This window comes from Panthera uncia, chromosome A2, assembly GCF_023721935.1.
Source record: "Panthera uncia isolate 11264 chromosome A2, Puncia_PCG_1.0, whole genome shotgun sequence".
Lineage (NCBI taxonomy): Eukaryota > Metazoa > Chordata > Mammalia > Carnivora > Felidae > Panthera > Panthera uncia.
In genome coordinates, this window is record NC_064816.1 from 50,157,433 (window position 1) to 50,425,414 (window position 267,982).

The 267,982-nt window shown below is 46.3% G+C and overlaps 1 protein-coding gene across 1 annotated transcript; it reads left to right on the top strand.

Annotated features, from left to right (window-relative positions):
- The first annotated feature begins 86,812 nt into the window (after positions 1–86,812).
- SLC6A11 (solute carrier family 6 member 11) lies at positions 86,813–221,331 on the top strand. The gene is made up of 14 exons (XM_049641007.1): positions 86,813–87,157; positions 90,390–90,524; positions 90,641–90,781; positions 93,819–93,909; positions 115,147–115,279; positions 149,528–149,662; positions 186,982–187,085; positions 192,294–192,418; positions 205,744–205,856; positions 208,922–209,059; positions 213,014–213,116; positions 213,972–214,072; positions 214,859–215,029; positions 218,988–221,331. Exons 1-14 carry the CDS (start codon positions 86,899–86,901, stop codon positions 219,138–219,140), a joined length of 1,902 nt encoding a protein of 633 aa, XP_049496964.1. The 5' UTR covers positions 86,813–86,898; the 3' UTR covers positions 219,141–221,331.
- Positions 221,332–267,982: the final 46,651 nt, after the last annotated feature.

Consider the following 267,982-nt stretch of genomic DNA (forward strand, 5'->3'; position numbering starts at 1 on the left):
AGGAGGAGGAGGAGGAGGAGGAGGAGGAGGAGGAGGAGGAGGAGGAGAAGGAGGAGAAGGAGAAGGAGAAGAAAGAAAAAGCTATTTCACAACCCGGCAAGGTGAGCTTAAGCAAATTACTTCCTCCAAGCCACAAACAGATTTTAGCACCTGTATTTAATAAGGTCATATTTTCTAAACCACAGATCAGGCTGCTTGGATGGAGGAAAGCCAGCTTTCTAGCTAGGGAATTTGGCCTCGGTTTCCTCATCTGTAAAATTAGGGGAAGAGTACTGGTGCATCATGTGGATCCCTGAGCCAGCCATGAATGGAAAAAGGGCTTAGCTCAGAGTCTCGCACACAGTTGGGCCTCAGCAAATGTAGCCGTCTACAGGCAGGGCCTCTAGGGTGATGCAGGCTGCACGCTGAAATTCGGACTGTGAGGCTGGTTCCTGGAGTTGTCTCTCACACATCAGCCTGCCTAAAAGTCATCTGAAGAGACTGACAACCTACAGACTCCAGATTGTTCAAAGAGAACAAAAATCTCCAGATTTTTCCTGTATGCAGCCTTCAGAGTATGGAGTGGGGTCTGGGAACCCACACTTCTGTGAACTCCTCCTGGATAGCCATGGGTCCCAAAAGCATGCTGTGAGAAGGTACAATGTAGGTCACTAGATAAATCCACAGGTGATCCATAGCAACACGTAACCTTTGAAAAGCAGATTGTGCCTGACCAATTTCATGTCCTTCTGTGATGAGGTGATGGGAGAGGGAGCTGATGATGAAGGTGGCCTCTGGAATGGGGTCTGCATCAAGGACAGGGAAGAAGGAGCAAGAGAAACCAAGACGATCAGGGCCGAGAGGGTGGATCATACATGGGTACCAGGACATTTTCCTGCCTTGACTAAATGACATGGTGGTCATGCTTCATTTCTGCAGGCCCCATGCACCATTTGTGTTTAACCCAGCTCTGCTCCAGGACTCCCAGAGTTGTGCCTGGTTTACTCACCCACTCATTCATTCACTCCCTAAACAAACAACTTGGTCATCTCCTTGGTGCCTGAACTACATGTGTTTGGTGCCAGGCTCTGTGGCAACAAACGCATTGTGACCTTCGGCTTGTCACTCCCCTGAACCATCTGTAAAAGGGTGAAACCACAAACATTTTAGAGGGTTACAGTGAGGATTCAATGAGGTAGTGCATGAGAAGTGCTCAGCTTAGGGGCCTGGACCACTGAACTTTAGGAGTGGTCACTTCTCCTTGCAGCATGTGATTCACACGTGCAATCTTGTGGGTCCTCCCCAACCCCCACTACTCTCTTTATCCAGGAACAATGAGCTTTCCTCCGGACCTCAGGGGCCCTGTGTTCTCTCTTCTGCAGTGCTATTCTCTGCCAGAAACACCCTTCTACCCCATTCCAACCCAAAGCCCCCTTTGCACACACATACACACTACCTGGATCCTTTGTCCTTGAGGTTTCCAATGTCACTTCTATTTATTTATTTATTTATTTATTTATTTATTTACATCCAAGTTAGCATATAGTGCAATAATGATCTCAGGAGTAGATTCCAGTGATTCATCCCCTATGTATGACACCCAGTGCTCACCCCAACAAGTGTCTTCCTTAATGCCCCTTACGCATTTAGCCCATCCTTCTTCCCATAACCCCTCCAGCAACCCTCAGTTTGTTCTCTGTATTGAAGAGTCTCTTGGGGCACCTGGGTGGCTCAGTTGGTTAAGTGTCCAACTTTGGCTCAGGTCATGATCTCACGGTTCGTGGGTTCAAGCCCTGCGTCAGGCTCTGTGCTGACAGCTCAGAGCTTGGAGCCTGCTTCCGATTCTGTGTCTCCCTCTCTCTGCCCCTCAATGTCTTGGGCTCTGTCTCTCTTTCTCTCTCAAAAATGAATATTTTAAAAAATTTAAAAAAGAGTCTCTTATGTTTTGTTCCCTCCTTGTTTTTATATTATTTTTACTTCCCTTCCTTTATGTTCATCTGTTTTGTATCTTAAAGTCCTCATGAGTGAAGTCATATATTTGTCTTTCTCTGACTAATTTCACTTAGCATAATACCCTCCAGTTCCATCCACATAGTTGCAAATGGCAAGATTTCATTCTTTTGATTGCTGAGTAATACTCCAGTGTGTGTGTGTGTGTGTGTGTGTGTGTGTGTGTGTGTGTGTGTATACCACATCTTCTTTATCCATTCATCCATCAATGGACATTTGGGCTCTTTCCATACTTTGGCTATTGTCGATAGCACTGCTGTAAACATTGGGGTGCATGTACCCATTTGAATCAGCATTTTTGTATCGTTTGGATAAATATCTAGTGGTGCATTTGCTGGGTCATAGGGCAGTTCTACTTTTAATTTTTTGAGGAACCTCCATACTGTTTTCCAGAGTGGCTGTACCAGTTTGCATTCCCACCAGCAGTGCAAAAGAGATGCTCTTTCTCCGCATTCTCACCAACATCTGGTGTTGCCTGAATTGTTGATTTTAGCCATTCTTCCAATGTTACTTCTTTAAGGGAGCCTTCCCTGATGTCACCCCCAACGCCGGTTGAGGATCTCCTGCCATGCATTTCTATAGCACAGTATTTCTCAACTCTGGTGCTTTTGACAGTTGGAGATGTCCAATTCTTTGTTGTGGAGACTGGCCTGTGCATTACACGATTTCAGCAGCATCCCTGGCCTCTATCCACTAGATATCAGTAGCATGCTCCCAGGTTGTGCAAATAAAAATATTTACAGACATTAGGAGCACCTGAGTGTCTCAGTCATTCAAGCATCTGACTCTTGATTTTGGCTCAGGTCATGATCTCACAGTTTTGTGGGTTCAAGCCCCGTGTTGGGTTCTGTGCTGACATCGCAGAGCCTGCTTGAGATTCTGTCTCTCTCTCTCTCTCTCTCTCTCTCTCTCTCTGCCCCTCTTCTGCTCACTCTCTATCTTTCTCTCAAAATAAATTTTAAAAAAATGTTTCTAAACATTAACAAAAGTCTGCTGGGGGAAGCAGAATTGTCTCTGAGATGGCCATATACCATTTCACTTAATAGTTCCTCAGTATTCATGGCAGGAACAATGTTTAATGGTCATGAAGAAAGTAGAAAGCAAGCAAAAAGGGCTCTACAGATGACAAGAGAGGGAGACCAGCACGTCTTCCAAAGAGGAAAGAAACAGGGTCATTTGTGTCAGAGAAGATGACTGCAAAATATCCAGATGGGTTTTAGCTTGTGGTAGGCTGGGCTGAGGGGGACACGGTCTTACAGACAAAGATGTTATAGCTCCAGGTTCCCCAAATAAGCTGCATAGTTTGTTAAAGTACAACTTCCTGGGCCTCATCTCAGACCTGTGATAGAGACTGTAATTCTGGATTTTTCAGAAGCATCCCAACTGATCCTTATGATAAGAAAAATTTGAGAAATAGTGCTCCATGCCAAGAAGACAATGTGCATAAACTGAGCGAGTTGTACCAGGCATTCATTCATTCACTCATTCATTCATTCATTCACTAAGCATTCAATGAGCACGTACTATGTGTCAGGCCATGTGTTAGGTAGAGATGAATGAGTAACAAGCCAGGTTTTGCCTTCCAGGAGCCTGCAGTCTGGTGGATAAGACTTTAATGACTCAGTGACATAGATAATGAATTAGTAAGTGCTGAGAAGTCAGGATCACCATAAGGATACAAGCAGGAAACCTAATAAGACTGATTTTTTTCTTTTTGTCCATGCAGCACCTGTATCCTTTCTTTTCAGCAATGACCTAAATGTTACCAATCAAATGCCTAGGAGTTTTTTATAGCTGGAGTGAGAGACTAAAGAAGCAGGGATGATGGGTGATTCATCTAGAAGGAGTAAGAGGGAAGCATAAATCATAGATCTAGTGACCAGGGCATCCCCCAGTGGTTGCACCCTGTATTAGTTATTACCTAATGCTGTGTAAAAAATTACACCAAAAATTGTGTAGCTTAAAAGAACATTTCTGATCTCACAGTTTCTGTGGGTCATGGATCCAGGCACTGCTTAGCTGAGTCCTCTGGCTCAGGGTCTCTGATAAGGCTCCAGCTGAGGTACCAACCAAGGAAATGTCAGCTTCCAAGGTCACTCATGTGCTTGCTGGAAGGATTTGGTTCCTCACTGGCTGTTGGCCAGAGGCCTCCCTCAGTCCTTTGCCATGTGGGCCTCTCCACAGGGCAGATCTCAACCTCCTGGCCCCTTCCCCGCAGAACAAGCAAGTGAGAAAGCAAGAGAGTGTGAGCAAGACAGAAGTCACAGCCTTTTTGTAATCCAATAGAAGAATGAATATGCCCCATCACTTTTTATAGTATTGTATTCATTAGAAGCGAGTCACTAAGCCCAGCACACACTCAAAAAGGGATTACACAAGGACTTGAATACTGAGGGGGGGGGGGACCACTGGGAACCATTGTAGAATCTGCCTACCACATATCCAGTAGGTCCTATGGTTGGATTTGGGTTATTTCTCATGTCCTCCTTCCTGGATCCCAGCCCACTCTCCAAAACCCCCTCTCCAGTCTTCCAGGAGATTCCATACACTGCCTGCTAACCTCTTCTGTTGAATACTTTCCTGGTGTCTGTCACTGAAAATCAAGAATACTGATGGGGAACTCCAGGCTGGGATAAGGATTTCATGTCCCATCAGGCAAATCGGCAGAGGAATGCTGTGTTAGTTTCCAAACTAAGTATAAAGTGCCACAAACTGGATGGCTTAAAACAAATTTATTGTCTCTCAGTTCTGGAGGACAGAAGTCCAAAAATCAAGGTGTTGGTAAGGCCATGCTTCCTCTGAAGCCTGCAGGGGAGAATCCTTCCTTGCCTCTTCCTAGCTTCTGATCATTTTCCAGCAATCCTTGGCATTCCATGGCTGGCAGCCACAATATTTCAGTGTCTACCTTCACAGTCACATGACATTTCCCCCCTTGTGTGTATGTTTCTGTGTCTCTTTTCTTCTTACAAGGATACTAGTCATATTGGATTAAGGTCCTACTCTACTTTAGTATGACCTCATCTTAACTACTTACATCTGGAATGACCGTATTTCCAAATAAGGGAATCCTATTCATATTCTGAGATATTGGGGGTTAGGAGGGACACAATTCAATCCGTAACACATGCCAAGAGCCAGACACGTTGTAGATTTTCAGCAAATATCTACTGAATCAATGGATGAATACTGTTGGCAAAAGGGGAGATTTGGTCTCAGCATTAGAGTGGGCATTCAGATACAGGATTCATCCATCCAACCCACTAATATTTATCGAGTACCCACTGTGTGACAGCCACTGTTTTAGGTGCTGGAGACATTGTTATGGCAAAACAAGTCTCTAACCCCCCACTGAGGTTACATTCAGGTGGAAAAGACAGAAAACAAGTAAGTATGTGATCTAACAGGAGGTACCAAGCATTACAAAGAAAAATAAAGCAAGAAGAGAGAAAAATAGTCATGGGTTATGGGTAGGGGCAGGGAAAGTCTCTCCATGAAGTGGTATTTGCTTCCATTCTATGTATGTATGTATGTATGTATGTATGCGTGTGTGTATGTGTGTATGTATGTATGTATGTATTTTATTTTGAGAGAAAGAAAGAGAAAGAGAGAGAAGGCACAAGCAGGGAAGGGGCAGAGAGAGAATCCAAAGCAGGCTCCATGCTGTCAGTGCAGAGCCTCATGTGGAGCTGGATCTCACGAACCATGAGATCATAACCTGAGCCAAAATCAAGAGACAGATGCTTAATCAACTGAGCTACCCCAGTCACCCCTGCCTCCATTCTTGAAAGCTTGTCCAGAGCTAACCCCCACAACAGTATATGGGAGAAGAGACGGAATGAGTCTCTGGGGGCAAGGGCTGGACAATAGGAGGTGTTTGGGGAGTAGGATAGAAAGGTCTTGGCCCAAGAAGAAGGCTGAAGTCCAGTTCTCAGAGGGGGCCACATGATCAGTGTTAATGCAGCAAGATGGCCAATTTGGAGTCTGGCCCTCTTGTTAACAAACTAGGAGGAATTATGGGGCAATAATGGTAAGGATGATAACTACTGATTATTGCATATGTTAAGCATTTACATAATCTCATTTAATCCTCACAATAACCCTATGAGTTAGGTGTTATGACCCCTCATTTTATAGATGAGGAAACAAAGGCCCAGAAAGAGAAGCAACTTGCCCCAGGTCTCCCAGTTAGTAGCAGGGCAGGATTTGAACTCAGTACTATCGGACTCCACAGTCTCAGTCCCAGAAACAGATGTATGTGGGGAGGGTAAGTTAGATTCCATGTGTCAGCACTGGGGGGACTTCTGTAGCAGAGAACTCTAGGCATGATTTATGTTACCAGAGGAGAAACTGACCTTGTGTCTATGGTGGACTGACCAAGGAGCAAAAATTTAGTTTAAGCAGGGCTCAAGTCAATCCATGATAGGCAATAACTAACGGTAACAAGTGGAAAGAAAAATAGAACATGTACACTACTAGATGTCAAGATATATTATAAACTTGCAGTAATTGAGACAGCATAATAAAACACAAATAGGCAAATAGACCAGTGGAAGGGATAGAGCTCAATAATCATATTGGGGGTGTGTGGTATGAGTCCAATCCCTACCTCACTCTATATGCAAAAAATCAATTCCAGTTAGATATTAAATCTAACTATGAAAGATAAAGCAATATTATTTAAAATAGCCAAAAACAAACAAACAAACAAACACCCTACATTCCCATCAATAGTAGGATAGATAATAAATAGTGGTATATTAATGCAATGTTGAACAGGAACATGTTACTACTAAATGCAGCAACATGGACAAATTCTACAATCATGATGTTCAATGAAAGGAGTTGGACATAAAAGGACATGTCCCATATGATTCTACTCATATAAAGTTCAAACAGGCAACTTTAACTGATGTCATTTGAAGTCAGAATACTGATAGTCTTTGGGAGAGAAGGCGGGTATCTTGAATAGCAGGGGCAGAGGGGGAGGTTTCTGGGATACTGGGAAGGCTCTAATTATGGACCTCAGTGGTGATCACAGAGGTGTGTGTTCATTGTGGCAATCATCAAGCAATGCACTCATGACTTGTGTGTTTCTCTGTATGAATGTCACAATAAAGTTATTCATTTTAAAGAGTGAAAAATGAAAAACTACCTGTGACAAATTGAGAAAGGGTAATAGCTCTACATATAAAGAGTAAATAAAAATCAATAAAAAAACACTAAAACTTCCCCACTAGAAAAACCAGCAAAGGAGATGTAAAAAACTAATAAAAGAGGCATTACAAATGGCTTTGTATATTCTTGAAAAAAAAAATCTTAACCTTGGTAGTAAGGAAACAAGTTAAACATTTAAAACAATGAGATATCAGTTAAACTGAGAAAATTGGCAAAGACTTAATAACAAATAATAGGGGCTTCTACTTCTGGCCACAATGGAGTAACAGGGAATACATTTACACAAACACTCATACTTACACTAAGACCACCTTCACCAACTAAAAATAAAAGCAGACAAAATCATAGGAAATAATGGTTTTCAGTTACTGGACAACAGGAGCACTGTTTCACAATTCCTGAGAAAATGTAGACAAAGGACGGGAGCCCTATGATGCCTCAGCTTACTTACTGATGAGTTTCCAAGCCACAGAACAGAGAAAAATGAACCCACAGAGAGACTGCTGGTCTGTTTAAGTAGAGTAAGCAGAATTGAGAATTCATAGAGCTCAAGGAGGCTAGAGTTAGCAAAGCAGAGTACAGAGAGTATAATGCTACAGGAGAGAGAGCCCTGGAGAGCTTTAGAAAGTTCCACTCAAATCTTAAGCCAAGTAGTGATCAGCACATGCATGTGAGTAAACCACCTGAGGCTTGGGAAGGAGTGGAAAGAATAATTCCCAATTCCCAAATGCACAGAGGGTCTATAATGGCTCATATTCACACCAACCAGAGTTGGAAGACCTTCTAACACACAGGCATCAGGTATGACTCCCAGAAGCCTATCTCCTTGGTAGTGGGGCCAAAATAGGTCCAGACTAAAGGGTATTCTGTTCCTGCATAAAAAAAGCTTAAAATCCAGCCTCAAAAGTATGAAACTGTTTCCTAGTAACTTAACTGAATCTCAGAACAAAGTTCAAAAGTATTTAAAGAAAACAGAAGAAATCCATCACCCAACATTCAATACACAATAAATTAAAAAAAAAATTACTAGGCATGCAAAGAAAACTCATTAAATTAAAACATATCCAGAAGTTATGCAGAAATAAAATTAGTAGAATGACATTAAAACAGCTCTTTTAAAAATATATGTATGAGAAAGTGAAAGCATGCATAGGCATATGCAAAGGAGAGATATGGAAGACATAAAAAGTCCCAGAGCAAACAGAGATTAAAAGTAGAATGTCTAGGGGCGCCTGGGTGGCTCAGTCAGTTAAGCGTCTGACTTCGGCTCAGGTCATGACCTCACGGTCCATGAGTTCGAGCCCCGCGTCGGGCTCTGTGCTGACAGCTCAGAGCCTGGAGTCTGCTTCAGATTCTGTGTCTCCCTCTCTCTCTGACCCTCCCCCATTCATGCTCTGTCTCTCTCTGTCTCAAAAATAAATAAACATTTAAAAAAAACTAAAAAAAAGTAGAATGTCTAGATATGAATGATATTAACATAAAGTTAGTTTTAGCAGAAGAAAATATTAATAAACTTTATAAAGGGCAATAGAAACTATCCAAAATTAAACACAGGGATTAAGAATGAAAACAGGAAGAGAAAATGGACAAGAGCATTCATGAGCGCTGTGAAACAAGAGGCCTAATATTCATGTAATGGGAGACCACAAAGGAGAGGGGAAAAAAGAGGTTTTGTTTGGGTGGGGAAACAAAACAATGTCCTAAGAAGTAATGGCCATATATTTAAAAATGTTGATGAAATCTACTAATCCACAGATCCAGGATGCTCCAGCAACCTCAAACACAGGAAGCATTACACACCACCACCACCACAAGCAGACTTTTCAAAACTGGTGAAAAAGAAGCTTACAGGGAACCAGAGAGAAAGCACACATCAAGTATAGAGAAACACAGGAAAGGAAAGAATAACTTTTGCTTTCTTACTACAGACTTTCACCAGAAACAATGAAAGCTAGAAGGAAGTGGGACAATACTTTTAAAGTACTGACAAAAATTTGTCAGCCTAGATTCTACTAGGTACATAGTAAACACATCTTTTAAATATGAAGGAAAACAAACAACAAAGGGGTAATTGAAGCCCTAATATATTTCTGGTAAGTTTGTAAAATGATGCAGCTACTGTGGAAAATAATTGGGCAGTTCCTTTAAAGGGTAAATATAGTTATCATATGACCCAGTGATTCCACTCCTAAGGATATACACAAAAGGATGGAAACAAAATTCTACACAAAAACTTGTGCATAAGTGTTCATAGAAGAATTTATTTGTACTAGCCAAGAGTGAAAACAACCCAGGTCTTCATCAACTGATGAACAGATGAACAAAATGGGGAATATCCATATAATGGAACGTTATTTGGCCATAAAAAGGAATGAACTACTGACACACGCTACAACATGGATGCTCCTCAAAAACACCGTAAGTAAAAGAAATCAGACATAAAATGCCACATGTTTCTAATTACATGAAATGTCCAGCATAGGCAGACAGGATATATAATAGTATTTGTATAAAGTGAGGAGAGGAAGAAAATGAAGACAGAGTGTAAACAGGTATAAGGTTTCTTTTTGAGGTGAGAAAATTAGTGTTGATGGTTCTAGTATACATTTTAAAAGAGTGAACTTTATATGTAAATGATATCTTAATGAAGCTGCTATTTAAAAAAAAAAAAAAACAAAGGTGAAATAAACAAAAGCTGAAAGACTCCAACACAAGCACCTCCAGAAATAGTAAAGGCCAGAAGGGAAATTATAATCAGATGGAAAATATGGATCTATAAAATGGAATGAGGAATGCTAGAAATGAGACTTGAATGGATGAATGAATACTTTTTAAAGCCTCGTTAAGAGATAATTAACTGTTTAAAGCAAACATAGTAATTTATTGTGGGGTTCATAACATAAGTGAAAGTCAAATGCATGACATCAGTTGGACAAAAGCCAAGAGCGATAAAAGGAAGTATTTCTTGTAGGTTCTTATATTTGGCGCATAGTGGTGCACTTGAACACAGACAGTGATAAATTAAAGACGTAGTACATAAACCCTAAAACAACTGCTCCAAAACTGGGTATATAATAAGGGAACAGGGAAGGTAAAATAGAATCATAAAAAAATGCTTGATTGGTTCCAGGTCGGGAGGCGCAAAATGAATAAAGACTATAGGACAAGTAGAAAGCAAACAGCAATGTGGTAGATTTAAACCCAAGCATATCAATAATCACATAATATTTAAATAGCAAAAACACCCTGGTTAAAAGGCAGATGTTGTCAGATTGGATCAAAAGGCAAGACCCGATTACATGCTGTCTGCAATAAACCACTCTAAATATCAAGATATGAATTGGGTTAAAGGGAAAGGATAGAAAAGGATCTACTCTCCAAATACTAATCTAAAGAAAGCTGGGGTGGCTGTATAAATATCCTGCAGTGAAGCAAGATGCCCTGGGGCATGCTGGAGAAAATGTAAATTCCTTGGTTCTACCTGGGCACGGGACTGCCCCACCAGGCTGGAAGGCTATAAGCCTTGAATGCCCAGCTGGGAGCTGGCACGGACCTGGGCAAGGCAAAAGATTCACTGCAGGGTTTGGAATGCAACATGTGGAATGTGTGTGGGGTGGCGTTGCAGCCTGGAGACAGAGACCCAGGGAGGCAAGGGGTGATGGAGGCCTGGGCCACTGCAGACGCAGAGACACATGATGTGTTTGGTGGACCACAGAGGCAGGGTGGAAAGGCAGAAGGTGGAGGAGATAGGGGCAGATAGGAGGAATCTGAGCCAGAGGGACTGGGAGACATATCCATAGCATAAAAACGGGGAACTAAGGAGGAGGAACAGTTAGTGAGTAGGGAGATCCGGGTTGGAGGACAAATGCTGATCCATTTGGTATTTGGGACAAGCCCTGAGTTGACCGATGGCACCGTGGAGAGGTCAGAGATAAGGAAAGCTCAGCTCCCTCCTTCTGGAAGCAAAATGCAAGCGTGCATTACCAGGATCTGTACTATTCTGACCTGCATTAGGACTCTGAGAGCACTCTGGAATGCAGCACTTCCCAAACTCACTTACCCATCTGAAGAACAGAAGCAGAGTAGCACTTCTCAATTATTGGGCACTTCCTGCATGCCAGGCACTTCACCTACAGCTGGGATTTCAGAGAACACACTCCCTTTGCTGTGCATCTCTAAGATGTGAGGCCTCCCTCTCACAAAACCCCAACTTCATGTGTGCCTCACTCCTACAGACGTCCATCTTTCCCCACTGATAAGGTTGGAATAAATTTCAAGTCCTGTTGGAAGGAATGAAGGGGCACCTTGGACAGGTAAACTCATACCACAGGGAAGCTCAACTGAGTTGGGGTCTCTCCCTTGGCCCTCTACTCTCTGTGGCAGATCCAGGAATCCCCTCAGCAATTCCCAGGCCACTGGCCACATGGTGGTGCTGGGGGAGTGCTACGGCAGCAGCAGCCTAGTGAGCTCCAGGAGGTGGCCACCCACCTTTAGGAGAGATTTCCCTCATATCTTCCACTGTGAGACAGTAGAACCCTTGTGATCGTGTTGCAGCCAAGGAGGAAAGGCTTACAAGGGTTGCATGACCGACTTGCCCAAGAAAACACTGCTAGTAAGTGACTCCAAACCCGGACCAGCTTGACTGCAGATTCCAGTTCCTTACTTAACTCCTGCCTGGTGAGTCTTCTCACAGCTGTGGAGTTAGGGCAACAGAGTTTGCAAAATGCCTCTCTGCAGGACAATAAACTCACAATACGAGAGGAGCCTACAATATCTTGTGCCAGAAAGTAAGGAAGTGTTCAAAGAATGCTGGGGCATCCCAAAAAGACACAGGAGCCAGCTTGAAGGAGCTCCCACTGGCCCAATCTGGGACAATTTGAAGACCAAAATAATCACAGTAATGCATTATAGCCCATTAAATAAAATGGAGATCTATGAGTCTATACTGAGTCAGTGCATAAATGAGCGAATAAAAGAGGAGAAAGCTTTTCCAGTTGGATTGCCAACTGATGAATTTAGAAGGAATGATGGAATCAGAAAGTCACCATTTGGCAACTGTCTCTGTAATAATTGATTTGGGCAAGAATCATGAATAAGTCCTAAAATCAGTGGCTGAGAGTTTGATGGGGAATGGAATATTCACCTAATTCTAAGGTACATCCCTCACAAAACACTTCTTGGTGACAAAGGGGAACAAAGGAACCTTACCATGGTGAAATCCAACAGACACTGCCTTAATCAAGTATCAAAGTTAACCTGAGAAACGGGATGAATAGAAATTGTGTGCTACCTAACAGGATGCCATGAGAAGGATGCCTCCCTTCTGTGATACTCCTAAAATGGGCAACCTGAACCAATAATGAGAAATAGCAACCAAGAGAAGTTGAGAGATATTTTCTAACATATCTGGCCTGTAATCTTCGAAAGTGTTAAGGTCATGTGGTCTCGGGAAGACTAAGGAGCTGTTCTAGAAAGAAAGAGACTAAAAATGAAAGAGACTCGATCCTGGACTGGATCCTCTGTTACCAGGACGTCAATAGGGATAACTGGGGAACTTGAATGCAGTCTGAGGATTAGATGTTTATTGTACTGATGAGATTTCCCAATGCAGGTGCTTGTGGTGAGGCAGAGAATATCCTCACCACATGTTTGTAAGAAACATGCACAAAATATTTGGAGGTGATAGGGTTCACATTAGCAGCTTAATTTCAAAAGGTTCAGGAAAGAAAAGCTCTTGATCCTACTGTTGAGACTTTCTGTAAATTTGAAATGATTTTTTTTTTAAGAAAAGACATAGAGTCTTTTTTTGGGAAACCTCAGTTGTTACCTAAAAAAGGTGTTCACCTGTGGAAAGGAGGAGGGGACAGAGCTTTCTAAGAAGAGTCAAAAGCTTTCTTTTCTCCTCTCACTAAGGTGTTGATGAACCCTCCAAATCTTGGGCAAAGACCTGCTGGTGATTACAGACACTAGGCTGGAGGCCAGCCTCTGCTTGCATGCTTGCAGCAATGCAGAACTAAGCGCCTCTAGCGTAAGCTTTCACTGTTAGCAACCCACGACTCAGGTCTGAGGGAGGCTGATCTGCACCCTAGAAGGCCCAGATCCCTCCTGACTTAAGCATCACTTTAGTTTTTACCAGGATTCCTTCAGCCTTGCCAGCCAGGTTTTGTAGTAATGGCACCCCGTTGTGTCCAAGGAAAGAAGTGCAGCCACTTCAAGGCAAGGTCCTGCCAGGGGACAGAGATGTATCTATACTCACCATCACCATTTACTCCTCCTTGGGTCAGCCAGTCCCTTTACTCCCATTCATTCAGGCATTCATTTTTTATTTTATTTGTTTTTCCATTTTTTTCGTGCAAGCAACAACTACCCTGCAGGTAACTGCAGGTAACTGCAGGAAGTACAAAAATGGATCATCCCCAGGCCTTAACATCAAAGATCTCTGTCTGATGGAGGGACAGACTACCATACCACAACATGATCTGTGCCCCCCAAATGCAAGCACAAGGGAGGCTCTGGGAGCCCTTAAAACAATATGGGAAGGTTTCTAGGGGGAGGTGACTACAATTGAGCCCTTTCTGCTCCCTGCTGCCACCAGCCCAGAGTTCTCCAAAACTTGCTATCCTCTCCTCTGGGGCTTCTGAGTCTTTCTAAGCCTGGCTGACAGTGGGCTGCTCTCCCAAGGTCCTACGCCTAGCCACAGAGGCATCAGGGCTCAGTGAGTTCCTCTGGGAAGCCCTGAGGCACAACTTCTCCTGCTGATATTAATATTGATATCAATATTAATAATAGTAGCTATCATTTAGTGAGCCTTAGTTTGCTCCAGGAACTGTCCTCGGAACTGTACAACATTACATCATGTAGTCTTCACAACTATCCCATAGGTACTGAGATTATTTGCATTTTACAGATGAGGCCCAGAGAAGTCATGGAGGGAATCTCACCAATCTCCTTCCAGTCACTGAGTCTACAGCTTCCCGCAGTCTGCACCCATATTGCCCACTCTCCTGGCTGTTCCCCACTTTTATCACATGTTGGCTCTGGATCCCATCACCTGGCATGTTCTAGGGGCTTGACTTGGTACTATCATGCTCAGCTACTGTTGGGGATCTCACCTCCCTACACAAGAGACTGGAGTAAACCACAAAGCTGGTAAACAGCAGGGCCTGTACCTGTACCAGGGGTGGGGACATCTATACTCTTCTGTACCCACCAAGTTCCTCATCTTTCAATCCATACATTCAATCCATATCTGTTGCTTGAAGGAAACTGACTCCTGTTTTGACACCTGATAACTGGTCTAAAGCCATCAGAACTTTTTATTTCCAATGCTCAAACTGATTTTGATTTTGATACATGTCTAGAATCCTCATGTGATACCATGGGGGATAATGAGCTGCCCATTTCAGGGCAATCAGTGAACATTCTCCTAGGGCCTGTTATATGTGCCAGATTTGGTTATAGTCATGATATCATCAGCTCCTCACATCGGCCCTTCGTGAAGGAGTGGAGTCTCAGAGAGATGAGAACCACGGGTCCTGGCACCCTCAGATGCATTCTCCAGTTCCTCCAACACACCACACTCATCCCTGTCTCCAGGCCTTTGTGCTGGCTCTTCCCTCTGCCCACATGATCATCCTCTGGAATCTTCTCCTGGCCAGCTCTCACTCGTCATCCAAGTCTCTGCTCAGTGTCACCAGCTCTGACCACCCTACCTATGTATATCACTCTGTCTGTTCTGCTTCTTTGTGGCATTGACCATGCTCTGAAATCCTCATGCATTCATTTGCTTCCTCACTGACTTTATTTCCTACAAGTACATGAGCTCCATGAGAGCAGGGACTCAGGGGTCCAGAATAGGGCCTGGAACATTGCAGGTATTCAGTAAATCTTTGCTGAGTGAATCAATTCATTTGCAAGCCCTGTCCACTTGGCCCCTGATGACCCTCTCACCCATCCACTCACCCCTCTCACTGCTGCCACTGTGACTATGACAATAATCACTGGTGACATTCCCTCTAGCTCCTCAGGTGTTCAAACAATCCTATAGAGTTGTCTTTCTAATTCACACTTCTGTTCACACCACTCCTCTCCTCAACGACATTATTATAATTGTCATGACTCTTATTTGATGAAGACCATGAACCTGTCATCATGGATGCATTAAAATTCCTATCCCAAGGTTATTATCTCCATTTTATGGATGGGGGAATAGAAGCTTAGGGAGGCTAAGTGTCTTGCCCAGGCTGACACAGATACTCAACGGCAGAAGTGGGATTTGAACCCAGGTCAGCATGACTCTCAAGGCGTGACTCAGCCATTGTGTTCTACCACAGAGCACAGTTTCAGCGTCAAACTGGAGTGTGCATTAGAATCCTCTGGAGGGCTCATGAAAACCCAAATGACTGGGCTCTAGTCCCTGGAGGTGTGATTCAGTGGGTCTGGGGTGGACCTGAGAATCTGCATTGCTCACATGTTCCAGGTGAAGATGCTGTTCCCCTGGTGAGTAATGGGTAGTGTCACCCCAGGAGAACCATTGACCTAGAAAAATGCACAGCAGCTCAAAAGCCAGAATGTTATCTATAGTTTCAGGCAGTTCATGGATCTCCTACAGCCTCTCCGTGCGCTCTGGAAAGGGAGGAGGGTCCACAGACCTCGCCTTAGGAACCACTGTTCACAGAAATGGTGTAAGTCAGACCCATGACATCCCTCGCCCTGGGAATTCTGTTCAGCAAGTTTTTGTTATCCAAGGGATACCTGAGTCTCGGTGCCTACTCCCTTTGCGAATATGACTCTTCCTTAATAAAGTTAATTATCTGACCTTGAAAAGTACCATAGCTGACACTCCATGGAAAGGCCTCTGCTTGTCTTACCGACACAAATGGTAAATATAGGGCCCGGAGCAATTTCTCTCAGAGATTTTGTGTCAGTATTTTAATAATCCTTGAGCAGAGCCTTGGGAGCCAATTACAGAACTAGGACAGGGTTGTTTTTTTTTTGTTTTTTTTTTTTTTTTTTTTTTTTTCTAAAATGACTTGGTTTCCAACTCCTAAAACTTGTGGGCGTCTAATACTGATGGGTCCAGAAGGGTTCTGACATAGTTTCCCCCAAGGGTGAGTGGTGCATAGAATTTGAAATTTTGTTCCAGTAAATCAGTTGCACTGATACTCTCCTCCTCCACTCCCCGCCCCTCCTGCCCTCCTCCTACCTCTGCTCACCTTCCCCCTCCCCCTCCCCCTTCTCACCTCCTCCCCCATCACCAGTCTCCTCTCTGAAACCAAGTTATGCTAGGATCTCCATCTGGAGGTCTGCCATTGACTGGGCACTGGGACTTTAGCCTTCCTCCTGCTCCGGGGGACCTGCATGGCTTGGCTGGCTTCCCGGGGACTTGGCAGGGGGTCTGGACCAGGGGAGCTTTGGGGCCAGTGGCAGACCAGGCCTCCCAGGACAGTAGCAGGGTGCAGGACGACCTGGGAGCTTGTGTGGTATCCCCTCACCACCTGGCGATTTCCCCTTCCAGGAGCATACCTGGCAGAGGAGGTGCAAGTCTTCCCAGGTGACGTCTGTGTCTGGGGACGTCTGTGTCTGGGTGGAGTCGTCTCTGACGCCAGCAAGGCCCGTAACAGGCTCTTGGTCCTCAATGGCAGCCTTGGAAAATGTGAATCACATGATGTTACAACCTGCTCCCCACCTCCCACTGGCCCCCACTGTACCTGGAGAATGAGCATTCCTTCTCAGTCCAGCCCCCTCAACCTTGCTGACTCCATCCCCCGACTGTCCCCTTTGCTCTATCTGAGGCATCTCGGCCTCTGCGCTGCCCCCCCAGGCATGGTCCTGTCCCAGGGCTTTCAAAGGCGGTTTCTTCCTCCAGAGGGCTGGCTCCTCCCATGACTCAGGTCTCTGTGCAGACATCACCTTCCCAGACAGCCCCCCATCCCTCTTCCCACACCCTGCTACATTTCTTCATAACACTAGCCATTACCCTCACAATCTATACTTGCTGTATGTCTAGCTGTTGTAGGTTTCTTCCACTAGAATGTAAGGATCACAAAGGCAAGGGCACGGTTCAGTCTTTACCCACCTTGAATTCCCCATGCTGGGCTCAGAGGAGACACTCAATAAATACTGAATGAATGAATGAATGAATGCATGCATGAATGCTACCACTGATGGAGCCATGCATATTAGCTGGATGCTTTCACTTTTATCCTCTCACCCATCCTGCAAAGTAGGATTGCTGACCCTCTTTTTTTTTTTTTTTCATTTTAAGACAGGAGTTGTTTATTCACGTCTCTGCTTTTGTTGTAAGATAACTTAAACACAATTTTTTTAATGTTTATTTATTATTTTGAGAGACAGAGAGACGCACACAGAGTGTGAGCGAGGGAGGGGCAGAGAGAGAGGGAGGCACAGAATCTGAAGCAGGCATCCAGGCTCCGAGCTGTCAGCACAGAGCCTGATACGGAGTTTAAACTCATGGACTTCGAGATCATGACCTGAACCAAAGTTGACCCCTGAACCGACTGAGCCACCCAGGTACCCTCAAGATAACTTTTAAGTGGCATATATATATATATATATATATATATATATATATATGGCTCCAAATTAAACAGCACAAAAGGTATGCAGTGAAATGTCTAACTTTCTGTCCCTACTCTTCCACTTCCCCTTCCCTAACCCCACCCCAAGTAAACTCTTATTTTCTTATGTATGCCTCCAGGGTTTTCTTTAGGCAGATATAAAAATGCAAATACATATTTTTATTTCTTGCCCCCCTTTTTTTACACCAGTGGTTGCAGATCATGCACACCATCCACATCTCTGTTTAACAATTTATCCTGGACATCTTTGCCTTGGGAAAAGCCCCCAGCTCCTACCTTACGTCTGTCTTTCGGCTTCAGGGAGATCATGAATTCCCTGAAATTAGAGGCAAAAGTTTTGTGTTAATGTGCACGTGTCAATTTTCCTTTATTTTTTTTAAAGAAACATAATTTTAATTATATATTTTATTATTTTTATTTTTATTTAATTTTTTAAAACGTTTTTATTATTCTTGAGAGAGAGACAGAGTGTGAACGGGGGAGGGGCAGAGAGAGAGGGAGACACAGGAAGCAGGCTCTAGGCTGCCGGCTGTCAGTACAGAGCCCAATGCAGGGTGTGAACCCATAAACTGTGACATCATGACCTGAGCTGAAGTTGGACACTTAACTGACTGAGTCATTCAGGAGCCCCTTATATACGTATACACACATATATATGTATATACATATATATACACATGTATATATACATGTATACATGTGTATATACATATGTGTATATATATGTATATACATATATATGTGTGTATATACATATACACGTATGTATATATAGTGTTTATTTAGTTTTGAGAGAGAGAGAGAGACAGAGCCTGAGCAGGGGAGAGGCAGAGAGAGAGAAAGAGAGAGAGACAGAATCTGAAACAGGCTCCAGGTTTTGAGCTGTCAGCACAGAGCCTGATGTGCAGCTTGAACTCAGAAACAGAGAGATCATGACCTGAGCTGAAGTCAGACACTCAACTGACTGAGACACCCAGGTGCCCCAATTATATATAATATAAATTATGTCATTTTTTTAGGGGGGGAGAAAAGAGTATAGGAAAGTGATATAACAGGAATATTGTGACTGGACCTCTTTTTACGTGCTAATGCTCAGCTAAGAGAGATTTCTTACTCAAGGTCACAGAGTGGCAGGGGGACCTGGCCAGGAATGACGTCTGTGTGACTCCAGGCCCGTGGATGGGAGGTTACCTGCTGGCAGCTCAGGTTGGGCTTGATGCCAGTGAGAAGGCTCCCAGGAAGGCCCAGGCTCATGCTGATGGAGTGCAGGTGGGGGGGTCAGAATTCAGAGCTCACGCAGCATGGGGTGACTGTTGCATGGGACCTGGAGGTGCCTCTAGAGGGAGAATGAGGGCCAAGGCTGGGCCCTACGGAGACCTCAGAGTAGACCTAGAGTAAAACCCTAGTCCCCCAGAGTGGGGAAGGGGCTCTTAGAGACTGAGGACAAAGGCTGGTCAGGATGGGCTGCCCCCACACCTTTCCAAGCCCCACACACATGATTTATGGGCTGCCCTGCAGGGATGAGCTTGGGTAAGACTGGCACAAGAAATGGGGTTTGGGGGGTGTTCCAGATAGTTTCGTCTAATATATCTTAGCTGTAGACATCTTTCCCATAAGCGTTTTTGCCACAAAACTAATTGGCCATAAGACAACTTTGTCGTAAAAAATAAAATATCTGGGTGACAGCTTGGATTCATTTCTCCACTGACAAAGTTTCCATTTTGATATCGTATAAATCTTAGCTAGCCCTCATAATCATCTATACAGAGGCGAGTAGCTGGGGTGGCCTTAAGATAGTGGATGACAAGTATATATGGAAAATATAGGGATCAAACTTACTGGGGAATGGGAAATAAGAGAGTGTAAAGCTAGATTGCTTACTGTGTTATTTATTTATTTTCATTTTTTATTAAAATTTTTTTAAATGTTTATTTCTTTTTGAGAGAGAGAGAGACTGTGTGAGCAGGGGAGGGGCAGAGAGAGAGAGCGAGACACAGAATCCGAAGCAGACTCCAGGCTCTGAATTGTCAGTACAGAGCCCAATGCGGGGCTCGAACTCATGAACCATGAGATCATGACCTGAGCTGAAGTCAGACTCCCAACCGACTGAGCCACCCAGGCTCCCCTACTAGAAAATGATGGCGTATCGGTTACACATATGCATCCCAGTTTTTGGAAAACTGATACCTCTCTTAACAAAGGAAGAAAGAAATAATTTTATTAATTTTTTTTTCATGTTTCACTTCATTCATTATCCTTTCTAATGTTCCTCTTTTACTTTTCACTGTTTTATCCTTACTGCGAAATTGCCTCACAGCCGATTGTTTCTAAGGCAAAGATGCTTGCAGCAAAGATGTCTGTGGCGAAAATGCCAGACATGGATATGGGGTGTCAGCAGAGGCCAGGGCTGGGGGTCACAGGCTGGCAGAATAGCTGGCAGAAGTCTCAGGGGAGAAGGATGCTCACTGGTTAGAAGCATCCTGGAGTGACAGGTGTGCAGAGGAAAATCATGGGCATCTTCACTGTTACGGCCGCTCAGGGGCCAGCCACTGCTCCTACGAGGCAGGCAAGAGAGAGTGGCTGGGATGTCTGCACTTCAAGCCAAGTGTGAGGTCAGGAGCTTTGTGGGGCAATGGCATTCAGCTAGAGGCTGGAAGGAGGTGCCAGGGTATCCCAATGAAAACACAAAAATTAGAACCAAGAGGAAACAGTGCAGGGCCTGCCAGAATGACAGACATGAGCATCTTCCTGGGAGACAGAGAAGATAAGACCAAGATGAAATGGGTTGGAATGGCTTGACCAGGGCTTGGGATTTGTACCAGACACAAAGCTAGGAAACCATGGGCAGAGGTAACCAGACCCACATCAACAGCCTGGTCAAGAGTGGATGGCTGCTGGTTCTCTCCTCACCTCCCATACATGTGTGCACCTGCCTCAGTTTCCTCATCTGGGAGAGGGGGACAGTGATCCCAGCCTTGAATGGCATGGTGTGCATGAGGCAACGTGGACATATGAGTGGACCCATCACCATCTCTCAGAATTGAGCTCCAGGAGGAGTGTCCACTTGCCTCCAGAAAGTGCTGTGACTCCCTTTTCATAATTTCCTTCGTCAAAGCATTGGCAGAAGCAGGACTCAAGTGTTGACTCCTAGGAGCATTTATGGAGCACCAGATCTGTGTGTGGCTCCAAGAGGTGACTCAGATGTGAGTCAGATGCTTGAGACCCAAAGGTGAGTCGGATGTGACTCCTGCCTCACACAGACTGGTGGAAAGAGGCATTCAAGCAAATAAATGATGATACCAAATTCCAGTCCCTTTGAATATATTCAAGAAATGCAAAACATGACCCTTTGGCAATGGATTTAATCCTTGAGGCTTGGAGCCAAGGCTAGTGAACAAGGTGAATGACCCGGTTGGGAAATTCTGACAGACATGGAAGCAAGCTCTGGAACCAGACCTGGGTTCCCCCCACGCTGGGTGGGCAAGTGCCCTGAATTTTCTGGGCCTCAGTCTGCTCTCCTGTGAAGTGGGTACACTATGGGTACCTGGGACTAGTGGGAAATACAACATGAGATTAAATAGAGGAAATGCTGACTGAGCCCTGTGCCTGCTGCATGATGAGGGCTGTCACAATTCCAAGACTTTTTTAGGAATGAAGAAGGTGTGAGCACAGAGGTGGGGGAGAACTTGGGGGTCAGAGAAGGGCATGAGCAGAGGAGGGACAGTGCTCCCCTCCACTTGTGCACTGTGGGGACACTGGTGTCCTTAAAAGCAGGACAAGCCTGCCACCCAGTGCTGCTAGGTGCCACCACAGCGGCCAGGCAGAGCGGATGCCTCTCCTGGCTCCACCCCAGGGTCCCTTAGCCTGGGCCTGACTCCTAGGAATCTCAGTGGCCTTTGGGATTCTGTGATAATACAAGGCCACCACTCTCTCCTCTCCCCTGAGAATTCTTCCTCCCACCTGATTCTTCAATCATCAACTTGCAGGTCAACAGAGGGACTTGAGACCCCAGGAAGGACATCCTGCAGGTGCCAAGAAGTTTGAATACAGCCGGAGTCATTGATAACAACAAAATGAGCATCCAGATTGGCTGTTGGGCAGGAGACTCAAGGGAATATCAGGCACTCACTGAAAGTGATAATTGTGAGGATGGGGTGGCAGAGGGAGAGTGTAGATGCTTTATGAGACAGTGAAAACAGCTGTATAACAACTTCCTGCCTGGTCTGTCTTTACCACTCAGGGTCCATTCAGAGACATTTGGATTAAACAGAAGGATTATATACAACTGCTCATTTATACAGCATATATTTTATTATTATATTTCCGTATTATAATCAAATCTTAAGTGTTTTATTGTGTTTTTATTTTTATTCTTATTTTATTCTATGTAGTGTTGACTACTCTGTGCCCAGCACTGATTAATCCTCACATTCCCCCGGGCCTAGGAGCTATAATTCCCACTTTATAGAGGAGGGAACTGAGGCACAGAGAGGAGAGGTAATTAATCCCTAGCCACAAAGCCAGGATGAAGCAGAGACAGGATTTGAACTCAGGTCTCCTGACCCAGCCTGTGCTTCTGAGCCTTGATGCCATAGAGGCTTCCTGGTCTTATAAGATCCTTTGGGTCATCAGTTCAAATCCTACAGATACTTCCTTGAGAAAAATCATTTTTTTAATTAAAAATTTTTTTTAAAGTTTATTTATTTATTTTGAGAGAGAGTGAGTGAGCAGGGGAGGGGCAGAGAAGGAGAGAAGGATCCCGAGCCGTCTCCAAGCTGTCAGCCCAGAGCCCGACACGGAGCTCGATCCCACGAACTGTGAGATCATGACCTGAGCCAAAATCAAGAGTCGAACACTTAATGAACTGAGCCACCAGGCGCCCCAATATTTCTCTATTTTAAAGAGGCGGGAGAAGAGGGCTCATCCAACATGAATTTGTGGAGGAAATCATATCTCCTACTCTCTCCTTTCTCTCCCTTCATGGGGTCCTGCCCCCATCCGCGGCCACTCATCCTCTTAGTTTGTAAAAACTTAATCTCATGAAAAGTCTTGATGAATGGATCCCAAAAGAATGATAGGCAGTAAGGCTTTCATGGTGGAAGTTCAGGCAGGAGGAGGGGCAAAGCAAGAGGGCAACAGGACCCCCGATTTTTATGAGCACCTGGGAAATGACAAATACAGTTGCAGGTATGTTCCCATGTTCTCTTCTTTGAACCCTGTCACCAACCTATGGAATGGGCATTACCCCCATTTATAAGATGAGGAGACTGATGCCCCCAGGGGTTTGGGGACTTGTCCAAGACCACCCAGCTAGAAAGTGGAAGAATTAAGACTGATACCCAGTGTCCCTGATGTCACGTGTGGAGCTCACTGTGTGTGCTCTGAGCCGCTGGAGAGGGGCCAGCATGTACTGGGAGCTGGGGGTGTCCAGATGACGCAGCTCCTGGCCTCCAGCAGCTCAGGCTGGATTGGGACCTCAGGTCCAGTGGGGTTCATGCATGCAGAACCCTACTTCAGGTTGGGCCACTCCAGGCTTTTGGACTGTCTGGAAATTGGAATATACACCCATCAAAAGGATCCTTAAGAGACAATGCTCTACACTTAAACCGTAAAAAAAAACTAACAAAGGAAGGAGAAAGCCTGTGCCAAGAAAAAGATAAGATTCAGCGTTGTAAAGGACTCTACCCCTGGTTAGCTGTGTGACCTTGGGCAAGTCACTTCATTTCTCTGGGCTACAGTTTCCATATGTGTAAAACAGGTTGATGCCTAGGTTCAGGCTTACTCCACAGGGTTCCAGGAGCCAAGAAATAACATAGTGGGTGTGCACGCAATCTGTACACTGAAAATCATTTCACTATACAGACAATATTACTACAATTTTAATAAAGTATCATCATTTGCTTTCTGAATTTCTCCTGTAAGTGAAGCTGACGCCAAGGGCTTGGTTGTTGGATTGTGAGACTCTCAGAGTGGTCTTTACTGTGGGTAACTCTCCTAAAGGCCCATAAATAGCAAGAAAGGATTGTTATCCCCCACCAGCCTGCCTGCTCTCCAACATCCATCATTAAAATACTGATACCTCTCATCACTATGCTCTTCAATGCAGTCAGCATCTCCCCCCATTTTACAGAGAGGAAAACTAAGGTCAACTTGCCCAATATCCCTCAGCTTGTAAACACCAAAGTCGAGACACATTAGACTCTCTGCCTCTTTCTACACTTGCCCTCACCCTTCCCCATACCCCTCCCAGCCCCCATCGCTCACAAAGGATGAAGACAAGAGGCGAGGCTGGCATGAAAAGGCAGCCCAGTGGCCTAGGACCAAGATCCTGATGAGCAGAGACCTCATTTATAAAACCAAAGAGAGTCCTGAGGAAAGTTAATTGAAGTGAACGAAATCCCGAAGAATTTAGCACTCAATTTGAGAAACTATTTTTGGCTGAACCAAGATGAAAAGACAAAAGAAAGTGCACCAAAATTGAAGAGAAACTAATTTGGAAGACATAATAGGGAGCAAACTTCTCAAATTTCCTCCAAGCCCAAGAGACGTGATTATTCAAGAAATAATTAGATGCTATCCTGGGGGTAATGAAAGCTAAAAATGAAGAGGAAAGAAATTGAAAACTGCCAGAAAGGTCATGGGCTGCTCTCAATATTTTTTTCCTTTACAGATTTGAAGATGCAAGAATTAATTTGCAAAAGAACAATAAAGCAGTACAAACTAACCGGAGAGGAAATTGAGTTGTGAAAGAATGGAAATACCTTGCCCATCTGTTCATGATGCCTCTGCTGGGAAACACAGAGCCAGGTGTCTTTTGAACCTAGAAGGGGTGGGCAGTCCCTTCCAAAGATGGCTGAAGGAAAACAAAAGCATGTCCCCTGCTCCAAAGTTGAACTGCCTCCTGGCCTGAGGGGTCTGCAACTTTTTCTGTAAAGGGCGAGAGAGTGAATATTTTCAGCTTTGAGGGCCAGATCATCTTTGCTGCAACTACTCAATTCTACTGCTATCGAGTGAAAGCAACAACAGCCAGTATGTCAGTAAGTGTGCACCACCATGTTCCAATAAAACTTTATTTACAAAAACAGGCGGCAGGCTGGATTTGTCCTTCAAGCTATAGTCTGCTCCACCCTACTTCAATTACAGCACCTGGTCTTCCTATTTGCAGTCTGACCCTGCTCCTATCTACCCCCCAAAACATTAGAAACATTACCCCCAAAAGATTAGAAGAGTCTTTCTAAAACCTAATAGGATGATGATGATGATGATGATGATGATGATGATGATAAGAAGGAGGAAGAGAAGGAGGCGGAGGAGGAAGTAAAGGCTATCGGCATAGAAACACACAGTACTCAGTATGTGCTAGGCATGGTTCTTAGCATTTATACAACACTTATTGTCTTCACAGCAACCTTTACGAGGGAGGTACAATTTTACAGACAGGGAACTGAGGTCCTGGGAGGTGAAGTAACTTGCCCAAGATCACATAGCCGATGAGTGTCACAGACAAGATTTGAACCCACACAGTCTGGCTCCAGAGTCCAAGCTCTTAACCACTATATTTTACTGCTTCTAATATGATTGGCTCCAAATTTGTCAGGAGCTTCCCACTGCTTACAAGATCAAATCCAAATTCCTTGTGTGACTTGGTACATCTCACCTCTCCAGCCTCATCTTCCTCCAAGCCTCATCCTGCCCCATGCCTCCAGAACAGCTTGAAGAGCCCTCTATTTCCATGCCTTCATTCATGCTATTCCCACTGCCTAGGATTCTCTTCTCTTTCATTTATTAACACCTACTGTACCTTCCAGACTCAGTACAGGCATTATCTCTAAATAGTTCCCCACCAGCCTATTGTCTACTCTCGGTTGACCAAGTTACTTTCCCTCTATGAATCCTAGTTTCAATGCCTATTAATTGGTGGAAGATAGTGGAATGCCCAATTTTCTCAATAACCATTAACATTCTAGTATGAATTAGCCTATCAAATTAGCTTGGTTTCCTAGGAGCACCTTGGAGAAGTGAGAAATGGAAGAAATAAGCTTGAATATAGGGGAGACAAAGGTTGTATGTCATAGGACTCAATTTATGTTTAAAACTGATTCTACCCAAGACTGGGGTGCAGCTCTGTTTGGCTGGGCACCTGACAACCTGTCTCTCCAGCTCATATTCCCCCAGGGGACCAAGTTCTGTCAGACCAAGCTCTGTACCTACTTAAGGGGAACAGCTGCTTCACTTGAACCCAGATTCCCTAACTCCAGGAATGATGCAATTTCGCAGCCTCGCACTGGATAAAGAAGTATATTTATCAGGCTAGGCAGCTTGATTAAAACATCCCTTCAGAATACTAACTCCTTCTGCTCTCATTCTGATCCTCCAAGGAAACTTTGACCTATAAATTGGTTTCATCAACTCAAATCTGATTCAAATCTGTTATTCCCCAACTCACTGTTCAAAACTTTTTTACTCTTTCATCCACACTTTTATTTTAAAGTAACTTTGAACTAGGAGTTCTGGCTCCTGTTCTAGCATATTATTCTTCCATCCTCCTATCTACCAATCCTTCCTTCCATCCATTTCATCCATTTATTCCCTCAAACATTGGGTGGGTGCCCACGTTGAGCCAGGTCCATTACTGGGGCTTCAGTAGACAGAGATGAACCTAGCAGGGCACCTCACAAGGCTCACAATAGGGAAGGTCGGCTCTCCTTCTGCCTGAGCATCTCCCCTTCTCTGCCATTTTTTGCAATAAGCCCTGGGTCCTGTTTTCAGGGAAAAGGCTCCTGCCCTTCCTCACCTTCTCTTAGCTCCTCCCCCACATGTCTCTGCTCCTCAATGATCTGCGTTTCCTTCCTCCCCAGAGGAAGGACTATCCTCCCACCCTTTCCAGGCTCACTCCCCACTTCTCACTCCCCAGTCCTCCTGATCTTCCTCCCTTCTGCCTTCTGTAGCCTCTTGCCTTACCATTAATTACCCCAGTAATTACCATTCATGTTATTGTTGATTTGGTGCTTATATACAACAACCACCCCCTCCCCCCTGGCTGAGCCACTGAGATCTCTAGCCTGGACTGCTACAATAGCCTCCTCCCCTATTTCTCTTGCCCTACCCCTGCAGTCTTTTCTCAATTCAGTGTGGAAGGTTGTGCACATAAAATGCAAGTCGGATATCAACACTTCTTTGCTCCAAGCCCTCTAGTAGATCCTATTTCACTCTGCATAAAAGCCTAAGTGCTTACATTGTCCCACCCAGCCCCACATGATCTCTGAGTCTTCTGCTTCTCTCCTCCCACTAACTCCACCTCAACCACACCTAGGTGTTCCTCAAGCGCACCTACCTCAGGGCCTTTGCACTTACTATTTCTTCCACTGAGACCACTCTTATCCCAGAAGAGTTTACTCCCACAGTTTACTCTCTCACTTCAGGTGGGACTTATTCAAATATCCCTCACCAGTAAAGCTTCCTCTGAACGTGCACTAAAACATAACATCCCGCCCCTCTCCATTACTCTCTATCTCCATTTCCCTGCCTTATGTTTTCTCATGATTTTCTATCGCCAGACACATAATATATTTATTTTTTTATTTGTTGCCATCTTTTCCCATTAGGATACAAACCCCTGAATGCAGGACCCTTTTCTGTTTATGTTCACTGTATCTACTGTACCTAGTATGTTTCCTGGCAAAAGTATGTGCTTAATACATACTATAGAATAAGTGAGTGTATGAATTAAATGTACACCTCTTTATCAAATCTTTCCCCGCAGTCTACAAACATGTCCAAACCTCTATTTTTAAAACAAATGAAACAAAACAAAAACCTTTCCTTGCCTAAAATTTAGTGTATCACTTTATTTTTTCTTTCCTCATCATCCTTAACATAACTGCTATCAATGTGCACATACAGTTTTGGATCCCTTTTTCTCCCCTAATCATTCCTTGCACATGCTGATAAATGTTTCTGCTGCAAAGCACCTCAGGGTGGTGGAATCCTCCACTCTGATCCCACTGTCCACTGTTTGCCACATCTGTACACTCCCTTTATCCCCTTTCATTCAGTATCGTCCTTTAAAAGCACCACCTTTTTATTTTTAAAGAAATCTTATAATGTTACCAGAAATAGGAAACCAGTGTGACTAGCCATAATTAGAATGCAGCTGTAAAAATGAACACAAAAACAAAGTGATTAAATTCTAGACAGAGACTGTCACCTGCTGGGGGTTCTGGGCCAGAACCTCCCCAGCCATCTCTGCTCTTTGTGAAAAGAGACATCAGCAAGTGTCAGAAAGATGTTAGAGACCTGGACGCTCTACAGCATGGTGACTATAGTTAATCATGCTGTGCTGCACACTTGACATTTGCTCAGAGAGATCTTATGCATTCACACGCACACCCTCATATCGATGTGAGATCATGGATAGGTTAGTTAACTTGTGATCATTTCACAACGTATATGGATATTAAATCAAAGCATTATACATTTTAACAAAAAACACAGTATACACTTTTAATATACAATTTCAGTTGTCAAGTAGCCTCAATAAAGCTGAGAGGTTAAAAAAAAAAAAAAAACAGCCCAAAGCTCCCCACTGAGGCCTTCGCATGGAGTGCTCAGGACCAGAAGGCTGTGGAGATGCGCTGACATTCTCAGTGTCACTCAAAGGCATGGAATGTCCCTGGTTTCGTGGCACTTAATGTCCTGACTGTGTTCCCCAAAAACTCAAACTCATTTTCCAAGTGAGGGATAAGTCTTCCTTTGGAAGATTCTGGAAAGGTGTTAAGGCAGCCAGACTGCAAGGCAGCCCTGAGGCTACTCCTAGCTTGCTTCTGGACTTGTGTGCAATCTCAGAGAAGTCACTTCTGCTCTCTGGAAGTCAGACTCCTCACCACTCAAACAGTTGATCTGGAGGACTTCTGACATTTGTATCTGTTGGGAGCCCTAGGCTTATCATTTTTGTGATAAATTTAATATCCCACCAAATTAACATACCATGATTCAATTAACCCATCTATAGGACATTTGTATTGTTTTTGGTCTTTCACAGTATTAATTGCCATTGCTATAAATATGCTTTTCCCCTTAAAATAGCATTTTCCCTAGTTTTGAATTATTTCATTGGATTAATTTCCAGAATTGCTATTCTTAGATCAAAACATGCAGGTCTAATCCTTAGAGGCCAGTGGCCTTCCCAAAGGCTTGAACAATTTCACAACTACATACAAAGTGACTGGGAGTGTGCTTTGGGAAGAGGCCATGAGCATTAGCAGTAGGAACATTCAGAACCCTTTCCAGACATCTTGTTATCTAGGGCTTTAGGAAGATGTGAATTTGGGGGAAAGAGCCGATCTACCTTCAAATGGAGCTTAATTTGACCCAGAGCTCACCCCTTGAAAGCCCTAGTAACCTCAGACCTCCTCCCTCCTTACCCAAATCTTGGCCCCTCCTTCTTCCCAATTCTCTGACACCTGGAACAAGTAAGGGACTTGAGGGAAATAAACTCTTCCCTGTTGCTTTCTCTCCTGTGGACCTGTCACTGCCCTTTCCTCTAATAAGGAGGCCCACACCCCTGATGCTTGCACCCACCAGGATAAATACCTGAAACTGCACCCAAGAGCAACACCCTTTGAGACCACTTTGGATGTTTGGGAATATCTTTTTTTTTTCTTTTTTTTTTTTTTGATTTTTTTCAGCTGTTTTTTTTCCCCCTCTTTATAAGAAGTTTTGGGGTTCTTTTTTATATTTTTTTTTTTTTCTTTTTTTTTTTAATTTTTTTTTTCAACGTTTTTTTTTTTTATTTATTTTTGGGACAGAGAGAGACAGAGCATGAACGGGGGAGGGGCAGAGAGAGAGGGAGACACAGAATCGGAAACAGGCTCCAGGCTCCGAGCTATCAGCCCAGAGCCCGACGCGGGGCTCAAACTCACGGACCGCGAGATCGTGACCTGGCTGAAGTCGGACGCTTAACCGACTGCGCCACCCAGGCGCCCCGGGAATATCTTATTCTTGGTTCCGAAGAAGGATGTGTGTTTTTTCTACATGATTTCTCAGCTTTGTCTAGCAACAGGAAAGGTGCCCTCCTACACTGTGGTTATATCATCTCCCCCATGAGCATGTCAGCTCCTTGAGAGCAGGGACTTGTGTCTCTTTCATGGATGCATTTCTTGCACCTACAGCAGTGTGGGTCACATACCAGGGATGCAATACATATTCCCTGGATGAATGGATGTTGCAACCAAGTTCTTGTGCTCTGATTTGGGCATGGTTTAGGAAATGGGGCCAAGCCATTCCCAATCATAGATTTCAGCCCCAAAGGGCAAGAACATGTTCTTACAACATGGCAGCTTATGAAGACATAAGGATTTTGTAGTCTGGAGAACTTCAGAGTTACTTAAATTCAAATCCAGATTGTGAATAAAATGAAGTCATTGAGTATCATTTCTTAAGAAGATGAGTAGAATCCTTCCCCTCCTGGAGGAAGAGGACACTCATTCTGAGAAGAGAGGAAAAGACAGAGAAAATGAGAGAGGAGAAATAAGGAAAAAAGAAAGGTGAAACGGCACCTGGCTGGCTCAGTCAGAAGAGCATGTGACTCTTAATCTCAGGGTTGAGAGTTTGAGCCCCACGTTGGGTGCAGTGATTACTTAAAAGTAAAATCTTCTTTAATATAAAGAAAGGTGAGAGAAATAAGAGAGAATATGTGACTTGACAGACAAATGTGATCAAAGAATAAAAAGCAAAAAGTTCTAGACTTATGTGGTTCAATAAGCCATTTTAAAACATTGTTGGCAGGGGGGAATGTAAAACCCATTTTCAGAAATCAGTTGTAAAGCTGATAGGTTTTGAATGTGTTGCAGGGTGCCATGCCAAAGCTGCCCTTGAGCCCTGGATCCTGCTACCAGGAACCTGGACTTTGGAGCCAGCATCCAGGACAGAGAAGGAAAGCCAGGGCCAGGTCAGGACCCTGGAGAGCGCCAAGTCTGCGGGTTGGAGAGGAGCTTGCTCAGCATGTCCAGCAAACCTGGCCTGGCCATCTCCTGTCCCCAATCTCCTTCTGAGCATTAAGGGACTGGAGCCTTGCACTCCCCGGGACATGCAGACACTGAAAAATGGAATCTTGGAGCTGAAAGTGGCTATCACTGATCGCCCTCTGAGATTCCAGATCCCACTGCATCACCCACTCACCTCCCTTGCTGCTGACTTCTGGGTCCTGTGTGGATCTGATTCTAGAGACCATTGGTCTCCTACTGTGCCCATACTATAGGTGAGAAAACTGAGCCCCAGAGAAATGAAATAAACTACCCAACGTCACCCTGAGGTGATGCCTCATATTCTGAAGGGGAAGCAGGTGTGTGACAAGTTTGGGGACTGTCGGACTACAACTCCTCCTCAGAGGGCCACACTGGATCTTTTGGGCTTCCGGCAGGTATCCCCATCTAATGGTCCCCAACCAGTTGTTCACAAAGGCTCTAGGCTCTGAAGTTCTTTGCTCTTTATCTTGCTTTTCCTTTTTTTTCCCATCAGAAAGCCTACAATCAAGGAGCTACTTAAAAACCAACAAATGGTTAACTTTCTATGAGTAACAGTCATTGTGCTTGTCCCAGCTCCTTGCTGGTTGGACAACTTATGGGCCCCCACTCTGTCCAAAACTGTCTGTGGTTATGGTCTGGCTAAAGCTTAGTCCCTTATGGGGCTCATCACTGTGCAGCTAATCAGCTATAAATGCAGGAAAGGTTGAGAGGTTCTGGTGACCATAGCAATAACAGATAGCTGGATCCCGATGCCAACTCTCAGAAGCAAAAATCACAATATAGCTTGGAGAAAGAAAAAAACCTCACTCAGGGTCAACAGCAAATACACAGCTTCTGTAACTCAGAACTGTGGACAAGGACAGAGAGGCTGAACCACTTCTGACTCTGAAACAGAGAACCAGGTCTTAAAGTAAAGTCATCATTACTCCTCTCCTGGGGCTTGCAGGACATTCTTTTGTGTGTCTGGTACTGCATTTTATCCCCAGTATATGTTATGAGAGGCATAAAAATGTGGTCTCCTATCCCCACATCTGTGGGGTCAGAAATTCCAGCCTTGCAGATGAATCTTCCTTTTGGGTTGAATACTACCCTTCTCTTTGTGTCCTCATTCAGGATGCAGTAGATACTTCAAAACTGGCTCTTGAGATTATGGAGGCTGAGAAGTCCCACAGTCTGCTATCTGCAAGCTGAAGACCCAGCAAAGCCAGTGGTGCGATTCAGCCTGAGTCCAAAGGCCTGTGAGCCCAGGGAGCCAATGACATACATCTCAGTCTGAGGGCCAGGGAACATCAGGTGATATGAAATGTTCCAGCTTATGCTGTGAAGAAAAAAAAAAGGGACAAATTCCTCCTTCCTGTTCTGTGCAAGCCCTCAACAGATTGGACAAAGCCCACCACACTGGGGAAGGCAATCTGCTTTACTGAGTCTGCTGGTTCAAAAGGTGCTCTGTGCTCTGGTGCTCTTCTAGAAGCACCCTCATGGCATACCCAGTATATCCCCCCAAAAAAGTTTAATCTGGGCACCTAGTGATCCAGTCAAGCTGATGCATAAAATTAATCATCACCCCGATGACTGGGTGACCTTGTGCTGTTGATTCAGGGTCATTTGGGTTCATGGGAGCAGGAGGGCACCCCCATCACTGACCTTCTTCTTCCACCCAACACGTGAACTGAGACGAGGTCAGGTTAGAGCTGCAGCTGGTGCAGTTTTGAAGGGAAAATTAGTACAACCAAGGGATTATTGTTACTATTCCTCAGAACAACGGCAGCTAACATTGAACACCCATCTTAGAATCATATGACTACAAGCTATCATTTATTTGGGCATTGGCTAAGTACCACGAACTATGCCAGGTGCTTTATTCACATTAGCCCATTTGTCTGTACTATCCTGTAGAGTAGGTGTTCATCCCCATTTTACAGATAAGGAAACAGAATCTTAGGTTATCTTGTTAGGGTCACTTGGACTGAAGAGGCAGTGCCAGGACTTGGACTCAGGTCTCCAACTGCAAAGACCACACTCCTAACTCTTATCTTGCTAATCTTTGAGGACTGACCCCTCCAAACATGCTGGGGTCCCAGGAAAAAACACAACAGACCCAATCCCTGCCCATGTGGATGTAATAGTCTTGGGGGAGTAATTTCCGAGCATGTACTGTCTGCCTGACACTGTGATTTATTTGTATTCAGTTATGTGTATGACAGCCCTACAAGGTAAGGACATTATTATCCCCATTTGACAATTGAGGCAGGACTCAGAGTGATATCACACAGTATTACCAGCATCACACAGTGGGGTCCAGCAGGATGTGGAAGGGGCAGGAGAATGCCACCCATGGTGCCTCACTGACAGCAACAGGGATCAAGGTGTGCATGTGAGTACTTGGGTTTTTTCAAACTTGCCCAACTCATCGCCAGCCTTCCAGAGCTAGGGTTCTCTAAGTCCCACCAAGGGTAGTGTCTTCTTTGCCATATTTGCGGCAGTTTCCCTGTCCTCAACTTATTGTGTGGTCTCGATCTCTCTGAGCCATCATGCCATCTTCCTGGCAGGGTCAATGCAATGATCAAATTAGGCAGACCATGGAAGAGTCTTAGCAGATGGGTACCTAATTCAGATCAATTACTAATACAAATTTCAGGATGGCAGTGAGGTCATGGGAGATCCACACCCCCACTTGGAGAACCATAAGCTGATACAGAAAATGCCAAGAAGTGGCCCCAGGTCCAGAGATGCAGCTCCTTTGGACCAGGCATTGCCCTAGCACCATCTGAGCCCTTCTGAGTACCACCCAGTAGGCACAAGGGGCAGAGGCCCTTCCAACCCAAGTGCAATATTCGACTTTGCCACATGAGGGCAGCACAAGCCCATACAACATTCTGGCAACAATGATTCCTGGGTATGGGGCTCCTACTGTTGCTCCCAGAAGGGCGGGCTCACATACAGGAAACCTGGAGACCTCTCCCCACCATGCCCATCCACCCTACCCTGCCCAACATTCCGCCTCCCCCGCCTCCCACCCTGGTTCACAGACATCATCCAATCCTCTCTAGGTAAGTGCCTAGTTTAAGAGTTAAAGCGAGAGACTAGACACTATACTATCATTTCTCATGTAGCCAATATTTATTGAAAACCTGCTTCATGCCAGGCATGATTCTAGGTGCTGGACACTCAGTAGTCACAAAACAGGCTAAGATCCCCGTTCTTACTGAGCTCACAGTCTAATGGGAGTTACTGCCTTCCTACATACATTTATTATGAAAAATTTCAAACATGCAGGAAAGTTGAAAGGACTTTACAGTGAATACCCATAGACCAACCACCGTTATCCCATATCTATTTATGATCCCTCTAGCCACCAGTCCTACTTTTCATGCATTTCCTAGACAGTTGTAAACACCCCTATACCTATGCTCTAAATCATGACTAGACTTCAGCTTTTTTTAAGGTACAGTCAATATAGAGTGAAATGCACAGATCTTAAGTGAACCACTGCATGGGTTTTGACAAACGCACACACTTTTGCACCTAAATCTAATCAAGATAGAGACATTATTAGCTGCTTTTGACGAGTTCTGCAATCTTGGGCTGATTAACCTTTCTGGACTGGTTTCCTCAGTGTTTTAAAGAATAAAGTTGCTGAAAGCATTAAATTAAGTAGTATAGGAGAGCACCTGGACCATGATAAATACATGGGTTATAGAGTCAGCCTTCCTGGCATGGAATTCTGCACTATTTTCTGGCTGTGTGACTTTGGGCAAGTTGCTTAACTTCTCTGAGCCTCTATTTCCTCCTCTGAATCAGTCATAAAAACTTATTAGCACTGGTCTCACTTAGGCTTAACATTACCTGAGGAACATTTAAACGTAATAACCTGAGGAACATTTAAACATAATTAACATTCCCTAATTATTTGGAAATATATACATATGTTTTCAGAATGGAGGATGACTGGAGTTAGGAAAACTAGGTTCAGGTAACTCCTCTGCAGACCTGGGTAAGGAGTACACCCAAGCTCTCTGGCCTCAATTTTTCCATCTTTACAATGGCTGCATCATGAGCCTGTTGTGAAATACAAATGAGCTGATGAATAAGAGAGAAGACTGAGAGCTGTAAAGTGTTCCACCCTAGGACATATATTATTAGGAACACTGGAGTCAGACAGGACCTTCTACATCTTAATTTGACAGAATTAACTCTTTTAAAGAAGGGAACCAAGGCATGGGGAAGAATCCGTGTTTTTACCGCTTCTGAGTAAATACAACCTGGCCCAGATGATAGCTCAGACCCCAGGGGGTGCCGTGATGCTAAACAGCTCCTAGCATACCTCCTTCAGGCAGCATTTTCCAATTATGCATTTCTTTCTCTTTCCTCTACCGTCTGCTTTACACAATTAAAGGAACTCATTAGAAACCCCCACATTTTCCACGGCGTGCAAATCTGGAGAAATGAAATTTGTGGCACACATACCTTAACTACCCACTGCTGTGCCCCAGACATTAATAACTGACCACTGAACTTTCCCCAGCTGAATCCATGTCTGCCTTAGAGGACTGTCCCATGCAGTACTCAAGCCAACATCACCAAATGATCAGCTCTGACAGGTGAAGTGAAACCTCTCTGCCATTTTTCCTGATAATGATATTTCAATAAATATTGGTTGGCAATGTGAGTGCTTTTGTTCCCCCAAATAGAGTATCAATTCTTTGAGGACAGGACCATGACAGGACCATCCAACAAAGTTTCAAGCATTTTGGATGGTAGATGTCATTAACCTGTCCCTCATTGGTTGGAAGGGCAGCGTACCAAGGTAGGCATCGGCTCTGGAGGAAAGACAATCCTGTCTTCTAGACACAGCTCTGCCACTTACTGGCTGGGTGACCCAGGGCAAAGTGACCTCCATTCCTGAATCTCTGTTTCCCCATCTGAGAAACAGAGGAGCATCCTACCTCTCTTGCAAGAACATAGCAAAGATTCTGTGAGCCCATGCAGGTAAAGCCCCTAGCACGGTGCCTGGCACAGAGTAGGTGCTCAGTAAACAAGGACGTGTGTCATTAGCACAATTGCTGTGGTGGAGGAAGGAGAAGGTGAGCCACGTCTATAAAATTACAAGCCACATGTGCTCACTGGAGCCTGATACAGAATAAAAAAGACAGCCTCCAGTGACTGAGATGGGTGAATGCATGACAAGTACTTGTCACTTCACCTGGTAGCTAATATAGGTATTTGTTACTGCAAAGTTGGCAATTTCTGGAACAGAGCTAAGTCAACAAAGGTGTAGGTGAGTTTGTGTTTAAAGAGCTCATGGTACCTGGGAGAGAAGGGAGGCTGAAGGTTTCCCCATGCCATCTAGCAAGAGCAAGGCAGGTGTGTCTGGGGAGGTACCTATCTGTAGGTGATGGAGAAGAAGACAAGTGGGGTGGAAACAGGTGAGACCTTCCCACCCAGGTGCAAGGCGGGCAGCAAAGAGGAGGTGCCTGGTGGATGTCCCAGCAGGTGAATAGAAAAACACAGCTACCTGCAAGCAGGTGATAGGGATCTAGGTATGTAGGTGGTAGATAGTTGACACTCACTCAGCATGGAGATACCAAGGAGGGTCAAAAGAGAACAAGAGTGAGATACCCAGTAGAGGCTCTGAGAATGAGGCTTCATTCAGTTCAGCAGCCGACAAATGTGCAAGGTCAGGGAGCCTGAGTCATCAATGCCCATGACCCAGAATCGACAGTCAGCTGAGGGGCCATGCATCCACCCCCTAGGCTGCTTTCATTGCTCTCAAGGTGCCCCAGCCCCCCAGCCCAGGGAGCTTCCCTGAGCAGCTCCCTCTGGCCCAGGAGAGCTGTACAAAAATTGCCTGCCTCTCCTTGTCAGCGGCTGTCAGAGCAAATTTGCAGTAGCAGTGGTCACGCGTGCTTCAGGAAGTCCAGTAGGCTGGGTGCTTCAGGGCAATGGCCAGATTTAGCGATGACTAATATCTTTGGATGACATCAGGAGACTCATTCCCTGGCCAAAGCAGTGAAAGATAGGACTGGGTGGGATTCCAGGGAAAAGAAAAAGGAAGGAAAGAGAAATCCACTCAAACACCACCACCTTGATCACACTGGGACTTGTAAACAGGTCCTGAGTAGAGTGAAAGCCCAGATTCCCTCCGTTGTCACCCATAGTTCTGATATTAAGTTGCCGTGTGCTGCAGAGGAAGTCACTCTGGCCTCCTCCTCATCTGTAAAATGAAGACAGCTACACCTGCTCTGATTCATGGGGCAAAAAGGAGGCTCAGAAGTGGGCAAGCTCTTCAGAGATCACAAAGTGATAGACTGGGGAAAACAAATGCGGGTGTTGCTCTGCTTGGTAGTAGCTGCCTGGCTGCTGTGTTGAGAAGGATTCTGAAGCTGAGGCCAAGCCAGAAAGAGTGGCGTGGTCACTTAGCTATGTCTTCCGAGGGCACCTATGCTGTGTGTTTGCCATTTGTGTCCTAAATGGTTGAGAGGTATCGTCACTGTCATTTCTTCTTGTTTAGCCCAAAGCCAAAACCACTCTGGGAGAGGCCAATATGCAGCCTCCATTCAGGAGGCTTTGGGTGCTCATCTCACATGGCCTTTTCTTCCTTCCTTCCTCCCTCCCTCCATCCTTTTCCTTTCCTTCTCCTTCTCCTTCTCCTTCTCCTTCTCCTTCTCCTTCTCCCTCTCCCTCTCCCTCTCCCTCTCCCTCTCCCTCTCCCTCTCCCTCTCCCTCTCCCTTCTCCTTCTCCTTCTTCCTTCTTCCTTCTCCTTCTCCTTCTTCCTTCTCCTTCTCCTTCTCCTTCTCCTTTTCCTTCCTTCTCCTCCTTCTCCTCCCTCTCTGAGCAGTATGACCAGGTGAATTGGACTCAGGCCAGATTTCAGGATCAACAATATCACACTCCAAAGAGCAGAAAGAACTGGAAAGGAAGGTCAAGTTGGCAAAAGTCAGATGCACGGAGGGCAACACACAGAGTTGCACAGAAACAGCAAGTAGGTATAAACACCAGGACCCACAGAGGTGGAGAAGAGGCCCTTTCTCCAAGTGAAGGTCAGGGACACTGAGTCCTGGCCAGGCGGGGATAAAGTGGACCAGGAAACCAGTCATGGTGAGCAAACTGCTCACCACCAGCAGGTGCCTGGGACCGTGTGAAGAGCAAACGTGCTGGTATGAACTCTGCTGCTCCACAGTTAACGTGACTCAGGTGAGTCCCTGCCTCTCTGAGCCTCAGGGTCCTCACCTATAACATGGACATCACGATCCTACTATCTCCCCACTCGGGGGGCTATCGTGAAGACTATATGACATCATGCCCATAGCAACATGACAGTATCCTAATGTCCCCTGCCTCCTGTCCTCCAGCCCATCTCCTGCCTGCATCAGGTCCCAGATTAACCCCACAGGCCTGGCCCACTGGTTCAATCTGGGATACCCAGGGCCAAAGACATGGAGTAGGCCTGTGAGAGACAAAGTGTTTCCTGGGTCATTGATCATGGACATCCTCTCTTGTCCCTATTGCCAGGCCCTGGAATCTCCACCATGTTCCAGATTCTAAGTTTTCCTGGGATTTAGATCCATCCATTCTCAGAGGTTTCTAGCTCCTCCCTGGACCAGCTTGAGATAGTGCTGGGAAGGAAATTTGTTGGTTTTTTCTTTGCAATTGTTCTAATTTGTAAAAAATTTTAAATTTATTTTTGAGACAGAGAGACAGAGACAGAGGCCAAGTGAGGGAGGGGCAGAGAGAAGGAGACACAGAATGCAAAACAGGCTCCAGGCTCTGAGCTGTCAGCACAGAGCCCAATGCGGGGCTTGAACTCACGACCGTGAGATCATGACCTAAGCTGATGTTGGACACTTAACCAACTGAGCCACCCAGGTGCCCCTTTGCAATTGTTCTAGAAGTCAAGAGCACTGACCGGGGAGCAACCATGATTATTTACTTGTCCTTTGGTGTCCCAGCCTTTCGCCATGATCTCAGTGCCCACTGAGGGGGCACTGATATTACTGGACTACAAATGCCTTTCCAGAAGCATGTGCCTTCACAACCTCCCTGTAGAGGGAGGCAAGGAAGAATGAGCGGAGTGTGGGCATCAGGCTCAGGCCCCTGACTTTCAGCCAGGCCACTTCATGGCTCAGAGACCTATGGTGCCTCTCTGGGTCTCAGTTTCTTCATGTGCAGATTCCCTCCAGCCCAGTGGCTGTAGGACTAGATAAGACAATGTATGTGTGTGAAAGGGTCTGTGAACTGTGAAGTGTCGGAGATGCACTAACTCATGTCCCCTCCCCCACCCAAGAAATTCAAAACTCAGAGTAGGTCCTGGAGGCCTATTCTGGGCAGTTACTGGGGAGCAGATGACCTTGCTTCTCTGAGTTATATCACGTGGTCATCCCACCCCCATTTCTGCCTCGTTTCCAGCTATGTCCCTTCTTCACTTAAAAAAGACTTTCCATTACTTTCCAATCACACCACATGCTTTCAGGCCTCAGGACCTTTGCTCAAGCTGACTCTTCTGGTTGGAATGCCCTTTACCTCCCTGCTTGGCAAACTCCTATGCATCCTTCAAGACCCAATGTCATGATCATTACCCTGGGAAGCCTCCCTGTCTGACACCCCCTCCCCTGGGGCAGAAGTAGTGTCCCGCTCAGTGGGCTCAAACAGACCTCTGCTTTTGCAAGCTGTATTAAAATGAAACTGGAGAGGACAAGCTGAATTGGCTAGATGTATGTGTCCCCTCACCCAGCACACAGCAGGTGCTTAGCCAGTGTGTAGACTTGCGCCCGTTGCCTTCACCCCCTCACCTAAAACTGGCCATGCGTCTGGCTTTCAGAACTCAACACAAGGCTTCCTCCTGTTTACAAGCCCTTGATTCTTGTTTGGGCTAGCTCATGTTCCTCCAGACACCATGGAGCAAAGTCGTACCGAGGCAACCACAGGATGCTGTGTCCCTGTGTGATGGGGGTGTGCAGGAACAGAGGGGCGGTGGTCACGGAGGAGCCAACTGGGAGCGCTGAAGGCCGCCCGTCACCATGGAGACAGGGCTCGTGGGCCAGCCAGGCCCAGGCTGGTCAGTGAATGAATAAACGTGGCCCATTTTTCTGCCTTTGTTTGGAGCCTCCCTGGGGCTTCCTGCTGTCAGCCCCAGCTGTGGGGAAGGCGGAATTTGCCTGATATCGCTGAGCCGCCGCCTGGCAGCGCTGAGCCTGGCCCGGGCCGCCCCACGCCAAGATTCATGCCCAGCTAACAAGCCCTACTTTGTTCCTGTGGGAAAGTCCAGCCCCTCAGGAAAGAGCCCTCACTCCGGCCGGCCCCTGGTCTGGGGACTCAGCGAGGCAAACAAAGCTCCATCCGTTGGCCACAATTCACAGGCCCCAATGTCCACCTCCATGCCCAGACAGATGGACGGGCCTGCTCCTGAAGACAGAACTCTGATGCGTGTCTTTGCCACTCCTCTGAGAGGCTGAAATGCGAACCGGTGTTCAAAGGCCTCCCACCTGCCCCAGCCTTTGATTTCAAAGTGGGACTTCCGTAAGAGGCAGGTGGGCCTGGGTGGGGGGGGCTTGGGTGGGGCTCAGCTGGTGTGCACATGTGGCCTGGGTGGGGTGGGGGTCAGCGTGGTCCAGCCATTCCCTGGAGGCCCAGTGATTTGCACATCCTCCTGCCAATGTCCCGGTGCTGGCTGCAGTCCTGATCCTACCTCTGTCTGCAGAGGTGGCCTTGGCCGCATCATGTCACTTCATCAGCCTCAAGATAAGAATGCTGAGCTGCTGCCTCCTCAGCTGTCATTGATATTGACGGCGATAAGGAGTCACTTCATCTGGCGCTCATTATGTGCCAGGTTCTCTGCAAAGGGTGTCCTATGAGCTATTTCACTGCAAAGGTTCTCACAATGAGAATTCGCCAGCTCACATGTCTACAGAGAACAATAGGCAGGTAACATGAAGGAATGCCATAGCCCAGAGGTGGGATAACAGAGATGATGGTCCCCAAGGAGTCAGTGCCAGAAATCGTTCCCATGTGGGAAAGTGGGTCCAGCTTGGCCAGATCTTCTGTTTCTAAAGGAAGTTGGGGGGTCCCTGGGTGGCTCAGTCCATTAAGCATCTGACTCTTGGCTTCAGCTCAGGTTATGATCTTGCAATGTGTGAGTTTGAGCCCTGCTTTGGGCTCTGCACTGACAGAGCAGAGCCTACTTGGGATTCTCTCTCTCTCTCTCTCTCTCTCTCTCTCTCTCTCTCTCCTTTTCTGTCTGCCCCTCCCACGCTCTCTCTCAGAATAAAGAAAAAAACTGAAAAAAAAATAAAGGAAGTTGGAAATCTGGATTTTGATGAAAATCTTCTGAATTTGTAAAAATGCAAAACTAAACAATATATCATTTACATCTAAAGTAAAACCGCATATAAAACATGGAGATGATGAATACAAAATTCAGCATAACAGTGACCTCTCAGGGGTGGCAGCAGTAGGCTGGGGAGGGGAGCCCGGGGGCGGGGCAGGCTCAGTAGTCTCAGCTATTTCTTGAGCTGGGAGGTGGATACACAGATGTTTTTACATGATTCTTCATGCCTTATATATACATTATATATTTTCTTGGGAATGCGTGACATAGACTCCATAATAACTTATTTTAAAATCACCAGGAGACCAGATAAAACCTACTTGCAGGTCACATCTAGTTCTCAGGCCTCCTGTGTGTGACACCTGCCCCCCGCTTAGGTAACATTTTCCACATTTCACAGATAAGGAAACCTGGACTCTGGGGGTTTAAGCCACTTGTCCAAGGTCCTACAGCTCTCAGTGACTGCTGTGGTTTGGGTTCTTCCAGAAGCAGAGCCTGAGACAGGGTTCCAGTGTATGGGGAGGTGATCCCTGGAAACACAGCTGGATAGGGAGAAGTGAGACCAGAGAGGAAGGACGCCAATTGAGAATATGTTATCAAGCAAGTGACTCCCGTGGGCAGCTGGAGCAGAGTCATGCTAGGGCTCTCTGGAAAACAGTGTAGAACACACATCTCCAAGCTATCCTGCCTGAGGGATGAGGGAGCTGGGATATTTATACCCCCTTCCCTTCAGCATTCAGTTCAGAGCTGCTCCAGGAGGCATTAATTCCCCTGGTTATTTTTTTCTTTTTGGCCGGCTGTTGGTGAGGGAAGAGTGGCTATGTGGCCAGAGTGAGAGCCCTTAGGAAAGGGCTACAGGGCTGGGAGGTGGAAGTCAGGCAGGTGTGCACCACAGAGGTCAGGGCAAGAGGCCAGAGCAGCACATCCATGACAGTGTCTGCTACAGTGACTAGAAAACCCAGGTGGCTGGGGTGACTATGATGTCACTTGCCTGCTCAAATTTGCTTGCCTGAGTAGCTCCCTACTCCACAGCTACTGAACAAGAATCTTGTGAAGAGGGGGGAAGGCACAGGCAGATGTGTTTTCAACACGGTTCCACATATTCCTTACACACACGAAAATCTTGGCTCAGGAGACGAAGTCCAGACTCAGCCTGCCATTCAAGGTTGCCACCACCATCAGCTCTTACCCATCCCTTCCTTGTCCCTGTGCCAGTCCTCATGGCTACAGCTCTCTCAACCTGCCCCATTAATCTCTCTGAGGACCAGCCAGCCCAGGGAACTGCAGTGCTTGCAGAAGAGTTCGTGTGCAGCGATTTCAGACTTGTGGGATTTAAGTAACTGCCCAAATTGAGGGTTTCTGAAATTACTCCACTTATCTCTTCTTGGCCTTAAGATTGCTTTTTATAAATTGAGATGATGGAAATATTTCTCTCTTCCACCGAGAGGCGTAAATGGAACCAATTCCATTTTGTAACCCAAAACATAGGCCTTAATTATCTATTTCCTCTGCAGCTACAGTAAAGCTGCTAAGCTTTGAACCTGCACTGACAGTCCCCATCAAGGATGTCAAAGGAATCTAAAAGCTAGTTCTGCTTCCTTGTGGTTTATCTGAATTTAACTGTGGAACAGACATGAGTGGCTTAAGCCTTGAGATCATTAGGGGTCCTTTAAGATGAGAGCCATTTTTGCACTCTCTTGTACAACATTTATTGAGCACGTACTATGCCAGGGCATTGTGCTGGATCATGAGGAAAAATAGGTGGGTGAACACCAGCCCAGGCTTGGGGAACCACAGGGTGGCTGGGGAAACAGATGGGAGTAGATTACTTCTTTACCCTACAGTTTGGGCAATAACCTATGTGGGGAAGGGGGATGTCCAAGGTGCAAGGGTATGGCTCTGGCACCATGAGTTACCAAGGGATTCAGTGGTTACACATTTAACTGCCCACCCAGGATGAACGGGGTTGAAATCTGATGCAGAATACAGTTGCAGTGGTTTCTCCACAAGCCCCTTCCCTACTCTTTTCCTGACTCCATCTGAAAGACCAGTGATGAGAGGAATCTGAGCACAAATTATTCAGAGACTCACCTTTTGTTTTTCAACTGATCTTTCAGGATTTCTTCATGCACTGGGGAGAGCACCCCAGATGGTAGATAAGGTGTTTTTAGTATCAAATGCTCTTCTGTTCAACAAGAAGTCCCCGGCAATAGCAGGGCTCAGCAAAAAAGTCATCCAAACCAAGGAGGCATTAGTTAACAGGAGCCTCTTGGAAGTGGACATCTCATCCCTGCAGGGGAGAACACCAAGGACACATAATTCAAGGGACAGAAGAACGTCTCTGTAACTGGGATCTTAAGTTCTCCTTACACACCTTAGGACAAGCTTATTCTGTAGGGTGTGGGGGTCCATGGAACACCAGTGCCCAGATAAGTCTGGGAACATGCACATTATTGTGTGGGTCCCAGAGGATGGAGGAAGATTAACAGAGAGACACCATTGACATTGTTAAAGAGTCTGTTTCCTTAAAGGCAAAGGTCATAGAAATGGACCTGTTTGGTGTGCAGTTCAGAGACAAATCTGATGATGTTCCACCATGTGCCCCCGTGGGGGGAGGGTGCTCAGGCCTCAGCACTGCTAAGACTCCCACATAAATATCAAGTCTCCCTGTTATCACTTGCCTGGGAGGAGGCTTCTGCTAGTATCTGAACCTTGAATCATCAGGTTCTTTGAGGTCATTACATACCTCTGGTCCATCTGGACTGTCCTAAACATTCTAGCTAAAGATAGTCTACTCAGTAGGTGCAAGAAATTGCTACAAATCAACCCTAGTACCTTCTGAGTGTTGCTGCTGGATTGAGACTGTGGAGGGCCAGTTTCTAAGATTTATCATCCCCCTAGAAGGGGTTCCCAAACTTGGCTGCCACTGGAATCACCAGGGGAGCTTTACGAAATACCCCACCCTGAGTCCCAGCCAACAGATGCTTTAGCAATTGGTCTAGGGCAGCTAGAGCCTGGGCATTAAGATTTCTTCAGAGCTCCCCCAGGTGATTCTGATGTGCTGCCAAACTTAGGAATGCTAACCTAGAAGGACCAGGCAGTAGGCCCAATTGACTATCTCCTTCAAAACTGACAATGCATGTTCTCTTAAAGGTTCTGCAAGCCTCTGCAGTGAAGACTCCTGTTCAACCCAAAGTGTCCCAAACCTATTTAATCATAGAATTCCTTTGTCTCTTGACACTTATTGACATCAGGGGAATAGCATTCTGTGGGGCACACTCTAGGACATGCTGGGGACAGAACATTCTGTAGGGTGAAGTGGTCCATGGAGTCATGGGAATAAAGGGTCTGTGGAGGCGGAAGAACATTCTGACCTTTATCCATCATGAAAGGTTGTGTAACTGATCAAAATATTTGTTGTCTTTACACTGACCTCTGGCTTGACCAGGTGACTTGCTCTGGTCAATGAAATGTGAGAGGAAGTGACACGTGTCGCTTCTGGGCAGAAGCTGTAAGAGCCATTGCCTGATGACACTGAGTGCTCTGTTTAACTTTTACTGTGAGACAGCAGCGTCTCAGATAGGGGTTGCTCTGTCAGCCTGGGTCCTACAGTGAAAGAGACATGAAACAGAACCACAGACAATCCCTAGTGGACAAGGAGCTTGAGCAAGAAATAAATCTTTGTGGTTATAAGTCACTGAGGTCTTGAGGTTACTTGTTATTATGGAATAACTTAGCTTATGCTGACTGATGCACCCATAAAAATGGTTCTAGTAACATACTTGTTCTTGCCATAAAGTGCTGAAAATTTCGGATGAGTATTCAGATATTCTATATTATTTAAATTTTTCCTCTTGAGAATGTATCTCGTTAAGAAAAAAAAATCTTGTTTAAAAGTGTTTCAGGTGTTACCCTCATATTGACCCTTGCAGAGGAAATCTTCCTTCTGCTCGGGCTGGCAGGGTCAATTGGAAGCTTTAAGCACATTCTTAGTTAAAGCAAGACAACAAAATGCCTTTCCTGGAGGAGATGCCTAACCTTTTAAAAATATCCTTTCAAAACTTGGATGTGCAGAAGGAAATGCTTTGGGGGACATGACTTTAAAACCAGTGAATGCTATTTTTGTCTCTGCCCCAAACAAATAGGCTCTGGGTCACCCACCTGGAGGGGAGATGGCTCAGTCAAAATGTCAAGGCAATAATTTCCACAAGACCTTTTGGTTTCCTGCTCTGGGGACAATTAGACAGCAGAGAGCAATGTATATCCACTCTCTGAAAAGATGTCCAAGAACAGAATGGCACTCATCCTTTTACTGGTTCACTTAAGCCAGTTGGTTTCTCTAGGTTTGGCCCCCTGTGAAAACATTTCCCCCAAACACCTAACATAGTACCTGTAATCACACCATTAAAACTTTATTCTTTCTAGCCTCCCACAGTGCTCTACGATGGAGCTTAGCAAAGTGGAATCTGAGCCTACTGACTTGTGAATAGGAATGTGTGATTGGCATCAGGTTTGAGATCTAAAGGGTACTGTTATGGGATGGAAGTAGGTCAGAGGAGTCACTGGGGGATATTCCTTCTGGAACCAGGCAAGGGTGAGGCTGAGATGAGAATCAGCCTGGCACCACAGACCTAGTCAGGATTCAGCAATGAGCATGGCTGGTACTTGATGGACATGTACAGAGGCACCTAAACCTGTTGTTAAAACACTGAAATAGACCCTTATGTTGTAACTAGTTGCTGTCATGTTGGATTAAAGCATGAATGGTGGAATCTCAGGCACAATGAGAGGTGGTCGGAAAGCCCTAGCCACTCTGTAAGGCCAAGTTCCCCACCTCCAGCCCTCCTCTCTATCCAAAAACCAAAAGGAATGTGGCCCCCAGGTCAACAGTCACCAGAGAAGTAATTTATCTTTTCTCAGCTAGGTGGTGGGCTACCAAAAAGTGAAGGAGAGGCACAGAGGAAGGTGGAGGTGGGAGGGAGCCAGAGATAAAGTTCTCCAGCTTCACTCTGTACAGACAAGCCACCCTGCACTCTGAAGAGGAACACAGTAGCATTAAGCTGTTCCTGAGAGCTGTCAGGGGTAAGTCTCTCAAATGCTCACATTCTGTGGGCTTCCATGAAGACTAGAGCAACCAAAGTACTCAGGGTGAAATGTCTGGCCGAGAGGTGGGAAGCCCTCTGAAAATCCCTAAAAACTGAAGAGTACCCAGAATACATAAAGGGCTCCTATAAATCAATAAGATGACAGCTTGCCCAGTAGACAGGTGAGTAAAAGACTTGAACAGGCACTTTACAAAGAGAATGTCCAAAGGGTCAGTATGTATATATGTAAGGAGGCGCAACCTTATCACTGATCAGGGAAAGGCAAGTTAACACCACAGGGAAAAGCAAATGAACACTTCAATGAAATGCCTCTACACACCCACCAGGGTGGCGAAAACACAAGACTGACAACACAGGTGTCGGCAAGGATCAAGAGCACCCGAAGCTCACATATGTTGGAAGCATATGGACGGATCTCACCGATAAAACACTGAAGGAAAGAAGCCAAACACAAAACACTACATACTGTAGGACTCTGTTCCTATAACGTTCCAAAGCATCCTGGTAGGAGTCAGGGTAGTGGTTATGCATGGGAAGTGACTAAGAAGGGTACAAAAGGGGCTCCTGAGATGCTGATACTAGAAGCTTCTTAATCTGGATGCTAGTTTCGTGGATGTTGTCAGTCCGTGAAACCCATGGAGCTAACGACATACGATTTGTGCATTTTTCTGTATACCTGTTATACTTAAGTAAACATTAAGGGAAAACCCTTGGGGAAGGTACTTCCCCATATTCACAAATCCATATTCTTTCCTGGAAAACATTTACCTGACTACATTCCCACCCCTTTTGGAAACACTGAAAGAAATAGCCATATCTGCTAACACAGATGTCTCAAAAAAAAAAAAAAAAAAAAAGCTTGCTGTGCAGAATCTCTGTATGGACAGGCTTCTTGAGAGGGTCTGCTCTGCAAATTTTCCGTGTCCCCTTTTATGTTCGTATTTAACAAGTATTTACCCAGCACCTAAAATGTGTAATAGTCCAGAAGCTCGTGTCCCGCTCCCAACGGGCTGTGAACGAGAGGATGACCCTGACTTTACAGATGAGGAAAGTCAAGGTGGAGAGAGGGCAGATGGCATGCACAAGGCCTCATGGCCATGTGCCAGAACTGAGATGTGAGCCCTTAGGCTGGCTCCAAGTCCAGCATTTCTCTGTCGGGTCACAGCTGCCTGTTCACACTGGACCAAAAGTTCTGAAACTTGAAAGGAAAGGAAATTCTAAATCAAGCACCATCTTTCGTTAATTGCACATCGTTCCCCTTCCATTCATCTATGTCTGTTTAATTCACACAAACATCCATGCAGGCACCCGTGAAAGCAGTCCCCATGTAGGCCTGCAGGGTCAGGGGACAGGCAGACTGGGCTCTGTCCACACAGCCTAAGGGAAGTTGCAGCTTGCTCCTCTAGGACAGCCTAGACACCTACCTAGGGGCCTGATGAGCTTCAAAACAAGCCTACAAATGCCACGTCCTGATGAGGCTGGAAGCAGGCCTCTTCCCCATCTGGAGAAAGTGGTGAGGGTCTTCCAAGACTGAGTGGTAAGGGACAAAGTACCTGGACTCAGGCACCAGTTCCAGCTTCCCAGAGGTCTGAGAATTCAAGTCCATCCCCAACCATGCTGGTGATATGCTTCCTCTGCTTTCTCTCACCTCTTGCAGGCACCTAGGATCCTCACACCCCTTCCCTCCTCCCATCCTCAGAGAAAGCCCCAGCCGCCCTGAAGTGATACCTTGGTCAAGACCCCACTTCCCTCAGAGCCTCAATATACTCATGTGAAAAATGGGAAATCTGGGCTATGCTGATTTCATCATTCCTTTCACCTTTAATATTTGGGAGTTTCTCAGACCTCATTGAAAGCAAAACACCCAGGCACCATCCTTGAAATTTCAAGACAGAATTCATGTTCAGGTTGGGGCTGGGGCTTCTGTATGCTCCCACATCATCCCTGAACAATTCTCCAATGCTTATCAAAGTTGGCCCTTAGGGTGGCTGGCTGGCTCAGTTCATTAGAACATCTGTCTCTGTCCCAGGATTGTGAGTTCAAGTCCCATGTTGGACATAGAACCTACTAATTAACTAACTAACTAACTAACTAACTAACTAAAGTTGGTCCTCTATTGAATCAGTACTTTTTACATTATTTATTTATTTTTTAGAGAGAGAGAGAATGTGAGTGGAGGAGAGGGGCAGAAGGACAGGCAGAGAGACAGAATCTCAAGCAGGCTTCATGCTCAGTGTGGAGCCCAATGTGGGGCTCAATGCCATGACCCTGGGATCATGACCTGAACTGAAATCAAGAGTTGGATATTTAACTGACTGAGCCACACAGGTGCCCCATGAATCAATGTTTTTCATTAAATTTAAAAAAAAAATTTAATGTTTTTTATGTATTCTTGAGAGAAAGAGAGACAGAGCATGAGTGAGGGAGGGGCACAGTGACAGAGGGACACGGAATCCGAAGAAGACTCCAGGCTCTGAGCTGTCAGCACAGAGCCTGACATGGGGCTTGACCCATGAGCCATGAGATCATGACCTGAGCTGATGTCGGGTGCTCAACCAACTGAGCCGCCCAGGAGCCCCTGAAACAATGTTTTTAAACACCTCCCTGAAGATTCTCATTAGTAGAGGTATGAGAAGCTAGTTGAGGTAATTTCTGCTGGCCCAAACTGCCCAAATTGGGACCCATGTGTACCTACCTAACCATGCCTCAGTTTCCCTATAAAGTTGGAATAATGGTTTCCTTGAGCCTCTGATGGGCAAATGGAAGAAACACAGTAAGTTCCTGGAGTGGTGTGGCAGGGTACCCAATCCTGAACCCCATCAGAGAGAATTCTAGGCTGTATCTCCTGGACAAGGCAGGGTCAGGGCAGGAAGGAGGGAGGCAAGCCCGGCCTCACCTCATAAATCACGGGCCAGGAAATGCAGGGCAGTTGCCCTTGCCTTGATATATACTACACATTAGATGCTTCACTGGTGTCCCACAAGGGAGCTTTGTGAACAGAGGGGCCGGGAAGAGGGGTGGGCAATTAACATAAATAAAACCTTGGGCCAGCGCTCCCCCAGGGTCTTCCAGCAATAAAAGTCTCCTCACGCAGGGGCTAGAAACACGGCTTTATTTTTTTTGGAGGGGAGCATTTGGCTCTGGGTTTGAGGGCACACAAAAGGCCCTCAAAAAAGAGACAGAAATCTATTACCCTCCTGGCCAGAAAAAGCCCCGCTGGAGGCTGGGCCAAAGCCAAGGGCCAAGAAGCTGTCCCAGGGGGCCTCAGGGAGGCCTCTTCGAGGGGACCAGGGGTCCACTGAGGGGCTGCTGGCTGCAGGGAAGGGCTGTGAGGGCATGCTTAGCCTCAGGAAATCTGGGACATCAGGTTTAATTTCAGGCCATCCACCAGCAAGGGGTCCAGTTGAGGAATCACTCAGGGGCATCTCTGGGGAGCAGTGATTCTAGGGAGTCAATGTTTAGGTATGCAGGCTATGTCCTCCGCAAGTATGTTTGGTGGAGGGCTCAAGTGAGGCTGAAAGCATAGTCTGTGTTCCTCACCAGAGGGGGTGCCCTTGTCTAGTTCATCTGCCCAGAGAGGTGGGGCCTTGCTTCATTTAGACAGAGGCTCCATATAAATGTCAGGAGGCCCTGGCCTTTTGCTTGGCATGATTAACACAGACAGTACCTATTTAGGAAACACTCACTCTGTGGCAGGCACTGTGTTAATACTGTCCATATACAGAAGGTGGTTTAGCCTAGTGAAAAAAAACTAAATTGATAGTCAGATATAGCATTTCCTAGCTGTGTAACCTTGGTCATGTAATTTCGTCTCTCCATGCCATAGCTTCCTCAGATACAAGACGTGGATCATGTGGCTGCTTTGAGGATGTGATAAGACAATGCATGTGAAGAGCAGTGCTTGGCACATAGTAAGAGCTCATTATAGTACCCGTTATCTGTGTTATCTTGACAACATGCAGAAAGAAAGTATTGGTTTGGGGACTGCCAGCTGCTGTAACAAATAAACCCTTACAATTCAGTAACTTAACAAATACTTTTTTGCTCACATGCTCCAGTGCTGGTGTGTCTGCTTGGAAGGCAGCTTTACTCCATGTGGTGACTCAGGGATCCAGGATTAGAACTCTGGAGTCTTCTGTATCTAGGAGGAAGTTGAAAGAGATGGTGGAGGAGATACACCTCCTTCTTAACCCCACTGGCTTGGAAGTGACACACAAACCTTCCACTGACATTCCAGTGGTGAGAACTAGTCACGTAAGTGCAAGGAGTGCTGAGAAAGGCCATCCCTGTCTGGCAGCCGCTACTCAACTCTACTATGATGGAAGAGCATCACAAGCCATGGAGGACAGTTAGACATCACTGTCACCTCTCATTTAAGGATAAAGATGCTGAATCTCAGAGAGATGAACTCACTCAAGGCACAGCAGTTTGTCTATGGCAGTGCTGAGATCTGAGCACATGTCTGAATCCTAACCTTCACGTCTTTCCGCTGAGGAGTCCTGCCTCTGTCTGCGGCATTGTCTCTCCTCCTGTCTAAGCCAGGTCTTCCAACCCCTGGGAAGGAAAGAGTAAAGACCTGACTCAGACACTGCAGGTGCACCAGCCACATGGTCAAAGCAGATTCAAGAGTCCTAGTAGATGCTGAAAATTGCTGTCCCTGGGACATATGGAACAGAATGGAGGGAACCCAGGTGATGGTCAATATTTATAGCCCCATCTTGGAGCCAGACCCCAGTCCTGAAGGTGACGGGGGTACAACAAGTTAGAAAGAGAGGATAGGGAGAGAGGAAGGTCAACCTTGCTGGGCTGCGTTAGCACATATCTTCTGGGGAGCTCATCTCTGAGCTGAGGGGCAACCAGGGGATTCTGGGAATGTGTATGAGGGTGTCTTGGTTTGGGTCTCCCAGAAGCAGACTCAAGGCAAGTGTTCAAGCAAACATTGCTTATTTGGAAGGTGATCTGAGGAAATACCAGTAGGGGAGGAATGGCTTATCAAGCGCATGACCCCTGTGGGTAACTCAGTCTGGTCTTGCTGGGGACCCCGAGACACAGAGTAGAACATGCCCCAAAGATATTCCAACAGGGGTTTTTATTCACTGATTCCCCCACAGTAGGTACTGCTAACATGCAGACAGGGTATGGGTAGGGAATCAAAAGTATTTGTTCCCTGGGTATTACCATGGGGCCTGAAATTGTGGGGAGAGACTGGATGTTGGTGCCAGGACTGCTGGTGTATTTCCTGCCTTGGCCAGGATTAGCTTAGAAATTGGGGTGATTCTGTGGCTGTGTGTGCAGGAAGTGGAGGGCCAGGGATGAATCTATGATGTGGGAGGGGAGGGAAGTAACCATATCCTCCAAGATGGAGGACAAAGGGATGAAGGATGCCTGAGGTACCCCAGCCACTGTCCCTCTGCTCTTCTGCCCTCTCCAAGTCCAGACTGCTTCACTTGCATCCATCAACTCAGCAGGAAGTGGAGGAGGAAGCCAAGAGCACACAGCAATTCACCTTAAGGCAGAGCAGGGCAGCCAAGCCAGCACCCATATGGCCCAGGTGCCAGGTGGCCATGGAAGCACCCTCTGAGGCGAGAAGTGCCCTCCATGTGAAGATCCCAGTCCCAGGGAGTTAGCCCTTGAAAGCACACCACTAAGGTCTTTTCTCCCCTACTTCAAGAAGTTCCATAGAAGACTGACATTCACCAAAATGAATGCTCACCGAAATGCATTAAGAGGCAATTAAGTGTAATTTCCCTGCTGGATATGAAAAAGCAGCTGGGGGCTGGTGCACCAACAGCACTTACAGCCAGCTCTTCAGGTCCCAGATTTGTGGCCAGAGGTTCAGAGAGTTTCACGGAGTGGGAAGGGATGCTGGTCATGAGCCCATGACTTTGCCCTACTAGAACTGTACAAGGATTCCCGGAAGGTGCCTCAATGTTCTGTGAGCAAGAAATGCAGGCTGACACCTATCAGTGTTAGCATAGAAAATCCTTAGCCTGTGTATTGGAGGCTGGACAAGACTGGGGCTGAATCCCTGGCTCATCACTTGCAAGTTATCGGACCTTGACCAGGTGATTTCACCTGTTTAGCCTCCATTTCCTTACATGTGAAATGGGAACTGTGATAGTAATACCTGTTTTTCCAGGGAAGTCAGGAGGATTAAATGGGAGAAAACACCTGATACATAGTAGCACTCAACTATTATTTATTAAGGAAGACAGTTGGAATTTAAGAAAATTATTAGTAACTTATGGAATACCTACCATGTGTGGACACTGCCAAATACTCAATATGCATTGTCCACTTAACTCTCTCAAGCAGGGTGCTGGGATCAGGTAGAAGTGGAGACTGGACAAACGAACCCAGTCCAAGGTGGATGGGCAGCAGGGGACAGTGGGCATATCTCACTTGGGGTTGGTTGCCATAGGCATTTATGTCAGAGGGAGCCCAACTTTGTAGGTGGAGCAGGAGAAACCAGGTTGCAATGATACCTGAAGTCTAGCAGACAATAGATATGGCTTAAGAAGTGGCATGCATCCCACTGCTCTACAGGCTGTGTCTCTGGCAGACATAACTAATCTATTACAGAATGGTCCCCTGGAAGTCTCTATGTCCTTCTCACTGAGAGTTGCCAAATGAAGTTAGATCAACTTTCTGCCTTTCTACTCATAGATGAATCCATGGAGAAGGGTGGGTGTGAGAAATGGGAGTCCTTCACAATTGGGGGTGCTGCTCTCAGACTCCAGACCTAGATAAAGTGCAACTTCCAAGTGCCAGTGGGGAGAGAACTCCTAGTTAGTGCCTTCTTCCCCTATCACATATACACCTCTATGGGCCAGGATTGGCTCAGGAAAGCAGCGGGGGCTGAGTCTCCAAATTCAAGAGTACCAAGACAGCAGGTGAGCAAAGGCTGGAGGTGGCAGAGGTGCCTTCTGACAGCTTCTGTCCCAATCAGTGCCTCAGTTTCCCCATCTGGAAAACGTAGCAGATGGGGTAAACTCCCCAGTAACCTCCACTCTCCTAAAACCAAGCCAGCCAACCCTGCTATAGGGTTGTCTCCAGAGATGATATTTGCATCAAGGAGCACAAATGAGTATGGTCTCAAGGAGCTTCTTCTCCTGGGAGGAATCAGGGGTGCAGAGTCAAGACAGAAGCCATGCTCCATGAGACATATCATGGCATTTCTCAGGGCTGCCCATGTACTCCTGTCGCCTCCAAATGTGAATTGTTCATTTTACGCTTTCCTGACTCCATCACTCAGTTAACCAGCCAGTAGGGTAGGTGCCAACCCCTCCATGCCACCTTTTGCATAATGTAGAGAAAACTAGAAACTTCTGCCCTGAAATGACTGACATTCTCTCTGTTTTCTGTTCTGCTGTGTCCAGGCCATTGCCCTCCCCTCCTCTTCTCCCTCACCTCTTTTCCCCACGTGTCTTTTGTATTTGTTTCCATTCTTCTAAGCTTTCTAAGCTCAGCGTTGTACAACTGTAACTTAAATTCCTCTGCTCTTTTTCGTGTATGTTGATCCTTCCCTACAGACCAGTCAGTGAGTGAGAATGAACACGTACAGGGATTTACAGAGAGGAGGAGGGGATTGTGCACATCAAAATGCCAAAGCCATTACTTAGATCATTCAAAGTTCAAGTCTCTTTTCACTTTATGTCTAAAAGGCTCGTGTTCAAAGCCTCTGGCTTTCTGTTTCCTGTGGATGCTTCTTCCTCTTATACTTGATCATTACCTGCCCACAGTGACTTCTGCCTCATCACTAGCTGGAATCAGATGCAGGCGTGAGTGAGCCAGCTGTGGCGGCACACAGGCACCTGTGTCAGAGGGTGTGGAAAGGTGTCCATGTATCAGATGGGTGACCCTGGCCACATTACCAAAACATACCAGGGATTTCATTTGAAATATTTTAAAAAATTTTTTGTTTTTAAAATTTATTTAAATTCAAGTTAGTTAACATACAGTATAATATTGGTTTCAGAGTAGAACCCATTGATTCATCACTTACATATAACACCCAGTGCTCATACCAACAAGTGCCCCCCTTAATACCCATCATCCATTTGGCCTGTCACCCCCACTTCTCCTCCAGCAACCCTCAGTTTGTTCTCTGTATTTAAGTTCCTCTTATGGTTTGTCTCCCTCTCTGTTTTTATCTTATTTTCCTTCCCTTCCTCTATGTTCATCTGTTGTGTTTCTTAAATTCCACATGAGTGAAATCATATATTTGTCTTTCCCTGACTTATTTTGCTTAGCATGATACACTCTAGTTCCATCCATGTTGTGGCAAATGGCAAGATTTCATTCTTTTTGGTCACTGAGGGATTTCATGATTCTTAGCCACATTTTCAGAATACATCTGGGGGTATTCAGACCCAGATTAAAGGTCTTGGCTCTTCCTTATGGATCTCCATGGGCAGCAGGACAAAGGGCCTGGGATACTTGGCAAACCTGAGTCACCAAAGATAGATTCAGTAGTTTTCCCTAGACACATGGGTGCTGTGAGGCCCCAACTGCTGCCCGGGGGCTGAGAGGACCCACTACTGAGTGTAGGGAGTGTCAGGCCCTTGCATCAGTGCTGAGCTGCTGTTTGTATATTGTAACTCCACAGGGTCTCTTGAAGGTCCTCTGCAGTGTTCACTCAACATGTTCACTCTTGGTGGTCTCACCTGCTTCCTTGACTTCACGCCCACCTAGACTCTGATGGTGTTCACAACCGTACTTCCCACCCTGACCTCTCCCACAAACTCAAACCCACATATCAAGAGCCACTGGGCACATCCACCTGGATATTGCACCAGCAATACACAGCTAACATGGTCAATGCCAAAGTCATCGAATTATTCTCCCTTTCCAATCAACCGTTTCTCCTGGATTCCCCAGCTCAGGAACAGAACATCCTCCCAGTTATCCCATCCAGGATATAAGCACTACCTTTGACCATTCCTTGTCACTCACCAGGAACTGCCAAACCTATAAGGTTTTCCAGGTGGCTCTTTCATTGCCCAACCCTTCTACCTCCCTGTCCTTCCCAGATACGGGCCACCTGCAACTGTTGTCAGGACAGCAGCAACAGTTCCTTCCCTCATGGCCATTTCTTTTTTTGTTGTTTTTATACTTTTTTTTTTAAAACATTTTATTTATTTTTGAGACAGAGACAAAGCATGAGCGGGGGAGGGGCAGAGAGAGAGGGAGACACAGAACCTGAAGCAAGCTCCAGGCATGGGGCTCGAACTCACGAACTGTGAGATCACGACCTGAACTGAAGTTGGATGCTTAACCAGCTGAGACACCCAGGTGCCCCATGGCCATTTCTGCCATTGAAATCTTTCTCTTCACTGACATCCAGGTAATTTTTCAAAATGTAAACATCCTATCTGGCCATTCTCCTGCTTACATAAGTTCAAGAGGACTCGATGATAAACTTCAAATGAGCTGGGACTTCTTTTGCCATTTTTGAGTCATGGTCCTGGGAGGAGACAGATGGCCCACACACCCAGCTGGGTGACTGAGGACAGCTTAATAAAGGAACTGCTTAGAAAGGTATTGGCAGAGTTTAAGTAGAACGACAAAGATAGTGCAGTGCCCAAGACAAGTAACAGTGGAGAGCTCTTGCCAGCTGAGGCCTGAGGGTCAAGAAGAGGGAGCAGTTTCCTTGACCCCAACAGAGCTATCTGGAGAGGGTAGGCGGATGGCAGCTGTGTCCTGGGAGATTTGGCCATGGCTAGTCCCACAGAGAGGGAGCTGGGGCAATCAGTACCCTGTTCTCTCTCTCTCCTTTCACCCTCTGGTCTCTTGCTAATGCCTCTGATTTGCTACCTCTAACCAGTACCCAGAGGTCAGACGTGCCTGCTGATGTGATCAGCGTGGGTCAGCTTCCTGGTGGACAGAGCAGTGCACAGAAAGGTGCCTGGTGGACCTGAAGAAGCCCACAGGAGATCCCAGCACACCACTGGCACCATCAGCATCCAGGAACCAAGTGCTCAGATAGTTGAATAAACCAAAGAATTGATAAATGTTTCCATATACACACGAGGAAGATAGGGACTAGTCTTGGTCAGGCATGTGGAGATCTTCATAAATCTGACCCAAACTGTCTTTCCACATGCCCTATACTGACTTCCAGCTAGGACACTGCTCCACGTCCAAAGCACTTCTCAAATGCCACCTCTGCTGTGAAGCCTTCCCTTACTTCTCCAGAAAGTTATCCACTTTCCCATAGATCTAACAGTCATTCTTTGCTTTCATTATATCACACATTCCTCTCTATTCAAATATATGTCTCTCCTTACCAGCACGAGCACTATCATATTTAGATCGCTAGCATGTGATAAATGTGAGATGCTCAATAAAATGTTAAATAGTTAATAAAAATGACAGGATGGAATTATGAGATATGGTCATTCCTAATGCCCACACTGGAAGCAATGGATTTTTCTATCCATTGTCAAAAATGGTTAGTGGTTTTTTTTTTATCTTTTGATTTTTGAAAATCAATGTGATATCGTACAGACAGGAGACCATAAAATGATTTAATCTGTTTACTGTATAACAAAAGCACCAAGTGAAAAATCTGAAGGTGCTTTAATTCAGACCTAAGCAAAGCCAAAAACAGTGAAGCTGCCACTAAGGGAAAAGTTCCCCATTGACAATGAAGTGCTCCAGATTGCAATTCCCGTTCAGCTTCTCAAGCATCCTAAACTAATGGCATTGAAAGCCACCATTTGGAAGTAAAGTTTACAGTCTACTTACCGATAGAGAGGCATTTTGTGGACACGGTCTATGAAACTTGTTTTCATTTTGATGTTTTTAAAATCTAATTTCCATGCAAATAGGAAGGGATGTGTTCAAGAGCGTCGACTTTAGGATTTGTTTGAGCATCAAGCGGCACGACTAATATTTGGGGGGTTGGAAAGTATCCAAGGACACTTAAGGAATTCCAGTATTACAAAGGAAACCAAATATGTTGTGATTAGAGCATTCGCTGTCCCAAGCAAATAAATGAGCTGGCTCAGAAGAGGAGCCTGTTTTGCACTGCCCACTGGCTTTGGAGCAATTCTGTTCCCAAGAATCTGTAATCATGTAAGAAGACTCATTGTTCAAACTTGGGTTAAAAACTCATTTATCCAAATGTTTTTAAAATGGGTTTTTAAATATTCAGAGGACAAAAAATGCAAAATGCTAGGCCTGAGGGGGCAGTGGCTTGCTAATAGAGTCTTAACAAGTAATTTGTTTTTGCATTTTCCACGATAGTGAGTCTGAACTTGAAAAGTGGGAGGAAGGGAGAAGGTGGGGATTTAGATGCTTGGGATCTCTCTCTCCCGAACAAAAAGGAAAAGGGTCACGAAGGACGTGGTGTGAGGAATTTGGAGATATGATTCCAGGTTTTAAGAAACCTTCCTTGGATTATGTCATACAAGAATTCAGCTTTATCCTCAAGTGGAAAGATGAGTCCTTGTATTTGAATGTGAGAGGAAATGAAGCAGGAAAGGTAGTTAGCATAGGAAGTTCTCAGGATGAAATAGTTTCTAAAACGCAATTCCCTCATTCTACCTGTTAACAGCAAGTGAATAGTTTAGGCTTTTAAGATAATCAATCTGACGTCCCCACACAGAAAACCAAGTTGCGCTGGGGACCCAGATGGCTCGGAAAGCCCCTGTGTCTTCCCAATGTCACACCAAGGACCAACCTCAACATATGGAACATTAGAAACCAATTGAAGTTTAGTATAAGAAAATGTGCAACTTGGATCTAGATATTTGTACTTCTCCCTACCTTATTCTAAATCTGATATCAAGATCTTCTATTTTACAGTAGTTGAATAATATCTGTTATTTTTCCGATAAAGACCTAAGCCTTCTCTGTGTGTACACATGCCCACAAGATCTCAGTTACACACACTGGGTGCTTTGCCCAGAATCTGCACTAATCACTACCTCCCCTAGTGGCCATCTCGATAACTGCAGGCCTGTGTCCCTGTATGCCCCCTGGGCAAGGGCAACTAGTTTGGCCTTACAATTTCTCATCTATTGTTTGTCTCATGGTGCCACTGATGTGGGCACATGAGTACCACATGCTCTACATGTGCAAATTAATAGGCCTGTGATAAGAAAAACACAATTTACCAACATTAAAACGACAAGAGAGAGTAAATCTGAATGGTCTTATATTCTTTTTAAAAAATGTTTATTTATCTTTGATAGAGAAAGACAGAGCACAAGTGGGGGAGGTGTAGACAGAGAGGGAGATACAGATTCTGAAGCAGGTTCCAGGCTCTGAGCTGTCTGCACAGAGCCGGACACAGGGCTCGAACCCATGAACTATGAGACCGTGAGCTGACCCAAAACTGAAAGCTTAACCGACTGAGCCACCCATGCACCCCAATCCTATATTCTTAAAGAAAAAAAATACAACTCTTTCTACACATTGTAAAGACCAATATTACATCATCTTATCCTCAAAATAAAGAGGAAACTTTCCCTAACTTTTTGAGACCAATACAGCCCTGATACCAAAACTAAATAAGGTTATTACAAGAAAAGAACATTATAGTCCAATATTAGTCAAAATAGAGATGTGAAAATCCTATTTAAAGTATTAGAAAATTGAATACAGTGATATGTTTTTTTAAAAAAAGGATAGGGGCGCCTGGGTGGCGCAGTCGGTTAAGCGTCCGACTTCAGCCAGGTCACGGCCTCACGGTCCGTGAGTTCGAGCCCGCGTCGGGCTCTGGGCTGATGGCTCGGGAGCCTGGAGCCTGTTTCCGATTCTGTGTCTCCCTCTCTCTCTGCCCCTCCCCCGTTCATGCTCTGTCTCTCTCTGTCCCAAAAATAAATAAAAAACGTTGAAAAAAAAAAAAGGATAATATATCATGACTGAGTCAAGTTTATTTGAAAAATGCTAGCGTGGCTTAATATTAAAATATCAATCAATACATTTCACCACACTAATGGAAAAATCCTGTCTCAAAAGATTTTTAAGAAACAGTTGATAAAATCAACACCTATTCATGATAAAAATCTCTCGGCATTGGGAATAAAAATGAACTTCTTTAAACAAAAAATGAGTACGTACAATATATGCACAGATTTTAATGATGAAAAACTGCATTCTTTCTCCCTATGGTTGGTAACAAGATAAGAATGTCAATTATCTTGCTCACAACCTTGCTCAATTCAAAAAACTGAAACTAATAAATGAAGTTGTCAAGATACAGGATCAATTAAAAATATCAATAAATTTAAAAGGATTTAAATAACATAAATTATGTTCTTGAACTACAATAGGGTTAAATTAGAAGTCAGTAATAGAAAGATCTGGAAAATCCCCAAATATAGGAAACTAAATAGCATACTATTAATTAACTTGTGGACCAAAGAAGAAATTACCAGGGAATTTAAAAAATCTTCAAACTGAATAAAAATAAAAACACAATATATCACAATTTGTGAGACGCAGCTATAATTGTATTTACATGGAATTTTATAGTAATATATGCTTACATTAGAAAAGAAGAATTTCAAATCAATGACTTAAGTTTCTAACTTTTTACTCAAATTTATTCTAAGAAACTAGAATAAAAACAGCAGTTTAAACCTCAAATAAACAGAAAAAATTAAGAAGAAAAAAATTAAACCAATGAAATAGAAACATAAAATAAAAATCTACTTATTTAATAGAATCATTAAAATGAATACTAGGCAGATTTGTCAGAAAAAAATGAGATGACATAAATTGCCAACTTCAGAAATGAGAGGAGGGACATAAAGATTAATAGGGAATATTATGTATAAATCTATGCCAACAAATTTAAATGAAATGGACAAATTTCCTGAAAGACACAAATTTCCAGAGCTCACTCAAGAATAAGTATATATCCTAAATATATCTACTAAGGAACTTATTTTTGTGCTTCTCACAAAGCAAATTCTAGGCACAGAGCTTCATTGGTAAATTCAATGAAACACTGAAGAAAGAAAAAATCAATTCTATGCAAAGTCTTCTGGAAAAGTGAAGAGGAGAGATCATTTCTCAACAAATTCTACAAGGCCAGCATTAACCTGATAGCAAAACCAGACGACATTAGAAGAAAAAAACAAAAACAAAAACAAAACTACACACCAATCTCTTTCATGAACATAGATACAAAATATAAAACTTTAGTAAATCATAATTATAATATAAAAAGGATCAGGACCATGTAAAGTTCACCCCAAGAACATAAGGTTAATTTTACATTTAATATCAATATAATTCACCATTCTTATGGACCATGGACCAAAAAAGAAGAGAAAAAAAACCCCACATGTGATCTTCTCAATACATGCCAAAAAAGGAGGAGGAGGAGGAGGAGGAGGAGGAGGAGGAGGAGGAGGAGGAGGAGAGAAGGAAGAGAAAGAAGCACATGACGGAATCCAACAACTATTTATGACAGAAACTAGGAATGAAGGGGAATGTCCTCAACCTGGCAAAGGTGATCTATAGAAACCTGTAGCTAACATCATCAAACCTAGTGATGAAAGACTGAATACATTCCCCACAAAGATCAGGAGAGAGGCTGAGATGTTCATTCTTACCATTTCTATGTTATATTCTACTGAAGGTTCCATCCAGGTTTCTTGCACTAGGCAAGAAAAAGAAACAAGAGGCATGCAGTTTGGAAAGAAAAAAAATAAAACTATACTTACAGGTAACATTATAGTCTTTATAGAAAATCCTAAAGAATACTGTAATAAGTAAGCTTGCATATGAAGTTAGCATATAAAAATTACTTGTATTTCTATATACCAGCAAGAAACAATTGAGAATTGATATTTTTAAAAAGACTATTAATAACAGCATCAAAAATATGAAATACAGCTTTGAATAAAGGATACACAAGACTTATATATCAAAAATAATAAACACTGCTAATAGAAATGAAAGAAAGCTTAAATAGATGGAGAAATAAATATACCACATTTGTCAATTAGCAAAATCAGTATTAAGATGCCAATGATCTTTAGATTCAATCAATCTGAATCAAAATCCCAGCAGGTTTTTTTGTTTTGTTTTGTTTTCTTTAGTAGAAATTGAAAAACTGATTTTAAAATTTGTATAGACATGCAAAGGACCTAGAATACCCAAAACGATTTTGAAAAACAAGAATAAATTTAAAGGACTTAAAAAATCTTGGATTCAAGATTTATTATAAAGCAATTTTATAATCAAGGCTGTGTGGTATCAGTACAAAGATACAATGTCAGTGAAAGAGAATGAAAAGTCCACAAATAGACCCACATATACATAGTCAATTGATTTTCAACAAAGGTGCCAAGAGAGTCCAATGGGGAAAGGATAATCTTCTCAACAAATGGTTCTGAAACTGTTGAATATTTGAAAGTAAAAAATGAACTAGATCATTATCAAATCACACCATAACTCAAAATGAATCATGCATCTAAAATTTTTTTAATGTTTATTTATTTCTTAGCCAAAGGGTAGACAGAGCATAAGTGGGGGAGAGGCAGAGAGAGAGAGAGAAACACAGAATCCAAAGCAGGCTCCAGGCTCCGAAATGTCAGCACAGAGCCCAACATGGGGCTTGGGCCCACGAGCTGTGAGATCATGACCTGAGCTGAAGTTAGACACTTAACCCACTGAGCCACCCAGGCACCCCTGAATCATGGATCTAAATGTAAAGCTTAAACTATAAAATTTCCAGTAGAAATAATGAGAGGAAACCTTAGTGATCTTTTCAAAAATTTATTTAAATTCAGGTTAGTTAGCATATAGTGTATTACTGGTTTTAGGAGAATTTTAGGTTTTTAGAATTTAGTGATTCATCACTTAGATATAACACCAAGTGCTCATTCCAACAAGTGACCTCCTTAATGCCCATCACCCATTTAGCCCATCCCCCACCTCCCCTCCCCTCTAGCAAACCTCAGTTCTCTGTATTTAAGAGTCTCCTTGGGTCCCTGGGTGGTTCAGTCGGTTAAGTGTCCAACTTTGGCTCAGGTCATGATCTCACAGTTTGTGAGTTTGAGCCCTGTGTCAGGCTGTGTGCTGACAGCTCAGAGCCTGGAGCCTGCTTCAGATTCTGTGTCTCCCTCTCTCTTTGCCCCTCCTCTGCTCACACTCTGTCTCTCTCAAAAATAAAAAAAAAATTAAAAAATTAAAAAAAATAAGAATTTCTAATGGTTTGCCTCACTCTGTTCTTATCTTACTTTCCCTTCCCTTCCCCTATGTTCATCTATGTTTCTTAATTCCACATAGAGTGAAATCATCTGATACTGGTCTTTCTCTGACTTATTTCGCTTGGCATAATACACACTAATTCCATCCACATTGTTGCAAATGGCAAGATTTCATTCTTTTTGGTTGCCAAGTAGTATTCCATTGTACATATATACCACATCTTCTTTATCCATTCATCCGTTAATGGACATTTGGGCTCATTCCATACTTTGGCTATTGTTGATAGGGTTGCTATGAACATTGAGATGCATATGCCCCTTCGAATCAACACTTTTGTATCCTTTGGATAAATACCAAGAAGTGCAACTGCTGGGTCATAGGGTAGTTCTATTTTTAATTTTTTTGAGGAACCTCCATGCTGTTTTTCAGAGTGGCTGCACCAGTTTGCATTCCCACCAACAGTGCAAAAGGGTTCCCCTTTCCCCACATCGTCACCAATATCTGTTGTTGCCTGAGTTGTTGGTTTTAGCCATTCTGACAGGTGTGAGGTGGTATCTCATTGTGGTTTTAATTTGTATTTCCCTGATGATGAGTGATGTTGAGCATCTTTTCATGTGTCTGTTAGCCATTTGGATATCTTCTTTGGAACAGTGTCTATTCCTGCCTTCTGCCCATTTCTTCACTGGATTATTTGATTTTTGGGTGTTGAATTTGATAAGTTCTTTATAGATTTTGGATACTAACCCTTTATCTGATATGTCATTTGCAAATATCTTTTCCCATTCCATCGGTCGCCTTTGAGTTTTGTTGATTGTTTCCTTTGCTGTGCAGAAGGTTTTTATCTTGATGAGGTCCCAATAGTTCATGTTTGCTTTTGTTTCCCTTGCTGCCAGAGACATGTCTACTAAGAAGTTGCTACGGCCAAGGTCAAAGAGGTTGCTACCTGTGTTCTCCTCTAGGATTTTGATGGTTTCTTGTCTTACATTTAGGTCTTTCATCCATTTTGAATTTATTTTTGAGTATGGTGTAAGAAAGTTGTCCAGGTTCATTCTGCATGTCACTCTTTTCCCAGCACCATTTGGTGAAGAGACTTTTTTTCCAATTAGATATTCTTTCCTTCTTTGTCAAAGATTAGTTGGCCATATATTTGTGGGTCCACTTCCGGGTTTTCTATCCTGTTCTATTGATCTATGTGTCTGTTTTTGTGCCAGTACTATACTGTCTTGATGATTATAGCTTTGTAATATGGGTTGAAGTCCATAATTATGATGTCTCCAGCTTTGGTTTTCTTTTTCAACATTACTTTGGCTATGTGGGGTCTTTTCTGGTTCCATACAAATTTTTGAATAGTTCTAGCTCTGTGAAGAAAGCTAGCATTGTTTTGATAGGTATTGCATTGAATGTGTAAATTGCTTTGGGTAGTATAGACATTTTAACAATAGTTGCTCTTCTAATGCATGAGCATGGAATAGAATGTTTTTCTATTTCTTTGTATCTTCTTCAATGTCTTTCATAAGTGTTCTATAGTTTTCACTATACAGATCGTTTACCTCTTTGGTTAGGTTTATTCCTAGGTATCTTGTGGTTTTTGGTGCAATTGTAAATGGGATTGATTCCTTGATTTCTCTTTCTGCTGCTTCATTATTGGTATATAGAAATGCAACAGATTTCTGTACATTGATTTTACATTCTGCAACTTTGCTGAATTCATGTATCAGTTCTATAAGTTTTGGTGGAGTCTTTCAGGTTTTCCATGTAAAGTATTGGTGGTGAAAGTATTCACCACATTGTTGGTGAAGAGTGGAAGTTTAAGGAAGGAAGTTTCTTCCTCGTCAATCTGTATGCCTTTTATTTCTTTTTGTTGTCTGATTGCTGAGGCTAGGATTTCCAATACCATCCCTATCATGTTCCTGACCTTAGGGGGAAAGCTCTCAGTTTTTCCCCATTGAGGATGATATTAGCAATACATGGTCTTCATGATGTTGAGGTATGTTCTTTCTATCCCTACTTTCTTGAGGGTTTTTTTTTAATCAAGAGAGGATGCTGTATTTTGTCAAATGCTTTTTCTGCATCTACTGAGAGGGTCTTGTGGCTCTCATTCTTTCTTTTATAAATGTGGTATATCACGTTGATTTGTGGATACTGAACCAGCCCTGTAGCCCAGGAATAAATCCCATTTGATTGTGGTGAATAATTCTTTTAATGTATTGTTGGATTCAGTTTGTTAGCATCTCATTGAGAATTTCTGCATCCATTCTCATCAGAGAAATTAGTCTGTAATTCTCCTTTTTAGTACGGTCTTTGGTTTTGGAATCAAGGTAAATCTGGCCTCATAAAATGAGTTTGGAAGTTTTCCTTCCATTTCTATTTTTTGGGACAGTTTCAAAAGAATAGGTATTAACTCTTCTTTAAATGTTTAGTAGAATTCCCCCAGGAAGCCTTCTGGCCCTGGACTTCTGTTTGTTGGTGTGTTTCTGATTACTGATTTAATTTCTTTACTGGTTATGGGTCTGTTCAAATTTTCTATTTCTTCCTATTTCAGTTTTGGTAGTTTATATGTTTCTAGGAATTTGTCCATGTCTTCCACATTGCCCAATTTGTTGGCATATAATTGCTCATAATATTCTCTTATTACTGTTTGCATTTCTGCAGTGTTGGTTGTGATCTCTCCTCTTTCATTCATGATTTTATTTATTTGGGTTCTTTCCATTTTCTTTTTGATAAATCTAAGTAGGTGTTTGTCAATTTTGTGAATTCTTTAAAAAAATCAGCTCCTCGTTTCATTGATCTGTTCTACTGTTGTTGCTTTTTTTTAATTTTGATCACATTGATTTCTGATCTAATCCTTATTATTTCCCCTCTGCTGGTTTCGGGCTTTATTTGTTGTTCTTTTTCCAGCTCCTTAGATGTAAGAAGGAGACATTTCTTCCTTCTTTAGGAAGACCTGAATTGCTATATACTTCCGAGAGGAAACTCTAGTGATCTTAGCTTTGACTAAAAAATTATTAAATAGGACACAAAAAGCATAAGCTATAACAAAAAAAATTAGTTAATTGGTTCCCATGATAATTAAACTTTCATTTTTAACAGATACTGTTAGAAAAATAAAAAGGCATGCCACAAATTGGGAGAAAATAATATCAAAACAAATATTCAACAAAGGATCTGTGTGTGAAATATATTTTAAAAATTTTACAACTCAATAGTAAGACAAAGAGTACAATAAAAAAATGTTAAGAGATTTTAACTGTCATTTCACCAAAGAAGATAGTAAACAAGTGCATGAAAACATGCTCAGCAATATTAGTCATTAGGGAAATGTAAACCAAAACCACAATGATATACCACTTTGCAACCACTCTGAGTGGCTAAAATTGAAAAGACTGATCACTCCAAGTGTTAGTGAAGCATTTGGAATTTTCATTGTCTGCTGTTGCGAACATAAAATGGTATAGTCACTCTGTAAATGAGACTACAGTTGCTTAAAAATTAAATATACCCCTACTATCTGACTCAGCCATTTTGTGCTTGGGTATTTACTCAAGACATGAGAACTGAAAGTAAATGTCCATAGAAAGACTTATACACAAATGTTCACAGCTGCCTTATTTATAATAGCACAAAGCTAGTAATAGCTCAAATATCCATCAACTGGTGAACGGATAAACTGTGTTATATCCATATAATGAATATTCAGCAACAAAAAAGGAACCAACTATTGATACATGTAGCAACTTGACTGAATCTCAAGATAATTATCTTAGTGAAAAGAACTCATACCCTTTCCAAAGTAAATATTGAATGAATTTCCATTTGTATAAAAAATCTAGAATATGAAAACTGATATACACTGACAGAAAGCAGATTGGTTGTATAGTGACAGACGGGGGTAGAAAAAAATGTTGTATAAAGTTGTTATGAGGAAAGTTTGGGGAGTGACGGATGTCTTCATTATCTTGATTGTGGTGATAGTTTCATAGTGTATATGTATGTTAAAACATATTAATTGTACACTTTAAACAGGTACAGCTTACTGTACTTCAATTATACTGCAATAAAACTAGAAAAATCAATTGTACTCTATTGTATTTTCATATAATAGCACAAGAAATGGGAAAATGGAGTTTTAAAAATACCATGTACAAGATCATCAAAAATGTAAAATATCTAAGCATGCATCTAACAAAAGATGTGTAAGACCTCTACGTTGAAAATTACAAAACGTGATTGAAAGTAATGAAAGGAGATCTAAATAAATGGAGAGAGATTCCATGTTCATGATAGGAAGACTCATTACTGTCAAGATGTTAATTCTCCTCCATGTGATCTATAGATTCAATACAATCCCAATCAAAACCCCCAATTGGGTTTTTACTGGAAATTGAGAGCTTATTTTTAAGATGTACAGTATATGGAAATGTAAGGATCTAGGATAGCTAGGGCAATCTTAGATAATCAGACAAAGTTGAAGATTTCAAGCCTTAGGAAAAACTATAATAATTAGGACAGTGCGGTACTGGCACAAGGACAAATAGACCCATAGAACAAAATAGAGGGTCCAGAAAAGATCCACACATATATGTTAAAATAACAGTGTCAACTGAAATTCAGTGGAGAAAAAGATATCTTTTCAATAAATGCTGCCAGAGCAGTTAGATAACCATAAGAGAAAAAATCTTGCCTCCTAGCTCCTGTCATATACAAAAACAAATTCCAGATGGATTACAGATTTCAATGTGAAAAGTAAAGCCATACAACTTTTAGAAGGAAACCTAAGAAAATATCTATATTCCACTAAGCATGCAAAAATTTCTTAATCTGAAAGCAAAAGCATACAACATCAAAGTTATTAAAAACAAAAGCCACAGGTGGGAGAATGCATTTAATATATATATCTGACAATACTTCTATCAGAATTTTTCTAAATGTTTATTTATTTTTGAGAGAGAGAGAGAGACAGAGATAGAGACAGAGTGTGAGCAGGGGAAGGGCAGAGAGAGAGGGAGACACAGAATCCAAAGTAGGCACCAGGCTCCAGGCTGTCAGCACAGGGCCTGATGAGGGGGTCAAACCCACAAATGGTGAGATCATGACCTGAGCCCAAGTTGGATGTTTAAGCAACTGAGCCACCCAGGAGGCCCAGTGTATCATAATTTAATAGGAACTCCTACAAGTAAATAAAATAGGCAGAAAATCCGGGGCACCTCAATGGCTCAATCAGTTAAGCATCTAACTCATGATCTCACAGTTTCGTTGAGTTTGAGCTTGACCTCAGGCTCTGTGCTGACAGTGTGGGGTCTGCTTAGGATTCTCTGTCTCCCTTTCTCTCTGTCTCTCTCCCATGTGTACTGTCTCTGTCTCTGTCTGTGTCTGTCTGTCTGTCTCTCTCTCTCTCTCAAAAAAGGGGGAGCAGAAAATCCAATGGAAAAATGGGCAAACAACCTGAACAGGCATTTCACAAAGGAAGACATCTGAATGGTCAAAAGACATGTGGAAAGTGCTAAATATAATTACTCATCAAAGAAATGAAAAAATGCTAATTAAAAACCCATCATTGCATAGCCATTAGGATGGTTAAAATTATAAAGGTAGAGAATAATAAGTGTTTGCAAGATTGTGGAACAAAAATGACTCTCATACTTTGCTGGTAAAAGGGTTAATTGTGTAACCATTTTGAAAACTCTTTGACAGGATCTACTAAATTGAAGTACACACACCCTAAGATCCAGCATTTCTACTTCTTAGAAATATAACCAACAAGAATGTGTGCATAAGTTCATCAAAAGACATATACAAAAATGTTCACAGCAGCACCATTCCTAATAGCCCAAAGTGGAAACAACTAGAATGTCCATCAAATGTGGAATAAATTGCAGTATATTAACACCACAGGAACAAACAAACTATAACCACATGGATGAAGCTCTTCCCATCCCCTCAGTAATGCTGAGTAGAAGAGGCAGCCAGACCCAAGAGTACCTACAGTAGGATTCCATTTCTATAACGTTCATAAGCAGCAAAGATTAATCTATAGTGTTGAAAGTTAGGGCAGTAGCTCTTCTTAGGAGCAATAGTGATTGCGAGGGAGCATGAGGGACTTCTGGTGCTGGCCTTGTTCCATTACTTGATCTGGGTGTTAGTTATGGTGGCTCACCCTGTGAAAATTCACCCAGCTGTATAATTACGACTTATATGCATTTGTTTTGTACGTCATACTTTAAAAAAAAAAGGTTGATTTACTATGTGGAAAGTGCTGTGATGGAGCCTAACAGGGTGCTGGAAAGAGAATTTGGTTGGAGTCATCAGTCATAGAGGGCTCCTTGGAGGAAGGGGAAAATGACATGGGAAATCAGCAAATGAAATAAATCAGGACTTCCCACCCACTTCCCAGAAAACCACAGGCTGCAGGGTGATGATATTAGCATAACAGACCTGTGTTGGTCATTTAACTGTCTTTAAATTAGCTATCACATCCAGAGGTCCTGACTTTGGTCTTCAGCTTTCTTCTCTCTCTTGCTAGGAAAAAAATAAAAAAAGCTTCTTTGAGGGGCACTTGGGTGGCTCAGTTGGTTGAGTGTCCGACCCTTAATTTCAGCTCAGGTCATGATCTCACAGTTTATGAGTTCGAGCTCCACATCGGGCTCTGTTTGTGCTGATGGCACAGAGCCTGCTTGGGATTCTCTGTCTCCCCTTCTCTGCCTCTACCCTGTGCGCTCGCTCTCTCTCTCTCTTCCAAATAAATAAACTTAAAAAAAAAAAGCGTCTTTGAAAATAGTCAGTCTACCTTCAATAGAAGCAAATGCTGCATCAGTTTTCTTCTATATTCCTAGTATAGGAAACTATAATTTTAAGCTATTTTAACTTTATCATTGAAATGATAAAAATCTGAAGGAATCCCATCATCGTCTTCAAAGATCCCCAGGGCCCCAGGCACACAGAATGGGAAAGGTAACAAAAGGCCTGGGAAAGGTAGGCTGGAGTGTGTCTGAGTGTGAGGAGGGGTGCAAGAAAACACCCCACTGATTTGGGGAACTCTTTTGCTGTCCACTGTTTTTTGTCTGTTGATTTACCCTTGAAGATCCTGCACTAGAAAAGGCAGCATTTACTTCATTTTGTTTGGTTTTGTCAAACAGCATGGGCTTTGGAACTAGGCAGATGGGCATTCAAACACATTCTGCTCCTTACTAGCTGTGTGACCTGTACTAAATACCTTTCCCTCTGAGAGCCTCAGTTTACCCATCTGTAAGGTCTGGCTTTTAACATCCCCATCACCTGGTACTGTTGTGAGGGAATGCTTGTATGGCTAAGCATTGGGCATAGCACACAGTGACATTCAACAAGCAGTACTTGGGTTCTGGTCACTATGGGTCACACAAGTAGATACCTCCTGTTTTTAGCCCAAGATCATCCTCTCTGCACAAAAGCTCTGCCTCAGTTTACATGCAGCATCTCTCTTTTCCTTCTAAATTGCCAGAGAACACCCACCTCCTTTACTCCTAAGTACAGATTCTTCCTATAACCTGTGAAAAATTACATCTTGAAGACATAGGAAGAAGTTGGCCTCTGGACCCAGGCTGGTCTGAATTTCATCTGAGTCACTTGTTAGCTGCGTGACCTTGGATGAGTCTCTTAACCTTTCTGGGCTTCCAATTTCTTATTTTCACCATGGGAATAACAGTCACACCCACTTCATGGGATTATGGTGAGGGGTCAATGGGCACTTGATGTGAAGGCTCCTTGGACACTGATTGGCATACTGGAGGTGCTACGTAGATATCTGACCTCTTTTCTTTTTGCTATTTCCATGTATCCTAAGCTAACACATTCACTGGAGACTAAAAAAGTCCTATCATAGCCCAGGCCTTTTTACAATCTTAGTAAGAGATTGGTGTAGCTATTTAAAAAGACAAAATTCATTAATGACCTTAACAATAATAACAACAGCTAACTTGCATGTAAAAGCAGTTTCAGTTCATGCTCCCATGATGCTTACAGTCCGGGGGGAAGGTGGATATTCATCCACAAACCACAAGCTCTGGGAGTAAGAGGTGCATGTGACAGCTCACTTTCTTCTCAAATGGACCCTATGAGGTAAATACTATTCTTATACTCACTTTTTAGATGAAGAAACTGAGATTCAGAAAGGTTACAATTCTGATTCAGGTTCACCCAACTAGTAAGAGACAGAACTAGGTTTTGAGCCCAGGTCCTTCTTCCCACACTCTAGTTGTGAAACAAATACAAAGGCTGTAGATGGATCTTATCAATCAAACCTCTACAAGATAAAATTCTTGTTAGGCAGACTTTTCAAATAGGAGCCAGCTTCAGTCAGTAAGACTGTTATTCAGGGTGTCTGAGAAGGGGGGAGGGAGGACAGACCCCCCCAAAGAAGCCAGTGCTGTGATGCTTTGTTTTGAAAAGCTGTCAATTAGAGGTGGCTGAGTCTAAGGTGACATGTGTTTTAAGCTCTCTGTTTCACAGATGAGTAAAATGAGGCTCAAAGAAGGGAAGGGACTTGCTCAAGGTCACAAAGAAATCACTATGCAACTAGTTTCTCCACATACTTATACATCAATCCCAGGGAAGACTCTGATTAACTCTTTTGGATCACATGCTCATTCTTGCACCAGCCAATGAGTCCAGAGGCAGACCTAGCAACATGAATGACAGCCCCCACCAAAGCCACCCAAACACTTTTCTTGAGATGCCACAGGACTGGCTCCTTCTCAAGTCTTGGGCTAGAATGCTACCATTTCAGACCAGCTTTCTTCAACCACTCTACCAAAAGGAGACCCCTTCCCTGACCCTGTTACCCTTTTCATTTTTCTCTGTAGAACAAAGAATACAAAAAAGCTCCTTTATGGAGCACGTGGGTGGCTCAGTCAGTTGAGCGTTGGACTTCAGCTCAGGTCATCATCTCACATTCATGATCTCAGATCATGATCATGAGTTTGAGCCCTGCATCAGACTCCTCACTGGCAGAGTCTCTCTCCCTCTAGCTTTCTCTCTCTCTCTCCCTCTCAAAATAAGTTAAAAAAAAAACCTTTGAAACTGAAACAAAAACAAAGTTTTCAAGAAAAAAAAAAGCTCCTTGAAAAGAGGGACTTTGTCTAATTTCTTGGCCGCTGTACCCCTGGTATCTAGAAACAGAACTTGACATATATTGATGCTTGATAAATATTTTTAGATAAAACTAAAAAAGAGTTGGGGAAGGAGTTTTCCGAAGGATCTGGAAGAAGACAAAAGGGAAAGCATAGCATGTGGATCTCAAGTGTTATACTTAACCCTACTTTACAAATTCTTACCATTGAACTACTGGTTGTTTTCAGTTTCTAAGGCTGCTCCCTCCCACTAGCTAGATTCTTTAATAAGGACCTTTTTTTTTGTGCTCTCTGAATCCTGCTCTACCCTCTTTCTGAAAAGCAAACAAATAAACACAGCAAACTCCTTCTAATCCCTTGGTTATGCCTCACAAACAACAGTAATAATGAGAAATGACAAAAATGACAGCTTATCATTTATAAAGCATGAATAAGACCCTTATCTAGATACTCTCGGTGTTTCCCCAAATGTGGCAAACATCAATTACAGCATGTGACACGCAGACAAGTGTCACTTTAACAGTTATATCATTAATGGGTTACCTTCTACTGGTGGTAAACAATACTGTCTTTCCACTTAGGATAGCAATACAAAGTCTCCTTTAAATACAAACAAAATGAATCAATAGAAAGGAAAAGCAAATAAAAACCACAATGAGAAAAAAAAAAACCACACTGAGATACCACTTCACGCCAATTAGAATGGCTATAATAATAATAACAACAGCAAGTGCTGGTGAGAATGTGGAGAAACTGGGACCCTGATACAGTGTTGGTGGGAATGACAAATGGTGCTATCTCTTGATAGAATATGCAAGCAGTTCCTCAAAAGGCTAACCATAGACTTGCCGTATGATGCAGGAATTCTACTCTTAAATATAGACCCAAGAGAATTGAAAACATATGTCCATGTAAATCTTGTACATGAATGTTCATGGCATTAGTCATAACAACCAAAAGTTCAAAACAACCCAAATGCCTATCAAACTGATGAATGGACAAATATGGTGTAGTATATCCATGCAGTGGAACATTATTCAGCCAGAAAAATAAAGTACTGATGCATGCTATAGTGTGGATGAATTTTGAAAACATTACTCTAAGTGAAAGTGAAAGAAGCTAACACAAAAGGCCACATATTTTATAATTCCATTTACACAAAATGTCCTTAGTGGGTAAAATCCATAGAGACAGCAGGTAGATTGGAGGCTTCTTAGGCTGGGGAAGGGGTGGGTTATGGAAAAAATGGGTAGTGACTGTTAAAAGGTACAGCATTTCTTTTTGGGTTGGTGAAAATTGGGGTGTTCAAAAACTATGGTGATGTTTACACAACTATGTGAATATGACAAAATCATCGAGCTGTATGCCTTAAATGGGAAAATTATATTATGTGAATTATAGATCAATAAAGTTGTAAGTATATATAAAGAAAATTTTACATACTACAGACAGCATACAAATATGAAAAAAAGCATCAAGAAAACAGATGTAGTGAATACAAGTTTGGGAAACACTGGATTAGATCAGTAATCCTAATAGCCCTATAAAGTCAATGTTGATTTTTTTCCTGTTGTACAGAAAACTGGACTTCAAGAGGTGAAACTGCTCAACCAAGGACAAAAAGTTTTTGGAAGATTTTGAACACAGACTGCTGACTTTAAAACTAGTACTCTTATCTGTCATGTTCCTGGGCTCCCAGGCTTTGAATTCAGCCCCCACCCCCACTTTTCTGATGATGCCTCTCCCCTCATGTGTCTCTCTGAGACTTGGGTCTGTCCTGCACTAATGAGCATCCATAGACTTTACTTGGGCTGGAAGCCAAGACAGGGATATCAGAGCTAGTTTCTAGCTAACAGGAAAGAACAAGCTCATTGTACAGAAGGGGAGACTGTGCACCAGGTCACAGAGGTAGTCAGAGGCACCTCTGAAACTCCTGGAGAGAGGTCTATGGCCAAGATGACCAGCTGTCCACCAAATATTACCCCTTCTGCATACAAAGTTATTGCTAGAAAATGGCTGCCTGGACAGGAACCACATTTCCCAGATGCAAGAGTATCAGTGGTGGCCTGACTTTAAGACAGTCTCCAATGACCTCTCCTCCTGCTGTTCACATCCCTGGGTAGTCTCCTCTCGCACTGAATAGGATTGACCTGTATAACCAATAGGATATCAAAGAAATGATGGTGTATAGTTTCTGAGCCTCGGTCATAAAAGATACTACAGCTTCTACCTTGGCTTTCTTGGATCACTTACTCCGGGGAAAGTGATCTGTCATGTTCTGAGGTCATTCAAGCAGCTCTATGAAGAGATCTACTTGGCAAAGAACTGAGGCCTCTTGCCAATAGCCATGTGGGTGCACCATCTTGGAAGCAGGTCCTTCCATGCCACTCAAGCCTTCTGATGACTGCAGCCACAGCCCATTTCTTGACTGCTGTCTCCTGAGAAGCCCTGACACAACTACTCAGTGGTGTCTCTCCTTATTTTCTGAACCACAGAAACCATAGATAGTAAATGCTCATCATTGTAAGGCACTAAGTTTTAGGGTAATTTCTTATTCAGTAATAGATAACTATTACACCCTGTGACCAGTTCTTGCCAATGAAGTGTGAGCTGAAAAATTACATGCCACTCCAGGCTCATGAGGTTAAGATATGAGCATACCCTCTCTACTTTCTCTTCCTCTTTCCACAGAGATATTTTTATTTTTTTCCCAAACAGATATTTGCACACCATCTGTTCATAGCAGTACTATTCATGGTAGCTAAGAGGTAGAAGCAACCCAAGTGTCCACTGAAGGATGAATGGATCAACAAAATGTGGTCTATACATACAGTGGAATCTTATTCAGCCTCAAAAAGGAAAAAACTTCTGACACACTACAACAGATGAACCTTACAAATATCATGCTACCTGAAATAAGCCAGTCACAAACAGACAAATATCATACAATTCCACTTATATGAGGTACCCAGAGTAGTAAAGTTAGAGAGACAGAAAATAGATTGGTGGTTGCCAGGGTCTGGGGCAGGGGAAAAGGGGAATTAGTGTTGAATGGATACATAATTTCAGTTTTGGAAGATGGAAAACTTCTGGATGGCGGTGAAGATTGTACAATGATGTGAATGTACATAATGCCAATGAACTGTATAGTTAATTACATCTGAAATAGTAAATTTTATATTATGCATATTTCACAATTTTAAGCTGTTGTCATGTGCTCAAAGGTAGTTACTCCCTCTGCTGCCCACCCAACTAAGCTTCTGTGCTGAGGGTTGGAGCTTTGGGCTGACTCATTCTTCTTCCGGCCGCCATTTGCCAGAGTACTGTTGTGGACAAAAAGAGTAGGATCCTGTATTTGGGACACAGGTTCAGTTGCATAAAACAGGTGCGCAAACAACAGTGGCTTAAACAAGATGGAAATTCAATTCTCCCACATACAGTCTGGACGTGGACAGTGCAGGACTGGCAATGTGACTCTGCTCCATTCAGTCCCTCAGAGATCCAGTCTCCTTTCTTGCACTCTGCCATCCCTAGGGTGTTTCTCCCCATGATTCAAGAGGGTTTGCCACCACATCTATGTCCTAAGACGCAAGGTGAAAAAGGGAGGGAAGAAGGGGCATGCCTCCTCTCTTTAAGACACTGCCATCTGGGGTGTCTGTATGAGGAGAATGTAATTGCTGCCTGATGTAGTGTCTGCCCCTTGCATCCTCCAATATGACATCAACTGCATTCCATCTTTCCATGGCAGCCATGAAGGTGCCTAGCAAAGACCTTGGGAACCCCATGTTGACCATAAAACAGCTACAATGTGTGTAGAACCTACATCCCTACATCCCTGCATGGAAGGCTGCCTGCCAAACACTTGTGTAGGGCTTTGCATTACTGAGAATAAACTTCAAACGTGGGCAAGCACTGAGCTTTGAGAGTTTATCTGTTACAGCATCCAACACTCTCTTAAGTAACACAGAGCTTTATGACTAGAACATGGGAGGTTGAATAACACATTAAGGCTGAGGCTAGGCTGGACAATGAAAGATGACTTTGGAGGCAGGAGACCCAAATCCAAGCCCTGGCAACTCCACTTACAAGCTGTGTGGGCCATTCAATCTCTTCCAACCTGGTTTGCTCAAATGTAATTTGGAGATGATGCTAATATAAGCTACAAACTATTAGTGGTGTGGGCTGAGTAAGGAAATCTGCAAGAACACAGTTGAGAAAGATCTGCTTGGGGCAGTGACAGACACCTGTCCCCTCGCCATCCTCCAAAGAGGAAAACAGATGGGCAGTTAGAAATGGGCAGAGCATATTGTAACTCATGGCTTGATGAGAAGCAAATGGCCCACTGGGGGGTGCCTGATCGCTAAGTCATGGCTGAATACCCAGCCTCGGGCAGGAAACTGTCTGGTTTGGATTTGGCAATAGCTTTGATTGGAGACCTCAAATAGCCCCCTGAGAACTTACTTGGTTGGGACTTGGATTGGGTTTGCAGCATGGATCAACTTTTTCTAACATTATATCTCAACTGGACAGCCATGGCCTTGAAAAGCTGAGACACTAAATGCTTTGGCTGCCACTCTAAAAAGTGTGGCCATCACATTGGTCCACACAGCAGAATCAGAAGCACAGATGCTTCAGAGGCTGGGCAGAGAACATAAGAGTGTGAAGAGGCTGGGTGCCACCTAGTAGTGAGTGGCTGGTACTATGATGTGTGTGGCAAGTTGAGTGTGTCTAGAGGTTCATTTTAAGCCCACAGATGAATTAAAGGCTCAGTTCTTAATTTATTGTCTTCTACTGCCCTAGCTTTTCTAGACTAATGCTGTCTGATAGAAATATAAGTCACATAAGCAATTTAATTTTTTTAGTAGCCATGTTTAAAAAGTATAAGAAAAAAGGATGAAATTAATTTTGAGTATATTTTATTTAACCCAATAAATGATTCTGATCACTATCCAATGTTTGTGGGATTCCCCCACCCCCACCCCACTGCCAGCAAGCAATTCTCAGTTGGGTTCTCATTTCTCAGTTCTGACACTATCTACCAGAGATTGCGTCAGAAATCAGATTCCCCGGGTTAAGGGCTCAGTCCCACAAGACTGCGCACCCCTCGACTTCTGGCATAATCACAAGTCCAGGCTGTCACCTGTGCTTTTGGCTGACAAGCTATAAATCAAAGTTTCCCATGATGCCCTCCTTGGGTTGAATCGCTTCGCAATACTGGCTCACAGATCTCAGAAAAACAGCTTACTTACTATACTACCAATTTATTATAAAAGGATATAACTCAGGAACAGCCAGATGGAATGGATGCCTGGGGTAAGGCATGAGGAAGGGGTGTGGAATTTCCATGCTCTGTCCTAGTGCACCAATCTCCCCAGATTTCCATGTGTTCACTACTCCAGAAGTGATATGAACCCTGTCCTTCTGGGTTTTTACTGAGGTTTCATTACATAGAAACAACTGATTAAATCATTGGCCACTGGTGACTGACTCAACCTCCATCTCTCCTTCCCTTCCTGGAGGCCAGGGGACAGGACTGAAAGTTGCAATCCTCTATTCATGGTTGGTTCCACTAGTAACCAGCCTCTATAAATCACCTCATTACCATAAACCCAGCCGTGGTGGAAAGGAAATTATTATAAATAACAACATACTCATTTCAACTTAATGGCCCTCAAGTGATTTCAGGAACTGAGAATGAGAGATCAAATATTGGGACAAAAGATGGTTCCGTTGATCTTTTCCACTTAGGAAATTCTAAGCATTTGGGGATCTGTGAACTAGGAATCATGGAAGACCAAATATGTATAAAAATGTATTTTGGTTATCTTAATGACTAAATATATATTTCTTATAAATCACAACATTGTACCCAGTATAAACCAAGACATTATAATTTCAACATGTAGTCAATATTGAAAATATTAACTATTTTACATTCTTCTTTTTTTATACTAAGTCTTTGAAATACAGAATGTGTTTTAACACATTGCAGTTAAGACCAGCCATATTTAATCATTTGGTAACTACATGCGGCTGGTGGCTGCTCTGTTAGGCAAGGCAGTTCTAGGTAGGTGGCATCCCCCAAGCCCACCAGGCATCTCCATAATTCCATGCCTTTGTTTCCACGGTGCCTCTGCCTGACATAGCTTCCTCTCCTTTCCCCACCTGCACTCCCAGTCATATCTTAAGGGATTAATGCAAATTTTACCTCCTCCCTGAAGTTTATGCAACCCTGAAGGAGGAGAGGTGTCCTTTCCTCTGTGATTCCTTAAGATCTTGCATGGATCTCTATACTAGTGCCTGCCATACTGGATTATTGTTTGTTATCTCACTGAAAGGCCAAGACCATTTCTGAGTCATTAGATTGTCATCCAATCACAGCTGTTGGTTTTAAGAATAATTGTGGGGCTCTATCTGCGATGAGGATGTTAGGGCACCAGGAAAATTTCTTTAAAAGCTGCCCATGTTAAATTTTTTTATAGTGAGTTGCAATAAAGCAAGCGGCAGAAACAATGCTTGGGGTGTCATTGTTACCAGAGAAACTCTGAACCAGAGAGCTATGACTTGGGGTTGCATGTATCTTTAATAGTCATTCACTTCTTAGTCTATGATTCTCTCTAGGAGATAGTTGAACCACTTTGCTGTATAGTTACAAGGCACGGTATAGCTGAGGCCAGTGGAGAGCACAGCATTTTACCAGTTGGGTAACTTGAGGTCAGTGTTGACATCTGTCATAAGAGGACCAGGGCCACCATATCGCACAATTCCAAAGTAACGATGTAAATGGGGTCCCCAGAGTTGAGCACTCAGAGTCTGTGTGGCCAGATGCAGTGGTCCTAGGAGCTGTAGCTGTAGGCAAATGTAAATATCTGTGACATGCTACTGGCTTTAGACATCTGAGCCAGGATTTCCAGGAGATCATTAGATATAAACACAAGGAAAATCAGAACACAAGGAACGATGTGTGTTCACACACACAGATGCTGCCCAATCCCAGAAGGACAACAGCTAAGAGTCCAAGTGTAAAATCAGTGTGTGGAACTTGGAAAGCATTCTCTTATAGCAACAGGGCCCAGATGGGGGATTTGTTTCCCAGGTTGGCATCCAGGATAGAATAATTAAGTTTTAAACAAATGTCCTTGGGCTTAGATGAGGAAAAGATATACACTTCCTCCTTTGTTCTCTCATTTTTCCACTGAGATCAAACAGGGAAAGATAGTTCACGTGGGTAAAACCAGCGGCCAGGAGAGTACTACAGTCGGGCCTGGTAGGTCACAGAGGATACGTCCAAGAACTGAATTCTGACTTGACCATGTGATTCTGGACAAGTTGCTCAACATCTCTAAGCTTCAGCTTCATGCTGTGCAGAATGAAGCACTTACCATCCCTACCCCACACTAGTTTTGTGCAGTGTAACAGACGGGGTGCATGAGGGCCCTCGCATAGCCTGTGAAAGTGTTATCAGTCAGCTTTTCCTGTGTAACAACCTCAGAATCTCAGTGCATTTATTCTGCACTCCTCTTGACTGTGGATGGGCTGGGGCAGCTCTGCTTTAGGCTGTGGATCTGAGGTCTGGCTGGAGTTTCTCTGCTCTACTGTCCCCTTTTGGGGATCAGGCTAAAAGGGCAGCAGCTACAAGAGATACATTTTTTTTTTTTCATGGTAATGTCAGCAGGTAAGAGGGAAAGTGCAATTACACAAGTACATTTCAAACCTCTGCTTGGCCAACATGAACCACATAGTCAAGAGATGGGGAAGCACGCTCTGCCCACCATGGGGCCACAGCAAGAGTGAGGACATAGAACACAATTACAGGCAAGTGAACACTTAGGACCAGTCGTCAATTTACTGTAGTGTACAGATACAATTATTGTCTCCTTGAGTTTGGTCATCCAAACATTTCAGTGGAAAGTCAGGTAGGTCTTAACAGTATTTCCTTCTTTCAAAAGAAGGCTGTCCTAGGGGCACCCAGGTGGCTCAGTCGGTTAAGCTTCCAACTTCGACTCAGGCTATGATCTCACAGTTCGTGGGTGTGAGCTCCATGTCGGGCTCTGTGCTGGCAGCTCAAAGCCTGGAGTCTCCTTCGGATTCTGTGCCTCTCTGTCTGCTCCCCCCCACCCTGCCCCGCTTGTGCTCTGTCTCTCAAAAAAATAAAATAAAATAAAACATGTAAAAACATTAAAAAAAAAGAAGTCCATTTTAGGGATTGTGGCAGAAGATAAGCAGATGAGTGAAGGCTCAGGCAGGGAGGTGGCTAAGAGGCAAGGGGAGGGAGGTGTTCCCAGGCAGGGTCACCCGTCCATCTTAATTCTGGCCCTAAGAGTAAAGGTCTTGCCCTGAACCAGCAGTGAAAGCATTAAAATAAGAATGTTACCACAGCAACCTGGTGAGGGCAGTTCCTCAGTCTGGTGGTATAAAGGCTGCAAAATGATGCTTCACCCTGGAAGGTACGGTGATCAAGCAGTCCTAAGAATTTAGAGGGTGAAGAAATAATTTTAGAATTCATGAAGAAGATGAGCATTACAATGGGCTTAAGAGAATGAGTTGTGCCTGATAAGCAAAGGGGAGAAGGGGAAGGACACGAACAAAAGTGTATAAAGCCCACTGACACTCCATGGCTAAATGTAACAGACATTGATTATTACAGTTCCTAAGTCAGGAGGTGGGAGGTGGGCTGGGCTGGGTTTGCTCATACCTCTGTAGTCCCTGAGGTCTCTACTTTAGTCTGGGCTTGCCTTGAGGCACTTAGGCCAGGGCAATTCTGCTCCATATCCTGTTTTCCTCCTCACCTGTGGACTGACCCAGAACATCCTTCACAGGGTAATGGCAGAAGCCAAACAGAAACATTTACGGTCACTCAAGGCTTAGAACTGGCACCTCATCACTTCTTCCTCATTCTAGTGATCAGAGCAAGTCAGATGACTGAACTCCAGTGCTGGGAGGGTCCTGCAGAGTTACATGGCAAATGGCATGGATACAGGGAAGGGTGAGAAATTGGTATTGTTAATGCAATCCTGTTATAGTGGTGGTAGTGAGGCAACGTTTTTGCAGAAAACTGTGTTCTCAGAGACTCTTGTGATTGGGACAGCCTGTCCATAAGTTCTGTGTGCCAATCTAGCTTTCATGGCAGCGTCTCTAATGCGAGGAGTTTACTACCTTCTAGGACAGATTCTTTAGACTGGATGATTTGTAGGAAGTTCTTTCTGGTGCCTAATGCCTTTTTAGCTTCCTTCCTTTGAGAGGAACCATGTGGTGTTTAGGTCCTGCAGCTGTTCACACAATTGAGGACAGTGCACTGGTTCAGTGGTTGTGGCTTATCACTCCCTGAGCAAGACAGAGTGGGTGTATCTACACAAACTGGAGCAGGGCCATCCCCTCCAAGGTGGAGTGCCAGAGTTCTACTAACCAGGCAGACCTATCTTCCTTTTCTTCATCCTCCATATGCAGCCCCAGGTCAAGTTCTGTGGGTTTTACCACCCAACCCCCCCACCAATATCGCTCAACTCTATCTTCCTCTCTTCCTCTCCACTGCCACCTCCCTCGTGTAAGCTGCTGCATCATCTCTTGCCTGGACTATTACAGTAGTCTCTTCATAGCACTCACCCTACTCCATAAACCACTTTTCACAGTAATCTCTTTACAATGCAAATATGCTAATGTCACTCACTGCTCAAAAAAGTTTCCCCTTCAGGCACATCTTGATCCACACTCTCTGCTACAGCCTCAGCCTCAGTGATCGTCTTTCAGGACCCCCAACCCCTCCTCATTCACTTCATTGCTTCTGTCCCTTCAGGCTTCAGCTCATCTGTCATTTGCTCAGGGAGTCCTCCCTGATCTCCTTGACAAGGTCAGTCTCTCAGTGACAAGCTCTTCGAGACCCGCAAGGCTCCCTTTTATGGTGTAAACCAGAATTTCCAACTTCTATTAATTTCTGCGATTCCTGAACTAGGATCTGCCTCCTCCACTATTCCACAATGGTGGGCTGGTGCACTTGCTAAGTGGGTGCGGGGCTGATTTATAGCCTTTGTAGTTTCCTGTGGTGTAAGTACAACCACTATAGCAGACTTCCAGCTCCCAATTACAGCTCCCAAAATCCCTGAAAACTTAATAATTGGCTTTCATGAGCTAGTATGAGCTGGCTTCAGCATACTGCCAGGGCAGGCTTTCTATCTAGTTTTGCACCCTCACGACCTCAAGTATCTGAAGTATCTGAAGATAATTGAAGAACATAAGTATTTGGAGAATGAATGAATGAGCCATGCTGAAGTTTAAATAAGCCTTCAGGACGGCAATTTCTGGAAGATGAAAACTTTGAATTCTTGCCCCCAAAAAGGAATAAGGAAGTCATGGCAATTCTATTCTTTGAAGACCATATATTTATTGAAGACCATATATTTATTGAAGACCATATATTTATTGAACAGGAATGTCTAATTCAGGCACAATCTAAGTGCTTTACAAATACCAACCCATTTAATCTTCATATCAACTAAAGGCAAATACTACTAGTACTCTCATTTTGCAGATAAGGAAACTGAAGCTGAGAATAATGTGCTGAGTAGGGAGACCTGGGCTTTGAACCCAGGAAGTGTGACTGTAGAGCCCCTGTTCCTAACCACTATGCTGTGCTGCATCAGGACCAGCTCTGGGGATGATCCATGGCCCATATTCCCATCTTGCTCCAATCTAAGTACATCCATCCCAGAGGCCTGGGTGTATGCCCTTCAGGTCACTGCCACTCAAGAAATAACAAAATGGAAAAGGCCTAGAGATGAGGCTCCAAAATGATAGGGAAGATGTGGGTTCTTCCGTATAAGGAAAGAGGAAAAAGAATAAGTCTTTTCCAGAGCTCTGATGTAAGCATGGGGATAGACTTTAAACATTTATTTACTAAATTCTAGGAGGAAAATACTGATTTGGTCAACTTTCATATGGAAACATTAAAACCTGAGAGGTGAGGGGTGCCTGGATGGCTTAGCTAAGTGTCTGACTTTGGTTCAGGTCATGATCTCACTGTTCGTGGGTTCAAGCCCCGCGTCGGGCTCTGGGCTGACAGCTCAGAGTGTGGGGCCTGCTTCTGATTCTGTGTCTCCCTCTCTCTGTCCCTCCCCCACTCACACTGTCTCTTAAAAAAAACGTATAAATGTTAAAAAAATTTTTTACAAAAACCCTGAGAGGTAAGTTTGGGACATTAGTGTAATGTAAAATATTCTTCTCTCCATGTAGTCTCAATTTACCTCTAAGACCACCCTGGGAGATGAGGATAATCAAGATCATTTTGATAAACCAAGGACACCAAAGCTCAGAGGTAAGAGGTCTTACCCAAGGCCACATGAGCATCCATCAGCAAAACTGAGCCCAGGTCTGTGCCAGAGGCTGGCCACCCCCCACCCTCTCATGCTGTTCAGTGGTTGCTCCCCAGGCAGGTCTCAGAAAATCATAGCTTCTCAGAGGAAGTCAATTCCTGGAGCTAATTATGCTAAGGAACATTATAAAGTGAAATGCAATTAGATTCAAAGGAGGTTTATAGAGATTTTGGGGTGACAGCCTAATGTTGCAATAAGGGTTGGACTGTGTCTCAAAATTTTGCTATAGTTGTTCATTTAACAGGGGGACTCTGAGGCACTCTGTGCTTACTGTGTACAAGGACTGTCAAGGTCAAACATGAATTCCTTCCTTTATTGCCCATTCTATGTGCAGTACTGTGCATCATGCCCTCGCCCTCCTATCCTCCCCCCAAATGCAATTACAGTAAAACCTTGGCTTGTGAGCATAATTTGTTCCAGAAACACACTTGTAATCAAAGTGAATTTCCTCCTAAGAAATAATGGAAACTCAGATGATTCGTTCCACAACCCAAAAATATTCATACAAAAATGATTACAATACTGTAATATAATACAAAATAATAACGAAAATACAAAATATAAAGAAAAATAAGCGAATTAACCTGTACTTACCTTTGAAAACCTTTGTGGCTGGTGTGAGGGAGACAAGAGAGAGGAGGGTTATTGTGCAGGACAACTTTCAGTATCACTAACTGAATCATTGCTATCTATTGGCTCAATGGAATCTTTTCCTTTTCATGCAACTTTAACAGGGAACCAATCCAATGACACTTGCTTTTGTCTCCTTTTGAGGATTTTGTGAAAATGCAACATTGCATTGTTTCTAAACAGATTCATTGCTCTCACTGCTACAGCCTTATTTGGGTGGTGCTTTTCTACAAAATTTTTCACTGTTTCCCACATTTTACACTTCTCCCTAATCTCATTTGAAGTGAGGGATTCCTCCCCCTTTTTCCCCTCCTCCTCTGTGGGTAAGATGCATATATAGACTTCTTACAAAATCTTGTAGTTTTGGCCACTCCCATACCTTGTTTGTACTTCTCGATGATTTCTTTCTTAACTTCCACTGTAATCATCTCCTTATTCTTACTGCCTTTCTTTTCAACCTTTTTCTGCATGGGGGCCATTGTATGCACTTACACAGATGTTGACTACCATGCAGTATTAATAATCTCTTGTTATTTACTGTATTTAATGTAACTGTCAATAAAGCAGCAGAGGAAAGGGTCTATATCTGCAGGTAGTCTGGGAGAATGAAGCAAAGCATTCCTAAGCTTACTCTTGTATGGAAAAGTAAGGACTGTCCATAAGTGCTTGGAAGTGACAAAAAATACACGAGTGCCAGTTGTGGGCACCTTCCAACATTCTGAAAAATCATTGATTTCTGCCAAAGGCTGTGGCCTGAGACTGAGCATCTGAGCATGGGAGACGACCACCCACAATCCCGCAGGGAGAGAGGGAGAGAGAGAGAGAGGGAGAGAGAGAGAGAGAGAGGGAGAGAGAGAGGGAGAGAGAGAGAGAGGGAGAGAGAGAGAGAGAGAGAGGGAGAGGGAGAGAGAGAGAGAGAGAGGGAGAGGGAGAGAGGGAGAGAGAGAGAGAAGAATCATTGTTCAGTTGTGATCATGTGATGTTTGGCAAGCTAACGCTCATTTATTAGGATGTTAGAAACATTTGCTCACCTTGTGGAATACTCGCAAAACAGGTTACTCACAAGCCAAGGTTTTACTGTACTCATATAGTCTTAGTGTGGGATAGAAAAGGCATCAATTTAGAAGGAAAGGCTGGGACAGACTGTGGGGTAATTTTGAATGCCAAGATAAGCAATTTGATTTCATCCTGTAGGAAAAGGAAAGCCAATGCGGATTTTTCAGCAAGGGAATGACATCACCATCATCGTCACAATAAAAATAACAGCTACTGTTCACAGAGACCTATTGCTTTCAATGCTTTTACCCTGCAAACCCTCACACCCATCCCATGAGGTCAGAACTAGTATCAACCCCACTTAGCAGAGGAGACAGCCTGAGGACAGCGATAACACAGTTCATAAGGGGTACAGCCTGGATGTGACCCCACATCTACCTGAATTCAGTTTACTCTCACCCCAAACACTGCAAGATCTTTGCTTTAGAACATACCCTGCACAGTGCATGGGGACAGAGGTGTGGGAACCATCAGTATTTCACTGGGCGGCTAAAGCCATGAGAGAGATGAGATTTAAGAGGACAGAAGCAGGGAGAGAAACAGCAGCTGAGGCAGGCAGTGTTAAGAAAAGCATGCAAGTGTGAATTTTACGACAGCAAGAGGGGGAAATGGTGCAGAAAGTTACCTGGAGATCAGGCAGGATGGGGACGGACTAAGGACTGTAAGATCTGCCAAAAGAAGAGGGACTTCACAGACAGCACTTTCAGAGGAATGGTGGGAGTGGGCGCCAGATTGCTATGGGCTGAGCAATGAGTGGGAGGTGAAGACAGGGCCAGCAGCATGTAAACTTACTCTTTCAAGAAACATGGTAGTGAGGGGGAGGGGAGGAAGGAGGCCTGAAATGGGAAGATGGAGGCAGGAAGGGTTTTCTAGGGGGTTGGAGGTGGGGAGAGACTGGAGCTGTTGTAAGCCAGAATGAAAGGAGAAGCTGAGGGCTACCAGATGGGGAGGTTCTTCCTGAGAGAGCCCCAGAAGGAGCTCCAAGGGATGGATGGAGAGCACAGTGGGTGGCATTAGTAACAGCTCATGTGGTTGGGCTTCTCCAGGGCTGTGAAATGACAGAGGTGGATCTATCTCTGTGGCTCCTTGCCCACTAATTTTCTTTCCCCCTTCTTCTTCCTCCCTTTCTCCCTCTTTTGCCCTAAGTATTTACTGAACACCTACTATGTGCTAGGTCTTGTGCTAAGCTCTGTGGCTATTATAATGAATGATACAGTGTATATCATTCTTAAACTTGAGTGGTGAGATGGATAGTAAACAAGAAGATGCACACATATGTACATTGTGTAACTACACATTGTATGATAATGCTAAAAAATGCTAATGTTCATTGAGCACTTCCAACGTACTAAGTACTTTATAAGCATTTTCTCATTAAGTACACACACACATACACAAACACACACACACCCTAAGAAAGGCATTGTTGGTATTAACTTTTGCAGATCAGGAAATTCAGGCACAGAGGTCAGATGACTTCACACAGCTCAGACAGGTGGAGTGTGAGATTCAACTTGTGTTTGCCTGCCATCAGACAGATGCCCTTAACTGCCACACTGTCCTGCCTCCTTGTGTTTAGAACAGTGAGCACGAGGATGAACAAGACATGAAGGTGTACCCATCCTATGGGAGCTCACAAACCTTGAGAAGTGGGAAGAAATTGAGTTCATTTACTCCCTGTTACCTTCAGGTGTGGTCTCCGGACCAGCAGCATCCACAGCACTTGGGTGCTTGTTAGAAACGCAGAAGCTCCAGCCCAGCTCGACCCCCTGGATCAGGATCTGCAGGGACCCGCAGGTGCTTGGTGTGCACCTTAAAGTTGGAGATGCCTGGTCTAGAGCCCACTTCCCTTATTAGAGATGGGCAACCGAGGCCCAAACTGTTGGAGATTACAGTGAGTGGTGGAATTTGGGGGTTTGGCGTCAGCAGCCCAACCTAGGCCTGAATGGGCGCTTCCACTCTTGTGCTGAGGCCAGTAGGAAGGAGAACAGGAAGGGCGCGCAAGGTGCTCGGCGCGCGCAAGGTGCTCGGCGCGCGCAAGGTGCTCGGCGCGCGCAAGGTGCTCGGCGCGCGCAAGGTGCTCGGCGCGCGCAAGGTGCTCGGCGCGCGCAAGGTGCTCGGCGCGCGCAAGGTGCTCGCGGGCTCCCGGGCCCTGCCGGGCTGAGGCGGCGTGGGCACCCTGAGGGCCGGGCCGCCGCGCCGCGTCCCGGTCCCCGCGCTGGCCCGGCCCGGCCCCTCAGCTCCACCCCCTGCCTCCCCCCTCCCGCCCGCTCGCGCCTCCTGAAAAGCCAGCCCGCCCGGGGCGGCGGCGCAGAGCCGGGCCCGGCGCACGAGGCAGCCAGCGCGGCCATGACGGCGGAGAAGGCGCTGCCTCTGGGCAATGGGAAGGCTGCCGAGGAGGCGCGGGAGTCTGAGGCGCTGGGAGGCGGCGGCGGCTGCAGCGGGGGCGCGGCGCCCGCGCGCGACCCGCGCGACAAGCGCGACAAGGCGGTCCACGAGCGCGGCCACTGGAACAACAAGGTGGAGTTCGTGCTGAGCGTGGCTGGGGAGATCATCGGGCTGGGGAACGTGTGGCGCTTCCCTTACCTGTGCTACAAGAACGGAGGAGGTGAGGCGGCGTGCGTGGCGTGAGCGGGAATGAGGAGGGGAAAGCGGCCCGGTGGGGGCGGGGAGCAAGGGGGTGAGCGAGTGACCCCTCCCGCGCCTGCGTGTAGCGGGACCCTCGTGGGGAGTGCCTGCCTTGGGCCACCTGGCGCGTGAGCTCTCCCGGGGCTAGGCTCGCCTGTCCCAGGGCGCATGTGCACGTTTCTTCGCACCTGAATGTGCCGCCTGCCAGCACGCGAGGACGTGGTCGCCAGGTGTGTTCTGAGCCAGCGTCGGGTGGAGGCCCATGCTGGGAGCCCTTCCTTGCTTTTGAGACGTGCCTTAGCGTCTGGGGCAGGAGACAGCCCCTTGGAGCCTCAGCTTCCCCAACTGGAAACCAGTGTGAAGGAAAAGGACTCTGATCAGGATCCGTGTAGGCTGGGGTTCTGAGCACTTAGTGAAATGCCAGACTCAGCTTTCCCCCCATCATCTCATTTCATCCTTAAAGTCATCTCTGCAGGCAGTGGCAAACCCATTTTGCAGATGAGGATGCAAAGGGTTAGAGAAGTAACCCCATAAAGAGATAAAGATGGGATTCTGACACCAAGGCCTTGTTTTAAACTGGGATTGGACTGACAACAGGGAGGACTTTTGGGCGAGGTGTTGATGTTTGATTGCCCGCCCCGTCTTTCATTTGCCCTTAAGGCCTTTACTAGGTCCTCTTTTCGGGCCTATCTGGCGGAAGCACTGGCACCAAGCGGTTTCTTTCACTGGTGTCAGAGACACGGACAAAGAGCAACGACACTGATTTAATGTTTAGGAGATGCTTCGAGACTGTGGAGTGGGGGACAGGGAGAGGAAGGTGATGAGAGAGTTGTTCCTAGTGACTTGTCCGAGTCAGTTTGGTGGAGATTCTGCAGTGAATCCTCAAATCTTTCAGCTGAAGGACTTTAGGAGCCTCCACCTGTCCTATCAGCAGGACAGATGGTAGGTGTGTGGCAAGGGACCTTGTGAAATCTTCGTGGGTGGCACAGTTTCTCCCAGGAAAAGCTTGTGTCCATGTATTCCTCTCTCTTTGCTGTGCCCCTGCCCCTCTAGCAGATTCCCAAGACCCCAGTGGAGGTGGCTCAGAAGTTGGCTGGCAGGGACCACACTGTTAGGCCGCTCCGAGTAGGACTTCCTGTTCGAGCAGCTGCAGGGAGAGCGAGAAGGGTACTGCTTGGCCCAGGCCCTTTCTTTGGAGACATTCATCCTGAAAGCCCAGGCTGCTCCAAGCCTGCTCTGCACTGGTAATGAAGTGGCCGCCGGTGTTGGTGGCTTGGCACTGGGGACAGAGGGAGTGGACTTGGAGACCTGGAACGTGCCCTGTGGCCTCAGCTGAATTCTGCCTTTTTGCAGATTCAGCCTTTATTAGCTGCCATGTCTTCTTAGAAACCTGTGGAAACCAGGGGCGCCTGGGTGGCGCAGTCGGTTAAGCGTCCGACTTCAGCCAGGTCACGATCTCGCGGTCCGTGAGTTCGAGCCCCGTGTCGGGCTCTGGGCTGATGGCTCGGAGCCTGGAGCCTGTTTCCGATTCTGTGTCTCCCTCTCTCTCTGCCCCTCCCCCGTTCATGCTCTGTCTCTCTCTGTCCCAAAAATAAATAAAAAACGTTGAAAAAAAAAATTAAAAAAAAAAAAAGAAAAAAAAGAAACCTGTGGAAACCCTGTTTAGGGTAGTCCCGGGCAAAAATCGTTTTAGCATCTTTTTTTTTTTTTTTAATACAGGAAATTGTTATACCAAAACAATGCATTCCTAAAAGGAGGAGACAGAGTAAATTGGGTTAATTACAAATTCTGCACAGATTAAAAGAAAAAAAAGTTGCAGTGAGTAAAATTTAAAAATTAGGTTTTTTTTTTAACTCACCAAGAGTCCCCATTGGGCACACAAATATCCTGATTTAATTGAGGTGGTTATCTTGAGTACTAGCTTTGCGAATACATGGGCTAGAAGTCTTTCAGAAAGTGCTGTTAGGTTCTAGAGGGTTCACAGCATATTAGCGAACCTGTTGTAGCTTCTTCTAATCACTTAAATTTATATTCAGCAAACAGACTGTCTTGTTCCTTTCACACACTTTTTGCCTTCTGATATAGCTGGAGTATCTGATTATCCACTGCTTGCCTTTAAAAAAAAAAAATCTATACAATTCTATTCATAGATCCCAGCAATAGTTTAAAGGATTTCTTTCCCAATGTGAAACTAAGAAAACGAAAACAGCAACAACAACGACAACAAAACAGTATCTTGCCCCCAAAAGCTTTTCAAAGAGGCTTTCAAAATTTGATGGATGTGGTCCTACTATCAGGTTTGATCAAAATTGTTGCTATTAGTTCTAAGGCTGAAGAGACTTCATTTAGCAAAAAGCAATTTCAGTTAAAGCCTTCATTTGTTAGATCAGATCGTGAGGAATAGCATGTGTTTCCAAGCTTTGTTACTAAACAGGTGAGAGGGAATGAGGGATTTGGAAAATCCTTTTCTGGTTATAGTAGCTCATGCTCACCTGAGTTATTTCATTTGTTTCAAAGAAAGGCCCAGGTAGTGGGTATTGTGTACCAGGATAGGAGCACTAAAGCTTATGGCGGTCTTTCTCAGATTGATTCAGTCAGCCTTCTGGGGAGATAGATACTTGTTGCAAACCCCTTATAAGTCAACTCCATAGCTGGGTCTCATGTACTGGGGCGCCATATTGCTAATAGCACATCTCCTTGAGAATGCTTTTCTTAATGAAAAAGATTTTTTTTTTTTTTTGCAGATCACTTCCAAAGTAAATAGGAAGAAGGGGTCCCCTTCACCTAGCCTGTTGAGGTTACTTTAGGATAAAAAAGAAGAATGTAATGTTCAGGGAGAGAATGGATTTAACCTAGAGAGTGCTAGAGAGTGAAATATATACATTATAGAATTAAGCAAAGAGAACACTTCCTTTTTACATTATCATCTTAGATGCACAACATTTCTGTGAGATAAGTGGTACGGATGTTAAATATTAAAAGCCCTATTTTACAGATGAACAAGTTGAGGCTGGGAGATGTGAGGTAGATGTGCAGAGAGCACAAACCCAGGGCCATGTTTTCTGACTATGGTCGTCAAGATGTGAACTTGACCTCAAGCTCAGTGAACATTATGTCTTGCACGTAGTAGGTGATTATTAAAGATTTCTTGTGCTGAACTCGAAATAGTAGAGGCAATTTTAACCTCATTCCCTTACTTTGCATCCTTGTAGGGGCGTTCCTGATTCCCTATGTGGTGTTTTTTATTTGCTGTGGAATTCCTGTTTTTTTCTTGGAAACAGCTCTGGGACAGTTCACGAGTGAAGGTGGCATTACATGTTGGAGGAAAGTTTGCCCTTTGTTTGAAGGTAAGCACTGAGTTCAAGAATGAAATGGTGCCTGGGTGATGTCAGGCTGTGAAAGGCAGCTGAGACTGTTTTAACAAGGTGGTAAGAGACCCACATCACTCCCTTTGTTCTTTCAGGCATTGGCTATGCAACACAGGTGATCGAGGCCCATCTAAACGTGTACTACATCATTATCCTGGCATGGGCCATTTTCTACCTGAGCAACTGCTTCACCACCGAGCTCCCCTGGGCTACCTGTGGGCATGAGTGGAACACAGGTATGGTCCCCAGGGAGGGTCTCTCTGCAGGTCCTGCTGGGGGACCAGGGATTGGGGGTATGCCCTTGTCCTGGACATCAATCCTGGCCTCTTGACATGAATCCAGATTCCACTGAAACTGGAGATCAGTTCTGCACTGGGTCTGGTTGCCCTGGCTCAGTAATTGGCATGGGTAGAAGAATGGTGATGTTCTTTCCTCACTTTGCTGAATACAGAGACTGAGCCCTTTGTGGGCAGAGAGAGGTTCAGGCTCTAGTTCCAGCCAGGCCCCTCTGGGTGTCAGATTTTCCTCTGTAAAATGAACGGGTTAGGCTAGATCAAGGGTTGAAAACCATGGGCCTGTAGACCAGTTAGGCTTTAACTCAGTGATCAGTGAATTTCAAAAATGTGTTTGGTTGCCAAAATTTAAAAACCAGAAGACCTCACATGAAAATCCAGATTTCCCGCTTCTCTTGAAAAAATAAATAAATAAAAGATCTGGCAATAGCAGACCCACATTCTCACAGTCTTGCTTGACAGCAGCTGGGGCTGATAAGCAGTTGTCTTTGGATAAGGCATCTGTCCACAAGTTGGCCACAGTCTCTACTCAGCTCACATTGCTTATTTACTTTCCCAATCTAACCCAGGTAGAAATTTGAATGTACCACTCTCCCACTTCCTTGAATGGATAACTCTTTAGATTACTTTGGATTCTAATGTGCTGTTTGCTTTTCAATTTGTCCATCCTATCAAGATGGTGTCTTAAAATCCAGGGAAAGCAACAACATATTTATTCCCTATCTGTGATGGCTGTGCTCAGAGCAGACCTCGCTGATTGACTGTAGAACTCTATCCTTTTGAGCCTAGTCTTGGCCTCAGAACCCTTCTCAGCAGTGCTCCAGGCAGCCACTGCCTTTTGACTGGAATGAACACACATGCTTTAAGCTGTTCACCATCTGTGTTATAACCTGTGGTTAGGTTGTCCCTGGAAGGGTCGTTTCATCCTGCAGGCTGAGGTATGGTAAGATTGGGTGGGATGTTGGTTATCAGCATAAGGAACAGGGAGTAGGGAGTAGTAGGTCTAGAAAGTGCTGTGATGTCACTTCCAGTGCTGTGATGACTGCCCTGCTCCCACTGTTGGATTGTGTGGAGGTCTCACTATCTCTCTTTAGGGCACTGGTTCCTAACCTTTCTTTGGCTGGGGACTTCATAGAGATGTTTATCAAATTAAAATTCAAGGATATATTCTTGGAGGCCTGCAAGTCCTCCATGATAATTTAATTGTGTGTGTTTATTTTGAGGGCACTCTAAAAATACGCACATGTTCTAGATTATCTGCACAACCACCTTCCACCGAGGACAGTCAGGAGACTTCAGTGCCCAGCGTTGTGCGTGTTTACAGTTTAAGATGGGTTCTTGATAAGTAGGATGATGGTGGCCAATGGAGGAGAGCACAGAGATTTAATTTGTAAATGGTGCTTTGGTATTCATCAAAGTCCAGTTAGGAATGCCACAAACTGTAAGAATGAAGATCTTGCGCAAGTGTGACCAGAGGAAAATGATAGTAGAATTGCTTCTCAAATAGCCAGTGGAAGAATAGGCAAGCTGAACTCCACAGACCCTGCCTCCTCCCTTTGGCTCCACTCTCCTGTCAGGAAATCCATTTAATTTCACAAAATGGCATTGTCCTACACATACATTTTATACTATCAGTTTGAATTGTGTTCCATAGTTGGTATTTAATGCATAAATTTAATTCTGGTTTTATAGTCGTATGAGTACTATAATCACAAGGACTTTATAACTCATTTATTTGTACACAGATGTCATTTTAATAAAAATACCTTGTCAATGTTGGATGTCTGAGAAATTTGTTTACTCTAGGGAAAAAACAAAGAGACACACTGTTTTAGAGACTAATCAAAACTAAGGGCTCCCTTCCCTGGAAAAAGGCATGAGGGTTCCTATAATCTCAGGTTTTCAGACTCCTTTCAGGATGTTGTGGCCCCCACAGACTCCCCCCCCCCCCCACTGACTCTGTGCTGGGTGCAGGGGCTCCAGAGTGAACAGTGCAGCTGCCCTCGGGGAGTTCACAGTCTGGCGCAGAGCTCTGTAAACAGGGGTGCTGTAAAGAGGTGCAGGTTCTGTGGTGGGAAACAGACCTGGGTGATAATCACGAGATGGGGCACTGGCCGGAGTGGACTCCCAGTTCCGTCCCTAACTGACTTTATAGAGGAGGGAGTGGGTAGGGATATGGGTCCCTTGACTGTTCGTGAACCTTAGATTCTCCTCTTCAAAATTAAAGGGAGTTGGAGAAGGTGGTTCCTTGGAGGGTCTTTACATTCTACTTTTCTTAGAATTCAGGGGAGGGAGATAGATGAAGTCTCCCTGGAGGAAGGTGTCAATCTGGGCCTTTAAGATTGAACAGTTGGATATTTTTACTGGAAATTCAACTCCCTCTTGGTCATCAAGTTTCATGAAATGAGACGTTCAATAAATCCTTTCTTGGATTGACCAATCAAGCGAGGGAATGAGGAAGAAAGCAGAAATTCTTTACACCTACAGGCTCACGCCATTTCATCCAGTTCCCACATCTTTATGAGGCAGTTGCGATATCAGTGTCTTCCTACGTGAAGGAAAACAGAGTCTCAAATGCATTACTGTCGTAGGGACACTGTGACCGACTCACTCTTTTAGACCCTCCACCCCTGCTGGGGCCACTGGGCAGGACAGATAAATGCCATGGAGAGGGCTTCTGTAGGGAAGTGGAAAAAAGGAAAGGAAATTCGGAACCGTGCAGGAGGAGAGTTTGATAGGGCATTTGGAGTGGAAGTGAGAGAAGGTGTCATGCCCCCAAACCTTTCCCTCCTGTTCTAATCAGACCAGACCTCTCATTTAAACTGTAAGTGATCGATTTTCCTCCTCGGTGTTCTCTGAGGCATGTTTGCTTAGAGCGGCTAGTTAAAACCACCTGGTTGCACCATCAGCTTTGAATGTTTCCCAAGGTCCAGCCCTTGCAGAGGTTAATCTTCTCTTTCTTGTCTTGTTTCCACTGTAGAGAATTGTGTGGAGTTCCAGAAACTGAACGTGAGCAACCACAGTCATGTGTCCCTGCAGAACGCCACCTCTCCCGTCATGGAGTTTTGGGAGTAAGTGGAAAGTGACTCGTGTCCCTTGGCCTGTGGGGCCTCTGTCCTGGTTCTGCTCAGTTAACATTGCCCCCACCCTTGGAAAAAGTCTGACCCTTTCTTTCTCTGGCTTCGCACTTCCTGGTTTCTGGGGACGTTTGACTGCTTTGGAAGCCAGTGCGGAGATTTTACACGTTTCCTAAAGGAGCAGCTGAGAGGAATGTTTTCTTGTTCTTTGATGGCATGTCAGCATGCCTGTTGCTTATTAGGGCAGGAAATTCTTGCTAAAAATGGTAGTTTAAAAAAAAAAGGGTTTTTAACAAAAGAGAAGACATAGCATGTTTGCTATAAACTAAGTCAGAAGTGTATTTAGCCTGGAAAGCAGAAGTCTCCAGGGCAGAGAGGGCAGGTTAGCTTTCCTTCAGTACCTGAAGTGTCATGTGCAAAGGAAGCAGGTGAACTTGAATGGATAGAGGTTCTAAAGAGGCAAGTTTAAATGTGCTTAAGGGAGAGGTTAGTTTCATAGCATGGTCTGCAAGTACTTCTGAAGGTTGTGATCACCCAACCCTGAAAGTGTTTACCTGGTGGAGGGTCACTAAGCATTGTTGGGGAGGTGTCTGAATCCACCGACATTACAGGCAGTAATTGTGTGAATGGGCATTTCCCCAGAGGTGGGCATTCTTCATTAACATCCCAAAGGGGTCTGTGACCTGGCAGTTACAGGGCTGCCACGTATGGTTATAGAAGTCGTGCACTGCACAACCCTAGGGGGCCTCATTCATATTGTGAAATGTGTGCTCCAGAATTGTGCAGTGCCAACCTGCATAACAGTACACAGCGGCCCTGACTTGGGGTCTTCTGAGGTAGAAGGATCACCTCGTTTTGGGTATTGAAGAGATGTTTCCTCTGTGGGTCAGAGGTTGGGCTAAATGTTTTCTGAGACTATTCAATCTGAAAAAAGTATGGCTTTGTTCAAGAACATTGCCTACCCTAATGCTGATTATAAGTAGGGTAGAGGGGCAGTGGTTTTATGAGTCATTTTAATTCTCTTCCCAGATACCATTCATCTCCTTCCCTCTCTAGAGTTCATGATGCTAAATTTAGACTTATCATTCTCATGTTTATAGTTGGTGTGTGTATGTCATACATATATATACACATTCTATATTAATATGTAATTATAAACCTTAATAAGCTTTTATTAAAATTATAAAGCTTTATATAAAATTATAAAATTATAAAAATTTATAAGCTCTATATAAAATTATATATAAACTATTTGTATGTTAGCTATATATATGCTATATATACATCTCCCAAATAGTACCTAGATCTTTGTGGCATACTTACAAGTTTTTTATTGATGGTATCCATTACTTACTTTTCTTACAACTTTGTTCTTTGCTCAGTTTTGGTTTTGGGATGTTCCCCTGTTGATACATGCAGCTTTGGTTCATTTATTTTTTCCTGCCGTATAGTATTTCAATGTATAAAAAGACTACATTGTATTTAGCCAGCTCCTCTTGATGGGCATTTAGACTTTCTCTAGTTTCCCAGTGTTACTAAGAACACTGAATAAATGTCTTGCCCATGCTTCCCTGTGTGCGTGAAGGAAGGTTTCTAGGCCTGTGCCTAAGAGTGGGATTGCTAATGGTAGCGTGCATGTTTATTATCGGTTTTATCAGGTAACGTCCAATTGCTTTCTAAAAGGATTGTTCTAATTTACTTTCCAAACAGTAGTGTATGAGAATTCTACTGTTCCATATTCTAGACAGCATTTGGTCTGGTTAATTTTTAAGTTTTGCATCCGACTGTTCTAAATTTGCATTCCTCTAATGACTTGCGAGGTTGAGCACATTTCATGTGTTTTTCCCTATTTGGGTTCCTCATCTGTGAACTTCCCGTTCGCATTCTTTTCTCTTTGGATTGTGTGTCTTTCCTCATGGGTAGGAATTCTTGACACATTCTAGATATTAGTATCTTGACACATTCTAGATATAAATATGCTGCAAATTGCCTTCCCTAGTGTGTGGCTTTTCTTATTTATTTATGGCATTTGGAGTTTTAACTTTATTGAAGTCAAATTTGCCAGTCTGTTCTTTTTGGTTTGCACAGTTGGTATCTTATTTAAGATGTATTTCCCTACCCAAAGTTGGGGGAAAAAATCTTTTATATGTTCTTCTAAAAGTTTTAAAGTTTTGGGGTGCCTGGGTGGCTCACTCGGTTAAGCATCCGACTTCAGCTCAGGTCATGATGTTGCCGTCCGTGAGTTTGAACCCTGCATCAGGCTCTGTGCTGACAGCTCAATGCCTGGAGCCTGCTTCAGATTCTGTGTCTCCCTCTCTCTGCCCCTCCCCTGCTCACTCTGTCTCTTAAAAATGAATAAATGTTAAAAATTTTAAAGTTTTAAAGTTTTGTGTTTTCATATTTAAGAATATAATCTACTTGGAATTTTATTTTTGTACATGGCATGATGTAGGAGTTCAGGGCTGTTGTTGTTTTTTAATACAAATTATCAAATTTTCCAGCCATATTTACTGAATTATTCATCTTTTTCCTATGATTTATAATGCTATCTTCCATACATAGTTATCTTAAAAATACAGGTCTGCTTTGGGGCTCTTGTTCTGTTCCATTTGTCTCTCTAGCTAATTGTGTGTTAATACTACACCCACATTTTTATTGTAAGCCTGGAGCTGGTAAGACATGTGGGGACTTGTCTTTGTTCTTTTCCAAAATTGCCTACCAAATGAATTTTAGACCCAGTTTGTCAGGTTAAACAACAATAAAGAACAAAATAACTTCGTGGGGATTTTGGTAGGAAGTATATTGAATGATTAGGTTAATTAGAAGAAAATTGATATCTTTGTGATTGAGCCTCTCTGTTCATGAACATGGTATAGCCCTCCATTTATTTAGGTTTTTTTTTAATGCCTGATACAATAGTGTTACTTAAATGTCTACAAAGTAGTGGCATTAGAATACCTGATTAGAAATTCAGGTTCTCCATTCCTCCCCAGACCTACTGAGTCATAGTGTCAAATACAGCATACATAAGACATGTGCTAGAGAGAGGATTACTGTGGTAGGTGGACTGGTGTGGCCTTTCCCAGCCCCACTGGGCTATGATTTCCCAGAGGCATACTACAGAGACTTATTTGTGACCTGCATATTTTGAGGGTCTGTAAAACAGGGTCTCTTTGCTCCCTTAGAGAATCGATCCTGAAACCCCACAATGGAGAAGATCTCTGTGTAACTTACATTGTTTCTCACCACTTATTTCCTTTGTGTCATATATAGAAAACCTCAATTAAATCATTTTTTTGTGTGTGTGAAATATGTTTGTTTATTGTCTGTATTCACCAAAAGGTAGTCCTAAAGGAACACCTTGTCTGGCTTTACTTACTACTGCTGGTCTGTGGAAGATCCCCAAGGAATATTTACAGAATGCATAGATGCATGTGAGGAAGACAGGCAGGCAATATTTTCTTGGAAATACTACACGAAAACTCAGAGTGGGTTCTGGCAAGAATTCATCCTGTCACTAAGGTCCCTGGCCAACAGCATCGATTGCTTCCTGGATCCCTTTGCACTATCCATATCATCACCTTATTTGGACACAAAGTGGTGGGAGGAGACAGCATCCTCGTGTGTAACTGAACCTTGTGGCCTACCGCGTGGCCATTCTAGATGAAAGTCCATGGGAGAATGAACCCATGGTTCTAGTTTTCTATTAGATTGCATCTGTATCATCTGTGCAGTGTTGAATTCTACATCCTAAAGGTACTCAGATACCTGTGTGACAATCACCTTTTCATAAGATGCTTTTGTCAGACAGTTCTTTTATGTATGTATGTATTTTTAATTTTTTAAATGTTCATTTATTTTTGAAAGAGATAGCATGAGCAGGGGAGAGGCAGAGAGAGAGGGAGACACAGAATTGGAAGCAGGATCCAACCTCTGAGCTGTTAGCACAGAGCCTGATGCGAGGCTTGAACTCACGAACTGTGAGATCATGATCTGAGCCGAAATCGGACGCATAACCAACTGAGCCACCCAGGCGCCCCTGTCAGGTGGTTCTAATTCATCTCTTCCCAGAGATGAGCTTGGAAAGGAGACTCTGTGAGATGTTCATAACATCCTATGAAAAGCCACTGGGGCTACATGCATTTGAGAAGGGTTGAAAACTGTGCCCTTTGGCAAGAACATCTGTTGTCTTTGATTAACTCAAATTGCCAAATGTATTTTCCTGTGGAATCATTTGGAGTCGTTCCTTTCTACCCCCACCCTACCCCCACTCCCTGAATGCTAGCTGTCCATGCAGCACAGTTTGACACATACTTTGCTGGGAAGGAGTTCTTCCTTAAATTCAGCTGACAGTTGACTTCTGGGGCTTTGGATGGAGCATGTCTAATTCCTTGCCAGTGTGACAGCTCTTCAAGTATTGTATCAAGTTTCCTCAGAAATGTTTCTTCTTTGGTTCTTTGTCCTGTTTCCCTGTGTGGCTGGCTCACGGATGCCCCACCTCAGGGTGCTCCTGGTACCTTTCCTTACTGCCTCTGACCTCATTCAGGCCCACACACTGCTTGGTCCAAATAGACTGCCTTGGCTGCCTGCTCGTTCACTCATTCCATAAATGTGTGAGTTCCTGGTATTCATAGGAAGGACACTGCACGTTTGGAGGAGGCAGAAATGTGGGATGCAACTCTAGCCCTCTAGAAGCGGAGGTGAGACAAGCCCCTAAACGGCCATAAAATCAGGTACAAGGTGTTACTTCCCTGCACATGACTGGCCATAGCTTCACCTTGACCTTGGGCACCTGGCCCAACCCACCCCCTGTCTTACAGGTTCATTTCCCTTTTCAGGGTACAAGTTATTGGCTTAGCCAGTGAGAAAAGGTTGGGCCCTGGGTCAGTCTTGGACTGTGGTTCAAGCAAGGGGCCTATGGGGCAGGGGCAATTTGTCTTTCTCATGTCAGATTTCAAAATTAGGCTGTTCTGGTTTTCTTAGTAACTCATTATGCTTCTGGCATCTGAGCATTTATCTAAATATGTTTGCAGTCCTAAATTTTAAGCCTGTGTCCTCTGCTGGGATTGAGTACTGCCAAGAGTGTAACCACCGTCGTGGCATCAGGTGGACTTTGGTCTGTCTTCACATCAGGCCTTGGATTCCATTAGTCCACGTGTCTCCAGCAAGTCCATATTTGCTGTGTGTACAATTAAAATCGCTTTTGCGTGGTGTCCATTCAACCAGCATTTGTTGAGCACATACTGTGTGCTGGGCCTGAATTAAGCCCTAAGGGTTTTCAGTTCTGTATCTTTGTTCAGAAGGGTGTGGTCTTATCTTTCTGGTGTATCTTCACTGGACAAGGTTTTAAAATTTCATTATTTCTAAATCATGTGGCTACTTGATTTTCTCTGGACACAAAATTTGGGAGGCAGGGGAGCTGGAGTGAAGCCCTGATTCCTGTGGACCCAGGGCCCAGCCCTGCCTCCCTCTCAGACTCCTTCCCCTCCACCATTGCCCTTCTTCACCTGGCTTTCCTTCTGTCCTTTGTACGTACTTGACCCATGCTCAGTCACAGGTCTTTGTTGTTCCCTTTGTTTGGAAGATTCCTCACCAGATCCTTATGTGTCTGGCTCCTTCTTACCATGAAATCTTCATGCAGATGTCATTTGGGAAGCCCTCTCTGACCATCCCAGCTATATCAGCACTCAGCCCCTCTCAACCCCATAGCTCTGTTTTATTGTCTACGTAGCCCTTACTGAAATCCCTGCATCTTTGCTTATTTTCTCCCTCACTCCATTAGAATGTAAGCCCCATGCCAGGAAGGGCTGCCCTCGTTTGCTCCCTGTTCTGCCAGCACATTCTAGGTGCTTAACAAATATTAGTTGAGATGGGTAAGTGGAAGAGTGAATAAATGAACAGATGTTTCTTTTTAAAAAAATTTTTTTTAACATTTATTGAGAGACAGAGACAGAGCATGAGCGGAGGATGGGTCAGGAAGAGAGGGAGATATAGAATCTCAAGCAGGTTCCAGGCTCTGAGCTGTTAGCACAGAACCCGATGCGGGGCTCGAACTCACAAACCGCGAGATCAAGACCTGAGCGCAAGTTGGACACTTTACCGACTGAGCCACCCAGGCGCCCCTGGACAGATGTTTCTTAACTCCTCAAAGTTCATTGTCCTCATTTGTAAATTGGAAATGATCATGATAACACTCACCTGCAGGGCTGAGATGAGGATTGAATGGGTCCTCCCCTGTCTTGAGCCCGGTATAGTTTAGACCCTTTGGAAAGGACTGCGTGCAGAAAGAGAATGTTTGTGATTGACTTTCCTATTTGTGAGTTGGAAATTAGTCACATTCCCTGCTTTGCCAGCCTCTCTGGATTTCTGTTGAGGATTAAAGGGGAGAACACATACTAACTTTGATGGGGTGTAAGTGGGGTGCCCAAGTTAGCTCCTGGTACTGAGGTTTGGTGCCCCACTTCACCCCTGCCTCTACAGGTGTGGATTCATGGCTGATCCTCATGCAGCGTCAGCCTGTGTGTCTGAAGCAGCCATAGTGCCTCCTACTGCAGGTTCAGAAATGCCCCCCGACCCTTCCCTAAGTCAGAACCCAGCACTGCATGGCACCGTCTACTCCTGCTAGTTTGGAGTACTCCACTCCCAGTGTATTACCTCCTTGACGTGCACAGTGTAGACTTGAGCGGCAAGTTCTAGAATCCAGTTGAAGTCATTGCTTCCTCTACCAGCCCAGTGCATGACCCTGGGCAACTTACCCTCCTAAACCTCCATCTGCTTCTCTGAAGATGGGAGGGTCATAGGACCTAACTCTCAGGGTTTTCAGTAGTGTTAGAAGAGATGAGGCCTGTATGCTTTCCCGGTGGCAAGTGTTCAATATGTGGTAGCTAATTTTTACAAGGAAGATGTCATCCACATCTTTGAAAGTCTGCGTGGATTCTTTTAAACATTCTTAGAGAAGTCTCATCAGCCAGGTCTGTATGCCCCTCATGGTGGACCTGGAGAACTCTCAGTGCATTTTCTTCACCTGGTTGTTCTTTTGACATTTTCTGAGAACCTACTAGGTGTTGGACACCTTATCAGTAGTCAGAAACATGAGGGGGCGGTGCTATCTGTCCCCAAAGAAGCACACAGCTTGGTGGGGGAAGCTGGAAAGTAAAGATGTAATAAAATAAAAGATTTTTTGAAATATAAAGCAACAGATAAGTGTAGGATGGTTGCATTGGGCCAAGATGAGGAAGCCTGGGCTTTGGGGAAAGCTTCATGGAGTTGATGAGGCTTAGCTGTGTTTTGAAGGGTGAATAGAAGTTTATGTGTTTGCCAGCCGAGTGATTGAATAGCATGCCAGGTGGAGAAATAGCTTAAGCAAGAACCGAAGCAAGACCTGAAGCTAAATGTTGAGGCTTGTAGACTTTACCTGCCATACTACTGCATGTGGAGCCTGGGGAATGGTGGGGGCTTTGCTGAGGAAGTAGGCAGGAGCCAGAGCATCTGGTCAGTTCACAAGTCTTTACTGAGTACCTACTATATGTCAGATAGCATTGTAGGTTCTGGGATACGGTATAAACAGAACAACATACTCTCCTGGTGGAGCTGGCTTTGCAGACAATCAAATACACAGAAAGTATTAGGTTAAGTCAGGATCGTTCTGCTGAAGAAAAAGCAGGCAGGGAACAAGAGTGTCACAGGACCAAGGAGGGCCTCTTTAAGGAGGTGACATTTGAGCAGGTACCTGAGAGAAGTGAGGGAGGCAGCCATGTGGATGTGGGGGATGAGGCCTCGGGCTGAAGGAGTAGCGGGGGGCTGCGACCCTACAGCGGGAGAATGCTTGAGGTGTTGGGGGAAGAGCCGGCAGCCAGCAAGGCTGGAGCCGAGTGTGAAGGACCTTGGTGCCTTTCCAAAGGGTTTGAAATCATCCCATGGGCTGCCTCCAAAGGCCCCATCCATGGAATAATAGGAGTAAGACAGATCACCCATGCTGCCAGGTGGACGCAGGAGGCAGGGCTGGGGGGACACTTTCCTGGTCCAAGTGCATGAAATTGAGTTTTCTGCCGGAGAGAGGGCATGTGGGTGGGAAGGGATGGGCAGAAACAGTGTTGTGAGGATGGTGGTAATTCTGCTTGGCCAATCTGTGCCCTGAGAAAGTAAGAACACATCCCTATGATCTGTTAATGCCTCCCAGCTACCCTCTGGCACACATCCATGGTGGGCTTTTCCTCATGGGGGCAGGGGGGAGGCTCCAAATTGGCCTGGACTCTCTCATAGCTTTTACACGGCAGTGGAAGCCAACTTAGCAATAACTCTCAGTGCTTGGGCAGTGTGTCAGCTTTGTCCCCAAAATTCCACTTCTGGAACTTTATCCTACTTGGGTGACCATTCTAGTTATGAACAGCATGCCAATGGCAACATCATTTGTTGTCGTTGGAAAAAAAAAAAGGGACACATGTAAAATGTGATACTGATTAGATACATTGTGGTATCGTCGCAAGAACTGCTAAAAAGGAATGAACAGAAAATGTGTTGATATGGAAAAAAATCTCTAAGGTCAAATTAAGTGGAAAAGGCACAGTGTAGAAAGTTGTATATAATACCATAATTGTAAAAATATATGTACATGCCTTGTTTTCGTAGAATATTTCTGGAACCTTACACAGGAAGCTGTTAAACGTGGTGACCCGAGAGTGGGATGGGGGCACACAGGCATGGAGAAAGAGAGTTTTGTTTGCTTTTAATTTTTTTGTACTATTTGAGTTAAAAAATTAAAACCAGGAACATGATTATTTCATAATTTAAAAAAATAGGAGCTGAGAGGTTACAGAATACATTGTCATTTATGATAATGATCCCTCCTGAGTGACAAATCTTAATCACAGCCCTGGTAGTGACTTACTAGTCATTATTTATTTATCATATAAACCATTTTTCTTAACATTATCTCATTTAATTTTTATATCAGCCCCATGAGATAGGCAGAAGAAAAACAATTCTGTTTTCCCGTTGAACAAACATAATCTTGGAAGAGCTGAGGGATTGCCCAGCTCATACACCAGAACTCAAAACTCCTGGCTCTGGCTGTCCCCAGGGCAGCCCTGGTTTCTCCAGAAGGCGCTGCTCTCCAGTGGGGTTGGGAGGGGCTGCCTCCCCCTACAGATGTTTCCTGTGGACCAGAGGAATTCACCTCCTTCTGTGCTCAATCCTCACCACCAGGGAGGCTCCTGGAGCCTGAGTTAAGGAGAGCAGGGAGGAGATCACCAGCCCCCTTGCAAGGGAGCAGGCCAGGGCCGCCCTTCCTAGCTCTCAGGAGATGCACCAAAGCAAACCCAAACTGGCACTTTCTGTCCTTTTCCTTCTAATTATTTAATATTTAACTGGTTGCAGAAGTAGTGAATGTTGTAAGTGATTCAAACACAACAGCTACATAAATGAGATACATCTATGCATCAGATATACATAATTTATAAATATGTGTTTTAGTCTGTTTGGGCTGCTATAACAAACATACCACAGATTGGGTGGCTTCTACAACAATTTATTTCTCACTGTTCTGGAGGCTGGAGGTCCAAGATCAAGGTGCTGGTAGATCTGGTGTGTCGTGAAAGCTCATTCCTGGTTCATAGGTGGCCATCTTCTCGCTCTGCCTTCACCTGGTGGAAGGGGCAAGAGAACTCTCTGGGCACTCGTCCCATTAGGAGGGCAATACCCTCATGACCTAATCACCTCCCAAAGGCCCTACCTCCTAATACCATCACCCTGGGGGTTAGGGTTTAACATATAATTTTGGGGGACACAAACTTTGAGGCTGTTGTTAACAATTCAGAATCTCTTCCTGTCAGTATTTCCCTATGCATTTAGCTCCATTCTTCTTACCTTTCTTTTTGCTCTGTGTGTTGAAGAAAAGAAATTCCCAGGTTCAGGAATTTAATTCTGTAAAGGTCAGCTCCCTTTTACAGAAGTGGGTTCTCCAGTGGACACTCGATTTCCTTGTTGCAAAAGTAGTCCATGTTTTTTTTTGCAGAAGATGTAGGAAGCATGTTTAAGTAAATAAAGGAAAAAAACAGCACACACGATAGCATTCCAATGTCGACACTGCTGAAGCTGAGAGGGGTTACGTGTCAAAGCCCACTGTTGTGGCTCCCTCGTTTCCTCTAGATCTAGCCTGGTAACCATCCCCGAAGTCAGACCCAGGCCCCTGCTTTCAAGAAGCAGCATGCAGCACCTGTCCCCCACTGACAGTGATAGAGCCCCAAGGTGACGCTCCCGCTCCGCCCCCCCCCCCCACCAGCGGTAAGCTATCTGCCCTCAGTTGTCAGCCCTGGGGTGCCCGCTCACCCAGAGCCCCTGCCCCAAGAGGGAGCGGTTAACCCTTCTACTGCTGATGCAGTCTGAATGCACCAATGAGCTGAGAGTGGAAGCACTGCTTGTACGCAGAATTACTGAAATGCTCTTTAAAAGAATGGTGATGTGGTATGGGGATGCAGAGACCTGGGCTTTGGGGCCCCAGGACAGGAATTTGAACCCTGTGGCTTCCACTTATGAGCTGTGTGTTCCTTACTTACACCTCCCGGCAACTCACTTTCTTTGCCCGCAGAATGGGAGGCGGAGGAGGAGTAATTCAGCTTATTAGGAAGTGCTGAAGAGCTATGATCTATTATCTTTTGTTCATTGGTGGAGTAAAGATATTTGTATATAAAATCAGCCACGAGTGTGTTTGTATTCACACACAAAAAAATGGTGGATGACTTACACTAAATAATGAGAGGTAGCAATTTAGTGAACCACAGGGCTTTGTCTGAGGTTTCTTTCATGTCTTGATGGTGCACCAGGGGAAGGGGAAGCCCTGGCCCTGTGCCCTGGCCCGGAGCATGCCCTCCAGCCACGCTTTTTCAATTCCAACCACCCACCCAGGGGATAAATGATGTAACATCACTGTGGGGGTCCTCATCCCACACAGGGGATTCTGAGGCAGAGAGAGGTTAAGGGACTTGTCCAAACTGCCTTTCTTGGCAAGCCAGAGCCAGAACTGGGCTGAGAGAAGGACTCTCCACCCCACCCGCGTCCCTTCGCCCCTTCTCCCTTCCATGCTCCTCTTGCCTGTGTCTGAAATGCGGGCAGCTGCCTGTTTTATCTAATGGCAGAATCTGACCAGCATGTCCCTTCTCTTTGCAGGCTGCTGGACCTAGGTCCTTGAAGGAAGAGTTAGTAGATTGGGGAGAATATAATTGATGCAAGGAGGGAGGAATGAATGGGAATGGGTGAAGAGAAAGCTCTGGTGCCCAGCAAAAACCAAACAAAAGCACCTGTTGGGTTATGTCTTTGCTGGATTTCAAGAGGTTCCTTTAGGAAAATGGTTGAATCTTGATTTTGAAAGAATACTGTTGTTTTCAGCTGAGCCAGATGGTGCTTGTGACACTTAAAGACTCTGATCTACTGTGATGACAGATGTAAATTGATGCTGGCCTCCTGGTGTATAGCTTATGGCCCTGTAGCTGGTGGCACAGGTGTTAATGAATGACTTTAATTCAGGCTCAGGCACAGAATAATGCATAAGGGGCTGTTACCAAATTTCAGTGCATTAACTCTATTCTGGGTGATTTTTTTATGTTTATTTTTTGAGAGAGAGAGAGAGAGCAAGGGAGGGGCAGATAGAGAGAGGGAGACGCAGAATCCAAAGCAGGCTCCAGGCTCTGAGCTGTCAGCACAGAGTCCCCTGTGGGGCTCGAACCCACAAGCTGTGAGCTCATGACCTGAGTTGAAGTTGGACGTTTAACCAACTGGGCCACCCAGGCATCCCTAGTCCAGATGATATTTAATGAAACCACAAGAAAGTATATGAAACTGTCAAGATGCCTGACACACATGTATCCTCACGTCTGCTCTAGACTGACCCTGGTAGACATCTTGATGGGGAAGAAGCACCAAAGCTGGGGAACCTGACTCTCCCACTTACTGGTGGGGTCCCTGGGCATGTGACTTGGAACCTCTGTTCCCTCGTTGGTGAAATGGTGTACCTGTCCCACCCTTCAAGGTGCTGTCAGTGTGAAGGGACAGTGGTGCATTGTGAGTAGCTGACCAATGGTAGCTCCTCTCACTTCTGCGTCCAGCCTGCCCCCCTTCCCGGTGGATAAGGTGACATTCAAAGGATGGAGGTCTCCTCGTGATAGACACCAGAGCTGGGAATAGACCCCTCCTCCCCACTCTGGAGCTCCTTGTCCAGGGCTTTTCCTAATGGCATGTGTGCCTCTCCTGCGTGCTGTCCCTCCTTGGCAGACAGTAGCTCTTTGCTAGCCTCGGCACAGAACGTCTCAGAGGCACGAGGGGTGGCAAAGATGGTCAGACTTCATCAGAGCTTTTGGTGGCTGGTGATGCAGAGGTGTGGTACTGTGGGGGCCCGTGGGGTGGGGCTGGAAAGGCTTGGGCAGCACTTTTGGGCCATGCTGAGTCCTGGTGAGGAGGAGAAAGGGTCAGGAATTGGAGGGTCCTGGGACCCCAGCTGTGGGTGGTGAGATCCTCTCTGCTGCGTGGGACCTAGGTAATACACATGAGGATGTGCTATGTTAAGAACCAGCGGGTTCCCCAAAGCCGTGGCAGCCTCTCTGTTGCTTGGCCTGCCCCTTCTGCACTTTGCCTCCTGACCTGCAGTACCTCTGTTCATGTCTCCCCATGAGGCACAAGTTTTAGGGCTCTTCCCTGAGTTTTGATGCCATAAGAGTCCCTTCTTCTAGACTCACGCTCCTCACTGCCTCCTATTTTCCTGGATCTCACCCTCCAGCCAGGGGGGCACTGGAACAGAAGACTGGGGCGCAAACCCCGTCTGTGATCCAAGGCAAGCTCAGTAATACATGGAGCCTCAGTTTCCCCTGAACAATGGGAGCAAAACAGGACTAACAGACGCAAGAGTGCCAGTGTGCTGTTCCTAAGTGTGTGTTCTGCGTAATGCCCTCGAGGAAGTATTGCTTTGGAAAGGCAGAAACATGGCACAGTACACTTCTTACTAACAACTTAAAAAAAATTTTTTTTTAATGTTTATTTTTGAGAGAGACAGAGAAACAGTGCAAGCAGGGGAGAGGCAGAGAGAAAGAGAGACTCAGAATCTGAAGCAGGCTCCAGGCTCTGAGCTGTCAGCACAGAGCTCGATGAGGGGCTCGAACTCATGAACCACGATATCATGACCTGAGCCAAAGTCGGCCACTTAATTGACTGAGCCACCCAGGCGCCCCCCTTCCTGACAACTTCTTAGTAACTGGGTTACAGTTTACATTCCATAAAGTGCTCCCCTTGTAGGTGCGCAAGTCAGTGATTTTGAATCACTGCCGATCGTGACCTCATCACAGTACAGGTTTGGAACATCTCCAGCACGTCATAAGGGCTCTCAGTACCCATTTACACTTCATCTCTCCTCCAGCCTGCAGGCAACCACTCCTCCACTTTCTGTCTCCTTAAATTTGCCTAGTTAGGACTTGGCATATAAATGGAGTCATGCAAGGTCTCACTAACTTCCTTCATTTAGCATGTTTTCAAGGCTCACCCATGTTATCACATGTATCACTTCGTCATAAATAACATTCTTTGTGGCTAAATAACATTCCGTTGTATGGATACACCACATTTTGTCGGTCAGTTAATGGACATTTGGGTGCTTTTCCATTTTTGGCTATTAGGAATAACCTAGGGGTGGAAACTCTGAGTTGTATGTTTAGCTTTTTAAGAAACTGTCAAACCGTTTTCCATTGTGGCTAAACCAGTTTTGTATTTCCACCAAAAATATATGATGTTCCATTTCTCCACATCCTAGAGGACACTTGTTATTTTGATTACTGCCATCCTGGTAGGTGCACCCAAGTGGGTATGAAATAGTATCTCATTGTGGTTTTAGTTTGGCTTTAATGGGGAATACTTCTGAATAAATTTGGGAAACATTGGGTTAATCAAAGTATCTTTACCACAGGACTCCTTAGAACCTTTAATTTTCTGATGATCATTGAGATTCTCAAAGGAGGGCTACAGTGTACTTCGTTTTCTCCACGGAGGTCCTGGTGAGAACTTTTGAGTGTCTTGAAGGATTGCTGTTCTTTGGAAAGCCTAGAACAGGGTTCTAGAGACCACTGGCCAAACCCCATCTCCTGCCTATTTTTGTAAATAAAGTTTTGTTGGAAGACAGCCACACTTGTTTATAAATTGTGTATGGCTGCTTTCACACTGCAAAGATAGATAGCTGGGACAGTGACCATATGGCTTGCAGACCCTAAAATATTTACACACTGGCCCTTTAAAGAAAGTTTGTTGACCCCTGATCTAGGAGTGCCTGGTGCACAGTAGATGCTCGCTTAACCTTTAGATGAAAGGATGGACTAACCCTTACGATATGGGTAGGGACCAAGAATACACTTTGTGAGGCTTTGTGTTATTTGAGCTGGTGCTTAAAGGACAGGTAGAATTTTTACAGCTTGGGAGAATGAGGAAGAATGAGGAAGAATTCCTTACAGGAATGAATCCTGTAAGGTGGAGAAGTCAAGGTGTGCTTGGGGGCTGATGGGGACTTCCGCATGGCCTAGGGGGATTTCTGCAGTGACGGAAGAAATTGGAGCAGTAGCTCCTGACTCCTCGTGCCAACCTAGGTCATTCTGTAAATGACACAGTTCTGTTCCATCTTCCCCATGACCAGACAGTGGCTCCAAGCTCTGCCTCTGAAGTCGAACAGGTGAGGCTTCGGATTCTGCCTCAGCCTTCCTGGGCATATTAATTTCCCTAAGCCACACTTTTCCCACTTGTAAAATGGGAACAACTGTTGCCTTTACCTTGGGAGTGAGCATGAGGAAATCCAGGCTATCATGGTCCTTGTTGTTTTCTTCATACTCCTGGGTAGTAAGCTCTCCGACAACCTGAGGGGGTGCTCTCTCAGGGCACCCCTGCTTCACTCATCGTTGTGGCTTTAGTCCTTAGGGTACGCGGCATGGAGTTAGCACCTGATAACTATCTGCTGGAAGATGGCATGATGCAGAGGCCTCAGTTGCTTGACAAGGAGGGTCCTTGCCCTGTGCCTCCAGCGGCATTTAGGACCTCTGCTGGGGCTCATAGGAGCAAGTCAGAGCTGGGGGCCTGCACTTCTTTCTTCCCAGAGAAGTGAGAGCAGAACCCCGAAGGCAGAGAAACTCTGGAGGGGGCAGGGAAGGCACATTAGTTTTGGTGATGGGCCCTTTTTTGTTTGTTTGTTGCTTGGGGAGACCAGAAAGGAAGACCAGCAAGGCTATTTATAGCCCAGCCCCTCAGCGCCAGTTTTTAGGGCGGTCTGTGCGTCCCTGGCAACACTTACTCCGTGGCAGGTTAAAGAAAGGTGATGTGTTTGCCGGCTCCGTGCTGGACATCAAGATGAGGCCTCTCCGGCTAGCCAGCCACGCTGGGAGCTGTTCCCACATGGCCTCTCCCAGGCTCTCTGCCGGTGGAGGAGAGGGGCCTGGCTGCCTGCTCCTTCTCCACTTTCCGGGGTCAGACCATTCCTGGCTCTGCAAGCTAGGGAGGCCCCAGGTGTGAGGCTGTTTCCTCCCCTCCAGACTCAGCCTCTCTATGTATGAGACACTGAGATGGAAATGAGGGTGATGTCTGGAGATTGGATTTGGGAACCCAGCCATTTTCCCTCAGACTGTGAAGGATGGGGGAGAAGCCTTGAGTGAGAGGCATCCTCTTGCTGGGGTCCATTTCTGGTGGGCAGCAGTGGGGGAAAGGGTGTGGGCACCGGAAGAACCTGGTTTCAAGTCCTAATCTGGGCAAGTTCCTTTACCTCACTTGGCCTCAGTTTCCCCACCCATAAAATGGGTCTAATAATACCCTCACAGTGAACTGAATGTAATGAGCTGTATGGCTTTCATGTAGCACCTGCCATAGTCCCCTCTGCTTCCAGCTCCTTCCAATTCTCTCCTGGCAGTCTCTTAATAACGACAGTTTGTGGTCGTCTGGGTGGCTCAGTGGGTTGAGTGCCAGACTTCGGCTCAGGTCGTGATCTCACGGTTCCTGAGTTCGAGCCCTGCATCTGTTGTCAGCGCAGAGCCCACTTTGGATCCTCTGTCCCCTCTCTCTGCCCCTCCCCTGCTCACGGGCATGTGCTTGCTGTCACTCTCTCAAAAATAAAAAAATAAAAAAATAAGGATGGTTTCCTTCCAAACTGGCCTCTTGATTTCCCCAACACATTCACCCCATTATAAGTAAAACAGCTCTTGTGTTCTGTGTGGCCCTTCCAGATACCACGGTCTCTGACCCATAAAAGCCAAACTCACCAGGGTCCCACCAGCATCCCACTGCATGTCTGCTCCTCACTCAGAGCTGCCTGAAGTCTGCCCCACGAGGATCTGTTCTCCCTGCCTCACTCCCACCTTCTGGTCCCAAATCCCCTGACACCCTCCGTCTTGCCAGGCTGCCCTGCAGCACGTGGCAGGTGGACTGCTTCCCCTTCTGGAATGCCCTCCACCTCCAGGGATGCCGGCTTCTCCTGTTGCTCCCTGCTTTTCTGCTCACACTTGTCTCCCTCCTGCAAGGGCTCCTCCCTTCCTCTCCTGTCCTGTAAATGTTGGGGTTCTGGAGGCTCTATGCACGTCCTCCCCCTGCCTCCTCCTCCTCCAGCTCTCCCCAGGGAGCCTCATGTGCTCCCAGAACACCCTGATGGCTCAGGTCTGAATCTCCTCCTTGTGTCTCTTTCTTGAGCTTTACACCCAGAGACCCAGTTGCCTCTGGGCATTGCAGCTTCCTAGGTGTCCCACAGGCACCTCAAAATCATCTTGTCTAAAAGATTGGTTCTTCACCTCTTCCTCCTCCAACCGTCTTGACAATTCACTCCTGCTCAGCTAATGACCTGCCCGCCATCCATCCAAGTATGAAGCTGGGTGTCACTTGGGAACCCCCTCTTCCCTCCTACCTGCCACCCCCAGGCAGTCACCTTGTTCCTGTGCTTTTTCAAGCCCACTTGTTCTCCTCTAGGGCCATTCCCCTACCTTGGTCCAGACCCTCCCCAATTACTATGCAAACTAAGGCAGCCCTGACCTGTTCTACCCTTACTGCCCATTCTTCCCACTGCAGCCAAAGAGAGTCTTCCAGAATATGTATCTGATAGGGTCTCAGTCCTATTTAAGATTCAATGAGGCTCCTGTTGCCCTCAGGATGAAGCCCTAGTCCCTCAGCAAGGCTCATAGTCCAGCTCTGTCATCACCCCACTTCTCACCCTGGCTTCTGCCGCGCTTACCCAACGTGCCATGCCTTTCCCTGGTCTCACTGAACTTTTGTTCCAGCCTTTTGCCCCTGGTGGCCTTTCTGCCCCAAGTGCTCCCCGCCCTTCTTTGCTGACTCCCTCCTATCCTCCAGGATCTCTCTGGCTCACTCTGATCTCCTGACTCACTCTGATCTCCGCATCCTGGTATTGGTCAAATCCCCGATGATGGTCCCAATGATTTCTCTGTCTTGATCCTCTCTATGCCCAGTTCTATTTTCTTGTCTGCTTTCCCCATTAGAACATGAGCTCTTTATGGACCCCGGTGTAACACTGGCACACTAAAGACATCTTACTAAGTGCTACTTGAATAAATTAATAAATTACGAAGGACATGTGCTGCATACTACCTTTATGTTATATGCAAAAACACGTAAGATAGCTTTGGAGCATGCGTTTAATGACAGCTTTCATTAATGAAGAAGAGAAGAAGGCAGTGATTTTAGTGTTACAGGGGAATCTCAGAGCTAGCATTGAGGCTGGAAGTGCAGGCTTTGGAGCCAGGATCCCTAGGTTCAAATCCCAGCTCTGTTGCTTGCTCCTGGTATGACTTTGGGTGAGTTACTGAACCGCTCACACCTCAGTTTCCCCATCTTTGAAATGATGGTGATTCTCTTTACCTCAAGGATTGTTGGGAGGGTTAAATGATGCTTGGAAACCTGTCAAAGGGAGGTATTGTCATTCCCATTTTACAGATGAGGAAGCTGAGACTCAGAGAAGCGATGTCCCTTCCCCAAGGTCATACAGCTGGTAAGGAACAGCGCTCAGTTTGAACCCAGTCCATCTCTACAGGTGCCAGGGGCTGGAGAAGCAGAGGCACCACACTGCCAAGCTCTGGGTAGCTATCTCCAGAAATATTCTACACGTGTGGTCTGAAAAAGATACCTCGTGAAGGACCTGCTCCCATGCCTGGCTCATAGTAGGTGTTCAGAATAACTTGAGTAAATGCCTCCAAAGAGTTCTGTTTAGTCTTCAACATTTCCCGCTCCCTGGACAGTGTCAGGAGGTCTGTTCCTTGGTTCCCTTTTTTTTTGCCAGGGTGTTGGCAGCAAACTCTTCCTTATTCAGACCTTTCTCCTCTCCAGCACTTCATGGGGAGGGTCATTAAGAAAGCTTTTTCCCAGGAAGAGCTGTGCCTTCTCCAAGTCTCCGGAGTTGAGTGCCCCAGCCCCTGGACTCTCAAAGGCTGCCCTTGTGGGTTTCAAAACAACCCACAGCCCTGCAGGCTGAGAACCTGGCCCCTGAGCCTTCTATCTTTAGAAACCCAAGGTCCATTGCTAGTTAGAGTCAGTGCTGGTAAAACCTAAAGAAAATAGTTTGAGGATGTTTTCAAATAGTGTCTGGTGAAACAAAAGAGCAATTCATCCTGCGTAGCTTTTAGTAATCTGCTTCCCATTCTGGGAATTAGATTGTTCAATTAAGCGAGAGGGTGCCGAAGCAGGCTGCATGACTCAAAAGTTTGCGGCATCCAAAATGTGGAAGAGAGGGGACCTGAGCCAGCTCCCTCCTGGCTGCTCTGCCCCCTCTGCTGTCCCTCTGTCCCCATGCCGTTTCCAGTTTTCAAGTCCCAGTTCAGAAAACAACTACATCAACAAGAAGGCATATGTGTATGTGCACCCCTGCTAGCTGGGGACCTCATGTAAGTGCTTCTTTAATGAAAAATTCACAGCCTGGAGTGGAATGGGAAAAGCACACCATCTGCACTGGCCCACTTTCTCTCCTGAGCGGGCTTATTTCTTCTTGAATGAGAAGGAATGCCCACCTCATGGGCATTCAGGATGCTGTCGGGGGCAGTTTGTAAGGTGGTAGATATATGTAGGCTACGAGACTCTTAATTGAGAAACAAGGTCCTTGATGAACACTCTGAGGTTCCCTGCAGAATTTTGAGAGTGAGTGGGTGCATCACAGTATTTTGGGGGAGGAGAAAGTCCAGTCCTTCAGGAGCTTCTCAAAGGATATCAGACCCCATCTCTAGGTCCTCTTCAAAAAATCTATTCAGGTGGGGTGTGTAGGTTATTCCTTCATTGTCAGGAAACTCTACTTCTGTGGTGCTGAGGCCTTCCCACGCATAAGCAATCCTTGGGCGGGTGCGGCAAAATGCAGCTTCGGGGGAGTCGTTCGGCAAAGATCTGGACTCAGTAGGTCTGGGACGAGATGCAGGAATTTTTTTATTTTTAGCAAGCACTCCACAAGGACCGTGCTCTGAGGCCCACTATTCTGTTATGATAATAGATACTCTTGAAGGTTTCATTTAATGGCCTATAGTTTTTAACGGAATTAAAGCCAGAGACTACTAAGCATAAGAAACAAAATTTTAAAAAAAATTGCTGTTACAATGATGTGGCTATCTCCTTCCTTAAAAACTTGGACTTTTTTTTTTTTTTGGTCCAACTTATACTTGTAGAGGGCAAAAGCCATACATGGTTTTGTTTTAATTCACAGTTTTAATATAGTGCCTGGTCCATAGTAGGTGCTCAGTAAATGTGTATTTAAGTGGATGTTCACACTTCTAGCAATAGGTCTGAAAGCTGGTTTCCTTTCAAATAAATCCACACAGCCCAATTTTGTTTGGGGGCCTGCCTGATTTCTCCAGCAGGGGTTGGGGCTGGAGGGAGCCTGTAGACCAGTGCTAATTGGTGTCATTGAGTAATTAATGCAGAATCAGGCCCTGAGCAGATTCCCAGGGAGACAGACACTGAGGGAGGCTTTCATGCTTGGTGGGATGGGAGCTGCTTGCTCAAAGGATGTTCCCAGAGTGCTGAGACGACTGGCGTGGTCCGACGGAGGTGGTTTGGCAGCCAGAATGGGGTTCGTGGAGCGAGTTTGGAGGGGGTTTGTGTTAGTGCCACGGTTCTGCACAATATGGAGCGTGGCGAGTTTGACTTTAAAGAAACACAAACCCCAGGCATAGGCTCTGGGAGCCAGGTCTGTGTCAACCCTGAAGGATTGATGGGTTCTGAAGGAAGACTGTGGCTCGAGGCATTGACTCAGTGTAGCCTGGGGTCCTCCCCCTCCTGTGGCCTGGGCCTTCTGGGACATCCCTACTCTTGGCCTGCTATTCAAGGCTCCCAGGGATGCGTCTCTGTTTACGTTTTCTGCGATTCCCTTATGACCCCTATGTTCCAGTATTCCCCAAGAATCCCATACTCTGTTTTCTGGCTTTTGCTTGTGCTATTCCCTCCATCTAAAACAATTTTAAGTCCCTTTCTCTCCTGGCTGAATCCCATCATCCTTCATGGTTTAGCTCAAATATCACTTCTTCCAGACTGCTTTCCCTAACCCCATGTATCAGTCAGCATTGGTTGGGTTTTGCTGCAATAACAAACATCTCCAAAGATCTCAGTAGCTTAAGGCTGCAAAGTTGCTTTCTTGCTCACACAACATCTTTGACAGAGGGTAGCAGGAAGGCTCATGTGTAGTCACTCAGGAAGTCAGGCTCCTAGGGGCTCCATCTTGACACATACTCTGTCATCACAGCAATAGTAGGAGAAGGCAACATGGTGAATCACCTCACCTGGCTCTGCAAGTGACACGGGTGCTATTGGCCAAAGCACGTTCATTGGCTGCTGTTTAGTTCAGCAAGCCAGGGTTGTATAATTGCTCCCACTGAAATTCCCCACCTGGAATGTGTATGGACAGTCCTTCAGTCTCCTGGAGTCATCAGGTGGGCTAGATGCTTCTCAGTCTTTCCAGAACCCCTCTACTTCTTCCGTTTTAGCCCTTGCCTCACTTACTGTAAACCATTCCTAACTGGTCTGTCTTTCCCCAATGAGTGAATCCATGAAGACAGAGGGCTGGGTCTTGTTCCTTGCTGGGGTCCCAGCTCTGGGTTTGGCTCGGAGGAGATGCTTGGCAAATGGTGGTAGGGGAGGCAGGTGAATGATTGGGTGGCCTATTCCTGCTTCCCTATAGCACTAGCTTTGCCCCGGGTGGGATCAGGGTGGGTCTCCAGCCCCCGTGACTCTCCCCTCTCCCCTTCACAGGCGCCGGGTCCTGGCCATCTCAGGTGGGATCGAGCACATTGGGAACCTCCGTTGGGAGCTGGCCTTGTGTCTCCTGGCAGCCTGGACCATCTGCTACTTCTGCATCTGGAAGGGGACCAAGTCCACAGGAAAGGTAAGAGGTGCATCTTCAAGCAACTAGCCACCAGCAGGGGAGGACATGAGCTGTCCTTGTATAAGATCACAGGTGACCCGGAGAGTGCCCCGAGTTTGAATTATAAAAGTTAGCTCTTATGCTGGAAGGTAGGAGGAGCACTGGACTGGGAGTCCACTCAGGAGCTCAGAGCTAGAACCCAGTGCACCACTCACATGCCACACACCTCAGGGCTGGTCAGTTCTGCCTTTTGAGCCTCAGTTTGCTTGTCTGTGAAATAGCAAAGCCTGTCCTGTCTTACTGAGAGCTCTGCAAGGAAAGGGGAGGTAAAATGCTTTGAAAACTGGAAGTGCTGAAGTACAACCATGTAGTTTTTGTAATGAAGACATGGGCTTCAGGCATGTGCCAGGGCAGGAAATGCTGGCTGCCTGCACTGATAGGCCCCAGGACCTCACCCACTAAGAGTCTGTGGATGGAGGGCAGCTGCGTCCATTTCGTTGCCTTGCCGTGCCATCCGTACTGTGTGGCCTCCGGGACCTGCATCTCCTCTCGGGGGGGGGGGGCGGCGGAGAAGTGGGAGGAAGCAGCCAGGTCTCAACAGCCCTGGCCAGGAAGTTAGCACGGCTCTCCCACTCACAGGCACCTGGCTGGAGCCTGAGGCATGGCCTCAGCTGCCTGCCAGGGAGGCTCAAGATGTAGGGGAACACGGGGGGAAGTCTAGTGAGCACAGCCATCTGTGCCATAAGAATCAATGCACATGTTGTACATGTAGCTCATGGACAAGTCCCGCCCACTCACGTGCTTTAAGGGAAAAAAAAAAAAAGTAGAGATGCCTGGGTGGCTCAGCTGGTTGGGCGGCCTACTCTGATTTCAGCTCAGGTCATGATCCCGGGGTTGTGGGATCTAGCCCCACGTTGGGCGCCATGCTGTCAGTGGAGCCTGCTTGGGATTCTCTCTCTCCGCCCCCCCTCTGCCTCTCCCTGCTGGTGTGTGCACAGGCGCACACGTGTGTGTGCTGTCTCTCAAATACATTAAAATAAAAGCATAGTTGCCAACACTTAAAAATCAGGAGATTTCATGTTGGAAAAGGAAGTATGATTCTGGTATCCTTTGGAAAGTTGAAAGGTTTGGCAGCACTGGGCCTGCATGCCTACACAGCAGCTGGGTTGGCGGAGCTGAGCAGTAGCCACTGCCTTCTAGGGATACTCTGGTTGGCCACAGTCCTCACCATTCCCTATTGCCCTGACGCTCTAGCTGAATGTCAGTGCCAGTAGTTTGCTCATTTGTGCTATTCCATTTTTTCTTGTGGAAAAGGGGACCTGCAGCTTTTCTTATTCCAGTCACCCTGACCATCTCACTCCTTGCCTGCCTGTTTCTGGTAGGCATCACCTTTATTCTAAGCTGTTGGCTGGATCAGGGACTGGAGGTCAAACCTCTAAGGAGATGGGAACTTAACCACTCTGGGTCCTTTTACAAAAGGTGGTTCCCTCATTTCCCACAGTGGTAGGTATTGACTGGTGGGCATACCTACTGGGGGGAAATTAGGCGAGCAGAACAGAGATATTGACAAGTTTCCATGCTGAGGGTGGTAAGGGAGCTAAGGAGGTACTAGAAAGTAATCATAAATTTGCCTGGTGCATCAGAGAAAGGAGAACGGAGACTCATGTTCTGTCGGCCTAGATGATTTTGCTAATCTTTGCTTTCTCTAGTTTGCATCATGAAAACAATAGAATTTTTCTGTTTTTCCAAATCTAAAAATCAGTGCATTATTGATGTACTTCTTTAGACTACATACACGCTGCTCCTGTCCCCTTTTTTGCTGCCTCTTCTGGCTAAAGAGGAGGAGAATGACTTGGAGGAGTGAAGAACCAGAGTTTGGAATCAGGATTCACATCTGAGGTCTGTCACTCACTAGCTGTGACCTTGGCACATCACTTAACTTTTCTGAGCCTCAGTTTCCTCTTCTGCAAAATGGGGATTGATCATTAAGTTTGTCTCATGGGGTGATTGCCAGGATGAGATGCAAGGATGCATATTTAATGCTTAGCGGAGTGTGTGACTAATAGTAAGTGCTAAATAATGGTGATTCTTAAAAATCTTATTATAATGATAAAATTTACTCATATGAGAAGTTGTTTCTGGGCATCTACTCTCTGCCTAGCATTAGTCAATGGATATCTAAAGGCGAATGAAACACAGCCTCTACCCTACCCAGTTAATATACGTGAGAGTGCTTTGTGAAGTGCAAAGGGAAGGGACACTGCTTCTACCATGATTACCACTTTCTTGGGAGTCAATGCCAAGGCCAGCAGGCTTGGCTGGCTAGCAGTTGTGTGTGGTGGGGGCGAGGGCCATTGGATAAGGCATTAGTGCATGCATGTACTTGGGTTGTCCATGTGGGCTCATGTAGCCTTGAGCTCTTGGGCCCAGAACATGGGCCACAGCAAAATTTGGTTCCATTTGGCTCTTAGGAGGAAGCTGAGTCCCACTATAGGGCCACTTGCCATTGGCTGGGCTGTTGAGCCTGTGTGTTGAGAATTCTAATGCAGGGACTGGGTTTCAAGGAAGGACTAGCAGGCTGCATTCTTGGAGATTTCAAAAGAGACATATGGGGAAGCATGGGAGAGAACATTCATCCACAGCCTTCTGTTCGCTGCACACTCTGCCAGGCATTTTTCATCCACATTAGCACATGAGATCCCACAACCTGGGGAGATACTGCCTCGAGTTCATAGGTGGAGACCCAGAGGCTGAGAGATTGAGGAGCCTGGCCTGAGTTGGATGAAGACTGTGCCTCGGCACTGACCCCGTGCTGCTCCCATCTTGCCTGTCCTTGGACTCGATCAAATTTTAGAAGATTGTGATATTTTGAGTGATGTCCTTTCACGCATTCTGCCTGAGCCTACTTTCTCTCATCACTAGTAGGCATGGTAATGAGGGCAGTAGTACTTGTGATAGTAACAGGTGATGGTCATTGAGTGCCTCACATGCCCACTCCGTTTAGAACTTGAAACAAGCCCAGGAGACAGGGGCAGTCATTATCTCTGTTTCAGACGAGGAAACTGAGGCCTGGACGGAGTAAGTAACTTGCTTAAGGACCCTCAGGTAGGAAGCAGACCCCAAGCCTTGGTGGCCACATAGCCTGGGCTTTGGATGAGAGTACTATCCTGCCTGCCCTCTGTGGTGTAGCGATAATGAGTTTTCTTATGCGCTGATTATAAAGAGGCAGTTGATGAGATAACATAGCACACAGTGGGGGCTCAGTGGTTGTTGGTTGCAGATGTAATAAGATGGTGGTTTTAAGGGAAATGCTGAAATCCGATGAGCCAATTAAGCATTTTCCTGAAGGCTGGGTTTCAGGGGCTCTTCCCCTGTTCCATGCTCAAGACCAGGGTTAGCATCAGGATGGAATGTGGTTTTCCAGAGCTGTTGTGATTTCTCAGAAACCATGTGCTTTACCCCCACCCCTGACATTTTATTAGTGAAGAAATTTAGGCTCAAAGAGCAGAAGGGACTTGTCCAAGGCCACACAGGGAGTAAGTGACAAGTGTCAGGTTAGGAACTAGAGCCTGGTGGCCCAGCTCCTCAGCTCTTTATATATGATGAGGTTCTAACAGTTTAAGGAGACCAGGGGTCCCCCATCAGCACATGGTGTCTTCTCAGGAGAGGGTCTGTTGCTTTTCTTACTGTTTATTGTCCGCCTCACCTTGGACATAAGCCTAGGGTCCAAAGGTTTTTCAGGTTCTGTACAAAAACAGCTAAAAATAAACGCAGGTCATATGAGTCTTCCTGAGTGGGGAGCCACCGCTCCTGTCTCTTGCCTATGACCAGAGCCACTTTCATGAGGCTGTCCAAGGAAGGAGAACCCTGTCTTTCTGCTCTTGTCCAGGCCACGACTGAGTTCCAGCCCACTTCCCATACTCAGATTTCAGCAGAAAATTCTGAAATTTCATTAGCTTGAGAAAAGTTTCCTGGCCCAGGTTTAACTTAATTCATTGAACGTGTCTCTTGCTGCTGGAGGCATGCATTACAGACTCACCTGTTAGCAGATGACTGTCTAAATGGAGGTTTGGGATCAGGTCACAAATGAGTAGATCACAGATGAGTCTGTGACGGGACCATAGAGGAAGGCCCAGCCACCCTCTCCAGTGGCTCAACAGGCAGTGTGTGGGCTCCTGATCTGTGTTGATATTAGCATACCCCCCACAGATGGTCTCCGCAAATGTCCTTCAGTGCCCTCCCCTCCTGCTCCCTGTTTGAGTACTTTACGGTCTTCTGACATCACAGAGGCCAGCATTCAGGATGTCCCCAGGGTCAGAGTGAGCAGCATCTCCTGTCAGAAGAAGCTGCTGTGGGTTGGAAAGACACAAACTAGATTCAAACTTCAGTACGTAGCAAGGTGCCACCTAACTGTTCTTAATAAACATTTGTGGAATGGATGAATTTCACCTGTGCCTGGGGCACCCTGCAAGGTGCTGGGATCCAGTAGAGAGGGTGGTGGGCCATCTTGTCCCCATAGAGTGTGTGCCTAGCAGGGCAGGCACAGACAGATAAGCCATTGCAATTTAGTGTGTTAGTGCTAGCATTCACAATAGAACAGCTAGAGAATCAGATGCTGTGAATGTTGGGATTCTAATGGCTGCATACTGGCTCTGGAATATCGGAACATAGCATGTCAGAGCTGGGAGGCATCTTGGCTTTTAAGGTCAAACCCTATTGTACAAATAAGAGAGTAGAGGCCCAGAGAGGTTGCAAGGTTTGCTCAAGGCCACCCTGTTTGGAAGGAGCAGAGCCGGGATTCAAGCCTGGGTCTGTCTGCCTTCCCTAAGCCTGATCCTCCTCTGCTCTCATGCCCTCAGCTGGGAGTTCATGTGCAAGTTCAGCGTGAGCACATTGATCATAGTTCTAAGCACACAGTAGGTGTTTATTTCCCTACCCCAAGGCAACAGCTATGGTTTATTTCTGCATAGCTTTTTTTTTTTTCTCTCTTTAGGCACAATTCCAAATTCTAGAAGTCTGAATTAGAAAATAAATAAAAACCTTTCTCAATTGTTAATTAAATTCTGCCAAGATGTAGGATTCTAAGATACTTGATTTCTTCACGAGGAAACTTCCAGGCTGTTTGTAACTTGTCATCTTCTGCATGATAAACAGTTTTACTCCAGATAATTGAAATCAAGTGTTCACAACATGGAGACATCTTTGTGATTTTTCTGTGTCCTTGGTTTTTGTAGTTTGTTTTTAAAGACTTTATTTTTAAGAGCAGTTTTAGGTTCACAGCAAAATTGAGCAGAAAGTACAGAGATTTCCCATGTATCCCCCTGCCCCCACACACGTGTCACCTCCCCCTTTATCGACACCGACCACTGGAGTTGGGCATTTGTTACAGTTGATGAACCTACCTCATCATCACCCAAAGGCCCTAGTTTACATGAGGTTTCAGTCTTGTTGTACATTCTGTGCATTTGGATAAGTGTATAATGACACGTACCTGCCATTATAGTATCCTACAGAGTAGTTTTACCACCCTAAAAATCTTCTGTGCCCCACCTTTTCCTCTCTCCTATCCCTAACCCCTGACAACCACTCATCCTTTTTTTTTTTTTTTTTTTTTTACTGTCTCCATAGTTTCAACTTTTCCGGAATGTCATTATCATTGTAATCATACAGTATGTGGCCTTTTCAGATTGGTTTCCTTCACTTAGTAATATGCATTTAAGGTTCCTCCATGTCTTTTGATGGCTTACAAGTTCATTTCTTTTTTTTTTATGCTTTTTTTATTTTGAGGGGCAAGGAGGGGCAGAGAGAGAGGGAGAGAGAACCCCAAGGAGGCCTCCAGGCTCAGCAGGGAGCTTGACATGGGGCTGGATCTCATGAACCATGAAATCATGATCTGAGGCGAAATCAAGAGTCGGACGCTTAACTGACTAAGGCCCAAGTGCCCCCCAAAGTTAATTTCTTTTTAGCACTGAATAATAGTCCATTGTCTGGATGTATCATGGTTTATCCATTCACCTTAATTTTTTTTCTTTGATAGTTGACACACAATGTTACATTCGTTTCAGGTGTCCAACATAGTGATTGGATATCTCTATATGTTATGCTGTGCACACCACATGTGGACTTACCATCTGTCACCATACAACACTATTATGATACCATTCATATGCTCCCTATGTCTTACCTTTCATTCCTGTGACTTACTCATTCCGGCCTGTGCCTCCCACACCTCTTCACCCATTTTGCCTGTCCTCCCACCCCCTCCCCTCTGGAAATCATCACTTTGTTCTCTGTATTTATAGGTCTGATTCTGCTTTTTGTTTATTTGTTCGTTTTGTTTTTTAGATTCCATGTATGAGTGAAGTCAAATGGTATTTGTCTTTCTCTGTCAGGCTTCTTTCATGTAGCATTATACCGTCTACATCCATCCATGTTGCTGCAAATGGCAAGATTTCATTCTTTTCATAGCTGAGTAATATTCCATTGTGTATACATACCACATCTTTATCCATTCATCTGCTGATGGATACTTAGGGTGCATCCATATCTTATCTATTATAAATAATACTGCAATTAACATAGGGTGCGTATCTATTCACCTACTGATAGACATTTTGGGTACTTCCAAGTTTGGCAATTATGAATGAAGCTGTTATAAACATTTGTGTTCAGATTTTTGTGTGGACATCAGTTTTCAACTCTGGATAAATACCAAGGAGTGTGATTGCTGGATTGTATGGTGAGCGTTTTGTTTTATAAGAAGCTGCCACTCTGTCTTCCATTTCGCATTCCCACCGGCAGTGAATTACAGTTAGTATTGCCCCATATCCTCGCTAACATCCAAGTGTTTTGGATTTTGGCCATTGTCTCATTATTTTAATTTTCATTTCTCTGATGACACATAATACAGAGCATTTTTCTTATGCCTACTTGCCATCTGAGTATCTTCTTTCGTGAGGTGTTTGTTAAGGTCTTGGGCCCATTTTTTTTTTCTTAATGTTTATTTTTATTTTTGAGTGAGAGAGACAGAGCATGAATGGGGGAGGGGCAGAGAGAGAGGGAGACACAGAATCTGAAGCAGGCTCCAGACCCTGAGCTATCAGCACAGAGCCTGACACGGGGCTTGAACCCATGAGCTATGAGATCATGATCTAAGGCCAAGTCAGATGCTGAACCGACTGAGCCACCCAGGTGCCCAGAGCCCATTTTATAATCAGGTTGTTTTCTTATTGTTGAGTTTTAAGTGTTTTGTGTGTGTGTGTGTGTGTGTGTGTGTGTGTGTGTGTGTGTGTGTTTTGGATAACAATCCTCTATTAGATGTGTCTCTTGCAACTATTTAAAAAAATGTTTTTTAAATGTTTATTTATTTTGAGAATGAGAGACACAGCACAAGCAAGGGAAGGGCAGAGAGGGAGACACAGAATCCGAAGCAGGCTCCAGGCTCTGAGCTGTCCTCACAGAGCCCAACATGGCTCTCAAACCCATGAGCTGTGAGATCATGACCTGAGCCAAAGTAGGACAGATGCTCAACTGACTGAACCACCCAGGTGCCCCTCTTGCAACTATTTTTTGAGCTTATTGTTCTTTAAATCTTTTTTTAATGTTTATTTTTGAGAGAGAGAGAGAGAGAGAGAGACTGAGACAGAGAGACAGAGTATAAGTGGGGAAGGGGCAGAAAGAGAGTGAAACACAGATTCCGAAGCAGGCTCCAGACTCTGAGCTGTCAGCACAGAGTCCGTTCCATGGCTTGAACTCACGAACTGTGAGATCATGACCTGAGCCGAAGTCAGATGCTTAAGTGACTGAGTCACCCAGGTGCCCCTAAGCTTATTTTTTTTTAATCTTTCAACATTTATTTGCCCTTGAGAGGCAGACAGAGTGAGAGGGGGAGAGGCAGAGAAAGGGAGACACAGAATCTGAAGCAGCCTCCAGGCTGTCAGCATAGAGCCTGACATGGGGCTCGAACCCACAAAGTGTGAGATCATGACCTGAGCTGAAGCTGGACACTTAACCGACTGAGCCACCCAGGTGCCCCCCTAAGCTTATTTTTTAAAATAGTCTCTGCAGCCAACATGGGGCTCCAACTCACGACCCTGAGATTAAGAGTCGTAGTCTCTACCTACTGAGCCAGCCAGGCACCCCTCTTGCAACTATTTTCTCCTAGTCTTTGGTTTCTCTTCTTACTCTCTTGACATTATCTTTGGCAGAACAGAAGTTTTCATTTTAATGAAGTGTATCTTATCACCTGCTTCATGGATCCTGCCTTTGGTGTTGTGTCTAAAAAGTCATTGCTGTACCCAAAGCCACTTAGGCTTTCTCCAATTATCTTCTAGGAGCTTTATAGTTTTATGTTTTATATTTAGGTCTATGATCATTTCAAGTTAATTTTTGTGAAGGATGTAAGGTCTGTGTCTAGATTTATTTATTTTTTGCATGTGGATGTCCATTTGTTGAAAAGACTATCTTTGCTCTGTCCTTATTTTTTTGTTTTTATTCATCAACCAAATTCATCTTGACCATCCCTGCCACCCACTCCTCCCCTGATCTCATAAGCCTGAAACCACCAAGGCATTTTTGACAACTTCTCCCTTTATGTCTCATGCAGTTATTGACCAACTCGCCTTTTGTAATTACCCTGGCAAACATCCTGTCCTCTCCATTTATTGTCCATCCATCTACTCACCCACACATGCAACAAATATTGAGCCCTCAGTAGCTCTTCAGTACCTCCAGAGTGAAAATTGCTCTTAGGATTTCCCATTTGTACAAACATATTGCTGACACGCAGAATAATACAAATGAAATGCTGTATATTCTATGAAACAGCAATTTCAAATAACTTCTGTATGCTCCTGTCTTCATTCTATTTTATCAAATGACAGCATGTGAAGCAATGTTGTGGTTTTGCAATATTTTCCTGGTACCTCTATGCATATTTGTTGAAGATGGAAAAAACTGGTGATTACTGGTTGTCCTTCCTTTGTAGCTTTGCTAAACCTTAGTCTAACTCAGGGAGTAGCCAGATCTGGCCAAAGGCCTGTTTTTGTACATAAAGTTTTATTGGAACATAGCCACATCCCTTCCTGTAGGCATTGTAGGTGGCTGCTTTTGTGCTACTGTATAGCAGTAGACTTGAATGGTTGTGACAGAGACGATGTGACCCACAAAGCCTAAAATATTTACTCTCTGCTCCTTCACAGAAAAAGTTTGTAGATCTGTAATTTTTTTAAGTTTATTTATTTATGTTGAGAGAAGGGGGGGGAGGGGAGGAGTGCAGAGGGAGAGAGAGAGAATCCCAAGCAGGCTCTGCACTGTCAGCACAGAGCCTGATGCGGAGCTCGAACTCACAAACTGTGAGATCATGACCTGAGTTGACATCAAGAGTCAGCCGCTTCGCTGACTGAGCCACCCAGGCGCCCCAAGTGGGTCTGTAATCTGTGAAACTAATTCACGCAGACTCTCTGCCATCTAACAAGAAACTAATATAAACTGCTGTCACCCAAAACATGGATGATTTCAAACACTGCAAAGCGTTAGTGATAGCTGCAGTGCAGAGGTTTTCTGAAAGGTCCTTAAAATCTCACCCCAGCCTTTGTAGCCCACAGATGTGCTATTTCTTGTGTCCAAATGCTCACTTGCTATGGATGTTACTCATTCACTCATTAATTCATCCAGTAAGTGTTGCATACTTACTGTGTGCCAGGTACCAGGCTGGGGGTTCTTCTCAGCGGTGGGTAATCCAGACCGTGGAGTTACGGCCTGCTGGGGGAGATGCAGAATGAATAAGTAACAGAAATGCTATGGATGGAAGACAAGTGGGGCTGGGAGAGAAAAGAACAAGGGCGGGGGACCCTTCGCAGGGGTCAGAGAAGCGTTCCTTCAAGAGAGGTGTCCATCTGCGATGGGAAGGACGAGCAGGGCTTGGTCGGGTGAGCAGCACATGTGAAGTTTTCAAATGGGAAGGATCTGGTGAATGTGCAGCGAAGCAACTGGGAGTCCAGATAGAATCGGTGATGGCATGAGATGGGGCAGGGGAAGTCGGCAGGGGTCGGACCTTGCAAGTCATGGGGAAAGGGCAGGATTTTATTCTAAGTGTGATGGAGAGCCCCTGAATGTTTTTAAGCAGCATGATATGATGTTCATCCTTAAAAGCTGATTCTGGCTGCCTGTTGCAAGTGGATGGGTGAGAGACAGGCTGTGGGAGCCCTGTTAGCAGGTGACCAAGGCAGAGGTAGCAGCGGAATGGAGAGAAATGGTCGCATCAGTCGACTTTTGGCGTGGCATCCTTGTTCTGTGGGGCCAGAAGGTGCACAGGGGTTCGAGACCTTAAAGTCCTTTGACTGTGGAATGGGGGTGGCTGGCCCAGCTTTGGTCCCGGACACTCTGCCCTCTGCAGGCAGCCGTCCTGCCCACCAGATAGGGTGTCCCCTCATGCTGCCCCCCACTCCCTCCCCATCTGGCTCCTGGTTTTTGCTCTCTCCTCTGCCCAATTTCTTCCTCTGTCCTCCTCTTGGTGGATGATTTATGGATTTTTCCCCCTCATTTCCTGGTCTCCAGGAGCAGAGGTTGGGAGGGGAGGGCACTGCAAAAACAATTCTGGTCTCTTCCCCGCCTCCTACTATTGCCACTTTAAAGGAAGCTGCAGGATTAGCTGGGATTTTAAGAAGAATCCTGCCTTTTCACTGCTTTGGGGCTCTGTTTTTATTCTTTTCAGAGCTCTAGGACACCAAGGCAGGAGAAAAGAAAACACACACACGCGCGTGAGCGCGCGCACACACACACACACAGAGAAACAGCTGCAAATAGCCTTGAACTGATTTTTTTTTCTTCCCCTTCCTTCATTCACCAACAAGTAGAAGAATTGGAGGTGGCACAGGACTCTTAAACAGCCCGTGTCATCTGCATGATGTTAATAGTAAAGCAAATGGTTAAGTGGCACTTTGTTCCAGGCCCTGTTCTAAGGCTCTAATTACATTAACCTACTGAGTCCTCACAACAACCCTGTGAGAAAGGTGTGACAATTACCCCATTTTGCAGATGAGAAGACCAAAGTTCGTAGGGCTTAAGCTGTGTGCCCTAAGATCCTGGGGGGACCAGAGCCTGTTGGGATGGGGGAGGAACAAGGTGGGGCCCCTGGGCAGGTGAGGGCACCCACTCCAGGCGGTCTGCCCTAGAGCTGCCTCATGGACGCACAGCCCAGAGGGGCCCTGGGAGGCTCCTCCCCAGAGTGTGTGCCTTCCCCCCCCCCCCCCCACCAAGGCGGGTTAGAGCCGCCAGCGGGGAAACCACCAGGAGCCCCACACAGAAAATTTATTCTTCAGGAGCACCCTCTAAAGTGGCTAATGGATTCAATGAGGCATAAAGCAGGAGTAAAGGGGGCAGGGGAAATAAAAGGGAAAGATGTGTGAAAGGGAAGAGAACAGGCCCAGGGAAGGAACTGGGCAGCGCTGTCTCTAGGCCCTCAAGTGGCCTTTGTTGCAGCCTGAAGCAAGTGGGGACGGCCTTGGTGGCAGGGCTCTCCCAGTGGCCCGGCTGATGTCTGCATTCAGAGAGGAAACTAGAGCGCTCATGAGCTGCATGCAGAGAGCCCAGGCGGCCGGCGCAGGGAGGTCCCTGCCCTCGGGCCCCCAGAGCCCGAGGACACCCGGAGCCTGAGCCGCTGCGAGGGGGCTTTTGTGCCCAGTTGGGAGTGCTTCTCCCACAACTGTGGTTTGGGGAGAGCTGTAGATTGTCACATTAAGTCAAAGGAGTTTAGCATCTTGATTCAACCCTTTCTTTGGCCTTGAATGACAGCGCGTCACCTTTAGCGGGAACCCTGGCAGCGAGGAAGGTTGGAAAGGAGGGAAGCTTTGCGACTCAGTAATACCGTCTTTATTAAAGCACAAAGGCCCCCCAAAGTCCCAGTGGTTGCTGGATGGGAGGGGCTCTGCAGGGCTGGCCGCCTCCTGAGAAGGCCCGTTGGAGCACCGCACGGGGGACCTGGCTGGGGGCAGCGGGCACTGTTAACCCTCATGGAGCGGAGCACCTCTGGGGACCTGGCACGCTTGGAGCCCACCCGCATGCGTGGCCTCCCTGGGAATCAGGAGCCCACCCTCCCCTATGGCAGGCACGGAAGAGTCAAAGTGGCTTTGCTGTCAATGTGAGGCCAAGAGCAGTGCTTTTGGAAAACTAAACCAGAAGCAAGTGGGTACTTATTTTGTGCCTACTGAATGTCAGCACCGTACTAGGCATTCACAAAAGAATTGTGAGCTATGTATCCTGCCCACAAGAATCTGGCAAAGGAGATGAAGAGAGATAGCAATTAAGAGGAACAGAATAAGCCAGCGTTTGGGGTCCAGAGTCCCACCCCACTACTCACCAACTGTGTGATTCAGTGCGTGCCACCATGACCTTGTATGGCTGTTCATATCACTTCATCTCTCAGGGCCTCAGTTTCCTCTTCTGTCAAGATTAGCATGACAAGTGCAGTGACAAGTTGGTAGCTGTGCTGATGTCACTAAAGAGAGAACAGATGAGGCAGGGGGTCCTGGCAGCCAGAGCATGCTGAAGGGGGAGGAAGACAGGAAAGGGGTCAGAGTGTCTAGGAGGTTCTGGGTAGTGGTGAACAGGAAGGGTGATGAGCATAGGCCCAAAGGGGACTTTGGGGGAGCATTGAGAGGTCATGTGAGCCTGAGCAGACTGTGGAGTGGATGGCGAAGCAGGGGGCTGGCAAGTTACAGTGCACCTGCTTGCTCTTGGCTGGCGGCAGTGTAGTGTAGCTGGAATTGACAGGGAGCCGCTGTCTTCCTCCAGAGCCCCTGCTAGATCCCTCCTTCCTCCCTATCCCTGTGTCAGTCAGGGATATTGCCACTGTGTCAGTCAGCATTCAGCCAGAGCAGCAGAACCAGTAGGCGATGTAGAGATTTTGTGCGAGGCACTGCTGATTGTGGGTGCTGGCCGGGCAAGTGTGAGGTCTGTAGGGGAGGCTGCAACTCTTGAGCAAGAGCTAATACCACTGCCCACAGGTACCACTTCTTCCTTAGGGAAACCTTGCTTCTGTTCCTGAGGCCTTGTAGCTGATGGAATCAGACCCACCCAGATCATTTGGGATAATCTCCCTTATCATCAGTCAGCTGCTGGTGGACCTTAATCACATCTACAAAACACCTTCACAGCAACACCTACATTGGTGACTGTAGCCTAGCTACCTTGCACACTAGAGTCCTTCTCGTGCCATCATCCAGAGGTGTCCTACCCACCTGGCTGATAGCACAGGGGCTACCCTCCGTGCCCCCTGCCCAGGCCCATTGTCCACCACTGCCAGGCTCAGCTTCCTTCACCATGGCTTTCATTGCATCACTTCTCTGAGAACTCTGGAGCAGCCCCCGTTACCTGTAGCACCCACTCTGGTCTCTCAAAATCAGCCAACCAATATCGTAGCACTGAGTATTTTTGGGTTTTGTACAGTTCCTTTTCCCTGAAATCTCCTTTCTCCTCTGTTGTGAGGTAAATTAATAACCATGCAGCTTGGATGTCACTGCTTCCCTGGGATCATCCCTAGCACAGGGATGTTTCATAACTGCCTGTTTACTTGCCTGCTTACACTCCAGCCTCTAAACTTGTTTGGAGTTGCTATCTGCAGTCCCAGGCACAGGGCATGCTTAATAAATATTTGCCTCTCCGAGTAAGAAGTCTCCCTGAGCTCACAAGCCTGGCAGTCATGAGACAATGACAGGCAAACTTGGGCCGGCTGCATGCTGCTGGCAGGTGGCTGCCATCAAGGGCCACCGGAGGAGTTCAGAGAAGGCCCGGAAGGATGAGAGTGGAAGGGGTCTGGAAAGCTTCCTGGAGGAACAGGAGATATCAGGGTAGGGCATAAAAACAGCAAAAAGAGGAAGCAGGAGTGGGAAGAAGGCACGGTGCTGCCCGTCACCCTGCCAATGCCCGTTACTTGCCAGTGACACAGGGAGGACTGGCGGGGTGAGAGGCATAGAGGCAGGGAGGCAGGTTTGGGGGGAAAGCTAGCTTGCAGTGAGGGAGACTTAAATCTCCTCCATCCAATGAGAACATTCCCCAAATGCCAGGGAAGGATTCAAGCTGGACCTTCAAATGTGGGCAGAATGTCAGGGCGGGAGGGAAGGCAACCAGACACGAGGGAAGAGCTGTTGGCGGGGAGTGTCTTGCTGGGGGAGGCGGGGAGTGGACCAAGGTTTTCTGGATGGATGAGGCTGGTGATTTTGGCAGAAGTTTCACACTTTTTAACCTTCCCATCAAAATCACCTCCCATGGGGATGGGAAACCATATGAATAAAGTATTTCCTTCAGCATTTTCAATGGTGTAAAAAAAAAAAAAAAAAAAAAAAAGGATCCTAAGAGCCCAACAGTCATGGAATAGCTTATTATGTCATGGGATATTTACTCGGTGGAATTTAAAAACAGCTTTTGGCAAAATGGGGAGAACATGCTTTGCGAAGGACTGTTAAATGGAAAAGGTACAATATACAATATTGAATTACATCATGTTATGATTAAACAAGGTATAAACTCTGGTTATACGTGTATAAGGATCAGAAGGCAGCACAGGAACATTCTGGGGAAACTAGCCTTTCACTTTTAAATACTCAGTGCTATGATATTGGTTGGCTAATTTTGAGAGACCAGAGTGGGTGCTACAGGTAATGGGGGCTGCTCCAGAGTTCTCAGAGAAGTGATGCAATGAAAGCCATGGTGAAGGAAGCTGAGCCTGGCAGTGGTGGACAATAGGCCTGGGCAGGGGGCACGGAGGGTAGCCCCTGTGCACTCAGCCGGGTGTGGGTAGGACACCTCTGGACGAGAGTGTAGGAAAGACTCTATAATGTGCAAGGTAGCTAGGCTACAGTCACGTGATTCAAACACCTGTGTTAATGTTGCTGTGAAGGGGTTTTGTGCTTGTGATTACGGTCCACCAGCAGCTGGCTTACATCCTCCCCCCTCCCCCCGCCCGCTTTCCTCTCTTCTTTTTTCCTTCTCTCTTTTCCTCTTTCCCTTCCTCTTCCCTCCTCATTCAGTGAGTGAGCATCCATTGCTTATTGTCAGGGGCTCTTCTGCATTTCCTTATTTCTTGTTAGTTGATTCAATCAGCTGACAAGTATGTGTTGCCTGCCATGTGTTAGGACCTATTTCATTGATTGGGGTGAAAGTTCCAAAGCAATTTCCTGACAATCACACAACCAAGCCCTCTTCCTTCCACCTCCTCCCAACACCGGTGGCTAGGAAAACAGAGGGACAACCTATCTTGGGGGAGAGGAGTGAAAAATGAGGCGGAGTCCATAGGAATTGTGTGTGATCCCAAGTGTGCAGCTGTAGGTGTGATACCCTTATCTAAGGACCAGCAGAAATGAGGGGTGATGATAGGTCTGGGGGGGATGCAGGATGATATGGAGGGTGTCACAGAAGCTATGGAGTCAGACTGACCCAGGTTCAAAGCTCAGGTCTTTGCCCTAAGCTGAGTAAACATTTACTGAGGGCTTACTGTGTGTCTGACATTGGGCTGGGCACTCTACTTTCATTATTGAACTTAACCTTCACAACAGACCATCAGGTGAGTATTAGCAAACTCACTTTATAAATGAAGATACTGAGGCCCAGAGGTGAGTGATGTGCAGAGGGGCCACTTAGCTGTTTGAAGAGTCAGGATTTGAACCCAGGTCTGCCAAAGTGGATCTTGAAACTAGTGTTGTTCCCACCAGTGTATGCAGAGCCCTGAATACGTGTTGGCTGCCTTCCTGGCCTAGATGAATATTCACCAGCCCAAGTGCTTAATATGTGCTTGGCACCATAGGCAGGTGACCTAGAGGTAGACAGGCAGAAGAGAGCAGAGCCCGGTGGTCCTAAGTTTGAACTGAAGCTCTGCCCTGCAGGTCTGGGCATGGGCCTTTCTTTTGCTTCTGAGCTATTTCCTCAGCCTTCACTGGGGACAGTAAGAGTGCCATGTCAGTGGTCTGAGGCATGTTAAGGTTTAAGTGGGATGAGGCATGCAAATACTTGCCCGGTGCTTGTCACACAGGACACACACAGATCACTGTTGTTTTTATTTAATTGCTTGTGGTTTTTTATAAACTCATTCTCTAACTTAAAAAGTTCTCAGTCTAGTGGAGAAGTAAGACTGGACTCCCTTTCTTGGAGATAATTAACACTATTTTGTAGTACAGATTAGTTGTCAAATAATGGCACTGTCATGCTGGTACAGAGCTTGGATAAGGAAGCTACTGTGGCCCAGAGTAGTCTGGAAAAGCCTTCTGGAAGAGATGGGACCTGAGCTTCACTTTGAAGGACAGCCCAAGGGCAGGGGCTGAGCTGGGCCTTCCAGAGGATCAGGGGTATGGAAAGGGGGAGTCAGTTGTGGTCATGGAGATTGGGAAGCCATAGGCAAGGCCAGATTTCAGGGGAGGGGGGCACAAGTGCCAGACTAAGGTCACATGGACGGTCGGGATCCACTGAGGGTCCTTGACCAGGGGTGTGTTTAGGGAAAGTGGAGGGGGCACAGATAGGCCTCGCACTGTGCATCGTGCCATGGCAGTAGCTATCTTCCTTCCTGTTTGACAACCCCCCATGTGTAATGAACTCGAACCCCCAGTGAGAACATTGAAGCAGAAGATAATTCACTCTGCAGAAGCCAGACATGATCTTTATCCTGAATCGCAAGTATGTTGTGTCACAGTTATGATGGACCCAGTATGCTGACAATAGCAGTATCAACACCAGGAGGCAGGTGCTCACTCCATGCCATCCCTAACTGCCTCCCCCCCCCGCCCCCGGTGCTGCTTAAGCCACTCACAGACCCAGCACCCCTTCTTTATGGCAAAGATTTGCAATAATGCCTTTATCGCCCTGAAATGCGATTCATAAATAATCTACCTGCACAGATAAGTTCAAGAAAATTGATATAACACCCAGCTGTCTTTTAAAAGAGAAACAAAAAGGAAGCAACTTCTAATAAAACAGCATGTGTTTCAATATGTAAGTGTTCCATCATGCCACAAAGGTAATAGAGTCATCAGGTGCTGGCAGCAGGCTGGCACGAATACATCTGGATATAAGACAAGAGAGCCAAGTTTGGGGCACTTGGGTGGCTCCGTCGGTTGAGCGTCCGACTTTGGCTCAGGTCATGATCTTGCCGTTTGTGAGTTTGAGCCCCGCGTTGGGCTCTCTGCTGATAGCTCGGAGCCTGGAGCTGGAGCCTGCTTTGGATTCTGTGTCTCCCCGTCTCTCGGCCCCTCCCCTGCTCATGCCCTGTCTCTCTCTGTCTCTCAATAATAAATAAATGTTAAAAAAAATTTTTTTAAAAAGAGAGCTAAGTTTCCACAGAATATTGTCAGTGCTTTTTCTCTGGTTTACATCTTGAAATAAGAGCTAACCACATCTGTTATGGAATCACCATGAATGCAGCAGCTACAAATGTGGGTAGACGGGTGTTTCATTGACCACTGGGCTCTGTCTGTGGCGTTACCATCGGTGATAGGATTTTCTGAAATGATGAATGACATTAATGTTTGGTAAAGTACTGGATAAGAGAATGTACAGTGTACCCTCAATTTACATGGTAATTCCATTTCTGGAAAATTCAGTTTATATTAAAATGAGGTAAAATATACTTTCAAGTTACTTGTAAAACAGATTCTAGGCTTGATAGTCAGAAACAGCCCCCCACCCCCATGAATGTCTAGTGGCACATTGGGAAAGCATGTGAAACAGAGCAGTTTTGTTATGTGGGGAGTGTCCCATGTGTTGCAGAATTACCAGCCCTCCTAGCCCTCGGTCGTTAAGTGCTGGGTCTCTATCTTTGTGATGACCTCAAATGGCCCGCGTGTCTCCAGGTCACCCCTTAGACAACAGTAGTACTTAGTTGACAAGCACCAATGTACGTTAAGCTGTTTAGCCTTGACAACAATCCTCTGAGTAGATATTTTCATTCCCACATTATGGGTGTGCACGTCGAGGCTTGGAGAGGTGTTGTCACCTGCTCATGATCACAGAGCTGGGACTGGACCCACTTCATTCATCTGCCTCACCACAGTGTTTAATACTGCGTTAGTGTTTTATGGAAGTGTATGTTTAAAGATGAATTCAGGGGTGCCTTGGTGGCTCAGTCAGTTAAGTATCTGACTCTTGACTTTGGCTCAGGTCATGATCTCACAGTTCTTGGGGTTCAAGTCCTCTGTTGGGCTCTGCATTGACAGTGGGGAGCCTACTTGGGATTCTCTCTCACTCTCTGCCCCTCTCCTGCTCTCTCTCTCTCTCTCAAATAAATAAACTTAAAGTAAAGATGAATTCATCATGCATTTATTAAACACCTACTGGATTACAGGCACCAATAAGTCCTGTAGACACAGAGGCAAATAACTAAGACGTGGTCCCTGTATAACACACGGGATGGTCCAGAGAGAGAGAGAGGGAGGGAACATGGCTCAGGAAAGGAAAAGAAAGAAAGGAATAGAAGGGATAGAAAGAGGGAACATGGCTCAGGAAAGGAATAGAAGGAAATCCACACTGTGGCCAGTGTGCATTCCTCAAGAGGAAACGGAGAAAGGCAGGCTGGGTTGGTAGGCAGGGACCAGCTTAGGAGGGGTTTGTAGGCCAGCCTAGTAAGAAGATGAAAGGAATGGAGAGTCACTGGAAGGCTGAAAGCAGAGGGGTGACATGACCAGGGTTTCCTTATGAAAAGGCCCCTGTGACTGTGACATGGAGAGTGGGTCAACAGGAGCCAAGGCTGGGGCCCTCTTCTGCTGGTTCACCAGCACGCGGTGGCAGCTTTGCAGTGGGGACAAGAGGACAGGTTTGAGAACCAACACAGGAGTGCGAATCAGCCCCCACCCCGCCCCCCTGTGACTGAATGTAGAGGGTGAAGGGAACAGAGACGTCCGCAAGGAAACCCAGGTTCCTGGTTCAAGTGTGTGGTGCCTGGTAGCACTGCTGGCTGAGATGGGGGACCCGGCAGGAGGATGAGGCACAGCTAGAGCTGAGGGAGATCCCTGTTGCATTTGTGATGTCTGTAGCACTGTAAGTAGAGAGTGTCTGCACAGTGGTCTAAAGCCCAGGAGGGAGGGATGTCGGGGGGGGGGGGCACCAGCATATATGTTAGGGGTCCACAGATGCTTCAGGGGGCCCTTAAACCTCTTGGAATTGTGTAAAACTTTTGGGACCATGTGGATAACCACATTTTTCTAGGGTGATGGTTCACAGCTGTCCTCTCATTTTCAAAGAGGCTTGTGTCCCCCAAATGATGAGGAATTTCTGATAGTGTAATTTCATCTGATGTAAGTTACACCACTATTTTATATACCAGTACAAAATACTACCAATTGAGAAGGGTGTTTACCAGAAGCAAAAATACCTCTAATTCGTCTGCTCTGTGTTCCCTGAACTTCACATGTGCCACATGAAATAACCACCCAAGACTCTAATGGACTCTCACTGTTTTGAAGTTTCTTTGGCAGATTCTCTTGTCTGCTGGCATATTGTTTGGATTTTAATAGCTATTGTTTGCATGTACTGCAGTAACAATGTAATACAGCTTCATGTCCTGGAAGGTATTTTCTTAGATCCATAAAGTACAGTTGATGCTTGAGCCACATAAGGGTTAGGGCTGCACAGTTGAAAATCAATATATTAAGTTTTGACTCCCCAAAGACTTAACTAGTAGCCTGCCGTTGACCAATAACATAAGCAGTTGACTAACATATTTTGTATATGTATCATATATTGTAGTCTTACAGTCAAGTAAGCTAAAGAAAATTTTATTAAGAAAATTATAAGGGGGGTGCCTCAGTGGCTCAGTCGATTGAGCATCCGACTCTTGATTTTTGGCTCAGGTCATGATCCCAGGGTCATGGGATCGAGCCACCACATCGGACTCCACACTGAGCATTGGAGCCTACTTGAGATTCTGTCTCCCTCCCTCTTTCCTTCTACCACTCACCCCACTCATGCTCTTTCTCTTCTCTATAAAATAAAAAAAAATCATAAGAGAAAATACATTTACAGCACTCTACTGGATTTATAATACAGTCCATATAAGAGGACCTGCAGAGTTCAAACCTATATTATTCAAAGGTTAACTGTACTTGGTTGTTTCTTCATAAGAAAAGATAAAATTATGATTATTTTTCTAATGACTTATATTTGCTTTACAGTATCAATTTTCACCTCTTTTTGTGTGCCTGTCAGTGTAATCTTTTCAAAAGACCTTTAAACACCAGAAATTGATTGAAATTAATTTAAACTATTTTTTTCAATGTTTATTTATTATTTGAGGGAGGGAGGGAGAGAGAGAGAGAGAGAGAGAGCGAGCGAGCATGAGCAGAGGAGAGGCACAGAGAGACACAGAATCTGAAGCAGGTTCCAGGCTCCGAGCTGTCATCACAGAGCCCAATGTGGGGCTCGAACTCACAACCCATGAGTTCATGACCTGAGCTGAAGTCAGACACTTAACCGACTGAGCCACCCAGGGGCCCCTAAACGATTTTAACCTACAAAGCCCCTCAACTGAAGCGATGATAATAGGGACAGCTCTGACCTAGGGCCCTTATACTCAGGGAGCAGTGGCGACCCTGCAGCTGCCACCTGAGGGGGGGGGACATTGTGACTTCAGAGATAATAAGGTGAACAGTGCGGAAAGCATGCATCTTCGAATTGGTGGAATTGAAACTGTGGGAACAGATGGGCTACCCAGGGAGAGAATGCAAGAGAAGGGAGGAGGGGTAAAGATAAGGGGTTTGGGGAGGCTGAGAGGTGGAGAAGGAACCTGAAAAGGAAGCTGAGTTCCCTGGGAAGTCGAGAAACGCCAGGATTGAAAGGCCTGAGGAGGGAGTGAGGGAGGAGAGCCCACCGCATCTGTCCACGCGTGGTGAGAGCGCGTCCAGCTTCAGTGCATTGAAGGGGCTCTGGGGCAGTGGAGTCCAGCTGTGCATTTCTTAATTTATTCATGAAGAGGGGGTGAGAGACAAAGGGTGACACCGTTATCCAGCAAAGGGACACACAAGGAGGAACCTGTTTGGGGGAGAAAGTCGTGGTTTCGGTTTTGAGCATGTGGAATTATAGGTCAGAAATCCGGGTGGATGTACACATAAGGAACAAAAGGAGTTGAAAATGTGGGTCTTAAATTTGAGATACGGCTGGGCTGGTGAGAGAGACTGAAGGCCATCGGCACATCGGTGATGTGCTTAACTACCGGAGTAAGTAAGGCAAGTCAGGAGAGTGGGTAGAGAGCAAATAGAGGTTGGCTGAGGCCAGATTTTTGGGAATCAGCTTTGGAATCTACAGAGAGCAAGTGTAACTGTGAAACAGAGGGCAGGGCTCGCTCCCAATCTATCTTTGTATCCTCTATGCCTCCCACGGCATCTGACACAGGACACATGCTCATCAAAGTTGGTCAACTGGCTGATAAATTGATGGAAAGAATGAGTGAAGAAATGAGTCTGTGAAAGAGACTAAAAAAAAAAAAAATCATGCGGAATGGAAACAGGAAACCAGAGGCATCATCTAATGAGGGAAAGCTGCAAAATTGGAGGACACGTGCTAAGAAATTACTGAGTTTGACCTAATAGGTGTGCCTGGTGTCTTCTGGGGTGGCTGCTGAGTGGAGAGGTGGCAGACAGAAGGTGGGTCTCCATCAACAGAGGCAAGTGTAGATTCTTCTTTCAAGTCATAAAGCTGTTTTGGAGGGAGCATTTTGCAGCCACAGGTGGCCTAGGTGGGATCCGTGTTGTTCAGGACTCCTAAGGCAGACCCAGGAGAACAGCAGGTGATTGGCCTGTGGGCTGATGGGAAGTGGTTTGTCTTAGAGAACAGGTGATGCAGGATCCATGCAGGATCCAGGCAGCTCTTTCTGACTGAGACACATTCCCTGAATGTTGGCTCTCCTCTCCACAGCTCCATTGCCAAGAGGAAGCGTGTTAAAGACTAGCGTAAGAGGATGTAGTGTGGTGCTTCTCGTCTGACAGCCTCCCCACAACCCCTGCCTGGGATTTAATGGTGTGCTTTAATGGTGCTCTTGGTCTCCATGGTGACACCAGCCTTCTAGTCCAAGAGAGATGGATGGGGTTTAAATCATTATTAGCCAAGGTACCAAGTGTGTTTTCCAGGCAGTAAATAATAGCTCCTAAAGCTCTTGTAAGCTTGGCTGGGCACTGCATGGAATATTTATGTCATTTGAGCTTGTCTGGGGATTTGTTTTCATTTTTGTGGTCTTTATGGTGGAGCTATGTAAAAATCAATAGCATTGCCTCTCTAGTTAATCTTAATTCACCATGAAATAGGCTTAAACACTAGACTCCTCCATCCAGTGATTTTTAGATATCCCGTGGACAAAGATTTGAATCGGGCTCAACCGTCTTAATGAGCATGGTTGCTATTTAAGTACCTTGTCACCTCTGGGCCCCCAGCTTTTCTACTACCATGCAAAGCTGGTTTCTTTCCCTGGAGATGATGGTCCCAGGCTGAAGCACCCCACGTGCTCCATGTCCTGACAGTTCTTTCTTGCTCTGAGGAATGTATTCACACAGTACATTCTAGATCAGGACTCTTTAGAGCAATGGGGACAGTCTGTCTCCCTTCGCAGCCCAGGCCCATGAAGAGCTCTCTAGCTACACCACTGCCACCTGAGCTGCCTGCTCCCTCATCAGAGTGATGTGTTCCTGAGCTCCCGCTGCTACTACTGAATGGGTCCACCATTATGGCTGTCCATGTCTAGGGCTGGCTTGTATGCCCTTATAGGCAGGGGTCCGACTCATTCATCAGCATGCTTTCCAAAAACAGCAGAGGGCCTGACACACAGTGGGCTCAATAAATGGCTGGTGAATTGAATTAGAAAGCTCTTAATCCTCAGATGGAGAGGCTCAAAGTGAGAACTGTTTACATTTAAGGCCTGTTGCAGACACATGGGATTATATCCTGTTTTGTTCCATTTGTTCTTTCTGGGTTATTGAGGTCATAATGTGTTCATTCACCCACTATTTAGTCTGTGTAGGCCTTTGTGAAAAGCATTCAGAGCCTGCAAAGATGAATAAGGCTCTTGCCCTTCAGTGAATCCCACTTTAGAAGGAGAGGCAGGTGTACGAGAAGGTAGAATGGTATCAGAGCTAAGTGAAAGAAGGCTGGGAGGCTGTTTGCTATGAGCCAATGTGTGAAGTTTCTGTGCCTGGTATTGTGTAGGCATTGGTTCATTTAATTCTCACCCTTAACCATAAAAGGTAGGAACTGTTATCCATATTCCATAGAGTTAAGAGCCCAAGGCTCAAAGGGATTGAGTTAATTGGCTGTATGATTATCCCCATTTTATAGAAGAAAATATCAAGACCTAGAAAGACAATAACTTGCCAAAAGTAGGTCATGTACACAGAAAGTTCCAGAGGCAGGATTTGAGCTTGGTTATTCTGCTGTCAAGGTTGATCCCCCTATACTGCCCCCATGTGCTGTAGGCTAAGGAAGGAGGATTTCATCCTGTAGCCTAATGCTGATTCCTGAAAGACATGGTAATTGACCAGTCTTGAAGGTTGGCAAGATTTTGTTAACTAGAAAAGGGGGAAAGGACCTTCCAGGTGAAGAGAATGACAAAAGCAAAGGCTTACACCCATGAAAGTGCAGGGTTTGTTCGGGGACCACAGGGAAATGTGTGAGATGAAGCTGGTTGGATTGTAAGGCCACTTGAATTCACTATGGGGCTGTGTAGCGGTTGAGTGCTGGTTTTGGAGCCAGACAGATCTGAGCTTGAATCCTGTTTTTTCTGTTTAACCATGGGCTAAATACTCAGATTCTGGGCGTCTTGCTTTCCACTTCTGTGAAAGGGGAAATGATAATGGTTTTTATCTTATAGAACTGGATAACATAAGAAGGAAGCATGTAGAACCAGCAATAAGTGTTAGTCCTGTCATTATTAGGGATCTCCTGATTTTCCATTTTTCCTGAACAGAGCACTTTTCCCTCTTAATCCCTCTGTTCCAACCAGCATACCCCTGATTGGTAAATAATAAAACCATGGGATCTCCAAGTTGGACTAGTCCATGGGTGTAGATGATCTTTATGGCCCCAACCATTAACAAGAAGAAAGAGTAACACCATTCCTAAGATGTTTGGTTCTGTGCCCACCATGCCCCAACCCCTGAAGATGCCTTATTGATCTAATCTTTCCTTCATAACCTATGAGGGCTGGCAGTGGCATTTTTGGGTCAGAATCTGAGAAGTCTTAGCAAATTTCCCCCCATAAACTGTACCTGATCCCCCAACAGCAACATACCCCTCAATGGGGAGCCCCCAGGCTCCTTTCTTACTGGGTTCCTCAAGCCTTATGAGGGTTGGCAATGCTTATTGTCCTTGGCTTCCCCTGAAAGTCTGGCTCCCCCCTTTCACAGGGCAAGCTTTGTCCCTGTGATGACACAGCTGGGACCCATCCTTCCCTTCACTGCAGCCTTTCAGTGCCTTCTATTCTTTTAATTTGGAACTTGGTCTTAGGGGATTTTATCCTGGTATAATTTCTCCTATTACATCTAAGAACTGTTTGCACCCTGCCCCCTTCAGTGGCCATAGCTGTTGGCTGGAGTCAGGACTCCAGAGGATTCTCACCCATAATGGCCACTTTGGCTTATTCCTACCTCTCTCTAGCCTTCATTTCAGAGTCTGGCTGCTGCACCCCCTCACAGTGGCTATGTGCACTTCCCTTCTGTTCTGATGTTTTTCTTATCTCTGGTCCTCTTCACCTAGATTGTCCCAGCCAATGATTTACTACCTCTTTACACCAGCCTTCTGCTTTCTGCTGCCCCAACAATGCTCTTCACTCCCATTGTTAATGAGAGGATCCCATAAGGGTTTTCAAGAGCCACTCTCCTGCCCTCCCCCCCACCCTTACCGCCGAGACAGAGATGACTCCAGCCTCTTTGTTTACATTCTTGAACCCCCAGATATGTTGATTTCTACTGGCCAAAGCTACTCACTCACTGGGCTGGAGGGACATTGCTTATTGACCTAGTGATGCAAAGGCAGTCACAGTTTTTCCAATTATTGAGCAGTGTCTGTGTGGCAGTTGCCTTGCATGGTGATCTCAAATTCTCACATCAACCTTTGAAATAAGTGTTATCCTCATTTCACACATGAAGAGGACAGGGGCTCAGGAAGACCTCAGAGACCTTCTAACCCATGTATGCACCTTTCTACTTGATGATGGGATCCACACCAAATTTGGCTACTCACCCTGTCAGGCTCATTCTAAACTGTGACAGAGAAGGTTAAAACAGTGGTTTGTTAGAAATGGCGATCTCTTTGACAGGTCTGTTTTAACTGCTCTTTTAATTTTACGGACTGGACCTTTCTGAAGACTTCCTGACTGTATTTGTTGCCATTCCTGGTTGATTCCAGGTGTGGAAGGATGGTGGCTCTGAAGAGTCTACCTTCAGGATTCTCAGGTCATCCTTGGAATCTTCTTTTCATTCTGAGTAGAAAGGAATAAGGTGGATCATTTGGGCTAGTGCCTTCATTTAAGAAAAAATGATACAGACTTAGAGCAGGACAGGGCCTATCCAAGATCACGGAGGCAATCCGTGGTTAGATATTTAGGTTACATGTTGGACTTCTTACAACGGAGACCTCAAAGAGCAGTAGTGGAAAGAACGTGTATTTCTCTCTACCATAACAGTCCAGGTATAAGCTGCCTGCTGTTGGGGACCCAGGCTGTTTCTGTTCTGTTGCCATGTTTTTCTTCATTTCCTATTTCTGTTAGAATGGTTGCCCTCATTTCCATGGTCTAAGATTTCTCACAACTTGGTCTTCATTCCAGCCTGTGGGATGGGCAAGAGGAGAAGAATAGGATACAGTTCTTCCCTTTAAAGATACAACCTGGAATTTGTACATAGTGTAGTCACATGGCCACACCTAGCTGCCAAGGGGGTCTGGGAAATGTTGCCTTTATTCTAGACAGCCATGGATCCAGTCAAAAATAGGAGTTTTGTTACTGCAGAAAAAGGGAATGCGAATCTTGAAAGGGGGCCCATGTTCTCTGCCACTATGGTAAAATGAGGACTAGAGCTAGCTCATCCCACCCTGCTTGCTGCCTCCAGTTCTAACCCTGTCCCTCTCAACCCAGATCTAGGACAGTACCCTGAAACATGGGTCCCAAGGCTGGCTGGTGATTTTAGGCTCCACACATGGACTAACTTTCATAGATAAAGATACACCACAAATCACTGCATAAAAATTATAACTTCAGCTTCCCAAGGAAATATTTCTGCATTGCTGAAATGCTGTTATCTCCTTGAATAGTGAATATCTTTGCTATACTCTTGTGAAAACGTGGCTCCATCCACCTATTTAGAATTTGATTGCTAGAACAGAATGTTTTTTTCTTCCTTTCCTATTTCTGTTAGAATGGTCTAAGAATAATGTCTCTAAAAAGGGTGAAGAGGCCAGATGTGTTCATGGTGACCTCCCTCCTTCAGATCCACATTCTCCTAGAACCTTGTTTTGAGAGATCAGTAACATCCTCTGGGAGATCATACCAGACTATTTGGTGCCTGCTATGGTGTCCCTACCTAGGGATTCAGGTAGTTTTCCCTCAAAAACCGGCACTGGGGAAAATCTGTTGATATTGAAAACGTTGATTCTCTAAGGATTGCAATCATATGTAATGGGCATATGTACCCTACACACAGAGGCAAGCCCAGCTAGAATGGAAGGGGTGGGGGGAAGGCTAGACTAATACAATGTTTCCCACACTGGGGTGGTAGGCTACGATGAGTTGCTGGCAAAAGTCAAGAAAACTGGACCTTTGAAGTTAAGGACAGACAGAGGGAGAAACAGGAGTTGAAAATAGGAAGGCATGTCTGGCCAGGTTTATGGCATGGAGTACAGCTTGTATGGTAGAGAGAGCTGACTTCTGATTACTTACCGTTCTGTGACCTGGCACAATCCACTTCTTTCTTTAATCCTCAAGTGTTTTTGTTTTTTGTTTGTTTGTTTGTTTGTTTTTGTCTACAAAATGGGGCCAGAACCTATTCTACTGGCATGAAGATCAGTCAGAGATAGTATACGACACATCTTTGGCACCCGGTGGTGCCTCAATTACCAACAGCATCTTCCAAGGCCCTGGGTAGCTGGCTCTCAGAAGGTTCAGCCTAAATTAGAGTCAGGACCTTGGATAGCTCTACAAATCCTGGTCCTTTGAAAGGGTTGTGGTTAATCCTGGACTGTTCTAGAAAACATTGTGGTTGCTGGGCAGGACCCCAGCGATCATCCATGTGATCTATCCCACAAATATGGGAAGTGTTTTTTTCTACTGGCAGTCCACAGGATGATTTTAGTGATACATGAACCTGGATTAAAGAACATCCGATTACATAATGAGATAATATTCCCTTTCCATGTTGCTTAAGGCAAAAGGTACAGTTAACTGCTTCATCTTTTAGCACCTCCTTGACACTTGCTACTCTTGGTTTTGAACAGAGAGAGAACATAGCCCAGACTCTGACTGAGCCTTTGGCTATAATTTAATCATGCTTTGTTTTCATTGCATTTATTTTTGCATTCACCTTCTATATTTGTCATTAGAGATAATGGTTTTCTGTTTATGGGGGTAATTCAGTTTTTCCATTACATATATTTATTGAACATAAGAGAGAATATTGAATTATAGAAAATATTAAGTAAATAATACAAAAGTATGCATATATATGGCAAAAAAAAAATTGAGAAAATGGTATAAAGATGATTGAAGCTTGGATTAGTTCATCCCTGCCTCTTGTGGATGGTAAAGTGCCAGCCCGGAGAGGCAATGGAACTTGCTCAAGCCACTTATTATATTGGATCTTCTGACCCTGTGGTTCTATGTCTTTGCCCCCACACCAGCCTGCTTTCCCAAAGCCTTTTGAACAAGGCTCAACTTTCCAATTGACCCCATTATCCTGGAAAACTTAGGGAGGGGCAGCCTTTCTGCAACTTTTGTCATGTTCTCAATGATCAGACAGTCTCCCTGCTATGAAATAAATAGCTGTGTCCTGGAAGTAGGAGGAAAATGCTCCACAATTCCAGTATTGGAATGCAAATGAGCAATTAGAGTCAATTAAAACAGGATACAGTATAATTACCACCAAGTGTGCTAACCTTTATATTCAAGAGGACTTGACCTGCTGAAAGGAAATTAAACAATAGTAAAAAACAAAACAAAACCTCTTCCTTAACCAAGGGGGATGTGCTTGGGGCAGGAGCCTCACTTCAGGGGCCTCTGAGGTCTGACAGATTAGACCCTCCTTCCCCCACACCCAACAACTCTCTGGGTCTGAGCTACCAGCCAGACTTGATGGTACCTTGTCAGTGACTTTTATGCCCATCACCAAACACTGCATATTTTAGCTAAATGCCCAAGCCCTGCTTGGCTCTTCCAGAGACTCCTATAGCCTTGGGCATCTTGAAAGCCATGCTGAACTTTGCTGCAAAGTACCTTGTACCTGCACTTCCTTGACCTCTGCATCTGAACTGATCTGTCTTTTAAAGCCAGATCTCTTACTTCCTTATTTATAAACACTCCTCTGAAAATCCGATTCGATTTTCTGAATCCCATTTTATGCGGACCCAGCGTTTCCTACAGAGGAAGCACACGGTAGTGTTGTGAAACCCTGCAGTCTAACCTTGGAGTCCCAGACCTCAGCCTGCTTATTTGTTCATCCATCCACCAAATGTTTATTGAGCTTGTTTTATGTACCTTGTGCTGTCCTGGGCACTGTGGACACAGCAGGGAAAGTAAAAGACAAAACTCCCTTTCCTCAAGGAGCTTATGTTTTAGAAATCTTACACTTACAAGGTGATAAAAACAGGGGGTGGAGAGCAGCTAGAGGGGACCAGAGAGCACTGGAGTGACAGGGATGTGTGTGGGGGGGGGGAGGGAGTCAGGGAGGAAGTGGCACTCCAGCTCTCCGTAACAGGTGGGCAGATGGCATGGCTTATAGGTTTAGAGGGTGGATCCTGAGCTGAGACTGAGGTACAGTAGTCCGGCCCCCTGCCCCTTATTCATGGTTTTGATCTCTGCGTTTTCAGTTCCTCCCTGGAAGCAGATGATCCTCCTCCTGATGTCAGAAGGTCAATAGTAGCCTAATGCTATGTCACAGTAGTCTAGGTCATTTACCTTGCTTCTCTTCACACAGGCACGTTATCATCTCACAGCATCACAACAGGGATAAGTATAGTACAGTGAGGTATTTTGGGAGAGAGAGACCACATTCACTTAACTTTTATTGCAGTATATTGTTATCATTGTTCTAGTTTATTCTTAGTTAATGTTCGTTAATGTGTTTAATCTCTTACTGTGACTAATTTATTAATTAAATTTTATCATAGGTATGTACATACAGGAAAAAACATAGTATATATAAGGTTCAGTCCTACCTGTCTGGATCTTGGAACATATCCCCCATGGATAAGGGTGAGTGGGGGCTTATAGTACTTCAGAAACACCATTCTGGGCTTCAGCTGCCTGATGTATAAAGTAGGTAGGACAATGGTATCACACCTGGATGGCAGGGTCCCTGACTTTGAGGAGTCCTCAGCCTTGTGGGGATTCAAACACACCCAGGAGGAACACCTGGGGCTGGATAGTACAAATAGAAGAAGGCACAAAAAGATAAGGAGGCCTTGAAGGAGCCTGGCACGCTTTCCAAGGGTGAGGAACCTGGTACAGCAGAGGACAAAGTAGTTGGGGGAAGGATAGAGACTGATCAAGTCACACAGCAAGCCAGGGAAGCCCAAGATTTGAATGCAGGGTCATCTGACTCAAAGCCTAATCCTTTGCGCTATATCCCACGGCCTTCAATGTGTGGTTGGGGAGGGCAGATTCAGAGAAGCAGGAAGACACATGCTGAATTCATAGTTTTGAAACTTGCCTGCAGTGTGGACAGAGTGGGGCTGGTGCATGACTGAGAAGAAAGATAATGAAAGGCTTTGGTGGTGGGGCTGAAGAGGGGGTGTAATTTCAGAATATAGTTGGAGATCAAGTTGGTGGGTCTTAATACCACTGATTGATGGGGACACAGCTCAGGAAAGAGGGGAGGCAGACTCCAGCTTGAACACCTGGAGGACAACCCAGGGACAGTATTCTCAGCCCACTTCTACATTGTTGGCTAGTTCCACATCTTCCCTGCCTGACTCAGCCTCTCCCATTCCTGCTTATCCTTGGAGACCCAGCTGCAACTCCACTGTCGGCACCCAAAGGCCGAATCCATTCACAAAGAACCTTCCAGCCTCTCTAGCTTCCTTTTCCTGTTTCACACTGCTCCTTTGGGTGTTATGACCCCAGGAATCCCATTCAGGTATGCACATTCAGCAGGTCTTTCCTTAAGCATGAGATCTGGGGCTTACCACTCTGGGCACAGGGACTAAGGACCTGCAGGAGACTATGAAGGCATAAATGAAAAGTGGGCTAGATCAAGGGTAGAAGATAGTGGGTTTCTTCCCAGCTGATTATGGAGCTGCCTGGAGTACTGTGGAGGGTTCTGAGGCTGTGTCCATGCTTAGCTGCACAGAGTATTGTGATCGATTAGTGATGTCTGCCATGAACACAGCAGGGATAGGGCAGGGTAAATGCCATTTATGTACAATTTCTTAATGACAAGATCTGTATTGTATGGACAATCTACAGCTGTTCTCAAGAAAAATCAAAGATGATATCCCAATGGCTGGTATAACTGAGGGCAGAAACAAATCAGAAGGGGGCTGTTAAGAGAACCAGGACCAGTGTCAGATACAGGCTGTCCTCAGCATTGCATTTTCAACTTTCATACCACTCTCCACTTGTGTCCATTACATAATGATGCCCCTAAACCACCTTTTGTTCCCTGACTTGAGGCTCTCAAACCTCAGCTCACAAAGGGATTTTTCTAGCTAATGCCTGCCAGCCAGTGGTTTCGTTTTGGCAGCCTAAGTCATTGTCTGTACTGTGGTCTTTGAGCAGTTCATCTGAATATTTTATTTCCCTTATGGTTTTATTTTAAAAAACGTAAAAATGAAGGTGTGGATACCAGTGGAGGGAGGGTAGTTCTCCTCAATGTAATGTAGAAGCAGAACATGCATTTAGAACTTTAAACAATGGAATTACTTCAAAATAATTGTTATCTATTTAATAAATCATACTACTGTGGTCATTGAGGAGTAGTCTGCTATGTATGCTGCTGAGGGCATAGTGAGGGTGCATTTGGCCAGGTTATAAGTGACCCCTTAATGTTCACTCAAAAACAGACCAGGTGGAGGGGCGCCTGGGTGCTCAGTTGGTTGAGTATCCAACTCGTCTCCTGATTTTGACTCAGGTCATGATCCCAGGGTCCTAGGATCCAGCACCACATCAGGCTTCACGCTCAGCCTAAGATTCTGTCTCTCCCTCTGCCCCTCTACCTTGCTTGCTTGTGTGTGCACTCTCTCGCTCTATCAAAAAAAAAAAAAAAAAAAAAAAAGGCCAGGTGGAGTATAACCAACAAGTTAAGGTGGTCCCACAGAGTAAAGATAAAGTCCTATGATTTTCACTTGTTCTATTTTATAGGATAACATTCTTTTCCTTACATTTTGTGAGCATTGGGGGTTAAGATAGATATGTCATCCTTCGGGGCCTGGGCATTCTGGATAATTAATCTTCTGCCATACTACAGAGACAAAAGTGGAAATTATGCAATTAAAAGCAATAGATTGTAGCTTCCTCCTGTCTTTTCACAGACATAAGCCAGTTGACCACGGTGTGGGGGTTCATTTTGAAGGAAGATACTCAAGAATTTATATGAAATGCTGAAGATCCACGCAAGATTGCGTCTGTAAGGCTAAGAGAAATGGGAGCTTTTATACCACGATGAGCTGTCTGGGCAGGAACCATCAACCCTATTGACTGCTGGCCTTTCATTTTTGACTATTAGTATCAGCTGTTGGCTCTGATTCTTATACATCTGACTTGCATTCACCCGGATTACAGTGTATGTTACAGCAAGAGGTTGTTTGAAATAACTGACATGTCAGTAGAGCTGACTGTTGGTTTGGAAACAGGATGCTTAACTGTCTGGGGCAGGGCTGTGAGTAGGCTGAGGATGCTGCCAGCACTGTGGGCCAAGGACAGTGTCTGGATGAAACAACCCAGTCCTCCAGATGTGAGCTCCAGGACCCAATGACACCACCCTCTGCTGGTTCTTATTTCTTGTTTTTGAGGACTGGGTTTAAATCCCTGCTTTGTCACCAACTGAATGACTTACATTTGCATTTATGTAAAGTATGGACTCTTACTTTTTTGTTTGAAGGTTAAGTGCAAAGAAGCAATACCTTTTTTTGTTACTGCTTTGCAATGTTCCTGTCCCCTTTAGTCCCTCTAATGCGTATATGACCATTCTTCAATGAAGTAATAGCCCAGTTAACACAAGGATCACTGGGTGTCCTGCCATAAATAGCATCTCTATTTCAGTTTTTCGAAGATGTTAATTTATATGAAAATAAAAAATAATACAAGGAAAAATTCAAGTTACATAAATGTAACTATTTCCATTGTCATGTGTAAAGTGGCTGGCATTTAGTAAGATTTTATTCTCTTCTTCCCTCTGTCCCCGTTTCCCATGTCCTGAACTCCTTTATGGTCCAATACCTGGATCACCTCCTTGGAGAAGCCCTCCCTGACTGCCTCTGTAATTAGCTACTCTTTGGTCCTCCATCCTTTATATTCCGCTGATTACATAATGCATTAATTATCTACTTACCTACATGTCTGTCTTTTCTACCAGAGCGGGGCCTCTTGAGGCAGAAACTTCCATTTCGAGACTTATTTGCATATTCCAGAGTCTAGCTCAGCGCTTGGTGCATAGGAGTATTTTTGGTGAGTGAGTGAGTAAGTAGGTGGATGAGTGAGTGAATGAATGAATGCAAAAACTGAGTGAGGGACTAGACCACTGGTAAAAGAAACCCTGAGCTGGGAAGGGTTTCAACTAGAAGAATTAAGATTGTAGGTCACACAGCACAAGTACTTTAGCAGGGAAGTCTGAGTCTCTGAACCATCCAAAAGCTGGTACACATATCTGTGTCTGTGCACCTTTGGGGGAAGAGAGGAGAGTCTGTAGCTATCCTCAGATTCTCAGAGACATCCATGGCCCCCAAATGTTGACAAGTTGCTGATGTAAACAGATAGAACAGGCAGGTCCCACCGAGAGGGCACAACGAAGTGATTACAGAAGAGATGTGACAAAGGAGGAAAAATCAGACCTGGAGGAGGAGACACCAAGTCCTGCATGGACCTCAAGGAGAGGTTGTGGCCCAAGGACAGGATAGAGTCTTGAGGGTGTTGCTATTTGCTTATAAGCAGTGCTTGTGTGAGGAAACCCAGGGAAGATTCTGTTTCTTGTACAGAATCTGTGGGCTAAAAAGGGCTGCTCAGTTTGCTGGTTCCAATCACTGGCCTCCAGGGACACCGAGCAGAAATGATCCCAGGCAAACACTGGGTCTTTCTTGCCCCAAATAGCTTCCCTCCCCCATTTCCCTGCACTTTACTCTTCTCTTCTCTTCTCTTCTCTTCTCTTCTCTTCTCTTCTCTTCTCTTCTCTTCTCTTCTCAGTATGTATGTATGTATGTATTTATTTATTTATTTAGAGAGGGCATGTGAGCAGGGGAGGGGCAGAGAGAGAGATAGAGAGGGAATCCCAAGCAGGCTCCACACTGTCAGCACAGAGCCCAAGGTGGGGCTTGATCTCTCAAACCCTGAGATCACGACCTGAGTCAAAGTCAAGAGTCAGACACTCAACCGATTGGGCCACCCAGGTGCCCCTCCCCTGCATCTTTCTATTCTATCCTTGGCTGTGAAAACTTGATTATCATTAAGAGCAGTCTTTTTAAAAAATGTGGGTCATGGCCCATTGGTGAATCATGACGTAAATTTAGAGGGTCATGACCAGCCTTATGAAAACATGAAATAGAATATGATAGAAAATATTGAGTGCATCACACATGTAAGAGTGAGTATCATGTGGGACGTCCTGTTTCAGCTCAATATGTATGGGATTTTGATATCATATGTATTTCCTTTTGTGGGTTGTGGTCACAAATGATTGATAAGCACCAGTCTCAAGCATCATTGTAGGCATTCACGAGATACTCACTGAAAGGCCAGGCCCCTGAGTGGACAGTGGTGAGAGATGAGGTGGGAGAAGAAGCCACGTTGGGGTTCTACACTGGAAAGTCCTCTGCTCCTGGCCAGAAGTTAGGGCCCTGCCACATTGCCCACCACCATCACCCCTTCTTGATTCTTTCCTCTCCTCCCCTGGGCAGGTTGTATACGTCACTGCAACATTTCCCTATATCATGCTTCTGATCCTCCTGATCCGAGGGGTCACCTTGCCCGGGGCCTCCGAAGGCATCAAGTTCTACCTGTATCCTGACCTCTCCCGGCTCTCCGACCCACAGGTAAAGTTGCTTGCTTTGTGTCCAGTTGCCTGTCACCACTGGGACGCCCTCCGCCAGCCTCTGCTGCCAGCCACAGGGGCTTAGCAGCTGGCTGAGCATGTAGAAGTCCATGGACCCCTTCTCACAATAATCATTTTCCATGCATAAATTAAATGCCTAGGAAATCCAATATATTGAAATACAACCATCAAAACATCAACAAAAGACAAATTTGTGGCATGTAATAATATATGTGCTTGTTTATCAATACATTAAAGAGCAAGATCCAGCAACAGGTCCTATGATTTTTATGGTTTCAAAGTCATGGTGAGCATAAATGATGTGTGGAGATATCTATACTGTGATATGAAAGTATCTGGGATTTCTACTGCTGACAATTCTGCGGTTTGTTGTCTATATTCATAATTGAAGAAATGCTAAATTTGTTAGAGGTAAGTGTAAACAGAAAGTTTTTCCTCCTGCCTAAGATCACAGATCTCCCAGCCATGCATCTCAGTGAGACCAACTGGGTCTTTGTTGGTGATTGATTTTCCTGTGGGTGCAGCTTGCAGAAAGAAAATAATTGGTGAAAACTGGCTCACCTCTTAGTTGTGTCCGGTAAGGCGTTGGTTGTGCTGAATCTTGGATAGTGACTGTTTATACCTAAGCTTCTCTAAGTGGGCAGTGATGGTGTTCCCAGGTGTATGTTAGACAAGAGGTGAAAACAGACATCTTGCAGGCCCAGAAATGCTCAACCTCACTACTTGTTAGAAGCTCCTGGGACCTTTTGAAAAATCCCAATTCCCAGAGTGTAGCCCAGACCAATTAAATTAAATTTTCTGGGGGTGGTTCCCAGGTATCAGTGTTTCTTAAAGGCCATCAGGTAAATCCAGGGTGTCAGATAATGTGCTCAAAGACATCTGATGGCTGAGGAGACATCCATGTTTGTTTAATTGAAGTATAGTTGATATACAATGTTATATTAGTTTCAGCTGTACAACATAGTGATTCTGGCATTTTTATACATTGCAAAGTGATCACCCTGGTAAATCTAGCTACCATCTGTCAGCGTACACAGTTGTTATATATTATCAACTATATTCCATGTAGTGTACGTTGTATCCCTCTGACTTATTTATTTTATAACTGGAAGTTTGTACCTTTTAATCCCCTTCTGCTATTTTGCCTACCCCCATCCCAGCAACCACTAGATTGTTCTCTGTATCTTGGAGTCTGTTTCTGTTCTGTTTTGTTAATTTTTTTTGGATTCAACATATAAGAAAATCATACAGTATTTGTCTTTCTCTGACTTATTTCACTTAAATAATACCCCCAGGTCCATCCATGTTGTTGCAAATGGCAAGATTGCATTCTTCTTTGTGACTGAATAGTATTCCGTTGTATCTGTGTACCATATTTTCTTTATCCATTTGTCAATCAGTGGACACTTGGGCTGCTTTTATAATTTGGCTATTGTAAATAATGCCGTGATGATCATAGAGGCACCCATATTTCTATTAAAATGAACATAGATACATCATGCATTAGAATGTAGAATCTGCATTCATAGTAGATGAGACTGCAGGAAACTCCGAGTCTGCAGTCTGTAGCTTCCAGCCACCCCGTTAGGAGAATGTGGGTGGAAAGGTTTATGGAGGGCGAGTTATTGCAGCTCAGGTGTAGCTCATTACACTGATTAAGGTCCATGGTGAAGTGGCAACGTGTGCTCGTTTCTTCTCAGTTTGCTGTGCCGTGAAGGGCCCCTGAGGCTCGGGGCACCACTGGGCACCTGACGCAGCATCCTGAGTTGCAGGCAGAATCCCTAGGAAGAAGGAAATTAGCTCCTGACTGTTGGCCTCACCAACTCCAACCTCCGATGGCAAAGGCTCAGTTGGAGAGTGAGTTTTGGAAAACATATTTCCAGAATCACTGGTCTGTGCCTTTTTGTCAGATCCACAAATTCTTGACCCAGTACAGATTTCGTGTTCTTTCCTCTGCTCACAGGTTTCCTTATCCTGTTCCTCAGGGTCTGTCAGGAAGGAGATCCTGGGCATCACCCACATTTTCCAAACCTAACTGATCATCAGAACACCTTGGAACATGTTAAGAATGCAGTTTTGGGAGGGGCGCCTGGGTGGCGCAGTCGGTTAAGCGTCCGACTTCAGCCAGGTCACGATCTCGCGGTCCGTGAGTTCGAGCCCCGCGTCAGGCTCTGGACTGATGGCTCGGAGCCTGGAGCCTGTTTCCGATTCTGTGTCTCCCTCTCTCTCTGCCCCTCCCCCGTTCATGCTCTGTCTCTCTCTGTCCCAAAAATAAATAAAAAACGTTGAAAAAAAATTAAAAAAAAAAAAAAGAATGCAGTTTTGGGGGTATGTGATGGCACCTGCCTATTTATATAATTAGGAAGCTGCCGAGGAGATTCTGATGATCAGAAAAGTTTGGGAAAAGCCAGCCAACACTTATGACCGTAGAGCCCTATCTACACATATACACATGTACCACAAACGCACATACCCACACACAGAACAGAGGTGAAGCCAGGTGTTCACCATTCACACTGTCTGCCTCATCATCCCAGTTTCCTGCCATCTCTTTTCTTCTCAGGCTTCGGCTCCCAGGCCAGCACTCACTTGCAAGGCTGTTCTGAGGAATGGCCACTTGGAGTCGTGGTATGAACATTGGGCCAGCAGTCAGGACCTGGCTTTCCCCGGGCTCTGCTGCTGATCCTAAGTGACCTTGGACAGGTTCCTTCTCTTTTTCTCCTTCTGGGCCTTCATTTTCCCATGAAGGCAAGAAAAGGTTGATTTCATTCAGCAGGTTCAAAGTAGATTCTGAGATGCCTGCATTTCCCATGAACATGGGTTGACTGATAGACTTACAGGCCACCTTCAGCCCTCTGCCCATTTTTGTAAATAAAGTCTTATTGGAACACAGCCTTGTTGCTTATTTTTCCCCATATTGTTTGGCTGCTCAAAGGCATAACTCAGAGGCAGAGATGAGTAGCTGAGACAGAAACCATATGACCCCTATGCCCCGCCCCCTACCACATTGAATGACTCACTAGAGGGGCTCAGAGGACTCAGAGCAGTCATACTCTTTAATACAGCTTATGTCCACATCAGCGAGAGAAAAAGACACATCACATCAAGTCGGGAGGAATCCATGCATAGGCTTCCCACAGTCACCTGCCAGGAGGAGCCACACAGAACGTGTTCCTTCTTGCAGCATCAAAATGCAGCAGTATGTGGGCAGTATTTCTCCCCAGAGGAGATTGGTCAGGACTTGGGTTTTTAATGGGGAAGTTTTATTAAGTGCGCAGGTACTTTGTGGCCACGTGATCGATCACACGGTCTCCAGGAGGAAAGCAGGTACTCACCGTAAGTTACATTGCTTGTACAAATAGTCCAGGCAAGCTGGCACAGCAGAATTCAGTGCCCCTGGCATACAAAATGACGGTGTGACTTAGTACCAGGGGAATATCTTAGCTAAGTTCCCAGATAACAGCCAAGAGCCAATCCTGCCAGCAGGCCCTTTGGGATAGGAACATCAGGTCTGCTGTGGTAACTCTTTGCCGCACACTGGCAAAACGTAAAATATTTACTATTTGGGCTATTCTAGAAAAAAGTGCTAATTTTGAGCTGCAGAACCCTCAAATGCCTCTAAGGGGAGACTTGTTGGCCTCTGATCTCTGCTTGACTCCCTCACTCTACCCATGTTGCTCTCTGCCTCGGCTGCCACCAGCCTGGTCCAGACACCACCATCTCCCCCTTGACAGTAGCCTCCTAACTGGTCTTCCAGAAATGTCCCTTAACCCCTTGGTCCTGTGGGCCACTCTCATTCAGCAGCAGAGTGATCTTTTTGAAATCTAAATCTGACAGGCATCTCTTGGCTTAAATCCTTTCTGGGGTTCCCTGTGGTCTTTGGTAGGGCCTCCAAGGGCTTCCTTGAGCTGTCTCCTTGCTGCATCCCCATCATTTCTACCCCTCTCTCAGTTCATGCCAGATACTGGCCTTCTTTCTGCCTCAGGACCTTTGCACATGTTACTTCTCTGCTAAGAATGCTCCCTCTTTCCTCCCCAGACCCTCCTTCTGTACCTTGCCCAACATCCACTCATCCTTTAGGACTCAGTTTAAACATCACTTTTTCAGGCAAGTCTTTCCCAACTGCTAACCATGCACCCCCTAGTATTTCACACTTATTTTCCAAAGCGCTTACCATGTTTGCAGGGAAATATTTATATATGTATATACATGTATGTATGTATTACATGTGTGATTTGTTTAATGTCCATTCATTTGCTTGACAGATATTTACTAAGTGCCTGTTCTGTATCAGAGATTATTATAGGTATCAGGGATATATAGCAGTGGACATTGAACAAAATAATGATCCCTTCCCCAAGAAGTTTATATGCCAGTCAAAGAAGAAAGCAGTGAACAGAATAAAAAATAAAATATGCAGTCCATTAAATGGCAACAAGACCCAAAGAGGCCAAGGATGGAGTTGCAAGGGGAGTGCTTAAGAGAGGGTGGATACAAAGTTCCTCCCAGAGAAGACAGCTTGGAAGCAAGGTCTGTATCTGTTTTTCCCACCATTGTATCTCCAATCCCTAGCTAGCTCAGTGCGTGGGACATAATAGGTGCTCAATAAATGTTTGCTGAATGACTGTAAGAGCCAAAGCTATTTTGAGATTTTTGAAGAAAGATTCTGTTGCTTTAGCCAAAAATTTAAAAACCTCCAGCTCACCAGATCAGTGAGTTGTAATGTTTTTTGATTCTCCTTGTGTGAGCATGCCCACCAAAAGGAACAGAGATAGTTAATTGGGATAGAGGTAAGGATAGTGACCGCAAGAAGGAAGGGTAAACAAAATTCCATGTAACTGGTGTCTTTGGAAGCTGGAGTGTGTTGCGGGAAGGGCCCAACATGGCTGAGAAGAGAGGTGGGGGTAGCCCTGAGCCTGCTTTCTGTCTGCTCCGGGGGCTGAAGGGCTGGTGTTGGGGTGTATAGTAACCTGGAATCTGTGGAGGGGTCTTGATAACTCCTCGAACTTTGGAGGCTAGCACATCACACAGATTCGTCTCGGCGTGCTGAGGGAAGAAGGCAGCCTGTGCGTGGGTCAGTAGAATCACAGTACCCCAGCTAGAATGTCCACTCAGTAGATAGATCCAGGTCAGAGAGGCTGAGCTACTTGTCTGTGGCCACACAGCAGCTCAGTGGCCCAATTAGGACTTAGAGCCCAGGGTTTCTGGGCTCTGAATGAAGGTAAGATCTAAAGAAGAAAATGACAGATCCACACCGAGAAGTTTTAAGTGTTCCCATTTGTGCACACCCCAGGCCATGAACCATCGGGAAGGCCCAGGCTGGAAATCCTGCTCTCCCGTTACAGTTCGTGTGGCCTCTAGCAAGGCTCCTCCCTCTCTGGGACCTGGTCATCTCTTCCCTAGAATGAGGGTCACAGGTTGTAGTCGCCTGCCCCATCAGATGGCTGTGAAGGTGAAGTGCAATGACCCTGTTAGTGGAGGAATGTTTTTTCTTTTTGCAATTACATATTTTAATGTGCATTAGAAAAAAAAAAAACCTGGGACATCCATCAACCGTATCAGAACCGTGACTTCATAGTTATTGCTGGAGTGAAGCTGTATCTATATACACTTTACACACACACACACACACATGCTACACATTTACATACATGAATGAGGTAAGGAGCAAGGTTAATTTACAAGCAGCTATCAAATAAATACTAGAATGAACATGGACTTGGCAAAAATAGTACAGGGTGAAGACAGGTGTGCTGAGGTTTGGGACACGGCTGGGGCTGGAGAATCATCCTGAAGTAGCGTTAGGACTTCAGGTAGCCACATGGTCCCGCTCAAGACAACTGAGGCATGGCTCTCAGAAGTAGAGAAAGTAGGTCAGGAGAGCTGTCAGCCAGAAATACTTAATCAGGAGATCAGAAAATGGCTCAGCCTCTTGGTGGTTTTCTCTTTTTATCAAGTCCTTGTTGTGACTAATGAACCTGACTTAGTTTCCCATTTGTGCTTCAGAACGCACCAGGAAGAAAGACTCCCAGAAAGGCCTGGCCGCTTGGCTTGTCTACGAGTGTGAACAACCCTTGTTTCTTCGGGGTGATCTAGAAGTTGCAGTGGTCAGGCTTCCCGCAGCTACGAGGGACTAAAAGGTTGATGGTGGACCTATCAGAGTGTCTCTTGTGTGTGAACCAATGGGAAGGATAGGTGATGGGGGTGGTGAGCCGAGGAGTCGGGCTGGTCAGAGGGGAGGCTGCTGGACACATTCAGACCTCCAGCCTCAGAGACTCATTGGGTCCCTGCACTGCTCCAGCCATTCCCAGAGTGTGGGCGTGGTCTCAGAGGCACTGGGGGCCACCAGGGAGTGAAATAAGCCCTTACTGGGAGTCCTCCCCAGGCTGCCAACTCCATGAGGAAAGGGATCGCGACTGTCCTGTGTACCACTCACCTGTCACCAGAGCCCAGCAAAGCTGTTCCGTATCTTATCCCACGGATATTTATAGCATGCCTACCTCTGCCAGGCAGTCAGTATATAAATGAGTAAGAGCACTCTGTGACTGGGTGGGCTTCCCTCCCTGGAAGAAGGAAGAGGGTTGGAGGAGATCGGAGCTTTGCATCCTTCCTTTGGTTTGTTGAGAAGAATGTGCACCTTGTTCTTGGTGATGGTCCTCGTGCCAAAGCCTGTGAATAACTCCTGCCTTTTACATACTAGGGCAGATTTAAAGGGGCTGCATCCATGCCATCACTCTCCGTCTTTTGCTTCCTGGGGGCTTACGTGGGTGGGGACTTCACAGGAGGGCTGATAGCTGATGCTCTGGGTGCTAAATGGAACCCCCAGCTTGCCTTCTCTCTCCTGCAGCTGGAAAAGCCAGCCCTGTCCCAGTGCTCCAGGAATAGCTATGGGGCTCACATGTTATCATCACAGCTTTACCTCCCTGAAGCCATGTTTGGAATTTGGTAAAGTTGGGGGCCTGGGGTGGGAGGGCTTGCCTGTACAGGTCAGCAGAAGGAGGACAGGCAATGACCCACCTGAGGAACCCACCTCAGTGGGGTGCCTTCTACCCCATAGGAAACTCTTGCTTCCTGGATCCCATATCCTGGCCGGAGTGACAGCAAGGTGGGGCCTCTCCGTGATCCAGGATCTCCATTAATTCCAGACCCAGGCTCCAGCCCCCCTTCCCTGCTGCTTATAAGGGGTTCAGACATGCATGTGTGCTGTGTCATTTATGTTTCTAAAGGGGCACAGGTTCCTGACTGATGCAACGCTCTGGACCCCAGCTCCCAGGGCCTTAAGGGAAAAATCCTTTTGAGGGGTGCTCCTGAGCCCTCTGGGCTTGTGTGGCATTCTGCATGAAGACTAATTAAGTCTTGATCTGGACAGGCAGATGCATTCACAGCGGCCCCCTCCTTCTATCTCCCCAGCCAGTGAGGCAGGAGAACTCCAAAAAGCATGTAAAGAGAACTCAGTTGTAAGGGAGCCTGGGAGCCAAGAACACCTTCCTCACAGGGTAACTGTGAAGTCCAGAGAGAGAGCCATGGAAGTTATTTTAAGGTCTAAAGGGCTGTGTGCCCTATTGTTGTAGTCTCCGTGAAGGCTTCCTGACCACCTTGTATAAAATCATGCTCTCCACCCTGCACATCCTGTCTACACACCCCCCCCCCCAGCTTTGGTTTTCGCCGTGACACTTGCCAACATCTAAGACACCTTTCATTTTGTGTCACCATACTCCACTCACTAGAATGTTAGCTCCAGGAGGGCAGAGGATTGATCTGTTGCATTCACTGTTAGATGTCCTGCCCCTGGAAACAGAGCCTGCCAACATTAAGAGCTCAGTAAATACTTTTAGGCAGGCAGGCAGGAAGAGAGGGGGGAGGGAGGGAAGGAAGGAAGGAAGGAAGGAAGGAAGGAAGGAAGGAAGGAAGGAATTGAAGGAAGGAATTGAAGGAAGGAATTGAAGGAAGGAATTAAAGGAAGGAATTAAAGGAAGGAATTGAAGGAAGGAATTGAAGGAAGGAATTGAAGGAAGGAATTGAAGGAAGGAAAAAAGGAAGGACGGACAGTTTCAGGAGGAGCCTATGCGTCTGTTACAATGACCTAGCATGGACTGCAGTTGTGGGTAAGCTCTCCAGAGACAGGATTTTTAGTGCATTGGAATCTGGTATCTAGGAAAGGAAATTTGAGTCACTCTGTTGCCATTGACCAGCTTGGTGGCCTTCAGGCTGTCCCTTTACCTCTCAGAGCTCAGGGTTCTCACCTGTCTGTTGGGGTTAGAATATCCACCACACATAGCAGTTGTGGAGCAGGTTTGCATGTGAATGCAAAAGCACTTCTATTTCTCATTTTCAGTGCCCAGCCCAGGGTCTGGCATGCAGTAGGGCTCCAGGGACACCAGTGATGTTCTTCATTTGCCTCCATGTCACTGGGCTCTGGGCAGGATGAGTCAGAGCTCCACAGGCCTAGAGGGAGGCTTTGAACTCAGAACCAAGTGCCTTCATTGTGAATCCAGTAAATTAAGTTTCTCATCAAGAACTTGAAGCAACACGGCTCGCCTTCTTTGTCCTCTGGCAATTTGCATTCCGTGGTCTCTTATAACTTTCTAAACACCTATTTGCCTTCACTGTCAGCCCTGTGTTCTCTCCGAAGTGTGAAGTGCTTCCACTCCATTTCCCCCCCCCCCCAAATTTTTATTTTCTGTCTTTTCAGTCTTTGGGGAATGGAGGGCCGCTTTCAGGAAATCACATTTTCCCTGCCCCAGATTCCTGCCACTCTCACTCTTCATTGTGTTTCGAGTGTGTGTTTTCAGGGCAAGAACAGAAAGGCCTGTCACGGATCCAAATCGCGGGGTCTGCTTTCCCAGGGTGTGCACACATTCCCCAAGTCAGCCTCTTCTATGGAGGGAACTGGAGCTGGCAGCTAAGGTGCCCCAAGTCCTGGAGGTGGGGTAGAAGGATGCCCAAAGAGTGAGCACCTCAGAACACTGGAAATCTCCTCCACCTGCCCTCACCCCATAAGGACAAATCAGGGAAAACAAGATCCTCATTTAAAACCTCACCTGATGAACCTTGTGGACACGCCCATGGAATCGCTGCCACCTGGTGGCAATGTACTTTGGCTCCAGACAGGGACCCAAGGAAACATGAGTGTCTTTACTGCTGGACTTCCCAACTGAAATGGAAATAATGATACTGACTTGTAGACACTGGATATGTTTTTGAAAATATTGCAAACCTCCCTGGACACAAGGGCTACTCCCTGGGACTGAAAATCAACCAAGGTTCCTTTTGGTATATTTGGTTTGGGGCTAGGGTCACTGTTCTACCAGCATTCATCTGTTGTCTACTCAGCACCAGGTACTGCGGATGCAGAATCAGATGATGCATGATTCTTGTCTTCAAGGAGACGATAGTCTCTTGGGAGACACACATAATTAGGTCAGTGTTAACAGTAGTGAAGGAGGGGGTATTAGGGTTGGAGTTCACCTGACCCAGGTATGCTTCCCGTCACTGGGTGAATGCCTCCAGAATTAGAGAAACATTACTGATCTAACACACACACTGAAAGGAAGGTAGTGAGCATTTCTTCTTTCTTGACTGCTTGAAATTCCTCAAGAGTTGCTGGTCTGTGGAATCAGAATTCCTGTATATTCCACTGAGATTCTGTGCGTCGCTGGGGTTCCTCATTAAATTCTTTCAGCCATAGGCTTACTCAGGGGGAAGTGTTGTGAATTTTAGTTCTCAGCTGTTTCAGTAGCCCCTTATTAATCTGCAGTCTCAGCGGTTGAAGAGCTGCTTGGGTACACATATGAGTAGTGATACTAGTTATTGTTTCTTTTTCTAATGTTTATTTTTGAGAGAGAGAGAGAGAGAGAGAGAGAGAGCAAGCAAACAGGGGAGGAGCAGACAGAGAGGGAGACAGAGAATCCCAAACAGGTTCTGCACCATCAGCTCAGAGCCTGCTGTGGGGCTCGAACTCACACCCTGTGAGATCATGACCTGAGCAGCAATCAAGAGTCAGACACTCGGGGCACCTGGGTGGCTCAGTCGGTTGAGCCTCCGACTTCAGCTCAGGTCATGGTCTCACAGTTCGTGAGTTCCGAGCCCCTCATCAGGCTCTGTGCTAACAAACAGCTCAGAGCCTAGAGCCTGCTTCGGATTCTGTATCTCTCTCTCTCTCTCCCTCTCTTTCTCTCTCTCTCTCTCTCTCTCTCTCTCTCTCTCTCTCTCTCCCCCTCCCTTTCCACCCCCTGCCCCATGCTCTGCCTCTGTCTCTCAAAAATAAATAAATGTTAAAAAAAAAAAAGTCAGACACTCAACTGACTGAGCCACCCAGGCATCCCATTAGTTATCGTTTCTTGATGGCTGATTTTATGACAGGTATTATACTTCACAAACTTGTCATTTAATTTATCCTATTCACTCAATCAGCAAATAGTTATTGATAATTATTATTTTCTAGACCCAGGCACTAAATGCTATGTATAAGTACCTTAAATTTTTATGACCTGTAAGACAGGACCTATGGTCCTATTACCATATGAAAGGTTCTCTCCTATGGGTCATGAGAGTTTTAAAACCTATGTCCTAAAGGTTTTTCAGATGAGGTGACTCAGACTCCAAGAGGTTAAACTACTTGCCTTGTGCTTACAGAGATAGCCCTTGAACCCAGGTGAGTCTGACTTGGGCAACTAAAGGATGCAATGCTGAAACCCTTTGTCATATCTGATTTTTCTGGCCTTGCTCTTACTCTGCAGACCTGGGCTAGCAATTCTGGCTCTGGTGTCTTTGAGCATCCCAGACCTGCATGACTACCTTGCAAGAATCCTAGAATCTCAGCGTCAGGTGGGTTTAGTCCCCACCCAGTGCAGGAATCTCCTCTGTAGTAACCTGGTCAGTTTCTGATTGGCCCCTCCTGTGACAAGGAAACCCTTCAACTCCACTTTGGAACACTCCTTGCTCACCTGGTTCCCAATGTTGACATTCATTCATTCTTTGTTTCATTTGCTTGTTCTTTCTTGATTCATCTACCCTAATTTGTACCCCACTTTGAGAGAATCTACCAGAGTTCAACATGCTAATATAAGTGCAGCTTAAACAAATGAGGTACAGACCAGCCTCCTGTGGGCTAAGAGCCTCCAAGATGGGCTCCCTGCCCCTTACCACGATCTCCTTCCTCACCCAACAGACCGAGGGAGCTTTGAAAAAGGAATCCTGGATTATGTAACTTCCTGGAATTGTTCTTAAATGTTTTTTGCTTTAATTCTTTGCGTATGTTTATTCTAACATCTTTTTTCCCCAGTTCATGGATCATATTTTCCTGTTTCTGTGCATATCTGTTAGTTTTTGATTGAATACTGTGGGTTGTAGTTAAATATTATGGATACGATATTATAGAGGCTCTGAATTCTGTTATCTTCCTCTGAAGAGTGTTGGGTTTTATTTGAATAGGTATTTCAAATACCGATTGACACCTTAAACTTATGTAGACTCAACTTCATGTTTTCTTGTTGCAGGCATGTGGAAATCCCAAGCTGAAGACCCTCTAACTTAATAGGACTCAGTGGGCCTTCATTGGTTCTAAGCTCTGTCTCCTCTGTAGAGCTTGTCAGGGCTCTGCTTTAGGCTTTGTTAGGATGGGTCTAGAAGAGTTCTTACTCTAGAGCATTGGTGCTCAACTAGGGAAATTTTGCATCCCAGGAGACATAAGTCAATGTCTGGAAACCGTGTTAATGCCACTATTGACAATCTAGTGAGTAAAGGCCAGGGATGCTGCTAAACATCCTACATTGCATGGGACAACCCCCCAAACAAAGAGCTATGGGGCCCAAAATATCCGTAATGCCATGGTGGAGAAACCTTACCTGGAGGCCTGGTTCTTGCTCCTAAGGGGAGGTCCTTCTGTGTCTCAGCCAGGTGCCAAGGGTGAATACTTGGTGTTGACTGATCTGTCATGCTTGTAGGCAGTCCCCCGGCTGTGCTCTTCGCCCAGTAGTGTCTGACCTCTAGCATATCTGTTCCACTTTCAGCCCCTGGCAGCACTATCTGGCCTTGGGTGGGCTCACGCTGGACTTTTACAGCTCAGCCCTCAGCCACAGTCTCCCAGGTGACCTCCACATGGACATCTGGGGCCTGTTCTGTATAGCTCCCCCTTTCTGGTGCCCCACACTATAGATTATAACTCTTTCAGCTGTCCTACACTCTGGCCCTGCCTCCTTGGCCCGGTGAGACTATGTATTCTGCCCAGATTCTAGCCTTGTCTGCTGTGGTCAAGAAACTGTCCCCAGGTAGAGGGCTGGGGAAAACCCCCTTGGAGGTTGCCATCTCTCAGAGATAACAATCTTGCCCTGCATATTATCTACTGCCTGAAAGGGTCGCCTCCTCTATTGTGACTGCTTTGATAGCTGCTTATGGCAGGAGGGCTAGTCTGATACCACTCATTCATGACCAGAAACAGAGGTCAACCCCCCAGCAGCTTCCCCTCGCACTAGGATTAAAATCAAGACTGCTTACCATGGCCCTCTGTGGCCTGGTCCCATGTCCCACATGGCCTTGGGCATCCTAGACTCCTTCCTACCATAAACCCTGCCTGTCTAGATCACTGTTCCCTCTGATAATCCTGTGGCCTGCTCCTTCTTGTCCTGTAAGTCTTAGCTCCAAAGTCAGGTCGCCTCTGACCAGCCGAGCTCAAACCTTCACTAAACCCCGTGACTTTAATGAAACCCCTGTTTTCTTTTATTCACGGCACTGATGGCTGTCTGAAGCAATCTCATGTGTTTGTTGATGTGCTCAATGTTAGCCTCCCCAGTTAATGCAGCTCCATGTAAGCAAAGAACTGGTTTGTCTTGTGCACTGTAGTCTCCCTGACACCTGTCATACAGCCTGGCACATGTTAGACACCCAGTCAATACTGGATGGTTGGGTGGGTGGATACCATATGGTGGTTTAGATAAAGGACTGCACACAGAGGAGAACAAAACTATTTCCAGTTGCACATCCTTTGGAAGACTTTTTGAAACAGGTAGCCTTTGATTTTATCTTTGAAGGATAGGGAAAAGAAGGCTGTTTGGAGATAAGCAAACACCAGAACTAGGAAAGTCTGCATATATGAAGGGAATGGTCAGTAACTCAGTGTGGCTATAGAACAGGTTTTGTTACAGGGAATCGTAGGAAGTAAGAGTGAGACAGCAGACTGAGGCCCTGTCACTGGGAACCTTTGGTGCCAGCCCAAAGAGTTTAAGACTTCATTCAGTGGTCAGGAGGCTGCTGTTGAAAGTTTCTGGGCAAGAAGTTGATTGGCATAACAAAGCTGTAACTTCGAAGATTGCTCAGACTGGAGGGACTCAGTAGACATTGGCAGCAGAGTTTTAGAGTCGGACAGAACTGCATTTGAATGCCTGCCTCTTGCTTACCCCACTGTGTGACCTCAGGCAGGCACTCACCCTCACTGAACCTCAGTTTCCTCTCTTACAAGCCTCAACATACAATCTTTTACTAATATGCTCCCCTTGTAGACGTGGTGAGGTTAGATGAAACAGTAATGTGTAAACTTCTCTAGGGACAGAAAAAGAGAAAGAGAAGAGAGTAAGTTTTGAGGTGAGTAAAGGAGTGGACACACGTATCAAATGACCTTGATTTGGGAGGACAGTGTAAAGCAAGGAAGAAGTCTGTCTTCCTAGGACAGTGGAGACTTTGCAATGTCACAGGGGACACGAGAAGCAGCCCCCCAGTTGTGACATTGTGGGTTTATGGGCACATGGACCTAGGGTTAGTGCCGTTGTTTGAATTCGTGTGGCTACTTCTGGAAGCCCAAGAGGCTCCGCAGAGAAAAGAGACATGGGGCTCATTCTGAAAAGATGTCAGCAAACCCTGAAGATGTGCCTGCTGCCTTCCAGGTCTGACCATATGTTCGTAGTATGAGGGGTGAACTGGGCAGTGCTGTTGTCCTTGAGGATTTTGTATTCTCATAGGGAGAAAGATGTCACCAAGAGTGGCCACAGTGTGGGTTGATGGGGACCATGGACAGTCATGACTCCAGCTGTACCAGCACAGGAGACTGACCGTGAGACCTCTCTAAGAATCTCCAGGGCTTCTTAGGCTGTTTCTGTTTTGTTTTGTTTTTAGAATTCCAGCCTTATATTTTTTCATATAGCAAGTACTATTGAACACCTACTGTGTGCCACGTGCTGGCTACGCCTTTGCCTTTTAGATGAATCAACAGACATGTACAAAGTATCTACTCTTGCTAGACATTTGCTGCTCTCTGTGGGAGCGGGTGGAGTATGTGGATGAGTGGTGTTTTCTAGGACAGGAGTTTTTAACTGGGGAGGGATTTTGCCCCCCCCCCCCCCCCACAGTTGGACATAAAATTGTGTGCACTAAGCATGTTCTTTTTTTTTTTTTAATTAATAGGCTTTCTGAAAGCGGTTTTAGCTTTACAGAAAAATTAAGCGGAGAATTCCCATACACCTCCTCACCCCGCTCTCATTTCCCCTATTATTTACATTTTATGAGTGTGGCACGTTTGTTGCAATTGATGAGGCAATCTTGAGATTATTACTAGCCAGAGTTCACATTCAGTTTCACTCTTTGTGTTGTGCACTTGATGGGTTTTAACAAGTGTATAATGTCATGTATCTGCCATGACATACAGAATAGCTTCAGCATCCTAAACATCCCGTGCTCCACCCATTCATCCTTCCTTCCTCCCCAAGCCCCTGGCAACCACTGATCTTGTTCCTGTCTCCATAGTTTTGCCTTTTCCAGAGTGTCCTACAGCGTGTAGCCTTTTCAGATTGGCGTCCTTCACCTAGTCATAAGCATTTTAGGTTTATGCATATCTTTCTGTGGCTTAGAATCTCGTTTCTTTTTATCACTGAATAATTGTCTGTCCTCAAGATGTACCGTAGTTTGTTTATCCTTTCATTTATTGATGGACGTCTTGGGTACTTCCAAGTTGGGCAATTATGAATAAAGCTGCTAGGAACATTTGTGTGTAGATACCTCATTAAGCATGTTTTTCTGTAAAGGAGTCCATCCACTGCCAACAATCAAGATCCCTGGACTTGAGCTTTCCACCAGAGCTCTGGTATAGTGTGGGGTTTCCCATCAGATTGCTTGGATTTGAATCATGGCTCATCTGCTTACTAACTGTAACCTTAGGCAATTACTGAGCTCTCTGGGCCTTCATTGGTTTTGTTGTTGTTGTTTTTCTTTTCTTTTTTTTTTTTAACGTTTATTCATTTTTGAGAGACACAGAACAGAGCCTGACATGGAGCTCAAACTCACCAACCATGAGATCGTGACCTGAGCTGATGTCGGATGTGACGCTTAACTGACTGAGCCACCCAGGCACCCCTGTTTTTTTTTTTTTAATTTATAAAAAGGGTTGTTGAGAGGATCAAATGAGATCATCCTCATTCATGATATGTGTAACATCATATCCAGTGCATAGTAAATGCTCAATGAATGTTGGCTCTTGTTTTCTTTAAGAGATGAATATGCCTTTAATTTTATGTTCTTGACTAACACTTCAGGGTTTTTTGGCAGCTCTGTTCAGCATGAGCTGATTTGACCTATCCTGTTCTCATAGAGTTTGCTTTTAAAACCCTGTGGAAAACAGATATGGCAAAAACAGAAGATACAAATATTAATGGGAGCTGATATGATGCCAGCTGTCATGGTGCCTACAGGCAGAGTGACGTGACATTTCAAGACAACTGTCCTAAAACTGTCTTGCTCAAAGTGTGGTCCCCAGACCACCACCAGCAGCAACAGCCTCATTTGCCAGCTTGTTGAAAAATGCAGACTTGCAGGCTCCATCCCAAACATATTCATCAGAGTCTGCATTTTAACAACAGCTGTCTCTGGTTTGTGTACACAGGCAGGTTTGAGGCGTGCTGGTCTGAGAGAGCACGCAGGGCGGGCTGAGGCTGCCAGATGAGCATCAGGGTTGTGGTCAGGGGAAGGAGAGGGGTGGGGGCCGAGTGTTGGGGCCACCCACCTGCCCTCACGCACACACCAGAGCAGAGGGAGGGTGAGCTCACCTCAGAGATTCCTGTAGAGGCAGGGGACTGTCTCTCAAGAATCATTTGGGAGTAAAATGGATCCCTTCAGGGATGCCCACCCTTTAGAATTATGCAGTCACAAGCCATAACTCACTATTAAAACTTAAAGTAATCAAAATTAAGTAAAAGTTAAGGTTCAATTTCCTCAGTTTCATTCGGCAAATACCTGGTGCTCAATAGCCACATGTGGCCAGGGGCTACCATACTGTACAGAGCAGATATAGAACATTTCTATCATTGCAGATAGAATTCTCTTGGCCAGTAGTGCTCTAGAGGGAAAAGGGCCCAGGAACCAGGGATGGGGGTGTCTATGGAAACTGAAACTCAAATTACTCCAGAAACTTGGAAATGGAGCCGTGACCCCTGACTCTTCGAAGGCATGCTCTCAGTATTCTGGGGTTCCTTACTGTACACTGTAGGGCCCAGGTTATTTCCAGAAGAGTTCAGAGCATGCCCATTAAAGAATCGGCACCAGAACTGTGGCCACAGTTGTCTTGGGCAGAAAGCACAGCAACTGGAGGGCCGCTCTGTGAAGTGCTGAGAAGGAGGTGGTAGCTGCCCATGTGGCAGTTCCCAGCTGGGAAGAAAGAGTCTCTTTTGGGGTACACTGGAAAGACAAAAGATGCTGAGTTAATCAGAGTGGCTGTTAACCAGCCTTGTCCTTTTTCTAAACAAGAAAATAACAAAGATGCAAAATTCCCTCTAAATTCCACACGCACACCCTCACCCTTGTTATGGTTATTTACTACTTTTTAAAATATTGCCTTGTTACTTTCTAGAGTTGATTCTTGGATTTATAATATGTTTACCAATTTCTTTGCTCCCCATTTCTTTCACTTTTTTCTACTGAATTAAATTTCCTTTGTATTGCAGTGCATCCTTTAATATTTCTTTAAGCAGCCCCATGGGAACTATTCTGTTTATGTCTGAAAAGATATTTATTTCACTGTCATTCTTGAATGGTAGTTTTGCTGGGTATGGAATTCTAGGATGGTGATTTTCAAGTTGCAGTTTAAGCTTGGGTGCCTACTTTACAGGAGCCATGTGTGGTCATATCCATACCTAGAAGTTCCATGTTGAGTTCTGGGTTAAGGGGTAGAATTTTCTAATACCACATTCATCATAGGACAGTCCTTTTCTAGATCCTCACTTTTTGCAGTAAGCCCACTCTGCTTTTGGTCATGCTCAGGGGCTGTAATCTTAATTCTGTCCTTGAAAAGGAATTTAAACCTCAGCCTCTTGGGCTTCTATCTGGTTGGATATCCCCATGGGTTGCTAAGTCTCTTCCTCCTCCTTCTCTTTCAGCTTTGACTTCTCTCATTCTGGCATCTGGGAGAATTTTATATCTTCCTTTCAAGCCAGGCTATGAGTTTTTAAATGGTTATGATATTTTATAATTATGTGTTTTCTGTATCTCCCATAAATATATGTTTAACCCTCAGGTATTTGCTTCTCTTCATCTACTAGTCTTGAATATGACACACTGAATGTTCAGGTAGCACATTTAAGAGAATTAGCCCTTAGTCATTCATGCTTAATTCAGCAGCTCAATTTTATCCATAAAGTCATATGTTTATGGTGATTTCATATTTCATACTACCAACTGAATATATTTTCTGACAATAAGTATACTTCCAGCACATTCAGTAAAAATCATATTCATCAAGATAAAAAGCCCCATGGAGCCCATTTATTTGCTATTTTAACAAGTTTGAAAGTCAATATCTAGGCCTTCTTTCTTTTGTGGATGAGTGGCTGAATCCTAGAGAGAGGACCTGACTTACCCAAGACCTCAGCTGGCAGAGAACTGGACTGGAATGCAGAACTTCCTGTTGAAACATCTGTCATCTTTCTACCCCTTTGAGCTTGTTTTCCCATCTGTGAAGTTAAGGAGTTAGGCTAGACATAGAATCAGCTCCTGACTCCCTAGCTTTGTGACCTTGGGCAGATCACTTAACCTCTCTGGGCTTCCATTTTAATAAGACCTCCCATCTGTACCTCAAATGACTGCTGAGAGTAACAAACAGGTTGATGTGCACAACAGAGCCCTGAGAAACACAAGGGTTGCAGAGAGGTGCATGTAGTTCTTATAATTAAGATGCTGTGACTGCCTCCTGCAACCCCTCCTTAGTTAAGAAGAAGTCTGCTTTGCAAATGCAATGTGTTCTGATGATTTCTGACCCAGCACATATTGGAACAAGGAAAGCAAGGATCTTTTCTGTCTGTAAGCAGCAAGATGACAAGGGTTTGATACATCTTAGTTTGCTGGGATTGTGACATTTGATGTTCTTCTCTGTGAAAACTCACTGGTGTGTGAATCTCATGTTCTGCTTCCCTCACTTCTCATATGCAAACCAAGCACTGGAAAGCCCTGCAGGGCAAGCACTGAGTCCTGCATAATGTTCACAAAGAGGTCAAACATAGCTCTGTCTCCTTGATTAGAGCCTTAGAGATGTTCCAAATACTAGGGGCTGGTGGGCAAAGCTCAGCCTCTGATGTTGTAAGTGCCTTGGTCCTTGCATTTCCCACCCTCCCCTGCCCCAAGGAGGCAGTGTCGCATAGTGGGTAACTCCCAGACTTAGAATCAGGGTACCCAGTTCCATCACTGACCTTGAAAAGACATTGTCCTTCCTTGTGCCACACTGTTCCCTCAACCATAAAATTAGAGCATCAAGTAAAATCACTTGTTTTCAAGCTTTTCATTACCAGTAGCGCTTTGCTTTTCTTTTCTCCCTTATGACCCATTCCTGTGGGCTACTTCATACCCATGGGAGGTGCTTATTAGCAGTTGTATGTGTCTGATTAATAAAAGGTGTCAGCCCAGGAATTATTCTTTAAAATGTCCTTTGTGAAAATGAGACTCAGAGATATGAGATGATATATCTGCAGTCATGTGAGTATTTTTATGTTATAAATCATGCACATGCCTCCAAGATAATGGATGATAGTGCATTAAGATTTCTCAAGGCCATAAGACTGAGGGAAAGGGTCAGATGAACAGCATTCTAAGCGAGTATGTGGTTAACTTCCTTGTGGAGATAATCCAAACTACACTTGATCATCGCCCAAGACTACCCTTCCAGAACCTGGACAACATCTTATTCAACTATACCTCTCCCATGGTGGAGGCTTGCGCATGGCTCAGCACATAGCAAGTACTCACTAAGTGCTTGTGTAGAATGTGGTCATCATTTCAGTGTTTTGATCATGCCTGGGACAGTGGGTGACGTAATAACTGTTTATACGTCAGAATTGGTGACAAAGTGGAGAAGAAACAGAGTGGAAAAGAAAGAAAGGGTTCTAAGAAAGACGGGAAGATAAATTATGGGCATGGGCTTCTTTCTGAGTGCCCAAGAACCAAATATAAAATGAATCCATACAGTCTCAAGGGCAACTGGGGACTGCTACGTTCTGGTCCATTGTTCCTCCTTCTCCCGTAAGCCCTGGAAGGCTGATCTACCTCATCCAGAAGACAATTGTGGCTGAAAATGAGCTTTAAAAACTCGGATAAAACCATGAATTGCAGTTGGATGATTTAAGGAATTCAGAAGTGTTTTTAATCAATGAGGTGATGTCAAGGATAATAAACTGCCAGGTTTTCTGGTTGGGAGCTGACACTGAGTGTGGCTTCTGACTGTCACCTGGACAGCAGAGGGATTACCTAAGTTTACCCCTCAGTGATTTGATCATGAGTTACTGGTCACAAAGCCTAGGTATCCTCACTGATGCATCCCTAGGAAGCATTTCCCTCCCCAGTTTGCGTATATGATTCATCTCATTGAACCCACCAGTTCCCATTGCTGGCATGGGAGCATCCTTTGTGTCATCTTGTTGGTTCTGCCTGCACAGGGAACACCCACATACCCACCACCTAGATTCTGCCATCGATGTTTTGCTGTGTCTGCTTCATCGCAGGCCTCTCCAAGCCTTCTATCCATCCATCCGTTTAATTTATTTTTTGATACATTTCAGAGTAAGTTGCAGACATCAGCACACTTTACCCGCTAAACACTTCAGCATTCATGCCTTGATTTATTTTTAAAATGATCATTCTTGGTTTTGTTCCTCAAGCCAATGCCCGCAGAACTTGCTAAGGGAGGGCATGAGGAATGAGGTCAGCCCCTCAGTCATGACCACTTTGCCCAGAGCCAAGGCCACACTGGTGGAGCATCATTTGGGAGGACATGTGGCAACCTGTCAGTGTCTCCCATTAGTCCGTCTGTGAGGTTAGCCATCCCTCCTGGGTTCTGGCCCCTCTAAGACGTTGTGGTGCTCAGGCAGCTGGTGTCAGAGTCTGCGGGTACTGCTGTGGTGGCTCACTCAGTCCATCACTTGAACCTGCTTCTGTCATCTGCCCTGCATGCTCTGGGTGCCATGATTCTCAAGGATCTGCTGGTGTTTAAAGCTGTCACCTCTCCATTCAGATGAGCAGGGGAGAGGCAGTGTGGGTCAGGTAGCCATGGGGCCATGCAGTTTGACAAGGATGCAGGGAGGTGGAAGGAAACAGTATGTGAGTGGATGTGGGCAGGCCACTGAATGTTATCCAGATCCATCTGGACTTTGCGCCTATGAGGCTGGTCACCCTGGGTACTCTCTTCTTGGTTGACACAGTGGCAGTCTCCTGGCTTTGGAATCAGACACATAGGGTTTGAATCTTCCACTTACTGGTTGGGTGATCAAAGGCCACGTCCATGACCTCTCTGGGCCTCAGCTTCCTTATCCATAAAGAGAGATAATAATAGTACCAGGGCGCCTCAGTGGCTCTGTTGGTTAAGTGGCTGACTTCAGCTCAGGTCACAATCTCACGGTTGGTGAGTTCGAGCCCTGTATCAGGCTCTGTGCTGACAGCTCAGAGCCTGGAGCCTACTTCAGATTCTGTGTCTCCCTCTCTCTCTCTGCCCCTCCCCCATTCACACTCTGTCTCCCTATCTCTCTCAAATAAGCATTAAAAAAAATAATAGTACCTAGCTCAAAGCATTTTGGGAAGGACTGAGGTAATAGCCTTTTTAGGCCTCCAGAAAAGAGAGTGAGGTGCATGAGGATTTGAGGGCCTGGGTTTCTGCTGCTGAGATGATAGAACACACTCACCTTTTTCAGGAGCAAGCTGGTGTCTGCATTCTCAGGTGGTACTCAGGCGAGCAGCGTGCATAGTTCCTTGAAGGCCCATATGGAGGTGGTGGGTTTCCCCTCTGTTCTCACTCCTGATGCTGCCCAAAAGTGAGGTCCCAGGGAGAGAAAGTGAAGCCTGAAGAGCTGAGCTCCCTGGGGTTTGTCTGCTGGGCCTGGGAGAGGAGGCATGAGCTTCCTGGCCCTCATGGGAGCACTCACCCTGGGGTGGAGACAAGGCCAGGGCTCTGGGACCAGTCTAGAATAGCTGACTATTCTTTTGCTTCTCCTCCTGGGACACATCTACTTGGCTTTTCAGACTCCTCAGACTCTTCCTCAAGCTGGAAGTAATGACCCCTCTGGCCACTCGGCCCCTCCCACTGGATGCAGCTTTTAACGTGAGCCAGGGGCCAGTGTGTGCTCTACATGTGTTGTCTTGTCTTGTGTCCAGAACAATGCCAGCACCTTGGAGCTGTTGTTATCCCCACAGTACCCCTGAAGAAACTGAGGTTCAAAGAAGTGCCCCCTCCATGTCACCCAGCAGAGCAGGCACTCAAGATCTGTCTGATACTGTGGACCGGGGAAGGTCTTGTTTGACTTCCTTTCCCCTCATTCACTTGCTAGATTACAAGCTTCTGAGCAGGGACTAGGGGTCTTATTATTTGTGTGAGGCTGGTCACCCTGGGTACTTTCTGGTACCCAGGCTGGTCACCTGGGTCACCCTGGGTGATGCTCAGAAAGTGTTGTTGGGGGAAATTGACCCCCTGATCGTTAAGTTTGTTAACAGCAGAAAACCTCTGAGATTTCTGCTCTAACTTCCAATGCAGTGCAAGAATTTCCTCACTGCACCAACTACTTAGCAAGAGGGAGCTCATTCTGGGGCTGGAGCTCTCAGCTGGGGACAAAGCTCTTTTGCTGCTGTGACTGTCCCCATACCCTCACCACGATGGAACCCCTCAAGGAGGCTCTTCCAGGCAGGAATTTGAGTTCCTTTCCCTTTCACTCTTAGAATTCTGTTTCCCATGGAAGTGAGTAGCATCTTCCTGCCTCGTCCCTATGACTACCACAGGTGTTTTCCAATTCAAAGTAAGAGCAACTTCCAGCCAAACATATAGTGATGAATGAAATGCCAGCTCTGTAAATCCGTGCAGTTCAGGAAGGCACGTTCTATCCCCGCTCGACATCCTTTGCTTAGCTTGGAAGCATTTCTGCTGGGCAACTTCACATAGATCTTTCTTTCCCCTGCCTCTAGGCCTTTCTTTGCTGATACCACTTGCACCCCTAGAATATCCCTCCTCTTCCTTTCAGCTTTCCAGGCCAGGACAAGTGCTACAAACCTATTGAAAATGTATATTTCCATGAGTGTGGCATCCTCCTCCTCTTCCCTTTATAAAGACTCTCTGCTCCTTGCGTTTGAATTGAAGTTTGCTCCTGGGAAGGGGCAGGAGCTTAAACTCTGGTGTCACAGTGTCTTCCTGGGCTTTCAAGACTAGAAGGTCAAAACACCTCAAGGAAAGTGAGTCTCCACTGACCCCAAAACATATCCTTGCTATATAAGCCTGGTGTCCAGGGCTAGAAGACCATCTTTCACGGGTTTCAGCTCACTTACCAACTCTGACTGAATGGAGGAATTCTACCATAGCTGGGCAGAGGGGAGGGCAAGAGAGTGTTGTGAATGATTAACAATATCTGCCGTGAGAGGAAAGGTGGGGAAGGGGGAGGGTTGATTAACAGTGTTTACCATGGGCAGGAATATGAATGGGATTGATTAGCAATGTCTGCCATGGATGGGAAGAAATGGGGGTTAAATTCATTAGCAATGTCTTCCATGGGCAGGAATTGGAGGGGGACTGATTAACAATGTCTGCCATGGATGGGAAGAAACGGAGTGAAATTGATTAGCAATGTCTGCCATGGGCAGGAATTGGAGTGGGATTGATTAACAATGTCTGCCATGGATGGGAAGAAATGGAGTGAAATTGATTAGCAATGTCTGCCATGGGCAGGAAATGGAGGGGGATGTGCTTGCCACATACTTGTCATCGCCATTACAACCCAGTTTCCTCATTTTACAGATTAGAAAACTGAGGCCAGGAGAAAGAATTTGAGGGAGAACACCCAGGAACTATCAGGGCAACCTGGAATTGGAAACAGGGGTCCTAACCTTGTCAGTCCAGCACATTCTCCACTTAGCCTGGTAGCTAGGACTCTGTATGAGCCTTGAATCTTCCCTTCCTATGTCCTGGAGACTCCAAGCAGCTGTGGGCTTTCAGCACATGTTGTTGAGTATTTACCAGTGTGCGAAGTGCCAGAGATGCATCGTGAACAAACAAATGAAAGTCCCTGCTCATTGAGTCTCTGTTCTAGGTGGAAGAGACAGACCATAGGCAATGAATATGATGATGGGATTAAATGTATTCACTCTTTTGTCTCTGGGCAAATGCAGAGGTGGCTGCCTTCACCAACTGTGGCTGCTTTCTTTTTCATTTTCCTCTCAAGGGAGTCCTTTCTGTAGACAGGACTGCATGTGGCCACTTGGCTCTCCCAGGGCATGGAGCATCCTGGCGTGCCCTCTCTTTCCTTGGCTCTCTGCCTTGAACCAGCTCAGTGATTATGAGAGGAGAGAAGTGGTTATGGCAGAAGCTGATGAGGCTTCATCTTGGCTGCTTGCTCAGCTGACATGGGAGAATGTGCCAGTTTGGGGCTTGGTTGGGAGCTCAGGTCTCATTTGGCCAAGAAGTCCCTGGCCCTGTGCTCCCAGAGATGGGATGTGGGCTCTGCAGCCTCACCACTGATGCCAGCTCAGATTCCTCGTGCCTCAGTGGTTCTCAACCAGGGCTAGATAGGACCACTGTCCAAGGATCACTTAGAAACACATGGAAGCCTAGTTCTGGTTTCTGTGCTGACTGCGGCTACTTCTAGTATTTAGAGAGTAGAAGCCAGTGATGTTACACCCCTGCAGTGAAGGGGTGTTCACATCTTGCACAGTGAATTGTCCTGTCCAGAGTGCCAGTTGTGTCCCCCCAGAGGAACACTTTTGGCCTAAAGTGCAACCCCTTGAGGGTGCATGGGCAGTCCTGGGAAAAGCTCAGGGCAGGGAACATGCTATCTGTGGGCCTTGCTCACGCTTCCTACTCTCAGAACCTCCTCTCTTTAGCCATTTGTTAAGATGGGACTCAATTGTCTCATGTGATGGATTAGGGGGTAGGCATGCACAGGCCTCAGGATTCCACCACAGAAGGCACGAGGTCATTGCCATCAGCTCAGTGCCAACAACACCCATACACTCCCTCAGCTCTCTGTGACTGGGACATGGCTGTCCAGCCTCCGGGCAAAGACCCAGCCACAGTAACCCCGCTCCCTGCTCCACACAAAAGGGCCACCAGGGTTAGCCTACACGCCCAGGCTCCCCCCCCACCCCTGCAGAACTGAACAGCTCCTCACCGCCCGCAGTGCAACCCTTCAGCCCAATGACACTTTACTGGCAGGGCCTTTGGCAGGGCCCCAGTCCAGCCCCCAGGGCCGGCTGCCCAGGGAAGTGCTTGGCTCCAGAGCCAGAGGCTGTAGAACATATTTCCAGTGGGGCTTCCAGGCCAAGAGCTTCTGCCCCTTCCCACCACTGTTCCCACTGGCCCTGCCCGCCTGCCCAGTGCATTAGCATTTAAATATATCCAGAGTGGACTCCCCCAAAGCCCTCTCCCCACCACTGAATCCATCAGGGAGGGAGCATTTGAATCCTTCTCTCTCCCAACTCCCTTCCCTCATAATGGCCATACTGTATTCATCAGCTTCTGTATGTGGCATTAGCAGAAAGAAGGAGAGAGGGCGCCTAGCAACCCAGAGGGGGCTGAGAAAGAGGTGGGAAGGAAGTGATTTTCATGTAATTATTCACTTCTACAAAAGCCGTTGTCAGGTACACACTGGAAACACAGCTGTTGTATTATTCTCCTAACCTACTTTTAATCTTTTGAGAATCTTTACCAATATAAAAGGAGAAAAGAAAGAGCTTAACTCAGCCATTTTCTGCCGGGCCATATAAGTTATGTTTTAGCCTCAGTCGAAGGCTCTGCTTACAAAAGTTGTGTTGTGTATGTGTGTTTGTGTGTCTTTGTGTGGTGGTCTGTATAAAAGAAAATGTTAAAGAGACAAAAGCCTGTAGGTTGTGAGCCCCAGGAGGGCCACCAAGCCCTGTTCTGGCTACTTGGACCCAAAAGCCAAATGCTGCATGTGCTGTTGGGTCTGGCGGTTTTCACGCATCTTCTTGGCCAGGCATTTGGACGGCAAGGAGCCTGGGAGTGGTGAGACGCTGGCTCCTTCCACCCCTCACTGGCGTACCCATGTTCCAGGCTCTAGAAGTAAGTGGGTCTGCGTTAGTGATGGGCAGCTGCAGTGTTTGGTGCTACTCAGACATCTGATTTGTTCACCTGGTCTGAAGAGGCCGTGATGGGGGAAAAGGAGCAAGAGCTTGTTTTCATGGTACAGGTGAGAAGTGTTAGCCCCCAAAAGAAATCACATTAAGGAAATCTTACCAGGTATCCCACTGTGTACCTTACACTCGCCATATCTTTCACGGACAAAGAAGTCGAAGTTCAGAGAGGTGAAGTAACTTACCTAGGGTTGCACAGCAGGTAAGTGGACAAGCTGGGCTCCTGCCTGACCCCAAAGCTCACATCCTTCCATTAAGCCATAGCAAGGCTTGGAATCAGGCACCTGACAGAAGCCACGTGATTTAATTTAGTCCCCCTTAGCATGGTCTCCCAGAGGGCAGGCCACATGCCAAAGGGCAGTTCCAGAGGCTCATTTGTCCCTAAGGCTGACTCCTCACACAGTGGCCAGGGTGTCTGTCTGTCCAAAGCTAAAGAGACAAGTGACTTCACTCCTGTGGGCACTAGTTTTTCATCTATAAAAGGGGGATAATAATAGCACTGACTTCAACTGTGAGTCTGACGCTTGGAACACAGCCCCTGCCATGTCATAGGCACTAACAGAGGTGAGCTGGTGTCATGATCATTGGCATCACTGTCCTCACTCCCCTCCTTTCACTGAGGGCAGGATGGGCTAATGTTGCATTTGTCAGGGATCTCGAAGGGTCAGTGCCACAAATCCCACCCACTCCAGGACACAGATAGGGGCATACCGGGCCCGCCCACTGGCCTCCGCTTTGGTGATGCGCAGAGGAACTGCCCTTCTGCTCTGATGGTCGGCTCTGTTTGTGGACCTGAAAGCACGTTTCTAGGGAAGTGTCTTCCTGTCCCCCATGCTGTGCCAGACACCACAGAAAATGAGACCTTTGGCTCCAGTTCCCTCTCAGCCTCCAGAGACAGCAGCGGCACCTTCACTGCCTCGAAACCTCATCTCCCATATAGTCCCTGCTTGCTCCTGTCCACCAGGTGTTGTATTGCCTCTTCTCTGCTTTGGTGTGTGGTCTGTCTCTCCTGCTAGAATGTAAGCTCCCTGAGGGCGGGAGATGCTGATACTGTGCCTGGCACATGGTAGACTCCCAGTGCATGTTTACTGTAGGGAAAAGAAGAGAAGAGGTTTTTGGTTTGTTTTTTTTTTCTAGATTTTTCAATACTGGCGTATCTGAGGAGGGATTAATGTTGATTAAACACCTACTGTTAGAGCTCATGGCTGGGTTTCTGAGGACTTCCCAGTGCCCTCCAAGAGCTAGCCACTGTGTCGAATATCTCTTTCACACACATTGTCTTATTGAACCTTTTGCTTGTGAGAGAAAAAGAGGGAGGTGCTAACCACATAGGCACAATAACCCTCTCCTTGATCCCTGCCGAGTAGAAGTCTCTCTCCAAGAGGTGAGAAAAAGACACTAAGCTTTCGTTCCCAAACTTCTAAGGGATAAGACATTCTACATATATGGTCAAAATGGAAATGTGGGGAGAGGGAAAGCATGTTTCTGCCCCTCCCCACAGCTGTCTCTAACCTGGGGATAATCATGTCCACCTCAGGGCGGCCTGTGGGTCACAGAACATAAGCAGGTGCTTTGCAAACTGTAAAGTGTTCTTCATGTGGACTGGGGCAGCAAATACTGAGTGTCTGTCATGAAAAACATAGCTTCTCAGTGTGGGTAGGGAAGAATTTGTCCTTGTGCATCCACCGTTCTTTGTTCCTCCTGGCTAATATCATCAAGGACCTACTACTCTGTGCAGCCCTGTGCTGGGCCCTGTGGGTCTCATTGGGAAGTGGGGTTACACTCTGATCCTTTGCTTTCTGTACCTACTGTGCACCAGCGCTCACTGGAACCAACTGTCCCGAAAGATGTGAGGTTACCCCAGAGCTAGAGGGCAGAACCACCTCTCTTCTAAAAGGGGCTCTGCTCCCCTGTTCCCATGCAAATCTGTTCTCCAAACCTCTGAATGTGGACCGCCTACGTTCATGCTGCCAGAACGCCCCCCATTCATTGCTGTAGAACATGGGGAGTGATCCGTTTCTCAGCTACTTACCCAGCTTCCTTAGGGTTTGTTTTGTGGAGACTATTTTCCCTTCAAATTGTGTTGAGAAATAGGAAGCCCTTTCTCCACTGAGCTTACCCCTTTGTAGCATCCTGGGAGATGCTGGTCAATGGGGTTCAGTTGCCTGGTCTTCCTTTCATTAAGGTGGGGTTGCCTTTGTCCTATTTGACTGGACAGCCACAGAGCTGTTTATATCCTAGTGGAGACTCCAGGCCTACTCAGCACGCCAGGAGGCCCGAGCTTTTCTCTGAAACATGGAGCCAGAGTACTTTGGGTTCAAACCTGACTCTCTCCTTGATTAGCTGTTTGACTTTGTATGGACTCATTTCCTCTTCTATAAAAATGGAGATAGGAGTACTTGCCTTAGTGGGATGGTTATGTAAATGATGACATTGTGTCTGTGAAAACCTCTAGTACAAGGCAGGTTTTCAACAGTTAACTCATGTTTCCCACTTTTTTAAAAAAATGTATTTATTTATTTTCGAGAGACAGAGAGACATGGAGCCCGAGCAGGGGAGGAACAGGGAGAGAGGGAGACACAGAATTTGAAGCAGGCTCCAGGCCCTGAGCTGTCAGCACAGAGCCCGACGCGGGGCTTGAACTCACAAACCGCGAGTTCATGACCTGAGCTGAATTCAGACACTTAACCAACTGAGCCACCCAGGCGCCCCTGAAGTTTCCCACTTCTTAAGGCATCACCAGATTGGTGGAAGGGTTCATAAATGTTATTAGTCTGTTTTATTAGCCTCTCTTTTTATCTTTTATAGAGTCATTCCAGGAGCCACCATAATCTTGTTTGATCTCTGGGTGTTTGTGGAATTCTTAGTTGAAGTAAGAAGTAGGGGAAATAGACGTGGGATAATGCCTATAGCAGAGATAATACTGTGTGTTTACCAACCAGTTCTCACTTCCTTTTTTCTTCCTGCATAAGTAGGAAGAGTACATTTCCCAGACTCCCTTGCTTTTAGGTTGGGGCCATGCAACCTGGTTCTGGTTAGTGATATGTGGGCAGAATTGATTTAATCAACCCCTGGGTCTAACTCTTAAAACTTCCCAAGCAGACCTCCAATTCTATGTTCCTTTGCCTCAGAGGGTGCATTGACGTAGAAGTATCAAGATAAGATAGAAGGGCTTGTATTGCTAAGTCACTGGGTTGAAGAGAGCCCCTTCATAATCTGTGTTTGGCTTTTTGTGGGAAAATAAATGAAAAACGATAAACTTATGTTGTCCTAAGCCATTGAGATTTGGGAGTTTATTGTTTATTCTTGCGTAGCCCAGCAGTAATTATCTTAACAAATATAGCAGCTCCCTCATAAGTTAACTATTTCCTTCCCTGATGAGGAGGAAGGCTGACAACTGGGACCTTGTTGCATTTTTGCAATGACAGGCAGATGTTTAAGAACATAGACACACCTCACTTAGGCAAGTCTGTTAAGGAGGCTTCATGTGAAGATATATCATGCTTCTTCATGAGATACTTTCATGAAGTCTAACCCTGAAGATTCTTGGTTCTTGAATGCCCAATGAGCATGTGTCTAAGCAGAGAAGTTTTATCAACCTGAGTTTTACAAATGTGGAAAATGGAAAAAGCCAGTGGAGAAAGGTGTGGATCTGGAGTCAAGGAGATGTAAAGTTACTGCTAAAATTGTGATGACTCCTAAATGTGTGTCTCAAGCCCAGGCTGTGATATTTAGCCCTTGACTATCCCCCTGCCTCCTGCACATCTCAGTTGGATGTCTCAAACTTGCCTTGTCCAAAACCATGCTTCCCCATTTCCCCACTTTATACTTCCACCCTCCCTTTAAAAAACTAGCTCATCTTCTGTTACCCTCTGTCTACTAAATTGCTCAACCCTGGGTATTCTCTCATCTCCAGTTGAGACCAATCTTGTTTCATCTCCCCACTGATCATTTCTTGGGAACCAAGGAGACAAGATGGCAGCAGAAAAAACAAAACCTTAAAATTTTCCAGACTATCTCCACCCAAAGAGAAAACCCAGGATAGTAAAACAAAAAAACCTACAGACAACATCTTCACGATAATTACTCCATGAACTAGAGCTCATGACTCCAAGAACCACAAAATGTGACCAAGTGGAGCCAAATGCTGATAGCAGTAACATTTGCATGATGTCAACTTTGTGAGAGAAGATGAATATGAAGATAAAGGCAAAGGCCAAAGGAATTCAGAAGCCTGAGAGCCGGGAAAACCAGAACTCTCTAAAACATGTTCACCCCTGGAAGGAGAGGACTCTAGGAGGGGAAGCTTGGAAGGTCTATCTTAGAAGGTCAGCCAATTTTTTCCTCTGGGACTTTAATGGCTTCCTGTCTTACATTTAGGTTTTTCATCCATTTTGAGTTTATTTTTCTGTGTGGTGTAAGAAAGTGGTCCAGGTTCATTCTTCTGTAGTTGCTGTCCAGTTTTCCCAGCACCACTTGCTGAGGGACTGTCTTTATTCCATTGGATATTCTTTCCCGCATTGTCAACGATTAGTTGGCCATACATTTATGGTTCCACTTCTGGGTTCTCTATTTTGTTCCACTGATCAAAATCCTAGAAGAGAAAACAGGCAACAGCCTCGTTGACCTTGAGTGCAGCAACTTCTTACTTGTCTCTGGAGGCAAGGGAAACAAAAGCAAAAATGAACTATTGGGACCTCATCAACATAAAAATCTTCTGCACAGCAAAGAAAACAATCAGCAAAACTAAAAGGCAACCAATGGAATGGGAGAAGATAGTTGCAAATGATATATCAGATAAAGGGTTAATACCCAAGACCTATAAAAAACTTATCAAACTCAACACCCCAAAAAACAAATAATCCAGTGAAGAAATGGGCAAAAGACATGAATAGACAACTTTTCCAAAGAAGACATCCAGATGGCTAACAGACACATGAAAAAATGCTCACCATTACTCATCATCAGGAAAATGCAAATCAAAACCACAATGAGATACTACCTCACACCTGTCAGAATGGCTAGAACCAACAACTCAGGCAACAACAGATATTGGCAAGGATGTGGGGAAAGGGGAACCCTTTTGCACTGTTGGTGGGAATGCAAACTGGTGCAGCCACTCTGGAAAACAGCATGGAGGTTCTTCAAAAAATTAAAAATAGAACTACCCTATGACCTAGCAATCGCACTACTTGGTATTATCCAAAGGATACAGGGTGCTGATTCAGAGGCACACATGCACCCCGGTGTTTATGGCAATACTATTGACAGTAGCCAAAGTATGGAAAGAGCCCAAATGTCCATCAAGTGATGAATGGATAAAGAAAATGTGGTATATATATTCAATGGAATATTACTCAGCATTCAAAGAGAATGAAATCTTGCCATTTGCAACAACGTGGATGGAACTGGAGTGTATTATGCTAAGAGAGGTAAGTCAGAAAAAGGCAAATATCATATGACTTCACTCATATGTGGAATTTAAGATACAAAACAGATGAACGTGAGGGAAGGGAAGCAAAACTAATATAAAAACAGAGAGGGAGACAAACCATAAGAGACAAAAACAGAGAACAAACTGAGGGTTGCCTGTGGGATGTTGGGTGGGGGAATGAGCTAAATGGGCAAGGGATATTAAGGAGGACACTTGTTGGAATGAGCACTGGGTATTGTATGTAAGTGATGAATCACTAAATTCTGTTCCTGAAATCATTATTACCCTATATGTTAACTAACTTGGATTTAAACTAAAAAATATGGGGCGCCTGGGTGGCGCAGTCGGTTAAGCGTCCGACTTCAGCCAGGTCACGATCTCGCGGTCCGTGAGTTCGAGCCCCGCGTCGGGCTCTGGGCTGATGGCTCGGAGCCTGGAGCCTGTTTCCGATTCTGTGTCTCCCTCTCTCTCTGCCCCTCCCCCGTTCATGCTCTGTCTCTCTCTGTCCCAAAAATAAATAAAAAAAAAAAACATTGAAAAAAAAATTAAAAATAAATAAAAAATAGAGAAGAAGGTCAGCCAAAACTAGAGGAATATATGTGGGCCCCAAGCTATAGGTGAATGTGGGAAGGCTTTGGGAAGCTCGAGCATGAGGTCTGGGCCCTGGGAACTCTAAGGACCAAGCAGCTGAGGCTCCATAGCCAGAGAGAACACCACCCTGGGGAGAAACCACTAGAAGCAGAATCCAAATTGAGCAGATCAGTGACACTAGAGGAAACAAAAAGAGAAATTTGGGATAAGAGTAGGGGAAGGGAACAGAGAACAGTAATTTCAGAATGTACTGTCTGCACAGTCATAGTTTTCAAGACTGTTTGATAATAACAGAAGAGGTAACTATGAGGCTAGAAAATCTACCCTGGATCATCTATCCCCCCATTCCTCTACACAAGAAAATCTCCTCCTAAGAGGACAAGAAAATGTATCTGCCCTACACATGAACAACAGAAAAGAATCATGTCAAATCCCATACAAAGCTATTATAAGAAAAAGAATTGTGAACATAATAGTATTCCTATAGATAATGTATGCATTCCACAGACAAGCCCACAAAACAGCTGAATGCTAAAACTTAATATTTCAAAACAAGCTGAAAGAAATGAAGAACCAACAGGTGTGATAAAACAACAGCATAGGTGAAATTGTTAGACAAAAAGAACATTTGAAAATAAGGCTGACAGGAAGTACTGCTTAAGAAAGGCAAAACATTTTGGGAGGAATAACTAAATAGAAGGACTAAAGAGATGAATAGACATCATGGGTAATATCATAAGGTAAATAGGGGATGGAAAAGAGGAAAGTAAAAAAAATAAAGTCAGAAATGAAGAGATAATTTAAAGAATAAAAGAAAAAGTGATATAAAAAAAAGATCCAACGTATACATGAGTATGCCAAGAAGAAACCCAAAGCAGTGGAAGAAAAATAAATACTAAGAACAATAATTCAGGGATTCTTTTTTCCTGAAATAAAAGAGAAGACTTGAACTTTATCTTGAAAAAGTACACCAGAAGCCTAGGAAAATCAACCCAGACTAGTCAACATTAAGACCTATTCTAATAAAAATGACTGAATGTTAAAGAGAGAGAAAAATGTCGGTCATTCAAACAAAAAGAGTAAGTGAGAAGAATGGATTCAGGCTTTTCTACATTTCACTCTGTGCCAGGGGAAAACTATGCAATGTATTTAAGATGCTCTGGAAAAGAAAAAGAGAACCAAGGATATTATATGCAGCCATACTGACGTTCAAGTATGAAAGCCATCAGCCAACTATTATGAACATACAAGAAGCCAGGAAATCTTACTTCTCATGAGCCTTGCCTGAGGGACTTACTAGAGAACAGGCTACCGGCAGCCAAACTGACAGGAGAGGTATTATCATAAGGGCTGGAGTAAGCATTAAATTAATAGTCACCTGTAGAGCTCACACTGAATCGTGGCTGTCACGGAGACAATATAATATGTAACGGCTGTACATTGTGATCATGCTCTTTAAATTTTTTTTTTCAACGTTTTTTTTTTATTTATTTTTGGGACAGAGAGAGACAGAGCATGAACGGGGGAGGGGCAGAGAGAGAGAAGGAGACACAGAATCGGAAACAGGCTCCAGGCTCCGAGCCATCAACCCAGAGCCTGACGCGGGGCTCGAACTCACGGACCGCGAGATCGTGACCTGGCTGAAGTCGGACGCTTAACCGACTGCGCCACCCAGGCGCCCCTGTGATCATGCTCTTACGGAACAAAATTTAAAGTTGGGAAACGGTGGAGTATGTATATGGAAGATAGGATAAGTTCACATGTTGCTTTTACCTATCAACTGGAAACCAATGAATATTTCTTCTATTTAGTTGCTAGAGGAAAGGGAAGAAAAATAAACTGAGACTACTGACTAATTTCAATTTCAATATTCCTCATAGTTGGGAAGCAACACACAGTGTCACAAAGAGGGGGGAACTAAGGGAATTGTATAGAGGCATGAATTTGATGGTAACCACCAGAATAACAATGACAGGCATTTTACCTTGGAGATAGGGGAGCAAGAAGGAAAAGTTATTTGAGAAAACATCCCCCTGTCACATGAACCTCCAGACCCAAAATGTCCTCCCCCATCTTTCTTGTCTTTAAAGGTGTGACTTTAAGCACAAGTTCTCTGATTGCCCTAGCACGTTAATTATCCTTCCCCCACCCTCACCACCATCGACCACTCCTAGGTACTGGCTACCTTGTGCTCTGAATGTTTCAGCTTATCTCATCTGCAGACAAAGATGAAGTGCTATATGTAACTGTACAGTATTTCTTTCAGGTTCTGGCACAGGGTTCTGCATACAGAAGGCACTCAGTAAATGCTGGTTTACCAGTAATTCAGGATTGATTGAAGGATTTGGGCTTATATCCGCTGGGCTTTTCTAAGCACTTAATGTTGCTACTAGTCAGAATTCTTTGAGTTTGAAGTGACAGCAATCCAGTTCAAGTTGACTTAAGGAAAAGAGGAATTTGGGGCACCTAGGCGGTGCCCCATCCACCTAGATGGATGGCTCAGTTGGTTGAACGTCTGATTTCGGCTCAGGTCATGATCTCACAGTTCGTGGGTTTGAGCCCTGTGTCAGGCTGTGTGCTGACAGCTCAGAGTCTGGAGCCTGCTTCAGATTCTGTCTCCCTCTCTCTCTCTCTCTGCCCCTCCCCTGCTTGTGTGCTCTCTCTCTTTCTCTGTCTCTCAAAAATAAATAAGTAAACATTTTTAAAAAGAGAGGAATTTATAGGCCTCTGAAAGTGCAATGTTCTAGGGTAGGCCTCCATTTCAGGCATAACTGGATCCAGGTACTCAAGTCATATCATCAATATCAGTCTTTCTTTGCTCTAAACTCTGCTTTCCTCTTTGTTGGTTTTATTCTCGGGCAGGCTATTCCCTCATGTTCAGTGATGACCCCCAGGAATTACAAGCTTAGCATCTCTGGGAGAAAAGAAGGTATCCCATTTGCAGTAGCTTCAGTAAAAGTCCCAGGATTGAGTTTAATTGTCTTGGCTTGCATCATATGCTCATCTCTGAATCAATCACTGTGGTCAAGAGAAATGCTTTGACTGGCCAGGCCTGGGTCATGTGACCATCTCTGAAGCTACCTCCCAGTAGAGAAGAGGTGGTTTCCCAAAGGAAAACTGGGGAGCTGTTACCTGAAAGGGGGAGATGGATGCTGGGTGGGCAAAACCAGCAGATGTCTGTTTTAGTGCTGATGTGCTCAATGCACAGACTGCAGGGAAAATTCCCCATAAGTGAAAGTCATTCTTTGGGGGTTACATCTTCAGGGTGTGTGGATAGAAAGCTCTCCGGTGTTTTCAAAGTCACAGAGAGCTTGTTTACCATGTTCTGGGTGGAGAGGAACCAGTGGCCATGGAGCTCAGTCATGATGGACAAACTAGATTTCCCACAAGTCTGGCAGTTTTTCTCAAGCAGTTCTGTACAGTCTGCCAGAGGACAGAAAAGGGGCTGGGTACAGGGACATCTAATTTGCAGAGGCATTACAGGCAAGAGTGAGGTACCAGAGGAGCTGTGCTTGATAGAGTGCCAGGAGTCCCACTGGCTAGCTCCTGTGATCTGGTCTTCGGTTTCCTGGGGCAGCAGCTGTTCTGTGTTTTACCTCTTTGTATGATTTACTATTGGTCTTAGAGATTCAGAGAAAGCACCCCTGCCCTTGGACCCTAGAACTCTCCCTCCTCCAGGCAAAATACCTCTCTTTCCTTCTTGGGGATTTGATGACTCAGTAAGGTCACTACCCTGGATTTGGGTAAAGAAAATCCACTGACGTAGCAAATAGGGGAACTGAGGCAGAGCGGGAGGACTTAAAAATGCATCCATTTCTCTCCTAAATCTTTAACATTTGTGTCTGCACTGGGCCCTCCCTATCAACATTTAAGCATCCTTGAGTTTCTACCATTAAAAAAAAATTCTCCCTCAATTCCCTTTCCACTACCTATCTTCCAACTCCCTTTGGAGGCAAAATTTCTTGAAAAAGCTCTTGTTATATTCACTCTTTCCATTTCCTCTTCCCCGTGTCTCAGTCCACTCTGTTATACTGGCACCCCTGCTCTACACACACACACACACACACACACACACACACTTCATGAAAAGGGCTCTCCTTGAGATGCTCATTTAGCTCCAGGACACTCCAGTGAGGGAAAAAATGTATTCATTTCTTAGGTTGAGAAGCAGCCTAAGATTAAGATCTTTAATTTTAATAAGTATTTGCTGAATGATTAACACACTCCAGCAAATCCAGAGTAGAGTGACCTGTACTGTTGTAATCAAATCCCTGAGAGAAGAAATAAGAGATTTTGCCTGGAGAAGGACGAGTTCTAGGATCCAAGGGGCACTGGTGCTTTCTCCAAATCTCTAAAGTGCTACTGCATAGAAGAGGAAGGTGTGGTCTGGATGGCTCCAGAACTAGGAACCTTCAGGAAGGGGGACTTCCTCTCATTTTAAGAAATGTTCTCATGGTCAGAAGTCTCTAAAGAAGAAAGGGCCACATCAGGATATAGTGAGTTTCCTGTCACTAGCAGTCATCAAACAGAGACTATTCTAATAGTCAGGAGTACTCAGAAGAGAGTCTTGGGTGGGAGATTATCCCAGAGGACTTCTGAAATTCTGGGATTGGTTAAGTATGTATCTCTAGATGTGGGTCTCTATAGACTTGCCTCTGCCATTCCCAGCTGTGTGGTCTTGAATAAATTGCTCAACTTCTCTGTTCCTCCCTTTCCTCAGCTATAAATAATAGCACTTACCACGTAGGGATGCTGTGAATATTCAAATGCCCTAATGCTCAAAGGGCTCAGCCCCGGTGCCCAGCACATAACAAGTGCTCGGTAAATGTAGCTAGTATTTGTATTTAGTGCAAAGCCTTGTTCTCTAGATGGCACCCTATTCTCAACCATCAGCATCATCGGCTGCATTTGGCTTTTAGCTCTAGATTTTCCTTGGAGCTGGGCTCACAGAGAGCCTGGGGAAACATGTTAGAAAAGCCATTGTAACTCCCGGTGTGTGTCTCATGCTGTCAACAGCAGTTTTTGTCAGAGAGGAGCCTGGAAACTAAGAAAGTAGTTTCCATTAAGTACCACAGAAGAAGCCTAAAATGCATCTGTTTTGAAAGGTGAAAGATACAGGTGGGCCTCCCCCTTCTCCTACCCCTTCCCTGCCACCTCTTATGCTCAGATCAGCTATGCAAATATTTTCTCATGGGCAGAATCCTGTGACAGTTTTCTCATGGTAATCTTAATCACAAAGATAAGAAGTCACTCAATTTGGCTTAAATATGACTTGCCTTATGAGCTGGGTCCCAGGAGCTTCCATTCCGTATCACACAAATCCTCTTGACAATCCTAAGAGGGAAGTTCATTCCCCACTTCGCGGATGAGGAGACTAAGCCTCAGAGAGGTTAAGTAGCTTTTCCAAGGTCACACAAGCTGGAGCAGGGACCTAAACATCCAAATTCTTGCTGTTCAGCGAACTGTTACCCATAACCTCTGGAAGATTCTGGAATTAATTAAGGACATGTATATTTGATGAAGCAGTCCCCAATAACAGAACTTCTAAAACACGTTCCTGAGAAGTTTAGGAAGTTCGTTTATTTCTCCGTCTAGACTTTTTGGATGGTAAGGTGTGGGTGGGGGATTTCAGAGAACAGGGCCATCACTCATCTGACTTCTCTTTATGCTGACCTCTTTGTGCCTTCCTGCAGGTCTGGGTAGATGCTGGGACACAGATCTTTTTCTCCTATGCCATCTGCCTGGGTTGCCTGACTGCTCTGGGAAGTTATAACAATTATAACAACAACTGCTACAGGTGAGCATTTTGTGGCCCTGCCAAACCCCAAACCTCCACCAGACCCCAAGAGCTCCACACTGTCAGACTAGGTCACATTCGTCTTCCCGCCTTGCAGGGCCAGGACAAGACAGGCAGTCTGTTTCTCGGCCTCTCCCTGCCCCAGGATCAAAGAGCGGGCCACTTGAGGAGCTAGGAAAATAACGAATGTGATCAGAGTGTGTTGCAGACTGAATGTGAATCCACCCCAGGAGTCTTATTCAGGCCCCCATCCCACCCTGTGTGGCAAAGATTTATCCCAGGGCAGGTAAGTGACTTGCCCAAGGTCACATCGCTAGTAAGTGGCAAAACTGGAACTTGAACTCAGGTCTTCTGACAGTGCGGGCTTTGTTCTTCTGCCTTCTATTCAGAACCCTGCTTCTTGCCCCTTCTCACTTGATTTTAGGGTCCTATCCTGTCCCATCTGGAATGACTAGTGCCCCATCTTACCCCTCGGCCTCCCTGCTTGGCCTCCTGCATGTGCCCACACCCAGAACTGGGAAGGGAATTGCCCAGGTTGGGAGGTGAGCCTGAGGCTGTCTGACCCTGGCTGCCTGGCTTCTCATGCCTGCAGCCTGATTTCTACTGTGAGGCTGAGACCCACCGAGGGCCAGGAACCCACTCAAGGTCACCAAGCAGTGCATGGCAGAAGGGAAATTGGCACTCTGGATTCTAGCCAATGGTCTGTTTGCTGAGGTCTTTGTACTCCTGAATTCAACTCCTGGTCATAGTAGGTGGCTCTTCAGGAGACTTGTATTTAATAACCACACAATTTGGTTGCTATGTGGCTCAAGGGAGATCGTGCATTTGAAAGAACTTTTGGCATGATAAAAGTCCCTCCCATATTATCCCATCTTTGAGATGGGGGAAGAGAGGCTCACGGAAGTGACGCCCGTCAGCTGTACACAGTAGAGCCTGGACTCTGCCTGAGGTCTCCCATTTTTCCATCCCAGGGCCCTGCCACATCTCTCTGAAAGCTAGCTTTGTGATTGCTTTATTAACCCATTCATTAAAACCATGTGCATTGCGTGTCTGCTGAGTGCAAGACACCAGCATTGGTACCTTAGGAGATAACACACAGGAATGGCACAGCCTCGGTCTACAGATTTTGTAAGTTGGGGAAATGGAGGCACTGAGGAAGTGAAAGTGGCCAGGTCCAGCATGCTGTAAGGAAAAGCCATTGTGGAATCCAGTGTGCCATTAGGCAGCAAGTTCTGTTGTTCCTGGGGGCCCTTGGGCAGAGAGGTATTGGGTATGGCTGGGCAGAAGGATGCTGGAGAGGCAGAAGACCACGCCAGGTTGTCCATACGATCCTTTCTACCTTCCAGGCGTTCGTGGGGAGGTGGGTGTTGGGGGTGAGAGGCAAAGCACTCTGTCAGCCACAATGCAAAACAGTAACCATGGACAGGAAGAGAAAGGCACGGGGCAGGGAGAACAGCATGGCAGTCCTCTGGTCGGGGTTGAGTGTGAGCCACTTGGGATGTTGGAGAAGAATGCTGTCTGCACACAGCTGTCACCATGCCAGTGTGACTACTGACTTAGACCAGCCCTCTGTGCAGGACACTGCAGAAATCACTTGGCCACTGCCCGGCTGTCAGCTCCATGAGGACACAAGCTAGTTCTTGTTGGCCACCATCCCTTGAGCCTACTACAGTGCTGCCCAGTGTGTCAGGAAGCAGGGAAGGAGCCATCTGTTACACAGATGACGAAACTGAGGCCCCCAAATAAGTCACTTGCTCATGTTCATTATTACCAGTGGTGGAACGTGGCGTTGAACTCAGGGCTTTCTAGTTCCTGCACCCCTATTCCTCAGCAACAGGGATGGCCAGTTCTTTCCCAACATCTGTAGCTGACAAGGATTTGGCCAAGACTGCCCTGTCTTCGGGCCGTGTCCTACAACCGTCTCCCCCACCGAGCGTGTGGGTAAGATATGCTGGCCACCACGGATCTCTTCTGCTGTCCCATCCAAGAGGCAGCAGAAGAAAGAAAATCCCCCAGGGGATGTTGCAACATCTGAAGGCCCATTTTACTTCCATTTCTCTGCCAACAGGTCTTCCCAACTCAGAGGGAGTAAATTAGTACCCTCCCTTCTGACAGCCTAATAGCTTCTGGAGGTCTTCAAAGCCCAGCTCAGCTCCTGCCAACTTTAAAGCGCTTGTTACATAAGCTTTTCACCTAGAAGGTGCCCTGCAGGAAGGAATTAGAGGGATGGGAAATGCAGCAAACCAGGCGGGGAAAATCCTCACTTCAGAACACAGGCTGCTAAGCTCCTTCTGCTTAAAAGGTGTGAGTGCTCTGAGGGCCAAGGGGTGGGATGCAGGGCTGGAAGGGACCTCAGGTCTGCTTAGTGCTTCTCTGTCCTTCTGTGGCATGAGGAACTCACTCAAGAGTTCCCTGGGGACAGATGGGGAGTTTGCAATAAGGGATATTTGTTTTTCAACAACCACATGAGTGCCCACAGATAACTGTCCACAAGTCAGGATCTGAAAGTCTTAATTCTTAGGGGGCATTGTTTTTGTGTAGCTCCTGGAAAAAGCATGGGTTTTAGCATCTGAGACAAATGGACACACATCCCAACCTCATCCCAAGATGCCACTGAGACCTTGAGTAGGTGATTCTCCTCCCTGAGCCTCAAGATTCAGTGACACAATGTTCAAGAAACCATAGCACAGGACTAGGTACATTGCAGATTCAAATTATACAGGAGATTTCCAGAATAGAGAGGATATAGAGAAAGTGCTTTCCTCAGGACCCCCTTATTTCCCACTGTTTGATAAGGCAGGGTCAGGAAATAGGCATGAAGAGCAGTTTTACCCCAACCGTAGGGATAAATCTCCCCTTACCTTGACTGAGCTGTATTTCCTTTTAAGAGGAGAGAAATCTGGGACGCCTGGGTGGCTCAGTCGGTTGAGCATCTGACTTCAGCTCAGGTCATGATCTAATGGTTCGGTTCATGGGTTTGAGTCCCACATCAGGCTCTCTGCTGTCAGTGCAGAGCCCACTTGGAATCTTCTGTCTCCCTCTCTCTCTGCCCCTCTTTATCTCTCTGTCTCTCTCTCTGTCTCTCTCTCTCTCATAAATAAATAAACAAACAAACAGACAGACATTTAAAAAAAAGAGGAGAGATATCAGGCTTGCAGATAGTCTTCAGGTCTGCCAGCCCAGCCTACATCCACAGTGCCAGAAGAGTTATTTAAAGAGACCTGTAATCAGTCACTGACTGCTACAGTAATGCTGTGTAACAAACATCCCCATGATCTCAGTGGTTTAACATGACAAGCATTTGCTTTTATTACTCTCAAGTCTCCTGGACAACTGGGCAAGCTCTCCCGCAGGCTGTGAATTGGTTGGATTCAGCCCCAGGACCCAGGGCAGGCTCAAGTCTGCTTCATGTGTGTACATCGTGGGGTGCAGACTATGAGGACGGCAGCTCCCCTGGGGCAGTTCCTCTCATGGCAAGTCACAGAAGGCATAAAGGGCAAGTTCAATCACCTAAGTGTTATCTGAAGCCTCTGTTTGTATCACATCTGCTAATATCCTGTGACCAAAGAAAGTCATGTGGCTAAGCCCAAAGTCAGTGGGGAAGCATACTTGAACCCAAGGAAGAAGGTAGGGGGAGATGACTACTTGCTGGAAAATTACATAATTTGTCATAAGGCCCAAGAAACCCTGTTCTTAAGCACTTTGTCCCATGGGGAGGTCAGGTCCAGAGAGAAGATACTGCAGGGGGAAGTAGGGCCCACGTCTCCTGACCCCCAGGGTAATGCCTACTCCAATGTGCCCTTGATTCTCAGAGTCATTGCAAGGCAGCTGGGTGTCACAAGTCACCAACATTAGTGTAGCCCTTGGTTACATTACAAAAGGCAGGCTGTCCGGAGAAGAGGAGGTGAGAGCCCTGCTGTGTTCTTGAGTCGAGCACTCAGTCCTGGATATGGCATTTGAAGAGGGGCTGGGCCAGCTGGAGTGGATTACAGATCACAAGCCGGATGAACAACTGGTAAAGGAACTGGGGCAGTTAACTGAGGGAACCGAAAACCCAAAGGGGATATCGGGCCACTATCTTCAGATCTGCCAAAGCTGAAGGAGCTGCAGGCGGTTAGGGAGGGCAGAACTAAAACTCACCAGAGAAGGCTGGTTTTGGTTGAACACACACGAGGAAGTTCTTACTGCTGTAGGCAGCACTAGCTGGCCGGCCATGGGAAAGCACCATGGGACGAGGGGACTAGACCTGCTAGGGTGTGACCAGAGGCAGCCCACCAGCACCACCACAGGGACGCCCCAGGCGCATCGTACCCCAGACAAATGGCTGGACAGGCCACTTGGGAGCTCCTCCCTGTAAAATGGGGCATCGCACGTGTCATAAGCCTAACTTCCTGGCACATGCTGGCAGCAGCTGAGATCCGGGGAGGCCGATTCCCTGACTTGGCCCCGTGAGGATGCAGTGCCTGAGGTAGGAGAGGCTGGGGCTTGAGGGTTCTGTTTTCATCTTGACAAAACCCAGTCGTTTGTACTCCGATTTCTCCTGGTTGCAGCTTTATGCTGGTGCTTCTTTACTGGTAAGCCCCTCCCAAGGGCAAGAGACAGTCACTGCTCCTGTAATCCCTCCATGCGGGATCCAACCTGGGAGGGGCTGCTGCCTCATAGGGACTTCAGTGAGGCCAGTGAGGCTCTGCTCCAGTAAACAGCCTGGCAAGAAGCTTGACCTTTGGGAGGGTATTTCCTCCTGAAGCTGCTGGGAGCTGCCAGTGTAAAGTCTGTGGATGCTCCCCTGAGAAGGAGCCATTTCTCAGAGGCCTCTCCGGCCCTCCTTGGGCTCCCAGGAAATCACTCCTCTGTCATTTCCCTGGTTTTGTTTCCTTCTGGGGATTTGGAGGAGTGTTGCTTTGTCTCCAACTATGTTCTCACTAGGGCATTTTCTCACTTGCCAGGCTTTCTTCCTTCCCATCCCTCTTCCATGCGTCTGGTTCATGACCCACCTTATCTTCTAAAAATGCAGGAGAAGCTGTGTGACTGTGAGCCAGCCACCTAACCTCTCTGAACCACCAGGGCTTCATCAGACAAATGGGGCTGTCTGTGCCCACCCTGCCCTGCCTGCCCCACAGGATTGGCGGTGGTGCTCACACAGAATGTTCAAGCAGGGCACCTGTTCCGCCCACTCTGACCTCAGCCCCTCTCGCTGCTTCCCCACAGGGACTGCATCATGCTGTGTTGCCTGAACAGTGGCACCAGCTTTGTGGCTGGCTTTGCCATCTTCTCAGTCCTGGGCTTCATGGCATACGAGCAGGGGGTGCCCATTGCCGAGGTGGCAGAGTCAGGTAAGTTCGCCAAAGGCGAGGGAGGCCTCGGGTGATTGAAGGTCATAGCACAAGTATGATCTGCCTCCTCAGCTCATTCTCCTCCTGGATTCAGGTCTTAGGAGGTGGCCCGCCATCCATCCTCAAACCAGGATCACGGGAGAAAAACCTTGACACCTCCTCATTTCCATATCCAAGACGTCCTCGGGTTGTATAGCTTCTGCCTCCTCAGTGTTGCTCCACTTCATGTACTTTCCCCCAGCTACACTGTCTCCCCACCAGCCCAGACCACCATCACCGCTCAACTGGATGATCACAGGAACCTTTCACAGGCCTCCTAGCCTCCACTATTGCCCCTTCTATTCCATGTGTAGATTGATTTCTTTCAAAATGCAGATCTGAGTATGTCCATCTCTGGTGAAAAGCTCTTCTTTACTTCTCATAGTAGTGGATTCTAAGCATGGCCCCAAGGCCCCGTGTCGCCCAGCCTTTGTAGCCTCACCCCCAACATCATCCCCCCCGTGCTCATGCTGCCCCACTGCAGTGATCTGCTTTTGCAACGTCACTTGCTCCCTCCCACCACAGGGTCTTTGCACATACCGTTCTCTCTGCTTAGAGAACCTCTCTCCCTTTCCCTCTTTTAGATGTAGAATCACTGAGTGTGACATTCTTAAGTATAGATAGATGTGTTTGTATCAAACACACTACAAGCAGAGTTATTGTTGCTGAGGCGATGACACAAAATGGTGAATTTACATGGTTGTGATTCACAATCTACATGGTGTTTGAATTCTAGGAAAATGTGTGTTAAAAAGTATGAAAATAGTTTGTGTTCTCATGACAAATGGTTAGGTTCTAAACTCAGTTAAGTCTAAATAAGTTTTTCACCTACAAGAATGTGTAGTAGAACAGTTTGTCAAGAGCAGCACAGGTTGCTTAGCCTTTCTGGCCTCCATCTACTCAGTGCAAGTCATGCCCCCATTTATTGTGACCACCCCCAAGCACTTGTGGGAGCCACATTGCCTCTGTGGAAAATGTTGGTCCACAGTATCCTTTTTTTTTTTTTTTAATTTTTTTTTCAACGTTTTTTATTTATTTTTGGGACAGAGAGAGACAGAGCATGAACGGGGGAGGGGCAGAGAGAGAGGGAGACACAGAATTGGAAACAGGCTCCAGGCTCCGAGCCATCAGCCCAGAGCCTGACGCGGGGCTCGAACTCACGGACCGCGAGATCATGACCTGGCTGAAGTCGGACGCTTAACCGACTGCGCCACCCAGGCGCCCCCACAGTATCCTTTTTATGTGGCACACATAGATCAGGAAGCACCCCTCTAACCCACCAAGCTGGGCAAGGTGGTGGTGGATATGGACATCAGAGCAGGAACGTGGTTGCAAAGCTTTGCTCCGTGACCACTCAGGGTCCACCTTCCTCTGGATAATGTATGTCAGAGAGTGAGAGAGAGAGAGAGAGAGAGAGAGGGAGGGAGGGAGAGAGGGAGGGAGGGAGGGAGGGAGAGGACAAACAGACCATCCCTGCTGAAATCAGGATGCCAGAGCTAGCCTAGAGGATATTAATCTGACCAAAGCTCTCACTCATCAAGTGCTTACTCTGTAAAGAAGCTACCCCTGTTTTACAGATAAGGAAGCTGAGGCTCAGAGAGGTGAAGTCACTCAACCAAGATTACACAAGCTGGAAGGGACAGGGCTGGGATTTAATACAGGCCCTCTGGCTCCAGAGCCCACGCTCTGACCATGCCATCCTACTGCCCACTGTGGGCACCTGACCCTTGACCAAACACCCATGCTCCTTCCTGGCATCAAACCACAGACAGCCCTGTAAGGAAAGAGTGTTACCTTCTATATGGGAGCACTGCCCACTCCAAGAATTCATTTCCTCCTCTATAAAATGAATGTCCTAATTTCTGCCTTAGGTGTGCAGCGGGATAAGATATCTGCAGCATTATGTTTTCTCTTTTTGTCATTATTTCCATTTTATAGATGGAGTTCAGAGAGGATTCATAGAAAAGAAAAGAGCCAACTAAAAATAAATTTTATTATTTTTTTTTCTAATTTCAAATTGAAAGCATATTCATGTTAGAAAAATGTGGAAATCTTAACAAAGGAAAAACGCTGCACTCCAAATCAAACAACATTTTGGGTTTTTCCTGTCATGGCATTTTCCATGCCTACATATCCATATGTGTGTTGATGGAAATCAGATCAAATTACCCCTGGTATTCAGTAGACTACATTTCCCCCTTCACAATAAAGCATGAGGAACTTTGTGCCTCAGTAAACAGAGATCTCAATCAAGAGTTTTCATGGCTCTGTGGTATTCCACTGGATGGATGGACCATAATGGATTTACTGTGTCTCATTTGTCAGGCTCTGGGGTGGTTGTGTTTCATAGTCTACCTCATGAAATTCTCACAGCACCTCTGCAGGGTAGGCTTTGTCCGGGCTTCCACTCGTGGCTGTACAGAACAGGCTCTGCACAACTGCAGGGGGCACTGTTCACATAAACAGCCCTAGGTTTTACCATGCCCACTGAGATATGGACCCCGTACCTCAGAGCCTCAAGTGGTTCACCCAAGGTCACATAGCTCATAGGTGTTACAACCTGGCTCTAGCCTTTTCTGGCTCACCTTCCTGTGTTGCTCCTGGTATCCAGCCGGTAAATCTGCTCTGTTCCCTTGGTTGGGCATATGGGTCAGGCTAAGATTCTCCTTGGGAACATCTGCCATATGGAGAAATTGCAAGTTTTAAGTGAGTGTGTAGCCACCTCACCTTGCTCGGAAGGACCTGGGCTTGCTTTCTGATGCGTGATTTTTGGAAAATACCTAATTAGATGGCAGAATGCTCAATGGGATGTCCCAGAATACCTGGAAACTGAGCCAGAAAGGCAACATATACTTCTCACAGGACTCAGATTTTGTCATGCTATGATCCCAAGCCCTTACCCACATGTCCCTTGGTCTGTTTCTGTGATACTTTCTGTAAGATACCCTCTCCTGGAGGTTGAGATTTTAGACAGCTTATAATTGGGTCTTGCTTTTTTATTCAGTCTGATTATCTATGTCTTTTAATTGGAGTATCTGTCTCTTTTCATTTCATAATTATTGATGTGGTTAAGTCCTGAATTCTATTTTGAGACAGAAAATGTCAGAATGATCATCAGAAGTGGAAAGAGTCAGATGTGTGGTGGCAGGATTAAGTAATATGTTGCTAACTCCAGATAGACTTTAATGAGTTATGGGTGCATATTGTTGGCTAACTGCTTAGAAAATAATAATAGGAGGTAGAGCTACAAAGCTTAGATGAAATACAATTGGGCATTTCAAAATATTGATCAGCCCAAAAGAAGGCAATAAAAACACAACAGAGTAAACAAAAAAACAAAACCTACAAAATTCAGAAGGGACAAAAGTAAAACAAATATGAAATGGTAAAATTACACCCAACTATATCAATAATTATATTAAGTGCAAATGAGCCAAATACTCCAAGTAAAAGGCAGAGATTATCAGACTGAGTAAAAGAGCAAGACTCAACTATAAGCTTTCGACAAGAGATGCTTTAAATTTAAAGACACAGATAATGTGTAACACAAAGTGAAAAGATAATACCATGTAAACAACAAACATAAGAAAAGTGGCTTTGCTATATTAATATTAGAGTAGACTTCAAGTCAAAGAGTATTACTAGAGATAATGGGGAGCACACTTCATAATGTTTATAAAAGGAGCAGTTCATTTATAAGATAGCTAATCCTTAATGTGTTGGTACTTAATGCCAGGGATTTTAAAAACATGAAGCAGTGGTGCCTGGGTGGCTCAGTTGGTTGAGTGTATGATTCTTGATTTTGGCTCAGGTCATGATCTCACAGTTCGTGGGTCTGCACCCTGCATCAGGCTCCATGCTGACATGGAGAATCCCTGCCTGGGATTCTCCCTTTCTTTGTGCCCCCCTCCCCATCTCTCAAAATAAATAAATAAACTTTTAAAAATACAATACATGAAGCAAAAACTGACAAACTAAAAGTAAAAATAGACAAACTCACAATCAGTGGGAGATTTTAACACCCCTTGTTCATTAATGTTAAAACAACTATACAAAATATTAATAAAGACATAGAGATCTGAATACTGTCAAACAACTTATCTTAATTGACATTTATAAAACACTGCAAGGAACAACTGCAAAGTACAGTTCTTTTCAAATGAACATGAAATATTCACCAAGATAGGATATAAATTGGGCCATAAATTAAATCTCAATAGGTTTCAAAAGATTGAAATTACAAGGTATATTCTCTGACTACCACTGAATTATGAATCCATAATGAAAATATACCTAGAAAATCCTTAAGTATGTGTAAATTAAGCAACATGTTTCTAAATTTCCCATGAGCCAAAGAAGACAGTATTTCAAACTGAATGGTAGTGAAAACATATCAAAACTTGTGGGATACAGTTAAAGTACTTACAGGGAAATTTATAACTTTAAAGCCTAATTAGAAAGAAGGATTTAAAGTAAAAAATTAAAGTTTCTATCTGAAGAAGCTGAAAAAAAGAAGTATAAATTAAAACCAAAGTAAGTATAAACAAAGAAATAATAAAGGGAAGACATACCCACAATAAAATTCCAAAGCCAAATTTGGTATTAAACAACAAAATTTATAATCCCCTAGTAAGACTAATCAAGGAAAAAAAATGAGAGAAAACACAAATTACTAATATCAGGAATGAAAGAAGAGGGATGAAGTTCTACAGACATTAAAAATGAGAATAGGAAATATTATGAACAACTTCAAGCTAATATATTTGATAATGTAGATTAAATGGAAAATTCCTTTAAAAATATAATTTACTCAAAATGACTCAAGAAGAAATAGAAACACTGAATAGCTCTATACTTTTTAAAAGACATTGGATTCATATCAAAAACCTTTCTACCAAGAAAACTTGAAGCCCTGATGGTTTCACTGGTGAAATCTACTGAACATGTAAGAAAAAAATAATATCAATCTTACATGGGTCTTTTAAAAATTAGAGTATGTTAGACCTCTGAATATCTGAGGACTATGAGAGCTGTATAGCTACTTGTATCCTAATTTCCTTCCTGAACAAGAAAAAAAAACAAGAAGGGAAAATATATTTTATACAAAACCATGCCCCTGCATAACTCAAAGACAGAAAATATTAAAGCTACAGATAACCGTAACAAAAAGAAAAAATACCAATCTCAGTGCATAATCCCTTCTCCTACCACCTGCACCCTCACAGCTGGTAAGGCTTTGTGATGAACAAAAGCAAACTGAGAAAAACTATGGGGGAAACAGAAGACAGGCTGGTGAAGGGACTTAAGAGTGATTTGGAGCAATCCCCAGAAAGATTAAATTCACTGTAAGTCTGAAAAACCTGGAAAAGATCCAGACAGATCCCTGAGCAGGGACAACAGAGAAGGGATTCAATGTGTAATTCAAGGAACAGGGGCCATTTAAAGGAACCAGGACAATTTAAAGGAGACACCACTTGAAACACAGAACTTCTGGGAGAGAAAAAGGCAAAAAGAAAAGGAGAAGCACCCTTTGACGATTCGATGGTGAAGGGAAAACCAAAAAAAGGAGATAAAATAAAGTCCTGAAAAACCAAAGAGAACCATTAAATCAGGGTGTGGGAAGGGGAGATCACCCTTCCCCACCCTCAAAACAAAAAGCTGCTAAAGTACCTGGACTTTGCCATACTGACAAAAGAGGGCACTATTAAGTTGGGAATATTATAAAATACCCACAAACATGAACATGAGAAAAGTCAAGTCCATACAGAGCTACTGCAGAAAGTCAGGAATAGAAACTCCCCACATATCAATGACCATGAAACCAACCATGACATAGAGGAAAATTGTAAGTCAACACTCCAGACAGAATTAAATATATCCAAAGAAGCATCTGAGGATGTGAGAAAAACAAACAAAAACCTTGAACCTGGAATTTTAAAACTACCAGATAGGAGAAGAGGGCACAGGAATGAATGAAGAGAAAGTTAATTGAACTCAGGGGGGAAGAAATGAGAAAAAAGATAAGGCCAAGTTATCTCAGAAATGAAGAATAAATTACAAATGTCCACTGGAGAATGGTCTCAATAAAGGGGCATTTTATTATTTTTTATTAAAATTTTTTAAATGTTTATTTATTTTTGAGAGAGAGAGACAGAGACAAAGTGTGAGTGGGCGACGGGCAGAGAGGGTGGGAGACACAGAATCCGAAGCAGGCTCCAGGCTCCGAGCCACCAGCACAGAACCTGACGCGGGGCTCAAACTCACAAACCGCGAGATCATGACCTGAGCTGAAGTCAGATGCTTAACCGACTGAGCCACTCAGGCGAATAAAGGGACATTTTAAAAAGGAAGGAAAACAACCAGATGAATGAAAATGACATAAAGAAGTAAAAACGATCCCACCAAAAACTAGAAATGGAAGACCAGCAGAGAAGAAGATATTCACATTATAGGGTCCCTGAAGAAGAAAAATAAAACAATGGAACAGAGATAATATTTAAAACTATAATCCAAGAAGACTCTTCAGAAACAGAAAAAGAGCTCAATCTACACATTGAAAGGACTTCTCAGGTACTAATGAAAATTAACCCAGGTTGATCAACTCCAAGACATTCTGGTAAAGATATTAGCTTTCAAAGATAAAGATAAAATCCTCAAGGCTTCCAGGCAAAAAAGATTAAGTAACTTAAAAGGGCAAAAGACTTAGACTGGTATCATAGTTTTCAAAACCAACATACAAAGAAAGGCAACTATGAAGCAGTATCTTTTTTTTTTTTTTTTAATTTACAAAAAGAAGTGTGAATCAAGGCTATGGAAAATGTCGAGGTTATAGGAAAACCATATTAAGCAGAACTTTGAGACTTCTACACTCATAAGTCCTTTGGAGGAATCTACTATGGGGTGAGCTTCATCCAACCCAGGAATAACTAGGAAAACTTAGAAAAAAGACTGATGGTAAGCATTCAAAAATATGTAAGTACACATCTAAGACCAAAACGAAGGTAGGGAAGAAGATAGATGAGTAATATAGAAATATGCTGTGTACTGTTAACAGAGTTGAAATCATCAACCTAAAAGATGGAGAGAGAAGGCAAAAGGAAAACAGAAAAGCTCGTTGTGTAGACCATAAATGGTGTCAAATGATATGGGGGGTGGGGTGGGGTGGGGGCAGACCTGGAAAACCAGGCAGTAAAGGTTTAAATAAAATTATAAGGGTCTAAGGCCATTTTTAAAAGATGTAATAAGTATAAAGATAACCACTAGAACAAAAACATAAACCTTCCTAAATACCAAAAAACATTTATAAATAAAAGAACAAAGAATACATGACTCCTAGAGAAACATAACAAATATTTAAAAATACACATAACCACCAAGTATTTTGTCAAAATTAAGACTGATCATATCAATAAATGTGAGTGGCCTTAATTCATCCATTCATTAAAAGAAAAAGACTTTCGGGGCACCTGGGTGGCTCAGTCAGTTAGGCGTCTGACTTTGGCTCAGGTCATGCTATCACAGCTTGTGGGTTCAAGCCCCATTTTGGGCTCTGTGCTGACAGCTTGGAGCCTGGAGCCTGCTTTGGATTCTGTGTCTCTCCCTCTTTTTCTGCCCCTCCCTTCTCTCTCTCCCTCTCTCTCTCTCTCTCTCTCTCTCTCTCAAAAAAATAAACATTAAAAAAGAAAAGAAAAAGATTTTCAATTTGGCTCACAAAACATGACCTATATATATGCTGTATATAAGAGATATATACATGCTGTATATAAGAGATACACCTAAAACAAAGTGATTCATAAAAGCTAAAAATAAGGGAATAGACAATGACAGCAATATCAGGGAAAGTAGAATTCAAGCCCCAAAGCACTAAGCATTACAAAGGACATTTTTTAAATGGTAAAAACTATAATTCATAATAAAGATACAGCACACATAAAAATATATGCACCAAATAATACAGCAATAACCTTTATGAAGCAAAACTGCAGGAGGTACAAGGAGACACAGATAGAAATAAACTGATAATAAGAGAAAACTATACTAAAAACACATCGATAAAAGTGAAAGAATGAAAATTAATTACATTAAGAAGAACAACAGCAAAGTGAACTAAAAGAAAGCACAGGAAAGGAAATAATAAAGATAAAAGCAGGAAGGAGTGAAATAATTATAGATAGATAATTACAAACAGTAGATCTAATTAAAATTCTGGGTTTTTTAAAATATACAAGTTACCAAACGGCCAAGAATAAAAGAACTTACCAAGAGCGAAATAAGAAATGATAAAGGGGAAATAACCATTGAAGTGGAAGACATTTATATGGTAAGCAAAATAAGTCAGAGAAAGATAAATATATGATTTCACTCATTGGTGGAATTTAAGAAGCAAAACAGATGAACATAGGGGAAAGAAAGGAAAAATAAGGTAAAAAGAGAGAGGGAGGTAAACCATAAGGGGACTCTTCAATACAGAGAACACATTTGAGTTGCTGGAGGAGAGGTGTGTGTGGGGGGGGGATGGGCTAAATGGGTGATGGACATTAAGGAAGGCACTTGTTGGGATGAGCCCTATATGTAAGTGATGAATCACTAAATTCTACTCCTGAAATCATTATTACACTATATGTTAACTAACTTGGATTTAAATAAAATTTAAAAATTAAAAAAAAAAATCACAAGAGCCTGCTTTGTAGTCTTCTCAACACATAAATTTGAAAAATTAGATAAAATGAATATTTTCCTGGGAAAAAACAGATTGCCACAGTTGACCACATTTGATTTAGAAAACCTAAGCCAATTTCCATAGAAGGAAAAAAAGTTATTGAGTAACTACCCTACCAACAAAACAAAACAAAACAAAACAAAACAAAAAGCAACACTAGGCCCAGATGGCTTCTCAGATAATTCTATCAAACCTTCAAGTATCCAGGGCACCTGGTTGGCTCAGTTGGTTAAGTGTCCGACTGTTGATTTTGGTTCAGGTCATGATCTCACAGTTCATGAGATCAAGCCCCATGTAAGGCTCTGTGCTGACAGTGCAGGGACTGCTTGGAGTTCTCTCTCTCTCCCTTCCTTTCTTCCCCTCCCCCACTCACACTCCCCCCTCCCTCTCTGTCTCTAAATAAATAAATAAACACAACAACAACAAAAACTTCAAGCACCAGATAATCCCAGTGCTCTATAAATTATTCCAGAGGGAAAGGAAAGGAACATTTATATGAAGCATGAGTAACATTGATACCTACACCAAATAGACAATGCAAAGAAACAAAATATCACTCATGCATAGTGATGTAAAAATAGTAAATACAATATTAGCAAATCCAAATCCAAACCATTAGAATCCAAAATCACATTAAAAAAGGTAATATACCTAAACAATAAAAAAATGTAAAAAAAAAAATAAATAAAGCGGGGGGCGCCTGGGTGGCTCAGTCGGTTGGGTAGCCGACTACAGCTCAGATCATGATCTCGCAGTTTGTGAGGTCGAGCCCTGCATCGGGCTCTGTCCTAAGAGCTCAGAGCCTGGAGCCTGCTTCCGATTCTGTGGCTCCCTCTCTCTCTGCCCCTTCCCTGCTTGTTCGCTCTCTGTCTTTCTTTCTCTCAAAAATAATAATTAAAAAAAATTTTTAAAAAGAAGGTAATCCAAGTAGGATTTACTCCAGGAATAATGCAAGGTTGGTGTAGTGCTAGGAAATCCAGTAATATCATACATCCTATTAATAGCCCAAATGAAATAAATTATAAAATTATCTTCATATGTACTAAAAAAGTCTCTGAAAAAATACAACAGTCATTCACAATATAAAAATAATCAAGTAAATGGAAATTTATGAGTATTTTTAAAGGATAAATGTGTGTGTAAGTTTAAAAAGCAAATATACCTACCCATTGTATAAGAAAGAAGGAGATGTAAGAAAGTATGTCTGCTCGTTTGTGCAAAAGAAATATGGAAAGGATAAACTAAAAAATGAAGAGAATGGTTACCTATAGGGCATGAGTGGACAAGGAATAGAAAGAAGGGTGGAATTAAGTAAAGATGAAAAGGAAAAAATACTTCTTAGTATATTTCTATTAGTTCTGACTCTTAGAGAACCACAGTAACATTTCACATAGCACCCAAAATAAACAGTTCCTTTTTTTGAGTGGAATTAAAATGGAATACAAACAGTAAAAAATGAACCTAACTGCATTACAAATTAAAAAAATGTAACCATACTGAAGAGAATGGGAGAGAAAAGACCAAATCTAAGTAAATTTCTGGACACAGTATTTTGACTGGACACTATAAGGCTAAAAACAAAAATCACTGTACTGTTCTCTTGTTAGTACAGGAGTGCGGGTTTGCAATTCTGTAACTATTGTACGTGTATGTGGGGACTGAACAAACAAGTCAATAGGGATCATTAGTGACAGAATTTTCACTGAGGAAGAAGTTACACATAAAGAATATGGAGAAGCTATAGTGATCTGTATTATAATTGGGGGTATCAGGATGGACTTGTGGGTTTAAAATATATGCAGTTAGATATACAAACATATGTGTGTGTGTATGTGTAGATAGACATACATATGTCTCCTAGCTTTGTGTGCTGAGAGGGCCTGCAAGAAATGATGTTCCAGTAGCAACGAACATACCCAGAAGCCAGATCTTGATTTCTGAACACCATTTTTCAATTAAAGGAACTCAGGCTTTTTGGAGAAACAGTTGATTCTAGTGCTGGAGCAAGACATGATAAGCTGAAACATTTAGTAGTGCCAGAAAGTAAGGAAGTACTCAGAAAAAGGACGGAGGCATATCATAAAGACACAGGAACCAAACTGAAGAAGCTAATAATGATAGTATTGGATTGTAATCTGTAGAATAAACTGAATACCCGGGAGTCCACATTGATATAAATAAAAATTGAATAAATGAGTGTGAAGGAACAGTTTTTCTTACAGAAGAATTCTAATTATTAAATGTAGAAGGAATGAAGAAAAAACCCACTAGGCAAACCTCAAAGGAGTTATTGTTGCAAGATCTACCAATGGATACTAAAATCAGTGGGTAAAAGTTCTACTTGAAACAGGATAGTTTCATAATCTCAAAGTATCCTCACCAAGATATTTATCAGTTATAAAGGGAAACACAGTAACTTTACACTGGAGAAAACTGGCATTCACCAACCTAACCAAGTAATCAGGGTAAACATTACCAGTACTAAAGTTTACAGATATCATGTGCCCCTTTAACTTGATGCACTGAGAAGGACACAGCATCACTTCTGTGATGTTCTTGCCAAAAAAAAAAAAAAATGTATAACCTTAAAAAAATTGTATAACCTCTGTTTAATAATGAGAAAACATCAGACAAACCCATACAGAGGAACATTCCACAAAAGAATAACCGGTACTCGTTGAAATGTCAAGGTCATGAAAGAGAAGATTGGGAAACTATTGCAAATTTGGAGGAGAGTAAAGAAATACAATCATGAAGTATGGTGTGGAATCCTGAATTAGATACTAGAATAGGAAAAAAGGACATGAGAAAAACTGGTAGATAAAAAAAAAAAAAGGTCTGTGGTTATTGCACAAATGTTAATTTCCTAGCCATTAAATATTGAATGCTTGCCCCTAAAATCAGAAATAAAGCAAGGCTGTATGCTGTTTCTGCTTTTATGCCATATGGTACTAGAATTTCTAGACAGTGCAATAAAGCAAGAAAAATAAATAAAAATAATTAAGATTGGAAAGGAAGGATCAAAATTGTATTTGCTCATAAACAGCATGATTGACCACATAGAAAATTGTAAGAAAGTCACACACAAAAATTAATAAGTGAACTTAGTATTGCCATGGGATAAAAGGACAATAAACAAAAACCTATTGTATTTTTAATATGCTAGCAACAAACAAGTGGAAATTTTTAAACTTCTGTTCTTCACAAGATACCATTAAGAAAATGACAAGGCAAGCCACAGAGTAGGAGGAAATATTAATCATACTTCTCTGATAAAGGATTTATATCCCAAATATATCAGGAATTCTCACAACTCAAGGACTTCACAAAAGAAGGCGTTTGAGCAGACAACAAAGCTACGTGAAGATACTCCACATCTGATAACATCAGGTGTTGCTAAGGTTGTGGAGCCACTGGAACCCTCCAATATTACTGGTAGAAATATAAAATGACAGCTACTTTGGAAATCTGTTTGGCATTTCTTAGAAAGTTAAAGATATGTTACCATATGACCCAGCAATTCCACTCCTAAATAGGATGGGCAAAGCTAATATAAGGTGGAAAAAAAATCAGATCAATGGTTGCCTGGAGCTAAGACAGAGAATGGGGATAGAGAGACCACAGAGGGGCCCAATGGGGCAATAGAAATGTTCGCCATCTTGAATGCAGTTATCTGGGTATATACACTTCACAACTCACTGAAGTTGTACAATTAAAATGAGTGCTTATTATAGGTAAATTAGACTTTAATAATGTTGCTTTTAAGAACAAATATAATCAGTTAATGTTTACTGAGTATTTATTTTAAGTGCTTTCCATATTCTGCATCATCTTATTGAATTTTCAAAACCATTTCGTTAGGTAGGACTTTATCATCCCCATTTTTCAGCTGAGGAGACAGATACAGATCACAATAAAGAATAAGCATTTGAACCCAGGCCGTCTGCCTGTAGAACCTGTGCCCTTGACCACTGTGCTACAGGGCTAGAATATCAGGTATCTCTCCCTCGATATTAATAAAATTCATCCTCAGGACATGCTAACCAAGCTCTTTATTTGGAGCAGCCAAAATAAGTGAGTATAGACACAGGAAATGAAGGGAAGAAGCAAAGGAAGGGGCAGCCTGGGGTAAGCTATTCCTGCTACCCATTTGGAATCACCTGGTGCCTGGTCCTTGCCCCACCCTAGACTGACCCAATTAGAATCTGTGAGGTGGGCCTGAGAACCCGCATTTTAATAAGCCACCATCCCCACGTCTGCCCCAGTGAGAACAGTAGAGACAGGTCTATGCAGGGGAAAGTCTGTGTGTCAGACCAACCTGGGTTTGAATCCTGACCCCTGCTGACCCTTGCGTACCTTTCTATGCCTCAGCTTGCTCATCCCTGCAATGGGCATCAAAATAGTACCAACAGCTTAGGAGGGTGGCTGGGAAATTTACCTGATTTGAGGGAGAATGAGGCATAGTACCCAGCACAAAGGGGGCACTCAATATATGATGGATTCAAATAACAACTGAATGAGGGACCAAGCTCCACCCAGCACCTTTCTCTCTCTCCTTCCTCTCTAGGCCCCGGCCTTGCCTTTATTGCTTACCCCAAGGCTGTCACCATGATGCCTCTCTCCCCACTGTGGGCTGCCTTGTTCTTCATGATGCTGATATTCTTGGGCCTGGACAGCCAGGTAAGGGGGAGAACCCAGGCTGGGAGGGCAGGGAGGCCAGACACTGCACTTGGGAGCAGCTCAGGGGCCTGATTGCCACCTCTGGGTACTGCTTGTCAGGGCCCTGCTTGCTGTCCCCATGTGGTCTCCTCTCAGCACCCCCTTCCAGGCAGTCTCCTCGGTCACCCCCAGATGCACCTGTATGGGTCCCTCCACGTCTTCCCAAACATACTTTCTCTTGTCCAGAATTCCCAACTCCCAATACAAAAATTTTTTTAAATTGTTAAATACTTCCATTTGGTGAAAATATTTCTGCCTAGTAGCACCACTTAGCAAGCGGGAAGAAATTCTCAGAGAGAGGCTTATAGTTAATGGCATATCTGAGGGCTCTGTCCCAGTCAAATCGTGGGGGACACAGGAACACAGAAAAGTACCTTCTTCCTTCCTTCTTCTCGGTGTTACGGCCCCCCCAAGGCATTCCAGGATGCCACAAGGGTCCTCAGTACCACCGCCAGCTCCCACTCACCCCACATCCCACCCGTCTGCTCTCTTCTCATTGTTGCTAATAGGGCTCCCCCCACCCACCCTGCACTTGGCAGCCTGCCTTCCTCAGTGAAGGGTGTATAGTTAGAACTAGCAATTTATCTGTGCACGTTTTCCGTTTTCTCCTCACAAAGGCATGCATTTAATCTCACCCTGTAAAACTCACCCCAGCCTGCACTCCTAGCCCTCCTCCAGTCCTCTCCTCGGCTTTCCAGCCAGACCCCCATGGCCTCCAGTCACTCTCCACTCGACGAAATCCACCCTTTTGCCTGCTGTTCCAGCACAGCGGGCTTTCCTGTGAGCCCCAGTGAACATCTTCTACCCAAGGCTGGCTGTGCTGTCAGCCTCTGCGGCAAGGTGCTATGCCCCACCCATGACCTTGTGCAAGTCACTTAGCACCCAGACCTCATGGCCGGTGTGTCTGTCAACCCGGCCAAGTCCGATCTCCCCCCCCCCCCCCGGATGATTTCTCAGAAACTGCAAAGCTGAGCTGCTGAAGCACCAGGTGTTCCTGCTGATAATCTTCCCTTCTATTGTTGAGGGCCGAGGCCTCGGGAGGGATTGGCAGCTTGTGCATGACAGTGACTGTCTTGCAGTGGGAGGTGGGGGACGGGGGCCTCAGCTCTGTGAGTCCCTGGGGGTGTTGAGCGGAGCCAGCACTTGGGCTGAGACACTGTGCTAGCAAGGGAGACCCGGGGGCCCAGCGGGCAGGTGGTGATCTGCTCACCCCCGTGTGTGCTGTGCTATGCTGGGACCACATCCTCTGTTCTTTGTCACAATAACCACATGGACCAAGGGCCCTTGTGTCATCCCCATTTTTCAGATGAAGAAACTGAGGCCGTGTGACCAGCTGGGACATGCACCCAGGTTTTTGTGCCTCTTAGCTACCGCATGCTCTGATGTCTCTTCAGTTTGGGTCCTGGATAAACAGCCTTCCCTGAATTGCATCTCCTTCCTTCCCTGGGGACCCCGGAGAAAGGATGAGTGCAGCCAGCCTTACTGTAGAGACAGGGTAGCCTGGAGGCTAGGAGCCTGGGCTTTGGGGTCAAACAGCGCTGGGTGTGAGTCCCAGCTCCATGACTTTCACTAGCTGTGTTCCTTGGGCTAGTCACTTCACCTCTCTGTGCTTCAGTCCCCTGCACAGTGAAGTTGGAAATACCTTTTCTGAGGGGATAGAAACGAAAAGTAGAGAGGATAGGGGGCCAAGAAATGGCCCCAGGGAAGGGGGTATCTCAACATGGTGACCAGTAAAAGAATTATTTACTCTTTTTGCTGCCCTCCCTCTTGGCAGTCCAGCACAGTGGTTAAAGCCCAGTCTGTAGAACAAGATTGCCTGCTTCCTACCCAGGCTGTATCACTGAATACCTCTGTGACCTCAGGCAGGTGGCCTACCCCCTATGCTTACACATCCTCACTTATGAAACAGGGATAATAATAGTAGCATAAAGATTAAATAAATTAGTATCTGTTAAATGCTTAGAATAGAACCTGGCTCACCATAAGTACCATGCATTTGCCATTATTTATTATTATTATGAATTTATCATCCTTTTCTGAGGCCTTTCCCCTGTGCCACTGGAAAGAGATGAAAATCCAGGGTCCCACCTTGTAAGGGGACAGATATAAGCAAGCACGGGACCCATGAGGTGAAGCAGAGGTGGGGGGGCTGGGGTAGAGGAGAGGAAAGGTCTGTTCTGCCCAAGTTGGGGGCAAGAAGGAGCAGTCAGGAAAAGGCTTATGCAGGAGATCTGCCCATGGTCTGGAAGAACCCAGGGAGGAGGGTGACTGTATGTTGGGATATTTGGGCTGGGTGTTGATGGTTGAGTAGGAATAGAAGTGACACCGTGCGTCTGGCCCTGTCTCAGCATGGTGGGATACAGACAGGGGCTCAAGTTGTGTTGTCTTGAGCCTGCCCGGTCTGGCCGGGCCCAGAGTCTCCCACAGCACAAACACAAGAGCTGGGTGTTGGCTCACCTCTGATTGCTCTCCATGCATCAGAGGGGTGCTTGCCCAGCAGAAGCAAAGGACAGGGGAACTGTCACAGTCCTAGAGAATGAGGAAATCAAGCTCTGCCTGCAGACACTGACCAGAGCCTACCACTACCAGAGCACTCACTCTCAGGATAGGTACAGAGACGCCTATCTTGCCTCCCAGACAGTGTCTCACTTAAGTAGTCGACCCCCGAACAGGGCCCAGCACGTAGGCTCCTGATAGGAAATATGGGGGAGAAGGAGTACTAGCTTTGGAGTCAGAGACCCCAGTTCAAGTCCTGACTCTGCCGCTTCCTTGCTGAGTGACCTTGGGCAGGTTACTTCCCCTCTCGGAGTTTCAGGGTCCCCATCTGTTCCATGCCCTTGCTGAAGTTCTATTAAGTGCTGGGATTGTTGTTATTCTCAGGCCCTCTGTCAGTGTGAGTGTGGGAAGGAAGGTAAGGCCAGCGGGCGAGAAGCCCAGGGGTTAGACGTGTTGCACTTGTCCAGAGCCAGGGCCACTGAGAACCGGCTTTCTCCTGGACTTGACACCATCCTCTCTGCCCCGTCCAGTTTGTGTGTGTGGAAAGCCTCGTGACCGCTGTGGTGGACATGTACCCCAAGGTCTTTCGGAGGGGCTACCGGCGGGAGCTGCTCATCCTGGCTCTATCAGTCGTCTCCTATTTCCTGGGCCTTGTGATGCTAACGGAGGTGAGCCATGTGGACGCAAGTAAGCAATGTGAACACGGTAACGTGACGGTTAAGTGCCTGGGCTCTGGCTTAGGCAGGTCTGAGGTCAAAGCCCAGCTCTGGAATTGGCCATCTGGCCCTGGGCAGGTCTAGTACAGGTCTAGGACTCAGTTTCTTCTCTTTGTAATGGGTTGTGCAAATCATTCGAAGTTCTCCTTGAGCCCCTAGCATAATGTCTTATGCGTGTGAAGGCTCAGCTAAAGGTCACCGTGGTCACTACCAGACAGGAGTGAAACTCGGAAAGGGAGATACTGGGTTTATCTGTAGTCATGAGCCTCTGGATGCCCGGACCACTCTCACTGTAACTTCTGGGTGAAAGGGACAGTGTTAGCTATGCACCCTTCAACCAGGTACTGCTCTTGGACTAACATTCAGAGCAGGCTTTTCTGGGACATCACTGAGAACGACACACATGAGGGTGTATGGCACCTTCAGGCACTGTGTGTCTGAGCCCCAGAACCCCTTATGTATCCCTCTTCTTGCCTCTGCTGGGCCTGTGGGTGAGGAGGGGTTCACCATTAACCCCTCAAATTAAGACTCTCTTGGGGCACCTGGGGGGGCACCTCGGTTAAACGTTAGACTTCAGCTCAGGTCATGATCTCACGGTTTGTGGGTTTGAGCCCCATGTCGGGCTCTGTGCTGACAGCTCAGAGACTGGAGCCTGCTTTGGATTCTTTGTCCTCCTCTTTCTCTGCCCCTCCCCAACTCTGTCTCTCTGTCTCAAAAATAAATAAACATTAAAAAAAAAAAAAGGCTCATAATACCATGTTTCTCCTGCAACCATCCTGTCCAATACTTTCTCAAGTACCTTGAGGTGGTGACATTAGGTATCTTTTCCCCCATACTCACAAAATTAGTTTAAAAAGAAAAAAACACAGAAAACTGTTGCTGGGAGACAAGAAGAGGTTTTGTAAGAAACGTGGAAAGAGATGAGGGAATTCCAGATCCATCAAAGCGGCTGAGGTGATACTGAGGTCAGTCTGGGGAATCTTCCGCATCCTCTGCTTCTCAGCTCAGAGGCTGCCTCCTGGAAGCCTCCTCTGCTTTCCTTCCTCCAAGCACTTTGTTCCAGTCTCAGCCCAGCCTTTCTCCCACCTTAGAATGACCCCTCCAAGCACCTGTCTCTCCCCTACCAGGCTCTGAGGTCCTTGAAAACAGGAGCTGGCCTTGCCGGGCCAGTGGGCTCTCTTCCCTTGGGGCCTCATAGGGGGCAGGCACTCAGGGCGTGGTGGCTGGTGTTATTAGTGTTCCTAGTCATTGTCACATTAATGGAAGTGATAATCAGCTTTGTGCAAATGAATGGTGTGGCATTCTATCTCTCCTCTTCCCACTGGGGAAACCAGCCCTGCAGTGAGCAGGGCTTCATTAAGTGCTGATTCATTACACAAAGTAGAGTCTTTTGTCACCTACGTACAAATTGGGGGGTTAACGTGATGAGTTAAAGGGGGCTGGTGGGGACTGGGCTGCAAGAAGATAAGCCGGGCTGTGGGCGTGGATGTCACTGGCCTGGAGCAGGCGGGCAGAGGACCCTGCTGGACCTCCCGTGCTGGGGGCCCCGGGCCTCCCAGAACCTGCTTGCCCACCCTTCAACCTGAGGGCGTGGATCTGCCCAGGGGTGCCTCCTAGCCCCCAGGGAGGTGCTGACCATTCATCAGCAGATGCGTGGGCTTCACATGCCGACCTTCTGCCTCCGTGCAGGAAGATCCGTGAGTGAGCGCAGCAGGAAGTTCAGATGGCCAAATGGGCCGTGTCCGCCCCAGCCTCCACAGTAATTGCTGGCGAGATCCTCTCCCTTAAGTATACACATTTAAAGTTCGGCTCTGGGGAAGAAATAGGCCACAGATTTCTTGTCTTCCACGAAGGCAGTGTGGTGGAGGGTTAAGAGCACAGGCTGTGCGGCAGTCGGCCTAGGTTGAGTCCTCAGCCCAGTGACTGGCTAAAGCCGGATGACTCTGTGCCTTGGTTTCCCCCATGAACACCGAGGACAGCAGTCGTGCCTGCCTCGTAATTAATTGCACACGCTGCAAGGACCAACCAGACTGAGACCCGGCACACAGTTCACTCAGAGCCTGGTGCTTGGAGAGCGCTGCATATGCATGTATGGTGTTCATGGAAGAAGACGCTCAGGAGAGCCCTTGGGAGCGTGGTCTCTGCTTTTAACTCAGAAAGCCACGCCCACTGCTGGTCGCAGAGGAGCCTCCAGCTGGCTCCTTACTCTCACAGACCTGAATATCCACCACATCCGGCACCGTTGGTAGGCCCCAGACCAGATAGGGCCCAGAGATCCCCTTTGTTCCACCCCCAATGTGTTTTTAAGAACGTGAAGAGGTTGCCAACTATTCAGGAGAGAAAGATTTCTCAGGAAAGCCTGGATTTCTGGCATCTTGTAGAAAATCTGCATATGTGGCCGCACTCAGACCTGCCTCCCCCAGCGACTCAACCAGACTTGTGTGTGGCCAAATAGCACCAGTCCCCACCACTTCCTGCCAACTGGGCCAACGTCTCTCCCTTGTGTTACCTGTCTGGCCCTGTAGGCACTGAGATGTTGCCCCTGATGCAGCTGAAGAGATGTGAGGAAATAGTCCCAGCCTGTGTGTGGTCTCACAGGGTAGGAGGAGGCCCTGGGGGCTGTGGGAGCACAGACCAGAAGCTTAATTCCAATTACATCCCTGTGGCAGACACACAGGAGGCTGTCCAGGCTTTGTCCTGGCCTCTTACCCTCCTGTCCTGGCATTCACAGTGCCTCCCCCAACCAGACCCTCCTTCCCTTTTCGACTTTTATTTCTCCTGCTGTTGGTTGTGTTCCCCTAAGGGCAGTCACGTATTATAAAGATTTTCTGTAAGGATCCCAACCCTTCCCACACCTGTAGCTGGCCTCCCCGCCTCCCCCAGCCCAGATGCCATCCCTCCTATTTAGGAACCTTCCTCGATCACCTTGGCCACCTGAGCTTATACCTCCCAGGCCTTTCCCTGAAGTCCATCATCACAGATGTATATACCACAGAGCTGGCCCACGCCAATCCTGCATTCCACAAAGATTGCACACCTAGTCTGTGCCAAGGCCTTGACCAGAAATGGACACAGCTGTGGACAAGCCATTCAGAGTCCCTCCCCCACGGGGCTCTCACTCCACACAATTCAACTTGCAACTATCGGGGACCTACTTTGAGCCAGGCCCTGCGCTGGCAGGAGACAAAACTGGTGTGGGGGCCTCCCCAGCAGAAGCCCAGAGCTAATAGAGCAGCTGATGGGAAAACTTGATTTAAAAACTGTGAATCCAGAAAATGTGCTACAGAGGCTTTCAGGGAGGGCTTCCTAGATGAGGTGACATTTGAGCTGAGCTTTGAAAGAAGTTACCAAGCAAAAGGGAACAGCACAGAGGCAGGATGATCCCTTGGTCTGTCAGGGGGAAGCACGTTGAAGTCGGCTGGTAGGAAGGCAGACAAGGCCGAGTGAGGGGGCAGCTGTGACTGTCAGGCTGCCTGAAGCCAAGGGGTAACGTTAAGCTGTGGAGGCACATGGTTGGATTTGCGTGTTATAAAGGTCCTGGTGAAAGCTGATGTGCCCAAGGTCTAGAGAGAGGGAGACCTGTGGGGAGGCTGTTAGAGCCATCAGGGAGAGGGGCTGAGGCCACCTCTGGTTTTCCATGTTGTCTTTGGCATGTGGGGAACAGAGACAAGACAAACGATTGCAATCTGAGCACCCCCAGAGGATGGAATCTTATGGGGTGCCCAGGTGCAGAAGGGATATCATTTGGGGAGGATAGGGAGAAGCAGTCTGCCCTGGTGGAAGTGACTCCTGGCCGATGGTAGCCCCAGGGCAGAGCAGAGGCCTTTCCGAGGCCAGCTGGCCAACCCTGCTCTCCCATGTGTGTTTGCGTCCCTCTGTCCATGTATCTGTCCTCCTGCTCTGCAGGGTGGCATGTACATCTTCCAGCTCTTCGACTCCTATGCTGCCAGCGGGATGTGCCTTCTCTTTGTGGCCATCTTTGAGTGTATCTGCATCGGCTGGGTGTATGGTGAGTAGAGGCCGGGCCCACCCACACCCCGGCAGCCTGCCGTGGTGCCCAGCATATGGACGCCTGGGGCCCGGGAGGGCTCAGGTTCTCCGTGGCTTGTCTCCATCTGTGTCCACCTCTTCTTCCTTTCCTCAGGGGCTCGGCCTTTCATACTTGTCGAGAGAGTTTCTTACTCTTACACCCCTGCAGCACAGGGAGGGGTTCCAGACTCAGGCACTGTGACCTTGGCCCTCTGCTTCTCTGCCCCTGAGCCTCAATTTTCCCATCTGTAAAATGGAGTAGCCCTCACCATGTCTACAAGTAGGAGATAGTGTGGGCAAAACAACAAGCACAGTGCCTGGCCCTCAGTCAGCAGCTGCCTTGTGGTCCTCCTGTTTCCTCCTATATCCTATGAGTGGATGAGGATCTGGACTCATTGGTGATGGACACCCCCACTGGGAGCATAGCTTGGGAACAGGGCCCCCTGTGGGCTGCCCTACTCATTAACAGTCCAGCCAAGCAGTCACCTTCAGAGCCCTGCCCCTGCCCCCACGCATGTCAGCCAGGCCCAGGGTCTGCCTCTCAAAGGGACCACCTTCTACTTTGCTCCCAGAAATGTTTCCTCTTTACTGTTTCCTGGGCCTCACTGCCCAAGGTCAGTGGTGTTCCCAATATCAGACCAGAATTCCTCCTACTGCAGTATATTCTGAAACCTCACATACATAACATCTTGGTAGCTGTTCAGTGGTAAATAAGGTCCCTGCCATCATTTGTCTGTCTCGGGCTGGGAAAAGCAAACACTTCTAGCCTTCTGTCTGAGTCTTGTACAAAAATTCTCTGGGATGTGTGTGTGGCTGTCTGTTTTATCCTGGACAGGAAGCAATCGCTTCTACGATAACATCGAAGACATGATTGGCTACCGGCCACTGTCGCTCATTAAATGGTGCTGGAAGGTTGTGACCCCCGGGATCTGTGCGGTAAGGGCCCTGCCAGAAGCTGCCTCCAGCCCGCCCACCCGCTTTTCCACTCTAGCGCCACAAGCCTGGCCGAGGCTGAAACTGAGGAGGTGATGGCCCCCTGGGTAACCCTCTGTGAATTCAGAGTCCACGGCACCCGACAGCTTTCTAAGTTGGAGTCATGGGGTCAGTTTCTGGGCTCGGCCATGGAGGGGCCTCCTTGGGATCCCAGCTCTGCCACCAGCTTGCTGGGTGGCCACAAGCAAGTCTTCTCCCTTCTCGAAGCCTTGGATTCTATACCCACAAGCTAAGTGTCCGGGGCCTGTCTCCGTGGGGCCCAAGGATTGTACCACGGACAATGTTTAGCTTTGCAGTTAACTGAGAAAGCCACAGAATTGAGGGTAAAGTTGGAGCTCATCCTCTGCCCCTCAGGCCAGACCCTGGAGGGGACTTTGTGAATGGATGTTTGATAAAAACTGCAGCCCCGCTGCTCTTTACCAGGTGCTTGGCATGTGAAGCATCTCAGAGCATCTTCACAAACCATCATGGTTTTGAAAGGCAACTTTGAAAGCAACGCCAAGAAGTAGCTAGGGAAAAATGAAAATCCCTGATTGGGCAGAGGCGGTGGATGGGGCTCCTGGGGGGGGGGGGGGGAAGGAGCTCCGAGCCCCGAGGAGGCGCTGGGCCCTGTGGGCGTCCCTTCCCTGTGCCCACGGTGCTGGCGATCCTGTGCAGCGCCTCCCCTGTCCAAGACCGTCACACAGGCCTGCAGCCGGGCCCCCAGGGACCTCTCCTGTCTCTCCACAGGGCATCTTCATCTTCTTCCTGGTCAAGTATAAGCCTCTCAAGTACAACAACATGTATACCTACCCCACCTGGGGCTACGGAATTGGCTGGCTCATGGCACTCTCGTCCATGCTGTGCATCCCACTCTGGGTCTTCATCAAGGTGTGGAAGACAGAGGGGACGCTGCCTGAGGTGAGACAGCCCCGGGCAGGAGGCCGGCTGGCAAGGGCAGCTCTGAGGGGGGCTGAGGCACATGCGGGGACTGGCTCTGCCTCGGGTGGGCCAAAGAGCAGGAGCAAGTCCATGGGTCTTACCTGAGCAGGGAGTGTGTTAAGAATGAGCCCTTGTGTGTCTCTCAGGGAAGCCACTGCCAGCCCCTCCCTGGCAGGTGTTCATTGTTTCCGTTATATCAGGTCATCTATATGAGGCCTTGAGGTTGGGCCAGGTTCTCTGAGTTTCCTCATCTGTAAAATGGGGACAACAGCAGTTCCTGACTTACAGAGGATTTTGTAAGGACTTGGTGAGTTCATACAGGGAAAAGCACTCAGACCAGGACCTGGAACAGAGACTGACCAAGTGATAGCTTTTACTGTCCTGTTAATTCATGAAGGACCCCATACCTGGGGCGAAGGGAGGGGGAACACCTATCCCGTGTCATCACCGTGCCAGACTCTGTACATGCTGTATCTCCTTTAGTCCTCAGAGCAAAGCAGGTGCTGGCCTCATTTTCTGCATTCAATAGATAGAGAAACTGAAGCTCGGAGAAGTTAAATCGTTCAACCCAAAGTGAGCATCACACAACCAAAGCTTAGCAAACCAATTTTTTTAAATTGAGATATGATTGACATATAGCATTAGTTTTAGGTAACAGCATAATTGTCTAACATTTGTATGTATTGTGAAGTGATCACCACAGTTAAGTCTAGTTAACATCTATCACCCCGCAGTTGCAAATGTTTTTCTTGTGATGAGAACTTTTAAGATCTATTATCTTAGCAACTTTCAAATATATAGTACTGTATTATCAACCATAGTCACCATGTTGTGCATTATGTCTCTATGACTTCTTTATTACGTCTCCATGAAGTTTGTACATGTGGACCCCCTTCACCCATTTCCCCACCCACCCCCACCTCTGGCAACCACCAGCCTGTTCTCTGTATCTTTGAGCTCTGTTAGGTGTTGTTTGTGTGTTAGGTTTTTGTTTGTTTTTCAGTTTTTGGGGTTTTTTAGGTTCCACATATAAGTGATGCCATACGGTATTTGTCGTCTGATTCATCTCACTTAGCATGATACCCTCAACATCCATCCATGTTGTCACAAACAGGATTTCCCTTTCTATGGCTGGGTAATATTCCAGTGTGTGTGTGTGTGTGTGATGTGTGTGTGTATACACATACACATACATACATATATATGCATGCCACATCTTCTTTATACATTCATCCACGGATGGACAGTTAGGTTGTTTCCATGTCCTGGCTGCTGTAAATAATGCTGCAGCGATCATGGAGGCATACATACCTTTTCAAGTTAGTATTTTCCTTTCCTTCAGATAAATACCAGAAGTGAAATTGCTGGATCATATGGTAGGTTCTATTTTTAACTGTTTGAGGAAACTTCAGAATGCTTTCCATGGTGGAAAACAAGTTTTTTAAAAACAATCTTGTTACAGTATGTTTTACATATCCTAAAATTCACATGTCAGGTGTACCATTCAGTGATTTTTGTGGTAACTTGCTGTGTGTGAGAATCATCACCAGGAGTCAGCTTTAAAACCTGTCCACCACCCTAAGAAGACCCCTCATGCCCTTTCACAGTTTTCCCCATTCCCACCCCAGACACCACACATCTCCCGTCTCTGTGGATTTGCCTGCTCGGGACACTTCCTGTCAGCGGCATCACACCATATGTGGTCCCTTGGTGGCAGGCAGAGTTACAAACACACCGTGGTACTCCAGAGCATCCGCTGGCTCTTTACTCTCCTTTCCCACCTGCTGGCACATCAGATGGTTTGAGTCACTTTCTCACTCATTTAGGGAACTGCTACGTGCCAGACGCTGTTCTGTTTACAAACACTGCACCATCGAATTCTCATAGTAGTCCCCTGCGGTGGAGGCTCTTCCTGCCCCCGCTTCGCAGAGGAGAAAGCTGAAGCACAGAGAAGTGAAGCAGCTTGTCCAAGAGCACACAGCCTCAGAGTGACAGAGCAGAAACTCTGAAGTCTGGGCTCCCATTGCCTGAGTTTTGCGGCCTCCTTCATCTGCTAGCCTGGCCACACTCCACTGCCAGCCCCTGTCTCTGCCCCAGTGCCACATGACAGGGATCTCAGGGGTTGACCTTTCTCTCTCCAGGACAAGGCCAAAGGGAAATGGGAGTAGTTGTGTGTGCAGACACCCAAATGCAGCTCAGAGCCGGCTTCAACCAGCCTGCCTGCCCACTGAAGGGCCTAAGCTCCAGAAAAAAGCTCCACATATCCAGCCAGAAGGAGCAAGCTGAGAGGGAAAGCCCCTTTCTCAGACCTGCTCATGCCCCCAAAGAAAGTTTCCTTGGCTCCTGCAGGGAATATAGGTCAAGGGCAGTTGGTGAATTTTGATCTGGAACCAAACCATGTCCGTGGTCCCTGCCGGCCCCTGTCCAAACTTCTGTGGCCTTTGGTATTCAGGAATGCTCTATGTCGCCTTACAAATCCTCCAGAGATCAGCTCAGGCCTGGCAAGGAGGGAGGGAGGGAGCGAGGGAGGGCTGGGGAAGGAGAGGCTACTTTCCTGAGCTGCTTCCACGTCCCTAAGCTCACATACCTGCCTCCACAGACAGCAAGGTTCGTTAAAGACAGCAGAACTGGTTTCCAGGCCTTCCCTGAAGGTTCTACCAGCTGACAGGAAGGATCTGGAAGGAATAATGGGGTCACTGGTACTTACGCCTCTGAGAACTGCTGTGAGGATAGATATCTGTGCTAGTCTGTGACAAGCTCAACTAAACTGGACCTTATGTTAATCCTAGGAGACAGGTGCCCTTGTTCTCCCCCTTTGACAAATGAGGACACTGAGACGCAGAGAGGTTAAGTTTCTTGCCCCAGTTCAGTGGCAGAGCTGTGATTCAAACCCAAGCGCCTGGCTCTGGAGCCAGTAGTCTTTGCCCCTGTCCTGTGTTAAGAGCTTAGTGCAGTGCCTGGCACACAGGAGGCGTTCAGCACGGGGGAATCGGGCTGCTTATCCCACCTGGACAACGTAGGTTCAGCCTCTTAGGCATGGCAGTGTCTGCAAGAGAAGACAGAACCTTGATCATGAAAAAACAGGCCTCCCGAGTCTTTGCGGCTTCCCTGGGGGAAAGGTTTTATGCCCAGCAAGGACATCCCAAATCCTGGTATAGTGTCTTCTCCTGATGGAATGTGTGGGGTACATGTGAAGCTGAGGTGTGGGGCTCCAGGCAGCATTGTGGCAGCAGACGTGTGTCAGGAGTCTGCCTGTGTCCTCTGCTCCCTCACTGGTACAGTCAGGATGAGAGTCATGCCATCTGTGCCCAGCCCAGTGCTAGCCACTTTCCAAGTGGAATGGGGCTGTGGCTGTGACAATGTTCCCACCTTCAAGCGTGGCCAGAGGAGCACATGGCACACACCACGTGTTCCCCTGGACAGTGGCAATGTGATCACATCCCTTTTGTGGGAAATATACCCATTTCATGTAAACAGCCCTAGAGTGAGCCTTAGCTCCCTCATACAACACCCCTTGGAGGCAAGTACTATTATCCCATTTCACAGAACAGGAAAGTGCAGCTCATAGAGGTTAGATAACTTCCCCAACACAGCTAGTGAGTGGCTGAGCAGAGATTCAAAGCCCAGCTGCTCTTCTCCACCACAGGGAGGGACGAGGTGGTCAGCCCCTGATTACACCCAGTAGGCCAGGTACAAGGCTAAGCACTTGTACAAGCCATCTCCTTACTCCTCATTGTCCCCATTTTCCAGAGGAGGAAACTGAGACCCACGAAGGTCATTTCATTAGAACAGAGCTCTAAGTGACAGCGCTAAGGCCCAGATCTTGGTCTGATGGCTCTGTGGCCCTGTGGTGTCCACCCATGCAGGTGGGAGAGGCCAAGGCAGGTGCCGGGACCCCGGCAGTCCCTCTCAGACAGCTCTTCTCCTCTCCACGTAGAAATTCCGGAAGTTGACCATCCCCAGCGCTGATCTGAAAATGCGGGGCAAGCTTGGGGGAGGCCCACGGACGGTGACGGTTAATGACTGTGACGCCAAACTCAAGGGCGATGGGACCATTGCAGCCATCACAGAGAAGGAGACACACTTCTGAGCAACACCTCCACCTCGGATGCCTCTCCTTCCTTTCCTCCCCCCACCCCATGTGTGTAAATGAATACCTGAAACATGTATTTCACCTAATGATAGAGGCTTGCTCGTTTTGCACAGGATTTATTAACAAGTTAATTTTAAGGTGGCCGTGTACACTCTGGAAAGTCCCATTCCCCTCCTTGCCCCCAGTTATCATGTAAGTAACATTACAAAGAGATAATACTGTGCAGGGACTAGCAGAATCTTCTGTGCTAGGATGGTGTTAACCAATGTTTTCTAGGGGGTAGGGAGAAGTTGTATCATATGGTCAAACTTTTATACTTGGGCTGTGGGGCAGGTGGGGTGGGAGTGATGCCTGTTCTCCGTCAGCCTTTTAGCTGACCAGACCGCATCCCATGCTCGTCCCTGATGAGCTGCCTGTCCTCCATGTCCCCAGGAAGCCTTTGCCTTCAAATCCTGCCCTTGCCATCCCCAATCCCTTAGTAGTGGGTTTGCAGACAGCAAGGCTATGTCAGAGGAGAGAAAGTCCCACCAGACTCAGGACTCCTGGGTTATAGCCCACCCCCAACCCCACCTCCGCCCTGATCCCTCTGAGTGACCTTGGGCGCTCCCATCACCTCCCTGGGCCTCAGTTTCCCCACTTCTCAAATGGGGAGGGCTGGATCAGGTGATCTCTGAGGTCCTTCCTGGCCCTGCCACATCTCTTGGGGATTCTCTCGGTGTGCCTCACTGGCTGGCAGGCCTGACCTTGATCTGGGATTATTCTGAAGACTCACTCCCAAGCTATCATCCCTGCATTGCACCTCCTGCTTATTTAAAATCAAGTTTGTTGCGAAAATGATGTGGTGTTTCCCCCTAAAACTCTAGTTTGATGCATCTGTGAGTGGCTCCATTCTCTGAAGTCCTTCCAGGTCCTCAGCCCCCATGAAAGGGCTCCTCCTGTCCTATCCATCTGCTCTCCCCCCTCATCTCTGCCTCTCCATTCTCATGGGGCTCACTGGCATCTCCTGGGCGCTAATATTTGGGGTCAGGAAGCAGCCGCTATTCCCTTGTGGCTGTTTGTCCTGCCGCTGCCCCAGCAGGGATCTGTGTCTAGAACCTTCCACCAGCCTCCCAGGGGAAGGAGCCATAGTAGGGCCTGAACCCTGGTTTTCTCCTCTGACCCCTTCTCCATCTGCCTGTCACCTCTTCTCCTTCTTACTGTCCTCTGCCCTCCTCTCTCTCCCCCTGTCCTACTTCCTCTCAGTCCTCCCCATCTTCTTTCCTATCACCAGCAGACCCTCCTCACAGAGGCTTCTTCCCCACCCTGTTTTTGGGAGCCATCCTACCTGCCTCTCTCACCAGGTGGCTGAGAAGCCTTGGCACTTATACTGGAGGGGAGAACTGGGCTCCCACCCCTCCCTCTGTGCAGGCCTGGGGTTGCTGGGGGGTGAGGCCAGTGCTGCCTCAGACCCCTCTGCCTGACCTCTCTTCTTTAACTGGATTTCATCAACCCTCTCTCTTGGATTCTGAGTTATTTGGGGACAGGGAAGGTGCATTCTTTATCCTTTTCCTGTATGTTGCCGGTTTTATTTGATGGAAACAGGAGCTTTCTCCAAACTAAGACTTGAGTTTCCCATAGGGAACCCACCTGTTTGATTCACCCAAAACTTTCCAAACTGACAGCTTCTCTGCTCTGGCCAGCCCCCACCTGAAGCCCAAGTTTGCTAGAAGGGATGCCCAATGCCCACCCCCGAGGCAGGTTGGGACGCCTGGTTCTGGGCCCCCTTTGGCACACACTGCCCAGGCCTGCCTGGCTCTCCCTACGCTGTCTGACCTGGTGGCCCCAGAAGTGGACCCGGGAAGATTGGGCCTTGTGCTGAGCCTCTGCTTGTGTCTGTCCTCGGCTACTCTTCTTCTCCCACCAGGTCCCGGGGAAGGAGACTCCCCCCTGCTGCTGCTACCGATTCTCCACCTACAGCTCTGAGGCCTCTCTGGGGACACACTGCATTGTACCTGTGGCACTTAACATTTCACTCACTTAACACTACTCATGGGGCAGGACGGAGGGAGGGCTTTTGCTTTGTTTTTTGTAATTTCCTACTAGTATTTGGGCAACTTGGGGTGGGGCAGGGAGGGAAATGTGGGGGCAGGGGAAATGTCATTGTGGTGACTTTTTTGATATTCATTAGAAACAATACATCCTTTCTGAGATATTTACAGAATTATTAAAAAATGAAAAAGGTTGTACTGTTTTACATAATGAACGTTTTTATTGGGTATTCAAAGGGCACACGATTGTCTGCTTACTCATTTTTAAAAATTAAAGGAATGAACACACTATATGTGGCTGTTCCCAGCAGAGTGGTATTCATTGAGTTGCTCTTCCTGTACTGTATTACCTCCACGATATACCTGCAAAACCACCTTGGTTCCATACTTGGAGGTTGCCGTTTTAACTCAGGATTACATATTAGAAGCACCCAGGGGTGTTGTAGGAGCCCACACTTCCTTTCCTTCCTCGCCATACATTGAACATCTCCTTGTGCTAGGTCCTCTACAAAAGTTGTCTCTTTACTCCTTCAAAATAGTCCCATAACAGAGGCTCCTCCCACATATTACATCCCCCACTTTACAGATAGGGGAAATTGAGACACAGAGAAGTCAGGTCTGTCTGAACTCAAAACCCAGTCTTGAATCACTGTGCCTTACTGTCTCCATGCTGGCAGACCTGCATGTCTGAGGCAGACAAGGTAGGGTGGAAAGACATGACAATTTGAAACATGCAGCCCTGGTTTGGGCTCCAGGATAGTCCACAGAACAGTAAGATCATCCATATACAGTGTCTGCTCATTCCTGTGTGGTTGGCTCTTCTGTTTAAAATCCCTGATCTCAGGATCCACCCAAACCTGTCTTGGCCTCTCACCCTCTCTCAGGCAGTAGCATCCGCTCACAAGGAACGCGTTCCCACAGAGTTCCAGGTTCAGAAAATCTCTGATGGCCAGAGGGTCCCTGAGAACTTAATAATTTCATAGAGCCACAGGGATTGGTACAGTCACCTATCTGCCACCATTCCCTCCTCGTGTCTGAAAGTGTATCAAGCAGTTGGTGCAAAGAATTTAAGACACAAAGAGACCGGGTCACAGAAATGTGGGTCTCCCTCATCCCCAGGAAATCTGATTTGCAGACACTTAAGCTTACAGAATTGTAACCTATGGCATTATTTTACCCAGTAGACCCTGTAGCCTGCAGTGTGTGCTAGTGACCCCTGATGGCCAAATGTGACCCTGCAGCCTAGCTCTGTTAGGCACTGCAAATAACCAGAGCACAGAGGAGGTTTGGAAGTGAAGTCAAAGTCTACTCAGACCTAGGAGATTTTCCTCTGGTTTGGGGAAAGGGGGCAGGGGAGGGAATCAGGCACTGAGGAGCTGATACTTTCTGCTGAGGGCTGCAGATTTTATAAATTGGGTCATGTATTCAGCAGGCTTTTACTGTGTACCCGTCATGTTTCCTGCCTGGACCTAGAACTGGGGATATTAAGACAAATGGAAAATCCCCTTTCCTTGAATGTTTCTGCTCTTTCAGGTCAAGAGGACAGGTGTCCACACTCCCCTGGACAGAGGTAAGTACATGGAGAAGCTGTTCTTGCTTCCTATCCCCAGCCTTCTCCAGCTAGTTTGAGCTCTGCACTGCATCCCTGGGCAAGTCTGCCCACTTTTCTGGACTTCAGCTTAGCCATTGGGAGAAAGGTGAAGAAAATGAAATGCAGAGAGGAAACATCTGGCTTAAGAATCCCCTAGAGACACTCTGCACTGTCTCAGACTGTTAAAAATCAAATGGATCATTGACCCAGGCAGCTTGTTAGCCATTAGGGAGCAAAGTCCATCTGTTGCCAACTCTTGGCCTTCTCTGCCTCTCAGGTTTGAATAAGATCACTTTACGGGGGGGGGGGGGGCGGGGATGCACATGTACTGTTCGAGAAATTACAGGGTGGAATGTGCCGGGGCCCAAGTGCTCTGGGAGTGCCAAGCATGGGGAAAGAACTCTTTACTGAGCACCTACTGTGTTCCAAGTGTCATTCCTACATTACTTCACCAGAGCATCACAACAAATCTAAGAGGTGTTATTAATCCCATTTTCATATGGAGGAACTAAAATTCTGGAGATGGTAAAAAATTTTCCCCCCCACCTACCCAAATGATACCAGATATACCTCCTGGAAGATGAAGAAGCTAGGCTGGACCAAGGCTTGTTGGGTCTAAATAGAGCCCATGTGCCCAACCTCTTAACCAAGGATGTGGGACTTGAGCTGCACCTTGAGGGATGTGAAGATTTCACCAGCGAGAAGAACATTTGAGATGAGGGAACAGCCCGAGCCAAAGTAGAGGTAGTGTACTGTCTTTGGGGGAACATGGTGGAAACGAAAGTCCTCCCCATCCCTGGTATACTCTTACAACTCCTTGTACAACCTCACCAGCTGTGAGGGTGGCCCCTCCTCATTCTCTCAGAGCAAGGGGGTTAAGTAACACCATGCTCCTTTGGGATAGCACTGTGCAAGTCCTGGCACAGAGTGGGTGCTCCATGGGACAGGGCCTCCAACGAACAAATTCTTGGCTTGCCATAGAGTGGGGAACCATGGGAAAGGGAATCAAAAGGCACTGAAGACCCACTCGGTGCTGAAACCATGCGGGGATCCTTCATATGTATCACCTTGCCCTCAATCCCCTTGTGGATTGCCATGGTGTTCATTTTCTACCAATGAGGAAACAGGCTCAGAGAAGTAGAGTAGGCAGCCCAAGGTCCCAGAGCTGGATAGTTGCAGGGCTGCTGTAACAGCCCCATGGGATTCTGGCTCCAAGGTTCATGCACTTTCCACAGACCACTTTTGGGAGCCATCGAGTGCCATCACAGCCATCAGCACTGAAGAATCATTAAAGACCATGGAGAAACGGATGATGGAGGCCAGGTGGGGAAGGCTGGAAAGTCTCTAGGAGCCTTGAAATATCTTTTGGACACGAGACTTCTGGAAGCCTCCATAGTTTCTCAGAAATGATAGAAGGTCACTGGGGTTCAGTGAGATGGAAAAAGGGATGTTTGGGGCTAATGAGAGGCACTGAGAGTGGAAGGGACCATTGGAACCCTGGAGACCTGCAGGAGAGGTTGAGAGGTACTGAATGAGGAGCTAGAATTATGTGGAATCAGTGAGAGATGGAGCCTTTAGGAGTTACGAGGGGTTGAGCATACTGGAGGGTGGGTATGGGAGTTCTTAGGGGACCACTGGAAAAAATGAAGGCTTTTGGGGGGCACTTCAGAGTTGCTAGGGGCCATAAAGAGCTGTAAAAAACTATCAGAGCCCTTGGTCATTACTGGGGGACACTAGAGCCATGCAGAGTTCTGGGGCCACTTAGGGTCCCTGTGGGAAGCAAGTCTCTGAGGGGCACCCTGTAGGATGCAGCCTTGAGGGAAGTGAAGGAGGGGAGGAGGAGAGCTTGGAAATGCTCCTAGAGGCAGGGCATAGACATTAGAGCTAAGGTGACGGAATGAGGACAGGGAGGGCCTACCTGGCAGTGATGGGGAGGCCCAGCCAGAACTGCAAACATCAGGAGGCAGTGGGCAAGTTGTGCCTGGGCCCAGGACTCTGTGAACTTGACCTCACAAGAGTGGAGCAGGCTTGATTCTTCTGGAGATGCCCCACCTGGGTGTACCAATCAGCCAACACTTGGCTTTTCTTACTCTCCACGGAATTTTCTCTGCCTGCCTTTTGAGTACCTCTCCAAAGCCAATCATTTCTGGAAGGAGCAGGCTCTGGTAGTCTGAGCAGGAGCTTGGCCCCAATAGGGAAGTCTGGGATTTTTCTGTGGGAGCCCCTGGTCAGAGGGAGAGAGGGGACAGAGGAAAGAGTAGAGCACAGGCCAGTACCATTGACCACCTGAAGTACCATTTATTCAGCACCTACCATGCACCTGGGATAGGCTCAGGTATTTTCCATAAGCTGGAAAACAACCACTTCAAGTGTGATTCATTCCCATTTTACAGTTATGGAAACAGGCCCAGAGAGGTAGGGGAAGAACTTACCCGATGTCACATAGACTGAGCTGGAATTCAAAGCCAGGTGTATCAAACCCGGAGTCCTTAGTTTTTTCTCTAAGTCACTCAATAGTGACTATTGGGTTGGCCTGAGTCTCTTGCAGAGAAGACTGGGCCTTGGGCCTCACTCTCCTTCCTCGTCACCTCCCTCCCACCAAGAGTCCTGGGCTCAGGCGGGCGCTGGTGACAGCAAATCAGCCACCAGGTGGCGCTGCTGCTAAACCCAAGCCCCCTCCCCATGGTCCAGGCTCTGACTAGTAAGGTCAGAATTGGACCTAGGGCTGCAGGGTCCAGAGGCTTCGCTCTGGGTGCCCAGATGAGGGACCAAGAGGCTGCCCTTGACAAAAGGATGCAATTCACCCTTCTCACCTCGCCCTATCCCTTGCTTCTGTTGGAAGCATTACCCCAACAGCTAGACACACCTGCTTTCAGCTCTCAGCTTCCCCATAATGGCTGGTGGCCTTAGGCAAGTGGCTTCACTCTGACTTCAGTTTCCTCATCTGTGCAAATGGACAGAATAGGGCTTTTCTGGCAGGGCCGTTGAGAGAATTAAATGAGATAATAGTGTGTGCCAAGTGTCTGGCAAATAGAATGTTATTCTTCTTGGTACCTGGATAGCTCAGTGAGTTAAGTGTCCGACTCGATTTTGGCTCAAGTCATGATCTCACAGTTTCGTCAGTTTGAGTCCCACATTGGGCTCTATGCACTGAGTGGAGCCTACTTGGGATTCTCCCTCCCTCTCTCTCTCTCTCTCTCTCTCTTTCTCTCTCTCTCTCTCTCTGCCCCTCCCCTGCTCACATTCTCTCTGTCTCTCTCTAAATAAACTAAAAAAAAAGTTATTCTCACATGTCACCGTTCTCAGGATGACATTCAGAAGGGCCTCAACCCATGTCAAGAGACCCATGTCCTAGTTCTGAACTGTTTGTATGCCTTGGACAAAATCACTGTGCCTCCCTGGGCCTCAATTCCCTCATCTGTAAAATGGGGCTAAGCACAGGAACTCTCTCATTTGGTTATTCTGTGAATTAGGTGACATAGTGGCTCTATGTCATTTGTTTTATAGAGCTCCAAATAAACAGGAAAAAATATTATTGAAAATATTAAAGTTTCCAGGAGGTTGTAGTTAGGTGAATATGCAGAAGGTGATAAGGTATAAGGAGGGCAGGCCAGCCCCTCATGGTCTGACCAGGAGTATGGGCCGGACTGTGGGTTTTGCCCTGACCATGTACCCACAATCAGGCCCTATCATCCAGACCCTGCCTTGGTATCTGCCCAGCCTCCCCCTAGTCCTTACCTTCCTTTATCTTCCTTCAAGTCCTGCCCCCAACGCATTTGGGCACAAAAAAATATAGAACAGAGATGAGAAAGCTACACACTGAAATATACACGGTGATTATCTCTCAGTGATAAGGTTTGGGCTGATTTTTATTTACTCCCTTTTTTTGGTACCATCTAATTTTTCTTCGACAAAGAACATCTATTGCTTATATTCCAAAAAAATAAAAAACAAAATCAATAAAGCTATTTTAAAAAATCCTCTCCTCACCACTTAGAGGTTGGTTACAAATGAAGAGTCGGGGAATGAAGAATGATTCTGATATGGTTGGAAGAAATGGCGAGTGGGAAAAGGGAGGAGGGTGCTGCCACTACAAACATTCCTTCAGTCCTCAGGTTCCAGCCTCCCCTGGGGGATCCTGAGCCTCAGGATGTGGGAGAAGTAAATGGAGCAGGATCTCTCCTCTGGGCCACGTATTTGCACAGCATGTCTGGGCGGTCCCACGTTCCAACATCTTCAAGTGTTGCAGGGAGTTCACTGCAACTGTTTGAGGAGAGAAGGAAGCAGACATACAAGGCAAGGCTGCCTTGCTTTGTTGAGGGCTGACTGTGTGCTAATTACTGCCACTCTTTTTATCTCATCAGACCCCCCCCCCACCACCCTATCCTCACATACCCATTGAGGGAGCTAGGATTATTAACCCAATTTTCAGAGGAGGAAACCAAGTTATGAACTTGTATATCTGACTGCCTCCTGGGTATCTCCTTTTGGGTGTCTGTTGGGACATCTCCAACTCAGTTTTCCCAATTAAATTCATCTCCTCTAACCCCCATCTCCCCCAGTCTGTCCCTCCTAGTCTCAATAAATGACACAATCATTCAACAACTTCCTTCATTCAGCAAATATGATTTAGCACTTGCTGTGGCCCTGCCCTCATGGAGCTTATATTCTAGTGGGAAGACAAGACAATGAGCATTTTTTAAAAAGTAAAGATGTATGCTATAGCAGAAGATAAGAAATAATCTGGATAAAAATAAAGTGAGGCAGAGGTATAGGGAGGACCAGGGAGTATGGGTTGGGGTTGGAATTTTAAATTGGATGGTGAGGGGTGCCTGGGTCAGTTAAGCATCCAACTCTCTTGGTTTCAGCTCAGGTCATGATCTCGCAGTTTGTGAGATCAAGCCCCCACTGGGAACCTGCTTGGGATTCTCTATCTCCCTCTGTCTCTGCCCCTCCCCTGTGCGCGCTCTCTCTCTCTCTCTCTCTCTCTCTCTCTATCTCTATCTCTCTGTCTCTAATAATAAATAAGTAAACATCTTTAAAAATTTAAATAGAGGGGCGCCTGGGTGGCTCGGTTGAGTGTCCGGCTTCAGCTCAGGTCATGATCTCACCGTTGGTGAGTTCGAACCCTGCATCAGGCTCTGTGCTGACAGCTCAGAGCCTGGAGCCTGCTTTGGATTCTGGTCCCCCTCTCTCTCCGCCCACCCCTGCTTGTCCTCTGTCTCTCTCTGTCTTTCAAAAATGAATAAACATTTAAAAAATTTTTTAAAAATTTAAATAGAATGGTGAGGGAATGCCTCACTGAGAAGGTGAGGGACAGAGCCTGTGGCTGTCTAGGGAAGAGCTTCCAGACAAAGGCAGCAGCATGTGCAAAGGCCCTGGGGTGAGACCTTCTCTGCAGTGTTCCCAGAGAAGCTAGGAAACCATGGTGACCGAAGCAAAGTGAGCAAGGGGAAAGTATAGAAAGTGAGATGAGAGAGTTGTTGGGAAGATCACAAAGGACCTGGGAGGCTGTCCTAGATGTGAGATGAGGGTTTTGAGCAGAAGACAGACATAATTTGATTTCTGTTCTGGTAAGTTCCCTCTGGCTGCAGTGGTGGGCTTGGGTGGAAGCAAGGAGACCAGTGAGGAGGCTGTTGTAATCCAGTAGAAAGGTGATGGTGACTGGACTGGTGGAGACAGAGAAGGGCAGACATGATCAGATTCTGGACATATTGTAAAGGTAAAGTAACGGGATTTCCTAGTGGATTAGATGTGGGGTATGAGAGGAATCAAGTGTGACTGTTGTGTAGGGCCAAATTGTCAAGTGGAAAATCCTCCTCACTCCTCACATTCAAGCAATTGGTGAATTTCCTTGGTTCTTTCTCCTCGAAATCTCTCAAATGCACCCGCTTTCCTCTGACTCAGCCACTGCCCTGGATCATCCGCCATCACCTGGACCACTGCTGTGGCCTCCTGCCTAGCCTGCCTGCACACCCCTATTACATTCTCTTCTGATGATAAAGCACTTCACTCATTGTGCTCCTGGCTGGGTATACCTGAGCCAGAGCACTTCCCACCTCAGTCACAGCCTCTGGCAGGAAGATTTCCTTCTGCCTGAGAGTTACCACCCCAAAACAAATCAGGGGAGCACTGGCACCAAGAGAAGAGGGAAAGATGCTGGGTCGCCAAAAACCCCATGAAGTCTGCCTTCCAGCCATACCCACCCAGTTCCATGGTAACCAAGCAGCAATCAAAGGGGAGGGAACAGTGGCCCCAGAGATAACAGGGAAGGCTTCCTAGAGGAAGGGCAGGGGGTGGGTCTTTGAAGAAGCTCGGAGCTTAGTGATTTCAAGTGGTGGGCTTTGGCACTTCACAGATGTGGGTTTGAATCCTGGTTCCACCACTCACACACCATCTGGGTGACCCTGAACTTGTCCCTTCACATCTCTGGACCTCAATTTGCCTCATCAGCAAATTGGAACCAATAATCCTCAAGTCTAGAGACTTTTGCAAGACCTAGGAATTCCATTAGGGGTGTTGGCTTACCCTAGGATAACATCTCCTGGGCCTGATGGTGCCCCCCATAAAAGAAATAGGTCCAAGCTTTGGAGTCAGACAGACTTGATTCCCACCCCAGCTCTGCCACTTACCAGCCCAGTGACCTAGGGCAAAGCACTGTCATCTCTGAGCCTCCAATCCTTCCCCTGCAGAATGGAAGCAGGGTTGCAGCGGTGGGGGTGGGGGGGGTGGGGAATGGAAGCTGTCCATGCACCCAGCACATAGTAGGTGCCCAGCCAAGGTGCTGAAGAGTTTGGACTTCACCCTGGAGGCAGCTGGACCCACTGCATGAACGCTCCCCTTCCTGGGCCAAGGCAGCTGCAGCCCCTGTGTGGTGTTTTTTGTCTCCAAGCTGCAGTGGGCTCTGAAGAAGAGCTCGGCAGAGTCCCTGGACAAAGGGCTGTTTTTCCCGCGGATCTAAAATTGCCTCCCTCTGATTGCCGCTATACAAACCCAGGCGGCTGCTCGCTTCCCCCATCCAGTTGGGTCTATTTCAAGAACACGCTGATTAACGTTGATTGCGCCTTGATTATGGAGAGCGCATTGCTCAGCCCCCTCCCCAGGCTCTGTGGGGAGTACATGCTCCCACACCCACCGACCACCTCCCCGCTGGCACCCAGGGGTACCCAGTAAGTGGTGCAGCATCCCGGGGTTAGGATCCTTATTCTGCCTCTACCACCCATGGGACTTTGGGCAGGCCACTTTCCCTCTCCCTGGCCCCTGTTTACTCCACTGCAAAATTCTCCTGTGCTCAAAAAGGCGCCAAACAAAATTGTGCCCAGGGAAATGTGACTTTAATGGTGGGCTTTTAGACATTGTAATAAGTCACAAGGGGGAAGGACATGGTTTTGGCCAGGGGAAGCAACTCTTCAAGACACCCCATCACACATACATGCATGTACACACATGCAAACATGTGCACGCACGTGCATACACACACACACACACACACACACACACACACACACACACACACTGCCTCTGCCTCTGCCTGTACTTGAGGCTGCCCTTGGTAGGGTGGGATTGAGCTTAAATATCAGAGCTTCCCTTTACTGAGCACATCCCAGGTGCCTTGGGCACAATATCAAGTACAAATGCCACAATGATTTTTTGAGGCACATATTTTGTGCCCGTGTGAAGGTGACGATCCCGAGACTAACACAAGTGATGTGAATTGCCCAACTAAAGAATGGTGAAGTCAGAATTTGAACCAAGGTCAGTGTGAAGGCAAAGCCTGTGTTTCTCACCATCCCACAGCATGCTCTGGATTCTTCGCCAGGTTGAAGGGAAACCACTAATGGGCATTGTGTATCAGAAGCCTCTTGCTAGTTATTTCTACCATGCTAGTCCTGTGTGGTCCTGGAAAAGTATTTTCCCCTCCCAGGGCCTGTTTTTTCTTCTGTAGAAAGGGGAATGGACTCAGAGTGGCCCAAACTCTAGACTGTTGCCCGGGGCAGGTGGACTGATTCTTGAAATAACCCAGAAGTGCATTTTTAAGATGCAGGTTCTGGACCTCATCCTTAGAAATCTGAAATCAATAATCCTGGAATGGGCCCAGAAGTCAGTATTTTAAAACACTGCCCAGTGAGGGTCAGTGGTTCTGACATCAGTCAATTCTGCCCCAAACTTTCTCTCCCAACCAGCCCCATCCATATACCAGACCTGTCTGTTCTACTCTCTAATGGGTCTACAATCTGGCTGGTTCTCCACACCCCTGTTGACCCTGCCTTCAGCCCAAGCTCCCATCATCTCAGACCCAGACCACTGCAGCAGCCTCCTCCCTGGACTCCCTGCTACCTCTCTGGTCCTCTTTGGTCCATTTTTTATACAACAGATTGAAGGATGGTCTTGAAGTGCAAATCTAAATACCAACACCACCACCACCAGCCAATCCTCCCTGCCCCTGGCTTCAACCACCAATGGCTCCCTATTGCTTCAGGGATAAAGACTAAATCGTATACTTTGCCTACTAGACCCTGCAGGGACTGGCCCCTCCCCCCTCTCCAGCCTCATTTTACATGACCAAACTTCCCCTTGCAGTCCCCTGGTGTTATTTCATATTTCAGATCTCGACCCACAGTGTGACTATCCACCAGAGAGGGCCTTTGCATCGCTGTCCCTTCTTCTTGGAGCACATTTTCTCCCTTCTTCTTGTTCATGCCTGCCCATCCATTATACAGAGCTCAAACCTCACTTCCGAGAGGAATCCTGGGGAGGATTGGGCCACCATGGGGGACATAAGCTCCCTGTGCAGGGAGACATACAAGAAGATTCTGCTTATCTACTTGGAAGGAGATCATGGAGAGGATCTCTGCTTTGGGTCTGAGTCCTAGATCCTTCCCCCTACCTAGGAGAGACTGTGGTTCTCTGGAACAAAGGAGCCCTGCCCTCCTGGGGTGTGGGGAGCTGGGGTGGGCAGTGGAAACCTGGCCCTGGTCGCTAGAACCCCAAGCGGCCTACGCATAGGGTGATTGGCAGCAGCGGGGTCTCCAGAGCTCTGGCAACGAGACCGGAATTCTCATTAGATTGTCCACTTGGCCCCTGACTCCTGGCCGGCGAGTGCTGGCAGCTGCAAGGGGTTTTTGAGGAGCAGGTCAACTCCTCCTCCTCACCTGTCTACTACTCTGAGACCTTGTCTCTCTCTGGCAGCCCCTGTCCTTTTCCCCACCCCCTTTCTCTTCCACATCTCCTCTCCCCTCTCCCCGAATCCCCCTCTGAATGCTGTCTCTTCTTCCTCCCCCCACTCTCACAGGTGGCTCTCCCCTCTGCACACCCCTACTGCCTCCTCTGCCCTTCCAATCTTTTTGCACCCTTCCCTGTCTCACTACTTGGTCCCTGTTTGTCTCTCTCTCTGCAGCACCACCCCCCCCCCCCATACACACACACACTCCCACCTGTTTGCCAGACTGAGGACCTCTGTTCACCTGGGCCAGGGTGCCAGGGAGGGCTGCAAGTGTCAGGCCAGAGCAGGATGTTTCTACAAATAGCCTGAGGAATGGCCTCCCTGTGGACAGGCCGGGCAGGAAACTTGACCTTTTGCTGTTCTCCCTGGACTTCAAAGCCCCTCTACACCACTGTTAGGGGATGAGCTCCAAAGTCTTGATCTTTAAAAGCCCTTCCCTAATGTCCTCCTGCAGAGCAGAGGGGCCTTGGGGGCAGTGAGGAGGCCTCGCTGGTAGGAGGACCTAGAACAAAGGGGGGTCTAGGGGAGGGCTTGTCAGGTTGAGTTTTAAGAACCTAAGCTCTGGATTCACACAGGCCTGGATTCAGATCCTGACTTTGCCACTCTGCCGCTTCCTGGCTGTGTGATACTGGGCTAGTGACCCGACCTCTCTGAGCCTCAGTTTCTCCATCTGTGAAATGGGGATAAAGCTAGTTCCTGCCTCCCATGGTTGTTGTCAGGATTCCATAAGCTAATATATGCAAATGTAGCACCAGGCACGACACACAGTGCATGCTCTTAATAGGTGACTAGGGACAGATCATGGTCTCAGGCTTGACTGGGGTGGGAGATGGACATCTGAGCCAGTCTCTGAGTTTTTAGATGAGCCTCTGAGGGAGGAGGCAGGTTCCAGGGTTGGAGTGACTTTTCTCCAGTGTTCTACATGAAGGAACTGCGAGGGTGCCCGGGGTGTCCTAAGTCTTTCAGCATGTCTGCCACGGCCAGGGCTTGAACTCAGCTCTGAGGACTCTCGGTGGGCCGACATGGGATGTTCGAGACCCGTGCCTGGGCTGTGGAAGATAAGCGGGATGTGTGCCCAGATTCTAGGATTCTGCAGACCCCTCCAATTCCCCCCACCTGTCCCCTGTTGCTAGGCAACAGCTGCTCATTGCTGAGGGTACAAGCAGAGGGAAGCCAAGCAGCCAGCTTTGTCCTTTGCAGAGACGCCAGAGGAAGCTGTTCCCAGGTCAAGCCTAGTGAGGATCCGTGTCTTGGGGACGTGCAAGGACTTGTCCAAGGCCACTACAGTTACGGGTTAAGATCCCAGCGCCAAAATACCCGAGCTGGTCGGATACTCAGAAAGTCAGCTCTCACACAGCACATGCACTGTCACCCCTCGGTTCCTGAGGCAGGGCAGCCAGTGCCATTCGGGGACCGTGCTTCTTCCACTGAGCCCAGCCTTAGCCCCACAATTCTCAACACAGTGGTCGGACAAGTCTAACAATGGGTCAGAGCTGGCGTGCAAGATAAATCTTTTTATTATCTCTTATCTGTTCCTATGGTCTCATTTTACAGATGCGGAGGCCCTGAGAAATGTGGTGGAACAGAGTTCACCTGGGGCCTGGGAGTCAGAACCTCAGGACCTAGCTCTGTGCTGTCCTCTGTGTGACTGCAGGTGAGCTGCTGTGCCTCTCTGAACCTCAAACTCTACGTAGAATGGGTTTGATGAAAGCAAGCCTTCCCTGTAAAAATTAAGTGGGGGAGTGGTCGCAAGCACCCCCCCCCCCAGAGTGTCAGACACAGAAGCGGCGCTCAAGGAATTTTTGACCCCGTCCTTCCTTTCTTGTCTGTCTCCTCTGGGACTTGGTGGTAGCCAAGCTGAAACCCCAGCACCCTCCATCCCCAGGACACACCGTGCTCAGTCCCAGCTTTGCCAGCAGCTCTGTTCCTGGAAAGGCAGATGTAGGCCCAACAAATGGGTTTTGCTGAGGGGCACTGGGGGACGGGATCAGAACCGGAGCTCACCAGGTCCCTGGTTAGCGGGTGAGGGAAGGAAAAGATGGTGGCCCGTGAGGGCGGGGTGCAGGTGTCAGGCTGCCAAGTGGAATGGTTGCTTGGCAACTGTTGGGCTTCACCTGAGCGTCTCACTGGCTTAAGGTGGGTTTGACTCTGCAAGCTTCTCTCTCTCCCTCCAGCGTCCTCTCTCCCATTCCCTAGACTCAGACCCCATCCGCTCGTTCCGCCTCCTCATGGCTGCTGGAGGGGGACCTAGCAGGCTCCCCCTCCACCTGCCCCACGCATGTCACACACATGCCACGCACACACCACACACATCACTTACCACACACATCTTAAGTGAGCTCATTCAACCCCACGACACAGGGAGAGTCGCTGAGCCCAGAGCCAGGCACTTACCACTGGACCACTGGGTCTCAGCTCCTCTGACCCATGCAGGGCACACAGGACGCGGGCCCACGAACAACCCAAGGACTTGCAATCCCTTCCCCAGTCACCCTCACAGGGAAGACTGTGCCTCTCACGCGGGTGCTCATCAAACCCATGGTCATCCCACTCTCCCAGCCAGGGCTCCCTGAAGGCAGGGTCTTGGCTTGGGGAGAGGGTAGCCCTATTCATCCAGAGCACACATCAGGTGGTTTTATAGATGTACAGAGCGTCAATGAGCATGTGCTGGACTGTCACCTTCCCGGAAGCAGGGCCGCGTCGTCCTAGCTTAAGCACCAAACTGAGAGTCAGAAGGTGGCTCTGTCCCTGGCATGCCCCTGATGACTACATGACCTTGGGCAAGTCCCTCCCCTGCCCAGCCTCCATTTTCTCCTCTGCCAATTGAGGAGTCAGAACAGATGCTCAGGCTCTGCAACTCAGAACACGCATGGACGTGATTTGTAACCCGCAAGACCTGTTCCAAGGAATGCAGGTGGATTAGGAGGCAGCTGACACGGGAGACGGGAGGGAGAGAGCCTTCCCCTCCCCAGTGGGTCTGCTTGGGATCATCCTTTGCCAGGGACAGGCACCCTGCCCAGGTCAGAAGGACGTGGTATATTGTCTGCCACCGTGGAGCGGAGGTGAGGGCTGGGGAGGGAGTTTTTGGATAAGAATCGTGCTGGAAGGAGCTTCCTGTGAAGATTCTCTAAACACAAGGGTGGGACTTGAGAACATCTGAGGGAGATATGCACTCCCCCCGCACGTGCATACATGTGCACATACGTGCATACATATCACAACACTCTCCACACACATGTGCAAGCACACACATGCTGTTTTTCCTGTGGAGCTGGGGTTTCTTCTCTCCCTGAAATGTTTCCATGGTCTCCTTGATCTTCTCATCTCAAATAGGATCATTCATGACCCAGCCAAGAAACACAGGAGGTTCTGATGTTGGGCGACAAAGAGCAGGGCCACCAGTAAGGGAGGGGGGGGGGGGCTATGACACCAGGTGGCTGAAAGGAGGTGAACAAGCTGTGTCCCCCTCCCCCGCTCCATGGTCAGCTCTGCCTGGGAGCCCAGGGCATGGTGGCCTATCCTGTGTGCAGGGGGCAGCCCTGGACCTAACCGGGGGAGGGAGGGCCCCCCTGGCCCTGCCTAGCAGCCCTCTCTGCCCAGCCCCTCACTCTGACCACACTGGTTCTCACTGCACCTAATTTTTCTTTACATTTTGTTAAAGTCATCTTTTCACTATGATTATGTGAGTGCCTTTGGTCTTGTTTTCAAAAGATCCCAGAAGTGGCAGGGAGCCAGGAGCAGGAGCCAAGACATCTAGTCAGAAGCCCGAGTTTGAGATTGTGTGTTAATCATTCATTAACTCACTAGATAAAATTGTATTGAGCGCCTACTATGAACCAACCACTAGCTTGATGCATGTTTCTTGCCCCGTGGAGAAGATATACTAATACACTGAACCATAAAAAAAGATGATGATAATGATGTGGGCTAGGAGGGGGTCAAGGGCCCAAGACAGTGAATGTTAAGGCCAGGGATGGGTTGCTCCTGAGGGGGTGCTCAGGAAAGGCCCCTCTGAAGGTGACACTCAAGGGGAGAAGGAGCAAGCCCGGCAGAGTGGAGGCATTACAGGGAAGAGAAAATAGCAAATGCAAATCCCCAGGCACGAGAGTGTGCACAGTACAGACAGGAGGCCAGAAGAACTGGCAGCTGGTGGGGGCAGACGGTGCCACAGAGGTTAGACAGGTGGGCCGGACCCAGTGTTGGGTCTGGTGTGGTGGGCAGAGAGCAGGGCCATGGGGGAGAGAACAGAATCGAGGATGAGTCGATTTCTGCTTTGGGCGACTGGAGGCTGTAGCTGTGATGTGTTGAGGGCCTGCCACATGCCAGATCCTTGTGCTTCATTGAGCTGACGTGTGGTCCGTCACTGCCTCCCCCAACAGCCCTGCCCCAGGATTGAGTCCGCCGGCCAGGCGGGGCCTCGGTCAGATGTCACGGCAACAGCTGCAAACACATCTTCCCTTGCTGCCTTCCCCTGACCCACAGCAGTTCCTGGCATGTGGGCCCCAGGCAGGGGCTCTCATCTGAGCCCCACCTGCTGGGGTTGAAACCAGAGAGCACACAGGAGGCCTGGTGCTCAGAGAACAAATTCCCTCCAATTCTAGGAATCTCTGCCATTTTGTTCCCTAGTTGTCCAATCCAGGGGGACTCAACCCAGGTAAAGACGGATAGATGCTTAGTCCCTGGCTACTAAGACCCCCACCTAGAATGTAACTTGCACTTTCAGATTGGGCATCTCCTTAAATTAGGGCTCCCAATCCCACCAAAACTTCTTTAAAAAAATCCAGTTTCCCAGGACCCATCTCTGACTTGCAGTTCAGAATCTCCCAGGGAATTCTGGATTTTTCATAAGTTTCTCTGTGACTGGGAACCACTGCTCTAGAATAGAGAACTGGCAAGGCTGAGCATAGGATAGAGGGAAAAGCTGAGGCTCTGGAAGCAGAAAGCCCTGGGCTTAAATCCCAGCAGACCTACTGTGTGATCCTGGGCTAGTGGCTAAACCTCTCTGAGCCTCCCTTCCTCATCTAGAGTGGGGCGGTTGAACATGACTCCAGTCCCTCCACCCATTGAGAGCACTCTTTGCAAGATATGTCAAGTTCTTGGCACATAGTGGGTGCTGAATCAATGGCGGCAGCTTTCACAGTTGTCTTTGAGGGATGTCCTTTTTGTGGATATTCAGATTAGAAACCGCCAACTTGTAACAACTCTCCAAACGATTCCCAGGGCCCGCCGAGCTGGCCCCTTGTTCCTGCTCAGACGGGCATGCTGAAATCTCCCAGGCAGGTCTCCTTGATGCTGAGGGTGCCAGGCGTGTGCTTACCCCGGCAAAGGCAAAGAGGGAAAGATCTTTCCTAGTGTCCCCAGTTGCCCTGTGGATGGGGGGCAACCCCGCTCACCCAGTCCGGATGGGCAGAGAAGGAGGGGCCTGAGGAAGGCTTAGAGAGAGGAAACAAACCCCAAAGTGGGTCAGCGCTGCCCTGGACACTAACCCATTTCCACTCCCTCCTGCCCACAGGCCCGCCGGCCACGGGACTGTCATCTTGCATTCACTCCTCTCCTGCCGGAGACTTTGACCCCATTTTCTACCTCTTGGTAGCACAGGGAGAGAGAGCTTTGAACAACCTGAGCACAGATCATGGGGGCTGCAGGGATGGGTTTACGGTGCATGCTGGATGTTCTAGGAGGATTTGTCACCCACATATCCCGACTTTATTTGGAGTGGGGATTATTGGGGGATCTGGGGACACTATGCTAGTCAAAATAATATAGGCTTTCGGGCAGCCAGATGTGGGTTCTGAACTCAACTCCCTTATTTCTGAACCCTGGGGTCTCGTGCAACTGGCTTCATTTCTTCTGAGCCTGTTTCCTCATCCATTCAATGGGCTGTTGCAAAGGTTAAATGAGACAGTATCTACAAAAATCCTTGCTGGGGCCTTGCTCACGGGAATACTCTGTCAATAGTAGCTAGTAGCTGCAGTGCTGATTTAGCATAACAGAGGCTAAGAGGCCAGACCTGGGAGTCAGCCAGACCCAGACTAGGATCCCTGTTTTGTCCCAACTAGCAGTGTGATGGGGGATAAGCGGCTCAACCTTTCTCAGCCTCCATTTCTTAATCTGCAAAATGGAGATGCTCACCGCCCAGGCCTTTGCAGATCACATGCGGTGATGTTTGTAACAGAGCCTCGTGCAGAGACAACTCTCAGCCAGCGATCGCCATTAATAATAATAGTAATAATAATAATCGGGAATTGTATGTGAATCTATTCACTACATGTTCATTAAGCACTTGCCTGCTTGTGTGACAATGGCATCTAGCAGGGAAGAAGATATACAGGCCCCAGAGACACAGCTTACTGACCAGTGGATGCGTGGTCCCAATGTAGATCATGACCCTACTCCATCCTCTATAACCCCAAGTGGGGGAACCTGGTTTATCCCCATCCCTTTGCTGTCCAGAGGGATCCTAGGGAGGGTGAGGGACACCAAGGTGCCCAGCTGGGGAGGGAGCCAGGTGCCCCAGTACATCGTACTGCCCGCCACCACTGCATATGACCCCTTGGTGAGCCTTGACCCCTGCCCAAGTGAGCAGAGAGGAGTGGGCCTTGAAGCTTCCAAGAAGTCATGCACTCAGAAGCAATCAGCTGGCACTTGTGGCCTGGCTGGCTTCCCAGCTATCAATGACCTGGCAACTCAGATGCCACAGCGGCTGGAAAGCAAGCTGCAGAGGCCACTTGAGTTGGGTGTCTGTTTCTCAGCAGCCCTTGTGCCTACACCTCTAGGATGTGAGACAAGGTTCTGCTGAGACCCAGGCCCAGATGGGCGGCCAGAGGCAGAGGAAAAAGCCTAGAGAAGTCTGCAAAGAGCAGTCCCACTCAAGTCCTACAGGGGTTAAAAGAGACACCCCCAGGCTATGAGGGTCAGGGGACCCCTATTCTCTGGGTGCTGCCCAAACTCACATTCATCCCTCCCCAGGAACTGACCTGAGCTACCTGTTGGCCACATGCTGCTGAGATAGAAATCTCTCAGAGCTCCTTCTGGGGGTCAGGTTTCCTAGAATTTGGGGTATCATAGGAATGGAACTAGAGACTCATACTTTGGACCCACGTTTGTACCCAACCTTTGCCACTTACTACCTATGCCTCCATTTTTTCTACTGTAAAATGGAAACAATAATAATAGCACTGACCTCGCAGGGTGGTTGGGAGGTTTAAATGAGTTCCTATATGCAAAGTGAGGAGAACAGGGCTTGGCACACGGCAAAGGCTTAGTGAGTGTTATCGGGTCTTATTATTATTCAGAGTGAGTGATCCTGCCAGGGGCAGGGGCACAAATAGGTGAATTGTCAAGGAGTTACCCAAAGAAAGCCGATGTATTTGGCAGATGCGTTTGGTGCCCAGAATACATCTGACACCTCTGATTTTGACTCACATGCTCTTGACCCTTCTGATTTCTGTCATGGCTATCTATGCCATCTCCTTCTCACTTTGTTCAAGGACATGCCAGAGCCTTTGCCTAAATATGGTGGTGTCCATGGAGCTCATTAGGACCTCATGCACATGCAGCTCAGAAGTAAGGGGAATCAGCACCCCTGTCCCAGGCAACCCTTGACAAATGGGGGCCTGAACCTAATGGACAATTCTGGAAGACTTCTATATACTCTGCAGAAGGTTCTGGCAGATTTGAGGTCTTGTTGCCACGACGGCAACGTGGATCATACACCCCTGCATTAACATTCCCTTCACAGTCTTCCTGCTCCCCCATTTCTATGCCTTACATCACCTTTCACACAAACCACCTCAAACAAGTCCTTGCCTCAGATCCAGAGTTCAGGAAAGTCTGAGCCTGGCTGAGGAGCTTGGGGTCTTCCTGACTCTGCCATCTACACATGGTATGACCTTGCACAGGGCGATGCCCACTCTGAGTCTTGGTTTATTCATCTGCTACATGGATTGGTTGGATCTCTGCAACTGTGACATGTGGCCATGAATGGTGTGGGTATTGGAGGGAAGTCTGGGTGTTCCCTGGGTGACCTCACCCTCCACTTGTTCCTCTCCTCCCTGCAAACGTTGGAGCCTGTCCTCAGGCTAAATCCCTCCTTCATCTGCTGTGGAATTCTCCCACCATCTGGCCTTCTGTCTCACCCAGCACTGTGTATTATGGCTCAGGGGAAAATGTCTGTCCATATGCAGGGTCATAAGCACATGTTCACGCACACACACACACACACACACACACACACACGTGTGTGTGTGTTCAAGTCCTGCACCTATATGAACACCACATGTGCGTGTACACATATGAAGATGTGCTAGCCCATAGTGCATGTGCGTGCATAAATGTACACACTTTCTCAATATCCACAATTGTGGCCTAGGAACTCTCATACAATCCAGCCACAGCTACCCATAGGCAGAGTAGGCTGAAGGTGCACACAGCCTGAGAAGGAGCCCCACAGGTCATCTGTCTGCAATACAGACCAGTCAGCCCCAGGGAGAATGGGGGGAGAGGCGTGAGGCGTCAGAAGTATTGGGAGGGGGGTAGATTAAGGAGGAAAAGGAAGAAAGGAACTTAGTGACTGGCACCAAGTGCTTCACAGACATCATCCCCTCTTACCCCACAACTGTTGGGTAAGGATTATAAACTCAGTTTATAGGCCAGGTAAAGTGGCAGAGGAAAGGAGACTCATATAGACTCTGAAGTTCAAATCCTGGACTCAGCACTCACAAGCTTTGAGAAAGGGCCTTGACATCTTTGAATCTCAGTATCCTCATCTGTAAAATGGGCCTAATGATTCCTACCTCTCAACATTCTAGTGGATGTCAGAGGGAAAAGGAATTACATGCAAAGTGCTTTTACCCAAGTACCTGGCATAGAGAAAGTGGTTATAAATGGGGGTTGTGATTATAACTAGAATGACATAGATGGGGGCCAGAGACCCTGGTTCAGACTTTCATCCTGTGCTCAAGATCCTCTTCTTCCTCATTAGTGGCCCTTTGGTTGGTGGCATTGGTCAGCTCCTTGTCCTTGGCTCCCTAAGGTGGAAGACAGCTTTTGTGGGAGGCATCATCCTTGTCCCCGCCAAGCGCACCCACTACTCAAAAGCAGAGCCTGGAGAAGGCAGTTAAGGTCACGAGAGCCCCCCTCCCAACCTCCCAGAGACAAAAATAAAGTATGGAACTGTCAGAACCATTATGGAACTGTCAAAGGTATATGAAATCGCTCCCGTGAATTATTAATAAGTCACGGGCCTAATTATTCAGTGACAGCATAAAAAGAGACAAAATGTTTATCAAGAGATAAAGAATTTAAAGAACCAAAGAAAAGGTGTGAGCTATGGGAATAGGTGGCCATGACTTTCAGGAACCAGGAGCCGGGAGTTCGGAGAAGCCAGGAGTTCCCGTGCATAGTGATTCAGGACCATGGAAAGCTGTGTGGATGGGAGAAAGGCGGCCTCTCGCTGCTCTGGCTCCTCTGACCAGGGAAAGCAGCCCCAGCTGTCTGGATCTTCACTCCTGTGACTTCTCCTCCAACTGCAATTGCCTTTGCCTAAACCAGAGTCAGAGCTGGCACCTCGGCGGCTGCGACTTCATCTCCCTAGATTCCTGCTCACTGTAGAAGTCATGGAGCCCAGTGCTCCCATCATGGCAGGAGAGGCTGGGGGTGCATCCTGAGGATAATTATCTTTCTCTGAGCAACTCGAGGTAACTAATCAGCACCATGATGCTGGCAGCTGTGACTGCTAATGGGGTTAGAAACTGTCAAACTGAAGGTAATAATTGTCTCCTTAAAAAAAAAAAAACTAGTTAATTAGCATAATCATGGCATACATGGGCCAATATTCCTAACCCAAAGTGGGAGGTGAATATGAATTTTGGTGCCTTCAGTGGCTCCAGTAGAGACACCGACATCAGCCAGGAGTTGGGGTCACCAGTTCAGAGGGGAGAGAAGAGGGCAGGAAATATGTGTGCTCTGGGCTGTTGCTGTGTGAGTGTCCACAGGAGATGTTATTTTATGTAAAACGCACCCTTGTTTTCAAGGCATCGATGTTCATTTGGCATTTTTCCAATCCATACTTTGATGTGTATTTACTGAGCACCTGCTGGGAAGGCAGCCAGGATTCATTCTTGGCAAAAAAAAAAAAAAAAAATTAAGTTCATAGAATATGCTCCCCATCCTCATCCCCCTTCTCACTCCCAAAGAGATTTGCTGTCTGTTGTGGGCTAAGGTGAGAGCTCACTCTGAGTTATATGTCTGGTAAGGGTCCATAGGGGGCGCTGGGAATTGCAAAAAATCATCTCTCGTGTCTCAAAGTCTTCTCTCAAATCATGGCAGGTAATGGCTCCCTGAGCTATGTGCCCTTCAGATGGGTATGACTAGGAAGAATGGAGACAGGCACGACATGGTCCTAGTAAAGCAAACACTTATACAGCACTTCTGTGTTCTGGGCACTAAGAATATGCATACATTCATGTTCCTCCCCACAACACTATAAAGTAGATACCATTATTATCCCCTTTTTATGGAGGAAGAAACTGAAGCACAAAACAGGTAAAGGACTTGCCCACAGTCACCCTGCCAGTGAGTTCCAGAGCCAGGATTTGAATGCAGCCTAACTCCAGAATTTATCTTCTGAAATCTCAATCTAAAAAGGGGGAGATATGCTTACTGCAGCCAAATATCCAGAATAAAAGCCAGTGAGGGGGGAGCAGAAAGGAAGCAGCATATACTGAGCACCTAGTATATGGGAGGCACAGAGCTGGGTTCTGAGGCCACCAAGGGAACTGAGACCTCATTCCTGTAACCAAGGCACCTGCAGGTTGGAGCTGAGAGTGACCAGTACACACAGTACTGGGCTCTTGGACAGTCACTCCATGGGCTCTGAGTTCAAATCCTATCTCTTTCATTTACCAGATAGGTGTCTTTGGGTAATGGTCTGAGTCTGAGTTTCCCCAGGAGCTCACCTTGAAACAAGGATTTAACTTTATTTATTTTTTTTTCAACGTTTTTTTATTTTTATTTTTGGGACAGAGAGAGACAGAGCATGAACGGGGGAGGGGCAGAGAGAGAGGGAGACACAGAATCGGAAACAGGCTCCAGGCTCCGAGCCATCAGCCCAGAGCCTGACGCGGGGCTCGAACTCACGGACCGTGAGATCGTGACCTGGCTGAAGTCGGACGCTTAACCGACTGCGCCACCCAGGCGCCCCAAGGATTTAACTTTAAATAGTTTGTTTGGGAGGTGAATATAGGAAACATCAGTACTGAAGTGAGAAAGTGTATTAGTTATCTACTGTCAAAAAAAATTTAACCCAACGCTTAGCAGTGTAAAACAACAAATGCCTATTATCTAAGAGTTGCTGAGGGTCAGGAATCTGGAAGTGGTTTAGCTTGGCACTTCTAGCTCAGAGCCTCTCATGAGGTTTCAGTTAAGCTGTCAGCCAGGGCTGTGGTCATTTGAAGACTCAACTGAGGCTGAAAGATTCACTCCCAAGTTCACTCTCAGGGTTGTTGGCAGACCTGGATTCCTCACCAGCTGCTGGCCAGGGGTTTTTCAGTTCCTTGCAATGTGGGTCTCTCCACAGGGCTGCCCCATGACATGGAAGCAGGCTACTCCTCAGAGTGAGTGATGGGGGATGCGGTGGGGGTGGGGAGTAGATAGATCAAGAGAGAAGCCATGGTGTATTTTATAACAATCTCAGATACAACATACCATCACTTTTGCATATTTTATTGGCCACACACACTAAACCCTGATAGGGCTATAAGGGTGTGAATACCAGGAGTTGGTGATCATGGGAGCCATCCTAGAGTCTCTCTGTGACAGAAAATGAGACAGGGAGAATCAATGGAAGCCAAGAGAGGACCTGTCAAGCCAGGTCCCATGGGTGACTAGAGCTTAACCCCCACAGGGGGGGTCCTTGAAGACAGCATAGAACATGCCTCAGAGTCATCTCATGACTCAGAGCATGAGGACTCTGGGGTATTTTCCCATCCAATCCTTACCCATCACTGGTTGAGAGCTACCTCCATGGGCATTAAATCCAGCATTCTCAGCTTGCTCTGTGCAGTGGGTAAGCATGATGGGGGGGTAAGCACTGATAGAATCTACTGCAATAGTGACTCTCTTTGACCAGGATTCCCTAGGTGAGGGTGCTAAGAGCACTTAGATGCTAGAGTAACTGTGCACTGGATGTGCCTGGTAAGTGTTCAGTAAAGCATGTGATGTAGCTAAGGCAGTCATTCTGATGGATGATTGTAAGGATGAATGAGATAATGTCAACACCGGTCTAGTGAAATCCGATTTTCCTGACTCCCATTCCTGCGCTCTTTCCAGCTCAGCACATCATTTCCCAAACTCCAGGCAATAACACTTCAGGAATCAGTGCTCTGAAGCTTAGAGGAACTCCGAGGCAAACTGAGGGTGGGAGCACATTATTTCAAAAGTTGCTGCCGACCTCAGCCTCCATGATGTGCACAGGACTCAAGGAACCCCATACGGAATCACCTTTGACAGCTCCCAAAGACATGGTCCTGGCACAAACCCCCTCAACCTGATTTTATCCCCTCCTTGTTAACAATGCCTCTGAAGTAGTAATGTGTCTTGAGGCACTCCTGTATGCCACTTAAGTAGTTTGTCTGAAGCCTCACACCTAGAAAGGCACAGAGCCAGGACCGAAGTCCAAGTGTAACTATCTTGGATAAGGTGTCAGATCTCTCTACCTCCAGTTTGCTCATCTGAAATAAGGGAACAAGGTTGGCTTGTCATGGGCAGGTGACGTGGCTTAATTCTCTCTCGTCACTGTTTTGAAGTTCTTAATTTTTAACAAGAATATTGGCATTTTCATTTTTGCACGAGGCCCTAAAAATCCCTTAGCCAGTCCTGTGTGGGAATGATGATTATAGCACCTCCCTCAGCTGGACATGTTCTGTTCCCCACTCCAGGTCTGCTCTCCAGCCCGTTGCACCTTGCCCTGTGGCCCAGAAGGCTGGCCTATAATGACTACACCATCAAGCTCCCAGGTCCTCTGACACACAGGTGTATTCAGCCAATGGGAGGCCCTGGCAGGAGATGAGAGGGCAAGGAGAGGGTGCATGCTCAAGTCCAAGGGCATGCTACCCATCCCACAGTGGGATGTTTTCCCCAGGGCTCCCTCCTTGCTGAGTCACTTCAGATTGGCTGCGTTCCTCTGTTGAAGGCACAGCTTCTGTCAGGCAGCCCTGCCAAGGGCTGTGGCCATGCTCATCGTTTTCCAGTAACATCTCCTTCCCTTGGTCCATTTGTACCCAAAGTTGCTGACCTCAGATGGTTCATTACCTTTTGTTGGTTTCCCTGTACCTTTTGCGAAACACTCTTGGATTTCCCCATGTGTGTGCACCTTCTCTTTCACTCCAGGACCTGCCTGTTACATTGTCCCATTGGATTTCTGCGAAGGCTAAGAAAACCCCACATGGAACACATTCAGCATGGCCACAGGTACACCATAAGCACTGAGTAAAAGTTCACTTTTGCCACTATTGGTTATGCAGCTCCAAAAGCCAAAAGGTTTTAGTCGTTACCCTGACCAGCCACAACACTCCCAACATGTGCACAAATGCACACAAACATACATACCACCCCCCTGAAAAACAGTTCACTTGGTGGTGTGTAAATAACCAGAGCGTGCTTTCTAGAGGTTTCTAGCTTTGGGAATGAAGCTTGGAATATAAATTACCCCAGGAACCTCTCATTTCCAGCCCATGGGCTCTAAGCTGTTCTATGATTCTCATATTGAGAATTTCTCTTTCTCGGTCTTTCACCCTTTCTTTCCCCTCATTCTCTCTAAGAAATCCAGCTGACCAGCTGGTCTGTGAAGGCTTTATTACCCCACCCCAAGGCTTGGTTCTCTGCAGTTTTGATGTTCTTCTAAGTCACATGAGCTCTGCCTGGAAAGACAGAAGGCAGGACTTGGTTTCTCTCTCTATTGGGATGAGCCAATCACCTCTAAGCCCCTTTCCAAGGGTAACTGGGAGAACTTGCAAGGCCAGAGGGTATAAAAAGACCTCTACAATATGGCCAAGAAGGTGCCAGCACCACCAACCATGGGTGCAAATTAACTGATCACTGCTATTTCCCAAAGCAGTGCTAGGGACCCTCAGAGGGCAAGTTCAGCTCCCTTCACTGGGGACCAAATCCACCAGACTCCCAATAACACAGATCCCCAAAGTCTGAAGCTACCACATCCCTAAAATGGCCTTGTTGTCCCAGAGCCATATCTCTCTTGTCTTCCACTGCATCACTGGATCCTGACACATGGGGTGGGGTCTCCATAAATGTATGCTGAGGACATGTGTGAATGAACAGTTGAGTCCACAAGCTGGTACAAGAGCCAGCTGAACTCTTCCTGTATCTTAGGACCAACCTATTTCAGACCAGTTCTCCCTTTATGTATGGCCTGAGGATGTCCTAGAAGAATTCCCCCCACAAGCCATTTTCCTCCCAGTGACCTTTTGACTCAACCAAATATACTCTTCTTTGACCTGTGGCAACTCTAGTTGGAGGGAAGAAAATCCTCAACTACCTTAAGTAGTTCTTCCTCTCATGCAGCCCAGGTGCTGATGAGGAGCTCCATTGTGGGAACAGGTGGAACTTCAAAGGCAAGTTCCAAGGCCACTTTTGAGAAAACCACAGAGACAACTCTTGGGATGGAGAGTCCTGGCCGGTTTGGTAAAGAAAAGATGGCAAATGTTCCCCATGAAGACCTCCCCCCTTCAAAAATCCACCTGTCTTGAGTTGACTCCCCTCAGAAACAGACCCTGTGACAAGGATTTGAATGCAAGCAGCTTATTTAGGAAATGACCCCAGGAAGCACTGATAGAGGAATGGAGAAGGTGGAGAGGGGAAGGAGTATACAAGTGACTCACTACTGAGTAGGTTACTGTTGTGAGTAACTGGAGACAATCCCCCCAGCATAGAGCACAGCCAAGTGCCATCCTATGGAGGGGCAGGAAGCTGGGTATCCATTCTACACCTGCCATCCCTCATTGGCCAACATGTTCTTCTAGGAGCAAGAAGTTCTAGCATGTCCAGCCTGCCCAGCATGGCCAAGAGAAAGCACTTGGCTGGAGAGGTGCAGGGCCTTGTATTGGGAACTACCCACACCACCATCACCAGAAATGCATCATCACTCACCCCACAACAGGACAGAGCCCCCTGTGATGTGTGTCCAGTTCACTACTGGGTCCATGGGTCTGTATCACTACCCAGTACAGAGCTTTGCCCCTTACACACCCATGACTCCAGTCTTCAAACAACACTGTCAGGTTGCAGGTATAGTTGTCTGCACTTTACAGATGGGGAAACTGAGGCATGGAGATTACATCACTTTCTCAAGGTCTTTCAGCCAGTATGTGAACAAAATAAATGAAAACTCCTGCCCTGACATCGCTTAAATTCGTGGAAAAGAAGACAGACAATAAGCAAGTAGATAAGTGGAATGTATAGGGCTTTTAAAGACGACAACTCTGTGTGTGTGTGTGTGGAGGAAAATAAAGGAACTATATATAAAATACAGGAGCTATATATAAAATACAGGGGATTGGGAATACTGGGGGAGCAGTACAAAATGAAATAGGCGATCAGAGAAAGTTTCCCTGAAACCACAGCCTTATGCCAAAACTTGCAGAAGGAATCCAAGGGAGGGAACCAAGTTCTAGGTGGAGGGAAGGGAAATACAACCCCCTGAGGCAAGAGTCTGCCTGAGTGTGGAGACAGGAGCCCTCAGGAGGTTAATGTGGGTTCCCTGACCGGGGATTGGGCTTCCCAGGGGATGGGGCTGTGAGGCAGGGTCACACAAGGCCTCACAGGCCATGGCAGGGATTTTTATTTCCACTCTGAGGAAGGTGGCTTCTGAGCAGAGGAGGGGCCCGGTCTGACATAACACTCACCAGGATCCCTCTGGGGACAGGCTTGAGAAGAGAATAAAGTAATATGTGAATGAATGAATGAGTGAGTGAATGAATGCATGAGTATCCGTGCACCTTTTCACAGATTGGTCCTGCCTGCTTACTTTATGGAGAGACAGGAGGCAAGAAAGACTGAGAAGCTGTTGGAAGCCCCTGCCACATGAGGAGTCTGGAATGCAGGCCCTGCAGACAGGCAGCTGGGCCTGGCGGGAAGCTGATGGTCTTTGCTGTGTTCCCAGCTGCCTCTGCCATCCCTGTGTTCTTCCCGCCAGTACAACCTCAGGGAGCTAGTGTGATCATGGACATGAAAGTGAGTCCCACGCAGAGAAGATAATCCCACATCTTGTGACAGCTGTTTTCCCTCAGAGTGCTGCTTCCAAGAGGCCTCAGGCCATCCCTCACAGCCCTTCTCATCCTCCTCCAGCCCCAGGCTGGTGGCCTCAGGCAGCAGCCAATTGGAGAAAGCTCTCACAGCTGCCCATGAAGCATTCCTTAGGGGTGCTGGTTAGAGATGGGGCCACAGATGCCGGAAAGCCCCCCAACAGAGCATTAGCTCCTTTGAATCAGGCATTGTCTCTTCTCTCTCTCTCTCTCCTCTCTTTCTTTCTCATTCTCTTTCTGCATTTAATTGTCATTGGGAAGTTTGAGAGAGAGCAGAAGGAAGACAAGGAGCTGAAGCTGAAAGGGGAAAGGATGAGGGAAGGAAGAGACAGAACAGAAAGGAAGAAAGGGACGGATTCCCCCAATTCTGGGCAGACACATTGCCGGAGGCTTCCTATCCATTATTTCATTTAGTCCACACAACAGCTCTAGGAGACAGGTCTCATCGCTGTGCCTATTTCACAGATGTGGAAAGTGGAGCCCCGAGAGGTCAGAGCTAGGGTTCTGTGTCCTACCACTGACCCTGCCTGCATACCACAATCTGATGTACAGCGTATACTGAGCCTGGCTCCTTGGCAGGGTCTGGACTGGTCAATAGCCCAGGGAGCCTAAGAGAGAGAAGGATGTTAGGTGAAGGGCTAGAGTCCAGACACCAGGTCTCACTCAGCTCCAAGCACCCTGGTTGGACTATCTCACTCAACCATCACCCATGGGCTGGACTATGCTGAGGGCTCTGAGAGGACTCTGACATCATGGGGGTCATGGGGCTCATGGGGCTATCACTTCTGAGACACACATGACCAAAATCCGAGGCAGAGGTTTTCAACTTCTCCCTAAGGACCTCCTTTGATCTTCAACAGGATTTGACTAATTCTATTCACCTCCCCACCCCCATTCCCTGAGTAGCTCTCCGTGATAGGCTCTGCGCCTGATCCTGGCGCTACTGTGGTGAATAAGATGAGGTCTCTGCCCTCAAGGAGCTCCCAGCCAGTCTACAGGGGAGGCACATATGTATACAAAGAGATCCAGCGAAAGATTGCAAATGCCTGTACGGCCATCTTTCCTGAACTGAGTGGAAACCCATAAAGGGCTGATTGGAGAAACTAGAGTGGGCTTTGATACATGATTAAGAGTTTTCTCAGAACAATAAGAGAGGCCTAGGCATTCTAGAAGGAGGGAACAGCTTGAGAAAAGGCCCAAGGATATGAAAGGTCACGGTGAGAGTTTCCAGGAGACTAACACAGAAGGAACAACTTTTAAGGTGTGCCCCACGTCTCTTCCTTTCTCTTCTTACCACATAGTCTCTAAAAGTCCTCTCTCCTGCTAGAGCAAATCCACTCTGCCCTCAATTTGCATTGCTCAACTGGTCATTTGTTCAATATTCCCATCGGGGATCTCACTTCCAATCCCCAAAATAGTATACAAGTATTCATCAAAATAAAACACCTGTCTTCCTAGGGAGAAAATGCGCTTCTGAGAGTGTATTATTTTCTGCACATTGTTACCCAAGAGACGGGAAAGTGTTATTTCATTCCACTGGGGGACAACAGTAGAGGAAGAGGCCATCATTCCAGCTGGGGAAGCTGAGTGATTTAGCATATTATGGGAGTTTATTAGGGCACAGGGAGAAGTGATGGATGGAAAGGAGAGAGAGGCCAGGTCCCAGATTAGGAACGGCAAGAACGCAGGCTGAGCTGCTGACGTGCTGCTGAGGGCAGGGGGTGCCGTGGGCAGCTAGGCCGGCCTTGGCCCTGGGTGGCTCAGCCAGCAGCCACCCCAGGCTTGCTCCGGGTGAGCACAGAGTTGGCATTCAAAGCTGTCAGAAGTGATTAATTCATCAACAGCACTGCCCACTGGACAACTGGCTCTGACTCAATGGCTCATTAATACTCAGATTCTGATCTGGCCACAGATGCTAATTTAAGCCACTCTGAATAAAGGGCCGCCTCCTGAGAGGTCTGGCATTAACCTCTCCCTCACTTCCCCTGGCAGGGCACACACTCAGGGCCTGGAGGAGGTGAGCACGGGCGTGGGCCCTGGCTGCTGGTAGCACTCCAGTGTGAGAATAGACTCGTGCTTGGCAACTCTTGAGAGACAGAGCCCTGTAGCACTTAGAGATGGTCAGGCCCTACCCCTGCCATTTTGCAGATGGAGAAACTAAGGCTCAGTGAGGTGCAGGGACTTGGCCGAGGCTATGAAAGTAGCAGAGCTTGGACGTGACTCCTGAGCCCTTCCTACTCTGTCCCTCTGTCTCCCAGACCCCGATTCACATCTATGTGCCAGTTACCACTCCAGGCAGTTGGAAAGAAAAGAGCACAGCACCAGGCCTCAGCCTGACTACAGGCAAATAGAGGAGACATTTCCGGGAGGGCACCAATCTCATCTTATTCAACTCCACATCGTAGCCCCCAGCCCAAGGCCTGGGACAGTGAAGATTCTCGCTCAATAAAATGTAGAACAAATTCATGAGTGATTGAGCTCTGTCATGCCAGAATGTGAAGAGGTGTACAAACTGCTCCGTGAGTTTGGAAGAAGAAGAGATCAAGAAAGGCTTCCTGGAGGTGGGAGCATCAGAAGTGAGCCTTCAAGCAAAGACACATAGACTGGCCGTGACTGGGTCTTCCCTGAGCATCTTGTCATTTTATTCTCACAACAACAACCCAGTGATAAGTATAGCAATGATTATACCCATTTTGCAGATGAGGACATTGAGGCCTGATCAGGGTAAGTCCTATACCCGAAATTCCACAGCCAGGCAGCAAAGGAGTTGGGACTTGTTTTCGAAGCCCATGCTCTCACCAGCATCTGGAGGCCCAGCTCAAACACCCTTGCCAAAGGAAGTCTTCCCAAACTCCTTCAGAATATGACCACTCACTCCTTGGGACCCCTACATCACTCCTTCCCTGGATCACACTTGCCTTCTTCTTCTGCAGGTTCCAGTCAGCTGTGCCCACACCCAGCCTGGGGCGCTGGCAGCCACCCGCTCACGTTTGCCAAGGGGACTTTAATCTGGTGAAACCTGAGATCACAGAGCTCTGCTGTGAGGAATCCATGAGCAGACACTTGCAAAAAGACTGGCTTGGCTGGGCACACAGTAAGTACTTAGCACAGGGGAAGGCCACTGCTGGGCTGCTTACTGTTATTCAGATTCAACCAACACCCCTTCCTGGATTCAAAGCAATTCCTGCCCCCAGAGAGGGCCAGACTGGAGAAGATCACACAGCCACATGAGGCTCAAAGCCAAGTTGCCTAACTCCCAATTCCCCAGCAAGTGCTCCTTGATCCTCAGAAACCTCGCCATCCAGGCATGGTCGAGTGCTGCATCCTTTGATAACATAAAAGCCTCTTCTAATGAAATAATTCCACCACAACCCTATCATGGAAGCACACACCTGCTCCTGTCTCATCCTCTCCGCATCCTGACCCTGCACATCAGACCAGCCTGGAGTGTGCTAGGGAATGTGTGAGCCCAGGGGAGCGTGCATGTGTGCGCGCACGTGTGTGTGTGTGTGTGCGCGTGTGTGTGAGCCCATCAGGAGTGTGTGCATAGCTGTGTTTTCAGTCAGCCAAGACTGTGCTGCACTGCTGTAACAAAGGCCCCTGGATCTCCGTAGTTCACAGCAGCAGGGGCATCTTTTTCAGCACCTGCCAGTTATTCACGGGTCATCTGCACCCTGCCAACTGCACCCTGAGCCCAGAGTAAATGGGCAGCCTCCACCTGGGTTGCCGTGGGCTGCCACGGCAGAGGGCATGGAAAACACGAGGAACTGCGAGCTGGCTCTCAGCGCTCCTGCCCTGACATGACGCGTGGCTCTCCCGCCCCTGTTTCATGGCCATGTGAGCGAGCCCGACTTCAACAGGAGGGAAAGCGGACCCCTCCTTCAGGGAGAGCTAGGAAATCTGTGAACAGAGAGACAGCCGACCCCACCGTGATTCCCGATGTGTTCTCGAGACGTCGGTTCAAATGGGCTTTTGCGTCTTAATGGGTGTTGGTTTGTGTGAGAAAATACAAGGGTGCAAATCTACCTGTTGGGGGGCCTGAGCTCTGGGCGTAGATGGGGTAGGTTGGCATTTCCAGATGTGAAAAGCACATGAGAGGTGTGTACAAGAGCCTGTGGGTGAAGGGACAACTGTGAGTGTGTGTGTAGTGGGAAGAATGTGGCTCAGGGACGTGTAAGCATGTGGGTGTGCAAGCATGGGTGTCAGCACGTGTGCGTGTGTGCATATGTGTATGCAAGCGCCTGGGCACGCATGCAGGTGAGAGCATGCATGTGGGCGTGTATGTATGTAAGCATGCAAGTGTACCCACACGTGTGTGTGCGCGCACGCCCTAGCCACAGCGCTTGTCTGAGTGTGTGCATACGTCCGCTGAACGCCCCCCACGTGCACACCTAAACATATGCTCTCTTCCACGGGGAAGAGGCTCTCGCAGATGGGAGGTGAGATGCTCAATTTCCCAGCTGATGATTTAGCAGGTTCATTCACCCCTCATTTGTGGCCATCTGTCACCTTCCACATGGTGGCTGTCTCTACCTGGCCTGTGAGCTGTGGCTACAAAGGAATGCTGGTAGGACCGGAAAGCAGGCATTTTGCCCTCAGCTACCAGTTCCAGAGAATAAGGTCCCTCTCCTGGTCCAGGACTGGCTCTCTTGGAGCTGCCCTGGGGGACGGGAGCCCAGTAGAGGACAGCCCTGAGCAGTCCCCGAGGATAGAAGGGATTTGGGCATCTTCAAGATAACTCGAACTCCCCTGAGCCTCCAGCAACCCTTTCCATTTCCCAGCTCATTCCCCCACCCCTGTAGGGACCTCCAGCCAAAGCAAAGCAGACCCTAATAATTGCTGAGAGAGTCTCCACTCCTCCGGTGCTGATCCTATGGCAGGCTGTGTGCTAAGTGCTTTACATGGGCAGTCTCCCTTACTCCTCGCAAAACCCGACAGACAGGTGCTAGTGTTCTCCCTGTTTGACAGGTAAGGAAACTGAGGCACAGAGAGATATCCAAGCTTCCACAGCCCACTTGTAACAAAACTGGGTCTTGTGCTAACATCTCCCTGTTCAGCCCTTCTGGGTGAGCAGCTAGGGCTGCTCCAGGTCACCTCCTCCAGGAAGCTGTCCCAATTCATAGCCTGGAGGAGTCTGGCCTGGGACTGTAGCTGGATGGCAACCCCGAGCGTAGATGCTAGGGGAAGGAGGTGGAGCAGAGAGTCTAGGACACCCCATCTTCTTCTCTTCCACCCCACTCCTTTCCAGGGGAGAAACCCTCCCCCTGGACAGGCCCCTCCCCTTGGCACTGCCTTCTTATTCTAACACATCCTTGAAATGAGTCTTCTAATCCCATGGTTGATTTTGTCATGTCCCTGCTAAACCACTGCTTAGGGGCCCCACCACCCTCTGGATGAAGTCCAGTCCCTCCAAAACACTGTACCAGGCCTGCTTGTCCAAACTTATCTCCCCATGCTCACTTCCTCTCTTACTTTGAGTTCCTCACTGACACAACATCATCTTTGATTCTTTGCATACACGGGGGACTTCTAGCTGAGGAATCAACAAGTGCAAAGGCCCTGGCATAGGAGTAAGTTTGGCATGTTTGGGTTATGCCCAGGTAGCTGGAGTATAGAGAGCTGGGGAAGGGGAGGGTTCAGAGAGGTAGCAAAGCATTTCCTGAACATTTAAAAAATTTGTCCTTGAATGCTTTAGACAGCCTCTTCCAGAAAACCTTCTCTGGGTGCCCACCCCTTGTGCCTATGAACTCTCTCAGTCCCTACCCCTGATGACCTGAATCAGCTCTTGGTCCCTTTAAGATGGAGGAGTCTCTAAACCCCTGTGTCATCTTATTCAAAGCATGGTAAAAGCATTTTACAGCTGGACCTTCCTCTGGTCCTGGGTCCCAGGGCCATCAGAGCATCTGTGGGAATTAGATAGAGTCCCAAACAGGACAGTTGTCCTCTGTATCAGCCCCAGCTCCAGTTAGCATGTCTCTAGAGGAGGCAGGCTGGACTGGCTGGGATGTGAGCCTTGGTTATTTATGGATTTCAATTTCCCTGGTTCCCTGTGACTCCCAGGAGCATCCCAGGGAAGCTGCAGAAAGGTATTTGTCTCGGCCTAGGAGAAAGTTTCACCTGTCAAATGAATCAAACATCCTCCGAAGGACCCATGGACATTTCAATGTCTGAGGGACTGAGAGAGACAATTCAAAGGGTTCTGGATGGCAGTCAGAAAACCTAAGCTCTGACTCTGGACCTGCCCCAATTTTAGGTTAGCCCTACTCTGGGCCTCAGTTTCTACCTTAATAAGAGGTGAGAGAGATTGAGCTGGGTCAGGGCTTGGCAAACATTTCGTAGAAGTCCATATAGTAAATATTTAAGGTTCTGTGGGCCATAGCAGGGCTTGGCAAACATTTCGTAAAAAGTCCATATAGTAAATATTTAAGGTTCTGTGGGCCATAGGGTCTGTGTCATAAGAGCTGAACTCTGCCCTTGTAGTGCAAAACAGCCATAGATCGTATGTAAGCAAATGGGCATGGCTATGTTCTAATAAAATTTTATTTATAAGAAAGAGGTGGTAGGCCCAAACTTGGCCCATGGACTATAGATTGCTTACCCCTAACCCAGGTGAACCTTCTGGTGTATCAGTCAGGACAAGTTGGGTTGCACGCAACAGAATCCCAATGTATACTGGCTTAAGTTAAACATTGTCTGAGGGAGGAGGGATTATTGTGTCATATAAGAGAAAAGTCCTGGGGACTTCAGGCATGGCTGGATGCCATGGATGGCTTCATGCATGGCTGGGGCCTGGATGATATCTTTAGGACTCATTGTGACCGAGTTTGCTCCTTTGACATCCTTTGTCGAGAGTCGAGGGTTCTTTGTGGGGAACTTATATTCAGGGCTTCTCCTCAAAATGTCGTCATTTCTCCTTGGATAACCTCTTAATCTCCACCCACTTTCTCCCCATCCAACCCACAGCATATACCACCACCAGGTTAATCTTCCCATAATTGCCAAATCACTCCCCCACTCAAGAAACTTCCTTGGCTCCCAGTTGCCATCAGGACAAGATCTTCATGCCTCAGCCTGATGCTCAAGGCCCCCAAGGTCTCACCTTACTTCTCCTTCTCAGCTTTGTCTCTTCCAATCTTCTAGACTTGACTAAGAGTCCAAGACTTGGGTTAGTACCACTGTTCTAGTGAACAGTGACCTTATGTGACCTTGAACAAATTTCTGTCTCTCTGGGCCCTAATCTGTAAATTGGGGCTAACAATAGATAGGTCTTGAAAAAAAATGAGTCATATATTCTACAAATAAAAAGAATTATACCTTGAATTGTCCTTGAGCTCCTCAGCTTATGGATTCAAATGGGGCCCTGGAAACAGTCCTAACTCATACTTCATTGGTTCTACATCCCCCCACCCAATAGGTCCTATGACGTCTCCCCCATGCTCACCAACCAGCCCATCAGCGTCAGTCACCTGCAGCGTCTACTGTGCTCTTCCTTTCTAGCAGCCACACTGGCTATTGCCAGCAAGGCTGTCCCTAGCTATCCTTGCTGATGACTAGTCCCAAGGTGCTATCCCCAAGTGTCTCTCAAGCTGCTGGATAGGTGCTCCAGGCAAGGCATAAATGGGACAAGAAAGTACCTTCTCTCCTCTGTCCACCTGCCACCAAGCCTGGACAGAGCTGCATGGGTCCAGAGCCTCATGGGGACTCCCATGGAAGGGACCCTTCCAGCTACCATGGTAGCCCCTTCCTTCTGGTCGGTCTATAGACCATGGTGCAGAGAACTCAAGGCATCCGTAAACTTGCATGGGGAAAGCGTCGTAACTTTATGTTCATTAATTCCCTTCCACTCAGAATGAAAGTAACAAACCACAGTCATGTTGGCTATACCTGTGCCTATGTGTAACCAACAGAAATCATGTAAGTGGCTCACAAAAATTAACACAAAATGGATCATAGACCCAAATGTAAAATGCAAAACCATAAAACTCCTAGAAGATAGGAGAAAATCTATATAACTTTGGGGATAGAAATGACTTTTTAGATACAATGCCAAAGGCGTGATATAAGATGCCTTCAGTAAGTGAATGGACAAATAAACTGTGGGAAATCCAGACAATGGAATGTTATTCTGCACTAAAAAGAAATGAGCTAGCAAGCCGAGGAAAGACATGGAAGAATCTTAACCGCAAACTACATGAAAGAAACCATTCTGGAAAGGCTACATACTATATGATTCTGACTGTATGGCATTCTGGAAAAGGCAAAACTATGGGGAGAATGAAAAGATCAGTGGCTGACAGGGCTGGGAGAACGGGGAGGGATGAAAAAGCGGAGCACAGGGGATTTTTAGGGCAATGAAAATGATGGATATGGTATGATACTATAATGATGGATACGTGTCATTATACATTTGTCGAAACTCATAGAATGTACAACACCGAGTGAGCCCTGATGTAACCTCTGGACTCTGGATGCAGCAGTGTAGGTTCATGGATTATAACTCGTGTACCCTCAGGTGGGGGAGGGTACCCTCTGGTTGATAACAGGGGAGGCTGTGCATGTGTGGGGGCAGGGAGAATGTGAGAATCCACTATACCTTTTTCTCAATTTTGCTGTGAGCCTAGATCTACTCTACAGAAAAGTCTTTTTTAAAAAAAGCAAGTGGCAGAATGATAACTAGAGTACGATGCTATATTTAGAATATAAGCACACACACAGAAAACCATTGTTAGATGTTTTCTAGGTATATATAGATGTATGCCACTGGAAAGGGAAAAGTCTGGAAGGACATGCAGTACACCCTTCATGTTTTCTCTGGAAAGGGAGGAGTAAATGAAGATTAAGCAGTGGATCAAAAGGTCTTAGTTTTTTTTTTTTAATTTTTGTTTATTTTTGAAACACAGAGAGACAGAGCACGAGTGGGGGAGGGGCAGAAAGAGAAGGAGACAGAATCCGAAGCAGGCTCCAGGCTCCCAGCTGGCAGCACAGAGCCTGAAGCGGGGCCCGAACTCACAAACTGCAAGATCATGACCTGAGCCTCAGTCAGATGCTTAGCCGACTGAGCCACCCAGGTGCCTGGATCAAAAGGTCTTAAATATTGTCACAGTTTACAAAGAGTACATATCAGAAATATTGTGTCATTAATATATTTTTTAAGAGGAAAAATGAAGGAGAACAAAATAAGGAAAGAAAGGAGGGAGAGGGAGGAAGAGAGACAAGGGAGGTAAAAGGGCAGAGGGAGGGTTAGGGAGGAAGTAAGGGAGGGGAGGAAGCAGGGGTGGGGAACCAGGCTGCAGAAACCCCTTGCAGCACCCCCCTCTGCACCCGCCAAGATCTCTCCAGCCCCATCAGCCCGGGGCAGACAAGCTGAAATCCCAGGGCTCTGCTGTGTTCTCTCCCATTAAGATGTCAACTCCACTCCTGGCTCCGCCTGCCCCTAGTCCTGGCCTCCTGCAGAGGCCTTTATCCCTCTTATCAGAGAAGACCAGAAAGGACCACATGGCTGGCCCCACGCCTGGCCCACTGATTGCAAATTGTTTCTGAAGGAGTGTTTAGCAATGGGTTTTCCCTCTCCCAGGACTATTCTAGGAATGTCAATAGCTTCTGTTTGGAATAAAAATGCTGAATCCATTTTTCTCATAAATACCGATATTGTGATTAGCTGCCATTCTGATGGCAGATAATGAAAGTAGAGCATGCATTTGCTGCTTCTAGATCTCCTAAGATAGAGACGTGTGGGTGCCACAGGCCCTGTTGGGGCATCCGCTCCGTGCCAGGCTCTGAGTCCACACACTGTTCCCACCTCTCCCAGGCAGTCGTGGCTGTGTCTACATGGCAGAGGAGTAAACTGTGACCCGCTGACGTCATCCACCTACAGAGTCCTAGAATGGGGGCTCCCTGGGTGGCTCAGTCAGGTCAGCATCCAACTCTTGACTTGGGCTCAGGTCATGATCTCACGGTTTATGAGTTCAAGCCCCATGTTGGGCTCTGCATTGACAGTGCAGAGCCTGCTTGAGATTTTCTCTTTCTCTTTCTCTCCCTCTCCCTCTCCCTCTCAAAATAAATAAATAAACTTAAAAAAATACTTAAAAAAAAACCCAACAACGAAGACCTAGAATGAACTGAGGACTTCTCTCTCCAAGATCAGGATTCGCATGTCTACACCCCAGCTGCCCATTACTCTTGGAAAGCAGAAATTCCAGAAGATGAATGGACTCAGGGTAGTGCTCACCCCTATCAGGCATCATCAGCCCACCCCGTCCCCAGTGGAGAGACACAGCGTATGACCCATAACCCTGGACCTGACCTTTCCCAGGGAGTCTGGCTGACCTCCCACTCAGTCACCCGCATCTCTGCCTGGGCACTTCCCCACGACCCCTAGAAGACTGCTCTGCCAAATGCTCACTAGTCCAGAGGTGCCAGGAACTTAGCACCCTTGGAGCAGGTGCTCTCTCGACCAACGGCTGGCAGGAGTTGGTATGTAGATACCCCAGCGCCCTCTCCTTTCAGGTGGGGTGATTCTGAGGCTCATGTGCTACACCCTCTCCTAGAGGTTCCCCCTGGAATTGAGCGCCAGTTGCCCACAGGCTGACGGGCTGGATCACGCACTCCATACCGGCCGCCTTCCTTTCCCAATCCCACATCCCACTTCCCTACTGTGTTCCCCGTGCCTCCCAAACAGACCACTTGCACTCAAGTCTATCTCGGGGTGGGCCTCTGGGGGAACCCAATCAAAGAGCCCCTTGGAAGCAACGATCCAGATACACTCCAACAAAAACTTCAGTCACCAGCAGTAAATCTCCCAGAAGGAACTTCCTAAGACTCAGGTCTGGTCACATCCTTCAAGGCTTCCTAAGTTAAGTTCAACCTTTTTCTTTGTTTTTGGCTTTGGTTTTGTTTTTGATTGAGGTACAATTGCCATATAGCATTACATTAGCTTCAGGTACAATGTAATGATTTGATATACGTGCTTATTGTGAAACGATCACCATAATTGATCTAGTTAACATCTGTCACTACACGTAGTTACGAACTTCTTTCTTTGATGAGGATGTTTAAAATTTACTTTCTTAGCAACTTGCAAATATGCGTTACAATATTATGAACTATAGTCACCAGGCTGTGCACTTCACCCCCATGACCTAGTTACTTGCTAACTGGAAGTTTACTTTTAGACTCCCTTCATCCACCTGCACTCTCCACCCCTGGCAACCACGGGTTCAAACTCCTTAAGGTGGTATTTGGACATTTAGAGGTTTTGCCTGTTTGGCAACCCTTGTCTCTGGTCTGGTTGCAATCCCTCAATTTGGGGAGTGGAGGGATTACTTCTCCAAACTTAGTCCAAACAGAAATCGGATAGATAGCACCCTTGACAAGATCATGGCTAAGAGTGTATGGATTTGAATCCTGTCTGGTGATGTGAGCAAGTACTTCACGGAGCCTCTATTCTTTAGGTGTGTTCTTTACGTGATAGGCAACAAGGAGAGAACCTCGCACATAGGTCTTGTGTGGATTAGATGAGCTCATACACACACAGGGTTCAGTACAGTGCCTGGAACATGGTTCAGGTGGATTGTTTCTGCCAAGGCTCCATGAAGATGGGGTACCTATGACTCAGGCTTAGAGCCCTAAAGAGCATCAAACACCTGTGACCGTAGTGGCTGGCTCAGGAATGGGCCCAAGCTAATTAAACGAATGTCAACTCCAGGAAGTTTCTGGGGATGCTGGGAAAAAGAGGGTTTTTCCTGATGAGAAAATGGAGATGTTTATCTGGAGCTCTTGGGAGCCATACTGTCAACACATGGGGGACAGGCTGCCAGCCCTGAGAAAGGAGGACTAAGAAAGGGAGAGGAGAGACGGAGAGACAGAAAGACAAATACAGACAGAGAAACAGAGAGACAGACAGAATAGAACCAGCTACACCAACTGGATATACCCTTGACATTTTGGCTGTGCAAGCCAGTAAATTCCATTTGGTATTTTGGGTGGTTTGAGCTCAGATTCCATCTCCTGCAACCAAAAGAATTTGGAATGGAAGCTTGCTCAAGAACTAAATAGAATGAGCCAGACAGCCATTTAAGATTTTAAAGCCAATGACTTCTAACTTTTATCTTTAGCTGTGCAAAAATTATATCAAACAAAATCCTAAGTAGAAGCCCAGATAATAAAAGTGGATCTGTTCTGGTTGAATCAGACATGTGGGTCCTTGAGATCCCCACTCCCAACCACCACTCACATGTTACTGACCCGCAGAGGCACCTCCACAGGAAGGTCCAGGGACCAACAGGACCTCAAACCACTGCCCAGTCCCAGCTGAGGAGTCAGGAAACTCATGGGCACACGAAAGCTTCAGAAGCACTACACTGTGGCAGAATCTCCCTTCATGTCAGATGTCTACCACTGGGGGGTTGGAGGGGCTCCAGGTAGTATCTGGGTATGGCATTAAACACCCACAAACATGGAAAGTGACTTCCTCTTCAATTCACTCCCAATCTTTCTGTTCACATCAAAAAGAAATGTTAACACTAAAGAAGGTGTGCTCTTGGGCAAATCACCTCCTGTGACTTGCCCAAGGTCACACATTCAGAGCCATAAATGGAATCCAGGTGAGCCCCTGACTCTCCCCTTGGCCCCTGGGCTTCTGAAGTTTCAGCCATTCACATGCCACATTGATTTTTTTTTTCAACATTCACACCCCAGTTTAGGAATTTTGCCAGATCTGGGCAGTACTCAGATCTCTCTTTAAAGCAACTCTCCTTTAAACGACAGTAAATTTATTGAAAAGGAAACATTTCACCACTGCAAATGGAAAGCTAATATTCCTTGCCAAAATAGAAAGCAACTAAAAATAATTACAATAACAATAATAAGCAAAGAGCAATGCTATTAAATTCTACATTGCAGGAGGGAGTCTAAAGCTGGCTCTTTGTTAAAAAGAGAGATTAGCAAGTATTGGCAAGGTGTTAAAGGCATGGTGGCACTAATCTGAAACTTTCTTTTTGATGTGACAGCCAGGAGCCAGGCTGAAGGAAGCCAAGGAGATAAATCCACCCGTCATCTTTGCCACCCCTCCCCAGTTAAGGCTGGAATCTAAAACTTTTTGGTTTTTAACAAATATAAATAAAGGAGATTGTATAGAATGCAGCATGGACAAAAATCACATCAAATGGTTAAATATTTTGTTGGGGTGAGGAGCATAGCTGTCAGATGAAGGAATTAATTAGCCCTTGAACCTTCTGAGTCAAAGATGTTGGTGCACACCCTCCATTTGGCACCAGAGGTGTGAAAGCAGAGCCCTGCACACATCATCTTCAGCCTCCCCAAGGCTCGGTGGGGAACTTCGACACGAGTCCATTTCTAGGGTTCCTTCTTTCCTGTCAAAAGAGGAAGATCTGGGTTCTTTCCACCAAGGATCAAGAGCTCTTAAGTGGGCTACCAAACTTACATACCTACCAAACTTAAACACCTATGACCAGTAATCCCATTCCAGAGACTGGAAAGACAAATCTGCAAGTGAGTCTTGGCTTAAAAATATGTGGCATTTTGGGGTGCCTGGGTGGCTCAGTTAAGCGCCCGACTTCAGCTCAGGTCATGATCTCGCAGTTTCTGAGTTCGAGCCCCGTGTGGGGCTCTGTGCTGACAGCTCAGAGCCTGGAGCCTGCTTTGGATTCTATGTCTCCCTCTCTCTCTGCCCCTCCCTTGCCTGCACCCTTTTGAGGGGCTCTCTCTCTCTCTGACAAATAAATGAACATTAAAAAATTTTTTAAAATATGTGGCATTTTATCAGCAAATAAAAGAAGACCACCAACCAGAAATGCATTCATATGTGCACATAAGGGCATATATAAAATATTCCCAGGAGCAGTATCTATAATTTCTCCAAAGGGAAAACAATGTAAGTCTTCATAATAGGAAAATACATAAAGAAATCATAGCATAGTCATATAATGGAATACTACATGGCCCTGATAAAGAATAAATTAATTCCTGCACCCAATAGAATGGATGAATCTTACAGACATGACACTGAGTGAAAGAAGCCAGACACGTAAGAAAACAATTCTACTTATATGAAGTTCAAGATCAGAACTAATTCATGATGCTAGAAGTTAGAAGAGTCGTTCCTTCTTTGGGTGATGTATTGAGTGGGAATCTCTGGAAAGCTCAAAATGCTCTATCTTGCACATGAAGGTGTGCACATGTAAAATTTCACTGAGCCGTCCACACAAGGGGAGTACTTCTGTGCACGTAATTTTTAAAAAACTTTTCATTGCGGTTTAGTTATCTATAATATTATGTTGATGTGTACAACATAGTGATTATGTACATTACGAAGTGCTCGCCCTAAGTGTAATTACAATCCGTCACTACACGAAGTTGTTACAATTTTATTGACACTTTAAGGCGAATATGTTATACCTCAATTTGAAAACTGTATATAGGCTGCTGGCTGAGCCAACAGGTAAGGTGGGTTGGCTGCTATGGGTGAGGGAGTGAGGCTGGGAAGATCAGGCTGCTGGTGGCTTTGGTCACCAGTTCTGGGCAAGAATGGAATCAAAGAGGCACCCAAGGGAATGGCAGTGGGGGAACAACTCTCCCTCCTTTCTCTTAGAAGTGCCCATTTCTCACAGACGCTTATCTCAAAAGCTGCCCAAAGATGCCATGATTTTTAAGGCCACAAAAGCCCTCTCCTGGGGCTGCCACTGCACAAACTGCTACCTTGGCTGGGCACGAGATACTTGGTAGTCATGACTTACTGACCCCAGACCACCAGCCAAGGAGCAGGGACACAGCAGCGAGTTTGAGCAGCTTGCCTGAGATCGTCCGGCTGGGAAGGGGTGATCTGATTTTTAGCCTTTTTGTAACTAACTCTAGAGCTCACGCCTGCATCACATATGAATGGTCTATAGATATATAGAGTCTGTCCCCCCAAATTCCTTACATAGATGTGATGAGAGGATGTGAGGTGGATGACATAGGCGTTGTGACACAGTGTGAGGCTACTATTTGACCTTTGGATGATTCCTCAGAGGGGGAGATCATCTGCCTCCCGAGTGTCATTGACCCTGGGTAATTGACCCAGAGGAAAGCAAAAGCAAAACCATAGTCCAGGGGACAACTATATGCAGCCTGAATACACGAGGGAACTGGCCCAAGCCAGAAGGGCAAGGGCTGATCTGCTGGCATCCAAGCTGAAGCCTGCCGACCGAAGAAGGGTCCATCAGGAAAGGAGGATAAGGGAACAGCATTCCTGGCAGCCAGAATGTCATATGTAAAGGTCCAGAGGTGGGAACCTTTTGAGGGGCACTGAAACTAGCCCTATGGCTGAATGTAGGTAATGAGTGTGGAAGGAATCCGAGAGTCCTGGGAGACGATATGAGTCAACAAATACTGAGCCCTATTGCATGCAGGGCTCCAAGGGACAATGGTCCCAGAATCCACCAAAGGGAGAGTGTTAAGTACCTAACGGGAGGCAGGAACAAGACCCATGTGGGGATTTGAGGAAGAAGAAATCACAAACAGCTGGGCCAAAATCCACCAGGCTTCCTGGAGGAATTTGAGACTTATTTCAGCCCTCGACTAGGATCTTGTCGACTGGGAGAACTGGGAGCCGAAAGCAAGGAGATTGCTTGTGAATGGCACCTGAATAATGAAAGTATGTCGAGCATTTACCAGGCATCAGAGCATTATCTGGCTTTTTCCTAGCAATGTTGTCAGGTAGATGCCATTATGAGTCTCACCTTACAGATGAGGAAACCGAGGCCCAGAAAGTGAGGTCACTTGTCCACGGTCTGTTTAGCTGCAAAGCCCGCACATCATCCACAGTGGAGGGAGGCTTACTGGGCCACTTCCTCAGGGACAGTCTCAGGCCCCGCTGAGCACAGGCTGCTCTCTGCCCATGCCCATTCGGGGAGTTGCTTCTTTGGAAGTGGCGTTCTGTTGAAGAGTTCGAGCACAGATCCCAGCACAGTATGACACACACAAATATTTGAACATTCCGCAGCCAGGCCGCTGTCAGGGAGCTGCCCCAGCGTGACTCACGGACAGGATAACAAAATGATCTTATGTCCTATTATCCCCCGTGAGGTTTATTGTGGCTTTTCGAGTGATTACACACATTACAGCTGCGGCTCTCTTGCTAATGGGGGAATTTCTGGCATGGAGGGGGGTGTGGTTAAGATAACAGCATCCCTTCAGGAAACAAAACACCAAGAAGCTCTGTTTCCCCACAGTGGATGTTTTCTTAGGTGGAAGGGACGCGTCTCAGATTTACTATAATTTTGGAGAAACTGGAAGAGGGAATTCTGCTGTCCATGGAGACAGTCTGCTACAAGCAGCAGACAGGGGTTCAGGGTAGGAGGCCTGGGAAAGGCAGTGGGGAGCAGACTTGGACGTGGCCTTCCCCCTAAGCCCCTCCCCCAGCAGCCTGGTGACTGGGGATGGCAGAAGGGAAGTGCCATCTTTTTAATTTACAGGTGAGGAAATTGGGGCTCAGGGAAAGGGACTTGCCCAAGGTGACACAGAGGGTTGGTGACAGCATCCTGACCCCCAGCATCACCTGCGGCCAGATGGGAGGCTCACTAGGATGGCAGAAACTGCACCCCCCAACCTTTCCATCCCCGCCCCGGGGCAAGATTAATGAGCTTGACGGCCCAGAGTGCTGGCTTTGAGGTGACCCAGCTTGAACTGGGATCTCAGCTCTGCTCCTCTCCTGCTGTGTGACTTTGGGCCAGTGACTCTCTGGGCCTCTTGTTTCCCTACATGTCAGTACTTATCATACAGCAAGTGCTGCTCCAGAAACTAGCAGGTAGCCTTCGTCTTTCTCGCTCAGCCATCACACAGCAAGGTGCTGGCAGGCAAGTTACTGCCTCTCTCTGGGCCTTGATCTACCCATTTGTAAAATCAAAGGATTAGACTAGGTAAAGCAAGGGCCAGTTCCAGTCTGAAGCCCTGTAAGTCTGACTTCATGAATTACTTCACGTCAAGGAAGGGCAAGGACTACAGCAATAATATTAACAATAATCGTTTCAATCATTTATTGGGTGTCTACTGTGGGCTGGGATTTCTGCTAGGTGCTAGCCTACCTCCTATCACACCTATACTGCTATAACAGCTCCGTGCTGGTTTCCTGGCTTCCGGTCTTCTCCCCTTCCATCCACCTTGCATATCTGGCCAGTCTCAGCTTTCTTAAACCTTGCCTTCCTCTTTTGCTCCAGCACAGTCGCTGGTTCCTCAGTGCCCTCCAAGGTCAAGTCCAATTCTTTAATGTAGTGGTTAAGCCTTCCATGCTCAGGCCATGCCCTCTCTAATGGAATTTCTTATCAACTCTATGGTCTCTTTGTCTGGTCCTCTCCTCTGGTCCTGTGCCTGGTACTCAGAGGTGCTTAATAAACATTCCTTAAATGAATGAACACGTGGGTGTAATGTTTCTCTAAATTAGGCTACTCAAACTTTAGTCATTTGCAAACCACTTATAAGAGTTTTCTGAAATCTGTGCACCGTGTCTATTTTTATTTACTTAAATATTTTTCTTTTTTAGATTAAATAAATGTATCCCAAAAGGAAACTGTACATCATGCTATAACTAGAAGACCAGTATTGCTTGCCAGAAATAGGTCTCCATTAAAAGAAATGCAAGGACAAATGAGCAATGCATTCAGTTCTAACTGCTGTCTACCAAGGCTGGAGTCCGAGGGCTTCTCTCTCTCTTAGCTAAAATGGGATTGGTCGGCACTTTGGAGAAGTGTTAAAGACAGATGAGCACCAACCTGAGACTTACCCAAGGACAGAAATAGAATGTCACAGGGAGATGGACACAGAAGAGCATTTGCCCTTCAGGTTATTCTGCTGCAGTGACAATTATCCTAGCTACCACCTGTGGTTGCCAAGCCACACTTTGGGAACACTGCTTAATGAAACCCACCACTGTAGCCCATGGGAGACCCCTGTGAGTTCTCTGGAAGGCTTTAACTGGGGACGTAGGAAGGACATAGAGGTCCTGTATACACCGAACTCAGCCTTATGGCGTAGTGACTCTTACCCAAACCTCAAGGCCCAGGAGACAGTTCTCAGAACTACACTGAGATAAGAGTTTGTTGTTTGGAACCACCTGCATGGTGGAATAAGGAGCTCCCATCCTTGGAGATGTGCAGATAGATGCTAGACAGTCATGGGGATGGGGGGGGGGACTGAGCAGGGAATGTCGTGAAGATAATTCAAGCATCAGATGGCAGCCTATGAAACTGACCTGACAGCCAGACTTTGCTTTGGTATGTAGGCAAAACACGTACAGCAATGAAAACAGCGGAGAATTAACTTCTGATCAGGAATCTAGGAAAAAGAGAGACAGTTGCGAGCGAGGTTATCCAGGAGACATGAAGGAAGAAAGGTGGAGGGAAGTGGTGATGATTACTCCTTTATATAGGTAATGTTTCATATTTCTCAATCCAGCTCTTGATTCATCAGGACAATTTTGGCTTTAAGCAACATAAACTGAATTCAAAATTTTAATCATTGACAAAAAAAGGAATTTAATGGGATTTCAAATAACTAAACAGCCTTCAGGCATGGCTAGATTCAGAGACTCAAACATTTTTCATTAGGACTTGGTCCACTCTCCATCTTGCAGCTCTGCCGTGGTCTCTGCTGGCTTCATTTTCAGGTAGGGTCTGACAAAAATGGTGTGACAAAAAAGGCTGCTGGCATCTCCAGGCTTAAGAACTGTGATGGAGATCAAGCTTCTGTTTGACAATAGTTTTAGCAAAACTCAGGGAGAGCTCTCATGGAGCCAGCCTATGTCACATGTTCCCTTACCCCCACCATTGAGGTCAGGGTGATGTGCTCTGGCTGTGCTTGGGCCACATATCCACCTCTGGAAGGAGGGAACCCCACCTAGCCATAGCAATGTGAATGGAGGAAGAGAAGTTCCCCAAATCAAAACTGAGGTGCTATCACCTGAAGAAGTAGAAATGAATTTCAGGCAAGCAAAAATAGCTTCCATATTTTGCCACCCTCATATCCTTGCTCAAAGCTGTGCCCCACATCTCCATCCAGGCAGTTCCTAATCATCCCCTGACCCTCAGTTCAAATGGCACTTCCTTGAGGAAACTGTCCTCAATCATCCTGAGCTGGCCTGAGATTCCCCTGAAATGTATGCTCCTGGCAGAACTTGTCACTCTGGGTTTATTTGACTACTGGACAGAAGCCTATCTCCCATGCTGGACCAAGACCATCTTGAGGTTTGTCTTGTCTACCACTGTGTCCCCAGAGCCTAAGACCATGCTTGGCGAGTAGAAGGAGCTCAATAAATACTTATTTGAAGCACCTGGAGGTTAAAAGCGTATAGGAGCTAATGGCCAGTGAAGAGGGGAGGGATGGATGGAAAATATCAAAGATGATATAGAGGAAAGTATCAGGATTCCATGCTTGTGAGTGAGTGTGGGGAAAGAACCAGGAGAAGTCAGGGTGGCCTTGGGGAGCACTGTGTTGTGGGACCCCAGGATGGATGACCAGAGTGGGGGCAAGTTAGGGTAGAGGATGGCAAGTTAATCAGGACATGCCAGCCCTGGGGAAAGAGAGAGGATGGTGAAGAGCAGGTCACTCTATGAGTCCTTGAGGGACCCAGAGGGAAGGGCAGCTGTGGCCCCATTCCCAGGAGGCTTTGTGAAAGTGAAGGGGGGGGG

Bases quoted from the DNA above. Each gene is read 5' to 3' on its own strand.
- SLC6A11 (XM_049641007.1), top strand. From the start codon at position 86,899: ATGACGGCGGAGAAGGCGCTGCCTCTGGGCAATGGGAAGGCTGCCGAG. The intron at 87,158-90,389 runs GTGAGGCGGCGT...GCATCCTTGTAG, and splicing joins GTGCTACAAGAACGGAGGAG to GGGCGTTCCTGATTCCCTAT. The intron at 149,663-186,981 runs GTAAAGTTGCTT...GCCTTCCTGCAG, and splicing joins CCCGGCTCTCCGACCCACAG to GTCTGGGTAGATGCTGGGAC.